This window comes from Diadema setosum, chromosome 1 (assembly GCF_964275005.1).
Source record: "Diadema setosum chromosome 1, eeDiaSeto1, whole genome shotgun sequence".
NCBI lineage: Eukaryota > Metazoa > Echinodermata > Echinoidea > Diadematoida > Diadematidae > Diadema > Diadema setosum.
This window is the reverse complement of record NC_092685.1, coordinates 879,402-1,167,759: the sequence shown is the minus strand read 5'-3', so window position 1 is coordinate 1,167,759 and position 288,358 is coordinate 879,402. Positions and strand designations below refer to the sequence as shown.

At 38.2% G+C, this 288,358-nt stretch overlaps 7 protein-coding genes across 9 annotated transcripts; 5 read left to right on the top strand and 2 right to left on the bottom strand.

Moving 5' to 3' along the window:
• The first annotated feature begins 5,428 nt into the window (after positions 1 to 5,428).
• LOC140232677 (uncharacterized) lies at positions 5,429 to 19,752 on the top strand. Its single transcript, XM_072312790.1, has 14 exons — positions 5,429 to 5,434; positions 6,379 to 6,486; positions 7,118 to 7,183; positions 8,679 to 8,751; positions 10,235 to 10,464; positions 11,456 to 11,512; positions 12,034 to 12,121; positions 12,933 to 13,200; positions 14,231 to 14,442; positions 15,485 to 15,669; positions 16,240 to 16,344; positions 16,826 to 17,040; positions 17,616 to 17,753; positions 18,491 to 19,752. Exons 1-14 carry the CDS (start codon positions 5,429 to 5,431, stop codon positions 19,482 to 19,484), a joined length of 2,745 nt encoding a protein of 914 aa, XP_072168891.1. The 3' UTR covers positions 19,485 to 19,752.
• A 26,474-nt stretch (positions 19,753 to 46,226) lies between these two features.
• LOC140246117 (univin-like) lies at positions 46,227 to 55,954 on the top strand. The gene is made up of 2 exons (XM_072325559.1): positions 46,227 to 46,554; positions 55,107 to 55,954. Exons 1-2 carry the CDS (start codon positions 46,227 to 46,229, stop codon positions 55,952 to 55,954), a joined length of 1,176 nt encoding a protein of 391 aa, XP_072181660.1.
• Positions 55,955 to 81,447: 25,493 nt separating this feature from the next.
• LOC140246106 (bone morphogenetic protein 2-like) lies at positions 81,448 to 94,856 on the top strand. The gene is made up of 3 exons (XM_072325553.1): positions 81,448 to 81,568; positions 88,401 to 88,792; positions 93,973 to 94,856. The coding sequence occupies exons 2-3, from the start codon at positions 88,408 to 88,410 to the stop codon at positions 94,854 to 94,856; spliced, it is 1,269 nt and encodes a 422-aa protein (XP_072181654.1). The 5' UTR covers positions 81,448 to 81,568; positions 88,401 to 88,407.
• Positions 94,857 to 162,082: 67,226 nt separating this feature from the next.
• LOC140246083 (uncharacterized) lies at positions 162,083 to 252,749 on the bottom strand. 3 transcript variants are annotated; one of them, XM_072325532.1, is made up of 17 exons: positions 251,527 to 252,749; positions 250,203 to 250,417; positions 249,709 to 249,815; positions 246,236 to 246,399; positions 245,769 to 245,915; positions 245,060 to 245,155; positions 242,790 to 242,834; positions 242,189 to 242,276; positions 240,497 to 240,635; positions 238,561 to 238,635; positions 217,802 to 217,930; positions 198,389 to 198,546; positions 190,596 to 190,736; positions 176,474 to 176,558; positions 172,609 to 172,775; positions 164,643 to 164,730; positions 162,083 to 163,888 (listed from the first exon to the last, which is right to left on the bottom strand). In XM_072325532.1, the coding sequence occupies exons 1-17, from the start codon at positions 252,665 to 252,667 to the stop codon at positions 163,751 to 163,753; spliced, it is 3,123 nt and encodes a 1,040-aa protein (XP_072181633.1). In that variant the 5' UTR covers positions 252,668 to 252,749; the 3' UTR covers positions 162,083 to 163,750. The 3 variants fall into 3 exon arrangements, with proteins under 3 accessions (XP_072181633.1, XP_072181641.1, XP_072181649.1); XM_072325540.1 differs by having other exon boundaries at positions 242,790 to 242,831; XM_072325548.1 differs by lacking the exon at positions 242,790 to 242,834.
• On the top strand, positions 232,761 to 233,747 carry LOC140246072 (uncharacterized). Its single transcript, XM_072325520.1, has one exon. The coding sequence runs from the start codon at positions 232,761 to 232,763 to the stop codon at positions 233,745 to 233,747; it is 987 nt and encodes a 328-aa protein (XP_072181621.1).
• Positions 252,750 to 256,929: 4,180 nt separating the features above from the next.
• LOC140246061 (cyclin-dependent kinase inhibitor 3-like) lies at positions 256,930 to 265,178 on the top strand. The gene is made up of 7 exons (XM_072325509.1): positions 256,930 to 256,935; positions 257,340 to 257,379; positions 258,986 to 259,086; positions 259,718 to 259,773; positions 260,864 to 260,908; positions 261,200 to 261,558; positions 262,632 to 265,178. The coding sequence occupies exons 2-7, from the start codon at positions 257,353 to 257,355 to the stop codon at positions 262,719 to 262,721; spliced, it is 678 nt and encodes a 225-aa protein (XP_072181610.1). The 5' UTR covers positions 256,930 to 256,935; positions 257,340 to 257,352; the 3' UTR covers positions 262,722 to 265,178.
• A 9,282-nt stretch (positions 265,179 to 274,460) lies between these two features.
• On the bottom strand, positions 274,461 to 280,569 carry LOC140246050 (uncharacterized). Its single transcript, XM_072325497.1, has 4 exons — positions 280,236 to 280,569; positions 278,438 to 278,653; positions 276,137 to 276,343; positions 274,461 to 274,646 (listed from the first exon to the last, which is right to left on the bottom strand). The coding sequence occupies exons 1-4, from the start codon at positions 280,518 to 280,520 to the stop codon at positions 274,461 to 274,463; spliced, it is 894 nt and encodes a 297-aa protein (XP_072181598.1). The 5' UTR covers positions 280,521 to 280,569.
• Positions 280,570 to 288,358: the final 7,789 nt, after the last annotated feature.

The following is a 288,358-nucleotide window of genomic DNA, read 5'->3' as shown; positions in this document are numbered from 1 at the left end:
AAAGTCACAGACAAACTCAAGATGACCAACTTCATCATTATTGCTGCAGCTTCCTTTCATCGTATTCTGTTGATGTGTGCTTGAATATTTTAGGCGAGCTTAACATATTTACAGCATGTGCTATTTCTTTTGAAAATTTTAATCTCTCATTATACTCACTTTCTCCCAATAGTTATACAACCAAATATATGTCTAAACATCTCCTCTTTTCACTCTTACAGATCAACTGTTCCAAGCCCTGTATCATCATTCAGTCAAGTTAGTATGAAATATCTCCAATAAAAGTGATATTAATTGAAATTACAATCACTTTGTCATTGATTGACAAATTGTCCTTCATTGACAGAAATAAACAGTGATTATCCAATGTTTGAGTACCAGTTAGTAGCCTTGTTAGTTGCAATAGAAATAACTTGATGCAAAAATCATTAATTTGAATATTCTGTGCCCACTGCTATAAGAGAACAATCGCTCTATCTCCCACTCAAGCATGTATGCCCAGGATTTTTATCATGGCTACTACTCAAACACCTAATAATCTGTTTCTTAATTATGTCGATGAAAGACAATTTGTCAAATCAGTTGCACCAAAAATAACTTGACGCAAGTATCATTTATTTGAAGACACATCATTTTATAGTGTGTCATTTTGTCATTGTTATATCATCCAGTGATGATAATTCTACTGCATTCTTTTGTATCATCTTATTATGTGCATTTTGAGCATTACCTTCAGTCACAAGGAAACAGAGAGATTCAGATGAGAATAGGAATAGATATAGGTCAAGACTTTGTGTGGGAGCCTTGTAATTAATACCCTTCTTGTCTCTATGCTAATACTTGTGTGACACTTTAACAGCACACAAGGCTACTCCTTCTACACTCACACACTACATATTAGCCTTGCTCCTCCTGGCTGAGACCACTATATAATTGTAGTGGACAGGTGTGAAATCACAGATATCAGGTAGACCCAAACCTCCCGTATGCTTGTGAGGGAGCTGACATTGCCCTGCCAGCCCCAGTAGACTGATGCCCAACAGACATCCCACCATGTGAACTTGGTATCCTAGCAACACGTGATGGAGTGGATAGATACCATCCACACCATTCAAGACAATTCGCCATGTATTCTTTTTGATAGTAGAGAAAGTGTCCTTTACGTTCAAATGGGACTTGTTCCCATGGTAATGGATGTTGATTTTCTTTTCATTGAGGTCATCCTCTGAAGCACTAGACTTGGATTGCTCCTTCTCTTGCTCTCTTCCTCTCTCTTTCTCTCCCTGGGGACACTCTTTTTCAGACATGAATTTCTTCATTTCATGCTTACTAGCCATGTACAAATATATTGACTTTACATCTAAGATGGTAAGTTTCGTAGAATTATCATAACTCATTAATTAGAATAGTGTACACTTAAAACATTGAAGAGATTCCATCATGGGGCATTATTTTCATTTCTAAATTAAGGTCTAGCTTCATTGAATTGTTTCTGTATCGCTGGCAACAATGTACTCAGACTCATCACATTTCAACATGCACCACATCACAGCATAAAACGAGGGCCACTGCACTATAATGACATCTAGTGTATTACGTCATGCCAAAGACATGTTTCTGTGTGTATTCAAACTAGGGATAACACAGATGTTAGTGTTTGAAGCAAATAACGGGCTATGGCTCATTAGTGGGAACATCGGGGCAAATGAGTGGTTTCACTAAACGCCCACTTCCAAGGTTTGTTATTATCCCTCCCAGGCCCAACATCCATAGACATTGTATCCAGAGTGATCACCAATAGTAACAGCAGGGTTAATGTGAGACTTCAGAGTGCACAGTGTTCAAGTTTCCTGCATTCAACTCTCTCACTGTTTCGTTTGTTTTATCACAGACTCAGAGACGGTATCCTGGGCCAGGGACATTGTTCATCTCGGTCCACTACAGCTAGAATGGACAACACAGAACTATTCCATCCACATTCTACAGAAGATGTCTTCTTCCAGTCCTTCCTGGCATACCGTTGCCATGGTAACCCCTCATTTCATTCATATCTGTTAAATGTAATGTGCCTTCAAAGAATGTTCAAAAAGTGCTTTATTGCATAAAATATACAGGGAACCTGCACCCATACTGAGAAATGTTTCCTAATTCACTGGCAAGCTTTTCTCATTTATAGGCACAGATGTTCTGAGATGCACTGTCAATGAAAAGAGATTTAAAAAATTGTGTTTACTCTGTTCATATGACAGTGACCTTTGAATTTAACTGTTCTGTTCCTTTACATACTTAAATTAAAGCCAAGTTTTGGTTCAAATAAGGTACCAATTTAATGCCATGATGAGTAATGGCCCAAATAGGCAAATGTGGGACTTTGAATGAGCTGTGTCTTGGTTTTGTTTTATTTTATTTTTTTCAGAAACATGAACTTATGAAAGAGAGACATTATTTTTTGGTCAAAAGTATAATGAGCTACAGCTGTTGGCAGTGTGTAGTAGCCATTTACATTATTTTTGAATAGAGGAAATATGATGGATTATAGAATTGATGTTGTGTATGTTTACTGCACTCTCTTGTGTGTTGGTAATGGCTGTTTATTACTGAGCCTCAAGCAGATAATGGCAGTCAGTGATGAATTATTCTTGAAGTATCTCAGTGCACATGTTTTCAGCAAAGACTTCAAACAACCCATATCCACTCCCTCACTGTTAACATCATTAACAAGATAGATTTAGCAAGTTGGTTGTTTCTCGGACTGAGAGCAGATAGCCCAGTAGAACAAGTTTATCATAATGCCACTTATTTCTGCATTATTCTGTTTCCCTTGTGGCAGCATGTTTCATATCCACTCATATTGATTCATTTCCTTGGCTAGTTAAGAAATTGAATCATTAAAGACTGATAAAAGTATAGATTACAGGTTAAACAGTGCCTTTATAGTTATCATGTTTTTCATTTTTAGGTGTGTATCATCATCAAAAAATGTAATATGTCATTAACTCTCTTTCTAAAAGATATTTTTCATGAGTAAGTCAGATAAAATTCCCAGAAATACCTCTATTTGGCTTAGTACAGCAGAGTCTTCAGTTCTTGAGGACTCATCATTAGAAGTCTAAATAATTTTGTCTAATTCTGCAAACATAGAATATGATAATATTGAAATTTGATTCAGTCCATGTGATTACTCTATAGATGTTATATATATCCACATAGCATCACTGGGCACAAGATAAGGTTTACTTAAGTCTTTCATTTCAAAGGCTGTTGTCCAGTCCTTTATTCTCTCTGTACTGACTGCCCACCTCACCATCCCTCCTTGACTGAGCCATATGATCCATTGACGGCTAGTCAAACTGAGATAGGAATAAACCACCTCCAGTCGAAGTTCAACTTTGATCTTGTTTCCTCCTCAGACCCCCAAATCCTCCCTAAGCCTGTCTAACCTGGACTTCTGCAGGGATCAGTTGAGAATCTCGGCCGTCAATGGAGGCGGAGTCGGTACTGTCTGGAAACCAATACTAACGAGTGAGAAGGCCCTCCTCAATGTGTGTGCTTCTCCTCCTGTCTTTGTTTGTCAAGCAATGCATAAGATATTTGTAAAAAGTGCAAGTCACATTCCAAGTTCTTGCTGTACCTCAGTTTCTAACTGCCCTGTAATTTGTTGTTGTTGTTGTTGTTGTTGTTGTTGTTGTTGTTGTTGTTGTTGTTGTCATCGTCATCATGTTATGGCACCATCCTTCTTTGAATAGCATGCTTTTGAAAAAGACAAATCCACATAATATGAAATATCTGAACTGAGATTTGAGATTAACCCCGACTTCAGGCAATGGTCAATGAAAGCTCCTTTGAAAAGACCACCCGTGAGTGTTCCAGTTTAGCAAAGCAGGAAACGGATCAATTTATATGTGACAGTCTATTCCTTATGCAAATAGTGTGAGATTTGATTGTTCTGACAATGTACACATAAGATCTTGCACCCAAGATGATTCAGACCCTCTTGAAGATCCAATGTTAGGAAATCAAACCGAAATGTGTTGATGTTGTGTAAAATGACAGAACTGAAGAATCTCCCAGAGATAGTCATGAGACTCAATGCGGAGTGAAATCCTATGTGACAAGATATTAGATAAAACAAAAAGAGAGCAAAACAGTCAGTAGTCGACAAAGTACATTTTCTCAAGGGATTCCATTTCTTCTCAAACCCGGCTTACCCCAAGTGTATGGTTTAGTGGGTGTGATGTCCTAGTTTCTATGTGTGTGTGTTTACTTAGTTACAAAGCTCTTTTTTTTTTTTTTACTATGGGCAAGAAACCATAGGGTGATGTCTACTGTCTAGAGTAGATCTCAACTTACTGACTGTTTCAACACAATGAAGCATTGTATTCTTGATTTGCTGTAAAACTTGTCAGTTTATAGGATTTTTGTTTCCACTCTGTGTCATCAAATTGTGAGTCATTTTGTAATGAGGACATTTAAAGCATCATGATTTGTTGTAGCTCTTAGACAAATTACCATGAGTGAAAATCTTCCTTGTTATCCACAGCCCAACTTTAAGGAAATAACAGTGATTTTTCTCTTATTCTGTCAACAGACACATAAACGATTCAGTATCTGCATTATTTGTGTTGATTACCTAGCAAATTTTGTGACAAGATATGAAAAGAGTTTGATTATTTCATGGCAATGCATGTTGAAACTTGCTTATCCTTCTCAATCACAGACAAGCTACGTCTGCCAGCGGTCCAGATTGTGTCTGAGAATTATTCCAAAGGTTCCCGAGAGGTGGTAGTTAACCTTTCCTGGCGGGCCCCAGAAAGTAAGTGGATCCATCAAGACTAATCAAAGTAATACATGGAATTTATCATTATATCCTAGCCTGCAAGCTTTCAGGGGCAGCTAAATTTCTTATTTCTTTCAGATGTCCATTCTGCTAATGAAATTACCATTGGTGCCAGTGGTTAAACCCTAATATTATTTTGCAATTTGACAATGTTTTTGAGAGATCCTACATGAAATTTCTTCTATATGGCTTATCATACTAATCAATTACATGGTAGAAATTGTGGGCCAGCCAAAATTGAATAAAACAATTTTCAGGCAATTTTCACACTTCATGTGCTTTTTTTCAGCACACCAAATGCTAAATCTGTACATGGTTATTAAAGTCTGTCTATCTATCTATCTATCTATCCACCTATCTATCTATTAATCTGTCTATCTGTCTTTCTTTCTCTCTCTGTCCTTCTTTCTTTTCTTTTTCTTACCTACCTGCATATTGTTTGATTTTCCTATCTCATGATGACAAGAAGAATAATGGAGTTTTTATGAAATATTGGTCTTTTTTATTCACTCCTTAAAATTACTTGTCCAAACCAACTCAGCTTCTATTTTGTCAGTATGTTTGGATTGCAGTCATAACATTGTGGCAAGTATGAAAGTAACAAGATATTTGTCTTTTATCATAATTACCTCTGCCAAGTGAGCAGATAATGTTTTTGTCGGCATTTGTTTGTTTAGTTGTTGGTTTGTTTGTTTGTTTGTTTGTTTGTTTGTGCAAAATTACTCCAAAAGTTGTTAACAGATTTAAATGAAACTTTCAGGAAAGGTTGAAAATGACACAAGAAACAGGTGACTAAATTTTGGTAGTGATCCAGGAATATTTATGGATTTCAGGAAGGATTTCTGATATTGTGGCAGGTAGGGTCAGTGGACTTGGGATTTCAAGCTCTACATTTTTTGAGGTTTGGATATATGCACTAAAGTGCATGCCCCAGTTTCTGCTAGGGTGAGGTGCGCAGCGCAGCTAGAAGTTGATGATGTAACAAAAGGCTTCTGTATTGGGTAATCGGGTGACTTTCAGCACACATTTGTATGTATTGGTCGAAAAATCTCTAAGGAAGAACAAGATCAGTGGTGGAAATGAGCTGCTTAACGGAGGTCTGCGCTCTCAGAGTGCTTCTCTAGTTTCTCTGTGTGGTATTAATGACAGCTCCTCCCTGTGGCAGCTTCACTCTCAAATCTTCATTCTTGTTTTTCAAAGGAGCCAAAAAAGGAAATTTCAGGGTGTAATGCTCAAAACTGGCTGATCAGAGCTGAAAGTTAGAGTGCATCATACAGGTACATGTATATCAAAAGTTTGCCACACATGGTACCTATGCTTTACATGACATCAGATTAAGGTAATCTTATTGTCTCAAAACAAGTTGAACAAATAAGTCAGGTACAAAAAAATAAGAAAGCATATAGAATACATTAATTTGTGTGTGTGTGCTTGTGTGTGTGTTTGTGCGTGTGTGTGTGTTTGTGCATTTGTTTGAGTTTAAGCTGAAATTGGTGAGGTATTTTTCTGATATCTCAAGCACATTTCTTTGTCTGGAACAGGTTGGGAGAAAGTTGTCAAGACATACTCCGTCTCTGCTTCTGCTCATCCTCGGTCTGGGGCTAGATCCTTTCATCATTGGGACATTATCAAGGAGGTATGCTCTCCTCGTAAATATCCTTCATTTAGTTCTGATTCTTGCCTTTTGTTTCATGTCTATTCCACCAAGATAAAAGCTGTCTTAAGATGATCAAGTTGATAATCTAAGGACAATGGAGGAATTGGAAGGGCCCTCCCACTTTTTTTGCACCATACAAAGGAATACATAAGTTGTCACCACTTTGGGAACCCCCCCCCCCCCACACACTTTTTTTACCCTGGAAGTGCATAAGTGGCACTAGAAAGAAATAGCTGGAAAGCTTGAAGTGTGAGTGTTTTTGCACAGAAGATCTTCTCTCTCTTTTATTTTTATTTTTTTGCTTGTTAGCTCATGAAACCCGGAAGTGCCCCCCCACTTTTGAAAATGTGGCGCCGGTGGTGAAGTGTACAAATAACTTGTAAAACAAAATGCAGAAGGTGTTGAAATGTGTAGGCAGATTACAGATTACATTGTAAACACATTACTGATTCACCTCTTCCTTAGTGATGCCTTCTTTACCTTTAGACAGAAATCACCACAAGAAGAATTATCGATTAATTGTAGTTTGTTTTGATCCAGCTACAGCAGTTACTACCCACATGTCCACTCAGATACTGTAAAACATCAACTGACTTGCTGGATTATTTCTGTTTTTTCTGAAGGTAAATGGAACATCAACAGCAATCAGAGTTCCTCTTGACAGAACAGATGCTGCAGTCACCTTAAGTGTGAGTATAAAACATCTCTTTTAGAGTTGAAATGAACTCAGTGGCATGTCTTGCACTGTGTGAAATATGTCACATTCGTATCGTTGTCAGATATTATGACTAGATATTATGACATTTTCCTGAGTGCAGTTTCACTCAAGTCTGAGTTTTAACCCGTTGAAGACGAGTCCCGAGTATACTCAGGCAGGTGTGTATGGGAAATGCGTGTTATAGCAAAATCAGTCTGTCCTCAGTGGGTTAACCTTTATGGCATTCATCTCCTGCATTTTCTAAATTTCAAAATGTTTTCTTGTGCTTTTTCCTTTTCACCCTATCAATTGTACATCCATAAATTTCATTTTTCATATTTTGTAATGTTCACATATGTACTTATCTTATGTGAAAAAAAAAACTGTATTTACAGGTTTGTTCGAGATTAAAAAAAATGAATGAATGAATCACTGTATTCATGTTGCCGTGGAAACTTCCTTAGATTGTCTACCATCAGCTCCTTTTATAACTCAGTGGTGTAACAATGTTTAGCATGCAGTGGATTACGATAACTCTGTTGGATATGTTCCTTTAAGTCTTACTGTGCTTTGTCCATTCTTCACTGGCGTACTTTCTTTGATGATGATTAGCACAGTTGTCATGGAAACTGATTGTCAACAAAGCCATTATGTAATCCTAGAATCCCTATCATGTAACCATGGCCTTTATGGCAGACTGTGTGTTTCGTTTGTTTGTTTGTTTGTTTGCTATGCCTTTGTCGCTCTGTGGAATTTAGATCATATCAAAGTTTGGGGAATTATAGCTAGTAAATAGGGTTGTCACATTGAGACTGAGTGCTGGGGCGGGATACCAAGGATAAAAAATCTCCCTTTATCACACTGATATTAGAGGATCCTCAGCCATTCCATGATGTGTTTAAAACCATGACTATCCTTGTTTCTGGGATATAAATGACCCTTTTATGATGTTGAGGGCACAGAGTTGATGACCAAAATGTGTTGGTTTACCTTCAGTCTTCACCTCTTGTTGGACAGAGTGTTATTAATGCTTGTACTAAGTAAGAGGTGAGAAGGGTACACAGACAGGACTTTTGCTTTCCTAATGACAGAGTAAACAGACAAAGTGTCCATGCATTTAACCCGTCTATGCTGATGTTAAGTACAGATTAGGAGTGGACACTAAGTTTGGCACCTTAAGAGAGATGTTCCCAGATATAGCATGTTGGTTCTCTTGACATATCCCTTTTGTCATTATTTTTCTTTCCACTTTGTCTTGTCTTCTTCTTTCTTTTTTTCTGCTTTTGTATGAGTTTACTGTAAATATCTGAATTTTCCACTTTTCCTTTCTGCCTCGTGATATCCTTCTCCCCATTTTTATTTAGCTTGTAATTTGTAGTTTGTTGTATGGTTGTCGTATGTTCCGTTATGAGAACATATGAAAAAATTGCTCAAAGTACTTTTTCCTTTCTTTCCTCCCAATGTATCTTCCATTATTTGTATCCTAGGTTAAAACTACCGTCAACTGTGTTGAGAGCCAAAGTGTGACCAAACATATCACTCTCATGAACTCTAGACCTGGTAAGTTTATACCACAAAACAAGTTTACAGGATATTATTCATTACTGTTTTAAAGTTAGTCGATATTGTCATACATTCCTTGTATTTGTACACATGGTACTAAAGAAAAATATGTGCTTTTGGTATTCCTATTCCAGCTGTGTTTGGATTGTGTTGAGGCTGTTTCTGTTTTTGTTTTGTTTTGTTTTTTGTCTTTGTTGTAATAAATAAAGCAGGTCTCCAATTCTGTTCAAAGAGATAATTGATTATATGCTTAGCCTATATAATGCGTGAGGTTCATTTATTTTTTTTATTCTTTCTTCTACAATTATCAAATTGAGTTTGTGATGAAAATTGTTCTGTTTTTCCTGAAGAAGACATCAGGGAACAGAGTGCCGATCCATTTCATACATATTGAATACAGTGTACAGCTGAAGTTAGGAAATATTCACAAACTTAGAGACTCAAATCCTCCCACTTTCAATGGGAGATGTCCCACCAAATGCACCCCCCCCCCTCCCGAAAAAAATAAGAAGAAAAGAAAAGAAAAGTGTCTACTAAAAATCATTTCCCATGCTTGAAATTTGGCTGTAAATATTCAAAATACAAAACAAATAAAGCAGCAATGTGACAGTTCCCGTGAACCACTGATGGTGACTGTATGGTATGTTGCTGCATCATGTATACGCTATTCACAAGTACAGTCGTAGATGCTGCACAGTTACACATATGACTGCATCAGAAGATACCGTACCATCAGTCTCCCACTTATCAGTTTCATGCTTGCAGCGTTGGTATATTATACAAACAGGACATGCTCTATTATGCACTATAGTGGATTAGACAATGACAAATAGTAAAGCTGTTTTGTTACACAGAGGCCATAGGCCGAGGTGAATAGAACTGCATGACAGATAATTTATGCTGTAAGCATTCACAATAGTGGTACAACCATGCTTCTATACCTAAATTTTTCCACAATCATGTGATGCAATCTAACCAACCACAATGCATGTTATACTTTACTTATTTTACTATAATTATTTAGTAAATCTCTAGTATGGAAAGTACACAGGTGGTAGAATTTCTAGGTTGAAATGTCAGTGGGAAAATCCACAGATCAAAAGGTGTTCAGGGTTGGACTCTCACAATTTTTTTTTTTCATCAGTGCTATGTAATGTTTGACATATTTTCTCTTAATACATATTGTATCGCTTCATTCTGAATCAATGTGCAACTGCAAGTTTACCACAGATTGTCTGATTCTGGTACTGTGCTGAATGATTTGTGTCTTCAGTATCACAACTATATTCATTGTTACAGGCTAATTTTTGTCTCCTGTCTTAAGCTATTATGTCAGTGGAAAGCAGAAAACTGCATTACTTTAAATTTCAATATGTTTTCTATATTGAAGTGGTACCTTTTCACAGTTAATTGCATGTTATTGGCAGTGAATAAAATACCTCTCTGCTTACACAGTGCCTGTAATGTTTGGTCCTTCCAGAGGTAGTGTGGTACCGACTGCCTCCTGAGAATCTGACCATCAGTTTCTTCATTGAGTCTTACCCATCATCATCTCACCCGGGATCGTATGCCGCTATGGTTGCCTGGGGCGACCTGACGTTTTCTGGAATGGCTTCACTCATGCTCTTCTGGGGGGAGGCAGTAAAATCCAACTTTCCAAGATTGTACACCTTCCAGAAGAACACCGTCCGAAACCTCACCCTGCCCCTGGTCAGTGGACAGAGAGGACTAGGAAACCCTGCTTATAATGACACACACAATAAATGATTCATGCAAATATTTCTGCTAGCATAACAAGAACTAAATACTTTTGACTGATTGGTCTTGTAACTCAGCTGTTGTCATGGTACTGTAAAAGTGGAAATTTTCACAGTGTTGAAATTTTTGAGCAGTTTCATGCAACCGAATAATAGCACAAAAATAAGAGCCTATGATTATTTTTACTTACTATATGTTCCTGTAGTCAATGTTTTGATTCTGCAGAATTAAATACACTCAAAACTCATCTTACCCAACCGAGCGCAAAAAAATTATCATGTGGAAATATCCACTTTTACAGCAGCTGCAGCATTGAGAGCTGCAAATTTTATCAATGTGGCATAGTGGATAAGACTCCCAACTCCCGATCGGAGGACCCGAGTTCAAATCCAGCCCAGTGCTTACGTCCTTGGACAAGATGTTTTTACCCACTGTGTCCCTCTTGACCCAGGTGTATAACTGAAGAGGCTACCCTGGGTAAATAAGACATTATTATTATTATCATTATTATTATCAATACTTCCACGCAGGTCTCTAGGAGTGTGAGAGAAGTCCTTCAAAATGGCTTCTGGGAGGGTCATAAAAATATAGAGAATAAACAGTAGCACATCGTGGACACATAACATGCAGTTTATGATTTACGAAAGGTGATCTTTAACTTTGTGATACATAGTTTGAATTATGAGATTTTTAATCAACCATACTTCCAAAATATTATCTGAGTCTGCGAACATGAGATCTGTGAATATGTGTGTGTGTGTTGTTGTTGGGTTTTTTCTTTTGGGGGGGGGGAGGGGAGGGGAGTAGGGGTTGCTTTATCTTGTTTTGTTTTTGTTGTGTGTGTGTGTGTGTATGTATGTGTTTGTATTTTGCATAGTTGGGGCTGTGTTGTGTAATTAAACAGGAAGGTAACATTTTTCATACTCTTTTCTCTTTCTCCCAGAATGCAACCAGCTTCATGATTACCTCACTGAAACCAGAATCAATGTATGGAGTTGAGGTAAGATTGTGCAGAATCTATGGCTTGCATGGTCAATATGCACCTTGCTGCCACAGTGGGCAATGTGTTGCATTCAAGATTTCATTAGTCTGTCAAATTATATATTCTTCACCCTTCACCCTATGAGCTAAATTAAGCTACATCCATGATGATGATAGAATAAATGTAAGGCAGGTTCCTAATGTGTTTTGATAATCATATGTCTCTCAGCTACTATCAAGTGAAAATTACCATATCTTTTTGTCTATGGTATCTTGTGTTTTTCTGAAAACTCCTTGCTTGTAATCACCAGAGAGATCCCACACCTATTTCTTGTATGCAGGGATGTACATATGCTGTTGTTGCCTAGTAATTATTGGTTGTCATGGTTACAGGAGACTGATTCCTGCATGTGTGTAGATTATCACAGCCCAAATGATATGACCAGATGAAGCAAGCATACATTATGTAGCTCATACTTCCTAGACTGAAAAATTTCTGAAACATCTGTGTTCCGGTCCTCGATCCTATCTCCTACCCAGTTGTTTGCCGCTTTTCCCAAAGTAGTGAAGGGGATGTCTGGCAGAGTCTTCCATAGAGGCCTACACACTAAGAAAGCTTTCACTACAGGTGAGTGTCTGTGAATTCATTTCAGTACGCTCTTTGTGGATGAATCTTTCCTTTTCAGTGAGGTAGATATGCACTCCTTTACTAATAGATTTTAGTTGTAGATTCAAAAGAGAATTTCTCCATTATCACGTGCATGAGATCAAATTCCGTCAAAACCTGTGATCTTAGTGTGAAATCTTGGGTAGTTATTGTTAATTATAGTACCAGGAGATTCAACACTAATACAGTCCTTATTTTCATGATATGAATTTCAATTCACCAGAAGATTGAATGTACATGATTAGTGCTGTAAATGCATATGGAGACTACACAAAGATTGAGGTGTGAGTTTTCTTCAGTTTGTCTCCCTCTACATTTCTTCACCCCTCTGATTAATATTCTCTTGCTTTCATTAATGCCTTGTCTGCTTTGGACTACTTAAGATAACAATGTCAGAATTTTGGAGCTTGGGTATTTGTTCCAAGTTAATTGTGTCACTGCCGGCAACCAGGGATAGCCTGGTGGTAGTGTCACTGCCTGGAAAGCAGTAGATGAAAGGTTCAAATTCCGGGGTTCCTTTTTTCTTACATTTTTGTTAAATTACTGATCAGGTAGTTGTGATCTTACAAATTTCATTTGTAGAGGGACACAAATTGAAGAAAATTCACACCTCAACCTTCACCCCTCTGATTAATATTCTGTTGCTTTTACACCAAGATTGTTGCCTTTTTTCAGAAACACTAGACTAAGTAAAATTTTGTGTACATTGATTCAAATTATATGAGTTTGTCTGAAGCAGATATATTTTATTTATTTGTGTCAATGAGAACAGGTGAAATAAAGATGCCAACCACCACATCAGCTACCAGGACTCGCCCCACCATCCTGATTGATAACCAAGGACTATTCCTCCGTAACCACAAGCTCAGTATCTACATTGTGGTGCCTGTGGCTGTAGGTTTGGTTCTGGCCTTCCTTACCTTCTGTCTGGTAGGCATCTACCGTCGCCATAGCAACTCCAGCAAGGCCAGTCTCTCTCGTGATGAAGAGAGTATTCCAAACATTTATTCCTCTCCGTCCTATCCAGCACTTCTCAGCTCGTGAGTCAAAATTTGTTTCTTACATGCATGACCAAAATGATTCAAGCAATGGCAAGATTTTTTTTTTAACATTGTTTTTGATACACAAGTTTAAAGGGTGTGTACAGTTCTGGTCGAGGTGAAGATTTAGCTTTTAACGTTTTACGAGATATTCAGAAACCACTCTATGAGATATCAAAGAGCATGTGATTCTAAGGGGTATCAAAAGTTGATTTGATGAAAATCGGTTTTGAAATGGCTGAAATATCCAAAAACAAGGTGAAACAAAGAGATCCTAATAAAAGGCGTGGCCTGTTGCCTTTTGTTATTATCACTTTTTTAGATATCTCAGCCATTTGAAAACCAATCTTCATCAAATAAACATTGAATCCTTCTTAGAATTACATGCTCTTTCATATTTCATATGAGGTTTCTCATTATCTCACTTAGGAATGTTCAAAACATGAATCCCCACCTCAACCAGTACTGTACAGTCCCTTTAAAGTTTTTGCCATGAGTGTAATGCATCAAGAAAAAAAAAAACACTTTTACTTATGATACGAAAAAAAAAAGACATTCTGATCTGACCACTTGTGTCCTTGTATCAAGCTGCACTGCTCAGGTCATGCATAGCTTCACAATCTATCTCTCTGATTCGTGCTAGTCAGTAGAGAACTCCAACAGTCAAGATTTAAACAGGTGATTCGCTAAAATATCCAGATTCTTCATTCTCATAATGTCTTTTCCTCCTCTTCCTCCACTTCCTCCCCTTTCTCCTCCTCCACCTCCTCCTTCTCCTCCTCCTCCCCTCCTCCTCCTCCTCCTCCGTCCTCCTCCTCCGTCCTCCTCCTCCTTTTCCTGTTTCTCCTTCTCCTCCTCCTCCTTCCCTCCTCCTCCTCCTCCTCCTCCTCCTCCTCCTCCTGTTTCTCCTCCTCTTCCTCCTCCACCCCCTCCTCCTCTTCCTCTTCCTCTTCCTCCTCCTTCTCCTCCACCTACTTTCCTTTCTCCTCCCCTCCTCCTCCTCCTCCTCTTCCTCCTCTTCCTTCTCCAGGTGCCAGGTGAAGCCAGATGTGATGGACCGGTGGGAGATAAGCCCCGCCCGCATCAAGGTTGGTGATGTGTTGGGGGAGGGGGCTTTTGGACAGGTCCTGAAGGGGCTGGTGGTGGGGCGCATCTGGAGCCACCAGTCCTCCCTCTCTGCCATCGTACCCCGGGAGGCGGCCCATGGAGAACACACCGTGGTCGCTGTCAAGATGCTGCATAGTAAGTATGAAATGTGTGATGCCTTCTGAAGTGCAATGACCCTGGCTGAAATGCAGAGGTACTCTTTTTGAAGAGGAACATATGTGGAGATTAGATGATGCAGAAATGTTTGGGCTGTTACAGATTAAGAGGAGAGAGTAGAGGAGAGAGAGAGAGAGTGGAAAAAGGATGCTTGGATGATGTGGTGGTGTCATGAGTCGAGAGGAAAATGAATTCCTGCTACAATGTGATAGGCAGAAATGTTATGTGAATATGAAAAGATAAAATGACATAATATGATTAACAAGGATTAAAGTATGTCATGTGACTGAGGATGATCATTGTAGACCCAATATGGGCTTAGACTGGATGATAGGAAGGTTAGTAACAAGAACATTCTACCAGATAGTTTGGTGACCAGGGGAACAGGTTGGTGTAATACATGATACAAGGCATCAAGAGTTTTATAACTGTGTATACTGTATGAACTCTCTATGTTGCATCTTACAATAGAACGGACGTAATGTCTGATTTCTATCACATATAAGATATGTGATTTTATACAAAGCCAAGACAAATAAGCAATAAACTCTTGTTGAATTGTCTGATAAGCAGGACAAATTGTTCCGACATCAGTTAAGAGTACGAAGAAGTGGAATACTATGTGAATCAAGAATGTTCCCACTGTCTCCTACCTTTATTCTTTTTGTTGTCTTAAAAGTAGATTTTAGCATGTATCGAAGTGATTTTTTTTTTGGTGATAATCTTAAAGAATGAATATATCTACCCATCTAACTGTCCTTTACTTCTGTCTCTTTGTTTATAATTTTGATTCATTTTTCTAATCCCTCTCTTTTCTTGAAATCTCCTTCCATCTTTCAGGTGTATCTATTTTCCATGTGCAACACTACATTGCCTGTTTTTCATCTGTCTCTTTCTTTCTATTGATATTACATTTGCTTCTTTCTTTTTTTTTCAAGCAATCATACCACTTCTAATGTTGTGCTAAAAAGTAATTGAGTAATTGATATTTCGTATGTATTTTGACTGTATCTCTTGACAGAATATGCTGAGGACACACAGAAGCAGGAATTTCTGAGAGAGATTGAGTTAATGAAGGAGCTAGGTTACCACCCTAATGTCGTTAGTCTCATCGGCTGCTGTACCATCCAAGATCCTATATGTCTGTTGGTGGAGCATTGTTATTATGGAGACCTTTTACACTATCTCAGGAACAGACGATCTGAGGTGAATACATATTTGATTATTTCACACTGTGTGTTTTAAACTTTTATTTGGCAAATCAGCTAAAGATAAATGTTTCTTTTCACCTGCTGTCTAAAACTATTTTGTAGTACTTGTTGTCTATTTGGTGTATTTCCTGTACATGTATTTCTTCCGGTGATGAAAGTATGTGCCTTAGAGTAACAAACCGCGAATGATGGTTAAAAAAGAATATACATGTGGCACATTGAATATATTGCATATTTTTCTTTGTTCATGATGTCATGAAGTATCACCTTTTTTGAAAACTTGGTTCTTTACATGAAGTTCAAATGTCTCCCTGTCATTTTCAGCAGGATTAGGACCTTCACACTGACCTTCCCACGCAACATTAATTGTACTCATAATTCTATTAAATTTCATAATATTTGTGACTAAATAATGCAGATATATTTAAAGAAACATGGCATTCACAGCATTATAATATCTTTTCAAAATACCAACACTAGATTACAACATCCATTAAATATCATAACTTGCAGTCCTAAATTCAAACTGAATTTATGTTTCTGTTTTGTTGTGATTTTGATACAGATATTTGACCAATTCAAGACAGGGAGGGCGCCACGCACTCCATGCAAGGACACTCTCCGCCCGCTGGATCTTCTTTCATTTGCAAGACAGATAGCCATGGGAATGGTAGGTAGCCTTTTGTATTCAATATCATTATTACATAATTATGGACAGTGCTCTCTGGCAGAATCATATTGTGTTGTTCTTTTGTTCTCAATATTTTTATAATATTACTGATTTTGGGGTAAGAAATATTTACTCTGTCACTTTGTCTTTTGATAGTGTAGACATTTGTATCAGGATGGTATGTCAAGATATGTCAAGATATACACCATGATGAAATTTTAATTGTTCTGATATACATTAAAAGATAAATAGCAACAGAATATCAACTTTTTGATGTTTCATATTATTGCAAAATGTCATTGTCATTAGTTCCTCGTTGTTGTTTTGCTGGTCATTTAGGCAAGCTGGACATCAGAAACTGTCCATCTTTACTGTACCAATAATTGTTCAGTCTCGATAGAATTCTGTTTGCTTACTGCTTTGTAAAGTTTGATGGGATAAATGTAACTTTCTCTCATTTTCCTGTCTGCCTCTGATATAGGAATACATATCTCAGAAAGGTTTTGTTCACCGGGATCTAGCAGCCAGAAATGTAATGGTCGCAGACGATAAAAACGTGAAGATCGGCGATTTTGGATTGACGCGTTATGTCTACGACGATAAGGTGTATGTAAACAGACGGGGTGGCAAGTTACCGGTAAAGTGGATGTCCATAGAAGCCATCTATGACCAAGTCTTCACCACCAAGGGAGATGTGTAAGTGGAGTCTGAGAATGATACAAGAGTAAATACTGCCCTCTTTAGTTGGATTCATGGCACTTTAATAAAGTAAAGAAAGCAGGCATTAGTCCTGAATCATACCGTTTTGTCCTTAAAAAGTGACACTTGTTATATTGCTTTCATTTCTTGCAGAGCCATCTTTTTACATGTAGTTTGCATGGAATAAAGATATTGCAAACATGATTACACAGCCATGGCTGAAAAAGTTATATTCAAAATATTTATATGGAATGGAAAGCTTGTTCCTGCAAGGTATTATGAATAGTGAAGAGGAAGTGGAAATGCCTTTATAGAGTACCATCTCAGTATAAATCATCTTTTTAAGTTTATATTCATTTAGCCAGATAGATATAGAGTAACTAGTTTTGTTGATAATAATGATGCAATATTGCTCTCAGTGCTTTCTTGTATCTGCCTCTTTTGATGGCATGATCCAGATTCCTTACATGAATATAAGTGCCACCCTTTTCCTTGATCATCAAATTGGCAATATTGCCAGTATTCTGTAACTTTGTTCAACCTACCAATGTGCATTGTCCAATTCTCCACAGGTGGTCATATGGTGTGGTGCTGTTTGAGATCATGACACTAGGTGCAGCACCGTATCCTGGCATCCCAAACAAAGACATGCCTAAACTTCTCAAGGGGGGCTACCGCATGGAGAAACCTGAAAACTGCTCACCAGAAATGTGAGTCACTTTCACTTGAAGATAAAGCATTTTAAATTCTGAAAGTGTCATCAAAGTAGAAGGATGTACATGAATATTGTATCAATTATTTAAAAAGTGTTGTATGAGACCTAAAATCAGAGGACTTACCAAGTGAGGCCAACAAGGATGGGGCTAACAGAAGGAGACTTTCTTTGCAATTTGTTGATGTTGGATGAATTCAAATATCAAATTTATTCAGATTTCATAAACAATAGTCTTCCTTCTGATTAGGCCTATGTCTATGTGTATGACTGTTCATGTAAGCTTGTAGAAAATTCTTTGTTTGGTTTAGTGTAAAAGAAGTAAAACATCACACTGACAATGATTGTCATATTAAATTATTGCTGGAGATGCAAAGAAGATTGCTCTTTTCCAACAAACTATGTCCAATCAAGAAAATTAAAGGAAATTGAACATTTTCATTTTGATCATTCAAAAACAACTTGAGAGTATTGTCAGTGAACAATGTATCATGCCCAGACAAGTGGAAGTGTATTATCTCTGAATCTGTGATAGGCCTACATATAGCATAATAGGCCTGCAAATTTAGTTTTATTGTGAAGTGCATTGGAAGTAAGTGAATTATAACATCAGAACATAGAACATGATATGATTATAGCATCATGATGGGTCATCAATTGTGCTTCAGAAAATATCAAAATTTTAACATCATACGTACTTGATTTATTCATATCCTTGTACTGAATCGGCTTCAGTTTCAGCATCATGCAGTCATGCTGGCGAGACGACCCGGAGGCTCGGGAAGGTTTCACCCAACTCCGCAACCGCCTGGAGGAAATGATGGAGCAGAATGTGTGTTACATGGAGTTTGATTCCGACAAGCAGCAGTGTTTTTACTACAGCTCATCCAGCTCCTCCTCCTCTGATGAGGAAGATTCCATCATTGAAGGTTTGGAGGTGGAGGCAGAGGAGAGCCCGATGCTGGAATCAGCCAAGCTTGAGATGATGAGAGACGGTCATCTAGCAACACCAATGCTGAAGATACCCTCGGGATGTGCCAGTGCTCTACAGAGTCGCAGTACTCTTAACCTAAGTCACATGAGTCCTTGTAAGCCCAGTGCCGTCGTGAGCATTAGTCTCAACAGCCTGGACCACTCCAAGCAAACCGAACTACCCTGGCTACCATCAGATACCGTCACATTTGGCCGCAACATTGACAATCGCGCTTACTACGCTGGACACCTAAGCACATCGGACAATGCAATGGCACAAAATTCTGCACACATACAAGGGGAAGATCAGAGCAGTGAGAATCCTTATACTGGGGTCATTGGGTCACTGGAGGGTGTACATGGTCACAGTGTACCAATATTTGCCCAGATGCAGGCAGGAAGCTTGCAGTCCAGAGATGGTTCACCAGAGGAACATCCGCACAGCAGTGGGGAGAGCAGTCAGGACAGTGATTCCTGCATCGGAGACGAGAATTCATCCGATGAGGAACATCATCACATGATCAAGGACTTTGTTGAAGAAGGAGACCTCTTTGATTCGTGTGACATGTCACCTGATGATGTCCAGTGTATCCAGTACCCTCCACTCATTGCGCTCAAACACCGCGATGAAGGTAAGGAGCTCATTAGCCCTACCAGTCTGGATTCTGGGGTGTCATGTGACATGGCAACAAGCAAGCTGATGATGGATGCTTGTATGGAAGTACATCCCACTTCACTAGCAGACTCGACCGTGTGAGCTGACGTGAGGAACGTCATATAACAATCATATGGACACAGGTTTCTGTAACCCCATGAGTAAATGTCAGAACTCTGCATATGTTTATGCTTTTTTGTCATATATGATTCCAACAAAATATGACATATTATTGAATGTCTCTTCCCATGTCCAACCCTGTTCAAAGAATACCAATATTCAGCTACCTTCAGAGCATACATTGGGCATATATTTATTTTAAATGGTCTCTGCAATGACAGGAAATTATGTTTTACCATGCAATTGTTCAAACATGCCTTTATCTGCTCCATTCGTTGGAGAAGATAAATAGCACGAGCATTCATCAGTATAACTGTCTGTCTGTTTATGCATCCTGCACATTTACAAGTGAACAAGTAATTTGATTCTGACTTTCTGTAGCTCCACATATGTATGCTCACAAAACAACACCTACACTTGTAGGACTATGGTAGGCAGTCTGGTTTTTTTTTTTTTTTTTTAGATCAGAGCTGGTTAGGTTCTTCTACATGTGGCACAATGTGCCTGGTTGATACCATTTGCTGAGTATTGCTAGTCACTTGGGCCGAACCGTGAGGTGTTGGCATCTCATGCTCATTTTCCTGTTTGTATTATGGGCAGACCATTTTGCTGGGTTTGCACTCTGCTCTTTGTGAGGAATTGAAGTTTAATTGCAATTCAGCAATTCAGACATGCTACCCACTGAGCCACCCCACAATCCTATAGCTGATGAGGCAAAGACTACTGTATACAATCAGAGTGACAGATGCTTATCACATCCTGAATAAAGAAGGCTCACATACTGAAGTCTGTTATCAATACACCAAACAAATTAAATCAAATGTGAAGATATTAGATATTCCTTGAAAAGTATTTTCTTCTCCTCAGACAAATGGTAAATATACTGTCAGTAGTGTCATTGATGCCATGTTGAGAATGAAAAGGAATGCAAAGTTTGTAATTCTCTATTGATGTAAGTTGACATGACTCAATGAATCATTTGTACAACTGTGTAGGATTGGCGAGAGGTAGGCAATGTCCCATTTCTGGAGTCACTATCAAGCCATCAGTCAACATGACAAAGTCATTGATTTTGTCTCATGCATGTGATATTAGATGACTGAGTAGATTTGGGTATTTACATTTATCCTGTTTCTGCATGGCACAGTACTCGTGGTTATAGTGAGGAGTTTTAGATGAAAATTGTAGATGGTATTCAGGTAAGTAAAATGAGCAAATGTCTTTCATATCTGGTTTCAGAAGGCAGAAGTATTCAGTTTTGTTGTAAAAGTTATGAATTGTTGTTGGGTTTTTTTTTTTACTATAAAGTCAAACATTCCTATCCAAGGACATTAAAGTAATTCTAGCAGTTGTTAGATGGTGTTAGACAGTCAGCTTACAAGGCAGCAGGAGAATGTGTGTGTTGTAGTACAAGTTCTTATTTGTGTGATAAACCACAATATATGTTTCTGGTCCATATTCATAGGCACTTTAGCCACATCAACCAATACATACAGCTGTATACTTGTTTTCTTGCCAAGTAAGCACTGCCACTTTGTTGGGTAGTTTGCATCAGTTTCAGAAGACTGTTGATATGTGTACTGGTCAAAGTTCCATGTGGCATTGTAACCAAATATTGTGACTCCAGGTGACAATGATAACCTCCAATGCTTTTTGTTATAGTGATCATCTGTGAATTCTCACAGTTCATCTATCATGGTTCATCCACTGAGATGAGTCAATGAGGTGTGGTACAGCACAACCCAGTTGGAGATACTACAAAAATGTTTGACGTAATGTCGCAGAGCAGCTGACAGAGAGGACATTATATTTCCTGAGTTTCAGAGCACTTTGTGATTCCACAATGACTTCATCATATCAAGATATGAATATATTTTAGACATAATGAAATGAATGTGAGTCAGTCAAAAAATATTTATGAATGATGTATTTCAACTATGATATGAACATGTAAATTGCCATGGTGATGTCGAAGGATCAAGGTGTAGAAAGCTGATGTCTGTACGTGTCTGATTCTCTTGTAGGACTTGAGATGTGAGACTGTCGTGGTGGAGGATGTGGGAGTAGCTGTAATATATCATGTTATATATAATTCACAGTAGAGATGTTGGGTGGTCATAATTGCAACCTTATGATGGCAATGAAATGAATGTACAACAAAAAAGCTATGACAGAAAAAAAACCAAAACATATCTTTCTCAAATTTATCAGAAATTGCTCAAACATTCACTGTCCTGTTCCTCAGATTTTTCTTCTTCTATTCATACAAAGTGATTATAAGGATGGAATTCCCACTTAATATCTTCTGCATCACTTTATTGATGAAATTATAATCATCTTTATTCAAGATAACACAGACAATGAGACTGTAATGCTCATCAATATTTTGCAGTAATATTCAAAGTAGGTTGGATTATGAAAATGTTCTATGAACTGAGCTCATTTTTTTTTTTCTGTCAAACTATTACCTGCTACATTATTGACTCCACAAATTTGTCAATATGAACTTGCCATGTGGAACCATTGGGAGCCTTGCAGCTCTCTTGCAAATTGATATATTTTTCTTGCTTTCCTTTAAAACACAGTTGTATCTTTGTCATTCAGAAAGGTTTTTGGTATGACGGCCCTTCGTATGAAACAAGGTAGATGTGCAAAGGTGTTTTTTTTTTCTGTTTTATCTGCAATATTTGAAGGATTTGTTTATCAATTGTGCTGTTCTATTAATGATAACTGGGCAGAATATCACTGTAACACCAATATCAGAGGTCATGTTATGAGGTGAGACTATGAAATTTGTTGCACCAAGAGCCTACCATACTGGGCTCATATAGAATTTTCTTTAATTTTGTTTACATAAAGCACTGTAACAAACTTTCCAATTTGTGTTTCAAATTTGTCATATACAGAACAGCTGTCAAAAGCAATGTTATATGAATGCATGTGTAATGATAATTTGCATAAATTGATCAGAACACGTAGTACTTGTGCAAAGAATGAAATGTGAGAGATATGTCAAGTTGATAACTTTATCACAGAGGAATTTTAGCATTTTATAAACCATGTACAGATAGATATCTAGTGAAATAGATTTGTTCCAATGTACCACCTTGTAAGTATTATGTCTAAGTGTTATGGCTGTTAATGTAAATCACATTTTCTGCAAAGGGATCATATTTTGGTAATTATACAAACAGTATACTCTCTAGGAAAAGTGAATGTAGAATGTATGTAAATGTATGAGATTTATCACTGTCATTTTAGTTTATATGGTTGGAAGATTTTGTTTGTATATTTGTGAGCCACTTCATTAATTGCATGTATTTTGTTTGTTATCTTGAGTTTAGAAGGAAAAAATGTTTCTTGTCGTGATAGTTGTAGTTGTGGACAGAATACTGTGATGCTTCCTTCATTTGTGATTGTTTGACCGAATGATTTTCCCCAAAATGTAAAAATTGTGTGGTTGATACCAGTGTTCCAGTAGTCAAGTTGATGTTTAAAGTGTTGCTTTGTCCATATGTTTCCTCAGTTTTGTCAACAAAAAACAAAAACAAAAAGGAAAAAAAAAAACAGACAAAAGGCACAAGTGCAATAATTGATGTCACAAAACAAAACAGTGTTTTCATGGGTACTTTTTTGTCTTCTCACTCTACAGGTGAAATTATCTGTGTATTCTATTATTTTGTCCTATGTGAACATGTTTTATGAATACATGTATGTATAATACATGTATTGTCTACAGAATACATGTATGTATAATATTGTCTACAATACTCTCAAAAGCTGTAAAACACATTCCTGATCTGTCAGTACATGATATGGTAGCCATTATCAGCTGAAAGGAGTGAACATAAAATGAAAAAAAAAAAATCAAATATCAATAAATAATAATTCTTTCTCTAATAACTCTTGAATCCATTATGATATTTGTATACCATGAGAAGAAATAACACTTGGAAAACATAATGAAAAATTTCTTTCAATTAAAAGTTAGATGTTTCTCATATTTACTGAGGATTATTACAAAATATCCCAGTTTATGTTGGGTGAAAATAAAGCATAAATGGAAAAACAAGTTTCACAGGGATATATGTATTTTTCAGATAAGCAAATACATACAGATGTAAAGAAAGGCACAAAAGTTGTGAATCCTAGACTACAATAGTGCTTGGCAAAATAGCAATATTTATGTAGAATTCTTTTTTCAATTTAAGAAAGCCAGAATAGTAAACTCTTCCATCACAAAGTATAATTTGTGAACTTAGTATGTAATTCCGATACAATTTTAAAGAACTGTATCAGATATTCAGGGTGTAGCCAATGTTACAGCAGGGCATACTTGATGTCATCTCTAACAAAAATTACAAATAATTATGGTTTGTCATTGACAGTAAGAATATGTTAACCTGCAGAGTTGGTGTTGCTGCTTATACTTTGTGTCAATGTCTAATTTAATTTCTTTATAATTAATAGAGCATTCCTGCTCATATAAATGTAGGTTTTTCCCCCAAATCTTGCCTGTAGTTGGAAGTTCAGAATCATCATAATTAAAATGTGCAATATATCAAATATGTAATCACAGAAGTTTTATTTTTTTGACAATCTTTGAAAGAAAAGTATAATTCCTTTTAGCCTAATATGTACTCAGTCATCCATGGATGTGGTGTTAATTTGTTTCCATTTTTTGTAACCAAATAAATCCAGCAAAAGTGTATTCAGATTGCTTTATCGCTACCATGTGTTTCTCATTGTTTGGTAAAAGAGACCTTTAGAACAGGAGAGAAAGTGAAGAGAGATACAGAGACAGACGGACAGACAGACAAATAAAAAGAACTGACAAAGAGAGAAGTAGGAAAGATCAGTTTCCTGGTATTATTGTAAAGTGAAATATATCAACATAATCTACAGAGGTGGTTTTCTCTTCAAAACTAGAAATCGACGAAATCAAAATTCGATTTGTCTGACCTGCTGCTTTTTGGTGCTCAGCTGCCTGTAAATGTTAAACACACAGAAGTGTGCATGAAAACAGCGCCATCACATGTTGTCTTACATCCCCCTCCCCCATCGTTTCTGTGTACTCTAGTCTCTTCAGCTCCGAAACCCGATACATACAACTTACACACACACCCACACACACACACACAAACACACACACACTCAACATAGCATTAGCATTATCATAATGACTTTTTCAGGTTAGAATCCAGAACCAATCTTATCCAGCATAAAAAACCCACACTGTATTCATCTAATAATGCCTCTCATATCTATTTTATGTAGGCCCTATGGTTTATAAATTATATCAATGCATGTGTGTGTGTGTGTGTAATACGCACATATATATCCATGTTGTCTGTCTCTCCTAGACTCCATGGCCCGAATTCACGAAGGTGGTACAAATGAAATCATGGTTTAAACCATGGACAAAAACCATGGAGCGCCAAGTGTCGCATGGAATATTTCATTACGAGTTCAGTCATTTCGTCGTTGAAATGATTATTTTGTATCGAAATGACAAAATTTTGTAATTAAATGAACATTTTCGTCCATGACATGATAATTTCGTAAACGAGACGGTCATTTTGTGACGTCACCCTTTTATTTACATTTTAATCGATCTCTTACCTAAAACAAAAACAAAACAAATTGTTACGGGACAAATCTGAATATCTGATATTTCGATTCCTAGTTTGGTTGGTTGATAAGATCTGACCAGTGTTTTGATCAAATCGTTGGATTTGATAAATCAAATCAAGCAATACCGCTTTACTATTTGAATAAGATTGCTTATCGGTTTTTATTGCAGACCTTACTCGCGTACCATTAAAGACACGCATTTTTCACGAAATGAATGATTGAAACTAGAAGCTTGAATTACGTTTATCAAGGTAGAATTACTTGTTTCCTTTTGAGATACTTTATAGTAAACATTTTAAAAAAAATCATTGACTTTATGACCTAGAAAATTTTCCTGGAAGAGTCAAACAATTAAATTCAATCCAAAAATGTGCCCGTAAAACACCGTTTTGGTGAAGTACAAGTTACATTCTGTAAACAGACGCATACAAAGTTAGACAGATACAAATAAAGTCAGATATATCAAGTTCAGCATGCTTTCTTGGAAAACCGTTCGCAGACTTGTGACTCAGTCATTGTGGTGATAATTGATTATCATCCATTCTAAATTCTCCATTATATTTCTTTTTAATGTCAAGACCATGACATAACTTTTTGAGATTAATAATTCAGGAACTATATGAAGCTCTATTAACTTTACCAAGTCATCTCTACAGAATCGTTGGACCTCTGAAGAAATTTGATATGAAGGACTCAATTTTATTTTCCTGAATTCAAAACCGGTTAAACCAAGGTGGAAAGGTTTAAAGCCCAGCTTTTGCCCGGGACGCGAAAGAGCGCTTTAGAAGTTTTTGGCTAAATACTCACCAGTTTGCCAGTACCCGCGCACGGTTGAAACAATAATTAGGCCTATAGTTCTCGTTAACTTGACCGGAGGCGCGGACGGGAACCAAAATCTTGTATCAAGTCACGTGCTGTACCATCTAAGAAAATCGCCTTCCAGAATTTGTGCAAGTTTGTTGCATTAAGCTGTTAATCTTAATTTGTTCGTATTAAGTTGTATTCTTCCTGGCTTTTCTTATGCCTTGCCATATAATGTTCGTTATTCTGAAGGTTCATTATTCCGAAACGTACAAATTCCGTATACCAGGGGGCTTGTTATCCGAGCATTTGTGACGTTATTCCGAAGGTTCATAATTCCCGAAATGAAATAAGGTTCTTTATTCCGAAGGTTCGTCTATTTGAAAATGAAATCTGGTTTGTTATTCCGAATGCTCGTTCATCCAAAAAGGAAATCAGATTTCTTAATTCGAAAAATGTAAAGACTGTGCGTACTAACGAATCTTCGGAATTACGAATCTTATTTCATTTTTGGATTAACAAACCTTCGGAATAACGAATCCACCTCGTTTCATTCTCGGATTAACGAACCTTCGGAATAACTTATCTTCAGAATAACCAACTGTAGGGCCTAACCCAGCCCAATATACCTCTCTTTACTGAATGAGTTTCAATACAACAATTCCAGTTTGCTTGAGTTGGATCTTGCTATGCGGGTGCAATTTTTTCTGGTTGGTAGGAGCAATCTTTATATTGAACGAATACATGAAATTTGTTAGTAAACCTGTCTATGCAACACGATATCCGTTTCTAGTGACGAGGAAATGAAATGATTGTTCTCTTCTCTTTATCAAAGAAGCTATAAGGGATGGGAGTCAAGAACCGTCAGTATTACGCCAACTACATCCAAATTGAACCACTAGCACGCGAGTATTATGCATGCGGGTTTTATCATAGATTCAGGGACCAAGATATAAGCAGGTGACAATAACCAAGTGGGGATTGATAACAGATACGTTATGCTTGCAAATCTGTAGTGCGCCATGCTTAGTGAGAGCATTAGACACTATAGCCACGACAGCAACTTACATTTTACAAAACTTGTCTCACTCCCTCTCGTCTTTACAAGAGAGAAATCTTGAAAACCTTTCTACGGGCTTGTTGCCTGTGACAAAAATACTTCAAACTTTTAATGTCAGTGCAAATAGTTTTTGTTAATAATAAATTAACGCTTTTTCAGATGATAGTTGAATGACGATATCTTTCTAGGTTATTTACTTTATTTTGCCCAAAGTTCTCCCGATCAGATCTTTTAATCGAAGTAAGGATGCAAACAATATCTCTCGATGATTTTTTTTTTTTTGGTAACTATACAACGTTTAGAGCAAGTATCAGTAAAGATACATACCCCATATCTAAGTGCACTGTGACTGTATTAAGCCAGAACGATTAAACGTCACGTGGAAGCATCGTTTAAAGTTAGGAATATCCATCTAAATTGAAAATAAACCCTAACCCCCCCCCCCCCAAAAAAAAAAAAAAAAGAAAAAGTTGATTGTTATCAAGTTGTCATTGGTCTTACCTTCTTTCCAAAACAATGCTGTAACTTCGAGCAATACCTTCATAAACTATTTACTGCACTTTATTTCCAGTGGAGCACGGTATCTATCACTGTCCGTGTAGGATTTTCCACATTTCCCTGGTATGATTATGACCGAGTTGATTCAGTCAATAGTCACGTGGTGTATCCTTACCTTGATTTATCAACCCTTTCATCATTAGTGTTCGCCCTTCAGACTGAGGATAGTGTGGGTGGTCTGACTATCGATACATGGCCACATTCCGATCCCAGCTTTGCCGAAGTAGTCAGGTGACCAGCGGCCGGGAATGGATCATGTGATCACCGCTATCTGTTTACTCTGTACAACTAACAAGTACTAGTATAGAGGTATACATGTACAAATGAGATCTAATATAATTTCATGTGAAAACGACTGGGTATGACGTCAGACAAGATAAAACAAATCAAAGGAAATTCGAAAGAAATTTTTGTTCGCTGATGATCAGTTCGATAATTCGTAAAATATCGAATTCCGTGATGGAGGTTTTGCTTCTTTGAAAAGACAGTGTTATATTTGTGTCTTCGCAAGTTTTCCTCATTCATTTTGTAATATGATGATTATAGTTCTAACGTTTAAACAGAACGGGCACAAACAAATACAAATCCATGTAGACCTATAGCTGTCATGTACCCTTGGTACTTTTTCGACCCAGTGTCTCTACATGGAAGAATCTTGATATTCGATGTTCTGAAAGGGTGAATACGTCAGAATTATGATTATTAGATGAAATTGATTTGATATGAAATGTTAATGACATGTTGTAAACTACGATGCAAACTGCCTGCTCTGAAACTTTAGAGTACCAAAAAAAATCCCTCACATTGCGCTGATTATCATCGTGTCGTTATGAGTTGATCACGACTCGCAGGATCAATATGGTGACATTTTTCTCTAGTTACATGCCTTGTCTCTCAATTTGTAACTTGTCTCAATTCATTCAGCAAGAGAGGAAATATTACTCCTGGATCTTGGCTCGCGAAGTAGTGAACTCCAAAAGACAGACCTACATTTCATGACATTTGACTCCTCATTTCATTTCCATTCATTATCCGCGATTACAGATCACATAGCTACGTATTAAACCCTCACCTGTACAAGAAAAAGGAAGCGTTTGGTCGGCATGAAGACTTTCTTATGACGTCATATAGAAAACATTACACATGACTCAGGATTTCCTCGTCAGCTGCTTGATTTTGAAGAAATATGATTCCTTGTCAAGTGTGACATTCAAATTATGGATTTCTTATTTTTCTTAGAGGTCACTGGACACGGATGTTAATTTGTTGTTAAAATGTCTATTATGAAGAATATGTTTAATGATGCATACAAATCATAGGTTCATGGTTTATATACCACACCACCTGTAGAAGAATGTTCTACATCAGCTCATTCGGGTTGCTAGTGAGGGTTTCCATAATGACAATTAAAGCTACACATGCTTGAAAGAATATCACAGTCACATTTTGTTGTATGTATAGTAGCTACCCAAGAATGCATTAACCATTCATCCATTCGTTGTCGATCTTGACTAGTTGGAGAGATGCTGAACCCCAACGTTCCATCGTCAGCGGGGGTAATATCAGATGATAACAGATGACTGGATCGGTATCATCGTGACAGATAAAGTGTTTTCGCTTCCCTCAACCTCTCTCTCCCCATCATTTCGATCATTTAGGTGTTGCCTCATGCCTACTATTTATTGTTGCACGCTTAGCTGGTTAAAAAGACTGAAAGACTTTAGGAATTCGCGATGTCCACGGAAGCCGTTGGTCCGTTGTGAAATCAACAAAACTCTTGGCTGTTTTCCAGACCAAACTGCATTTCGAAACCAGACAGCAGTGCGATGCCTCCGAGAAAGAGACATTATCTTGCCATCAGGGTTCGCTAACTTTAATCTTGTTTGTCAGGAATGAAAGTTGACAATGAGACAGGCGAGCTCCCACCTGTACGTTAGTCATAAATTACCCCCACCCTCCATCTCAGCACGGTTTCTCATCCAAAATACTTTCTATCGTAGATCTGCATCTTTTTATCTGTTCGTTTTCTTATAGATATATCCATCACTCTACCAATTCACAATTTCATCTATCATTTATCTGACTTTCTTTTACCCTCATTTTCCTTCTTTTTACCGCCATTAGTTCTCGTTTTCTCTCACATATCTCCCCCTCCTCTCTTACAGACAGATTTCTCAATATCTCTCTATATTATCATGTATGCTCATCATCTCAAGTGAAATATACACCAATTTTAGTTGAAGAAAAAAAACCAACAAATCTTCCAGACCGATACATTTTACGGTCCTATCTTTTTATTCAATTAAAGCAAATGAAGGTACTTTAAAAGAAGACTTACATAAGGTTAAAGGGATCGTATAGTTTTGGTTGAGCCCTAATTTCAGGTTTCTAACATTTTTTTGGTGAGATAATGAGAAATTTCTTATGAAATATGAAAGAGCATGATATTCCATGAGGAATTCAACGTTTATTTGATGAAAATTGGTTTTGAAATGGCAGAGATATCTTAAACAGAGCGATTCTAATAAGTGTGGGACCCACCTTCATTACGATTGCTTTGTTTTACTTTGTTTTTGGATGTTTCAGTCATTCCAAACCCGATTTTCATCAAATAAACTTTGAATTCCTCTTAAATGTTATGCCCTGTACTATATCATAAGTGTTTTCTTGGTATCTCGCAAAAAGTTAAAAGCCCAGTTCTCATCTCCACCAATACTGTACCATCCCTTTAAGCCAGACAAGTATGGCTCAGTCAGAGATATGAAGACGGAAGGAAGTCCAGAAACTGGTCATTACATGTATATCTCTTTCTTCTAGAGAGTGGATACTTATTATCAAAATATAAGTGATATTGCCCAGAATGTCTTACTAATGTTTCACTATTTGAATGCATAAATGAATATGAGCCAAAATTACATCGCTGCAAGAATTTCCAATGTAACACGACTGAAAGGGACATATATTTCTCAACGTGTCTTCATTTCACTTGATATACATTTGGTAAGTGTATGTGAAACTGTAAAGGTGTAGATCAAAGAACATTATCTCCTTTATGTGACATGAGACGTGACGACTCTCAGGTATCCACCTATTTTCATATTATTCTGTCAAATATCATTCGTTTTGTGATAATTCAATGGGACTGCGTTCCAGCAATCCTATTCCTGTTCGACACACATCCAATGTCCAAATATGTGACTATTGTTCTGATAAGTTACTCTGACAGTGTTCACGTCCTCGTTAATCCCTCATGTGCTATTCAAAAAAAAAGTTGTAAAGATGATAATTTTGTGATGATCTTCTGTTCTCTCTATCCCAACGATACCTATTACAAACTGATGCTTCGGCAGAACCTTTACCTTGATACACAAAGACGTAAGATGGAGTTACACTTCTATAAGGTGTATACGGTATTTTTAATTCTGAGGGTTGATTTCAGTTTGATATTAATACCATTCATGTGATTCATATTCGTCTCATATGGATGACCGTTCCAGCATGGTTTCACGGACCGTACCGTGACCCAAGTCTTCAAGAGAGTTAATTATTTCTTGTCTCGAAAAAATCGCAGTCATTCGAAATATGCCTGAAATGTTTGTCTTCTTATCTGCAGTTATGTATAATCATGTTGTCACAATGTATTTATGTCGAACTTTGTAAAGAAATCACAAAGGGTGTGGTCACATCTATAACTTTTTACGTGGAGTGAGTTCTTCGAGAAGAAATAAAACGAAAAACGACAACATGAGAAAGTATAGTTTTGCATAATAGACCTGAACCAGACTGAACCAGACGTTTTCACAAACGAAAGTAGGTAAGAGATATGATAGATCTTGAATCTACTATTATAGTCAATATGAAAGCTGTTGAATGTAAAGTAAAATTCGATCAAGTTGAATTGCATGTGTGTATATATTTACAAGTATGTATGAATGTGGGTGAATACACCTGTCGTGTCATAAATCACGTATACTGTAGTAGGTCACGTGGTTCTTGGTATCCAGCTCTAGGCAAAAGACTACGGACCAAGCTGAGAGACAGGTTACTGCCACACACGGCCTGTCAGCTTGCCTCAGCTTAGGGTGATTGGCATGGTAGAGACGGTCGCGGTCTCGCCCAAGGTTTGACCCGCACCCAGCCTGTCTGTCAGCCCGAATTGATATTGTACAGGTGTGTACAATTACTGTCGCGTTTAATACCTGATAACATTGGACTTGAAATTTACGAGAGGAGTCTTAGCAGGAGGGAGAGATCAAGAAAAAAAAAGGATTGATTGACGGATAGAACGAAAAGAGAAATGACTGGAGATTCAAATTGTCAAGCGATGGTTCGTTGGTTAGAGTGCGGGATGGACAATGATTTTGGCTAGTTTATCAATTAGTAATCCACCTAGTTATGGAATAAAGAGGTCAGTTGTATGCCGACACATTAATTTGAGTGAGGTCAATAATGATCACAACTTATAGTAGATTAGCTATATTCCATAGCTAACATACCAGAAATAAGCTTCGAATAATAATGAGAAAAGAAATCAACCCATTACAGTCTATTGTGACACTCTTTTCATAAACAACCATGGAGCAAGCAAAGAATAGAATGATACCACCAACCATCAATCACGTGTTTTGCCTCCATGAGTAGAGACCGTGCTCTGAATGCACACACGATCACTTTGTTTCTTGAGAATAAACGTTTCATGGTCCGACATGCTTCCAAGCGCTTCCAAGCTATGCCAAGATCCCACGTTCTTCACTCCTCAGAGGGGCACGTCTCTATCAAGATGACATCGGAGCTTTCAACCCCATCACCATGGAAACGAACATCCTCTACGCTGGCTGACAGGTAGGCAAATAGTTTTGCGCACCCGAGCAATTTTCTGCTCGTTTCAGAGCGGCAATTCGAAAGGATACACCTGGATTCCAGTCCCAATTGACGCGTGTGACCTTACGGGGTCATCGCTCAATACCGCTCTACACGACCGCCTGTAATTTGCGACTGTAATTTACGTTTGAGAACCATCCGCTCCGCTAAAACTTGACTCTACTCTAGCATTTATTATTTAATAGGACGAAGGCAAATAATACGACCATGAGATTACTTCTGCAGCAAGCCATTATAAAGAGTCAGTTTCCAAGGACATGATGTAAATATCATCCTGACGGGGGAAGAAAGCAAGTCAGGAGCTTGTCTCGTAACGAGTTATTTATTAGAAGGACGGCTGAACTGTTATAAGGTTCAGGTGTGCTCGCCAGGGAATATTTTTCGCCTGAACGGATTCGAAACTGAGAGGCGGCGTCTATTGATAATCTTTGTGGAGGTGTTTTTTGATGGCAAGTCTGAATATTCGGCATAGGAGTTCAAGTTTTGGAAGCAACTAGTCACACATTTATCATTTTGGTCGCCTAAATATTTGTCGCTTTCTCCCTTCCTTCCTAATGTGGGATGGTACTCTTCCGAAAGATATTATTCCTGAAACTCTGAGATAATTTCAGACCAGAGCGAAACCTTTGAACGGTTTATTCATCGTGTAGGTCATTTCATTTTGTCTGTTGTTTCTCAAAGACCTTCGTTGAAAATCGTCACAAATCATTTTTCAGTTTCTGTTTCTCATTCCCCCATCTTCTATGTCTTCACAATTCTTCCTGATCTCACAATCTATCTTCGTTGGTTGTTTTTCTAACCAGTATCTAATTATTCATTTACAAATGGTGGGCACTATATACCCACATTTTCCTCCAACTGAATTTATTTCATTAGTTTGTGGAGCAGAATATACGTTGGCGTTTTATAAATCTCTAAACTCATTACTTATCATCTGCTTATTTGAAATAAAATATTTATACTGATCTGAAAGTGGAACACAAGTTTGACGTGGTTAGAATGTAAACATTTCATCGTTACTGCTAGAGAGAAATTGGCGAACTAAACTAATGTGAACACTACCTTTTTAGACCTTGCACAAGGTATTCATGACCTCTCAGTGAAGCGCTCTAGTAGCACGAATTATATCATGATAACTTATAATCTTTTTGGGTGCTGTTCGTTATTCCGAAGGTTCGTTATTCCGAAGGTTCGTTATTCCGAAGTTTCGTTAATCCGAAGGTTCGTTATTCCGAAGTTTCGTTAATCCGAAACACACAAATTGCCTATACCTAGAGGTTCGTTAATCCGAAAATGAAAAAAGGTTCGTTTATCCGAACATTATTTTGTGGCGTTATTCTGAAGGTTCGTTATTCCGAAAATGAAATATGGTTCGCTATTCCGAAGGCTCGTTTATCCGATAATGAAATAGGGTTCGTTATTCCGAAGGTTCGTTAATCCGAAAATGAAATAGGGTTCTTTATTCTTAAGGTTCGTTGATCCGACAATGAAATAGGGCCCTTAACGAACCTTCGGAATAACGAACTTTATTTCATTTTCGGATTAATGAACCTTCGGAATAACAAACCTTATCACATTTTCGGATTAACGGATCTTCGGAATAACAAGCCTTCGGAATAACGAATTTTCGGACTAAAGAACCTTCGGAATACCGAACTTTCGGAATAACGAACTGTAACCATATTCTTAACATTCGTTTTGCTGTTCCCCCATTTTCTTCGTTTTTGCTGGCAGCTGTTCCTAAGTACATAATTATCAACAGAATCACTGGAAAAGAAATTATTGATAGAGGTAAATTCATCAAGTGGCAACATCAGCTTACAGTGTCAGAGATGGAGAATGCAGTGTTTTGTGATAGTTTTCTATGGATTCATTAGACACTCGTGCTTATCAGAAGACATCTCGATTCATATCGAAAGAAATGTCACTGCGGGAAGCCTGAAAAGGGTTTGAAAAAAAAAAAAGAGGGCCAAGGGGGTGGGGGAATATGCTCCGCAGACTGAATCGTAAACCTGTCACGTGGTTTAGGTTTTCGATGGTATTTTTTTTTCCTCGAGATTTCACCGGGACTCTGTCGTCACAGCCAAATCCCCGCATTTTCTCCGGGGAACATCCGGGAATGCGATATAAAGTGCTGTTGATCTCTCTATCCCGGCAAAGAAAACATGGCCTAAAATTGTCCCTCAAATAGGTCCGAACCAGCCTTTTAAGCGAGTACTATAAAATTCTGTATTAAACATTATATGGCATAAACTTCTGGATGTTATTTCTCTGTCCTCGTCTGTTGATTTGATGAGAGCACATTATAATGATAGCCATTTTGTAAGGAATAGGACGTGAACATGACCATTATATTCGCCAGTTCAAGATGATTCTCTTCCATTGTTGCCTTATTGTCAAAAACCAATGCTTGGATTTCTAGAGTGGTAGATATATATCCGGAGATGTGAATCACCCGTAAAGGAGGGAAGGGGTAGAACAATGACAGGGCTGATTTGAAGGCACACATGTCACTCAAACGGCTGTGATTCACCCTTTAGAGTTAATAGTGTAGGCCCTACTAGATGATCGGGAGGCAAGACTTCGTCAGAAGGTGTTAGTATAGCGCCCTCAAACAGACACTCCTTTGCAGCCGACCGTGTAAGAGGAGCAGTCGCTCTTTGATACGGCGTAATCGGTCAATAATTGATGACATTAGCACCTCACCGTGCCGAAAATTGGTGAACAAACTCTCAACTATGGTGTCATGACAGTAGCGATTCACGCGGGGCTTTCACGCTGCAACGTAGTCTTCGTCGTAGACCCTCTTACCTTGACTAGCCTCTCCTCCCTCAAGCGTTATTGAGTTAATATTGTAACAACCGGATATAAATTTACCGTGAAATTTGATTGTTGTAGGAGGATATAATCAGTACATAGTCTTTCCCTGTTTTCCTTTTCTATTTATCGTCAGTATTGCTTTACTAGGATCTTTAGTTATGTGAATTGGGAGGGGGGGGGGAAGCGTTATATGTAAGTATTATGTCAATATTAAAACACACATGCACACACACAAAAAAAAAAATGTGGTGGTACAGTGTATCATTGCAATTAATGAAATCAGCGTTTGAATTATAAAACTTCGGTAAATTATGGAAGAACTTGCATACTCTTCCAAACTTTCTCTTAAATTTCTCTTAATTCTCTCTTAAATTTCTCTTAATAATGTTGTAATTCACCACACGCAAAATAGTGTAACGCCACATGAGGAAATTGCAAAAACAAAGCAATCTAACCCATATCTTATTATCACATACGAAAACAGCTGGACTTTGCTCAAATGCATCATGCCATACAAATCCTTTTTAAACCGTTCCTTTAGGGTAAGATATAAACACTCCGAGGAACAGTAATATTTCTTTTTTTAGACACATTAAAACATTACTTCCTCCAGTTTCAAAAATTGTATAATATGGAAAGTGCATTCTTACGCAGCATGACATGCCAATACATTCCCTTAATTTGCTAATCCTAACATTTTTCACAAATCTCGTAGACACGACGGACCGTACATTAAATTTTAGTAGTCTACCACATTACGAAAATCATGTAAACGAGACCAGAGTGAATTAATAAGAATAGTTCTATCATTTTAAACTGATTGTAGTTTGGTAATAACCTAGCTTCTTTTTACCAAATTTAACATATCATCGTCTCTTCTGTCTGTGTGGTTGCGACCCATATATGCCACTTTTTGATGAAACATAATGAAACTCTTAAATTCCATTACTTTCTGATGTATTATCATCTATATTGTTTTGATGATACCATCCAAGTTATAATGTACCAATAATAATATGCTGTATAGGTGAATTATAATCATACAAAAACAATTGGAAAATTATTGATTATTCAATCGAGTTAATACATACAAAATGCAGGAGACCGTCATCTTAAGCTGAAGCTTGAGTTTGATGGCGGCCTCTGGAAAAGCATAAGTTATGGCCATTGCGGGTTCGAGTCCCCGGTATTCATCCTTAAGACATAAGATCTTTTCACGAAGGTGTTAACATCCGGTAATACTATGGTAATAATGATAATGGCAGGTCCCTAATAAGTGGTAATATTAAAGAGGCTACCCAAGATAGAGAACATCAGGATTATTTTACTGGAGGAGTTGCGTCAGCTTGTACCTTGATTAAGGGAACAAAAGTGTATTTCTTTTTGCTCCATGAAATGATGAAGAAGATGCACGAATAATAAATGCACTGAAATTGAATGAAATGCACAATAAATAAGGCAATAACCCGTTACTGTTAATATTCAAAATTAACTTTTCGAGATAGTGCAAACGAACTGCAACATAATTCACTTAATTTGCAACACAATAAGGCGGGAATTACAAACAGCTTTAACTACGTGTATAGGTAAGTCATAAAGATTGAATTTGAGCTGAAATTCGAATTGAATTCAGACTAAACAATAAATTCATAGGTGGTACAACCGCTGCATCTCGGACACTCAAGACAGAGACGTCATGACTGATAGAATCGTCCACTGACGAAGAACAGCTCCGGAAAGTTTAGATAATAATGATAATGATGATAACAACAACAACAATAATAATCATGATAATAGTAATAATAATGCTAATAATGATGACAATAATAATAATAATCATAATAATAATAATAATAATAATAATAATAATAATAATAATAATGATAACATTAATACTACTACTAATAATGATTATTTTCATTATCACTATTATTATTATTATTATCATTATCATTATTATTGCTATTATTATTATTATTATTATTCTTTTTTCATTGTTATTATTATTACCATCATCATCATCATCATTATTTCTATCATCATTGTTATCCTCTTCATCATCATTTTCACCATCATAATGTTTTATACCCATGGTAGTCACTGTCGCATCACAAGGTCCTGTTGCTTTTGTGACATCAACATTGCCTGGAATCCATTTATACACAAGAGACACAGTGGATTAACTCCATTATTACCATGGTAAACTTGACTGCATACGATGTTAATGGCATATTGAAATCATGGTCCACGGAGGGTTAATTAACCAGTCAGTGCATGTATTCCACGTTGATCTCATATATGGACATATACACACAGAGGGATAGACAGTGGTGGAGATAAACAAGGACTGACGAGAAAGCACCACGGAGTTCTGTGAGGTCTGCCTCCCTGTAGCATCATGGGGGAGGGGTGGGGTGAAGGAGAGGGACACGGTGCAAGGTGGCGGTGGATGGAGGACCCCTCCTGACCTCAGTCAGGACACGAGTAAGGTCATCCAGGCTTTAGGGCCGATTTTCTACCTGACTGGAGACAGTCTCCCACGTTCGGCCGAGTCTGGCACTGGAGTGGCGGATGGCGATCCCCCTCGTGCTCACCCCTGTCTCGTTGTTAGTCTCGAATAAGACACGCCATGTGGAATATGGACTAAATACCAGACTTTTGTAAAAGCAGGGAGGTGTTTCGTCTCACCTCCCTAATTATCAAGGTTTAGAAGATATGTAGCAATAGTATGTTCTAAATCCAGGCGATCTTTTAATACATGTCCTGTATGTATTGATATAAACCAACACGACGAGGGATGAGCGATTACTCTGATTCAGGAATCCAGTGTTTGACATCACTTGTCCTTGTCATTCCATAGTGACGATGACAATATTTCAGCGCAATATGACACTTGTTAGCGCTCGTATTGATATTGTAATGTGTTTTTATGTGACTATGTTTTTTTTTTACATCTTGAAGAATGCCGTAAAAAGAACATTCTCTTCCGCAGTCATCGGATATGAAAAACGGAATATAATCACGGCCTTGTGTGAGAAACTGTTGCAATTCGAAAGACAGTGAAAAAATACGAAAATAAGATAGAGCGTCTGCAATAAGACTAGTTATGGTCGTTGTACGGCCAGGGACTTTCCCTCAATGTGACGAAAGACAGATGGCGTTTGCTGGCGGCAGGATGGTGACCTCTCGATGTTACGTAATAGGGGAGATGAGGTCATATCCAGTCATCGTTGTTCGTTATGGACTGCACATGGCATGGTTGGTTCAGGAGGTGAAGAAATGGCAACCATCTCCCTGGCTGGTCAGTGCAGTGCTATTAAACTCTACCACGCATGCATTTCACCTGGAACTGTAGTTTAAGTTGTAAGAATGTGAATGAGTATTTTTTTCTTATGTACTAAATCATTCCAATGACATCATTATAGGTGTATGTCCTCTCAGCAGTACCGACCTATGTTTTTCTCCCTTTCCAATTGAAAAAAGGAAGTAAATAACGCAATAACTCTTGAGAAAGCTGAAGGGTGACGAATTTCGTAGGATGAAAAACTATGAGCCAAGTGCTTGTCGGTCACTGTCAGTCGACTTAAACAGGTGCCTATACGTGATTGAAGTGATGAAAAATTTTTGGTTTGTGGCAGAATATCGTCCACATCAAACCTGAAACCACATGACCGCACAATCATTCCACGGAATGGACTGAGCAAGAAAGAAACTCAAAATATGGTATGGTACAACAGCACCAATAATATCTTAAAGGGAAGATAAACCCCAAGAGCAATGTGGATTGAGTGAAAGCAGCAACATTAGTAGAACACATCAGTGAAAGTTTGAAGAAAATCGGACAATCGATGCAAAAGTTATGAATTTTTAAAGTTTTGGTGTTGGAACCGCTGGATGAGGAGACTACTAGAGGTTATGACGTATGAGTGGACAACAATACCAAGAAAATATAAAGAAAATTCTACAAAAATCCATTTTTCATGAAAATTACAAATTCCATCAACTTGATATTGACATATGTTAAGGGTAGCAATTATTCCCCCTGCTTTCGGAAAGAGGTTGGTCCATTGCTCTTTCATGATTCTAGAAAAGTGAATTTTTGTTGAATTTCCTTTATATTTTCTTTGTATTGTTGTCCACTCATACGTCATATCCTCTAGTAGTCTCCTCATCCAGCGGTTCCAACACCAAAACTTTAAAAATTCATAACTTTTGCATCGATTGTCCGATTTTCCTCAAACTTTCACTGATGTGTTCTACTAATGTTGCTGCTTTCACTCAATCCACATTGCTCTTGGGGTTTATCTTCCCTTTAACACTCACAGTAGTAAGTTGGAGCTTGAAAGTGGAAAGTAACTCCTCCCTATGGTCATTCTTGTTCACCCATTCTCCCTCGCAGCGTTACACAATCGGCTTGTGCCGAAAGGGTGGGTTGGGTGGTGGCGCGTCGCGTTAATGGGAACACCACCCTTCGTCCAAAGCCCCCCCCCCCCCCCCCCGGTTTTGCCGAAAGGGTGCGTTGGGAGCGTTGGGTCGCGTAGCGTTGACTGGAACCCCACCCTTCGTCCAAAGCCCCCCCCCCCCCCGGTTTTGCCGAAAGGGTGCGTTGGTACTTTTTCTCATGTAATATTAAAAGACGAGTTTTGAATTTATATTTAACTTTCAAACAACCATTTCAAAGAGGCTATCGTCCGGATCGGTTTACACTCTATTACCACTTGGTCTACAGCCAGTTGGTCTAATAGACTGTTTAATATCAGTTGGTCTAATAACCAGTTGGTCTAGTCATCATTTCGTCAAATTACTGTTTGGTCTAATTGTTATTTGGTTTAATTACTATTTGGTCTACAGTCAATTCGTCTAATAATAGCCATTTGGTCTATTTTTGGTCTAACACCAATTTATATCATCAAATACCGATTTGGTCTATTATGAGTTGGTCTATAGTAATTCCATTTTGTCTAATCATCAAATGGTCTAAAAAAAAATGTCCAATATAAATTTGGTGTACACATCATTAATTTTGGTTCATTGCCCAGTTGGTCTAGCCTCTGTCTATCTATCATCATTTAGTCTACACCCATTTAGTCTAATAACCATTGATCTTATTGTCATTTGGTCTAATAGCCAGCCTCCTGGTCTAATCAGGTACCATTTGGTCCAATCATCGTTTCGTCTATATGACCAACTGGGCTATTTTTTTTTTTTGGGGGGGGGGCGGGGCCTTTCTATTGATGTGTACACCAAATTTATATTGGACAAATTTGGTTTTATTTTAGACCATTTGATGATTAGACGAAATGGAATTAGACCAACTCGTAATAGACCAAAAATAGACCAAATGGCTATTATTAGACGAATTGACTGTAGACCAAATAGTAATTAAACCAAATAACAATTAGACCAAACAGTAATTGGACGAAATGATGACTAGACCAACTGATATTAAACAGTCTATTAGACCAACTGGCTGTAGACCAAGTGGTAATAGAGTGTAAACCGATCCGGACGATTGCCTCTTTGAAATGGTTGTTTGAAGGTTAAATATAAATTCAAAACTCGTCTTTTAATATTACATGAGAAAAGGCACCAACGCACCCTTTCGGCAAAACCGGGGGGGGGGGGGGGGCTTTGGAAGAAGGGTGGGGTTCCAGTCAACGCGACGCGACCCAACGCTCCCAACGCACCCTTTCGGCAAAACTGGGGGGGGGGGGGGCTTTGGACGAAGGGTGGTGTTCCCATTAACGCGACGCGCCACCACCCAACCCACCCTTTCGGCACAAGCCTACACAATCAACTGATACGGTGGGGAGGGGGCAGAGGTCACGGAATTAGGAACACATACACACACACACACACACTTTTATGTTTTTGTTAATCTTTTATTTTCTTTCTTTTTCATATAAACAATAATATACAATAGTTAATTGCAAAATAATACAAATTTCATTTTGACAAAAGAAATTCCACATTGTAAATATTACGAATGAAAAAGAAAGAGTTTTGTATATGAGTTTTGTATATAAAAGGACACACAAGCACACACACACACACACACACCCACACACACACACAAAGAACAGATCACAAAGGAGACAATGTGCTTTACTCAATAGCAATGGGCGCGAACGCATTTCTAATGTGCACCTAAGCCACGAATATTGAAGAGTTCGTCACTAAAGATTAGTGGATTTGAACTATAAGCGACGAAATTATTGCGTTGAAGCCCTCTTCTCAAGCTCTTGTTCTCATTTAACTAATTTGTGAAGAAAGGGACTTAAAAATCCTGTTATCATAAGAATGGTTATACCAAGGAGTCTTAACTCCTTGGTCATACCATGGACCATGGTCATACACGGGATAGAAACTAGTGCACTGTTAGCCGGAAGTACACGTATAATATAGTCGGCAGTACTCTATAGGGACTTGTATTGAAGACTGTCGACAGAGATCGCAGGCAGTCACTGGTCTACCGGTCAAGATGAGATGATCTTGGGTCATCAGAGTTCATTCATCCTCCTGACGGATACTCATTGCTGGGGGGAGGGGGGGGGGGGGTTATGCAGAAGTGGGTTATGCGAGCCTTGTGAAAACGTCTAGAATGTACCGTCTTTAAGAAAGCCTAATAAACATTGTTTTGTGTTTGTTAGTTGTTAATTTGGTAGTAAACGTTGATATCTATTCTCTTTGTTAATAGTCGATGTAAGAAAATCTGACTGAAATGCCTGTTTTATGAAAAACTTAAATGTGCGAATTATTGCTCTTAAATGAAGCTTGTTATTCCGCTATGAAGATATGTTTCTGACACCATGTCAGTGGGTAAAACAGACATTTTAACTGAATGACACCACACGTATACAGTTCTGAGGAACAAGGTTATTTCTGTGGAAATCGGAAACATCACACGAACATGTATAGACCTTCTTCTAAATCCACGTATACGTAGAAGAACATGCTGTTCAGTTCGGGGGGGGGGGAGCTTTCGGGAAAACTTGAAACGATACCACTCATTACTCACTTTCAAAGGGAGGGCGCCGATATATAGACATATTATTATGATTATTTGTGGGCACTCACTTGACAAGATGGTATTCGTCCTCCTCAATTCGAGATTTCACTGAAATATAGAACAAAAGTGCAAAGGCATTCTTTCCGGCAGCACGGACCAAGAAATCCAGCAGATGTCTTGCGCTGCTGGAAATAGCATAAAGAAAGCCGAAAACGGATGTTTCTAATAATATTGATTGGTTATGCGCATGTTGAAAAACTACAACAAATGAAGTTATTGCAGTGTACAGACAAGAAACATGCACTGGAATTAGATTTGAGATATCAAGCTAGGCGCAATATTTTTCGAATAACCTGACCGACAGCAACGCTCGCCTCGCTCGGCTGGAGAGCGCATAGAGGACGATGGGTAGAACTAGTCTCTCTTTCAGCCAAGAATGTCATCTCTATTCGTTCTCTTTATTGTATTCTTCGAAGAGATCAAGGTATGAAAACAAATAGGTCCTATGGCAACGTTTCATTTGTTCGGGAAAGTCATTTAAAAGGACCAGATCCCAATTTTCATCAATTTGTTTGCATGCATGCATCGATCCTACATCCCAGCGGCTTTGCTTTTTCTTGTTACATCTTAAATTTACATCATATCTTGACGTTGCTGTTATGTGTTTTTTTTTTCTTTTACCCGATATACTTTTTCTCTTCCTTTGTCATCGTCTGCAAGATCTAAGCAAAGACATACACGAAGTTTAATGTATGGGACTACTTAACTAAGGGAAACGTCAAATATGAAGCATTGGACTAGGTGAAATTCCTGTTCAGCGTCCTTTGGAGCTCCTTGTGCTGGTTTTCATCAGAAATATTTCAATTGAACATAATACCGTATATGTCCCCCTCCCAAAAAAAAAAAAAAAAAAAATACAACGGGACCCTCCGCAACAATAACTTTAAAAATAATGAATCAATCCAGATACAATTTCAGGATATGAAACAATAACTTATTGCCCACATTGACATTGACTCTATTTTAATGCCCACATCTTACAGAAAACCCAATCCGATTTGCTTCAGTGGTCAAAGAGAACTGAAGATCTTTGTAGAGCATGTCAGGAATCCCTTGTATTCGCACATTACAGTTTCAAGAGCATCCAAGTGCTTATCATGAATGAAAAAGACACGTGGCATGCTTTACAACGATCCGCATTTCTCTTCGAAAACTTAACCAAATTAAATGGGGCTTTCCGCAAAATATAGGTAAGATGTTGTATTTTTAGACCCTGAAATAGCATTCAGACAGTTTATTCATATTGAAGGTGAAATTGTTTAACATTGTAAAGTAAAGCAGCAATTCAGCCTGTTGACTGCTATATTTTAATGTATATAGGCCCCTATGTTTTTATCAGTAAACCACTTCAATTCAATTCAAAATAGTTTGCGTACGTCACAGAAATCCCTTGTCGATGCCTTCTTGCCACCTTTTGTTATAGAAGTATGCATAAAATTTAGATACTTTGTAGACCGATGGTGTGTCTTGGTAATACACGAGTATACACTTTTCCAGGTGCGAAAAGAATGTTACCAGATGAATGAAGAACTATTGAGATGGGGCGTTGGTTTGACAAGGGCTTCCAAAAGAATGGCCGAACTGCTAAATGAACACCCCAGTGTTTGCTTTGGTCTATCGACCATGGTTTACCAGCTATTCATAAACACATCTTGGGAAAGGGACTTAATCGGATATAACCTCTCTGTCCTCGGGTTTACATGGAGTGGAGCAACAAATGGGACTCTCTCGCTAATAGAGTTACGCCATTGTTGGTAATGGATTCTTAATCGCAATAGAAAACATGTACCTATTGTAGGCATCAAGCCATTGATTATTGATGGTTGTTAGTTTAGGACGCATCAGGGTGAATAGGGCGGGTAAACCGCTCTTTAGCTTTCCTCTTGTCTTCTTTTGGAAGTTTTATCCAAGTCTTACTCCCTCTCCCCCTTTTCGTCTTTTTATCCCTCTCTCCTCTCTTTCTCTTTCTCTCCTGGCTTCCACATCCTTGGCAGAGAACATTCCAGTACTGATCCCCTAAGCACATACAGCCATCTCTCAACAGCTAGTGGCACCGGCAAACAACCGCTCTATCTACCTGTCTCTTTTCACCCCCAACCGCTCCCTCCTCTTCTTCCACAACCAAATTTACCCCCATTTCCCCACCATCTCGTTCAGTCTCTGTCTATCCTAATAATGCATGCATATTGTGTTTTTCTTCTCCTATCCTCACTCTCTTTCTTTCTTCTTCTCTCTCTCTCTCTCTCTCTCTCCCTCCCTCTCTCTCTCTCTCTCGTTTGACAAGTCTCACCATTATTATTTTTGTCTATACCTCATCCTTTGACTCTCTTAATAAAGCTTTACCTCGTACCTGTGCAACACCTGGATATAGGCGGTTGATGGTTACCCCCAGTGAAAGTCATCCGTGGAAAACATAATACAGCTTGGCGCAATCGAAAGGGAGCTGAAAACAAAGTCTTTTTTTTTCACCAGAACTTGATACAGGTGCTGCACCTGCGATAGGGTCTGCTTTTGACAGCGTCCTCGTTGGAGCGTCAGATTTCATCCTGGAAACTTTCCTCCTCCTTAACATGACCTCCGTCTTTGAACCATCCTCGTGTAAGGTTCTCCCTTCACGCTTTCTCACTCTATTCACCTGTCGCTTTACAACACACCTGCTTTTTAAAAATATTTGTTAAATTTATCGACTTGCCCTTACTTGGCGGGAAAGTAGACGTATAATCGCGTATATCATTTTATCAACTTCACATTCAGAATTAGCAACGTAGATTTCAAGATACATCACTCTGTTCTTATTTTCGCTTTGTCATCCTTCCATCATCTCCCTAACGCCTTTGAACTGCCATCCCTCCTCATTTCCTCCTTTTTTGTCTCCTTCTCCCCTCTTTCCTTCTTTTTTTCCCTTCATCTGTCTCTCTCACTCTCTCTTTTCTCTCACTCTCCATCGACTCTTTGTAGTCAGTTTCCTTCACTCTCTCGAACCGTCTCACGACTCGGAAAGCCCGCTGGCTTATCCATATGATCCAGAAAAGCATTTCGTATCCCAACGCTCTACTTTCACTCCATTTCATGTTTGATGCGACACGACTGGAGTGAAGAAAAAAAAAGTCGTCATTCACTGTTGGCAACTGCGGGCTCGCCTCTATCACTGGCGTGTTTGTCATTGTATTACTGTAGTGCCATAATGTTCGCACCCATTATTGTGAGTTGAGGGAAGTCTCAAGGATTCTCTACAATATTGATCGTAAACCAGGTCGACTTTAACCTTGCTCATTTTTACATCGGGTCTTCTTGGGGCTAGAGATTGTTTGGTCAAACCTCTTTAGCTTTAGCACGCCTTATCCGGTTATCCCGATAATACGGCTATTGTCGAATGCTAATTGTGTAATTAATGAGCATAGCTGGCCCACGCTGAGGTGGTATCCCTCCATCTCCGTAGGCCAATTAGTCTGGCTAGACTGCTGAGAGGGGAGGCCTACCGCATTGAGCCTCTTTCTCTCTCTGCTCCTTCTCTCTCCTTTCCATCCGATCAACCTCGAGTCAGCCACTGGAGGTAGGGAGCAAAGTGGAGAGTGAGCGTGGGAAATGCTGCGAAGGAAGGACATAACATTACTCTACGAACCGTTGGCTTGAGAGATCACTGCGAGGCATGAGTGCAAGGAGCCGCTTAATAGGGGAGATGTAATAATGCCACCGTATTTGTAAAGAGGAGACAACGATGTTTTTACGATACCGATATAAATGACCGTGAGATCGTCGATTTTTCCCCCTTGTCCGTCCGCACAAGTTAGTAGAGATTTAGCGCCAAGTGTTTGATGTGGGGGACAGAGCCTTATCCCGCTTCGAGCTCGTATCGTAATCAACTGGAAGAAGAAGGTGAAAGTACGTTTAGTCAACGTCAATGGAGGTCTCAAGACTCGTGCTGATCATTGTAATATGGCTGACCACAGCCCAGGGAGCCCCACCCGACTACGTGACCCTTACCCGTAGAATGGAGAGCAAAATCCTGCGAGTGATGGGGTTAAGCGAACGACCACATCCCCGGCCCAACGCCACGGCACCACAATACATGTGGGACTTGTACAGGCAAATGTCCGCCGCGGAGGAAACGGCCGCAAGCCGTGCAGACGATGGACCGAGGAGAGCGGATGAAGGCGATGAGGACAAGGCGGGAGAGTGCTCGGGACCTGAGCTCCATGGTAACATCATCCGGAGCCTATCAAATACAGGTGGGTAAAATCACTGACTGGTAGGGGATGATTAACGAGCAGAAATAACGACGTATGTTACGCCAATTACTCACAAGCCAAGGTTGCCTACGATGACAGCTGGTAGCAGTGGGTGATGGACTCATCGCCATTTAATACCATATCTTGTTTCAAATATTTTTTTTTCCTGCCTAGGACACTATTTCACCGCGTGGAAAGAATCATATAGGACAGGTTGTCTGCTCAGAGATAAGGTTACGTCTCACAATTTGTCATTATTATTTATTTTGACTGGCGAGCGCTTGTTCATCATTGACACGAGCCATGATTGTCATTTATCTACACCATCTTTGAATAGTTCCGAAAATGGATCTAGATGTTTGATATTGTCCTGCAATTTCACGATTTTAGTCAAAACAGGTATTTGACTAACCTAAGGCAATGAGTAAAAAAATATATATATTTTTTTTTTTTTTTTTGGGGGGGGGGTCTTTTAGATATCGATTAATTAGATATTTCCGATCCATAAAAAGTGTTGTTTCCAGCTTCGTGTGCACGTCATTGTTGTGTACGCGTTTATGTTATTTGTCTTACATAAGCAGACTGAATGCGGAACTCTAATATTCTCGCCAACTTTCCTAATGTACCGTATATGCACATGTCACTTTTTTGATAGTTTGAGGAAAGTAATGATAATTTATACATTAAACTTGAAACATGGACAAAGTAGGCTTGGACATTAAAATAAAAAAAAAAAATCTTACGCTAATTATTTCCATCGCTTCATTGGCACTGCGTGTGATGTCCTGCACAAGGCTTGGTAATTTTCGCGTTGTTGGTGATTATGGTATACTCCGGGATGTTAACCATTTAATCCCACGTTTTCCATTCAACCTTCACCGAGGCTTGAAAATACCCAGTTAATTATTCCATTGAGTCGAGTGTTCGGAACTCGGGCAATTAATCATGCCCTTAAACAATTCTTCATGATAGGTTCGTTGAAATCCCGCGTAATCTCAAACTGAGTATGGCTTGTCCAGCTCTTTGAGGTATAAAAGAATGCCAATTCTTGGCTGGAATGCTCGTTTTTTTTAGCGGCCGTATGGTTCAATGGACTGAGTCATTATGGGGCTTTTCAAACCTAATTGGATAGGTGTCCACGCTGGCCTGAATAAAGAGTTTAGTAGGAAACCGCGAGGTGACTGGGGCTTTCTTTAGCCACGACTCCCCATCAACAATGACACTGAACCTCATTGTCAAACTAATATCCCATCATCGTCTACTAAGGTTCAACGCACACAATATGGCCGCCTTTGCTACACTGTCTTGAAGAATCTTAAAAAGCTGCTGCCTACATTATGCTTGGCAGGAATTACGTAAGATTTAAGAACACAAACTGATGTAGACTATTATTCATCCAGTCGAAGTATTATCTCCAAAATTCATATAAATCACAAAACTTTAATGGAAACTTACGTCGCGCGACGTTCCTTACACTGAATGACGCCAGAAGAAGCTGATTGTTAATCGGCGAAACGTCGCACGACGTAAGTTTCCATTCCAGTTTTGTGATTTATAAGAATTTTAGAGATTTAAGAACACACTGACGTAAATCAGTACACGTTTGCAAGATGACAGTATGATTGTGTTCACGTTTGGGCACTCGTCTCTGCATCATGTTAATTCTTACGTCACCATCACCAAGAAAGCAAATGAAGAAGATATCAACGTACAGTACTCGATGTTTGTACTCGGCAAATGTTGCTATTGAGAATACCAGTGATACGAATCCTCGTTGTCTCGCTGTTAAAATTTCTCTACTGTCATTGTTTTTTTGTTTTTTTTATCTAATATAGTCGATACACTTATGTCATTAAAAAGCATCTGCACGCCCCCATCTGTGTGTGGACATCTCTTTGTCCATGACTTATTCGGGTATGTGTCATGGAAGCTTCCTTCCTACTTTGTGAACAATCAGTCCCTTTAGTTTTTCCATTTTATTTGACTCCCGACTTTAAGGTCAGCTTTGCGGGCAATATCCTGTAATTAGTTTAGAGTTGCGAAACATACAAGCAAATTGATTTCATGTTAAACTGACAAAGAAAAATGACTTTCAGCACTGGCCATTGGTAATTTGCCATATACACACAGCTTTTTTTACATGACCTTTATTACATGTTGCCATATCACTTTAATGATTCGATAAAATGCTAACATCCTTTCGAGGCTACCCCTCTCCCGTCTGATTTCCGACCGACTGACCGAAACAAATGAGTTCCGCCTGTTGTTACGTCATCAGGCCATCAGCTCATTACTCAGTCTCCTTCCCTAACATTTCCCCTTTCCCCGACACACTTCTTACAATGATATACAACACTGATAATCAGCAACTTTACCTTATCTACAAATAGATACTAGTTCATTTATGAACATCATGTTTAAGTGATCAAAGATAATCGAGGTATCATTATCATTGCGTAATCTTGCTTGTCTGGAAATGGATGGTTCTTATGTCGTGGAAATTAAATCACGTTGAATACCGAAGAGACAATTCCCTGTCATGGGCTGAAATCTATTTGGTCTTGCTCGGATGAAATCATTGTCATTTGATGTCTATTCTTTGTTTGAACATTGAAGTCTGACATGCAAAGCAGGGGACACATACAATTTAATGTTCGTATAAACCAAGTTTAATCTTACTGTCTTGTTATCGCGGATGCCGAAGTAATAGATACAAACTATATAGAGCAATGACTGCGCTATATTGTTATGGCAGCTGCGCAGTATAGATGTCCTTTTTTATCATCATCATTACTGCATTCGTAGAATACAGCATAAATGACTCGACCTTCAATTGATAATGATCAGTCGCGATGATCTGAAAGAAATAACCAAAAGCAGAAGTCCACACCGTCACTCTTACACTGCACCACATCAGTCTCCTCTTGCTCAATCAATCAAAGTAATATCAGCCAATAAATGTGGTTAAGAAACTGTTATTGGAAGGAAAGGTTGCTCTTTCATTCGCTATGTGATTTATGTTTTCTATACAAAATCTGTATTGACATATCATGGCCTTAATACTCCACTTTTGTGATTATTAGAAAGATGAATATTTAAAGTTAATTGCATTCTCTTTTTATAGTCATAATATCTATTAAGTAATAATTAGTAACAATTTCTATTACTAATAGTGATACGGTGATAGTCAGTGATTTCTTGTTCAAATACAAATGAAAATTTTTGCAGTGGTAGATGTGAATCTCCTTGATGTTTTTATAAAGTCGTCTATTATCATTGAGGCTTGATGTCTGAAATCTTGCTGTTCATCCCTTCCCGCTATAGGGGAATATTCTACAATGACTATAAACTCTTTCAGGGATGGATAAACTCGGACAATTAGTCATAACAAAATCAATCGTCTCCAACAAGGAAGAACAAAGAAATCCTTTTCAAAAGTTGTTTTGAATATAGGAAGTACCAGAGAGCAGTGGATTAAGACAGTTGAACGAATGTGGACCAATAACAAATTTTATATTAGGCTGAGTCAGAGTGTCAGAAACTCGGGGAGTATTAGTATCCAGTACAAAACGTAAGGTACAGTAAGATACAATATAAAAACCTGTTGATTGATTTGAAACAAGACCAAAGAATAACTTTTTTTTTTTGGGGGGGGGGAGGGGGGGTTTTAAGGTATAGTTTTGGTTGAGACCTGATTTCAGGTTTCTAACAGCTTTTAGTGAGATAATGAGAAACCTCTTGTGAAAGAGCACGTGATTCCATGAGGAATTCAACGTTTATTTGATGAAAATTGGTTTTGAAATGGCTGAAATAGTGGGACCCACACTTTATTACAATTGCTTTGTTTTACTTTGTTTTTAGATGTTTCAGTCATTTCAAACCCAATTTTCATCAAAAAAACTTTAAATTCCTCTGAAAATGGTATGCTCTGTACTATTTCATATAAGTGTTTTCTTGGTATCTCGCAAAAAATTAAAAGCTCAATTCTCATCTCCACCAATGTTAATACTGTACCATCCCTTTAACTTTGTAGGTCTGAAGACGATACCAAACTAAAATGGAAATCAACATTCTATCTATTTTTTTTTTAATGCTTGGTGTCATGTGACCTGTAGACACCTTTTTTTCGCGGTTTCCGTGAAGACGCTGAGCAAGACTGATTTAATGGTCTTCATAATTGTACAGACTGTACATTAAATGATGACGATGTTTTCATTCAAAATGACTCTACCATGTGAAATATTCACTGTAAAGTTTATGTTGATCTGTGTATTCGTTCATAATTTTTATTACCTAGAAGTCAGAAAAAGTTTGGCTGTGGTGTCAGTGTCCTCTAGTAAATATCGGTCAGTGGACTGAGTCGAATGTTTGGAGGATTGTGACTACCGTGCCTCATGTCGGTAAGACGACCCAGATGCGGATTCTGTGTTAGTTCTGTCTGGTCACGGGTAAACATGTGTCGGGAATCGGGCATCGCTTCTCCTGACCCACGTCGACTTGGCATACTTGCTGGGTGATCTCTGGAAGGAGCAATGCATCAGTGTCACCATGGAGCAGCATCTTTACCGGAGGACTTCCTCTCTCCTCTCCCCCTCTCTCCTCCAGGGCTTTTAACTTCACAATAGAAAACTTACGCCTTGGGCAAAGTCTTGATGCGAATGGAACTGCTCCACAATGGACAGATTAAGTATCATTTAAATGCCGGACAGAGAAGGGAGATATACCCCTTGTGGGTGGAGATATTGGTGCATTATGTTACCCCATCACAGTCATATATACATATATTTTTTTTTTCTAAGGAACACCGTGAATTATGTTCAATACGTCATGCGTGAAAGAAAGAAGTGTTCACTATTTTATTACCCAAATGAGGAATTGTCCCTCTAGTTTGCTTCTCCCTTTTTGAAATGATATTGAAACAGTAAAAGGCGAGTGTTGTTCCGCAACTCACATTTAATCTTGAAGTCATGGACGTAATCGTTAATGGTCCAGTTCAGTTGTCAGAAATGCGCCTAGCAAACACGCTCGGAAGAACAAAGTTCTCTTTGCAAAAATGAGGCAACCCCAAATTGTGCTCCTTAAATAAACAGTTGATTCCAGAATCTCACACCCTGCCAAAATGCACACTGCTTCCGGCATTTCACAGGTTCGAAGTGAAAGGCATCGTGCTGATTGCAAGAAGAAGCTCGAAGTTTACAATCCCGCCTTTTATTGTGCATTATTGTGTTCGTGTATGTTTGGGGTGTGTTTGTGTGTGTGTGTGTGTGTGTGTGTGTGTGTGTCTGTCTGTCTGTCTGTCTGTCTTTCTGCCTGTCTATCTGTCCGTGCTTGTGTCAGTGATCGAATCTCCTGGAATGTTCGATGAAAACTCTTCTTCAGACAAATTTGCCCTTTTATCCGAGACGGATATAGTAAGTCATCATCGCACAGTGAAGATGTTTACGGCAACTTAAAAGTAAGAAGATTATATAGGTGTTTTTTTTTTTAATATAGGGTTTTACCTGCTTCTAAAAACGAAATGATGGCATTGGCAGTATGCAAATTAGATGAAGTGATCAGTTATCGTCTCGCAACTCTACAACTTGATTTTACATGATGGGGATTATTGTAGAGATCACATGTTGTGAGCGCCACTCTATCAACCCTTTCTTATCTTGTTGGGAGTCAGTATTGCATAATCGTTATAGCTGTTTAACAATCTAAGACGAAAGATACAATTCCTGGATTCATTTAGAGATAAATTTAGTTTAGATTTGTGTTTGCGCCACTGGGAGATTGAGACTGCATTTCAGGTGTGAGGAAAAGCAAAGAATATCCAATAATTGGTTGATGTTTAAGGGCCATTTATTTGACACTCCACATTCTAAACTAGATGGTTATTTGCTGTTAATGAAGGTATGGTGTAAAGTACATGCTCTGCGATACACAGAGAAAGAACGTCAGTTACGACTCAGACATATCAAGTCCATTGTCAATAGTACTATTCACATGATATATTTACATTGTATCTTGATATATTTAAAAAGATACACCGATATCATGCGTATATAAAATAAAAAATTATATTAGATATGTAATTTTTTTTTTGAGGGCGCTGATGTAACTCGCTAATTTCGTTCTGTATCATGGAATGACTTTTCTAATCACATTTCTGTGTATAGGAAGAAAACCGATATGATACTTGGCTTGTACGTTGTCACAAATGTGTTTAGCAGCGACTTAGCGTTGTAAGTTCATTGTAAGAACAGTGTGGTTTAATAAATATCAATTGGACATTATTCGCGTAACAGCGGTGTAATTGCGATACCTCACTTCTAAATGAACACACATTTGAGTTGTGGTAAAATTAGGCTAATTTTGTTCTCAATACAGCTGAATACGCAAGCGCGGGAGATAAGCATGCGTTCCGTTCCATTCGTCAATCCAGGGACTGTATACCAAGGAGGTATGAGCTACCTCCTTGTGTATACCAAACTTGCGCTGTATCGCTGTGGCTTGTTGTTGACTTGTCTCAAGATGGCAGCAGACACATTTTCGAAAGAGCTAATTTGTAACAAAGTGGTGGGATGAACATAACCCAGCTCACCTGTCGGAAGCTCAGCACTCGGTCTGTCTTTTTATGTCAGCAGAATACACGTAATGATTTACACAGATATTTGGGATTATACGTTTAATCCCGTCGTCACAGATAGTCACTTCAGAAATGACCTCAAACAAGAATATAGAAGGCAGTTATCCAGAGCCTTCTATAAACTGTAGTCTCATTGAAGTATACAATCAGTGTTTTCCAAACTTGAGTATCTCTGGCCCTTCCCACTATGTTTCAGTATTACTGCAACTCGCTTCATTCTGTGGGATATGTTCAAGGACCAAGTAGTGACTGGGGCTGATGCGGAAGAAACTTCGTGCGAGGCCAAGTGTATAGCATGTGTTTTGTAAGATCTTTGTGGTCCCTAAAAGCCTGCGTTACAGATGTGGGGGCCACATTGGAGTAATAAACACATCAGCTAGCCTCCGACATGCTGGGAAGGGGAAGGGCGAATAGGAGCATTGTTCGTTTGAAGGAGAGGAGAGAAAGAGAGGGGAGAGAGGAGGAGAGTGGAAGACGAGTTCCATCATGCCATACCTGCATACCTTGGTACTACCCCCGGGAGATGAGCGACTGACCCTCGGGTGAAACAACAAGGAGTACACGGTGTGCCAAGAAAAGAAAAACAGAAACAGCTATTGAGGTGTTTCAGTTTTTTTCATATCTTCATGCAAATATTGACGACATATTTCTGGTTTTGGTTTTGAACTCGCTGCTTCGATAATTATTCAAGAATGCGCGTTAGTGTATATACATCTGATGTCACTTCTGCAATGTCTAGGCATGAAACGATTATGAATGGCATTGTTTTGACATCGTGTATTTTTACACGTGCTCCCTGAAGGGATTTTTGCGGCAGAACGCCAGGTGACGATGGAGTGTCGAACCCGCCAGGTGAGGCGGCCTGACTCGCCTTCAAAGGGTACACCTGCCAGCAGCCATGGCGGCCTGGTATCGACCAGAAATACCGAGTTCCGTGCAGACAGAAATAGAGCACTACTACAAATTGTGTCTCCGAAGTATCGAGCAATATAACCTTGTTCCATGCTGCCGTTTTGTATAACATGCAAGCAGTTAACCATTAAAAAGGCCAATGTCAGATATACCTACTACTGAAGTTGTACTCAACCTAAATTGTCATTATTTTTTTTGTTTCTCTCTCTCCTTTACCCCCCCCCCCATCCCAGTCACCTCAACTTCTTCACAAGATATCAGTGACAGCTAACAGTAGAACATTTTGTCAGATACACTAAGCTGATATTAGGGCAAACTGAGGGTAATTTTAAATGGATGAATATTTAGTTCGATTTGTAATATTTTTGGCGTTTGCAGTCGTCTTCTTTTTGTTAATGTTAAGAACAAGTTTTGTTGTGACAAACTTCGTTAATATTATTTTGACCAAACCTGATTATTGTGTACTGATCTTTTAATGAGTCTGGGAGCTGGCAAAGTCTTACCTTTTGACAATCTTATTTGTTTGTCGAAACGAATCATCAATAATTCACCCTGAGATATTACAATGATAGAAAAAAAAAAACTAGTTCAAACCCCTTGCGTAGTATGGTCGTGATCGATTTCTATGAATTTTATCCCTTTTATCAGTCCAGCAGATTATACGATGTAAGGGCAGACACCTTTTTATTTGTTTTGTTTGTTTTCTGGCCAATTTGAACAGAGTTTAATTAGTTATCTCTCGAAACAAGTCGAACTGTCAATTATTGTATCAGGCTAGTGGTGAATATCAATGATCCTTGGTGTTTGTATATTACGCTGAGGTGTGTACATGCTGTTTGATTCTACCAATTTGCTCTTTTCAAATCCGCATCGATATTCAGGTATTTCGTGCAAATTCGTCATTGAAACTATTATCATAAAAGTAAACATTCACTATGATGGGGTAAAACGGAAACGATATTATACGTCTATTGATAACACTTTTCCCCGCATTCTCGTCCATATACAGGGGGCGCTCTTCAGGCCAGTAATTCTTCAAGTCTTCAGCAAATTACTTTCTTCGACTTATCGTCCATTCCCAGCCTTGAAACCATCAAAGCGGCTGATCTAAGGCTAGACATTCCCGCCATGTCGTCAGAAAAGTATTCCTCACTCCAGCTCAGCGTCCGAGTCTACCAACTCGTGGGGCGGACTAAATTCAATTCCATCATGTCACTGAAAGACAAGCGATTGCAACTCGTTGACGTCGTGTTCGTCAAAGCTTGGCGAGGCTACGCAGGTACAGTGGACATCTTGGAAGTGGTGAGTTCGTGGCGGGCTCGAAAGGCGCGAAATTTTGGTCTGCTCCTTCACCTCGAGCCTGTACACTCTGGGAACTCGGAGGTGAGACAGCGAGTACTCAAGGAAGCCTTCACCGCCATTCGCAAGCAGAGCACAACCAATTTAATCTTGACCTCGGCCGAGACCCAACAGTGTCGCAGTCGGAGAAACAAGCGTCAAGCCGATTCCCTCGATGAGCTGCCGACGACGACGACACACAACAACCTCTGCCAACGACATCGGCTGTATGTGAGTTTCCGCGATGTGGGTTGGCAGGACTGGATCATCGCGCCAATGGGGTACCAGGCTTACTACTGTGATGGTGAATGTCCCTTCCCGCTGGGTGAGAGACTGAATGGAACCAACCACGCCATCATACAGACTCTCGTCAACTCCATCGACAACCGAGCCGTACCCAAGGTGTGCTGTGCACCCACCAAACTTTCTGGCATCTCTATGCTTTATTTCGACAACAACGAAAACGTTGTACTCAGACAGTACGAAGATATGGTAGTCGAAGCTTGTGGTTGTCGATAGGAAACTTCACAGAGGGACCTTATATGAGAAAAGTGATGTGGCTTGTTGCCATGGATACATGCTCGAAAGCAGAAATGAGACAAACTGCATTTCTCGTCATAGCAGAGTCTCATAGAGACTGCTCTGTCATGGTGACATTCAAAAGACATGAAAACATTGGTGCGAACATGAACGCAGAAACTGAGCAGCAACGACGTTATGACGTACATTTCTGGCAACATTTACCTTGTGCCTATGGAAGCGATAACTAATCTATTATATCTGGTTCGCGTTTTCACTGCTCATTTCCTCTTCCAATATAGTTTTCAAAGTACTTTTTTTCTAAGGGATGGTATAGTTTTGGTTGAGAGGGGGGTTCAGATTTTAGGGTTTTTGCGAGATGATTAGAAATCACTTATGAAGTGATTAAAAGCATACAATTCTTACAGGAATTCAAAGATTATTTGATGAAAATTAGTTTTGAAATGGCTGAGATATCACAAAACAACAGCAAGGTAAAACAAAATTTTCCTTGTAAAAGGTGGGTCCCACCCTTAATTGGGACCTTTTTGTTTTTTGATATCTCAGCCATTTCAAAACCAAATTTCATCAAATAAACCTTGAGTTTCTCTTAGAATTGTATGCTCTGTAATATTTTATAAGTGGTTTCTAATTGTCTCACAAAAACAGTTGAAAACCCGAAGCCCGATCTCAACTAAAAACCCTTTAATCTGAGTCGCAAAGTGAATGATGAAAAATTCGATAAATAAATCAAGAGTTACTGGGTCAAGGAGGAAAACTACTTTTTTGACTAAAATGTTCATGATTCCTGGAAGCACACTGTTGTATTCATGGTAATTCTGAGAAAACATCATTCCCCGATATGCGACTTGAAGTTATAATTCTCGAGAGGTTATTTCGACGAGGAAATATAGGGGTTCTATCTTATGGCTCTCAGTATACACACAAAAATGTAATGTTCTGAATACCCACTCAGTAGAAATTTGAGTTCGTTTTTTATCTGCTCCATACATGCTTACGGTTTCAGTGTCGAGATAAGGTCAAAGGAATGATCCCTTTCATCACATGACAAACATTAAGATGATCGATGGATTTGACGTCATACGTGACGTCATTTATATGACCCATACGACATAAAGAGTAAAGTAAATGAATCAAATTTCAAGTCAGGTGTATTAAACTTCCGGTCCATGTAAGATCGAATACTAAATTTCCTATTGCAGATTTCGTGTAGTAGATTTATTTGCACTATCGATATTAACCAGATTATCTGGTTTTGATTGTGCCGTCTGCCAAAAGTAGAGCTAGAAGTACTAATCTGTGACACAGATAGTTTTTCCTCGAGATCCACAGACGTATGTTACGAACTGACATTTCAAAGCGCACGAAACTTTTGATAGTGGATACAGAAGAAAAAGAATATGATATTTTCCCGCCTGTTTCTATTTACTGTTGTCGGACGGGAAGAGAAAATGAACTTGCCATGATGTAGATATTCTAGCTTATTATTCATTTTTAAAGTATATTAGATTTGTTATCTTTTCTGTTTTAGTGAAATCAAGTAAATGACAAGTTTAATTTGATTGATGAAGATTTTAAAGAAACCATATGTTACAGTGAGTGCCAATATAGTACCAGTTGTGTGAAAGAAGAGAGAAGGCGTTTGCGTAATTGTTAGTAAAAAACAAAAATCCTTAAATATCGTATCCGATCTGTCTCGGAAACATTTATTTAACGTGTCATATATCTGTGTTAAATTATGCAACAACAGCGCGCACAACGCACTGATAATGCTGGTTATAATGGCTCAACATATTATTGTTCTTTTGTTTGTTTGCTTGTTTTTTATTTGTTGTTTTTTTCACAAGATATACAACACAGCTAAATCAACCAAGTACATATTCAAATTTACTTGTTTTTTTTTTTAATAAATTAAACCAACTGTACGGAGTTTTCACATCATGCTCCTGACACTGGTTTTGAATTGTATGTATTTTCTGTTATGTAAATACGTGCTGTGAACATTGATCTTTTATTTCATCACATCAGTATTCGTGACTATTGTACTCCAATGAATTATTATTAAACTACAAGTGTATACCCATATCGAATACAAAAACTTGTCTTGATTCCAAGTCTGGTAGTAGCACGCCCTCAATTATGACCTTTGTCTTTGTTTCTCAGCGTTCTGAATGACCTCACACTCCCTTCATACTTTCCTGACTTACTCTTTGCATGCAACTAAAATGTTCGTTGAGCGCATCCATAGAAACAATCACTTGTGACTTTGAAGAGTTCTAATGACAAAATATACTTAAACGATGTAATGAACTAAGTTATTAAATCAGAAATAAATATGTTTATCACTCAACTATTCTGTTTCAGCGTGAAGTTTAAATTCAAACTCAAAGTACCGTGTAATATTTCTTTACTTTAGGTCATCTTATCATCTTACTTCATAATCACTACTGAATTAATCACAAGCGTAAATATTTAATTAGACTTAAAAGCTAATGTCTTTAGAAAACAAAATTGTGTAGTGAGCTGTAAATGATGTTCAGTTTCCTTCCGTGTATGATCAGTAACATAACGTTACTTGGTGAAGTGTGCCCTGACACGGTTGTAGAATACCTATTGTCCATCAGTAATAATACTGTACAGAAACAACACTATATGTTATCACATTATCCGTAACTAACAGCTAGTATATATTTTTGTGTTCAACAGCAGGAGATAATTCAAGCATGTTTCAGGGGTGGATCCAGGAATTCCGTAAAGAGAGGGCGCCTTTACAAATTTAAAGGGGGTGGCGCACGCACCCCTTCCTTATTTATTCCTTTTGTTTAGTTTGTTTTAACGAAAAAAAGTAAGGAGGGGGGCGCCCGGTGCGCTCCCACCTGGATCCGTCATTGTGTCAGCAGAAATAGACAAAGCGGTATGATGTCATCATGACGCTCGAAGCGACTGGAACGTAGAGATCGAGATTGATCGATTTTACGTCATCTGTTGCGTCATTATGTGAGTCTGATGGAGAGAGATGCACACAGCCAATGACAGACAAACAACATTACACTCACACACATAAGTCATTGTCTTATAAACGAGGCCGAAAAGATATAATAGCTTACGGCTAGTGACAAATGTATCTTTAATAATCACGTTGGATAATAGAACCCCTAATGGCTCATAGTTGCCTGTACATGTATTTTGAAATAGCTTCCGTGTGATTATTCAAATTCATGAAATTCTTCTGTCGAGATGTTTTCATTGCAACTGATTGATAAATTATTTACGTCGATGTAGGGTAATTTGTCAGTCAGTTGCAACTTCCGTGTGAGTTGATAAAAGCTTTAACCAGTGTAGTTGAGCATCCGTTACTTTATGTGCCTGTTTTGTGAAGCGAAATACAGGTAGGGTACCTGGGTAATCTTATGAAGTTTGTTAGGAGGGTACCATGGTGACTGGATATTTTGTCATATTCCCTGACTGACTTTTTTTTCCTCAATTCATCATGATTATCGGAAAGTCGAGTAAAACAAACAAGCGAACAAAAATGAAAATAAAAAAACAGCGAAAATTGGAATTCCAGACTGATACCAACTAGTGTGATTCGATTGACCAGAATGATATTCTTTGCACAATTAATTCTAGTCAGTTTTTGTGGCTGGACGTGCTTTTCCATAAATTAAAAGACAAGAACAAGAACAAGAACAAGAACAAGACCAAGAAGAAGAAGAAGAAGAAGAAGAAGAAGAAGAAGAAGAAGAAGAAGAAGAAGAAGAAGAAGAAGAAGAAGAAGAAGAAGAAGAACAACAACAACAACAACAACAACAACAACAACAACAACAACAACAACAACAACAACAACAACAACAACAACAACAACAACAACAACAACAACAACAACAACAACAACAACAACAACAACAACAACAACAACAACAACAACAACAACTCATTCATTTCGGCGTAGATTCTCAACAGTAGCATCAGTCCGCTTATTTGACTGCCGAATTTAGTTTGAGTGGAATAACACCTTAATAGAAACAGATTCGCTCACAGAGAAACCAAAAACGAAAAGGAAGAACATCAAAGCTTTCGCTTATTCCAAAGAATTTGTGAGACTTACCACAAATCATCATAACATTTCTACGTCCAATGGGACAGGAATTGTTTACACGACAGAGTGCGAGACCGTCACTGCACTGTATGAGACCTGACGTTGATGGCAGTATGCAAGAATCTATTTCTGTTGTCCACCAGCGTCCAAAATTCACACCTTTTATACCAACGTGCAAGTTGCAGCCTCACTTCAACATTTTAAGCTTGCAGCCACATTTTCCCGAATATACTTATATTCGGGAATGAAAACAAGAACGATTTGTTTTTCTTTTTAAACCAATCTTCATCAATGGTGAAGGTGAACCAATTTTCAAATAGGCGTTGATGTACAAATTTCGACAAGCATTATTATTTTGAGGTTGTCAATGATTATTGACAGATGGGTCACTGCAGGATGTTCTCTCCACTTGTGTTGGTATAAAGTGGATGAGGGACATCTCACTACTTCGCTTAATGTATCATATCGATACCACTACGTTTGATGCTTGAACAGGGTGTTATAGATGTGCTTGCTCCCGTAATAATAATCATGATGTCTATCTGCTCGTACAGTTACACTGTAACATGTCACTACATTGCAATTCTTCCTGAGCTAACTTTATATGCAAAGTCTCAAAAGACTATAAAACAATCCACAAGTGAGAGCTGTGTTTACGAGTTGAAGAATTTTCTCGGTCTCCTACTTCCCACAGATGATGTGAAGTGGGGTACGACCTGATTCGAGTCAATGTTCCCTGGACCGAGCACTGGACAAACAGACCTATTGAGGGCCTCGTGCAGCAGCCTGCAACCCGTACGGCTTCCCGCTACCGCTCTGCCGGCTCCTATAGAGAACGGAAAATGGTGTCCTCTGTTCGGTGTTAGGATTCCAACAGAAACTCATTTACCTAAACTTATTTTGCCGGATATGTGTCTAAATATCTGTTGATATGTAGCATTTAAAAAACAGGAATGCTATTTACTTTCCATAATCCATAATCTCGTATGTTCTATGCTCTTACAAACCGATTGTTCGTTAATTGCATCATATTTATGTTCGTTTTGTTCTTTTTTATTGTGTGCACATGTAATGTAAGGTATATCGACGCAGGACTCCCTTGTAAAGCAGGCATTAAATGTGGCTGGAATGGGACTATCCTGCTTTTAAAGAAGACTTAGTAAACAAATAAATGAAATAGGGTTTCTCCTGTCCAAAACCTATTCATAGTCATAATTATCATGACTGCACGAATGACAATGATAAGGGGACCATAACTGCCGAAGGACGTATTTTCCTGATACACCATCAGATTTCTCCATGGCCATTTAGTTCCACCACAATCTATAAGAAGGAAGAAACCCTGTCTTAACGAATTATGTCATACACTGTCTTCGCAAAGCCTAAAAACAGAAGCCATCGACTCCCCTCCCAAGGTCTAAACCCTGGTTTTGGTAGCTCAAAGCACACCTCCTTAATGAAACGTCACACCTTCGCTCATCTCAAGCAAGATTACGTTTAGTGTATCATCACTTCGATCTATCAGCCGATATGCACGCAGGAGCTTCAACGATTGACAATTCGTTGCTTAATAAGAGACATTGTCTGTTGAATATTCATTTTCATATCACATTACAGTGCTATTGACATGTTTGGCAGAGCTTGCACGAGGCAGGTTAAAAAGGGGGGGGGGGGTGCTTTATGATCCCAAGATTTTCTTTTTTGTTTGTTTTTTGATACACAATTCGGAAGACGTTGATTTTTTTCTTTGAAAATTATCAACCAGATGTTACCTTGAGCTTGAAGGGTCACGCAATACCCATTTCAAAAAGAGATGTTCACATTGATTGGCCATGATGAGTCAAATCTGTACGACATGAGTAAGAAAATATAGAAACATGTAAAGATGTTTTTAATACTTTTTTTTTTCTTATTAACGTTTTGAAGACACTGCCTTTTTGGATATATTGCAAGAGCCCTTTTTGATATGTTGTACTATGCTGTAGGGGAAATATTTCCTTGCTTGAAGAATGAAATAGCTCGGAATGTGTGATGGTAAGCTAAAGAGAACAAGGACGGTGGTTTCTTGAGTCTTCTAACAACAAGTGCTCCGAAGCGTTGCGGAGTCATCCCACCAAGGAAGGTTCGGAGAAAGACCCAAATCCGCGCCACGTACAGCTTTTGTATGTGGAAGTCATACGATTTCACTCGATCGTTTGGTATGTGACGATAAATTCGCGAAATCCAGCAATATGTGGAGACTATAATTATTAGCACGTCTTGTGAAACACTATTCATGGTATGTCAGCTAGTGGGTTGTCGTGTCATCTCTTATAATATCTCAATTTGGTAAACAGTTACACTGAAGATGAGCGATTTCCCGTGTTTCATAATGCGCATTAAAAAAAGATATTTAACTGGTGTAAAAATGATTAGCACACATTGAATATTGGTTTCCACCGAAGTCCCTAAAAATTACTCGGGTCGTGAGTTCTATCAAGGAGGTTCTAGCACCTTCTTGATTCTACATCCAGTCACACTTTTGACTTCTGAACAGAGACGTAGCTTCGTGCCCTTGTCAAAGATGGCAGGGATCAATTTTACATATTTGATTTATCAGTCAGATATCAACTACGTGCTGTAAAAGTCGTCTGAGTTAAGAAACAGAAGTAGCTTTATCAGAAAATATTTATTCAATATTTATCAGCCATCGTCAGATATGCATACAAGCACAACAATACAACACCCGCAAGAAAGATTAGTGAAAGGAGCTTAGAATGGTTTGAGGAGATTGCAGGACCTCTCCTCCCCCTTTCTGCTATCCTGGATGGTTACAGGGGGTTGGTTGGGTGAAAGAGGAAAGTGCCTTGGTTCTTTCAACGGCCTGCTAAGATTAAAGGGCGGCACTCGCAGCAAAATGGCTCTTTCACCTCTAACACATCCCAATTGCGTGGCATTCTTTGGTACAAAACAATCTGTGTGTTGCCACGTTTACCATAGCGCGACTGCCATCACATCATATGCTTATTTAGGATTGTATTAGATAACGGTCAACGTTACCCAATATTTCCGTGTTTCAACTACCGACAGTCGTCTAGATGTTTTCATATCTAATCAAAATCCTTCATGTTCGTCATCTGTATCTAATCTTCACGTACGGGCGGTGCAGGGGGTGTAAGAGAACGAAACAAGATAGGCCCATAAAACACAAAGTTACGCATTTATAGCTTTGACGATGAATGCACGTAAAAGTAACGGGCTGTGTCGTCATCGCGTATGTATTTGCTGTATAAAAGAGAGCACCTCCGCACAATGACCAGAAAATCAACATGATACTAGCAGCTTTTACAGGTATTTCATCCCAAGGTATACACATCTTTTGCTTTATTAGTGAACGGAGGGGTCCCAATATTGACCAAAAACACACAATACGGTTTCCATACATTGTTGGACTGAAATTACGACATGATTTCTAAAGTTTTGAAAAGGTATGTCGAAGGTTAGACCAGTATGATGTTACCATCCTAGATACATCTCACATATCACATAGTCGCCACGCTAGATTGGTACTCATAATCAGAAAAAAAAAAATCACTCATTCCAGCATTTTTGACTTGTATGATAGGTTTTTCTTCATCCGTGGACAGACTCGCCAAGATTTGTTCTCCAGAGAAAGTTATTCAACTGACGCTCAATGCATGAAGGACACATGACTGAAGTCTCTGATGACGTCACTGTTACGTCTCGAACCATCATTAACCCCCCCCCCCCTTTTTTGGCAATCCCAAAATTTGACTTGGTTCACATCAATATGTGGTAGCTAAGTGAAGCATGATTCTGAAATGTGTGTCCTAATCTCTCCTAAACAATGGATTTCGTTTGCATTGATATATCTACTATTTCTAATTCAAAGAAGTCATATTTTCCTTTAATTTCTTGGACGGTATGACACGTGAACAAAGGTTCCCCAGCTCACCAAGCTTGAGCGCTCTACGGAGGCTCGACTGTTACGCCAGCTAATCCTTGCCTCCAGATAACCACCACTACCTGCTATTCTTAGTCCTTTTTTTTACCCCTTTCCCCTCTCCACTCTTGTCCACCACATCCACCTTTCTTCTTCTCTCCTTTTTCTTAAACATTGTTAAAAGCGCCCTGAAGTGCTAAACATGCAGTGGAACAGTTCATACTGAAAATAAAATCCAAATTCTCTGCTTCAGGATTGATAACATCGTCAGCAAATGCAAACAATAGATTTGAATCTCACGTTCATGTGTAGTCGACAAGATTATCTATAGAGAAAAAGACTGTCATCTCAGTTGTGTGGAAAATCACTGACAGAGATTTTAGTTATTTATTTTTAGAAGTTACCATATACCTTTATTTTGTCAAGTCCTGTGAATCTCGGAGAGAACCAAGTGAAATGATTTTACGAAAACCATCCGTATAAATCATGTAGGCGACAGCATTCACGAATAACTAATGGCAAATGCGGATTAAAAGCCTCATGTGACAAGGGCATTTTTCTACCTGTGCGGAATTCGAGAGCGGATTTTTTTTCTTTCTTTCTTTCTTTCCGTCCAGTGAAAGCTGAGGGTTCAATCCCTGCGACCTGTGACCGACCGACCAGGAGATTGGCGTCTTTCTGCGGTTCTTGACTTCTCCCTCGTTTTGTTCAGATCGAGCACTGAGGTGCGGTGAAAGGAGCGAAAAAGGTGAACAATCCGTGAAACCAGATGACACCTGAACGACTCTTCGAGTACTTCTCCGCCCGAGTTCCAGGCATGAAAGAATCTACCTCATTCCTTCACCGTAGTTGGCTGAAATGATCAGTATTGTCAACATACTATATTCTTTTCTTATCTCATCTTCACGCTGCTGCTACTGCAGCCCTTTCTCATATATTTCTTGTTATAAATATTGCTAATTTCATAAACTTGTCTTGATAAACCTAAATAACCATGTCTGTAATACTATTATCATTACTGTTATTATTATTATTATTATTATTATTATTATTATTATTATTATTATTATTATTATTATTACTATCATCATTACTATTATATTGCTATTGTTAGTATTATTACTATTATCATTATTGTAATATTGTTAGTAGTGGTAGTGAAAGTAGTTGTAGTGGTGTCATTATCATGATCATCATAATCATAATCATAATAATCATCATCATCATCATCATCATCATCATCATCATCATCATCATCATCTTCACTATCATGAATACATCGTGTATCACCAACAGCTATTGAAAGGATCCCAACAATTGATATTAACCAGGAGCAGAAACTGCTTCTCGAATGGCTCTTGAATGGATATATCCTCCTCAGGATTTGGAAATGTAACATAAAAAAAAAATACGAGTGTGTTTTAGTTCATGAATGTTACATATAAGCAATGAGACTTCATACCACAATCTTCCACATGCCCTGAACCAATGGGAAGTGCCTTGGAGGAGTGGAGTGAACACCTGCACCCGTCAAGGTGATTTCTTTGAACAGTATGACGTCTTGGCAACGTGACCGGAACGCAAGCAGCCTACGACCGTGAAGTAACGATGAGCGACAAGACTCTCTCGTTGATCAGCTCCGGAACTAACAAAAAGACAAATAAAGAAAGCAGTATCCATCAGACGCCATGTATGAACACCGATAGAGGCGAATAGACTGTTTCTGTAATTCAGTACAATTTATGGATGTCTTATTCCCCACATCCTAGTAAAGAAGCATCTACAACACACACGTTCTGTTTGTTTTAAAGATTAAAAAGAAAAAAAAAGTTGTTTTATGACGAAGTTTTTATAAAGAAACGCGAAATTTTCTTAAAGAGATAACCTCTACTACATTTCAGGATTTCATGTGTTTGGGAGGGGATTGTACTATTCATGTTCAATTACTCGTAGAACATTTCGATCTCTTCAACTTGATACACCTTTCACTGAAATCTTACCCCACGGATCACAGAAAATTTGCTGTGTTTTTGTAGACTCCACTCGAGTGGACAATCACAGAAAATACGATGAGGGCAGCGGTATGGAGAAACGTAAACACTGGGATCGAGTTATGCCTCTTTCAACAGTCTGATTGTCAAGAATCAATTATCAAGGAAAGATAGAGTTTCTAACCTTCGCACGAAATGGCGTGGTGAATGAGAAACACGGCCGTAGAGGTCGCATTTCATGAAACCGTTCAACTAATACCCTCCCCTTCCTACTATGAAGACCAAGTCAGACTTAACATTTTGTCTGCAACACGTTTTCTTTTATGAAGCCGAGTTCGCGGATACAGTCAGGGGCTTAGTGGAGAAGACATTGAAATAGATACTCAAACAGACGGACGAACAAAGAATTGATATATCAAATGCACAATGTGGAAAAGGGGAAAAAAGACCTTCGTAAGTCTTGACTTTCAATAGCCAGAGAAATAGTCCTGCAGAGCACTCGACAAAATACTCGGACAATGAGTCATTTCGCGAATAAAGGATTAAAATATCGGATTATAATTGCATTTAATTCAGGCCAAGTAACACAAAATTTCATTCAGCAATGGCACCATTGTCCCACACTGTTTGGATAATGGAAGGAGAACGAGGCTAGTATAGTTGACTGCCCAACGATAAGACGGAGGTAAAGACCGTCACTGTCAGAACGATTTACAATCAACGATACGCCCTCTTTCTATGGCACAAAGAATCTCAAATATTTCTCATTTTCACCATCAACAACTCAAAGCGACAGGAAGGGCTCAAAGCCATATAAAGACTACAAAGTGAATGCACTCTGAAAGTTATAGTGTTGCATTTTTCCTACTATATCAAAAACAGACGCATGCCACTGTAGGCATTGCAGAGTTCTTATACCGGTCCTAACCCTCTACCCCTGTCACAAAACCTCTCCTATATCGATACACGAAGACTGCATACTGTAATTATGATGCAGTTTATCGTTTTCAAATATGTGAACGCTGAATTTGTTAAACTCTTCTCTTAAGTTTCTAACAACAAAGAAACTTAATTTGAAATGGAAATCCAATCTCAGTTTTCATTCTGGATTCAGAATTATCATTACGAACCCACGCAGTCAAGTAATCACCATGTGAAACACTTATAAGGCTTACATTTCCTTTGGAGTATCGTCTACCGATCTGATTTCACGTAATCATTTCTCTTGTGCTATGTAATGGTAATTCGCGTTTCCGTACCATTTCATTTCGCCATTTAAAAGCCGTTCAACTTCTTGTTTCCGGGTCCCCAAACAAGGCAGCTTTCCTCCTTCCTCCTTCGCCCATCTCCGGGAGAGCGGCAGCACTAAAGCGGCGGTCTTGTCCAATAAGCTGGTCATGGATGACATTTTAGATGAAATAATAATCATCGTCGTTTTGAACGAGTTAATCTGCCCGATGTCGCGCCACATGTTCCAGTGTGTGACATAACGACGCTCTCATCTGAGGTGTTGTGGTAAAATGGAATATCACAACAAACACTGCGAGCGGGAGGTTGGCTAGAACCCGCCCCGGGGCTCTGGCTGTCACTGTGACTCAATCTGTCGCCCCGCTTCCATTCCTCCTCGCTGTGTCTGTTCTTACAAGCAGATTGACATTCAGTCGTGTTTCTCCAACATCATCATCATGATTTTTTTTTTCTTCTTCTTCTTCTTCTTCTTCTTCATCATCTTCTTCCTCCTCCTCCTCCTCTTCTTCTTCTTCTTTTCTTCAGCTTTTTGAGAGTCGAACTACTTGGGTAGTCACTGACTTCAAATCGTAAATGAGGATAGTTCAGAGATGGTAGAAAGTGCTCCGAATTGCACCGTATAGTTACTGTACGTAGCAACAAGGGAAGAAAATTGAAGGTTCTTTCATAGTTTTCTTAGTTTACATCAATCATATTTCTTGAGGCAAGTCATCGAAGGGGGTCTAAATGTTAATAGTAATTCCAAGACCTGACCCACCCCTCCTTTTCTTTCATTCCAGGGGATTACTCCTTGGAATGTAGAGATGAAAGGAAGGCAAGGAAGGAGCGTGCTCGAGTTGATGTATACATCTGATCAGGTTAGCTTCCAACCTCCCACAACCGACCGCAAAGGAGAAATTGTCGCCTTTGGGAAGAGATGATTCCCTACCAGCCTCTGGGTTGGTGCTACACGGCTGTTATGTTTATCCCTTCTTAAAGTCATGCTCATTGAATTAGGTACTCTTCCAAAAAATCACGTCAACTCTACAGCAGGTGTAACACAAAACAAACACACAAACAATCCAATAGTGATGAAATTTACCAACTGCAGAGTGTGTACTTTCTGGAGAAATCTAATCCGCTGCATCTTTGTGGCATTTTTTCAATATTTTCATAGAATCTAAAGAACGTGAATGTAATCCAGGTAATTTTGGTTAATATATCTCCTCGAGTGTATGGGAGAAAAGTAATTTTGTGCCTGATGTAGTCTCTATTTCTTCATCAGTCGCCCAGGGCGAAAACGCCCCCTGTCGGACGGAGATGGCAAATTCTTCGGCACGAATCTGCCAGCATCAATTTGAGGTGGAAATCCCACTGAAGTCCAGGTGTGAAAATGGCGCCAAAGTGTCCTTTACCTGGGACTCGTCTGCAATTATCAGTGTCCACTGCATGAGGGATATCTTTGTCCATGTGATCATCAGTACATTATGTCATGCGCTGTTTGCGCTCATGTATCCTTCATCTGATGACCAGTGTGGTAAACACTGACCAGTCAAGGGTCAAGGGGGTCTGGGATGACCCTTTGATTGGATGCCGTCATGCTTAAGATACCATGTGGAAACTATATCATATTTCAGTCATGGTCCTGACTGATCAAATTGGATTTATCAGTTCCGAGGGATGGAGACCTCAATACGCCGCTGACATCGTAGATGTACAGGGGATATTGTCAGTTACTGGCTTAAATATGGTACACATTTTCTTTCAAATCAGAAACGTTGTGATAGGAATGTTATTTATCATTACTTATAAAAATGACCTATTGATATTTCATCTCCAAGCATAAGATGCCATTTCCTCTATTTTCATCTTTACCTTTCAGATCTTTCATTTTGGATATCAAATGAGACTGTCTGAACAGTTATCTATTTGTTTAAGTACTTGAAGTAGTGCTTTTTCTATTGCTGCACAATGTCTTAGAAAAGAATACACCTTTTACCATTATAGGCTGCCTCCTTTTCTTCAAATGTAATACACAGAAGAATTTTGTCCTAGATTTGTCTCGAGTAACGATGGTGTTTTAGTTTCATTCTAAAACTATTCAGACTCATAATGATTTGCTTTTTATTGATATTTCAAACAATCGTGACAATTCGATTTGCTTGAATATTTTGTTGACTAATTGATTGTGAATTGTTTCCTTCATTTCAGAAGTTAAAATCAAAAGGTTACAGTTATCTATTCCGAAGGTTTGTTAATCGTGTTAATAGAAAAAGGATCTTTAATCCTAAAACGAAATAAGGTTCGTAATTTCGAAGGTTCGTTGGTACGCACAAACCTTTTTTTTTTTTTTCCATTTTCGGGTTAACGAACCTTCGGAATAACGAACCTTCTTCATTTTCGGATTAACGAACCTTCGGAATAGCGCAACAAAGGAATGTTCGGATTAACAATTTCTATTTCATTTTAGATTAACAAACATCTAAGTAAAGAGATTTTGTGTATTTCGGAATAACAAACCGTCGGAATAACGAACCTTATTTATTTTCGGATTAACGAACCTTCGGAATATTGAACATCACCCAAATCAAAGTGAATCGCTTTGATGATAACAGGCTGTTGTATGCAGTCTGTTTCTTCTTTATTCAGAGTGAGTTTATGTATTCATCTGTATCATCTTTTTTTCAGTTTTAACTTTCAAGCTTCTTCTGTATCTACCTTATTTCATATACGATGCCATCTAAAGTGGTTTATAGTTCTTGCTTCAGCATACCTTCCTGATGTAGTCTATGTTCATATATATCTGTTTACTCTTACCTGGCTATTCTCATGTATACAAGTCTTCTTTATCAGAGTCAACCCAAATTCTTTCTTCCTAAATCATGATCGTTTTGACATGTTTTGGGTTATCCATGTTTACGTACTCTAAGACTGTTTGACTGTTCATGCTGACTGTTGTGATGTTTATCTTTTAAAATCAATTCAAGACATCTTTCTCATCTTCTCTCCTTTCCCTCTCATTTTATCACCCTCATTAACCGCATCAGGACCTGCAGTCTCAGGATGCCACAGAACCGTTCGCCGATGCTACTTACAGAGTAAATTCGTGGGTTTTTTTCACGTTTTTTCACCTTTACCTGTCTAAGGTCCCACTTTTCTCTATCCCGTCCTTCCCTCTCTCCCCCTTCCCTCTCTTTCTATCTGATCGATCACTTTACCTGCCTCCTGCAAGCCTTTTCCTTCCTCATCTACATATTCTTTGCTGCTAGGTCACCCCAAACCGTTCAGCCAGGGTGTCATACCGTGTCGTTGCCCCTACTCACCGATTCAGTCTTCACGCCGCAGGACTGGCACAGGATACGTGCTTTGCGATACCTGGAGATTTCTCGAGACTGGATCGACGTCGAGTAGAGAGAGAAAGAGAGGGAGGAATCTTTTAAAATAACTTTCTAAAGAAGCTTAGATAATGGACGAGACTATCGATAACAATATCAGATATGGTTATAGTTAAACATTATGGCAATGATTGATACAAAAAATATTTTACGATGCATTTTTGAAACTTGTTAAAGCAATTTGTGGAAAAAAGTACAATTCCCTCTCATATTCAAGTGGACTTTAACAATTATAGAACAAAACAACAAGAAGAAGAAGAGGAACAACAACATTCAAACAGGATAGTTAGACGTTTGATCAACATCGGATATGAAATCGCTAAAACATAAATTCGTTGCAGAAGCAAAGTGTCACATGCTTTTACGAAACAGTGGCAATACAAGTATTGGTAGTAAATCACATTTAAGTGACTTAGATGTGCTGGTGTCATCATTGAACAAACATTATTCTCCAAATAGTTTGCACACAAATGTGTTATTACAGCATACATTATTTTGTCGGTGATTAAGTAACTATTACAGCTTACCCCATAACGACATTTTATAGTTTATCATTATAAACATTTAAAGAACAGATGCACAGGATACAAAACGTTTCATTGGAACTTCGTGTCAAAATGAAATTAAAAGTGAAGATTTGTGTGCAGGTCAATGGGAGACTTGTGAGGTAAACATCTTATCTAATTTACATTTTGTGAAAATTGTAATGTCCCTATATCACTCGTTTGTACAGACGTTTATGAGACTTCTGTATTTGTGCAATTTCCTCCATTCATTAGTTAAGAGCCAAATTGCACGAAGAGGAGAATGACACTTTAAGAAGGAATACGTGACGCTTTAGCGTGCCTAGTAAGGAATCATGTATACAAGAAGGTTTTTCCTGTCTTTTATCGTCCGTGCATCACCAGAACGATAAATAATCAATTCTTGCCTTCTCTGGAAGTTGGACGATTTTTCTTTTTCTAACGTTGTTATTGTTGTTGTTCCGTTTTTGTTGTCGTTTCTCCGATTCGTATTGAATTCTGCTCTGTAAATAACCAAGGACTGCAAATTTTCCTCCCGTCTAAGCAGGTGTCTCACAAACATAAAAGTTGCCACCATACATTAGCAGATTAAATCAATAGGCTAATAAATTATTTTCGGAATACGAACAGGTGACAATAGTATAAGCAACACCTATTAGCGGGCGTCATATATTCCTTCTCTGCAAGAAGAAACAAATGCATCGTGATGTCAAGGATGTTTGTGAAAGACGATTTCGAAACCAAACGATTCTCACGATGTAAGAGAAAAACGGTAGGTTAATTCGACCGAGGAATGTCTAACAGTATGTGTGTAACTCTTTTCATCCATTTTAATTCTCGTCAAACGCGACAATAACTGCGCAGGATATTAATTTACGGCAGCAGTCACGTCAATGGTAGTTTCACTATATTTCTACAACATCGGGACGTTTGATGGCGTAGTCTGAGTTTAAGACCAACTTTTTCCAAGTCTTACATTCAATTCGGCGATGCATCTTTTTTTTTTTTTTTTTAGTTTTAAGTTTAAAGTTTTAGTCAGCAATGTCCATGTACAGCTTGGTGCTATTTCTTTTTTTTGGGAGAACGATGGTAATATAGTACAGTGGTTATAAAGATGATATAAGGCGAGCTCTTTTGCTTGATTCAATACCACTGTGCTCCTTTGAAGCGGTATAGTTTTGGTCTGAAAAGTCCAGCAAGAAAAAGGATCTTGAAAGCTTGTATGTTTGAATGAATTACGAAAGCAAAATCAGCAGCTCAATGCAATAGATGAGCGGAGTTAAATATCATGAATCGTCACATTTAGTTGCAGGAGGCTAAGTCATTTCATTTCATTTCATTTCATTTCATTTCATTTCATTTCATTTCATTTCATTTACTTTCATTTCATTTTATTTCATTTCATTTCGTTTATTTCATTTCCAACAAGATATAATTGCAATAAAGCATTTGAATACACGTAGTCACACAAAAACAGTAGGCCCTACACAGTGTAATGAAGGAAAATACTGTGAAATGAAATACAATAGGCCTAAATGTTGTGTTTAGTATGTCAAATACCAAATTAGATTTGTTGGAAATGGAGGGAACTGCTAAAAGACAGGGCTTGTAGTTTGTAGTCTCCTCAATAAAAAAAGCCTGATCTAGCAAGTCATTAAACTTGGTGTCATTGGGCATTCCATGCGGCATATAGCGGCATGAGTTAATTCAATCTCGTGTTATTTGCCTACTAATTGATATTTTGCCTTTTTTTACCTGTCCCTTTTCTAAGAGGAAGATATTCCTCCATAACTCTGTCTACGATCTCCTCGTTTCAAAGGTTTCAAAGAAGAGGAAGTCAGCATCTTCGAACATAATAATGGGGAGATGATTATTATATTTACTTCAAATTAATTTGATTTGATTTGCTTGTATTGGTTTCTACATCATTATACATAATCATACCAGAAACAATCGCAGGGGATACAAGTCATTATGTGTACTACGATAATAAAGCGAAATAAGCTGAAGCGATACACTAAACGAATATATCTATAGCTCAAGCAAAGCTTTTCATAAAAGGTAAATGAGATGCAGGCCTATAATGTAAATACCATCAAGGTCAATGACCCAATATGCAACGACCTAACAGGGGGTCAGTTTGAATATTATGTTTGTTTTTTTCACTTGGTCGATTTGGGTGAAAGATAGTTACCTCAATGCTGCTTGTGTTTGCATTGAAGACAGAACTCTATAAATCTTAATTTCTTGTAATCTCGTTGTTGTTGGGGTTTTTTTTTTTGGCGGATATACGATATATCAAATTCAGCAATGCCAGAATTACATAAATTCGATAAAAGTGGGATTATGAGACCAAAGTTACTCTAAAGATTGGAGAAATGGTCTAGTGCTTGGAAGCCGAGACTACGGTCATGCAAAGTGAAAGAGCTTTCTCGAGAAGACTCGAGCACGCATTATTCCTGACTTACGAAGCGGTGAAAGTTTCTGACTAAATTGAGAGGCGAACGAAGCTTACTGTCGGATGCCTTTTGTCGCAGAGATATATTATTTTGGGGCAAGGTGAAGTATTTCTTTCGCTGCTTTGAACTGTCGCCTATCGAGAGTATCGAATAAAGATTTATCGGGCTGTTTGCTGACGGTTACGGTAATAAGCCGTCATCGATGTTCTCCATACGCCACGAGTTAAAGGTTGGATCGAGCATGGAGCTGCGGTAGCTCCATGGATCAAGTAAAGGTGGAACTCGTGCTCCAACAATGGAGGGCCAACCGTTACCATGGTTACACTATCTATTCTTAAAAGAGGATGGTTCGGGAATCACTTCGAGCTTTTTTTGTTTGTTTATTTATTTGTTTTGTCTGTGATGACGGCTGATCATTAATTCACAGATTTCCCGATGAAGACATTCTTGGACATCCTCATCGTAAACTAAAGTAAGAGGTTCGAAGAGGAATTTACCATTAGTTATTAGCGAATTCTCGCAATCAAAATAATAGCGTAAACATTCTCAAGATTATGAGAGCGAATGAACACATTTTCTAACACCCAGAGAGGGAGAGAGAGAGAGAGAGAGAGGGGGGGGGGGGAGACGGAGAGAGATGATAACTTCTTGTACATTGCAATGGAATAGTATTAGCAGAAGAAAGTAATAAGTCTAGTTGAAATAACTCCTTCACACAGCTGTTTCCGGTCCTCCGCTGGTGTAGATGAGGACGCATCATATGGCATCGCTCGTAAATACGCAATGGATCTTTCATTAGGTTGAAGCCCCATAAAAAGCAAAGATGTTTCTGTTGATACATGACAGCGCGTTGTGCAGTGGAATGTCTACAACTTAGGAACAATCTAATAGGACCAGACTTGGAACCCAATATCACTGTATTATTTGATTCATCTGTTTTTAGGATTTTCCTAAAAACATTTTCCTGACTTCTGCAGCGATGAATTATATCACCAAACACAAAACACAAGAAGAGATAATTGATGTAAAAGACGGAGTTCAACAGTTTGATATGATGTACAACTGTCATAGTAATGCAAATAAACTAACAAGAAAAATAATAAACCATCAAACAACAAAGACAGCGACATCACTGGCCACGCCAAAGTTATCACCGAAACAATCCAGACTCGAACATGAAGCATTCCTTCGCATGACGTCATTCCTACCACTCTGTATAGACGCAATTCAGTCTCTTGAAACAGTCCAACTCGTATGATTGAACTTCGACAGCGGGATAAAACATGTCAAGTTCCTTTAGCATCTGTTTGTCGGTAGAAAGGAGCCGGTTGACAATGACAATGACTGGATCGACGTTGTTACTGTGATAAGATTTTCACTTCTTACCTCAGATCAACACAACACCGCTGACGTAAGTATTAAGGACTACAGGACAATCTTAGGTTTACAACATGATGAATGTTTACCCGCAGGTACTGAAGAGCCAAAATGTTGCATTTCTGTCTTTCCTTATCAAATTTCATATTTTTCTAGGAAATGAAGTGATGGATTTCGGGCGTCCCAGAAATCCAGTAAGAGCTTATCTCTTGAGCGTACCTTTAACTGCTGAAAGAGCAGTGTTTTATGACCTTGCATTATTGTTTACATGTACTTGTCGGGTTGAGTCCAAGTTGACGATTTTTCTACAAGACTTCGGTGGTCCTGTGATTTCTTGCCTTTTGCTCCCTTTCTCTCTCTCCATCCATCTCTCCCCCTCTCTCTTTCTACCTGTTTCCTCATTCGTTTTTCCTTTCTTCTCACCATCACTGTCCTGTCTTTCATTTTCTTCTCTGTCCTTTCATCTCAATGTCTCACAATAAAATTTCCCTCTTACACTGCAAAAACATTGTTTTTTTTTTAACATCTAATAACTAAAATCAGAAAACATATTTATGATATTCAATAATCCATTACTCCGTAAATTGTTTGTTTCTTCCCTAGATCTGTCTATATCTCTCATTCTATCTTATGTCTTTCTTTCTTTCTTTTTAAACTTTTCTTTGATCAGTCGTTTTGCTATCGTTAAGAGCAAACAAAACAAAACGTGCTTTGAATTGAACATAACCTGTGTTAGGTTTTGGATTTTTTTTTTATTTACACCTGCTGGGAAAGGCACTATTATGTATGCGTGCGCGCGCAAACAGGAACAGAAACAGCTCTCTCTCTCTCTCTCTCTCTTCTCTCTCTCTCCCTCTCTCTCTCTCTCTCTCTTTCTCTCTCTCTCTCTCCCTCTCTCTTCCTATATACCCCCCCTCTTTCTTTCTCTCCTCACTCTCATTCCCCACGTCTCCCTGCTGCCGATCAAGAATTCACTCTTGTTTTTAAGGTAAACTATTTAACTTCGGGATAATGGTGGTAAATCATGTGATGATGGTGGAGTTGACGACTTCTTGTAACAGTATCTGCAACAAGATATGCGCTATGATTGGCATGTATATATACGCAACCGAAGAGAATGTGCGAAGGCAGCGAAAGGAGTGGAAGACGAAAAGCAGGTGGGAATGGAACATCTAAACATCTCTCTCTCAGATCACCTTTTTATTTCCTCTTCTTTTCTCATTTAGACCTGTCAAGATGAAATATTCACCAATATGTTCTTTACTCTCTCCCTCTCTCTCTCTCTCTCATTTTACTTACATAGGTATTTCCATTATCAACCATGAAAACGATCCTTCAGATATTTTATCAGCAAATAATTATATTCCTCTGGGCAAGAACAAAATTGATACGTCATTTCATGAATGAATGATGTATTTGTATTCACAATTCTAGATTTGAATGTAAGCATTTTTATTCATTCAATTCCACTTGCAAGTGTTTTTTATCTAATCATATCTTTACTAAGGTATGTATTTGAAACCTAAACTACGTTCGGTCAGGAAGAGTTGTAAATCAAAATCATTAAGATTGTAGGAGCAGCTTTTAAAACATGCATTGCTGGAAGTTCTTTTTTTTTTATTGAAAGTTTCTAACGTTGAGGGCTCTGATACCCCCATTCCACAGAGAGTTTCTCTCATCGGTTGCTCATCGGTTTACCGCTTCTGGTCACCCACCGACGAACAGTCCGATGAATCCGACTTGTGTTGGTCGACTATCAGGTCAGCGTCACACAATGTCCGGCGGTGCATCCGATGAGGCAAGATCGTCTGATGGAAATCACGCGCCACACGTCTAACACTTACCTGATAGTCGACCAAGCAAGTCGGATTCATCAGACTGCGATCCGATATACTTCGGTTGGTGGCGGGAAGCAACAAACTTTGCTTCCGATGAGTGACCGATGAGAAAATAAAATCTCTGTGGAATGGGGTATTACTGGGGGTATTACCCTCCGAGTATCTGCGTAAATTTTGCTGGTGCCATATTATATTGCCCCCTGTTAGCGTTCTTTGTCTGTTCCAGTATAATAAGTATACGAAATGATATCATTTTTAGTCACATCACATCTCTTTGCATATATACCTCGCAGTAGATATTTTGATGAAGTATGATTTATATGGAATAATCTTTTAATTAAGAGTGTAAATCCCTCTTATATTGCCATATAATAGTCTCATTATGTAGGTCATATATCCATAGCTTTATACAAATGCATTTCTGTCATTAATAATGCGTGGAATAAAAACAGAAAGGAAAAAGAAAGCATTTTATTATGTATCTTTGCTTGCGGTGATTAAAGTTCCACCCTGCGTTCGATAGTGATTCCAAGTTTTTGATGAAATCACGATGTAGACAAGCGTTATTTACATTGTTTCTCTGTTGGTAATCTTCATTCCCGACTTTGTAAGTCGTATGCGTGCTTATCACCGACAGGTTCATAACTGCACATATTGAAGTGCTCCCTCTATAGTTTTCCGACGTGCCATCCAACCGTGACTTGACAAAGGAACCGCATCTCTATCCTTCGTCTCATTCTAATGAGGGGTTTTCGGTTGTATACACAACATCACTTGGAAATATGGTTTTACGCTTATTTCATACCTTTTTCATTTCTTCTCTTTTGAAAAAGAAAAGAGAAAAAAACCGAAGATGATTTGTAGTAACATGCCTCACATGAATATGTTATCATCATACGATCAATCTGGTTTCATTACCATTATTGTTATTATTGTCACCACCATCATAATCATTATTCTTCTATATCATTACTACGTAATAAACTGAAGAGGTAATTGTAATATCATTTAAGATCACACCGTGTACGGAATATTGGAATGATTGACGCATAACATGGCATGATATGGTATGTCTAATGCTGTTGTGATATGAGTGTGTGTACTTTCTTAATTGCAATGTACATTTACAAGTTACTGTAGTATCAAATTTAGCATTGACATCTTAATCGTAACATATCTGAATTGTTTAGTCATTTTTGTCTCCCATCTTATCTCTCTATGGGTGAATTAAAGTGTCACGTGCATATACCAACCTAGTCATGTGGTACAATGACTCTCCACACCACATACGACCAACAACTATACTTTTACTCAGAGTTTTATGTCCATGCTGAATTTGATGGTGAGAGCTGGATCTTGTGGAAAGTAACGTTTTGAATGGACTATGTGCTGTCATAGTAAAGAGAAATGGAATGTGATTAATATGTGATGAGTGTTTGGAAGATGATGAGAGCATTATCGATACAGTGTATCAGTGAGATGGCATTGCTGTCTTGGTCATTTGACCGTTACGGTATAACATTCTATAACTGAACACTGCCACTCTCCCCCCATTACAAAATATGATGATTTCCTTGACGTTTCGTAATGGAATCAACTTTTTCTGCATGTGCGAAAACGTAATTAAGTCCAGCCACCAACAATATGGGTCTACATACTTTGATTAACTGCGAAATAGGTGCTATTTCACTACATGAACCATGCCCCGTGCATGGTTAAAATATATTGAACGCTGTTTAAGACAAATTAGCAGTATAAACATGCTGAAAATATTTTACTATTTTCCTATAATATGCATGTTTTTGCGTGTTTTTTGTCTAGTTTCCTAGATAGTTATCATCATTGAGTTCAATTCATAAGCAAATGTATTCCCGTGGTACGTTTTATATACGTATCACTGTGTTTATGGCATTTTCATTCTAATAGCGCTGTTTTATCAAGTCACTTCAAGGGACTTAAAAGATCTATATTTTTGTTCCTTTAGATGTATTGGTAACAAAAGACTTGTAGATAAATGTAATTTGTGAATGAGCAGATAATGTACATATACATAATACCAAGTGTGGTTTCTTTGCAGCTGTAGTTATACAAATTAATGATTCCTTCTTTGCGACCTCCCTCATGAAACCTTGATTTCTTGTGATATTTTTAAAAGTGAATGAATGGAATGATTTGATACGGAGGTATCTTTCTTTATTTGATCTAGGCCTAAATTACTTTGTTGTCTAGGAAATGCTGTTATGTTTTGGGGTTTATCTCAAATCATTACTCCCTTTCCCGACATTTCTACTCAATTACCTCATCATCTTTTGATTCTTCTCTGAAGAGGACAGTGAACTCGGATGTTACGTAACACCACAAAATCTGAAACACTGTGTTGTAAAGTCATGTCAGGGCTTTCAATTTGTGTCTTAGGCGTGCAGTTTTACAAACTTTTAATTTAACTTCATCCAGTGTTAAAATCAGTTGACTCTGAATAGAATAAAGGACGGATTGATTTAAACACACTCTGCGCAGACATATATAAACATCAAACTGATAAGTAGTCTATGTTTTGATAATGTATGAAAATCTGATAATTTCTTGTGTAATCTAATAATTAACACATATGATGTAGGCCTTCATTGCAAAGTCTATTACCATTGATTGTGAAATATTTGTGTGTTAATGGATTCGCTCCAATTTTAAAGAAAACAGAAATAGTCGAAAATCAGGAAGCTGGCTCGTTCCATCCACAAACTGATGGGGGCGGATAAGACAGGATATTCATGAACATTAAGGGGATCTCCGAATATTGAGAAGAGAGAGAGAGGGAGAGAGAGAGAGACAAAAAAGCTGTAAGGCTAAAACTAAATGAAAGGCACTGTCAACCACGTCAGTAGAGTGGCGCAAATCTTGGCTGGACCCATCTGTATGAAATGTGTGTTTGCAACATGTTGGAGGCATGTAGGAGAAAATGTTGGTTTTTAATGCTGAAACCAATGACCCCCCGATGTGATCAAGCGGCGATTGCCCATTCATTGCCTCCGATCCAACGATCGCATGTTCCCACGTTCCAGTTAGGTCAAAGCCATCGTCACTACCTCCATCTCTACTCGATTATCAATCAAGACACAACTGAGGAGTCGGTTGCTGAAGGAACAACGAAACGGAAGTAGAACGATGCGCCAATACCTGGTATAAATACGATTTGTTATTTTGTCACTCAATGTCTAGATAGCTATGGTACGGCGCGAGCCAACCCTTCTTCAAAAGTAACGGTATTGCACCACACGCTCAGCACGCATCCACGCCCGTGTTTGTACAACCCATTAGTAAAGTACACAGGAGAAAGTTATATGGGCGATAACTACGATCGACTAAAGCCGCCCGATGAACGGCAAGACTGACGTGAGCGTACAATCGCTAGTTAGCCAATCACATGTCACGATGAGTCTGTGGGCGGGGCCCCACACTATAACTTTTTGAGGGGGGCCCATTAGTTTAAGATCCGCTGACTTTCTGGGAGTTGAAATGTATCCAAAGGCAGTGAGCGTGTAACGCGCCGAAACAATATGGTCATGCATGCAGCATAAGTGTGTCGATCCCGGCCAGTGACGTGTGGATGTAGATACGGGCCTTTCTCGAGATTTCATGCCAGAAGCGAACGAGCCTGCCCAATTTATTCGCAACCTGCTGATTTGTGACGTTCATATCGCAATTAATAATTTTGGTGTGTCCTTGATCTCAAAAACTTTGGGTTACTCGACGAAAAATCATTTTGAAAGACTAGAAGTCAACGATTGGTTGGTGAGAAAGGAAGCGCGTCACTTTGACAGTTTTCTCTCTTCTCATTTTGGCGAGTGACAAGAATTAGCGAAGAAGTTTAACTACGTATGCCAATATAGCAATGGCTATGGAGTTTGTTGAGAAATCCTAGTTCGATTTCGTCCATTGACGGCTGTTGTCGACGCGACGCAGGTAGATGTAGGTGGCTGTTGATGTTGCTGTTTGAAGGACACGATGGCTGTGAGTCGGGTGTCTCGGTATTCCACGCAGCGGTCTGTGCACTGTGAGAAATCCAGCATTTTAGGCTAGCACTCGTCGATTTGCGGCAGCCAAAGGGGCCTTCTCTGACTCTTTAGCCTGTTTGTGCGGAGGAGAATAGGCAGCAAGTTGAATGCATATGGATGTTCCCGAAGTAGGGCAATGTAGAAGCCTCGTCGCCGAACATCAAAGGCCTGACGGTGCCGACGCCGTGGCTGCGTGAACGACAAGACGTGAGGGCCGATAAACGGTAGAACCCACGAAGCCAGTAGGAAAATCTGCCCATCTCAAACTCGTCGCGAGTGATTGGCATGTCAGCGGAGTGCTGCTCCTGGGATCGTATTTAAAGTTAGCCTGTGGCGCATGCCTGCGGTTAATTTACAGTTGCACTTGGCAGAGGGCCTTACCTGTCCTCCAAATCTTACCATTCGTTAGACTAACAGCAGGTCTAGCTCCGTGTCACTTCAAAGCGAGAAGTCAAGGTGTGACACGCTTTATGTCTGCTTGAACCATATAGGGACTTAGCTTGGATTTTACTCGTCATCCTCACCTCCTAATCGTTCTTACGAAATCGCCCCCACCTGGGGGACTGTCTCCGGGATCGTACCGTCTGTCGTCATCCAACCATCCCATCGGACGAGCTCGCAGGAAACATACTGCGAAATAGCTAAGGGTCTTCTATCAGTCTTTGGGCCAATATCTGTCCGCACCACGGTGAGTACCTTTCTTCAACATGAGTAAAATCGTTGTTTGATTCTGGATTAAAATAAGTGTCCGTCTTGAGCAAAGACTATTTAATTCTCACCGCTTCATAATCATGTAATATTGAACTATTTTCGTTGAACACGATGATAATGTAGAAACGTGCAGTAGTTCCAATAATTTCGTCTTTTGTGTGTATGGCAATAGACATAAATATACTAATGTCTATGATTTAACAGACATTCTAATTTTGTGATTAGTAATTTTCTTTGCAGTAATTGTTATTATCATTTACAGCACAGCCTCTCATGTTGCTGCTGGTTTTCAGAGGAATGCAATGGGGTCCTTGCCACGGATTACACGTACATTATCACTCCGGTTATGACAATGCGTGCCCCTATGTTACTCGGGCTCTAACCCCATATGTATGACACGGAATGGGGAATATGAGCTACTCTGAAGAATACATCAGATGTTGCCAGCCCGAGTTTAATAATCAGGCTTATGACCTGAAGCAGCTGTGTCGTTCATAACACTCATCGCAAGGCTGACGGGCCAGGGGAAAAAGTTGGTGATGGAGAAGAAGAGAGGAGGTAAAGAGTGAAAGTCCCTGTGAAACACGCGCCTTGTTCCCCGCGTACAGGACTTTGAATCCGCTCTGGCAGACAGCTAGCTAGCGCGGCAAACTATGAGCTCATTTCCTCTGCAGCAATCAAAAAATCTTACTCATCGCGTATCCAACAGACTCTACAAGTTGACAATTGTGATCTATTATAGCCTTTTATTGGGTCCCCTGTCCTCTTTCAGGGCGTTAATCACTAATGAACAAGGCTTGCAGACTGGTTAATAGCAGAGCATGAGCTGTGTGGAGATTAGACCAGTTTTAGTCGTGCATTATTGTCTGGTTTTCCCGTTGACTAGCTCACCGTGCTGGCCAGACGAGCACCTTACAATCCCACACCTATAGCATTCTATCTCTTGACTCGCAATAAAACAAGCCTCTGTTGACAGTATAGCATGGTAATACCGATAAGATATTGCAAGCATAACTTGATACAGGTGTAAAGACGCACATCTTGCATGCAAGAGATGCCACTATTTGGCCACAAGATGTATCCACTCGGCAGGTGTATTACGTGGATCAAACGGAAAGTCCGGGCTAAGACTCGGGGTGAGAGAGGGAGATTACTTCGGAGAGACGGGACAGAATTCCGACGGATGAAAAAATAAATAGATCATCTCAAGTCGCAAAAAGAGGTCGGTGTTCCTTCAAACAAACAGGTGTGCATGGAATGGTATAGGAAATGAACTCTTTGCCGAAAACAATCGTCGGGACATGGGATGAGTGACAAGTTGGCAAAGAAGATGGAGAAAGGGAGAGTAAGAGGAGAGGGTGGGGCGATGGAATTGTGACTGAGTTTAAAGATGCCTCTCTCTACTCAAATAAACGTTTCATCGACGGCGTTATTTGTCGGAGTCGATGGACCCAGGCGGAGCGGTGTATGAGTGGGAGCTGGGCTATTGGTTGGGGTAGAATGTCCCGGTAAAAACCCAATTTCTACTGACATCAGGGGTCAATGTAAATCATCAGCAGACTTAGGGAGAAAGGAGGGAAAAAAATCTGGATCCCGCCTAACTGTCGTCCCCACCTGCGAACTGCGATGGTTTATATACACTACCAATGGGTAGTTAGTATGGCAAAACAACGCTAGCGATGAGGTTAAAGGGAAGGAGGAAAAAACTGTGAGTCAGGTGAGTGAATAAACAGCGCACCTGCGAGCTAGAGGACGTCTACAAAAATGCCAGGGTGTTTGATTTCGCATCGTTACAATTCAACGTCGAGAGGGGCTTTTTCCGCTATTTCAGTCGCATGAAGGCGGGTTTGATTCGCTATAAAAACTCTGCAGGCCCTCACTCCAGGTGTGTGCGATTTACTCTAGCTGTTGAGTGGAGAAAATATACACTGGTAACCCTACACGTAGGTCTTCATATTTTATGGCATTCACAACCCTAAGAGTTTTGTTTTACGGCGAGTTCGTGGCAGAATGAAAGCTGATAATAGGCCTATGTGAACTCAATAGACAAAAGGCAGTGGAAGAAAAAAGAAAGAGGAAGAATTAAAAAGGCACAGGAGATGAAAAAGAAAATCATCAAAAAGGCACAGGGGGTGAAAAAAATAAAGATTATTAAAAGAAGAAAGTGATGACTTGTTAGCACTATGGCATGGTTTGTGGTTACTCCAACCAGTCTGGATGGTGGCAATTGATTTGGTAGGACCAGTGTGATGTAGGTTAGCTAAATCGGGTCAGGAACATTGACCCCGTGTCCCACAGAAGTCCCTAACAGCCTCAGGCTACATTCCCTCTCACCCTCAATCCTCAACAACTCTGAACTTGACCATAACAAGTGAAAGGCCTCGTCAAGGGGGCCATCACGAACTCCACTGTTATCATCTTGACTTTACGGAGAATCTTAGCATCTTTCTTTTTACGCGCTAGCGCCACTCGATCCACAAAGGACCGGGCGAGTAGAAGCGTTAATTGCTGGCCTTTCTTCAACGCTGTGGATGTGCGCCCGAAGCCGGTGACCGTGACAATGGCCCAGTCTTTTCATGCCAAACAAAACGGCTGGTGATTACACCGTCCGCTGAACCCATTCAGCCACAGGTGGCGAATGGGCATTCGATCATGTTACAGTTACACACACAGTGTCCCGGGCATTATGTTACATCACAAAGGATAAAGGCATCTATGTGAGTATCTGGGACTAAGAACCACCACAACCGCGCCTTTCTGTAAGCCAAGTTCCACATTGTGCATGGTCCATGAAGGGGAGTGTGGCATTGCTAGACTGCATGTCTCGCTCGGTACTCTTTCATCTTACCAGACTTGTCAATTACAAAACAAAGCTCCGCTTCTTCCTTCCTTCCCTCTTGTCTGTCTACTAGGGGCTATCAAGTTCGCCTGAATATCTCGCCTCATATAAACATACACTGAGCCATGCTCTCCCACACGTTGATACAACCGATTTTATTGCAATCCTTCGCTTTATTTACTTGCACACACAGGTCAAAATGGGGAAGAACAAATGACGATGAAACAGGGGAAACGATGAAATATGTATCTAGTTTATATTGCGAAGTATATGAAGGCTTCATTTCTGAACAAAAATTATGTAACGATTTTCACTGATGTTTCTCATGCTATGGAAATCGTGTACATTGAAAAAAAAAAACCCAGTGAGCAGAATGCCAATTGTGTTCGAACTTTGAGTGATTTTAGGACAATCTCACTCTCGACTTCATAGCCGCTTAAGTTGTTTCAGAAATGATTATTTTTTGGTGTATGTTCCATACGATATGATATTTTGTGTCATCTCAAAAATTCAAAAATAAGAATATACTGTATAAAAGATGTGCATAGACTGGAATAAAGTCAATCCGGTAATTGCAGCCACCGAGTCATCGTCTACTTTCTTTTTCGTGCATATAACCTAGCTATATACTTCACATATACTAAGGTTATAATAAATGTAGTAATGAAGAGAGCCAGAATATGTACAGGAAGTGAAAGCTTGTGAAACAGATGAAGACAAGCGATTTATTCGGGATTACAAACATGTTTAATTCATAATTGTTTTCTTTTTAAAGTGCAGTGGGAATCGCTTTGTGAGAACAAGTGAGGAACATTTACGTCTGTTTAAGATAGTGATGTAAATTCCGTTAGAAGCTTATCACCTGAGAAGCATTCCAGTTTCATTCACAAATGAGATTTAATGGATCTAAACACGCAATACGCGTGGTATCCACTGCAAAAATCTACCGCATCCAGTCGCTGGTGATGAAAGTGAAACCTGAAGCAGAAGTGGTAGGGAGGGGGGTACCGATGCCCCCTTCCACCCTTCAGCTTCACCAACACCCATCACATCACTTGACGGAGTGCACCACCCGCTACCTGTCTTCCAGTCCGCCCTCCATGTCTACCTGCTGACCCGGGGTCGAACCACCGCCGAAGATTCATTCCATTCCGCCTGCCTGAACTTGCCTGGTTCAAGAAGGAGGGAGTAATAATACTAGCAATGATAATAAGACGGAGAAATGACTTTCTTTGGGGTCTATTTGCGTGACAGGTGAAACGTGATGAAGCTGGCTTCGTGCGCACCTGACTTCTATTTGGAGCAACAAACTTCAAACAGCTACAAGAAAAAAAAATCACTTGTCAGAGGTTTTTGGGCCACATCGGTATTTCTTGTCCTTATAAGGTATTAAATATGAAAGTATATATTGCTCAAGGGGATTTGGCATCGGTTTATGTTGTGTTTATCTTAAAGGGGTTCCCTGCTTTCCCTTGGGCCGAGCCCAGCTTTCCCTTACAGACTGATGAGGAGGAGGCGGTGAACGAAGTGGTGAAATGGCGAAACATTCATCTAATTTGAAAGTAATTAATGACTTTTTGGAAGTAGGCCTAGTGCTTCAAATCATTTGGACAAAAACAGTTTATAGATGTTAAACATCAAACGCAGAGGCAGTCTAGCTCAGCCGAGCACTAACATGCAGCTCAGAGCACAAATTAGATTAATGGGTATTAACGATGATCTTCTCCATTAATTATCATTTTGTGAACGCAATTCCTTACAATGGGCAGAAAGCACGGCAATGTAGCTTTCAAAATGATCCGTAACGTAGAGGGGAATGTAGACTCGCAAGTAAAAGAACAAAAAATACAAACAGCATTGTGATCTGCAAAAGGGTCTACGTGATTGTGCTTCATCTCACAGGGATGTTTCATGTACATTGTATATGAAAAAATAATAATCAAGCTCAGTGATACGGATCCATGCAAATGGGTGTAAAATGAAGATGATCTTTAGTGGAAACATTCAGAACATCCTCATACAGATGTTTCATGCAAGCGAACAGAAACAAACACTTGCGGCCTTAATGGGCTGTTCAAGTTGGGACTTCTATATCCTTCGCTTCCTCTACAAATACCAACGTTGGGGATTACTTTCTTCACATCCTTGTGTTTATATTATGTATGTTATGTATTTCCTATCACGAGTTTAGACACACATCTCTTTTTTATTGACATATTAACTAACAACGGAAGGAAGTGAAGTGTAGTGTATCTTGCGAGAACGACTATCATTCTAGACTGCACTCCCCCTCTCCTTCCTGTCTCTATTCGGTCGACTGCCTGTGTGAGAGAGGGCGAGAAGATTGAGGCCCATTACATCAGTTTACATCTCTCCACCTGACCGCGAGTCGCGCCCCAGCTAGCAGGTTCCTTCATCTCCACCTTTATGGCTCTGCCGAAGAATAACGTACCAGTCAGCTCTCCAACCGAGAAGCAACAAAACACATAAAGGAAATAAGAAAGAATGGGGAAAGGTGCAGAGGGAAAAAAAAATCTTATTTACAAGGCATCGACAAATGGAGAGATTAAGCGTGACGGCCGTAGGGCTTTCCGCGATTCCTTCTTTAAGAGAATTACAAGAAAAAGTAGAAAGGAAACTTACGGTCCGTGCGTAAAGGACTCGACTATATCCTGTCCGGTATTTGGTCTCAATGTAGCGTAGCCGTACTGTTGTTTGCCCAAAACTACCAGTCACTCTTAACGGGTGGAATGGAGATTTTCTGATTTCGCTGATTTGAGCCACGCTCAAAAAAAAAAAAAAAAAAAATCCTAATGACTCTCACTCACTTTTGATATGCAAAAGGTACATTTTGTTTTTCTCGCGATTGTTGTCATGTTAGCTGCGTCGTGTGTCATGATTATTTTGTATAAGATACCGCAGTGTGTGTAAACAGCAATCACGTCCTTCTAGGAGTAAAACAAGTGTGTTAACTTTGGCTTTCTCTAACTTTCAAGACTTGAAAATGTTTGTCTTCCTGAAATTACATCATGTCAATTAATGCATAAACTGCAGGTTCCATTAAAGCGTTTTCATTCGTGTAGAGAACTTTATATTCAAACGTAACCAAAACAAGACATCTCTCATCTGCTGCAAGATAATCTCTGTACCAGGCGAAGATGACAAGAAGCTTGACATTCACTAACCTGCTCTTCAAAACTTTGGCCTAAGCGCTTAAGACTTCCTGTCCTAAGAGGGCAGAGTTCTAGGGTGGGGTCGTCGCGACCAGTGTAAGATCTTTGAACTTTCCCAGTGTAGGTTCGCTGAATTCTCACATTCCAATCGCTCTTGGATTTGGGAAGACGTTAATCCGTTCTTACAAAGGTCCTCCAGTAGGTTTCTTTGGCCCTCTATAATTATCCATTCAAAGAGGAGTGCGAGGGTACAAACACTAAGGAGAAGTCAAGAGCTGAGAGAAGAACACTGCTATTATCGATCAAGATGGATCCAAAGGGGTCCAATTAAGGATGTACTTCCGAAATGAATGACCTGAGTTCCCCATGCCTACATACATCATTTACCAATCTTTCACACTCAACAATGTAGGTGGCTTAACAAATTATTGATGAACAGCATGTGTTCAGTGAATAGCAAATTGTACGTGGTTTCGTGGCCATGTATGCTTGGGTCTCAGTCCTCTGCATACGGCTATTATTTGAGTGTTAATTGCTCGTCAAAGACCTCTGATAAAATAACGGGCGATGAACTCCTTTATTTTACACAATTTCCTAAAAATAACATATGAATTACCCATGAATGTTTTGCCATCAATGAGAACTTTTTCCTAGCTATGCATCTTCCAGTATCATGTGTTTCATCGATCGCCGTTTCATCATCCAGTCAGGAAAGAAGCAGCCTGGTGGCATACCGCCATATGGAGGAAGGTTTACCTCGTATTATCACGCCTATCTCTCTTTCCGTTCCCCCGCAGACCCACCATGGTAGCTGCTTCTCAGTGGACTCAATTGGTGGTGCCTCTCGTGTGCTGCTGTGTCGTGGTCGGCGGCTGGCCCGGTGTAGGTGAACGATCATCGTCATCCTCTTCATCGTCCACCTCATCTTCCTCGTCGTTGACGACGTCAGGTGACAATCATGTAGACGACGAGAGGAGAGCGCAGGTCATAGAAGCATTCGAGTCGACGCTCTTGGGGATGTTCGGCTTGAAGGAGAGGCCAAGACCGAAGGGAAAATTACGAGTTCCGGATTATATGATGGACTTATACCGGACACATACACAAACTGACGGGGGCATTAATATGCAATTCGACTTCAAGCACATAGAGTCAGGAACGGCAAACACAGTCAGGAACTTTCACCATGAAGGTCAGTTTTTGAAAATCTAGTGGTAAAATATTATTCCCTGAATATCTAAAGAGCCCATGCACTTTATCATAAAGCCATAAGGTGCTAAGCTATATATGCAGTTAAAACAATTGCCCTTTACACATCCTCCACGTATTATTCGTCACAACTAATAGATTTACGAGATAAAATGGTATCTAAATCATAATTACTGTGGGATATGCTTGGTATAAAACCGAAGATAAGCAAGTGTATGCCGAGTAGGAAAGAGCTGTCCATTGAATGTTTGTTAAATGTTTATTGAAATTTAAAACAATGCCATGTTAGTGTCAACGCCAGTGTCCTGTTGAACTATAGTCTTACATGAGAAGGAAATAACAGATACATCTTCGCGAGTTTCTTCCCTATCATGTGGTGCTACTGTCTTGAATACTATCCTTTTGATGTCAAAACAAGACTGAAAGTCGAATCACTTGGGTTGTTATGTCCACCGTCAAACATTCTTTGTAATAATGCAGCAAAATATAAATCATTATTATGCGACAAGGCAGTAATATCCCACCACTTTGCCTTGTAAGCTCGCATAACGTACTGAGGTATTAATGACGATTTATATCATCTGAAAAAGTGTCGGCCAATATTATTTCCACTGATTTGACCAATCTTTCTTTACCGTGTTGATTGGCTAAGGTATTATACTAGTCACCTGTCGAGTTACAATAAGCCAATTCTAAAAACTTTTGTTTTTCCCTGTATAAGAGGTGTGTCACCTATATTTATACGCGTGGGAAAACAAATACCTTGTTGTTACCTCCGCAAAAGAGGTTATACTTTTTGCCGGCTTTGGTTGGTTTCTCTGTTTGTTTGCTTGGTTGTTTGTTTGCAAAATAAAAGTATGAACGAATATGTACGAAATTTTTAGGAAAAGATGATAATGATACACACACAAAACCAATCAAACAAAAAACAGATTATTACATTTTGGTATAGTGATCAGGATCAACGACTGGCTCGAGAAATTTGTTATCATTGGGAAATGTATATGGTCATGTTCAGCATAAGTGTGCTTGACGGAAGTCTACGCTCTCTGATTGACTTTTTAGTTTAGAATTGTATAATTACATGTTCTGGGGTTAAAGTGAATTCAGTTAGTAGATGATATGTTATCTTCATGACTGGAGTGGAACTAATTTAAAAAGACCAAACAAAAGTTGGAGAACTGGCCTTGTAATCGCTGTTGCTGGGAAGCAGCACAAATGCTACCACAATCCTCGGTAACCAAAAACCCACATCAAAAGGCCAGGGGTCACGTGACCATTGATTTCATGCCACCATTTTGAAATCGTTAGTAGGCTTTCAACTGCACGACGATTGAATCTTCTTCTGTTGTTCGCAAACTCGTAATAAACGGTGATTACTAATTACTGCTCCTCTCGCTCTTGAGATTTCCCACCAAGCTTGTTAATATAATTTTTTTTTTTTCATTTTACGATGCAAAATCACAATGACCGTCGCCAAAGGGGGGGGGGGGGGATATCATCTTGTCTACAGCTATCGTTTTCCAGGGAATGTTCCAATAAAACTAAAAACTAAAACTAAAATGTAATACACACATCCAGTTTTAAAAAAAAACAACGTACGTATGTCTCTCCATTTTAACACTTTTTACTTTCTGATATGACAGGTGATACCACAACAAACACTGAAGGAAAACGCACTAATATACACGCATGTGGACCAGCATTTATAACTATAGTATCCGTACAAAGAGTAGGCCTACAACATTTCAATATCATACAAGGTGCAAGTCTAATCATAAAGTTGTATGGTCTTTGATGGGTGCGTGTAGTGCAGAAGTAAACGTCTTCTCAGATCATTCCCTTATATGACGTCATTATTTCCGTTTTTCGATCTCAAAGTGAGCGAGAATGTCAAAGTGGATCAGTGGATTTGTCTTCCCGCGCAAATCTGGTAGAAGTGTTTTCAAGTAACTCGTCCACTGGTTCACATACTAAGTAATTGATAATATCAAAGCGCCTTACACGTGGGAATACAACTTGTCAATATCTGGCTGAAAGGTTTAAACTTAGAATGCCCTCACACACTCTCTGCAGTTCCGGAATCAGAAAAATAACGTAAATCAGTCCACGCTAATACATGTAGTTTCATTATGTCTGCGTTTGAGTAATGTTGCCCAAGTTTCTGACAATCGACAAACCCACAATTGACCGTATACTATCCCTCACCATCAGAGATTTAATAGACATATGAAAGGATCATGAAGAATCAATCTTCAAGATCTCATCAAGAACTGTAAGAATGGTGTTAACAGAATAACGTCATTTGACACAGGTGCCATAGAAAGTAGGAAGAAAAGGGAATACACAATCTCAAATCTCTATTGTAAATTACACTCTTACCAACAAACAAGAGTCGTCACAGTTTGTGACTGTTATGTTTCTTGTTATTGTTTCTTTCCACTAAACTATAAGTGATGCTCTCTCTTCTAAATCTAGGCAATGCTTCTCCGAATGATATTATAAACTCTGAGAATGTAAGAGTTGATTGTGACAGAAACTGGGAAGAAATTTCTAATAAAAGATTAGTGTCGAAGTCCCGAAATAAAGCTTGACTTGACTTTTGTAACATTCTGAATGTTGCCTGGAACTTAAAAGAGGCTTGCAGGTTGCATTGCTTAAGACATCCATGGCAAAGAATTATTTTGTTGTCATAATCAAGGTACTCGCCATTTAATTTAATTTAAGGTATGTTCATCCGTGAAAAAATAATAAGAAACAAACTGCTGTAAGATTTCCTTGAGCAATTCTAATAACTTAAAACGCCTTGAAAAATGTATATATATAGTTTTTTTTTTTAATCATCTAAGAACTTTTCAAATAATGGGTTTAATCTTTCTTGAAGTTTCGGTTTGATATTAGTAAACAGAGACAACGTACCACATAATAGTGTTATTCGTATGGAGTTCATGCGATGTTATCTCGCAAATTTACAATTCAGCTTTGATCAAATATTAATTCATCTCCAAAGTCAAGTTCACCACGTAGGCTTAGGATAGGATAAGACTATTTTTGGCCCGTTGTAAGGCAGGCGAAAATTGGATCAGGCTGAGCTGAGCGTTCATCAGCATCCAGTTGTTGGGTGGGGTCGGTCTTTCCCGACGACTGACGGCCCGCTGGCTTGGGCGGGACGACAGGTCGTGGCAGGCAACATTTAGTCTCATCCCAGCCAATTGAGCGGGAAATCAGCCAGGACAAGCTGTCCATATCTCCATCGGATTCCCCGTCCTGGCTAGAGCAGCTTGCTGCCTCAAGCTGCCGCATGTCGCGTAGGAAGCGCGGGAAAATCCGTACTGATGCTATAATGCCCTAAAGAACCTTTTGCCGGTGCCAAAGGGGTTATGCTCGTTGACAGGTCTATTAAATATACCCAGAAATTCTTTGCCACACTGTTTTAAAGCATCTCCATTTAGAACTTCTTCATGTTGAATGCTTGTATATATCATAAGGTTTTATTTGTTATATTGCTCTAATATATCTATATGCATCCTCTAGTAGGGCGTACTCACATTCTAGTTTGGAAACTGAAGTACTCTATACGAGATATTATCTTCAAACAGAATTAGCATCAAGAGCTGCATAACCAACAAATTCTAGCACTTGGTCTGTAAAAGAAGTGACTGTCTAATGTGTTGTGATGCCTTCGATGTTTGCTCTGTGCAATTCCAGCACACGAGACACCAAGCCATAGAAATGAAGCTCTCCGTTTGCTTGCTTTCTCTCTTACACTTGTGATGAAAGAGATTTTCACTCAGTAGCTGTTTAATGGCTATTATTGCATCATTTAGCGCGATTCTTATCTCAAAGCAACTGCAATTTCAGCCAATCGGGTAGAAATATTTACTTGCTTCAGAGAAGTAATAACTGCTGATGTGAGAACGGTTGTAAAAACAAAACAAAACAAACAAACAGAGAGTCCAGTGGCAGTATAGGAACTATGACGAACGAAATTCTCTTCACGTTATCCCTCCTTATACAAGGTAACAGCTTGTCCCTCGGTATGTATTCCCAGGGTTTTATAAGGCTTCATCCGAAATGCCACTGAGGATTAAGGCAAAATGTCACACGGGAATGGATGAACAAGAAATAAGAAATAATTGCTTTGAAAGTGTCTTGAATTTCAACCTGGTTTGGCACGAGCCGCGTCTTCCGGCTCTCAAGCGCTGCTCTTATCATATCGTCTGTCAGTTCCTTCAGAGAAAAATGCCTTCAGTGCTGGGCATGTTACTCCTTTCGAATGATCAGAGCTTTATTCAAAGAGAGAGATTTACCCGAAGATGCGCGATGATACAATTTCCATTGTATAATGAAACTTATTTTTTTTTTTTTGCATGGGATATAAAGAATACCAAGTGTGTTTTGATGTGTTATAGGGTTATATAGGTCTTGCACAATCAATTGAAGAGAGTGCTTGTACTCCGTTAAATCGCATTTTGCCTATCATTTCAATTATACATGTATGTTTATGTGTACTTGGTTGTATACCTGCCAACTATAAATACAAGTTTGCCAATGACTCGGAAGAGAAAATTTGATTTCCCCCTAAATGTGAGAAGAATGCAACATACTCTTTCTATCGCCTGCAGTGATGGTGACGAATTGTGGTGTATGCACGGCAATTGACTCACAGTGACCCGTTAACATTTCCTAGCATTTCCCTTCTTTCCCCAGGCAAGCAGGAGAGTCTTATATGCTTCTGTAGCAAATACTGAGATAATCAGAACTTGTACATCATTACTAGGCTTCGCCAATAGAGGGGCACTTTTTTTTTCTTTTTTTTTTTTTTTTAAAGATGTGGCGTAGTTTGAGCTGGAGATTAGTAATGTAGCACATCACGTGTGTTGGCTTGTTCGTACATCCGTTAGATAATGCATAGTGTCAGTTCGGTCGATGGTTTGATAAAACCAGAGTCCTGGTCCCGTCAATTAACTCCTGATATTATTATGATGTCCAGAAATCGTCGTTTACTCTCACTCGTTCTGCAAAGCAGGATACGAATCCGTTATACCATTCCAAAATGTATTATCGCTATTTGGAAAAATGTTGCTATGCGTTTCAGAAACCGAAGTGTGTACGACAGTGTATTTATGTTTTCTCTATTTCTTTTTGTTCTCCCATGCACAGAGGCCACTCAGGTTGTCTCAAACGAGCGACACAAACACAAACTGATCTTCAATATTTCGACAATTCCCGACGAAGAGGTGGTAACAGCAGCAGAATTGAGATTGTTTCGCAAGGATATCGACGAACACAGCATCGTAAAACGACATGCTCTACGCGACCAGGAAAGTCTCAAACCGATACACTATAGGCAAAGGATAAACGTGTATCAGATTTTGAAGCCAGTGGCGCGAAATCGCGATACGATTAAAAGGCTTATTGATACAAGACTAGTTGATGTGCGCAATGTAAGTTGGGAGTCATTCGATGTCCGTCCAGCTGTGCAGGCATGGCGGCAAGAGCCGAGTAAAAACCATGGGTTGGAGGTTGAGCTCACGGACTCCAGGGGGAAGGTGTCCCCACTCCAACATGTTCGCGTTACGCGACAAGCAGATCAGAGCGTGATCGACGAACTCGATGAAGCCGAAGACAGATGGTTTCAAGAGCGACCGCAGATCGTTACATTCAGCGATGACGGCCGCACGAAGCGATCGACGGGTAGGGGTCGAAAGAAAAAAGGCAAGCGACTGAAGGCCAACTGCAGACGACACTCACTGTATGTAGACTTCAGCAGTGTGAACTGGAACGATTGGATCGTTGCCCCGCCGGGTTACCAGGCCTTCTATTGCCATGGCGAGTGTCCGTTTCCCCTGGCAGAGCACTTGAACACCACCAATCACGCGATCGTACAAACGTTAGTAAATTCAGTCAATCCAGCACTAGTACCAAAGGCATGCTGCGTGCCAACAGAACTTAGTGCAATTAGCATGTTGTATCTGGACGAGTACGACAAAGTTGTTCTGAAGAACTACCAAGATATGGTGGTAGAAGGCTGTGGCTGTCGATAAACTGTGTTACGAGAAGAGGAAGGGATCTTGACTCACTAAACCAAGAACTAAAATGATATGGAAAACCTAAGGGTCGATATGTTGAGAAATCCTTGAGTGAATGTTTTCATGGAGACAGAAGAAGATATATATTATTACCGCTCTAATGTGTGCTATCTTCTTCCCAGACATCTCGAGATGAAAATAACAGACTACAGGTTAAAAACCCCAAACAAACACGTGAAACTCGGCTCCACGTAGATGATTATATATTTTGGTGCTGTATATGATGATGGTGTGTTTTTTGGTGCACGACCAACTCAGCCAAGCTGAAGGAGATGGTGAAGTCTATTTAAGCAGTGTTGTATTCTTCACTCAAGTGTATTCATCGTCAACTTTAACATTGCCTTCACATTTCACGCACTGCCTCGTAACGTGGTAGTGTGTCGTTCAGAACGTGTCTTCCCAATTGTGATTTACATTGTAAGTTTTAACGAGAGGCGAGGACTATTTTATGCGTTTTTGTCAAAGTATTCGACTTTTAAGAATGACTATTTGATAGCAAAGTTTGCTTGACAGTGACAGTATAGCATGGGTAGGTCTTCAACTACCTTATGCCTGTTTTTAACGATCCACCATGATTGATTCATGACGACAGGTTAGTGTCTTACCGACATTTTTATTGTCTATCTTCAGACTTACATAGAATGTTTTTATTTTCCCACTGTATTCCTTCTTCTTTATCTCCTTCATGTTTACCTAATGCCTTTAACACAACTCACGGGAAATTGATTGTGACAGATAATGTTTAAATAGACCCTCTTTCGTAAGATTCGAGAGAGTATTGGATGTGATAAATTGAGTGGTGTGATCTATGTGACGTATTTCCACTGGGGGAATAAACATAACTTATACAATAAATTATAAAATACAACTTTGACGGGTAATTTTCTGCCCCCTTCATGTTCTCCAAATGAATCATGATTTCACATCTTTTCCCATTAAAAAGAACTGTCAAAGTATAACATAAAGAAAAAAAAAAACCCGAAAGGCTACAGGATTTCTGTTCGCTTGTTCATTTGTTGCGACTTTAGAAATTTTATGAACTTGGCTTTTTACACTGTAAGGCATTGAGTTGCGATCAATGTTAATCAATTGTAATTCTTCTTCCACACAGAGGCATGCAGATCCTATCGACAAAGACAATAATAAGGTGGCATGTCACAATTTAGAACAAATTACTGCACAATGAGACGACTTTGGCTGGAAATATTGTAAAACTTGTTTTCCCCATGTGTTCTAGAGGTGAGATCCTCTTCAAGACACAAGGACAATATCAAATGATTTGCGTATGTGACGAGGATGCGAATGCACAAAGCATCCAACAAACTTATTTCTATCCAGCCACCAGCTGTGCACCGATTTACCATTGTGCTAATACTCTATTACGTAATACCACCTCTAGCAATATGCATATATACTCAAAAGAAGCAAAATATAGAAATTAAATAGAAAAAAATCAAAGTGTGATGAAACTTATACACCCTCATTTCAGAGATACCTCCCTGTTTGATTTTGTTTTTGTTGTTGCTTTCTTTCTATTGAAATCAATTTTGCCATTCTCTTTGCGCCAAAACAAATGAACTCTTTACATGTAGTTTGACTGATTCAGAAAGCGGAAGCAATCTTGTCTCTTCCGTCTGATCATTGTGGGAGATAGATCCAGAACACGTGACCTGTTCATCTGATTTTGTGGTAACGATATTGTCGAAGACTGAATCTAACTATGTATGAGTGACAGGTGAGGATAAAGTTCCCTCACACAGAAAACAAATTTCGCTTATTGCAAGTATTGATTGCATTTTACTTTTCGTCAGTCCACTAACATCACGACGTTATATTTCTTTTTTTTTTTTCGTTTTAATTCTGCTCCTCAGCGCTTCCAATGAGCGTCGATTTTATGCTAGAATGTATTGCTTGTGTATATTTCAATGATCGATGATATCTTTTTAGATTCGATTGTATTTTAATTAAATAGTCTATATATAGAATATGCCTAACTACGCTCAAAGCTATTTCTTTGATCTGAAAATGTTGGATTTGACAGTGAATTCGTCTGATGTACAGGCGCCACAATCGAACTGCATCTATAGTTATTTTATTTTCACATAGAATATAATATTGACTTCTTTATTTTCGTATATGTCTCGCTTCTTTCAGTCCACCAGATCTTCCTTGCGCTTGTATTCATTCTCGCTTTAGAGAAAGGGATTTTCTCTAGACATAGACGCATCATAAGGCAACAATGGGGAAGTACTACAGAATTATGCCTATACGTATACAGCTGTATCGGATATTTATTATCATTTTGGACGATGGAAAAATAATGTTTGAATGTACTGTGCCTCTAATGATAATTACTATAGTGCCTTCGATTAAAATATATTATTTAAGTTGTACATGTGTAAAATATTGTTTACAATAAAAAGTAATTACCTCAATGATGCTAATGGTAAAACAAACTTGTGGTATGAACTGTCTTTTTCTCACCTTATCTTTTCATCATCATTTGCATCACACAAACATACACACACGTTATAAACCTACACATATATTCATAATATATATATGTAATATATGTATATATATATATGTATATGTATATATATATATATATATATATATATATATATATATACATGTGTGTGTGTGTGTGTGTGTCTACATTCATATATACAAGGGTCTATGTGTTAATAGTGAATTTTTAATGAAAGTGCAAGTGTGAAATGGCTACAGCCATACAGTCTCTCTAAAGCTTTGAAAAGTTCCACGTGTTTGTAACTACATTAATTTATGCCTCAAGGCGACAGAAAAATAAACTCACAGATGAAGATAACGAGGAGAAAAGTAGACCGAAAACTATCCCCCAAATTGTCCTCTAAGACATTCTTTCGATCCATCATTCAATGCCTATCTCCGGACACTCTGGTCATTTTCATCCTTAATTCAAATCTCTGACAAGTATGATATACGAACGTAATCCTAAGTAATCCTATGTTAATTGAATGATCAGTATATTGATATCATATCAACACATACCTCAATAAATAAAAGTTCCTATGAAAAGACATGGCGTAACGGATTACTAATAATACAATATAAGGAAAAGTGTGTGATATTCAGTGAGAACAAATATAAATGCGGTTTATTATTACAATCATTCCTTAATCCCCGCAAGCTGGACTTCATATTTCATATCGTGTGTACGATCTTGCTTTTTGCTCCTAACCACTACATCCCAACTACTCAAGAATTCTCTATAAGTTACGACACGGAACACAATGAACGATTTCCGTTGCACTCGTAACAATTCGCTTCGACATGAAACTTGAAATTTTGAAGGTTGATACTCCTAACAGACTAAAATTGCATATAGCGACAAACTCCTGAAAATCATCACCAGCGATGAAGAGAAAACGATCAAAACTCCTTTCGGACATACTACATACGTGATTCTTGGTAATAATTTCCCAGAAAAAGTCCATACACGACGTGCAATAACATTTAAACTACATTTCATATACTTCTTTGATCATGGTAACCATCACTTGCCAGTTTAGTGCAACACATCCCCTCGTTTATTAAGTAACATTTAAAAATTCTAATGTCTTTTTTGTTGGCAATTTTGTTTACATAACGGTTGTTAAAAATCATCAAGTATTTTCTATTTTTTTTTTATTTGTGTATCAAAACAATGGTTTTCATGAATATAAGTGTGATGTGAATACTGCATGGGTAAGAGACATTACGTCTTACTCATTATAACCATGACCACAGCTTCTTGGAGACAGATTACACAAGGAAAGCGCAGCCGTATATTTCTGATTTCTGAAATACCACAATAGAATTACGAAAAAATCGAACATTTAGATAACTGTATTGAAAACGGAAGTTGGGTTCCTTCAATACAATCATCGAACTTTAGATATTACTACATGTCAATGACAATACAGCAAGATAATTCAGTGCAGACCAGTAATTGTTTGATTTCGTATTGACAGTTACGACAGCAAACCTTTTCAAATGTTTAAATGATATCATCCACTACATAGGCGCCAGTTGATCGAAAAGATAGTTACTGTGGCCAGTTACTATGATCACAGTTCGTCTGACCTTGTACAGACATTGTTGAACCCAAGTAGTAATTTATATAAACAAAGTTTAGAATGGATTTTTAACAAGACCAGTGTTCTATCAATTCTTAAGCGTCATGATCATTTAGAGCAATTCTTATTTCTTTCGTGATAAAGTAGTACCCGGATGCTATGATCTGGTACATACAGGCACATAGTGAATGACAGGCAATACATCATGTTGTTATACAGTTTCACTTTGTCATTTTGTCGTGACATGACTAAACGCTTTCCCTATGAGGACATACATTGTACAAATACTATGCAGTTTGGCTATATTGATGCTCAACCGGCCAAGCTCTGGGCCTGACCAATCCGGCATTCACCAAGACAGAACACTAGATAAACCGATCTGAAGGCTATTAGATTACACTTGGCATGCTTTTTAAGGCTGCTAAAGATGGTGTACATCTCCAAGTTGTTCAAAAAAGTAAGGAAAGAAAGAAGCAAGAAAAAAACAACAACAACAAGAAGCCGATTGCCAGGAAGGTTTTTTTTTTCTTCCTCACATAATACTCTCTCCATCCTTCTCACTCATCTATTGACGTCACAGATCAATTAATGAAAGCAAGCTTAAAACTTTTTTCAGTAAAAAGACAAGGTCTTATAGCTACTGCCAACGTCATGAATGAACCTTAGCACCAGATTCACTCTGAATCGTTCGTGCTTAAAGGCATTAATTACCATTTGCAGATGAAACAAAAACCCAGCTATAGTGCTTCAAAATAGTTCAAAAATGTGAGTCAGGGATAGAAACAACTAATGCAAATTTTTTAATCAGTATAATCAATGTTGAGTAATTTGAAAGTAATGTGAACAATGGTTATAATTACAAAAATGTTTCCAGACTAAACCGTCTACAGTTATGGTTTATTCAGAAAAATAGTGATATCAACTTATATTTCAGGCTTTATTGTGAATTATCTATATAGTAAGGTGTTTTGTGATACAACTGACCTGCATATATGCATCAAATGTGATTTCGTGAACATTTTTAAATCATCGCTCCCAGTGGTAAACATTACCTTTAATGGAGAGGAACACGACTTGGTTTTTATACTCAGTTATATACATATACATGTACATATGCATAAACGTTTATACATATACATATACATAATTATACATAGGCCTATACATATACATATACATATACATACATTGCAAAGAGCAGGGTGCAAAACCAGGTGAAGTGGTCTGACCCAAATGCACACAGACCAGCCAATCAATATGTGTATGATAATACACCATGTGGTGGACTGTATTTCAGCCGGAAGAAAACAACAACAACACACATACGTTGTATTTGTACTTGTGGGAAGTAAGCCTAACCTGCGCCAGATTGCGCAAAGAATACAATGTTGTTTAAGTGGTTAAACGCAAGATAAAGGTCGACATGTGATGAAACTCCACCTTACTACTGAATGTAGTCTCTAGATATTGAATCAGTGGATTAGCAAAAGGTGAACTCCTTAGTTCACTTACCATGAATGAAAGAAATGCAATAGTACGTGATGTCGTCTACAGCCACACTGATCTCTGTGACGTCAGTATAGTATGACAACCAGGAAAGGAGACGCTGCACATTTTTAATGATTATTGTCTAAAAATAAGTACAATGTGCATGTACTTTGATTGATTCAGTATGAATTCTCCAGCTCAGTGTTTAGAAACTGCTCCACCCATTTCATGACTTGATGCCATGAGGTCATTCCCTACCCTATCCTACTCGATCTTTTCTCTCTTCCTGCCAGCTTCCAGCTCCTCTTCGATTTCATGACAAGAATATGGAGGCTTACTCACTTCTTGTGCCCCCGGTTTTTTGTCTGATTAGTCCCATACGCTGCCTTTCGTGTGAAGGAAAACCCTCTGGCTATTGCAGTGAAGATTTGTTTCCTTCGATCCACTTAATATAGTTTTTCCCCTCCCTCCCCCTCATCCGTCATGTTTACTCTTCTTTTCTCATTCGTTCTGCATCATGGACACATGAGAACGGTCGTGACAGTATCAAATTTTCTTCTTAAAGCCACAGTGGGTATTGCACGTATCAACATTGAACTGAGTTGCACTATGAACGCGAAGACTTTTTTGTTGTTGTTTTGGTGTTCTTTCAAAGATATTATAATGCAACCGCGAAGGTACGCTGATCGCTATATTTTTTTATTAAGCTTGTCCAGTCCAAATTGCAAAGACAAAACAAACTGTACAGGAATAAAGGCACATTCTCAGATGAAGCAAATGTGAATAAAAGGGAATAAAGTCACACATGATATGATATCGTATTCACGCCAATTTTAGCAGCTAAGCTTATATCCCCTGTTGCAGACGCGCAGTGATATGTATTACAAAATCATTGCCCTCGAAATGATAAGTTGCCACAATGCATTGGTTGCTTCCCGTCTCACACAGACGATAATCGCACAAAAAATGTTGTTTTGTTCACAACGGGCATTTGTTTCCTGCCTTGATCGCTTTGTAAACGGCAGGAGGTGACTTCTCCTGATGCGTGTAATTCCGGACAAATCTCCCGGTATACAGTAGGATTACAATACCGCAAGAACTTTGACATGGATTTTTACGAACTGTACAACGACCTCTTCATCGTAAAGTTGTAAACGTTTATTCCTCAATCACGATGTGACACTGTTGATGTCAGGCCTTTTTTTTTTTTTGTCTGTAATAAATTTACATACACTTTCCTCAAAATGAGGTACATTTGTGAATTCTACCAAAAAGATTATTGTATGCAGCAAGTGTGGTTACTATATACATTTGCGTATTTCATGTTAATATACAGTATACATTTTTCTTTCTCAATTCTTGGTTGAACATCAAAATCGGGGAAGTGAATATCATTACGCATATCTGTCTAAAATGCATAACAAAGCAAATTGCATAACATGTATATGTTACAATTAAAGATCCACGATACGCAAATTGATATTCCACTGTATTTGGATTAAGTGAATGCAAAAACATTGTTAGAACACATCAGTGAAATTTTAGGAAAATAGGACAATCCGTTCAAAAGTTTCGAATTTGTCAAGTTTTGGTGCCGCCAGCTCTGGATGCACAGACTTGAACAGTTCTTGCCTTGCCGTCACTACAAGGCAACAATACAAAGAAAATAATATAGAGACAATGCCACATCTTTTATATATATATATATATATATATATATATATAAATGGAAAGTAGGCCATACACATTCCCTCCACTTTTAGTGACATAATAAAAAATGATAAGTAAAAGGTAACATTATTTCGCCTGCTTTCTGAAGAGGTAAGTCAAGTGCTCTTTCCTTATGATAGGAAAAAAACGAAAATATTTGAATTCCTTTTTGAAATCAAACTTTAAACATCCATAACTTTTCAACGGATTGTCCGATCTGCCTCAAACTTGGCTGTTGTGTTCTTCTAATACTGCTGCATTCACTCAGTCCACATTAAATATTTTGGTATCTTTCATCATTAAAGGAGACCCCCGGATGATTTTCAGATTTTTACATTTGAACAACTATAAAATTAGTTATACTGATGACAGAGTTTCAGAATTTATGATAATTGGGATGAAGAATAAGAATATTTTCAAAATTTAGAACAAATTGCAATGAACAAGGATGATGACATGGCAGAGTCACCATAAGAATGCATGAGTTGGGGCTCAAGGAAGCACAACAAAAGAAGATGGCATGCATAGATTATACACAGGTGAACTTGCAAGCAAGCGGTATTGTAATGGAATTTCACTGCTACATTTCTGAAACATGTGAGCCTCCTATGTCATCAACCTTGTTCAGTGTAATTTGTTTAAGGTTTTTCAGAGTATTGTTTCTCTGCTCAAGAACCACAATAAATTCCAGAAATCTATACATGGAGTTGTCAATTTATGTACTACATGATGTGAAATTATGAAAATCGTCTGGAATGTTCCTTTAAGTCTGAAAGGCCAGTGAGCATTCGAAACAGCTATGAGTTTATATATGAAGCATTATATTTTGCAAAATTCAGGATTTTACAGAGATGCTTGAGATGAGAGAAACAAATATTTTTCACCAGTACAAATGTGGAAATTTACATTCTGAATTCTATAACTTATGGAAATGTTTTTACCTTAATTCCTTATGGTTACTAATTCGTCAAATCTCACTTCTCATCGTTTCAAATTTGGGAAAACCACATCGAATATGAATTATATTTTCAGGAGTTTTGTTACACAAATATAACAAAGCGGGGGATTCCTTCTTTTGATTTTAGCAAAGAAAGGACTGAAATGCAATGGATTTATTGAATATCCTGATATGACGACAATTGCCGATAACATATTGTAAAATAATTTTTTTATATTCAACCTCCAACCTTGGAGTGGGAATATTAATATGCATACCTAAATAATCGATATTTAACAAAATTAACGCCTTTCTCAAATCACTCTGTATAAAAAAAGAATAACTGTTTTCGTTCATCATTCATTATTACTCCACAAGAGAAGCTCTTGCTACGTTGACAGTTAAAACACTTTCAATTTCACGCAGTTAACTTAAGAGTTAGCATAAGATAGTTGGTTGAGTTTAACGGAAAGGCGCTCACAAGTTTTCCAACTATCTTTCTTCCATCATCATTCTGTCCATGCAAGATAAACCCTATTTAAAAATGGAAGCGCTTGATAAATTTCGTTTTCGAAATCATGATGTAGAGAGGTTAAATTTGCACTTATTTTTGTAAAAGTCGTAGAAAGAATAAGAATGCAACTTACCTGATTTTGATTTTTAAAGAGTGAAGTGGTCATTACTAATGATAACAAAAGAAGATACTGTCATCGCCTCGCAGCTCCCCCCTGACCGTTTTGTAAATCTCATCTTCTTTTTTCTTGAAATAAAATGTATGCCTTCATCACATTCACACACGCACACGCACGCACGCACACACACATAAATATGTATGTAGATAATTATAGGATTAGCTGTGATGCTGTTTTAGGGGGACTGTATGGCAGATAACGTATCGACCAATTCTTGATTTATCGTGAGAAAAAAAAATGTAATAAAAGCGATGGTTTATCGAAGTTTGCTCTATTGAGAGGGCCATTGCTGGAAAGGGCTTGGTGTCTCTGAAATTAAAAAGTGTCATGAATGATATTGTACTTGGATCGAGTTTTATAAGACCGTGTTCAATCCAAAAGTTTACACATTACTTTCTGTATTGTACTGTCGCATTTAGCATTATAAATGAGCAAACTACAATTCATTTTTAATCATCTTATGTTAAAAAAAACCCAATTCATTCTTGGTAGCGCAAATGTTTAGAAGAGCCACAACTTATATCCATAATCCTTATGAACGAAATACAGGACATATATTTATCATTAATTTAGTATATATAATTTTAAGTTTGCAATAACGCTTAAATAACTTCTCAGTCAGGTTAATGTGCATTTTCAAATTACTTTTTTTTTATAGTGAAATAAAAGTATGCATTCATGTCAGTTTGTTTGCGGACAACAAACTTTCTACTCAGTATAAAGGTTTCTTTTTAACATAAGTAATTGATAGATTCATTCATCTTATGTCGTCATCACAAATTAAAGTGCGTGTGTGTGTGTGTGCCACTGAGGTCAAATGTCAGTAAGATTGTTGCTTTGTATTTTCGTTCATCTCGTTTTTCCACATTGAAAATAGAAACTAATAATAACATCTTCTAAAAAGAATCCCATGTAATATATACCTTCATCACACTGTCATCTGTGCGGATGGCTCCCCGTAGTATCCAGGCTAACAGGGTTTGTTGATGTCACGTGACTTGTCTTGTTTTGAGCGACCCGCGTGACTCAGTGGGCGCAGTTCAGGGCTCACACGGGTAAATAATTCCCCATAGAGACGTGTGTTAAAATTCAAATTTCAAAAAAATCTGTAAAATAGCTGGGAGAAATAGGGTGTTTCATCTTCACTAACCTGGATAAGTGAGATATTACCTTTCATCCATCAAATTTCCAGGGTGGGTTCTTCGGCTCAAATTTTGTCCAAGGGTCCGCAAAGCCAGACTACGAGTTCTTGTCACTCAAAAAAATCACCTATTTTCCGTACACGTACCTTATAGTCCCCTCAAATTCCATCAGAAAAGCTTTCATCTTCCAACCAAAATGCAGTTTGTAGAGGAATTCATACTCAATATCTACAGCTATTCATTTTTTTGCCAAACTACATCATTGATTTTTAATTAATTTTTTTTCTTCATTTATTTTGGTATCTTTGGTACGAATTTGTGAAGGGGTCTGGGACAGTCCATTTTATTTACAGGTGTGAGCCCTTCATAGCTGATACTGTCATGTCATATCTCAGCTCTGTATAACGGATTGAGCTGTTTGTGTGTTTTCCAACAAGTTCAGACGTTAAGGTCGAACCCAGGTCGAAGGTCAGAAGTAAGTGTCATTCCTCTTAAACTAGAAATTTCTGACCACACACATCTATGCTCATTGACAAACATTGTATTATTAGCTTGTTTTGGCTCATCTTCTTTTTTTTTTCCCAAGATACACCGATGAAGACAAATCTCATCATGTGAAAACTTGCAAGATGTGGACATGAGCAATGAACGTAAGTTAATACAGTTGTTGTAAACAAAAAGCACTACATGCTTAACTTATCCTTAGTGTTATTTTTATTATCTTTAACTCCGTTTAGAGCAACACCTGGATCATCTGCGTCAAGTGTTTTACGTGCATTTGCCACAATTTTGTTATTCAAACCCTTGAATACATTGTAATGCGTATTCAGATAAATCATTTACAATTTTCAGGAGACACATAAGCCTTATACATGGCTACCGTGCTAGTTAGATCGGCCTTGATTCATAGATATGTGTGTCATTAGATATAGTGATAGATCAAGTAACTATTGCACGTTTACTTCGTGCTACAGTTTGAGTGTGTCACACAGTATCAAAACTGCATATTTCATTTTATTTTTGTATTATTATACAGACAGGTTCCTTAATTGACATGGTTCTATACGTTAAAGTGCTACTGATGTCAAATCAGATTCAGCATCCCAAGACTCGGTGAAATGAATAGATACATGAAGCAGAACGTAGCAATCGGTCAGGGTATAGTTCTTCTCCTAACTGGACTATACCTTCATACTGCCAGTGGTCACTGCATGACGTCCAGGGTTCGGTGCACTCGGCTAAGTGGACAACGGGTTTAATACAACAGTCTTTTCGTACTGTTGGTTTGAATGGTATGACTCCAGCTAGGCTTGAAAAGGCAAAGAAAAAAAAATTCTCTATAAAACCTCGTTTCTCTTTATGGTAATCATCTCTCTTGGCAGCTGAGCTTCACAGAATAGCAAAACTTCTTTTTTGTCTTTTTCTCCTTTCGTTTCTACCCCGATGGTGTCATTTTTTTTTCTTCTTCAGAAGGAACACAGGGGAGTAATTTACCAGCCCTCTATTACTGACGGGTTGGCAGGAGGTGATATTGCTCGTAATTACGTCCCCTTTCAGCAGCCTACCTCATCCTTAGCTTAGTCTTTGTCCGCTTTCCCTGCTCTTTTCCATTGAACATTGCTAAGCTCTTAAATGGCCACTAACTTTGCCCACTGGTGTCCATTGTTCAGCTGACAGTCTCTTCGCTCCCTTTTCCACCAGAGACACTTCGTCCAACGACTTCTTCACTCAAGTCAAAGAAATCTATCGAGGGAGAGAATAGCTGTAGAAGAAGTGGACAAAGAAAGACTTTTTTTTTCCTCCATTCCCTTGCACTTACATAAAAAAGCGGATCAAATGTTGGTTATAGTATAGATCGAAGAGAACTCTTGGATAGCGTATGCCGACACATGTATACATATATATATATATATATATATATATATATATATATATATATATATATATATATATATATATGGGTGTGTCTATGTGTGTGTTGCATATTTCGCTTGATGTGATAATTCGGTTGGACTGATTTATCTTGATCGTTGATGTATATTAACCCATTAGCTGTTGATGTGATAGGCATGCAGTTTTTGCCTTTTAACAAGCAGAAATGACAATATATAGGAGGGCAAAACCTACGTTATATTACTTTACTCCAGCAAAGGGACAATAGCTTTCATGCTGCCTAATAGTGGTCTATAGTGTTTCATGTTGTAAGTCCGAGCATTCGTGCGTACGCGTGCGCATTCATAAACATACAGGTAGATATCCGCGTTAATATGTCATCTTGCATGGTGTACGATTCCGTACGAGAGACTCGACATCCCGTACCCTAAAGAAGCGTTTTAGAAATCTTGAGGGACACCGAAAGTATTTTCGTAGTATGCTTTCTGTTCCTTGAACAGAATAACCCTTTCTATTCCGCTTTCTTTCACTTTAAATTCTTTGAAGAGAAAAGCATCGGGCCTACCAGCGACAATGTACCAAAGTTTGCGTTCATAATTTGCGCTGGAAATGAGGTACAGACTTACGTCAACCTTCAGTAAAGATTGCTGCTTCTCATAACTATGTTCATAGATACGTTTGCAGAACACGTATTCAGTTTCAATCATCTGATTTGTTTAGTTCAATTGAAGCGATGAAATAAGATTGCACAGGAATAGCACAGGTCGGGAGACAGAGATACGACGAGAATTTCTGTACAAATGTTGTGAAAGGTAACGTGAAGCGCTGTTTGAAATAAGATCGAATTCATCTATTTGGCATTAAATAAAGACAAAATACCCTGACAAACACAAAAGACATTAATTACTTAAGAAGAGTGTAATCGAAATGAATCTAATTATTATCGCCGCGAAGAACCTAAAAATTGCGCCATTGTAACCATAAACTGAACTTATGTGAAAGTCACAACTCATTTTAATAGTTGTGTGTCATCTCTTTTCAAGGTAACTAAATTCCATGAATTTAAAACAAAAACATTTACATATATGAGTGTATTATTTGATAACCTACTGAATACTTAATATTATCAAGCAGTACCAATATCATTAGATCACATATTTTCCAATCAAATTTTATCCACATTATAAAGCTCTTGATGGCTTCATAATTATCAGACTTCGTATCATTTTGACACTAATCATGACTTCCTAAACCATGCTCGATGTAGTGCATAATATACACTCTGGATTGGAATACATTTTTTATTTTTACTTAACCTGTCTGCCAGTAGTACTTTCATATGATTTTCGTTCCCTTTCCTTCACCACTTTTAATTAAATGTGTGCACCTAAACAAGCATTCTATTATCGCCAACGGTACTGCTTCATTGCACGTTTGTAGATGAAAGCCAGAAATATATACTTCAATGATTATTAATATGGCTGCGTTGAAATGTCCATCTCTCTTCTTAAAGGTCTTGTTTACCTTTGGAACAGTAATCTTAAAAAAATGCGCCAGATATCACATTTATGCATATGTGTAGGTCTGTTGTATCACAAAACATCCTAACATATAAATTTTTCGCAATAAAGCCTAAAATATAAGGAGATATCACCATTTTTCTCATTAATCCATAACTGTAGACGGTTCAGTCGGGCAACATTTTTATTATAACTATTGTTCACATTTGGTGTATTTAACAATACGTAACATTTATTATACGGATTCAAATTTTTACTCACATTTTGGAACTATTTCAAAGCGCTAATGCTGGGTTTTTGTTTAATCTGCAAATGGTAAATTATGCCTTTAAACCTGGTCTGGTTAAAGCTGACACATCGGTAGCAAGATTCCATCAATGTGTGTGGTCGTGATGAGGGCGCGACATCATCGCTAATCGTTGAATGGAATTTCAACTCAAGAATCGGATCGACCCTTTTGCAATGCTCCGGACAGTCGAGTCGTCCAGCTTTCTGTTTCAGCTCAAAAAATTGCCTTTTTCTGGCCTGATGACATACAGACGTTCCCAGAGACTAAACCTGGGTAACAAAATGAACAGTTCTTTTGTAGAATGCCTTTAGTATCCACCTCATGTCATAAGGTAAACCCTCCAACCAGAAACACCAGTTGGAAACAGTTTGATTTCACTCAGTTAAAGTGATAATGTCAAAACGTTATAGCTCTGTAGTGAGAGCGAGTCTGCAGGAAAAGACTATCATGACGACTATGGTGGGCAGAGATTCTTGGCCACTTTTTGTCTCTCTTGCTTTATTTTTCAATCATCCTTAATCCATTGATTACAAGAGGGGAGGACCCTTTCTTCCAGTTGAAGAATAGACACCTACCTCCCCGGATCATTTTTCTCTCTAGCAGTCGCCTTCGTGGTTGCAAACTCTATCCGATTAAGGTGCACATTTTGTGGGCACCCCGGGTTGAACTATTACCTGTATTGTCTGAAGTCAAACACACTGAAAGGAGTTAGGCATTGAGGTTAGACTGTTTAGAGAGCTTAGAGTGTGATGATTCTTTCATCTAAATGACATTTAACCTCCAGAATGACAAGCAGAGACACAGAGCGGGCTACATCAATAGTACAACAGACCAGTGATAAACACTGATAAACACGTTGACATGTATTTCCATGATTCAAATCAATCTAGGTATCATGCAGGCCTACTAAAGGTGAAATATACGATCATAAATGGATGCACTTTGTAATTTCGTCACCATGCAGTCTGCCGATTTAATGCGCTTATTTGGTCAAACTAGAGCACAGGTTTTGCGGAAGAAATGTTTACCACTAATAAGCCTAAAGAATTTTTGTTTAAACACTTTGTCAGAAGAATCCTACATGTATTATTTTGCTCCGAGCTTTACCGATGAGATGTCGAATTCTGAGCAATATCATTCACAAACATCATATTTATATCTATCATGTATCGTACTGAGGATTTCCTAATGCCAGTTAATAACGCTAGATGACAAGGAATAATGGAATAATGCTTGAGACTTAATGCTATTAAAAGTGCTCGAGGTTTAAGTTATTTATTTTCTGTATGTGTGTGTTTGTTCCTTCAATTAAAAATATGAGAGAATTACAATTAAGACACATCATATCACCCAGAGGCCGTTATCCTAGTCAAGTAAACTGCTTTTGATAACGGTCTAATCCACCTGTACTTGATCAGGATACGATAAAATGCATGTAAGTGAGATTCACTTAATTGTATTTCTTTTCAGTACTCTTTGAGTACTCTTATCTATATTTTGATGGGAGCGTTGTTGATTTGTTATTATGATTTCATCTGCACAAGTGAAGAAATAAAACAAACTGAAAATGAAATTCGGATGCATTCATTCTATTCGAAAACTTTCAATACCCTCCTAGAGACAGATCATGTTTGTATAAACCCTGCTCTATCCCTGCTCGTAGTTTCTAAACTACACAACAAACATGAAGTGTTACAAAGAATAAGGACAACAACATACTCTATTGGTCATAAAGTTGGAATAAAATATTTTAGACTTGAATCAACAGTTTCTTTTTGTATTTGACAGTCTACCTGTAAACAAAAGTGTAGTTGAGTGATTACATAACTTTCCCCATCATACATTGTGATGTCATAATGTTGAAATATGTGCATTACATTATGATTTCTTTTGTTCGAGACTATAAGAATTATTGCATGTGAGATGCTGTCACTTTCCCTGATGTAACGCTGCGTTTATGGATGGTGCTTTTTTTTTCTACCTCTTTGAATCGTTTGTACTAAAAATTGATATCAAATTCCCTAGGCTTGGCTCAGTCCAACGGAATCAGTTATAGGGTGTGTACAAATCTGGTCGAGGTGAGGATTTAGCATTGAACGTTTTGCGAGACATTCAGAAACCACTCTATGAGATGTCAAAGAGCATGCAATTCTAAGGGGTATCAAAAGTTTATTTGATGAAAATCAGTTTTGGAATGGCTGAGATATCCTAAAACAAGGTGAAACAAAGAGATCCTAATAAAAGGCGTGGTCTGTCGCCTTTTATTATTAGCACTTTTTTTTTTTGGGGGGGGGGGGGATATCTCAGCCATTTGAAAACCAATTTTCATCAAATAAACGTTGAGTCCTTAAAATTACATGCTCTTTCATATTTCATGAGAGGTTTCTCATTATCTCAGTTAGGAATGTTCAAAACATGAATCCCCACCTCAACCAGTACTGTACAGTGCCTTTAAACTCGAATAGTGAAAATAATAATTATATGAAATTTTGTTGAAACAATACTCCATCCTTATGAACAACTGGTACATACAGTCAATTAATGGAGTTAATTACAGAACCTATAGTGCCAAGTTCAAATGTAGGAGGTTGTTGATATTTTTTCTTCTGTGCACAAACTTTTACTCGGCAACTCATTCTGCGTCAAATAGAGCATTTGACAAAGAAGAACATTCTGAAAGCATGAGAACCAGAAAAAAAAAAAAAAACTTCGGTAAAAATTATGAAGAAAATATTATGTAGTAGGCCTACAGTAATCAAAGTAATATCGCCTTTTCACATGGAAGCCAATATGCCACATGTGAAAGTCTTTGAACCGTTAGCAGATCCTCTCGTCTGTTGCTTGTGTATGCCGTTCCAATGGGGTTGGATTACGTAATTGTTATCGATACCCTACCCCTGGTAAGTATTGACAAGGTAGCACAACCAACTTGTAAACAAGATCATAACAATAGAAGCCAGCCATGAGATTAGCATTACATATCGCTAGGTACTAGTAACCAGTGTCGCGTGAACATGAAATCACGGGAAAAATTGGATGCCAGGAAAGAGAACGTCCTCCTTCCGACTCGAAGAACGCCCCTTGTCTAGCGTCCTAATTATCCTCTAACGACTAATTGATTTGTGCTCACCAATCAATTATAAAGTCGTTTGCAAAAAGCGATATCGGTTTGAGGATTAAGAGCACTTCCTGCATGAGGTTCACTGGGCGGCATTCCAGCTGAAACAAACACCACACAAACAAGATAAAAGAGAGCGGTGATTTGGCTCACGTCTGCCTCCAGATCCAAAGGACCCGGGTTCGATTCCCGAGTCTAACTGAGCATGTTGTGTGTAATCATACCGTCCCTCTTATGAGAGGCAAACACTCGATCTGTCCATCGGATAGAAAATATAATAAAACTCATACAAGTAAAAGATCCGACTTCAGTCATTCATCGGAAAGAGCAGGGTGCATAATCCGGTGAAGTGGTCCCGCTTCACATCCAACCGGACCCCATGGAAGACCAGCTAGTGCAGCTGAATATGGGTTATTCAGGCATCTTAGAACGGAAAAATAAAACAAACAAACAAACGATAAAAGGGACCAAACAAAACACAAGTTGCATATCGGTTTCACGCTTTAAAGCGTCGTTCATTAGTCTCTTAATGTTACCTTGCTTTTCATGTTGTTGACCCATATTATACTAGAAATAATTCAACGGAGTCAGCTTTATGCTAACATTTTTACTTTTGTGCACCATCACTTGACGTGCTAATCTGAAGCTCTTAAAGTGATTACACCTTCAAGGCGAACATGGTGACGTACCTTTAGAGTACTAGACGTACCTTTTAGGACAAATATGTTTGTTTTGGGGACAACTTTTCTTATCAATATTTCAAATCAAATTCTCCCACATTACGGGGGGGGGGGGGGGTCGTAACTATCAAAGTGATTAAATCCGACGAGAAAAGTAACCTCAAAACACAAGTTTCTTATAAATTGAAATTGTATTGAGTCATCAAGCATCTGGCGATGGTTAAAATAGTACTAGGAAGTCACTGACCCTAAACTGCTGTAACACACACACACACACACACACACACACACACACACACACACACACACACACACACACACTCCCCCCCCCCTCTCTCTCTCTCTCTGCTAATCGTTCTTACTTTCTTTTGTTTTGTTCCATGTTATATCTTCCTTTTTTGCTACTAGTAAATGTTTTTAATGTTGATGGCAATAAAGCTGCCAGGAAGACAATAACCAGTCATCATTACACGTGACTAAAATACATGTAGTGACTATGTGTATGTGAGTGTGACCATAGTACGTGAATGGATTATGGGTGTAGGAGTGTGTGCGTGTATAAATACAATTCATTTGGATATTGGAGATGTTGCATGCGATTGTGTGCGTTAACCAGACGACTATGTATGGTACGTGTAAAACTCTGTTTCTGTACACATGCGTGATGCCTCGCTTACACTTTGTCTTTCGAAGGTTCGTTATTCCGAAGGTTCAGCAATCCGTAAATGAAATAAAGTTCGTTATTCCGAAGCTCCGTTAGTCTGACAATGAAAAAAAAAAAAAAACAAAAACAAAAACAAAACAAAACAAGATATTCCGAAAAGGAAATAAGTTTCGTAATTCCGAAGGTTCGGGAAGTACACCTGCACCTTTTCTTTTTTTATTCGAATCTTCGGAATAACGAACTTTCGAAATAGCAAGGCGAGGAATTCCGAAGTGATCGGTTAAAGTTGTTGACAGAAATGAGTGATTGGCCGCGCGCTGCAAAAGTATGCGTATTGTTTAACGTCAGAGAAGTACAATGATGAAAAACTACGAGTCTAATAAGAGCCACTATGGATGTCCATGGTTGATGACGTCAGAGTGAAATATTCTATTAATGATATATGGTCTTGAATGCACTTTAGTAGATTATTATCCATTACAAGTGCATAATTAGTCCAGTAAATTAATATAGTTTTATTTTACCGAGGTCAAAGGCCGAGACGGAAAATAGAATTGCAAGAGAGCTAATTATGCAGTTCACGAGTATCAATAGGCGCGATAGGGGGCTATATTGGCTAAAATATTGCGCGAAATACCATGTATCATTTGCTATAGTAAATAAAGTGAAGGCCTATTCATAAAATGGTTTGAATATATTACCTTTTTCAAAGCAGGATCACCCATACAAGAAGTACGAAGAAGAATTATTAGCACGTTTAACCAGTTCGGCCAATCTTAAATCTTGTTACGAATACACTATTTATTATCAAACATATATTGCCTTTTAGAGGTGTCATAATATTTCCTGCCGAGAAAACAAAATAATCAATGATATAATTTGGGGAAAATATATATCCCAAGGGACTAGCAAGTGTTTTCTTACAACAGGCAAAGAAATATTTGCTATATTGTATGGTCTATGTAGATACACACCCTTTCATTCTAGCCCCGTTGGCAGCTTGTCAAACTCTTGGATTATACATTATCTGACGTGAAGGCACTGCTCACAATATAAAGATTTCGATCCTAGCTGTATTAGTCAGCACGTGATTACATTATGCTCAGCGTACCACCGACCAGTACATAAGTAAGCCATTCATTATTACTTGTTTTGTTTTGTTTTTACCGCATGACAAGTAATGAACAGTCGAATAATCATGCAATAATATTCTTTCTTTTTTTTTTGTAAGTGAAAATTCTATAAAACACTGCTCTCCATTTTGTGTTGATGTCAGATACGTTGCATTCGTAGTAGAATTTCAAAATAATTACAAGACATTGTAGTCAGCGTTCATAGTCTGTTTAAATGATCGTGCTCAGGTCTCTCAAACCACATTAAAACTGTTTCTGGCTATCCAGAGGTAAATGTGTATGAGTGAGAAGCAATGAGCCCACCTTACGAAACGAGAAAGTCGGTCCTTCAAATAGCTTCAAACTGGTGATGCTTGAAAACTCACTGAGAAGGAGAAGTTGACAGGTACGGCTCCATCTCTCTCTCTCTTATCATTCTTTATGGTCCAACACGCCCCGACTTTAGGACTTATCACATACTGGATTCCTTGTCACAAAGTGATATCTCTCTTTCAGTATTTCAAAATATTCACAAGGTGTGTGAATAACAGTTACCACTGTTCAACATTCCCTTCAGTTTGGATAGTCACAAAAGAGACATCAAAATAATCTTCATCTCAGTGGTCGTTAGAAACATTGTTGATACGATTGCATGTAGTTTTGAGACGCGTTTATTTTTCTCCAAACAAGAAGTTTTCATGAACATTCAAACTATCCCCTTTAGATAAGACGGTGCCATAAAGATTCAGATACAAAAGTTCAAACAATAATTTACACGTTCATCTAAAATTCGACATTATCATGCACCTTTTGCAGCGTACATAAATCAATTCGATTAAAATGCAATATAGAGAGCCAATCACTACACCGATTCTTGCAATACTCTGCTTACATGTATAAGTACGCGGATTGCTGAACCCTACATTGTAACGGACTTTGGACAGTGCCTTCACAGCTATATGATTTTCTATGACAATTAGCACTGAAAGGAAAGAAAGGGCTGAAATTAATTCTTCAAATTAATCGACAGGCATTATTATCTCAATGGAGATGAGAAAGGAGGAAGGAAGAGGAAGGTACGTCAAGTATTTCACAACATTATTAGAACTCACTAAATCCCGGTACAACAAAGTTATGACAATGGTCATATTCATATCACACATTCAGAAAGTAAGAATCCATCCTAGAATATTCATATTACACACTCAGAATTTTAGAATCCATCCTCGGTCAATAGTCTACATTCAAAGAGAGAGAATAACAGCGTGTGAGAATGAGCGAGAGAGGGAGAGAGAGAAGGGGGGGGGGAGGGGAGAAAAAGAGAAAACACGACAGTCGTGTCAGTCAATGATACTTTATTACACTCCATCGTATTGATGAGAGGATATTGTGAAACAGAACTATTATGCTCTCACAACTTTCATCTTCATAGTTTCAATGTAATCTATTTACTTCCTTCTTCCGACAGTTTCCTCTTTGTTCGTGTTCTGTTTACCTCGATGTCTCTTTCTATCAAGCGTCATGTAATCTTTTATGGCACGTGATTATGTTTCCGTCGTCTGTTTACCAGTTGTTTCATGTCTCCCTCAGCTTTTGTGCCATTAATATCAAGGCACAGCGAAAGAATTTAAGGTGCTTGGCTAGCTCGTTATGCATCATCGTCCAAGAATGAAGGGATCTGTTTTTCTCCCAGCTCATAGCAGCATCCTTCAACAGTACCAATCTTTATTTGTTTCTTATAACCATTTTTACCGCGAAATGGTTGTGCAAGGCCCCTTCGAACCATCGAAGCAATTAGCGGAAACATCGCCGAACATTATGGATCCAAATTTATGTCTTTGGCTGTTGACCAGCCGTGGTAAAGGTTGAAAGTCCCATTATTTCCTTACCTTTTGCCGCCTTGTTTTATATTCTTCATGTCTCTTTTTGTCATGGCAGCTGCATAAGTTGTTGAATGATGGTAGGTTGGGATGGAATGAACACGACAATAACGACCCAGTGACTGGAAACATACCATAAGGATTCGAGCCTTGGTAACAGAGGGCGGTAGTTGTGCATGCTATCTACTTTGTGCATAGTGGGCGTGCGTGTGACTTAAAGGCATTATTTACAATTTGCAGATGAAACAAAAACCCAGCTCTGGCGCTTCAAAATAGTTCTAAAATGTGAGTTGAGATAGAAACAACCAAGGTAATAATTTCAAGAATTATAATCAACGTTAAGTATTGTTAAATATACAAAATGTGAACAATAATTGTAATAAAAGTGTTTCTAGACTAAACCGTCTACATTTACGGTTTATTAAGAAAAATAATCATATCTCCCTATATTTTAGGCTTATTGCAAAAATTTGTATATGGTATAGGCTCTTTTTTGATACAACTAACTAGCACATGACCAATTGTGCATCAAATGTGATAACTCAAACATTTTTTAAATCACTGCTCGCAATAGATAACAGTACCTTTAAAGGTATGTGTGCATCTTTGCTGAAGGCGATTATGACTTTCAACAACATTTTATGTATTTCTATAAAATCATTTTGTGTTCAGCTAATATCTAGCCCTAAACGGAGACAGTAATTCCTGAAAAGAGTCACTTTATTTATATTTACATTTTTACCAGTCCTAAGAGATTGAACAACCAGTTTCGTCGTACAATCGGTATTTCGTCATTCGTGCGAAGAAGATGAACAAGACAGAAGAAATAACTCCCTTGCTTTAGGAAAAATAATATACTAAATTCTGTGTGTTATGGAGATAAGTGATTGGTTGTATGTTTGTTTGCTTTTTTGTGTGTATTTGTTTTCCTTTGTGAAAAAAAAGCTGCGCATACACAGTCCGGGTATTTAGTTGTTTACAAAATGCACAAGGGAAAAAAATTGCGGAGTGTGGTAGTTTATCTCTTCCAGTATTTCTTTTTCTAATGCATTGTGAAATAAAAGCAAAACTTTCAGCTTGTTTTTGGTTTTCTCTTATTCTTTTTATTTCATTTTCAATAAGATTTAGTGGAAACATGCATAAACACTATATGATTATATTATGAATACAAAATATTGCAAATATTTAAATCTGTAAGTGAATTGTTATATGATAAAGTTATCCAAATTACAACGACGTCAAACAGAACAAATTAACGTGAGTAATTATGTATAGGCTGTTGGAAATGGAGGGGACTGTTATACAGCTTATCTATTCTATCGCAATCCCTCCTTAAAAAAAAAAAAACACACACACACAAAAAAAACACCCACAAACTGCAAGCGCCAACCTCATAACATCAGAGTTACCGATTGGTCTGTTTCACTGAGCTCTAAAATCAATTCTAATTTCAGCTCAGCTGATCCTCGGTTGATCTTAGGTCTTAATTGTTTCACTTAATTAGCCATTTGGGTCCAATGTCCAGCGCCCTTCTTGTCACGTGTATGCGTTCTGCAATACATCTTGAAGTTCTATGTGTCATTCCCTATTACATCTGATCTGAATCTGTCCCAACTTTGGGTTCATTGTTTGGCTTGATATAGATCCCATGTTAGCGAATCAGGGCGTTGGGCCCGATCATCATATTAAAGAAATGCAATTAGAGGAGTGGTTCGTCAGAAAAGCAAGCAAGAATTGCTTCTTTTACTGCCGATTAAACACACGCTAACTTGATATCTACAGATGATAAATGAGGCGAAAAGCTTGGAAATAAAATTCAAATTGGATCACTCCTAGTCAAGAGAACAAAGCCACTGAAGATTAAAAAGGAATTGTTTGGACTGACAGTAGAAGGAGAACATAGAGGAGAGAGAGAAAAACAATGGTAAATAAAAAACGACAGGACGAATTCGTAAGACAGGAAATGAATGCTCACACTGAAATAAGGAAACGTTCCAAACATCGGATCTATTTAGGGGTTTACTTGCATGCAGATAACAATGCGTTGAAAAGACAACAGTAGATACTTCTCGTGAAATATATTTCCCGTCACTGTAAGGTGTCTCAGGTAAACAACACCACGAGTTAACGGAATCTTGACCACGGTAAACACAAACATTCCTGTAGCAATCAGGGGGAAGAGACCATCAGAACAACTTATTTGCAGAAGCCTGTGATACCGAGAAACATGCCACTTTGTTAACCTACTTTCTGTTTGCTTAAGAGAGACAACAAACACACTCGTATAGTCGACTGAGTAGTACAGATGTAGGGAAATTATTTTGTAAAGCTAATAATGACTTCATATCTGACATTACGACTGATCAATGAATGAAAATGATTGAAGTGTGTTATAAGGTTGTCCATTTCAATCAAACATCCAGTTATGTCAATGAGTAAGAAATGTATGAAGATTCAAAGTTCTGTAAGCCATGCTCTCGAAGCTGTTACAGTACAAGAGAAGTAGAACGGTTAGACGCTTTGAAAGCGAAGGGATTAGGATTCCAAAGAAAACTGAAATTCTAACTTTTTTCTTGTTAATGCTCTTTGAAAGAAACCTATTCTGTTGGGATAATTTCACTTAACGAGGAGCAAGTTTTAAACGAACCGTTTTATAGAAAAGCAGATGAAGGGACCAAGGGAATATTGGCGGATTATGATCTAAAGTGTCTGTCAGATGTATCGTTCATTCGAGTGACAATTGAGTGCCAATCGTTACAGCAAGATTTGTAGGTTGGCAGCAATTAGTTTAATACCCTAGGTAAACACCGGGCGTGTCATCAACAAAATGAGAAAGAAAGAGTGGGTTGGCTAACAGGGGAGGTGTGGAGAAAGCGGGCGAAAGAAAAAAAAATAACAAAGAAGTAAGATGCAAGAGAGGAGAAAAAAGAAAAGAAGACAGCAATATAAATGCAGAGATAAGAAAAAGAAAGTGGTGGGAACAACCTTCTCCATTATCATCTAGTAATCATGGAAACTATAATATATATAGTAGGTTAGATTACTGTAAGTCTGCTTTGATTGTAAATGTGGGGTGTAGCAAGACTTCAACGTGTCCAATACGAGCAGCTCGTGTTGTGCTGGGAGCATGCAGGCGTGAATGTACATCTCAACGACTCAAACAATTGCATTGGTTGCCTGTTGACAAAAGAGTCACATATAAGATATGTTTGTTGGTTTTTCACCGCCTCTACGATTTTGCACTTAGATATTTATCACAGCACCGTTCAGCTTATAAATTGCGCTCTTATGATTTTTCTGAAGAGAAAATGCCGTGATAGGTTAAGTAGTGTTCATTTTTATCGCGTATATATGCGTGTACAAAGCTTCTCATATCTATAACAGCTGTGTCTCTTATTGTATACAGAGTTCTTCTGGCCTAAATAACTTAGTTGTGGATGTGTGTATTTTTTCTTTCTTTCCCACACAAAAATGTATGGTGCTGTTTTCTTACGAAAGAAGTGATGAAAATATTTCAAATGATAAGTGACTGTTTGCATTTTTTCAGTCACAAATTTTCCGTGTCACTGTATTCTCTTTGGATTCTCTGTCAACATGACTCTATAGTACCCTATTATAGCATGTTATAATTATGCCGGACCCAAAGTTTGAAACACAATAGTGGTACACGTACACCTAAAATCGACATAATATCTGCGTGTTATGACATTTGAAAAAAGCTGAACTCTCCTCCAATTCTACTCTAATTATATTCTACTCTTATAGTGTTAAGAAGGATGTCGATGATTACGAATATTATTTTAAAGTATGACCCCAATTTCATTTGTTTACACTTTTCCAATAATATTCAAGTTCATTCTAATCACTACTTTTTGAAGTTTGTGCTCAGAGAACCTAACAAACATTTGGTAATGCACATTAATTGACCTGTTACATACGAAGGAGGGAACTATGAGACATTTGCAACGTCAGGGGTAACGATAGCATTATTCAGGGTCTACATATAAGATTTTCTTCTAGTTATTGTCAAAGATAAATTGAAGGAACGAAATATTGTGGCAGTATAATTTCTCTATGTCAACTCACGTTATGTTCAAGACACTTAGTGAAGGGATCGGTTTCTAAACTCTGAGAAAGACAGAGAGAGGCTGAATTGCTTAAAGCACTGTGGAGACGTGGACAGCAAGGATCCCAGCGATCATCAACCCACTTTCACGCCGAGGCTATCCGCCTCGATGACTTGCTTAATACCCGCTCCTCCTCTTTTTTTTTTTCCTCACCCCACAAATTTTTCGGAGAATTAGCTTCGGCAACCACGCAGCACTTTACATTTCATATTGACATCAACTTCTACAGGGTATGGCTTCAGTTAACACGGGATTTGTTCACCAAACTCTCAAGGTGCTATGAAAGCAATGCGTAGCTACGAGACAGATCGGGGGAGAAGGGAAGGAGAGAACGGAAAGTGAAGCACGAGCTGCCAGTGAATGCACCCATTCGTCCATTTTGGCGTGCGATTGTCCGTTAATCTCAGGGAATTTGTTACTTTTAGATGTTTGTTTTGCGAGGCTTCTTTCCCGTTGTGAGGAAGTTAGCCTTCGAGGAGTGGAGAGTTCCTCCCCCCCCCCCTTTTCTTCTAAGTGAGACCCTGTTGACTGCTTGTTGGCTTTTCACACTCTCTGTCAGACAAGCATTGCATGATGGGAATACGTCACACCCTGACATGCTGTTAGTCTGTGCCTAATCTCCATCACTCACCTCCTATAACGTGGGTTGCTAGGCAACAATATAACTCTTTAAAATCGTTCTGCCGCCGCTTCCAAAGTGTTATGGATGCATGGAGGCCTATAATCGGTAGGGATATAAAAAGAGATACTTAAGACGTACAGAACAGCACGTTCATATTTTATAACGTGAATGCATTATAGACACCGGTGTGTGCAAGTGCTTTTACTTGTGCTGGTGTATAATTATTCGCTAGATCACACTGACTTAATGTTCACCAAATCTCTGGCATATTGTCAAGCATTCCCCCGGGTCATACAGGGGCACAGGAGGCGATCTGGCCACCAGTTTACGCAAGAGAGGAAGTGGCGTCAGCGTAGCATGAAATGTCTCTGCCTCAAATCTCTTCTTTTACCCTCTTCTTCTCCTGCTCCCCCGCTTCTGACAATTTGCTAGTTTTCAACTCTCTTCTCTCTTCTTTGTGCTAAGCGAAGCCCTTGTCGGACTTCACCTATCTATTATTTCCTTTCCTTCAACAAGTTTGAGTCAAACAAGGTGGAGAAGGGAACTTTCTGTGTAAGGAGTTGTGTGTTATTAAACAAGTCAACTAACATTTCTTTGTCCATAAATCGCAATCTTTATTCATTGATAAAGACAAGGAAATTGTCTATTTTCACCTGATTTCCTCGGCAGGTGGGGCTGAGACTTTCTTTCTCCACAGTCTCAAATGACGACAGCTGTAAACAAGCTTTGTTCGACGGCGAACCATTCCATTCATTCCATCTCACCTCTGTTTCCTGACCTTTATTAAGGCTTTTTTAAGGGAAGCTATATTAAGACACTCGGACCATTATTTGGCTTTAGTCGCAAAAGGCAGGAATTTCAACGTGTGTCGGATGTCAAAGCACTAACAAAACTCGGCATACTTTGTCAACATCTTATGACGATCATCTGACAACACCACAAGGTTTAACCACGTGTCTCTGACGTCATTCAAGATATCCTTCCGTAGTTTTAGTATATTAAAATATCGATGTATATGGCCTTGTGATACATGTTTAAGTTAACACAGTGTCACAAAGAGAGGGGTGGGGTGATCTGGTGATGACAGTTCGAACTGACCTGAGATATCTTGGCGATATATACAGTTATTAGCTACGTCTACATACCTGACAACATGTTATGAAATTATAAGAAAGGATTCCTTATGCAATAACTTGGAATCACGTCTGATTGAAAGAGGTATCTTTTTCGATAAAATGTTGTCTCTTTAAGTCGAAATCGTCCAAGGTTAAGAGAATTTCAAGTTTGTAAGAATATTCAAATGTCAAAGTGTAAATAACTACAAAATTGAACGCGATTTGATTGAATCAAAGGAGTGGAGGCAGGCAGGTAAAAGAAAAAGCAACCCTGCTTTATGTATCAAAAAAAATTATCTATCAGTCTGTACTGTAATTTTTCTTTTCCAACACTACCTCATTTCCTTTCTATTCAATGGAAACTAACAGCAAGTCAAGATGTTCTTCTTTATAATTAAACTTCAATCAGCCCTAAGAAATAGCTGAGAATAGAGTTTAGTGGTGGAGCGAGAGAAGCAGTGAAGACCGCCAAGTGCTCGCCCCGATCTCTGCCTGCCACCTCGGCCCGAGTCCCCAACTCTTTTTGTCTTCCTTCGTCGGGCGCCCATCACTCCATTCCAGAATTCCAGGCCGTATCAGCACCGTGCTGGACCCCATTCACTGACGAGGCTTCCCCCGGGGGTAGGCAGACGAGCACTCAGTCAACACAACAAAAGGGATCATTTACAGTGGAAAAGGGCCAGATAAAAGGGGAATGTCAAAACAGATTTCTGTCAGTCCCTAAAAACCAGCGCGCATGGTCAAAGTGTATTGTAACATCCGACCTCAGTAAATAGGTGGCAGTGTTTTTGATATCACACAAATCCATTCATTCTTTAAGTCGGTAAAATTTAGGAACAGTACTGATATATTCCACGAAATAAAATAAAAAATCAGGAAGACCATAGAAAATGGTCAGCGTGTTACCATTGCATAAAAGACAAGGGGTGGGAGGGGGGGGGGGGAGGGGAACTATAGAAAATCTGATCGTTCCTACATAGAGACTGTTCAACAATCATCACACGTAGTCACAATGCACGTAAAAATACCAGGACTAATACGAGGAAACTCAAAGCTTTGAACACGGAGCTGTATTCATCACGTGAGATGTCGATGAGAAGATGGCATTCGCCATTATGAGAACTACGTCTACTCAGCCAAAGGAGCCATATTTAATGTTAGGCCTACCCGCAGTGGGTATCATTTACGGTAATCAAGCCAAGAGGAGCGCCAAACCCTTTGAATTCTTCCATTTTGTCAACTAGATAGATCAAGTAAAATAGTGATACATTTGGTTACTTGCATGTATCATGAGGTAAGGTTGATTGGGAAACAACCACGAGTCTGTCTGTTAAACGCGGAGCTCTATAGTAGATATCTGGAGTCAGCGAAGCATGGGCTTTACACGTCACTCGCCGCCACTTTTTGTACATTCACAAAGATCACGGCAGAGCAGCGAAGGAACATCAAGTACGGGTGCTCTACAACGTTGTTAGCGCTGGGGGAAGTGTGTATAGCATATGGTAGGATTGATATTCAAAAGGCACCGAGGCTTAAATCGAATATATGAGCTCTCCCAAATATTCATTTTATCTCCTCTTTCTGCTGAATATCTGCCTTGTCTTAATTTCCGGTAAACTTAATTGCAACTGAGAGAGGTAGAAGATCATGCGTCATGGACTGAAGCCCGCCGTTAAGTGGGGAAAGAAATCTGAAATAATTATTGTTTTGTATGAAAGAATAATCAAATAAATGATTTTCCTTTTTAGATCGAAATAGTAGGAGGTATTTACAACACTTTTCTTTTACGTGTGCCTCTCTTTTCTAATGATATATTTATTTTGAACAAAGTTTCATGCGTGCATCTTTATGATTTTGTTACACATTGTTTTCCTTGAAACAGTGCTTTTGGATATAAGAATTTGATTTGAATTGAAAAATAGAAAAAAAAATACATTGCATTGTCGACTCATATACGTCTTTACATTCCATGTTATAGAATCTAGATAACGTTTACAAGATTTCATAGGATATGACACAATATAATTGCGCTGTATCGTCTGAGTCTATTAATGAAAGGCGTGTTTGTCAGTTTGTGAAAAAGTGAATAGATGAATATATTATGAAGGAATTTTTGTTCCTTTATTCTGTTATTCTTGACTTAGCGAAACCAAGTTTTACTTAGCAGCTTAGTTTGAAATTAGGCATTACCCCATTTCGGTGCTCAAAATAGGGAAGTCGCGAAAAAGACACGACAAATTAAGACTATGAGGAGTGGATGGCGTGAAATATTCAATTCCAAAAGAATGACAATAATTTCAGCATTTAGCGTTCATGCTGACAGGAAATATTATCATAACTTATTATGTCTGTGATTTTTCTCTTATGAAGTATGCTCTTACAGCGAAACATTATGCCAATGCCTAGCTTTCGATAAATAGATTATGATGTGAATCCCATTTGCAGCTCTCCATTATGACGCACAATTCCTACAAGTCTTTGGATTAAGTGGAATGTTGGAGGAAAAGCCGGAGGACTGAGAGGTCTCCAAGATCCTCACTGTACTATCACTTCCTGTCATTCTTTCCGTCTATGAGGCTCCCAGTGGAAGTCACTTGTACTGGAAATTGAACCTCTTCCACTTTTTATTAAACTCTGACAAGCATGGAAAGTTGGAAATGTGCTACGTGATGATAATTACGTAATACTTTACATCAAGGGGATACTATTTTTTTAACAAGAAAAGTACATCCCATTACAAGTTTAGTCAGGCTGAAGCACTGCTTGAGTAAAGGCATGATATCGCACGATTTCTGGTCTTCAATTTTGTCTGTTTCTCAAGGATGAAGCAATCTTCGGCTCGGCTTTGTGACGTCTGGACTAAGTGAAATGTTTACTGAAAGTAATATGTTTCCAATAAGCGTTTGCGGTTAATACCTTGACTCTCACTGACTATGGCTACGTATACAATTCATGAATATGATCATCTGTTTTGATTAACTATGATAATTATTCTGATCTACATTAAGAATCACGTGGGCGTTCCGACGAGCGTGATGTGCTGTGGAAGGGGAACTGTCTTGTGGCTCCCTGATTTAAACTCTTGTGGGACTCGTGATTTGAAGTACGATCGGGTTTTTGAGGGTCTGAAAACTGTCATGGCTACTCTTCATATGATAGACATTATCTCTTGGTCACCGGTTCCCGCGGAGTGATATATGCATCCCCAAACTTGTGGCTTCAGACATGACAATAAATTTGAATTTATAGTTATTGAAGGAAATCTATCGAATTACTACTTCGCACGCCTGATTGCACGCGACGTGATTAAATGACTACTAATGGATTCGTGAACATCTTAACTTTCAATATTTTTTGACAGTTAGATTATATCTAGAAAGCGAAATAGTCACAAACTCCGCACTACGGTGGTTAGGGAAGCGTCTACTTAGAGGCATGAATCACCTGCCGCTAAGCACACTCCATCCATAAATCTGGGGGTCCTTTATAAACTGGAGACGGTGTAGAATATTTGTTCATAATGTGACTTGGTTAGATGCCTTCTGCGCACAAGTGTGGCTCTTTGCGGGCATAAACATCTCAAAGAAATATCTTTATGTGACTTTCTCAGACACTATGGCGACAATGACTAAGTAAGGGATTTCCTCGCACTACTTTCAAAGACTAGCCACACAAAACAGCAGAGTATTATCTGAAGTACTTTTGTTTATTACAACAATATGAACTCGTGAAAGATGGTCACCCTTCAAATCTAATTGCTCTAAAAACGTCGGTTGTGGTTTGTCGATGTTGCAATTGATGAGTAACAGTCTTTGTAAGCACAAGACAAGAACAGTGAACTCTGAATTAAGAAAGAAACAGGGAAAGTAAGATGAAAAACCAGAACATAATAGGAGCTACACAACATTCAGACAACCCCCTAAGTACCTCTAAGCCCAGAAACTAGGTTGACACTAGACAGTAATGAAGAATGTAAAGATACGAAGAAGTCCCGAAACAAACGAAAATAACTAAATCTTGATAATTCATTGTCATGAAACACCCATCTATTACCCGTATTCACACTTACACACCTTCATACAGTTTTAGATGACTTGCATATTACAAACAAATATAGCTTTCGGATCACCACGACATGATACTAAACGTACGAGACGGTAATGATATGCAAGAAATATAAATACTTATTACATCTTGTATCATCTGATGGAAGATCGAAAGTTATGTTGACTAGAAACTGATAACTTAACATAGGAAAGTGCAGATATGGAAGACCTGGCCCAAAGACACACAATGTAGAATAAATACAGAATGTATAATTCGAAATATCAGTAAAGGGTTTTTATAAACATTCCTAAAAGATTTTTGCGTCTACACACTACAGATATATGAACAACAGCATGTTTTGCTTTTCTAAATTGGTTGCATCGCTAGGAGCTGTTGATATCTTAATCATTTGCTTTATTTACATTTTTGTTGTCAATATCTGACGAGTAGGTCAGTATCAACTGATAGGTTCATATCTCAAAAAGATTACATTCGTTGCTCTTTTAGAATCCTGAAACTCAGGGTCAACTGGCGGGAAGTGATATTTCCTCGATCAGGTGACCCTACAAGTAAAGTTCGGCCAGCACCATGATCCTGACTCTGATGAAGACATACCCTCAGCTATGCCGCATTGATCACGTGATGATTGCTTAAATTCCTGTCTATAATAAGACAAAGAAATCTTACTCCGTCCTCAGGGAAATCACACTGAGCTTCATCAGTATACATCAGTACGTAGAACTAAAAATACCTCAACTTTTGTATTCTATTCTAAGGGGGGTGGGGTGAATCAGGGCTCTGATAGCACACATTATGATGTTATGAAGAAAGGGTATCTTATTCAGAGCACATAAAATGGCTTTTGGGGAAAGAATGTAAACGTTTGGTGAAGTATTGTTATGAATATTAGTCATGAGCCAAAAAAAAAATCGTTAACAATAAACGATAACAAAGAAAAAATGACGTGTTTGTTACATATATAAAAAGAACCAGACAGCTGATCTGTAACCTGTTGGAAAGTTTCAGATCATCTTAAAAAAAAAAAACCAACAACAACAAATTAGTATACTGTCCTTCCGTGGTCCTACATGTTATCTTTCAATGACTAGAATATAACTTTTGTTTTTAATTTGCATACGAGTATCAACTCCGATAAGACAAAACTACAGAAAACATGTTTGTGTGTATGTGTGTGACTGTTGGTGAAAACTGCGCAGTCGAGTAAAAAGAGAAACAGAGCGAGTCTCGACTAACCCTGACAAACGTCAAAATCAAATTTAAAAATATAAACACTTAGATATGCCGAATGGCTTCATTTCTCTATTTTGTTCGAGTGTCAAGTGACTGTTAATTCTTGCAAGAATGATTGATGAATAACTTTAGGTATAGATAGCATAAAATTATTATCGAATTGAAGGAGATTATTCATTTGTGTAGACTTCTTTCTGATGAAGTTATCTCGAGGAAAATATCGAACATTTGCAATTGATTGCGAAACGGGGATATTCCATGGAATCAAAGGAAAAAGACGAGAGAATGTCTGTTTAATATTGGACACATATCAAGGACATACAAATATTTTGATTGCCAGGAGCATTCCACTATAGGCCCTAAAACCCCAAAAGCTCACATGATCACTATTTATAAAGTAGAACTTCTAATCTACTTTTTTGTTCCTTCCTTCTTCTTGTGCCATGATTATGTCATTAACATCCCGGTTTTATTTTAATAGTCGATACAATAAGAACTCTTGGAGAAATTGCAAAAGCACATAATAAAAAAAAAATGTTCCTCAACAAAGTCGAGATGATCTTGATATGACAGGTAAGGTAACCGAATAACTTTGTGTGATCATAACTTCAATCACTAGATCTCCGATTTCTTCCCTTCACCCCTCCCTCCCTAAAATTGCTTCGTTTCATTACGTTAGCGAGATATCAAGTTCCTCCAATAGTACAATTTTTAGTTTAGTTAATAGTTACCACAAACTGCATGCACAAGTTTCATGCAATGTATATATTTACATAGAGGACAACAATAGTATTCATTGAACAATGTTCTAAAATTGAAAAGTAGAGAACATTAATCAAACTCACTGACACAAAGAGAACATTGATGACGTCTGAACAAAAATCAAGTTACGTTAACAATGACGATAGTGTGACGTTGAAGGCAACGATAATTGATTGCTTTAGAAGTGCGCAGCGACAAGACATGCACGGTTAGAAGTTCATATGAATTTGGCTACTTGAGTGAACAATGTACAATGGAGTATATGTTGCGTCCTTATACCTTTTTTTTTTTTCGCAATGAAATGAGGCCACAATACAAATACCCACACACCAACTGCAGCATTTCGTATATTGGCGTTGCTGTTGTGTCGATTTCTTCTTAGAGCGTGCATTATTTATTGCTGCCCTCGTGGAGGAAGTAATGCCGATCAAAATGAAATTTCAAACATGTTTGGCGCTTAATTCAATTCAGCGCGCAGTCACTCAATAAAGTGGTTCAGATGATTTCTGGGGTTATTTATGAACCTATATTTATACAATTTATAGGCAAATGTCACGGCGAAGTGCAGGCTCGGGTCATGGCGATCGTATCTCGAAGGTACATTTTGAAATCTCCTCTTCATCTGTTTTTTTTCCTCTCTCTCTCTCTTTCTGCAACAGTAGCCAGATTGGTAAGATAGCATATAAAACCCCGCTGTATTGGTACAAGTATACTACAACGAGCGGTTGTTAGTAGAAATACGGTCCGAACGCCATAGCCCTGTTGATCTCACTGTTTGGCAAGAAGCGTGGATTGCCTTCCGTGATACCTTGTAAAACTTAAAGGCATTAAACTTAGGTGGTAGGTTGTGTAAGGTGTTTGCTCCTTCTCGACAGAACCATTTTGATTATATTTCCTCGGTATTTCTGGTAACTTGACGTACAGGAGACGTATTCAGGGCTTGCTGGGTGCATGGCGCTTGTGTAAGCATATCATCAAACTTACGCTTTCTGATGACACTGATGTAATGGTGGTTGGATCCATGTGTTATATATTGTGATTATGACCATCACACTCAGCACCATTTTGTTACCATATTTGTTACTAAGAATTAAAAGGATCAAGAAAATCGGCCAACTTAATGAAACAATTGGCACATGGTACTTCTCTTGACAATAGTTGCATACACTCGGTGCGCTTTGCACTTACTCTAAACCAAGTTTGATGGACAAAAGACTAAACAAACAAACAAACAAACAAAAAAGACTGTTCTTCCTGTAACCAATCTACATGTCAACTTTCACGACAATGCGAACATGAATGTGAATCATGTTCGCATTGTCGTGAATGTTTAAAAGTAAATTGATAAGTGCACTAAAGCGGGTGTACATGAGCAAACAGGACGTTTCTTGTGTCTAGTCGGACACACTTCCGGGCGACGGCATCTCGACTTGCTCGTCATACCAGCGGCCATATTATGGAAGTGCGCCCGGCAGGGAGCGAGGGGGGACGCAGTGTTAGCTTCCCATGTGTTCTTCGTAATTGCGGGAGCCCCGTAGCGAAGGGGTTGATGGGAAGGGTAATTTATTTCTGCAGGAATCAGGCTGGTGATTCACAAGAATAGGTCTTAGTTGACCCTAATTACCATCATACCAAAATACGAAATCTTTCATTCAATAAAATATTTCAAAGTAGCCATCAAAGCCAGTCTTCCATACCTGATGATAAAAATTGATATCATTTGTCAAAGATTCTATTCGAGTCTTATCACACCCATCAGTGAGCCAATTGATTTCCGAAGGGAATTGTAGAGAATCATTTAATGACAGGCGTGAGAACCATTAACTTTTCTCTCTCATGGTGTGCATATTTAGTCGTTGCAAAGATATCACAATTCAATCTATTATCATCGATTAAATGAAAAATCTAAATTCAGATTGTTGACATAAAAAGATATGTTTGATTACATCTGCACGAATGCTGCAGAAGGTATATCTATGGTAGGCAGAGCGCAAAGGATTAACATTTTGTTATTGCTTACTAAATTATTTTAATTCAGTCATCATTTCCAATAACCGCTGACTCTGGCCCTCCAAGATAGTCCCTCTCCTCTTTCCTTCCTTTTCTACACTTCATTTCGCATTTCTTCGTCTGAGCAGGGTGAAATGACAAATAATCTTAAAAGGTTAGAAAGATTGACAATGTCATCATTGAATAATACTCTCAAAAGCACGTATGGCAATATTTTCACTGTCCCAGAAAATATGTCGACTATTTTGACTTGTCCCTGCGTGTTGATGCAGACACAATTTTTCGTGGCAACACGTAACAAGAATCCAATCGTCAGCTTCCAAACATCGTCTCGAAATGTGTTGGTTCTTGGCCATCATCAGCCTCCTCCTTTTTCCCAGGCGATTCGCACATGTTGCCAACTACTTTTCCTGCTGTGAGATAATTATTCCCGCTGTCCCCCAAGACGTGAACGGTTCTCATGAATCAGAAGAAAAAAGAGAAATGTTTGATTGACAGATAGCGAGTGTGATATGCAGGAGTTAACGAATCCTGGAGTTTTCTCTATAGGGAGACCTAATCAATAAAACAAGCAGGCTCAGTATGTATGCCGAGCTTATGTTTTTTAGTCAAACGCCTACACACTTTCAATAATGCCTACATAATGTTATGTTCAAACTCTCGCCATATTAGGAATGCAAAAAAATACAACAACAACAGCAACAACCGCAAAACAACAACAACAACATTCTGGACTCTTCGATTTACCATTTTAAAACCAGCACAGCGGATACTTCTGTTTTGGTCTCCTATAGGCGAATTCATTTTAAATTTAATTCAATTGAAATTTTATTCAATTTTTTGACAAAAACATATTCATATCACTTTCTTTTGTAACAGAGAAGAAGGTAAGCAAAACTACATGAAGTGAAAATAGTATACAATAATTGTGGAATATCTATCAGAATATCTTAGTCATGAAACCGAACAATCAAAGAAGTTCAATTTATGTTTAAGACTGTAGTACCTGTATAAGTGACACAATTCGAAAAGGCAAACGTGCTTTGAGCAGAAAATACTGGAGTTTACACTGCATACATTGTTGAGACAACCAGATATGGAACGGGCTTATTGTGATTTTACAAGCAGCAATATCACAACCATAATCAATATGGCACCATAATAAATATGAAATCATAATCAATATGAATTAAGATTCGAAGTCAGATCCAAATGTGTCAGTTTGATCATTACAATAACTTTATACCACTGTTGGTTTAAACTACTTCAAAATGGTACTGTGTGTTCTCTTTGGGACATTAATGCAATGAGTACTAATGGCGTTTTGCTGCATCAGTTTCGATCAAATAACGTTCCACCTGAATTTAGTGAGTTCAAAAGACAGGTTACTGTTTGCACTTAAGATGTGACGGGAGAAAGGAGAACGCATCTGTTGATTGGGTTGTTGTTGTTGTTGTTGGTTTTTTTTTTGTTGGTAAGGACAAGACATACTAACCTTCAAAACAAGGACAAGAGCAGCAATTTGAACTTGCTTGATAACTGATGTCCCATCATAAACGGTCCATTTATAACCTAACGCGCAAAAGGAGGAAGGAATGCAGAATTACAATTTGATTGCCAAAGAAATTAAATCGAAATGACCTGGTTTCATCTACTTGGTTCTTTTGATATAAATATCCACAATTTTATGAAATCGCTACCGTCCACTGAAAACGAGGCTATTTCTTTATTGCATCCATTGCATCATGTTTTAACCCTGCACTCTATACGATGTTCCACAGTGAACTTCTAAATTAGACCTGAATACTCCTATTGGATATTACCTATATGCTATTTCCTTTTCAGCAGTGTCAGAATTTTAACAGGTGAGCCACAGACCATGACGCAAGTTTATTTTTTCCTTTCATTTTTTTCCACACCAAGATTATCCTAAATAGGCGTAACCACATCAAATGAAGACAACTTTGAAAGGGATTGTGGACCGAGTGAGTGAAACAGCTAAATATATCACGCTTTATAATCCTTCTCAACCACGTGGCATTAACATGAACAAAGGCTAATCTCATCAAAGATGACTCAAACATACCCACTCTAAGATAAACCTTTTGACATACATCAACGAATAATAACATTTATACAACAAGACATGAAAAAAAAAAAACACAAACAAATATGAGAAATGAGCCTGAATCCGTCGAATGGCTATGGTTACTTCTACTACTACTACTACTGCTGCTGCTGTTAAACCACTGATATTCAGGTTTAACCATGGTCAAATAAAACAGCTTTTTGTTAAGAATGTAACTGGCTTTATATGTTAGCCAGATATAGCATTCGTACATACTCGTCGATATCGTCTGTTTTTAGAAGCTATGTATCTGCCTACAACTTTGCTCTTTTGGCCAAAAAACCCCGAAGTCTTGGAAATAAGTCATCCTCAATTGTGTGTTAACTACAATCACGTCTGGCTTGGGTTCGTGTGAGGAAAGTAGCACGCCCCAAGACGGAAACTGGTCGTTGGAAATTCTCCTGAAGTGACATTTATGGATTCTTTGATATCATGGAGGATTTCGACACGGTGACGAGTCACGACAACCCTTGTCGTTGCCAATTTGATGAACGTAGATCTTCGCTGAAGTTTTTTTCGACCCCATTCCTGATTTAGTCTTGTGGGAGGCATAGTGAGCTGGTTTCCAAGAACGTTCCTCTTTGCTCTACTGACGTAATTATTTGTAATGCTCTTAGCTCCCGAAAAAATAGATTTTTTTTTTTTCACAACTTATCATTGAATCGCATACCAGTCATGGACATTTTTCTTCTGATGTTATACTACGTTCAATCACCAAAAACTCAATTAACAACATGTTTTGCTCTACCTTAACCCAACCCCACTCCCCAAAATAAAACCCACGCATGCTTATCAGTATTAAAGACATATGAATCTATGACAAATCTCACGTATACCAATCGTTTCGAAACTTTTTGCTAATTCTTGAACTATTTCATGTGAAAAATGAAATCGATCGGAAGGAAAAACGCTCACGACACCAGTATGTGCATTGTGTATATATACCGTCACAGGACACTCTACCGTGCAACATTGTAAACTCTGTGAGTGCCATATACGGCTTTCTTTCTTTACAACAGGGACCGATCTGCAGGAAATCCAAAATGTGTCATCGATCAAAGTTATTCCAATTGACACATGATGTGACCAATGTCAGCATAACATATTGTCATTATAGACACAGTTATCGTCGTTAGGACTTGACTGAAACAATAAGACACTTGTCTTTACCATTTCTGGGAGTATAGCAACGCAAATAGTGGCGACATTGAACTCTAATGTTGACAACAGGATGAGGTATCGAGGGTCGACAAGCATGACAAGGAATGTGGTAGTGTTGTGCTTGCTATGTCTGAATATAATGAGAGTTTGAAAGAGCATGGCAAAAATCTCCAACAGAAATTTATAAAGTACAAGAAACACATGATAGTCACTTCCCGGATAATCTGATTACATTAATTCCTAAAACAATGACATATTCGCACAAACGGAGAAAGCGTTCGAAATGTCGTTGAATGTGGTTCGTGCTTCGATGTTTCCATGGAGATGCGTCAACAAATCATACTGAGATGTTATCTTCTTCAGTTTGGTCAACGCTGCATATCAGTTTTAGCTCTGCTATGATATTACATCAGATGATAGAAGAATAGATCTTCCTTTCCAGACTGATGTCACATAAAAGTTCACATCACCAACTGGTCTAATCGTCGAAATCTCTGACCCACCTCAGCGTCCATTCGTCCTACCTGATCACCCCATTCCGACTCCTCACAAAGTACGACCAATTAAACGCTCTTCTCGCTGTTATCTTGTTCACTTATCTCTGTGTAAGGCCTGATAGCACCTAGAGATACTCCCTATTATTATCAGCCATCGTTCCCAGGTACTGACAAAGCTCACATCTGCATTTGTGTTTAGAGAGCAACAGTTGAACGAGAAAATGCATTGTGGATACCCGCTAAAGGGAGGTGTCAATGTCCTGAAAAACTTTTTCTTTTACACCGCTGATATAAGAGCGATCAGGAAGATGAAATTGAGCTATTTGGAGGCGAAACATTTCCCTGAGAAATATGTCAGGTTATAAAGCGCAAAGAAGAGCTCAGTGATGCCCTCACACTTTTCAACCTCAAATAGCGTGAAGCGATCAATATCTTCGTGATAAATTGTCAATCCATTTTGGCTAATCGCCGTTGAATGACGGTTTACACTAAATTTCTTTCGGCAGATCGTGCGCCCTCAATAGGCGAAAATGATTGATTGCTTTATCCCTGAACAATACACAAAAGGAAGGTTGCAGTTTCTCAACGGGTTCCGGCAAAGAGTGAGGAGTACACGAAGGGACTGCGCCAGACTTCCTTCGTTTGTTTGATTCAATGGAGACCCATCAGTTTGGTGGATAAGGATCTAGAGGGACAATTTTCTATCCTTTTGTGAATCTACAAACGTCTTACCAATAACTGCGCCGTCCAATTAAGCGCTCATAAATGCTGATGTGTATTTGATTGCTTACACCTCTAAATTAATTTCTTTGAGAGGTCCCGAGGGGTCGAGACGTGCCCTTCCCCTCCAGCCTGCCAGCTCAACTGGTGGCGGTAAACAAGAGAAAGAAAAGAGCTTTACCCCGATAATGGTTGGCTTTTCAAACACGCACCATGACTGATGGTAAGGTATTATCCAAGCGACTCCCATTTTCAGCTGGATAATAATCGTCTTCAATTTTCGCGCCAGAGATAAATAGAATTTGACATGAAATGTAGGACTGCCAGGATTTTTGTTTGTCTCTGTTTGTAATTGTTGCGAAAAGCTGTGAGGTCGATCTCATCACGAACTTCGAGCAATTATCCGACGTTCTGGTAACCCCTAGAGGCTTTTCCTTGGGCTGAAAACGAGTCATTTCTTTCCTATTCCATGTCATGATTCATAAGAAATTTATCACAGCTATTAGAATCCACAATATCTAAGCGATGTCCATGACTTCACCCATCAAATGCTTGCCATTTAACAAAAGTAAGCAGACAGCTCGCCTGAATAGAAGAGATAAATGAGAACAAAGATTCTGCATGTGCAGGTGCAGCATAATACATGGAGCAAGGCCTTCAATTATCTAGGTGTGAAAAGCGAGAAAAGTCATCCAAGGTCATTTCAACTGATTGAATTGAACTAGATCATTGCAATAGATACTAATATTTGCTCCCCTTTCTGAAGTTGCTGGCATATAGGGAGAACTGAAATCTTTAGTGCTAGTGCAATCTTCCTTTCTTTTATGCTTGATGCACGTCTGCACGTACGACAGACTTCATCCACCAGTTAGGTAGAAAATGGGTATCCTCCAGAGGAAATACTGTTCATTTCGGACATAACATAAACACCTTCTTAAATCCCGTTATATCGATAAGTTGAGACATATTTTCCGACATATCATGCCTTTGTGAGGTAAGCAAGAAAGTTTTCTCTTTTGACGGACATTAACCTTTACATATTTCCGTTTTTCCCTGTCGGTGGGTTTACATAATTATAAGGATGAAGTTTATTTTTAGAAACTTCAGTTACGATTCCCACGATAAAAACGGCCAAAGTTACTCAAAACAGAACCTGCTCTGTTAAACCCAACCTACATCTCACTATATATAGTAGCGGGTAAAGGAGAAAATAGACAAAGATTGGTTGGTTCGGTCCCACAGTGACCGCTGGACATTGTGAAAGTTTGCCACAAGCCAAGCAAGAAGAGACGGGAGACTTCTGGGGGTGGTGAACCCCTCGCTGCGAAAATTGGTTCTAGTAAACTAAATCTGGATTGAGGACCCTATAGGTGGGCGTGATAGAACGTGCACGGCCTCGTAACCACTTAATTGCCAGGATAATTGGGACTATTACAATGGAGGTACACTCGCAACTGTTAGGCAAAAATTGCCACATTAAAACTGTTGAAAGTAATGCAATTATGAAGACCCACGGTTATCCTCACGCTCTTTCGCACCTCCCCCTGCCCCTGTCGACTCCATGAAGGTGAATTTGCGCACGGAAATGTAAAGATTGCTATAACCCCCTAACTTGAATAATGACTGCTTTTGATTTGTTCTTCAAGTGTCATTCAATTAATCTTCTACTTGGACGTGTTTGCTAGCTTAGTTTGTGATTATAGCGTAATATAAAAATGTATAGTCATATTCAAAGCGGTAAGATTATCTGTCTCTCTGTTGTTGATGCCCAGACTACGTGTAACTAATGATTCACTGTCTATTTTTAAAGCAGATATTATACATAGTTTCACTATCTTACTGGGTTATATGCTGTTCTGTTGGGTTTTTTTTTTTTTTTTTTTAGTCCCATTTAAAACTTTTATGTTGCTTGTGCTGTAAATGCATACTTCCACATCCGAAGTGTTTGTTTTTGTTTGTGTGTGTGTGTGTGTGTGTTTTGGGTTGTTTTTTTTTTGAGAAAACCGTCGAAATAATACAATAAAAGTCACACAGGGGAAAAGCACATCGTGTGAAGAGAATCAAAAGTATCAAATCAGTATTTTTTTTTTTTTTGGGGGGGGGCAGGGGAATGGCAATATGAGGGGGGGGGGGGTTAAAACTTGACAGGCGTGTTTGACAAGAAGAAGACAAATATAAGAAAGTATATCGTTTACTAATCGTCACACGTGGGTACGATCAAACTACGAGTCAGCTGGCTCACAGATGTACTTCAAGTTCCTTTATTCCTACTTCATCTTGAAAGAAAGAAAAGCAGTATATTCTAAAACCTAGGCTGCCTAACTGGATTCGTAAAAACCTGCCTCTTTTCATGAGAACTTTGATTACTTACACGACTTCCTAACTTTCCTCATTTCTTTCATATTATGTTCATGTATTCTCTTCATTTACAATCACCAATCGGAATGAAATAGAAAGGATAGGAAGACAAATGTCTATACCATAAAGTGAAAAGTAGACAATTCAATTTAAAACACAGTGAATGCTGTGTTTGTGTTTTTGATATGCAATTAAGGAAGCAACGACTGATTTGATATACTGTAAATAGGACTTTAGAAATGCGGCAAACGACCTTTTTCTCTAATTCATGGTCTCTTTATGGCATTCCTCAGTTTTTTTTTTCTTTGTCAAGATATTGCCAGTTTTACTGTGCATTGTTTTCCTCTGTTTTCAGTAGAACGGAAACCGAGAACAAATACGCCGATGCGTTACGCCATGTTCCAGTTGACATAACTCATAGCTAGGTACTTGCAACTATACGCAACAGCCAATAACAAGTTCTGAGCATTTTTTTTTTTTTTTTGGTTATAAAAAAAAATGTTTCATTTGAATGAATAATGCATAATACACCCTAAAACTTTTGAAGAATTTACTCCGTATATAGTCTGCATAACACCTATTATGACATAATCAGTGACGTTCTCTCTGTTAAATCTATCATTTATTTCGTAATCCTTGGGGGCCCGAGGGGGGATAGGTAATTTTACTCCTATTTCATGTAAAGTAATATATTTACTGAAATGATTTGATTTGATTTTTGATTGTTTGCATTTAAATAAGTAATCAAGTGTGTAGATTTTAATGTTTTACTTTCATGAATGTTATTTTGAGTTACGATGAATGTTTATGTATTTCTATCCTGGGCAGGGCTCTCTGGAAGAGCAGGACCTGCTGATCTTGATGAGACCACCCTGTGGAAATAAAACCGAAATAAATAAAAAAAAAATAAATTTATTCTCTGCTGCTCTTTCTTTCTCTCTGCTCATCTCACCCTCTCGGGGTAAGGCGGCATCCACAGGAGTTGAGTGTCTCTAATCATTTTTACTTCAGTTTGCCGCCGAGAAGGAGAGATGTGGGTGAAATGACCATTTAAAGACACCCATAAAAATATGTAATTTTTAGGTTCGTATGTGTATTTCGACTGATAATCATGTTGATTTTCAGCAAGATAGGATATTGTATATGCCAGTCACACCTGCATTCACCCCATGTAATGAGACTGATTTACAGCAGATAAGGTCCAGTACGAAGCCGCCTACAGCAGACCACTAACAAAAAAAAAAAAAAAAAAAAACCGCACACATTCATTCAAAATCAATTGTAATTGGACAATATGCTATCAGTTACCACAATTTCATATTTGAGGGTCTGCCGACGTTGCGGTCATATCATAATTTTAAGTCATCATTTATTAACCACAAAACCTCATAGTTAGTTCTGGGGTCAAACACGGCAGGTGGATCTGGCGGTAGCACGCATCCTTCATTTCTCCACCGGCGTCTAGTATTCCAAGGGTATTACCTCTATAGAAAGGTAATGATTACAGGACTGTGTTTCTTCTTGCTAGTGAAACGTGAACAGTACTTACTTTTTTTTTTTTTTAATATACAGAAGGAAACAACATGAACATTTCCGCAATAAAGAAGTTCAATCTAATTAAATTTTTCATCCTCCATGACCGTATGTAGTCGTCACTTCGAGGATCTTACGTAGACTACACGTATTAACGTGGACTGTATAAACTTAAATGTCCATCTCAACACAGACCAGACGAGACATCAATGAAAACTATAACGAATCATAGCATTAAGGTGGATATAAATGAAAGAAAAAAATCCAGTTGGCTATCATCAGGAACATTCTAAATAACTTTAAATTGTTGTCATCTTTTTAAGGTTACTGCGCGTCCAGTGTAGCAAGTAACTCTGCATTTTGTGACTGATATATATACACACGTTTGGGATGATGAATGTCATTATCTGTCAAAGAGCAAATTAATCTCTTTTTACTTTCTTTGGTAACAATACATTTGTAGTTTAATCACTTACTTACATCTATTAGAATTTAGAGTGACCGGTGACAAGTAAGTAAAATGGTTCAATACTTCTCAAGCGGTTGTCCAAGCTGATATGAAAGACACACGTTTACACAAAAATTGAATTCGCGCTACCGCTTCATCAATTTTGTCCTGTGAGGAAACAAAACGCAGAAAGCTCAAATCACTCAACAAAGCGATGATCCAATGGCTGTGAGTTCATATTGGTATTGTTTTCCAGACGGATTTCCACTTTGAGAGAGGGAGGGATCAGAAGGACTTTGTCGGTGTTTAGAAAGCTTTGGGGAGATCTTCTCGACGAGCTGCTAGCCAGCCTACAGACAGAGTGTGCTGATTTGACTCACATCATCACGTGATGTAGGAGGAAGAGAGGCGAGATGGTGGTAAGACGCCTCGTTGTAAGCTATGATCAGAGAGGTGAGAGTTCTCACCTCCCTGCTATGATGAACCCAAGGCGGACTGCACTTCTCCGAGTCCTATACAAGCATTATCTACCGAGATCCCGTGGTTCGTTATCTGTAATGATATCAAATGACCTTTGCTTTGATTACCTCTTTCTGATGGTTTCATTGATTATTAATCACAGTAGAAGAGAACATAGATGTAAACTAGTCTTGTTTGATGCTTTCATGATGCTCAATGTGAATCCCGACAGAAACATATGATGTTTTGATTGTAGATTACTTCCCTTATACCAGCTCCCTGCTCATGCCAAAGCTTACATACATAAATGACATTGTTTCTTATTTCTAAATCAGATGGGATTCAAAGAACTTGTTAAATGCTTTAGCTCATTTCTTCTAATCATCATTATATTTCCATCTTTATAGCATGCAACAATTTAAAATCGTTTGTATAAGAGAATGACAAAAGAAAAAATAAAGTATACCTATATTGTTTCTACGTGTTTGTATTAAAACTCCCTGGTCTCATATACTGAACACGAAAAACATACCGTAACTGCAAATAATGTCCTTTGCCACAGCTGTAATTATAATGTTTATACAAAAACAAAACACTTGCGATTAATTTGATGTTGATACAAAATTGAACTCTTGTTTAAATGATGATATTCCCAGTGTTTATTCATTTGTGATTGCCAAAGTTAAGACTCAGCAATGGGCAAAGCAAGTTTGGTGAATAAGCCATTGTCATGCGTTCAAGAAAAGTGAATACCACATAATGCGGAATCGTTATATTATGGAGAATCAAGAAGACGATTGGCCAAACTGGCCTGGCTGCAGGCTGAAAGGACGGCAGAAGGTACCCCGTGTTAGCCACTGACGGCCGCAGCGTTGGACACTCGCGGATTCCTTACGCACCAATTTACAAAATAAACTGTGACCCTTGGTGGGAAATTGGTGATTTCCATATATTGGCACGCCAAGGAAGTAAAAGAAAAAAAGCCAAATATTCATGATCACATTCACTTTGCACTTGACAAAGTTTTGACGCAAGAGTTTAGTGGACAGGATAGGTTGCATGACCCTACTGATGTGTCACAAGCAGCGTTTCCTCTTTCTCCACAATTGGCTTCCGAATTTTTCGATTTCTAAAGGGTTTGAGCTTTGAAGAAAAAACTGCATCTTCTGAAATATTTGACATTTGAGCGTGAATTTGATTACATGAAGAAAATCAAAGAGACTTGCGTACTAGATATTGACAGGAAAAATCAACATGGTTTGTCTTGGGTCTATTTCCAACCTGAATTTTTCCCCTTGAGGAGGGGTGCATCGATTGCAAAGTGTCAGCTGCATATTTTCATCTTCTCATATTTTCGTTGAAAGAAAGAAGTGGATGAGACATCAACGCCCATTCATAGAGACTGTCAGTGATAGAGAACAGACAGGAGATCAAACGTCTAATCGAGCACCGGACAAGATTGTCCCGGCGTCGCCTGCCGAAACCGCAGAGATCCAGCAATGGGGCCGGAACCCGGTAGATCGGCACGCCACACCCTGTATGCCCCCGCCATGAAAACAGGGGTCAAGAAGGGTCTTTTTGGGGGCAAACCGTAGGCAATGCTTCCTCCATTTGAGGAGAGGGACCACGCCCTTAATTGGCCCTGCAGAGGTTAGGATAGAGAGTGACAGACAATCGGGAATGACTGCTGCCTCCTCACCAAGTTAGGCTCTGCTTCTCAAGAGAACTTATACGAGCTCTTGGCTTGTATTGCAAACTTCCTCAGACAGCATCATGGCTGATCTTCTTCATGCTTATTGTAGAGTTTATTTTGGAATCCAAGATATCTATAATACACCTCCGATTGTGCAATAAAGTATTGGATAAAAGTTCATTTTGTCACAATCAGTTGCAAATTACCTGTTCCAATCAGATGAATCTTTTCAGTGACTTCAGAAAGCAGTAGAAATTCACATAGCAGCAAAGAATGTCAGGGGAATATTAGATAGGACATGATACAAATATCATGTAGAAAATAAGATTGAGATATGGGCAAACAAAAGGCATGCAAACTTAGGATGCTGTAGGAAAAAAAAAAATGTATACCAAGCATGATTGTTCGTGCAGAGAACGTGCTCTATGTCTTCCTGCGTATCGTGAAAATCCCATTTGACTATACCCAGAAAAGCATAGTAAATACAATTTGTATAGTAATAAAGATAATAATATAAATAATACTATGCTTATTAGGACTCCTTACGAAACGAGATAAAAAAAACCACCGTTTTATGGAATAAAGAATAATCGAAAACACCGGTAAATAAGGGCATATCGTCAAAATATCTATTCTTATCATGAACATCTATGACCATGTACAGGGAAGAGCTATATAGGATGAACATTGTGGTATCATATGACTCGGAGAAAATGAGAGGAAGGGCCAACAAGAGCCTCGTATAGAGGATAGATAAAGATTTTCTCCCTTCTGACATGTCGGGAAACTTTGGATATGACCATGTGCTAATGTGAATCGTTTAATATCACACTCTATCATGTCTATTACGGCAAATCTGTCGTCTCCAAGCTGCAGCCGCTTCGATAATGATGAAAGCCGGGCAAGACTCGGGCATACTTTCTCCTCATACCGCTAGAAGCAGAACGGCCTCCCCTGTAGTGGCAGCTTCCTATACTGATCCCATCGAACCTGACGTGAAGGCAAGTGTAAACACACACAACAAACTCAAAGAAGCGATACCACTGATAACGGCGCCTATGTAATATCGTTTCCAGAAATAATTCACTATAGTTATAGATATCCTTGTCCTATACTTCATATTACTACCATCGTAATCGTGATTATAGCAAAAAGAAAAGATGAATAACGGAAGGTGAAAGCCGGAGGAGATTTCATACGTCACCTCGTTCTCAAATCGTTATTATTGTCCACGCCGAAAATTATGTCTTTTGCCGACTTATGCTCCTATTCGGAGAAAATTCATCTAAATGATACAATTCTTACCTTTACATAACGTCATCACGTAATGAGCATTTTTCGTTTGCTACATTAAACTTGATGACGCTGTAATACCAAGTTGATGGACCCTTCATATTAGGTTGTGTAATGTCTTTATGTATAGGTTTGAAAAGCAAGAAATCTGAAATCCTACTTGATGTGATGAAACTACTGCAGGCCTTTGTAGATAAATATCAAGAAGGAAAGTGTTTTCCCGCCTTTAATTACAAAAAATGAGGTCAGCTTATTTCTCGTCTGTTCATAAGCCTTGAGGACCCGGATGTTTCTGGTTAAGATACAGAATGCGTGCAGTTGTCAACACAGTCTTCATTAATAAAAGAATGCTGAATAAAGCGTAGACTGAACTGCATAAGTATATACTGTCTTAACGTGTTATATTTCTATCTATGTACACAGTTATATCAGAAATGGAGGTTTGAGAGAAAAATGTGACAAAATCCAGCTGTTAATTACCTTTTAAAATTGTAATCCCTATAGCTTGCGTGAAGTCTAAATGTGAATTAAACTACGAACAATAGGTTTGCTTTATTCATTTGACCTCACTTAGATGAAAAATCATTGGCAAGAGAGCATGCAGACCAGTCTTCTGTATGTCTCACAACCCTTTTTATATAAATAATTTGCATTGTAGGGAAGCAATAATCTGTAGGGCGTAAGAGAGAAAAAAAAAAGACAAATACCTTTTCAGATCTACGAGAACAATTCGTGGCCAGCTGTGATGAAACCTCTCATAACGATCTATATACAAAACAATAGTTGGTTGCAATGTGGACAGTAGTCATCTCAATGTGGACAGTAGCCACAATGTTGATAGCATATACGTTCAAATTAAGGATAAAAGGTCGTGACACTTCGACTGCTGATCTAATATTTCTGTTAGTAATAAGATTCTGATTACATAAGTAAGAATATTGATATGAATACTACTGGGAGGAACAGGATCGCAAAGTTTTATTGCAGAAAATCTTCTCATACGACGATGGGTCATGGTTTGTTTCAACAGATCTGTAGTGATTGTTTCAATGTTGGTAGCTTTGTACATAGTTAATTTGGAACGATTATAAGATTATTTGATGTCACATAATTATTGTGAAAGCCATAATGAACCATGTGCTTCATATTGCTCACACCATGATATACAAGGCATAATTTTGCATGTGTAACTGATTATCAATGTTTACTAGATAATCTATCAGGGCTGGCAAACACTGCACGTTAAAAATGACTTTGAAGGCAAAATTATACATGTATTTTGATGCAACAACGGAGAATTGTAGGCCTACATACAAAGTATGTTAGATACAAAATCGGAGAGGTTATACTCTTCATATCAAAATGATTGCATTCTTTTGTGGATGGAGAAAAACATAACATACCAATTGGCATAGCTGCTGTAAACCCGAACAAAATTCACATACATTTATTCTATTTCCACGTAATCTAAGTTAGCTGAGCTATTTCCAAACCTTCCATTATTATGAACTAGAATTGCTACACAATCGAATTCGAATGAAGTAAAAGACTGTGAGAATCCCTTCAAGAAGCATTAATGATGTACTAATTGTTTTCAAAAGTCAAAATAACGCCACATTATTTCAGTGGAAAATTTTCATTGAAAAAACCCCCCAAACAAAACAATACTTTACACGAGGGTTCATATTATAGTATATTGCCTTTTCGGGGAATATCTTTAATGACCGGATAACATTGTCCACAGTGGCGTATCTAGGGGGGGGGGGGGCAAGGGGGGCACGTGCCCCGGGCGCCACTCCTTGGGGGCGCAAAAAAAAAGGGGGAAAAAACGAAGAAGAAGAAGAAGAAAAAAGAAAAAAAAAACGAAGAAGAAGAAGAAGAAGAAGAAAGAAAAAAGAAAAGAAGAAGAAGAAGAAGAAGAAAAAAAAAATTCGCCCGGAAAGGGGGAGGGGGGGGGGGGGGGGGGAGGGGGGAGGGAGGGAGAATGGTGTGGGGGGGGGGCAGAAAACCAAATCAAACAAGATAAAAACAAAACATGATGATGACGCAGACAAAATGACAATGTCTATTGTGTTCACACATGTCATTTTATATTTAGGCAGGCAAAATGTTTCACGGAGCAGCGGTTGCAATTTCATTCGTTCTGAAGCGATCGCCGATTGGATAAAAAGAGGATGCCAACGGTTTCGAACATACGAAGGGGGGGGGGGGGCGCAAATAAAAAACAAATAAAAAAAGATAAGAACAAAAACGTAATGAAGACGCTGAAATATACAAATTTCGGCTCACTCGCTCGTACTATAATTTAGAGTATTTGTTCAAGTCCTCAGTTTGTTGGTATAAATCGTTATCTATAAGGTCGTCACTATATCTTAATTAGAATTGTAAGATTTAATAAGCAAAAAATGAAAAGAATTCCATGTTTTGTAAGCTGAAATACAAAAATTTTCGGCTCGCTCGCTGCGCTCGCTCGCCAAAATTTATCAAATAAAAAAAAAAGAGATAAGAACAAAACGTGATGATGACGCGGAAATATACAAATTTCGGCTCACTCGCTCGTACTATAATTTAGAGTATTTGTTCATACAAGTCCTCAGTTTGTTGGTATAAATCGTTATCTATAAGGTCGTCACTATATCTTAATTAGAATTGTAAGATTTAATAAGCAAAATATGACAAGAATTCCATGTTTTGTAAGCTGAAATACAAAAATTTTCCGCTCGCTCGCTGCGCTCGCTCGCAAAAGTTTATCAAAATTCATTACATTTAAATCACCCTCAAAAGACCCCTTTTAAGTGCTTGAAAAAACATATCATGTGGACTTTGTTTCAAGTTCCTACCGGGATGGGGTTGGGGTTGAACACTTTTTCAGAAATTAGGGGCGCAATTTTCGAGCTTGCCCCGGGCGCCGTTTTCCTTAGATACGCCACTGATTGTCCACCTCAGAGGTATGTATTTTCTCAGTGACTATATACGTTGAAACTGTGATAGTGAAGAAAATGCGAATGACAATTAAGCGATTATTTGCACATGTCTAACTGCTGCTGACTTATTCGAGAAACATAAACATTTTCTGTGTAATGCATCTCGAATTGATAACATGAGAGGCCGTAAATATTAATACATGATTACATCAATAAGAACGGACGTATTGATTTATTGAATTTATTGAAATTCTTTGTGCTTAATTCAGAAAAAAAAAACCCTGACTAGTTTGAGATCTCCAAGACGTCTTCAAAGAAAACTAAAAGAAATTCAGTTAAATGTTTTCCTGTACTGTCGTAAAAATCTCGGTAGCAGATATCATACGAAGTAACTAAGAATTTTGACCAAGCATTTCGTAAAAACGACTAAAACTACTTTTAAAGAATGATAGACATTTCTATCTTTTTTCCATTTCGTTGTATTGCTGCCAGCTGTTGGCATTCAAATCATTGCTTCCTATAGTCACCTTGATTCATCTAGAGATTGTATTCCTGATCAGGTCAATGGATTGTAGGTAAAGGAGGTCGCTGGGGGAGGGAAAAGGTAACCAAAATGAGTTCAAATCCCAAACCTCAATCACAACGCTGAGACCATGAAAAATGTACACCTCAAAAGTCCATTGTGACATCAACGCTATAGATACTGTTACAATAAGGTAACAAGACAAATATTACCAATCAATAAAATCATAGGTTTTAGTCTTTGTGAAAGAGCTTTGTAGTTTGGCACGTAGTTAAGAGGAAAACTAATCGCATTGCCCGCTATGTATTGCGATACCATCCCTGATGAAAAAAGTTCTAAGAAACAATCTAAACCACAAAGTCACGTCACCTTACCATATTTAAAAATCCCCGCGGCGAACAGGACTTAGGCTATGGCAAAGAGAGGGAAGCGGAGCGTAGGAGTCGCAGCATCCCGGAAGTGGAGGCGACACCTCTGAGGGTGGGACGTATCGTGAGAAGACGTCGTGGCTAAATGGTGGTCTGCCACTGGATATGGAGCCTCATGGGCGGCCGAGGGAAGCCCGCACACTGCCTCGAGCTACTCGCTCTAGCTCTCACTTTGATCTTCCCTTTCAACATGATTACAAATTCCGAAATACGGGCGAAATTTGACAGAGTAACCTTAACTACATGAAATAGTAAAAGTGATAACAAAAACAAAAGTTTCTATTCTTGAAAATGTCTGAAAGATAGTGTACATGACTAAATTTCATTTTTTTTTTTTTAAAGCGAGAAAGCTAGATGTATGGATGGATGGATGGATAGATAGATTGATTGATTCAGATCCTTTAATATCTCCCGAGGAAAAAAAAAAGAATATTATTTTCAGATGAACTGATTTGCCTTTTTGCAGTAGGTCAAGAGGGTGTAGTTGACGCTTTCTCATTCTGAGACTCTTATTATCGCCGAGTAGCTTAATTCTCATGCAAGTGCATATCGACAAGATACGTAGGCCTATATAACATATTCTCTTCGTGCATCATTGAATGAGAATCCGGATCCGTTTGTCACAGCCTCCCACCCTACCCCTCTTCTCCGGTCGATCGAGAAATCGCTCTCGTGTGCGGACCACCCTCACTGTTGCTGATGACGTCATAACCGCGGTGACTGTCCTCCCGACAACTCGGGTAGAGGTTGATGGTTGGCCCGCCTTTTTTAACCAGCCTCAAGTTCACTGCCTAGCTCGCCAGGGATTGCTTTCTCTAGATCAAGGTCGAAAAAACTTCCACGTAATAATATTTCGCACTCGATGGACATTAGCTTTTTCTGGCACAAAATATCGCTTGTGGGTTTTATTCATTACGCCGAAATCTGTCAAACATTGCGGCATCCTAACGGATATTATCAATCTTCTACACGTCTTTGTGTCTCCCACAACTTAGGAGGGTTTATTCAGAAGTATGGGCGTTATCTTCGTTACAAAAACCTTTGAAACGGTGTATAAGTGTCATCTCTTGTTAACGCATTTAATATGTCACATTCTAAACATAGAACGCAAATCATCCTGCACACCACAGTATCAGATGCCTGTAAAAACCGTCAGTCTCTTTATCTCTCTCTCCCTAGCTCTCTCTCGATCTATCTTTATACACATACTTACTTATACAAACTCCTTTTCGACAATAACCTAACGACTCTAACACATTTCGTTCTAAATACAAAACGATCGATGTACCTAAACCATCCAATAAAGAAAGAAGGAAATTGGTGAGAATTTCGGCATCTTTTTATCTATCGGAAGACGTGATTTTGACAAATATCACTATATATCGTGAAACATGCCCATTCATTTCTGATTGCAAAGATTTTAAACACAAATTCGCAAACTAGATTTAAAACCATGCAGAACTCGTCTATTAAAGCGTGAACAGCTCCCTGCAGAGAATGGCCTTTAGCGGGAAGTGACCATTGTATGAGTGGTCATCTCAAAGCAGTGGTCCTAGCAGGGCAGTGATGCCCAGTTGGGTATAGTGGTCAAGGCGATATATGACCTCAGTGATCGACTGAAGGGTTTCAACGCCCTTGACAAACTTGATGGACAGTGAAAGGAATATAGGTCAAAGGCCTGCTGCCATATTGAAGTCATTAAACACGCAGGAAAAATATGAGGCATGAAGTTCAATTTGCGCGTGTTTGGATTACGCATTTTTGTTGAGGTTTGATTATCAGAAACTAATAAAGGGTAATAGTTTGTACCAAATTGATTGATGTCCGTTATTTTTTGTCCGTTTGTATGTCGCCAGAGGGAGATGTACACGTACTTGAAGGCAAACTAAGTTAGTAAAAAGTATAGAGTTAGATTGGTTAGAACAAGGACAGTGACTTCTGTGTAAAGTGTCAATGGACAAGAGTAGATTGAATCAGTACTTCCTGTTGGAGGGAAAATGATTTAGATGTAATGATGAATTTTACAGTAAACATCATCAGTTATTCATCAGTAACTCATCGGTCATATTTCTTTAAGACAAACTATCTTCATCCTCCTCATCATCATCATGAATGGGTGTGTGTGTGTGTGTGTGTGTGGGGGGGGGGGGTGATCCTGTCATTAATTATGGTGTGACAGTTTGTGGGTGTTTATCACTGAATTTTCAACTCAAATACTTTCTGTATTTTCAACTCAAATACTTTCTGTATTTTCGGTTTTCTAGTGCTTGGCTACTGATTTATTGGCATACTATCAAAGAACCGAAGAAGAATAAGACTTTATCAGTCTGACAATAACTGGCACAAGTCCTAAATGGTTGACACAGTTTATCTGACCAATCCACAAACAGGGATAAATGGTCGATCGAATACGTGCAAAAACATCAAATCTGTGCTGCGATGAAACCATCATGTATGTATGTCACTACTTTCAATAAGGATAACATTCTTCACAGAAACATATCAAAATCAGTTAAAGTATTCATTACAAAATGATATGAAATGAACTACATAATGCATTTGGATAATTAACATTTTTTTTTTAAATTTCCTCTCACAAAATAGAGTACTTGCGGTAAGATCAGTAGTTTATACAAACATAAATATCTTTCAACATCATCGTTGATGTAATTAACATCTGCAGTGAAGGAATATGACAGGTGAAGTGGATAATAAAGAAAATGAGAGGAAAGATAGAAAACAAAACAAATTGACTGAACTTAACTCCGTAATGACAGTAATATAAGGGGTGTCTACCAAGGCCTTCGATACTTTAGATCACTTTATTTTACTACAAAAATTTAAAAAATCATGGAATTACGGATGTTTAGTTGGATTGGTGTAAAAGTTATTTACGTGACAGAAAACAATATGTTATCAATGATAATTTTGAATCTCAATTACAAACTATAAGATGTGGAGTGCCCCAGGGGTCCATTCTGGGACCCTTATTATTTTTTTATTTGTATGAGTGATGTTTACAATAATATATCCAGTATTTTGCCGTTCATTCAATTTGCTGATGACACAAGTGTCTTTATGTGTGGTAATGATCCTCAAAATTTATGTAATCGATTCAATATGGAATTAGAAAAACTAACTCAGTGGTTATCTGTTAATAAATTGATTTTAAATATTAAGAAAACAATATAATCATATGGCATTTACCAAAAGATATATAAATATTGATATCGACGTTAAAATTGGTGAAGGACAGATTAAGTGTGTTTCCTCAACAAAGTTCCTCAGAATAATAGTTGACAATCGATTAACATGGCATGAGCATATTGGTAGTGTCTGTAAAAAGGTATCCAAAGGTGTCGGAATATTGAATAGCTATACATTTTTTATTTATTTTTTTTTACCTCGATGTATTTTAAGAATGTTATATATAATGCAAAAGTGCCTGGAGTAATTCAACAGATTATTATATGAGTAGATTGTTTTTATTACAAAAGAAAGCTATACAAGTGCTTTCCAATTAATTTTTCTTAACGCATACCAAGCCTCTTTTTGCCAAATTGAAAATAACGAATATATTTGATTTGAATTAAAACAACATTGCAATTTTAGTGTTTTTGTGTTTTAAAAATGAAAAACCTTGTCATATATATATATATATTTTTTTTTAAATTTTCACGTCAATAGTACTATACGTTATCATAATACTAGATTAGCCAACAAATTCTATATTCCTCTAATAAGAACTGATGTTTAAAAATATTCTGTTCTTCATAAGGGCCCAGTTATATGGCATAGTTTGAGTGATAGAATAATTTGTAGTATTTCATTAGATATTTTCAAGCGCAGATTCACAGCATCTATGATTGGCAATGTTTAACCCCCCCCCCCCCCCCCAAAAAAAAAAGGAAGTATTAAGGCACAAGTTCGTGTATGGTATGTGCAAGTATATATGGTTGTATGCACGTGGTGTCTGCGTGTGTGTGTGTGTGTATGTGTGTATGTCTAAGAGTGTGTGTTCTTGATTGCCTGCATGACTGTATTTATTTTCTTTATGATTTAGGATCTTATTTCATTCCCTTTACATACAATATTTTACTCTGTACATACATATCTTTTATGATACTTGATTGATGGGATTCGCTATGCATGACATGTTTGGGGGTTAACCTCGATATGCAATTAACCTTGCTTTTGTTATCCCCATCCACTTTCTTGTATTTATACAGCCCTTTGTGACGATTATACGCATGCACATATTAGTTGTCATGTTGTTATTCCTATTCTTAATCACAATCGTATTTTGTTCATATTTTACCTAATTGTAAAAAATTGAATAAATTGAACTTATTTTTTGATAAAAATTTAATTTGTTGACTAGTTATGGAGTGAGTACAAGAAACTGCGAGAGAGTCCTTAGGACTGTGTTAGGGGGTCTGACAGACCTAGACGTCGAGAACGTTAACCTTCCTAAGAGAGCTACCGCAACGTCAATGTTCTATGAAGGGAGAAAACTTTCTCAAATTCAAGTCGCAAGGGCTTTGCAGGAAGAAGAGAATACCACTCTGTCGAGCGACGCCACAACAAAATTCAGGCACCACTATTCAGCGTTCGATATCTATAAGGGTTCAGATGGGGGCAGCTCAAGTATGATGATTGGAATGAGGGAAGCGTGGATGGAACTGGCCAAACAACATTAGACACACTCCTTGGACTCCTGTATGAAATAACTGACATGCCAGGATCAACCCAAACAGTGAACAAAATAATCACCAATATCAAGAACACAATGTCGCAGAAAAAAACTTCAAAGAACTGCTCAATGAGTACAGACAAAACATTTTACCGGAAATAGTAGACGGGTGGGAACAACACCGTTGAAAAGTAACAATCCTCATCTATGAACAATTTCTTCTGCGGATTGCATTATTTAGTTAGTTAGTAGATAACTAGATCGCAACACACATAGATAAACACACGGGTAGAGAGTGTAAGAAATGTGAGTTTATGCTGATAAGATCCAGAAAAAGAATTAGAGATGCTGTTGTCCGAGATGTCACTATATCGGAGGAAACACAATACAACGTGTAAGGAATTTGAAATACTTAGGAGTTATGATTGATGAACACATGGACTGGTCAGTTCAAATGCAAATGTTGCGGGAAAAGATTGTAAAAGATATACATTTGTTGAGGCGAATAAAGTATTTCATAGGCACAAAAAAAAACCAAACAAACAAACCCGCACTTACGTTTTACAAATGTATTATTCAATCTAAATTTGATTATTGTAATATTGTGTGGGAAAATATGGGAAAGGGTTCTGAATGAAAGCTGCAGATTGTACAAAACAGGGCAGTGCGAACTGTTATGGGAGTAGATTGGACAGTTTCTTCTGATACGGTTTATGATATGCTTAAATTAGATAGATTACGAGATCGAAAGATTAAAAGTTTTTTTTTTTTAATGTATAAAGTAGTTCATGATGACCTCAATGTTTACGGCGCCATTTTGTTTTTAAGAGTTATAATTACAGACTAAGACAAACGATACAGAAAATCATATGACCTCCGATACGCAATGAGTTGAACTGTGGAATGATTTGGGAGATTATATTAAAGTAGCAAGTTGAAGTGACTTCAAAAGGCGAGTAAATGATAGTGAAATTGTTTTAGTTAGATTAAAGGAATTTTTATTGTTCAGATAATATCTATAATCATTTATAAGAGTTGTTTAAAAAGATATTATACAGGGGTGGGTGGGCTGTGGTTATGTGTGTGTATGTGTGTGTGTGTGTGTGTGTGTACGCATAGGTTAGGGTAGTTAGAGGGCATGTGCAGTGTTCGTTTTACATTTAATTGTTGTCTATAGTTTTTTAAGTGTGTTGTTTATTCGTGTGTATTAGGTATTATTTCAGTAAGTCTGTGTTTTATCTAATTGCTTGTCATCATTTAGTTATGTTACGATATTTATGATTTTAAGTTTTAATGGAAATGTAATTTTATTTCTTGTAAATTGATAGTCTTGCCTATGATATGTAAATTAATTTGTGTAGTTTTATGTAGTTTTTATTTGCCTTGTATCGATGATGATGTATCATGTTATGTATGCTTATCATTGCACGGACTAGCTGAAAAACAGCCGTGGCTGATGTTAGTACCGTGATTAAATAAAATGAATGAATGAATGAATGAATGAAAAGTGATGGCACAACAAAATTCGTCATTACGTTACGTTACGTGGTGTCTGCGTGTGTGTGTGTGTGTGTGTGTATGTGTGTATGTCTAAGAGTGTGTGTTCTTGATTGCCTGCATGACTGTATTTATTTTCTTTATGATTTAGGATCTTATTTCATTCCCTTTACATACAATATTTTACTCTGTACATACATATCTTTTATGATACTTGATTGATGGGATTCGCTATGCATGACATGTTTGGGGGTTAACCTCGATATGCAACCTTGCTTTTGTTATCCCCATCTACTTTCTTGCATTTATACACAGCCCTTTGTGATGATTATACGCATGCACATATTAGTTGTCATGTTCTTTTTCCTATTCTTAATCACAGTCGTGTTTTGTTCATATTTGACCTGATTGTGAAAAATTGAATAAATTGAATTTATTTTTTGATAAAAATCTAATTTGTTAACTAATTATGGAGTGAGTACAAGAAACTGCGAGAGAGTCCTTAGGACTGTGTTAGGGGGTCTGACAGACCTAGACGTCGAGAACGTTAACCTTCCTAAGAGAGCTACCGCAACGTCAATGTTCTATGAAGGGAGAAAACTTTCTCAAATTCAAGTCGCAAGGGCTTTGCAGGAAGAAGAGAATACCACTCTGTCGAGCGACGCCACAACAAAATTCAGGCACCACTATTCAGCGTTCGATATTTATAAGGGTTCAGATGGGGGCAGCTCAAGTATGATGACTGGAATGAGGGAAGCGTGGATGGAACTGGCCAAACAATATTAGACACACTCCTTGGACTCCTGTATGAAATAACTGACATGCCAGGATCAACCCAAACAGTGAATAAAATAATCACCAATATCAAGAACACAATGAGTGATCGTCATGTCGCGTAAAAAAAAAAACCCTCAATGAACTGCTCAAGGAGTACAGATAAAACATTTTGCCAGAAATAGTAGATGGGTGGGAACAAATGAACACCGGTGAAAAGGAACAATTCACATCTATGAACAATTTCTTCTGCGGATTGCATTATTTAGTTAGTAAGTTGATAGCTAGATTGCAACAGACAAAAATAAACAGTTGGGTAGAGAGCGTAAGAAATGTGAGTTTATGCTGATAGGATCCAGAAAAAGAATTAGAGATGCTGTTGTCCGAGATGTCACTATATCGGAGGAAACACAATACAACGCGTAAGGAATTTGAAATACTTAGGACTCAGGAGTTATGATTGATGAACACATGTACTGGTCAGTTCAAATGTAAACGTTACGTAAAAAGATTGTAAAAGATATATATTTGTTGAGGAGAATTAAGTATTTCATAGGCAAAAAACAAACAACAAAAAACAAACCGCACTTATGTTTTACAAATGTATTATTCAATCTAAATTTGATTATTGTAATATTGTGTGGGGAAATATGGGAAAGGGTTCTGAATGAAAGCTGCAGATTGTACAAAACAGGGCAGTGCGAACTGTTATGGGAGTAGATTGGACAGTTTCTTCTGATACGGTTTATGATATGCTTAAATTAGATAGATTACGAGATCGAAAGATTAAAAGTTTTTTTTTTATGTATAAAGTAGTTCATGATGACCTCAATGTTTGCGGCGCCATTTTGTTTTTAAGAGTTATAATTACAGACTAAAAAACGATACAGAAAATCATATGACCTCCGATACGCAATGAGTTGAACTGTGGAATGATTTGGGAAATTATATTAAAGTAGCAAGTTGAAGTGACTTCAAAAGGCGAGTAAATGATAGTGGAAGTGTTTTAGAGTAAAGGAATTTTTATTGTTCAGATAATATCTATAATCATATGTTTTATTATAAGAGTTGTTTAAAAAGATAAATGCAGGGGTAGGTGGGCTGTGGTTATGTGTGTGTATGTGTGTGTGTGTGTACGCATAGGTTAGGGTAGTTAGAGGGCATGTGCAGTGTTCGTTTTACATTTATTTGTTGTCTATAGTTTTTTAAGTGTTTTTTTTTTTCGTGTGTATTAAATATTATTTCAGTAAGTCTGTATTTTATCTAATTGCTTGTCATCATTTAGTTATTTTACGATATTTTGATGGAAATGTAATTTGTAAATTGATGGTCTTGCCTATTTTGTGTCTTGCCTAGATATGTAAATTAATTTGTGTAGTTTTATGTAGTTTTTATTTGCCTTGTATCGATGATGATGTATCATGTTTTGTATGCTTATTTTTATTTCACGGACTAGCTGAAAAAACAGCCGTGGCTGATGTTAGTACCGTGATTAAATAAAATGAATGAATGAATGAATGAATGAATGAAAAGTGATGGCACAACAAAATTCGTCATTACGTTACGTTACGTGGTGTCTGCGTGTGTGTGTGTGTGTATGTGTGTATGTCTAAGAGTGTGTGTTCTTTATTGCCTGCATGACTGTATTTATTTTCTTTATGATTTAGGATCTTATTTCATTCCCTTTACATACAATATTTTACTCTGTACATACATATCTTTTATGATACTTGATTGATGGGATTCGCTATGCATGACATGTTTGGGGGTTAACCTCGATATGCAACCTTGCTTTTGTTATCCCCATCCACTTTCTTGTATTTATACAGCCCTTTGTGACGATTATACGCATGCACATATTAGTTGTCATGTTCTTATTCCTATTCTTAATCACAGTCGTATTTTGTTCATATTTGACCTGATTGTGAAAAATTGAATAAATTGAATTTATTTTTTGATAGAAATTCAATTTGTTGACTAATTATGGCGTGAGTATACAAGAAACTGCGAGAGAGTCCTTAGGACTGTGTTAGGGGGTCTGACAGACCTAGACGTCGAGAACGTTAACCTTCCTAAGAGAGCTACCGCAACGTCAATGTTCTATGAAGGGAGAAAACTTTCTCAAATTCAAGTCGCAAGGGCTTTGCAGGAAGAAGAGAATACCACTCTGTCGAGCGACGCCACAACAAAATTCAGACACCACTGTTCAGCGTTCGATATTTTATAAGGGTTCAGATGGGGGCAGCTCAAGTATGATGATTGGAATGAGGGAAGCGTGGATGGAACTGGCCAAACAATATTAGACACACTCCTTAGACTCCTGCATGAAATAACTGACATGCCAGGATCAACCCAAACAGTGAACAAAATAATCACCAATATCAAGAACACAATGAGTGATCGTCATGTCGCAGAAAAAAAGTTCAAAGAACTGCTCAAGGAGTACAGACAAAACATTTTGCCGGAAATAGTAGATGGGTGGGAACAAATGAACAACGGTGAAAAGGAACAATTCACATCTATGAACAATTTCTTCTGCGGATTGCATTATTTAGTTAGTAAGCAGATAGCTAGATTGCAACAGACATAGATAAACAGTTGGGTATCTAGTGTAAGAAATGTGAGTTTATTCAATTCAATTCAATTCAATTCAATTCAATTCAATTCAATTCAATTTCAATTACTCATTTAGATCCCATACACAAATTGCAAAAGAAAGCTCTACGTATATGCTCTAATTCTGCTTATTTTGCCCCTTCTCAGCCTCTATTCTTTCGTTTAAAAACCTTAACAATATATGATATTTATAGATTCAAAATCGCTAATTTAATGTTCTATGTTAATAATAATTTGGCACAAGTAATATTTCTAATGTATTTCGCCACAATAAAGATGTTCACCAATATAATACTCGCTCACGTCTTAAATTCAATTATCCTGTAGCCAATAGTCACTCCATATTAAAATCTGTTAAGCATACCGGTCCCCGTATCTGGAACAACCTTTCAAATGACATCGCTTCTTGTTCAACCATAACTTCTTTCACATTTAAATTGAAGAATCTTCTGATTCATACATATAAAGAAAATAACCAAATTCAATCATTTTATTTGATTTGAATTCCAAAAGAATTTACAATAGTTATAATATATACTCATGAATTTTATTACCAAGAGGAATATATATGCATCATGTCTGTGACTGTATTTATGGGGGGGGGGGAGGAGGCGTCGAACTTTACTGGGCTAAGACCTCCTTACTTATTTTTTCCATTTCAATGTATAGTATCTTCTGTGTTTTATGTACAATTTCAAACAGTTTATTATTTTACTTCATTTAAAAATTATGTTCACTTCGTCATGTACACGTACATGCATTCTATTTATCATTGTAATCTGGGGGCTTTACGCCTTTTCAAGCAATCGCTTTTTGTAGTCCCCGTTCTCCTCATCAATACTTCTTTTTTTTTTGTTTAATATGTTGATGTCACAATGTATTTGTTTTATGATGATTGAGATGAATAAACGAATTGAACTGAATTGAATTGAATTGCATTGAATAGGATCCAGAGAAAGAATTAATAGAGATGCTGTTGTCCGAGATGTCACTGTCGGAGGAAATACAATTATGGGCAAAAAAAAAACAACAACAAACAAACAAACAAACCCGCACTTATGTTTTAAAAATGTATCATTCAATCTAAATTTGATTATTGTAATTTTGTGTGGGGAAATGTGGGAAAGGGTTTTGAATGAAAGCTGCAGATTTTACAAAACAGGGTAGTGCGAACTGTTATGGGAGTAGATTGGACAGTTTCTTCTGATACGGTTTATGATATGCTTAAATTAGATAGATTACAAGATCGAAAGATTAAACGTGTTTTTTATTTTATGTAAAAAGTAGTTCATGATTTAGTACCTCAATGTTTGCGGCGCCATTTGATTTTACGAGTTATGATTACAGTCTAAGACAAACGATACAGAATATCATATTACTGATATCATTGCAAATACGCATCGAGTTGAACTGTGGAATAATTTGAGAGATTATATCAAAGTACCAAGTTGGAGTGAGTTTAAAAGGCGAGTAAATGATGATGAAAGTGTTTCAGTTAGAGCAAAGGAATTTTTTATTGTTCAGATAATATTTATAATCGTATGTTTTATTATAAGAGTTGTTTAAAAAGATATATGCAGGGGTGGGTGGGTTGTGGTTGTGTGTGTGTGTGTGTGTGTGTGTACGCATAGGTTAGGGTAGTTAGAGGGGATGTGCAGTGTTCGTTTTACATTTATTTGTTGTCTATTTTTAAGTGTGTTTTTCTTTCGTGTGTGTAAGATATTATTTCAGTAAGTCTGTGTTTTATCTAATTGCTTGTCATCATTTAGTTATTTTACGATCTTTATGTTTTTAAGTTTTAATGGAAATGTAATTTTATTTGTTGTAAATTGATAGTCTTGCCTATTTTGTGTCTTGCCTATGATATGTAAATTAATTTGTGTAGTTTTATGTAGTTTTTATTTGCCTTGTATCGATGATGATGTATCATGTTATGTATACTTATTTTTATTGCACGGACAAACTGAAAAACAGCCGTGGCTGATGTTAGTACAACGTATAGTGATTAAATAAAATAAAATGAATGAATGAAGTGATGACACAACAAAATTCAGGCACCACTATTCAGCGTTCGATATCTACAAGGAGTCAGATAGGGGCAGCTCAAGTATGATGACTGGACTGAGGGAAGCGTGGATGGAACTGGCCAAACAACATTAGACACACTCCTTGGACTCCTGCATGAAATAACTGACATGCCAGGATCAACTCAAACCGTGAACAAGATAATTGCAAACATCAAGAACATAATGAGTGACCGTCATGTTGCGTAAAAAAAAAAAATCCCTCAATGAACTGCTCAAGGAGTACAGACAAAACATTTTGCCAGAAATAGTAGATGGGTGGGAACAAATGAACACCGTTGAAAAGGAACAATTTTCGTCTATGAACAATTTCTTCTGTGGATTGCTTTATTTAGTTACTTAGTAGACAGTGCAACAGACATAGATAAACAGTTGGGTAGAGAGTGTAAGAAATGTGAGTTTATGCTGATAGGATCAAGAAAAAGAATTGAGATGCTGTTGTCCGAGATGTCACTGTCGGAGGAAACACAATACAACGTGAAAGGAATTTGACATACTTAGGAGTTATGATTGATGAACACATGGACTGGTCAGTTCAAGTGGAAACGTTACGGGAAAAGATTGTAAAAGATATATATAATAAATATTTGTTGAGGCGAATTAAGTATTTTATAGGCCCCCCCCCCAAAAAAAAAAACAAAAAAACAAAAACAAAAACAAAAAAAAACAAAACAAAAAAAAAAAACAAACCCCAAAACTACTTTATGTGTAAAGTAGTTCATGATTTAGTCTAAGACAAACGATACAGAATATCATATTACCGCCGATACGCACTGAGTTGAAACGAAGGAGTATTTCTTATTACGGGAGAAAACTGTGGAATAATTTGGAAGATGTTATTAAAGTAGCAAGTTGGGGTGAGTTTAAAAGGTGAGTAAATAATGATGAAAGTGTTTTAGTTAGAGCAAAGGAATTGTTATTTTTCAAATAATATTTATAATTATATGTTTTATTTTAGTATAAGAGTTTGTTTCAAAGATACATGCAGGGGCGGGTGGGTTGTGGTTGTGTGTGTGTGTGTGTGTGTGTGTGTGTACGTAAGTATGCATAGGTTAGGGTAATTAGAGGGGATGTGCAGTGTTGTTTTACATTAATCTGTTATCTACAACTTTAAGTGTTTTTTTTTGTGTGTATTAGATATCATTTCAGTAATTTTGAATTTTATCCTATTGTTTGTTATTAATTACTAATATTTCAAGATATTTATGATTTTAAGTCTTAATGGAAATGTAATTTCATTTCTTGTGAATTGACAGTTTTGCCTATGATATGTAAATTGATTTGTGTAGTTTTATGTAGTTTTTATTTGCTTTGTATCTATGACGTATCATGTTATGTATACTTATTTCTAATTGCACAGATTAACTGAAAAACAGCCGTGGCTAATGTTAGTACCGTGATTAAATGAAACGAATTAATTAATTAATGAATGAGTAAAAAAGATAGCATTTAGATCGCATATCAAAAAAGGTAACTCCACAATACTAATCTCCAATAGTATCTTTTTGTCTATAAAAATAATGAATTGTTAAGTTAGTCTCACTGAAGAATTACAGAAGCATCTTTAAATGGAAATGTAGAATAGTAGCTTGGTACAATTCTCTTTCTTTTTGTGCATGTCATCTACAAATATAAAAGAGGCAAAATAAAAAAACAACAACAACAAAACATGACATTTACTTTCACTGTATAAAAGATTTCTTGCTGCAGATCACAAGGTGTCTACTTCAGAGAGAAGAGAGTTTAATAGGTTTGTTTTGACTCAGCCATTGAGGGACAGATTATACAATAAAATTGATGTACATATAAAAAAAAAAACGGGTGGAAAAAATGTGACACAAGCAGGATATAAACAATGGAATTAAAATGTATAAATACTGTGCCATTGTTTACCAATCAGGAATAAAGCATATGTTGTCAAGTAAGATTGCTATTCCCTTTTAATCAATGCAGTCATTCTCTAGTGAGTGCATGGGTAAGTTGATTGAGTAGGAAAGGGAAAATAGTCAACATTTTTGCGATGAATCGGCTCACTGGTTGAAACTGGCAAAATGACAAGCCCAATCTCTCTACATGCAGCCTAGCAACTCAGGGAGAATTGCATCTGGCTGAACTGAAATCAATACTGTCAATGCGTATACACAATGAAGACATTATTAAATAAACAGGTCCAAACAGGCAAGCTTTCCGTTTGGCCCTGCTTACATCCATCCAACGAGAGCCAGGGCGGTCAAGCCCTGCTCTGTCTGAGCCATGTCTCTCTTTTCATCCCTTGGAACCAGGAGGAACATGTAAAAACAGATTCTGACATTTTAAATGTCAGATTATTCACAGGTGCAGCTCTCATCAAGTTTTCATAAAAATATACATCTATACAGTGACTCATAAAAATGACAAAGCAAGTAAAATGTCAAGTCATCACTCTGACATATGGCTAGAATACAAACAATGAATCTGTCATCAATCTGCAAATTCAAAGGCACTGTCTACTCAGAAAGACATTTCGGTTGAGCAAAGGACGGAATTCAGCAAGCTTATACTTTGTGTCTGTGTGTCTGTGTTGTTTAGTTTGGGTTAAGAAAAATTAGAGAAAAATGCATTACATTTTGTAATGAAAGGTTGATCAAGGAGTTTTTTCTTATACTGAAAGTGAAGTGGACTACCAAAATGAATACAAATTACAAACACATGCTAAAACCATGAGAGTTGAAACAAGAATCAGTGTAAATAGCGGTACAGTCAACCTTGTGTAAGTAGAATCTATTAGGACTGAAGAAATAGCTTTGACTTAGAGAAAATTTGACTTATGAGGGATTAAAATCAGGGTAATACATAAAGAGAAGAGGACACTTGACTTAGGCAAGGTTGACTTAAGCAAAGGTTGATTTTATATGAGAAAGTACAATTATGTTTCATGAAACCACTTCACAAAGTCTGTAATTGGGTTGCCAGAAACATTTGGGCTTGGAGAGAACCTTTTTCTGAAAATCTTGTACACAAATGTGTCACATGTCTTATTTGTAGCAAAAAAGCTCAGGCCCCTTTTGACTCCACATGTCTTATTTATAAGATTGTGAAAGAACAGAAAACTGTGTCTCTTTTTCTTTCTGTGGCTTTCCCAAATTCATTTGGGATTCAAAATTAACAACAACAACAAACAAGCAAACAAACAAGCAATGTTTTGAACAGAATCTACTCAAAGGATTTTGCAAAATACTGCATAGCTTACATATATACACCATTGTGTGTAACACATCATCATGATGTTATACACCCATCTCTTTCAACAATGTTACTACAAAAAAAAAAAAACAGAAAAGATGATACAATGAAATATGAAAAGACTGATTAGTTATGATACAAAATGCAGCAGTGGATTAAGATAACCAGTCATATAGGCAGAAAACAAAAGTTTCCCTAAATCAGACAAAAGTCTTTTACAGCTGAATTTAGGTTTATTCCGCTTTGAATTTTGAAGGGATTTATGTCTGATTTCATAGGATACAATGATCATTCTACCTGCCAATTAGAATGCATATAGTTCTCACAATGGTACTTAGGATCATCATAGGAGAGTTAAATAACTTAGCAAATGCTAGAGCGAAAAGTGCCCCAGTTTTTCTTTGGACACCTTGTAGATTTAAAGACTGTGTATGTGTGTCTGTGTGTTTTGGTTGAGAGGGGAATGGCCTGGCATTCCAAGATCAATGTCATCTGACATACTTACTCCTCCTGGATAGTGACTGAGCCGAGGTAGATTGGAGGGACTGACAGAGGAGCCGCCATTTCCTCTCCTGCAATCTGTCAATATCTACAAATTATAGGAACCACTTCAAACCATACCACACCAACTACTATCCAAATGGCATTTCCTACATGACAAGAGCTACTGCCTACAATCACAATGACACGACAAGGCATTTCATGCAGATATTGTTATCAATAACTCGAATGTTCTTGTTAAAAGAAAACTGTTAAATCATAATGTCATCTTGTAGTATGCACATTAAAATCATGAACATGTACAAAATACTTCATTACAGTTTTACAACTGTCCAATAAATATCTATATACAAATATTTACAATTGTACAACATTGATACAAATAAATACAAAGAAATACTCATAGAATCTCATAAAATATCTTTTGAAAAAGAAAGGTGCTTTCAAACTGCCCTAATTTAAGAGAGGAAAAATAACTTTGTCAAAAAGCTGAGAGACATATGTATAAGGACACTACAGTTGACATAAAATATGACATGAAATATAGATGGCATGGAAAAGATTTCTTTCTTGATATGCTGTTTATGACACCATTCAAACTGACATTATTTGAACAATCATCGATTTTGTACAATAAGCTCAGCTTTGGAAACTAGGACGAGGCTGAAAGAAGGTTCTTTCAACTCAAATGACTCCTTATACCTTGGAATTTATGGAATCCTGAAGATATCTCAAACTTGTTTTTGTTCCTCTACGGCGTGTGCCTGTAGAGGTGGACATCTTGTTTGGAGCCAGACAAACATTAATCAGACACCTGACAGAAAAAATATACTGGTCTCCAATCAGGATAATGTATATAGTGTGACTGTCAGACAGGAGGAATCGGTGCTCAGCTAGGGTAATGATCCCTGTGAGGACCAACGTCTAGTGGGGTAGGGTAGGGGTGGACAGGGGTTGGGTATCCATTGGGGTGGGGTCTACATAGGACTGAGCTCTCTCTCTGGGTGTGGGATCTTCATACACAGGGTTCAGCTCGTCACTAGCAAGGGAAATAGAAGTAAGGTAGCTATATAGAAATACCAAAGCTGATAGACGGATAGATAAATAGATATATACTGGAAGAAAAATAGATGTATTGATGGATAGACAGATATACATAGCATAGAAAGACAAACAGGTAACTATGAAGGAGAAGTACATGGCACGTAGACGAATGGAAAATTATAATATGATCCCTCCAGGTGTATTGAGAGATAAATCATTAGATGACAGAACAGTCAGACAGACAAATAGAAAGAGACTGACATCGATTCTTAGACAGACAGGTAGATATACTTTAAATATACTGCCTTTGAGGAAGACGGCATAAATGGAATGATGAATAGAAACAGGTATTGAGGTCAGACAGATGGTTGAATATGTGGCAAATGAATAGTCATTGATTATCTATCAAGGTGTAAAGAAAGATCAATCATTGAATGACAAACAGACATGGAGGGAAAAAAGACAGCTAGATGAAACGGGCATAGAAAAAGTCTTATGTATAATAAATATACAAATAATCTTATTGAACGTGAATTGAGAAACAGTTACATGCAATGACAAAGTCCTTGTCTACTGTTTCTCAATCTCTCAGAAGATAAGATTTAATTTCATAACCAAATTAAGGAAAGAGGGAAGCTTATAATACATGTATGAATTTATACATGTGAACAATGTATATGTACATAATAATATATACATAAAAAAATAAACATATTATGTATGTTTGCACATCAATGTATCTGAATATGTATACATATATATCTGTGACATGGAGGAATATGTACTCAGGTAATTATCAGTTGATCAAATCAAACCAATCAATTTGTATAATGTGAAGAATAATGCAAGAGGAAATACATGAGTAGCATTATCAAGACATATACAGGCCTTGTGTACATTGACATGGATATGTGTGGTGTACATTATCAATGTACAAACAGGATATAACATGATGTTATGTTCCAGAATGCAAGTTATCCCTTAGTGGTGGTACATATTGTAAGTGAAGTTTCCTCGGACACAGACACTAATCGTTGAGACCAGGGTAAATGTAGATAGGCTGAAAGTGACCGCTGGTCAGACAAGGGTGACCACTAATCACTGTCCCGCTCATTGACAATCTGTGTGCTAATGGTGTCCTCCTCTACACCAGGTTTAAGAGATGGAGGGCTGAGATCCCAGATCCTCACTGTTTTGTCTTCACTCACACTGACCAGCCGAGACTCAGAGGCCTGGGAATGGACACAAGATGACCACACATTATTACACCCAAAGTACCAGACATGTCATGTGTTGTAATGATTTCAGTTTGTGAACACTGCATATCAGTAATCTCGTGTAAAGTGACTTGTGTTTCAGGTAAAGCAATTAGACTGAATTTGGCACTCACCCAGTGAGTTCATTTCTTGGAGGGAAGTACCGATAGACTGTCGGTATGTTGGTAAAACATCTGGCTATATTTCAAGTTAATTTTGCTAACTTCTGCACATTAAATAACACTGCCATAGCATGAATTCTCTACCATCGTTCCTACCACACTTTAGTTTCAAATTTGATTTCTTCACTGCTTTTATAATGATTCAGAGTATGCAGAAAGTGATATAGATGAGGAAAACATGACTATATCTTAGAACTGAAAGAAATTAGTGCTGAATTAATTTATTTTGGTTAATGCATATGAAAATCACTCACGCATGTACAAATACAAAAGAAGAGGAACAGTGGCATAGGTATGGTTCTTTTCTTGCACTGACTAGCTCGCATGTAGAATTTTGCACTCTGATTCTAGACATGAAACTGAGCTTACATTGCATAGTCCTACATGAAATTTAGTTCAACAAACTAGACATCCATGGGGTAAAATTTGACTGCATCGTAATTATGGATACCTACAAGTATAACTGATATAATTGTATTCTTCCAAGCATTAAAGATGTTGAATTCTGATGAGACATGTGATACACTTGACCACAGTGATGGACTAACCTGCATGTCCCTAACTGGTCCTCGATGTCCCTGTAGCACCCTGACACACATCATGGTTTCTAACACCCACTCACTGACAGATCCATCCCTGTAGGGTAGCAATCAAACAAATCTCTTTACATCCACTCTCCTATGTGTACCTCACAATGAAAAATCAGTTGTGCAAGTGATGTCTGGAAATCAAAGTCAGAAATCAAAGTTTCCATTTTTTTTTTTATATGTCACTCTTTCAGATTTGTAATAACTGTTTGAATTGACATTGCATTATGAATACAGGCTTTACAATTCAATGCATATTTATTAGATTGTGTGTGTTGTCACTGGCAAGAAAAAGTCTATTCACTTTACTGATGAAGGCCTACCTTGCACATCTTATTCAATACTATTTAAAAAAAGACAACCTTTGAACTTGTCTTTCTCATAATGAAAGCAGGAGAATAGAGTGCTATCTGAGTCTGTATGCCATAATACATGAATAAAAAAGTTATAAAATCAAAAGTATGTAGACTTGATCCACAATGGTATTTTCTGAATCTCATAGCAGTACTTTCACTATAATGGAATGTTGAAAGTCACAAGGTATGTAGGACTTTAATCTGACATGTGGCTGGGCAAAGCGGAAGGTGAAAGCACAAAGTTGAACACCTGAGAGTAAACATTCTTTTGTGAGTCACATTGGCAATAACTGGCTGGACACTGTTAACTGTTATCTTGAGAGTTAACAGCACTTTCAGAATTATTTACAATTAAAGGATATGTGACTACCATCCAACCCCTCCCCACGAAAAATAACACCTCACAAAAACTATAAGGTTATGCACTAAAATCAATGAAAAGTACATACAGTGAATTAGCTTTCATATCAAAATTTAATTTGTTGCTCAATTTCTTTCACAATATGGCAGCAATTTGCAATCGCTAGACAAAGCTACTAATTATTTTCATCAAAAGTTCTGAATGAATTTTCTGTGCTACTTCATTCACAATAATCATTGATTTTAAATGACTGTGAATGTGAAGTTAGCCAGAAGACAGGCAGGAAGCCACAGCTAGCAAACAAAGAGGTAAGAAATAGAGGCTGAGAAATGATGGCAGTCAATGGAGCTGTTCTCTGTCACTTCTGGCACCAGCCAGCAATCCACTCCAAGCTGCTCATTGGGACCAATAGGTGTTGACAGGAAGCCAAAAACTCAATTGGTAATCATTTGTACATACAAGGAATGCTACTGATTTGCTTGTGTACTACACATCATACATATGGTCACGGTATCAGTATCTGACAGGTCTGCCTTTGTCAATCTTGATAGAACAATAGCGTAGGCACCTCGGAGGGTTGCCCAGCTACACTTGCCACTCGTTTATCTCTGACAGGTTCACGTTGACATTAATTTTTTCTTTCTCCCTTGGAGTTCATTAAAGAAAACACTGCACCAAAAACAAAATATGATTTGGTTTTTTCTTTTCTCGACAAAAGGGGGCCCCCTGAAAAGGGAGAGGGCTTAAAGGAGAATTAGCGAAATGAATGGGAACTCTGTTTTGGCTGGAAAGATGGAGGGACAACAACGTGTGCAGCACCTGCTGCGGGTTACATGGCCCTCAGACTGACAGATGTCCCAGATATTTGCCTGCTAGTTGGTACTTTGGGACCAAGCCCCTTTAGACTAATCGCACTCAACTTTCAAAGTCATTAGCCCCTTCTATTTCCTGTGTCTTTCCCTCTGATTTCAGAGTTTGGCTCATCGGTTTGGCACTGGGGAACTTTGCTCATGATCACACAACAACCCATGAATGCTTTTACCACCAGCTTTGCAACCATTTATCACATCAAATTGCTTCTATTAAGCAATAATACTGCAGTTTGAGCCCAACTGCCACATTTTGCAAATTTTCATAGTGCAGCATTCATTATTTCTTCCTGTCGCTCTTTCAATCTAAAAATCTATCACATCAAAAAGGAATGAGTAATGGCCTCTCTGGAAGTCTGACAAAGCAAAATGCAAAACGGATGGAGTAAAAAAAATGAGAAGAGAAATGATTAAAAAGACAGATGCAGATGTCACAATAGGTTTCAGGCTGACAAATGACAGGAGTGTGGCGTGTTCCATCTTTTCTCTTGATTTCGGAAATGGCTCTGATGATCACATAAGGACTGGGGTCTCTCCCAAGGAATGCTATCCAAGATTAGTCTTCTGTGTAAGAGGAAGAAAAGGCCAGGATTTTTTCCTCTTTGCGATCACCTGTTCCTTCTCTTGAGAAGTCACCACCAGCTTTTGAGTTTCAATATCTGGCATGACACATGGCAAGATGTGTACATGGTATGGCTGAAGATACAAACATCACCTGAGCTCTAGTTTGCCATAGCTCATGTACTATACTGTCAAGGACATAACTCTACACTACCGTAATGTCACGGCAGGGTGAGAAAGCCAAAGAGAGGGAGAGAGAGAGGGAGAGTGAAAGAAAGAAAGAGTAGAGAGGAGAAAGTGAGAGAGAATTGGCAAAGAATGGATGACTTTGGCAATTTCTTGAAATGTCAGTTGTTTGACAGAGGGGAAGACGGGTTGAGGAAGCTGTCATTTCACATTTTATAGCATTCCAGGATGTTTACTGGTTTAATGTGTGCACCATAAAGGCTTTCCTTATCCAACTTTCTCCGTCTTGAGATGCAATGCTTCCGTTTGCTTGGCTAGCCTCAGCATGTCTGGTAGCAACGCACTCATCTGATGCCATTACAATAAGCACTGATTTGGACACTGAGAGCAGACAAGATGGCAGAGGGGAGGAGGAGGGGAGAAATGGAGGCATGAGAAGAGAGAGGGGAGAGGGCAGAGATGGGGGAGTGTGAGCTAAAAGATGCCTGAGAAATAAATTGAGAACGGAGGTAATTATGAGCAATTACGCTTGAGTTCTGAGGGTTGACTTCCTGCCTTGTGGGATACTTGGTGGGGTCTGGAGGGGCAAAGAAGGAGGCTAGACCACGCTCAGCTGTGGATCCAATTTTGGGAGAAAGAAGAAAAAAATAAGATGGCTACTTGGTAAGCCAACCACGGGTTTGTTCACATCCGCTTTCAGTCTCTCCAATAACACGGATGTTTCCTTGGGACCCATTCTCCGTATCTAGGCCCATGTTTATGAGGGTTTCATCATGTCAAACTTCATCATTTTATGCTTTTAAAGCTTATGTAATATCAGCTATGCATTTTATTTTCCGTTTTTGTTTTTGTGAGAGCATAATGTACCATCCTGTACTAGATATCTGTAATTGTTACAGAATATGAAATACATGTGTGAGTGGGTCACACACAAGTCTCTTGTCATAGTGACATTAACCCTAAAAGGGCCGGGGGGGGGGCGGAATCCGCCCCCCCTCGACGTTTCGCGCTATAATTCTGTTACGCGAGAAGGCCTCGTCGCGAGGCTTCTTGACTTTGTTTGTTCAAGTCTCGCGCAACTTTTGAGACCAAATTTGCGACGTCCGCGCGTACTTTTGCGAAGCCACGCCCATTTTTGTAACGGAATGTCGCCCCAAAACGGGCACAATTTTGTGATTTTGTGTACATTTCCTATGGAAAACAGTGCTCTGTCGTGAAAGTCATAAAAACCTGATTATTTTTACAATTAATCACTTTCATTGATTAGTTTTGTGCTAATTATGGTAGAAAAGTGGTCAGTGACAATTTCCAATGAAAAAACAAAGAAAAAACAAAAGTTGAAAAACAAAGAAATACATAAGAAATTCTGAAAACAATAAAATACATAAGAATTGAAATGAATTTTGGAAGTTTTTGTGATGTACAATCGTTGAATATGCTGCAACAGATTTACAGACCAAAAATTAGACTCTCAATGCTTTTAATTAGGCTAAAATATGATCTTGAGCTTAATTTGCATAATTAATTAATTAAAATTAGAAATTGATTGTTTCAAAAAATCTTATGACACAATCTTGTAGATTATGACGCAGGTCTCACGCATGCAAAATTTCATCGCGATCGCGCCACCGATGGCCGAGATCTCAGGGGGGGGCGGAATCCATCCCCCCCCCGGCCTGAGCATAGCCAAAAAAGCCCGGCCCCTTTAGGGTTAAGGGATACAAGTCACAGAAAAAGCTTCAAATAATACATATCCCTACTTGTGGGAAGAGGAGTTCCACAGAGCTTGTTCCTTAATCACGGCAGCACCAAATTTCAAAACTTATGGGTTAAAACTCCTCACCCAGCAAGTAGCAGGTAAAGGAGTCGAGTCTCAAGAGGTTAACTTTACATGCTTGTAGAGTCTAGATATTGAGCGACTTTGCTTAAAATGAAATCTTTTAACTATAATAGAGTGGCTAGCTACTAGGAATGCATGTAGACATCAAGCATCATACAGTTATCATGATGAGTTTACTGTGGGATGGCTCATAAACTAGAGGTCTTAATCATCAATTCTCTTGGAAAGATTCATAGTCCCAACTTATTCCCTTCAACCCAGTATGAGGGGACTGAAATTTTGGCTGATATATATCACTTCTGAGTGACGAGAGCAATTTTAGCAATACAAAAGTCAAAGTAGCATGCAGGACAGTTTGAGTGTGAATGCACACAGTTTGGGAGGCTGATAGTTTAACATCTTCTCCATACTCCTTAATCATGTCAGCAATTTCCCCTCAAAGATGACTGACACATCTACTGGATAGAATCTCAGAAACACTTCCCAATGTATCAGTCTCGTGCCACAACAATCATGTTGTCTACTAGCCAGCATAAAGCTTTGTCCTGATCTCCAGATTACTAGTCACACTTTGGAAAAACTGCCATTAAATTCCTCAATGTGAAAAAAAACGAAACACATTAACTACAGTGCTTGCCTACAATTAATTTGGGACATGTGCATAATACACATCTTTGACCAACACTGCTTTATTAGGTAAATATATTTGTAACCATTCATGCAAAATGAACTTACAAATAAACATGGTAACACAGCAGTCTATTTTTAATAACTAATTAATTGATCATAATCTATTCATTTATTTTTCTTTCTTTCTTTCTTTCTTTCTTTATAATTATTATTATTATTGTTATTATTATTATCATTATTATTATTATTATTATTATCTTATTATTATTATCATTATTATTATTACTATTATTATAATTATTATATTTCTTTTTTTTTTGTGGGGGTGGGTGTGGGAAGAGGGTTCCTACAGAGTTATAATGCTGGATGTCTGATCATGAATCCAAGCAGAAATCTGTGTCACCTTGTGTTAGTTCATTATAGAACTAGGGGGAGTCGCCTATAGGAAAATTTTAGGAAAATAAATGCACAGGTGATAGGTATCCGTTCAGTGTGACCAGGTATAGCTTCCCAGCTTGACTATAGATCATCCCCACGCATGATATAGATTATCTCCTCCCCAATATCAATGTTTAGCTACAAAGAGGGTGATTATACCATCTGGTGTACTCACTGATTAGAAGTGCACATGATTCCTGGAGGATTGGAAGTCTCAGAAGACCAAACATTTGACCCTTATATCAGGTTTTTGCTTCATTTTCAGGAAATGAACATGAGTCATATATTAAAATCCTCTTTAACAGGTAATCTGTTTTGTTCTTGCTCTCTCTCTCTCTCTCTCTCTCTCTCACTCTCTTGTGAACTGTCCTATTTTTGACGATGACTAGAATTGGCAGCCTTGAGTTTTTCGGTGGTATCTCATGTATCATTAACATTACAGATCGCAGACTACTATTGATTCAGTGAGTCCTTCAAATCTATGTCAAATCCCCCACATTGGTCAGGAATCATCAAAGATATGGAACTGTATTGGTGAAAATGCAGAGCTACAATCATACTAACAATGGCAAATTGTACAAGATAAAATCATAACAACAGACAATGACACTTGCAATAGACTGAAAAAACAAAAGACAAAACCAAAACACTGCCATGTAAGGTAAGGGTATTCTATGCACCTAAGAGAATGTAGACACACATAGTAGGCCTATAAGAGTAGATGTATAAGAAAAGGAGACTCTATCCGATGAATATTGTAACATGATGCCTTGTCAATGTATTAAATCTCTCTTTTTTTTCATGGTGCTTGATTACACAATTACTGCTGCCACTACATTTAGCAATCACCAAAACGTAAAGGTGGTTTCATATCATTGTTTCTTAGACACTGAAAAAACAAACAAACAAACAAACATGCTACTACAGTTTCAGTTTCAAACATGTTATTCTTTGACCCTTCAAGGATACATCATGGATTATGCACGTACACCCATAATAACTACCAAATATAGCGGCAGTAAACAAGCATGGCGTGCACTGCTCTCTGATCAGAGAAACATGTGTAAGGAAAACACATGTCATGATATGATTGTCCCATCACAGCTGCACTCTCCGTCGTCGTAGTGACACCTATTTTTCGCTCAACTCCTCATGCTCTCAATAAATTCTCCAAACTGCTCAAAAAGGTGTGTAATCTCCCCTATTCTATTAGGAGATACAGAACAAGGTTAACAGGAAAGCCCTATAGACAAAACAAATGGTCTGAATATCACATAAGCACTCCCTTCCTCATTGACTTTAATAAAAATCTATCATAATTAATGATTGGCATTATGTGTTCACACCTTAATATCTTTGATCTCTTGCCAAGCTAGAGAGTGGGTGTATGGAGGAGGAGGAGCTGAGTGGATAGGACATTGAAGGAGAGATAGGGTGAGAGACCAAAGGAGGCTAATACATAGTATAAAGAAATAAAACTGACAGTGAGTCAGTATGAGTTACAAGAGACAGATGATTGGTCACATGTTGACAAACATCAATATACATCCTTCATCTACACAATAGCATCACTTTAATCCCTTGTTACCATTTATATCAACACATCACTCACAGTTTCACTTACATTTCACAGATGGTCATTGCTAAAACATATGAACATCTAACTATAACCAGTGAATACTTTGTAATATGTTGCTGACTATCATATGGCACATTTTAGGATTCCAGCATCTAACTTTTTATGACATATATCATTACTCTGCTACAATTTTCTTGAGTAATCTTTTAAAGGACTATTGGTTCAGCCAGAGGAATACTTTGGCAGTGCTACAGATCAGCATGGAGGCAAAGTCTAGTTAAAATTCTTTATGCATACTCTTTTGAACATTGACATTTGAAATCTCTTTCAGTCAAGTACACCATTACCCCTTTCATAAACTCATCCTCCTATTATCCGCATAAGAATAATGCGGACAATTCAATAAAAAATGCGTTTACAAACTGAAAATAATCCGCATTATTTTTACGAGCGCCCGTCCTGAAAAAAGGCGGATAATCGTCATGGTGACTGCACACGTCCCTCCTGCGGGAAAGACATGTGACGTTTGACCGCACCCCGGCAATTATCCGCATTATTTGGGTTTGCGTTCATAAACTCCAAATCTGGTCCCGATGCTGCTATTATGCGGATAATAGAAGGGTCGAAATAAAGGGCATTATTCTTTCCCCGCTCCGATTTTACGACCAAATGTTGCGGATATTATCCGCATTATTGAGTTTATGAAAGGGGTATAAGATAAAATAACTGGTTATTCTTCACCGTCAATTTATATCAATCTACAAACTAGGAGAAGTAATATGTGTATTGATTTATAATTTCTCATCTGAGCCTTTGATCTATTAAATGTCAGCCATAAACATGTTGGCAAAATCTGATACTGTAAAACTAGACATCTTTGCAAATTTCGCGAGGAGCCAACATTTGTAAAATTAAAATACACACAAAAATTTTTGTCTACATTATGCATTGAATGCCAATGGCAATTCCTGAAAATTTCATGCTGTGAAAAAGACTTTTGGCTTCAATTCGCAAAAATTTCATGCTGCAAATATTTCTGGTTTCACAGTAATCAGAATTACAAAGTGTAAATACCTGAAGCTAATGATGATATTAGAATAGACTTACCCAGAGGCCACCATCATCTTTGTGTCTCTGTCATCTGATGGTGCCACAAGTAGTCTGTATATGGGTGAATCCAACACCTGGTAGGCAGACAGGATTGTTCCTGTCTCTTGGTCCCACATCATTATGTTACCTGTCAGGGTCCCAGCCAGGATCTGACCTTTATAACACTGTAAAATAACCACAATATGTGATATTATCACTCTGGATCTATCAATATACAAATGCAGCCTTCTTAACACATGAACAGGAAAATAAAAGGCATTCTGAATCTCTCTCTTTTCAGTTACTATAAAAAGAATAGATTTACTATTGTCAGAGTGGAAATTTTTGTAGTATGGAAATGTTCACACATTTCGCACGACCAGAAACTAGGGTGAAATAAGAGCAAGCAAAAATTTTTTGCTTGCTAATATGTTACACTGTGTAATGTCTTCATTATGTGCAATGAAAAGCATGCCAAATTCATTTTCATGGCACAACATGAAAAATTACTTGTGCAAAAATATCCACTTTTACATTATATTGATTCATTTCTAGCTTTCACATTTCGTGAATAAATCAGATAGATAATGATAACAAATAAAGAGAAAGACCAAAATTTGGTATGGCGGCTATAAAAGAAGGTAAGAATCTAAGCATGATCAGATAATCACATACAAGACATTAATGGCACAAATGATGCAAAAAGACTAATAGACACAAAGGGAGAGAGGGAGAGAGAGTGGGAGATTGAGCAGGAATTGAATTTTCAGGCATCCAGCTGTACCAGAACACCAAACCCAAGTCAATCAGATGTCTGCAATTATTGTGACTCATTTTCTCATTCTTTCATTTTCATTTCGAAGCTATACAAATCATAAGTTTTTGAAATAATGTTTCTTTTGATATCACAACAGAAGATAAGCTGGTTAACAAGAGTTAGATCACCACACTGTATTATAGGATCCCCTTTAAAAAAATACAACCACTTTCTAGATTTTCTATTTTGACTCCTTTATTTGTCAAGCTTTTCCAATACCTCATAACAACAGTATTTGATTCACTGCCATAGGGCAAGCATCTGATTTTGTCATTGACAACCTAGGTATAAAAACCACTCCCACATGCATGCACACACACACACACACACACCAAACAAAGAGTGTTTTAACACTTGACTCAGATTCACCATAATTTGTAAACCTGATATGAGCACACAAAGTGGTCGTGTGTACAATCTTTTCACATCTGAATATCTCATTTGATGAAGTTCATGTCTTTATGTGTCATTTTTTTCAGTTTCTTTATAATTGTATAGGGAAAAACCCTTCATGTTACAAGAAGGAAAATTGTTGATAAATCATTACATTGCATCACCTTTCAACAAATACCATAACTTCTACTGCATTGTCATAGAAATCATAGCAGGTATGCACTAGTGAAATAGTTACGCCATATACTTGTATACTGTAAACATCAAAATTTTTGCGCATTTCGTGCAACCACAAGCCCGCGCGAAAATAAAAGCACACAAATATTTGTGCTTGTCATATGTTCCCGTAGTTGATGTCATGATTCCACAGAATTAGAAATCTGTGAAACTTATCACACCCGGCCGAGTGCGAAAAATTAGTCACGGGAAAATATCCACTTTTACAGTACTATGACTGAATAAACTTTCTTTACTCCTATATCATACTTTATTAGTCACAAGAATTGACAAGTACTCATACCAGTCTATTATCCTTGATGGATGATAGTCACTATATTCCATACTATTTCATCAAAATTATGAATTTATGTGGGGGCACGTTGGCATAGTGGACAAGACTCCCAATTCCCAAATGGAGGACCAAGAGTTCCAATCCAGCCCAGTGCTTACGTCCTTGGACAAGATATTTTTACCCAGAATGCCCCTCTCGACCCAGGTGTATAAATGGGTACCTGGCAACGCTAGGGTAATGATAATGGCAGGGCCCTCTGGTAGAACAGCATCAACATTGAAAAGGCTAACCCGGGTAAAGAAGACCATACAATTATCATTATGAATATCATTATGAATACTAGCTTGCTAGATTTCAACCCTCAAAATATCTGAATTGAAACAAAGCTAGAAATGTCACTATGGCGACTGGTATGCTTCCATCTTATTACAGTACTCCCAAAATAGTTCAACAGGACATCTGTCAATGTGAGACGACAACTTCACATGATTGGCAAACAATCATTACTGTAAAAGTGGTTTCTTTCGCGGTGGTTTTATTTTCGCGCTTTTCGCGCTTTGAGGTTGAACCGCGAATTTAACATCACGCGAAAATGTTTTGAACTCGTCGCTTGTTACAACGCTATCATTACCAACCGCGAATTTAAACACACGCGAAAAAGTCGGCACCGATGGAAACCAAGAAAGTTTCTGTACGCGAAAGAAACCACTTTTACAGTATCTGATAATTATACACAAATTTTCATGAAAATACTTTCTACCACTTTCAAAATATAGAAAACAGGTGAAACGTTAACATTTTCACATGACCTTTGACCTCATGGAGCAAAACTTTTCCCACATAATCACCTTATTACAATGTATACACATACCAAGTGCAATTTTACCATAGGTGTATACATTCACTCATTTCCAAATGAGGAAAATAGTATAATTTCAGCATAAAGAAAGTGTAATTGTATCATTTTAACTTGACCTTGATACTTGACCTTTGACCTAATCACTCAAATCTTCCAAAGAGAATCAGGCAATACATGTATATGCACTAGGTTTCATGATGATACACTGTACCTTGCTCCATTTCTAAGACATGGAGGAAAAAAGTAACATTTTATAATCTTCACTGGACCTTTGACCTTTGACCTTATGGCCCAAAACTATCCCTGGAGAATCCTAATCTGGCAATACATGTAGGGGCTATACACTCATTTTCATGAAAATAGACATTGCAGAGATACAGGGGGAAATGGTGAAATTTTAGCATTTGACCTTGAGCATGTGCGCCAATAAGTTGAAAAGCACAGCTTTGTCCACTCATACATTTATGCTAAGTTTTATTTGGATACCTCAAACTGTACTTAAGTTATATTGTACAGCTGGACAGACAACCCGAAAACATGCCTCTGTTGGCACTTTGTGGCAGAGGGATAAAAAAGGAGCAATGGCTCTAGAGCTAGGTAGAGACCACCAGTCATCACTATTACAGAGAATCATGGGTATAATATAAATTCCTGCAGAAAGTGCACTGCAGTTCCCTGTGGTGTGATTTCATTTCTTCTGTTGACCCTACCTCTGATGCTGTGTAATAAAACTAATGCCTTATTAACACTGGGAGTATTATGGGAGTATTATGGGACTAACCAAAAGGCCAAGGCTCAGAATTTGACTTCAACAATGCAGCCTACAGCCCATTAATATGTCTGCAAATTGCCTTTAAAAGTAACTTTAAGCCATGGCATGCAAAAATAATTTACAGTTGGCTAAAACAATTTAACTGACACTACTGAAGAAACCATGTTAAACACATATTCTACCCATATCTTACACAGCTTTGAGTGAACTACATTGGGTGAAAATTAACTGAAAATTCTGGGAATGTGAATCAAGTCTTTGAAGACTTTGGTACTCAACACAGGGTGTTCATTCCAAGTAAAATGGATCATACTCTTAAGGCATCTTTAAGAGTGAAAATCACATCTGCACTATGAAAAATGTTTTTTTCTTTTTTGAGTCATATTCCAAAGTATCTTAGCTGAAAATAAATTATACAAAAATTATACTGTCTTTAAATAAAAATTCATTGTGTTGACAAAATTTATTTTTGGCTAGGTACGAATACAGATAGGAGCTCATTCATAATATGTGTGTTGTAGATAAACTTACATGAATGGCAGTGATGCGATCTTGTTTCTCATGTCTCAAGGAGTGAAGGCATGCTCCTGTCTTCACGTCTGTAAGCTTTATTGTCCTGTAGGTAAAGAGAAAAAAAAAGAGTGAAAATGAAAAAGGGATTTGCAACATGCAACACAGTTATAAATCTAGTATCATTTTCTTTTGCCCTTGTCCTTATGAGACCTCAATTGGTTAAGTAACGACACTGCCATATGACCTTTGACCTAGACCATGGATGCACCTGTTGCTACTTCCTCTAGGGTAGGAGCCCACAAAAGACAAAATGAGAACAAGAAACTTGGATGGATGCTATTGCCATAAATTCAAGAATGACTTCAAGTACCAGAGGAAGGAAGGAAAGGTAATCTTTGAGAGTGAAAGCCACTCTGATATTTTCAAACCATGTCTGGGAAATAAGATGTCTGGTGACACAATAGAGAGTCTATCACGATACAAGCTGTTACCAAGGAGACAAGATTGTTACTGCATCAATTCAGAATGATCTCAAGACCTGGTACTGAAAGAAGATATTGAACAGTCAGAAAATATCTACCAGCAGTGACTGATACTATATTTCCTTGCTTTGATATGATGCTACATTATAATTTAATCATTTTTACAGAATCACAATCCACAATTTCACTCTATATATGTATTGAGATTCCACTCTCTGTAAACATCTAGCCAAAAGTGTTTGCCAATGATTAAAAAGATAAGACTAGATAAGACTAAAAGATCTGAAACCATCAACCTGACAGACCACCTTCAGTCTTTTATAATCATGATGTCTAGAATATAATTTTCTTCTTCCAAATCTAATTTTCATTAAATTGCACATTTGTGACAAAAGCAGAGATGTACAGGCATAGAAAGTCCATTTCAATCGGTTGACATTCTACAAATGATGGAAAAGGACCAAGTAAAGCAGCTCTGTTTGATTATGTCAACAGTTTTGCCATTTATTAGGTCTGAATCACAATCAAAATTTTGATTTTGACAAACGAAATAACCTGCTCAATGCTTAAGGCCTGTTTGGCAAATCTCATTGTGTGAAGTAGCATTTTCTTCAGAGATGAGGGGAATAGTACAGCAAGGCACATTTAAACATATACCATTAATTAGGTAGGCAACATGAGTGGGGTTGGACTGCCTGCATAACCACAAAGAGAAAAATGTGCTTCTTTCTAACAAAAGAAAGGACCATCCTTAATTCTCTTACAGCCTCTGTTTTAAAGTGTGTTAAAAATTCAAACTGAGCTACCAGTGGGGCAGCTAGGGACTGAAAGATCCTAAAGCTGGTGACTAATGAAAGAGGATCACATGGCTTCCTATAATCTAGCAGTCTCTCTGTTATTCCAGTTATCACCAGTTCTCAACCCATTAGTCAGTGCAAGGGGCTTTCACCAAATCTTTAACAAATCTCCATAACTTGAGTCATTTGTAGATAGTGGAGGAGGCATAGCTGCAGGTTAAACCATTATGCAAATTCATGACCTCAATCAATACAGAGATATGTATACCTTCAACAACTGGAATCCTCAGCCCTATTCTTAAACAAACAAACAAACAAACAAACAAAAAACTATACCAAATCAATGATAGCACATGTGCTAGGATAGAGATGAAACAATTTCTGTTTGATAGTGATCCAGAAGGTGGTAGATTTAGAGAAAAAGAAAATATATTCTGTCCTACTGATTCCCGTCATTCTTCAGCGAACATACATACTTTTCTTATTTACCAGCAAGTACTTCAAATCAAGAAGAAAAAAAAAAGGTGAAAATGTAAATTGTGAATCCTCATACAAAGGACAGGACTAAACAGAGTGCACTGCAACATTTTGGTTGTATGGCATTCCTGAGACATAGGTCAAGAGAACAGATTTCAAACTTAGCCAGGAAAAAAATTGATATGACTTGATGTGTTTTGACATGTTTGCAACCTGCAAGGGGAGGGTGTGTACTTGTGCTTTCAAAACAAATGAAATGTAGAGAGAGAATCACAAGTTATAATCCCTGTCATAATCCCAAACTTACTAAATGCAGGGAAAAGTCTGTGATATTGCAATGAGTTTTCATGAAAGGTTATCACCAAGTCTGTCAACTTTTTCGACAAGCTGGAAAAATCTGAACTGACACCCCAAAATAAATGTGAGAATGTATTTCCACCAGTGATTTAACTCATCCAACAAGTATCTTGGTATATTCACTGCATGCTTTCTGTACAGAGTTTGCATCAAGCCAGTACAGCTGTCACATGGAGGGATGATAAATGCTTCCCATGGGATAGGGCAGGGCTCTCACCAAGCTCAAATGGGACAACTATAATTATGATATTTATCATGGCTCCCCAAAATTGACACAACTGTTATTCCCAGTTCCTGACCAATCAGCAGTAGAAAATTAGCCAGTCAAGCAGCATTGCCAAACATGTCACTGCCATCTCCCAGGCACAAAACTCATTCCCACAGGACCAGTAAATCTCTCCAAGACACATTCAGTTATTCTTTTGACAATCGCAGAAACATGAACACAAATGAAAGTTAACATGAATCTTTTTACGTACGCACTCCATGCATTAGATTGTGATTTTAGTGATTTAACCATCTATGATGAAAAAACAACAAATCAAAGGACAGAGAGAAATGATGAAGAAGCTAAGATGAGACAGAGTTTGACTGTGCACAGGGCTAGCAGAAGACAAAATTATAGGGAATGTGCATGTTACAGAAGACAAGTTTAGCAAACAAACCAAGAGAAGATTTGTTTGCGTAGGATACCAGTTTAATAAATCTGTACATTCAGCAGTGCAATGAATGAATGGAATGTTTGGGCTATATGTTTTGAGGGATTACTCCACCCATACTTCAAACATACCTACGCAACTCTTTGGCACTAAACTACATGGAAAACCAAGATGTACATAATGTTTCTGTGCATTTTAATTTCCATAATTTCGCGAGAGCCAAGATTTGCAAAAATAAAATGCACACAAAACTTTGTCTACACTTGTATATATGCATTAAATACCAATAGCAATTTGCGAAAATTTTGTGCCGCATATCAATACCATTGGCTCCAATTCGCTAAAATTTCGTGCTGCAAATATATTTTGCTTGACAGTATTAAGGTGTGTATGTTATAGCCCGAGGGAGGGAGTAATCATCAGACATGATAAGAGTAAGACTTGATCATCAGACATGTGATATCATCCTACACTGCCCCTTGTCTCCTGGGGACCTGGAGACAGTTCTCACATCCTCTTATTAATACAGGAAGTCATAATTTGAGGTTCAGCAAATTTGAAGCTAGTTGTTGTGATGAATTTTAATGTGGGTGTGATAAATTGGTGGTTTCCAAGTGAGATGCTGTTAGATCTACAGCCACTTTCATACAGTGCTTAGAGTGCAGTGCTGGAATTTTGGTCAACTCTCATGAGTTAAGTGCACAAGGCAGTACTGAAATTCTATACTAATTATCATACACTTGTTTTGCCTTACAGAATTAAGCAGTGTTGATGCAAACATACTGTATCGATTTCTACAGTAATCCAATTTTAACTTTGGTGGTCAAGGATTTCCAAAGATTGGGGAGAGGGGGTGGGGGGGGGGGGAGGAAGCAAACATACTGGGTCATTTTGTTGTTGTTGTTGTTGTTGTTGTTGTTGTTGTTGTTGTTGTTGCTGTTGTTGTTGTTGTTGTTGTTGTTGATGATGATGATGTTTCTGTATAAAAAAGGTAAAACTTTGGACACTTTTTCTAAAGCCATTCCATCAGACTGTATTCGTTGCATAGTATGTTGTGAAGCAAACTATTCACTAACTTACAGACAACATCATCTGCAGCAAAAGGGAGTGCTATGACTTGGAACATGACAGTAACTGAATGTTCACTGCATTACAGGTGCCTCATTATTTTCAGGCTCAAAACATAAAGTTCAGTATTGACTGACATCGTTAGTTATCAATTTTGAATTACTCATATCTTAGTCTGAATAGCAGTTGATTTGCTTTGGTTCCAGACTGATTGTTTATTAATTGATTACAGAGAACTCTTCTCCAATATATGGACACAGTTGTCACGACAATGATATGAATGCAAAATGATATGACATCCCCATCCCAGTAATTATCTTTTGTGTCTTCTTCAACCATACTAAGAATGAACTCAAGGTCATTGATCGATAGACCTCTTCTTTAAACTGCTGAATTGGAAGGGTCAGGAGACAAGTTTGTTTGTACCCCCATTTGGACATGGCCATGCGGGCATCACACTAAAGTAAGTACAGCTGTTAAACTCAGAGATATCGACGGTAGCAATTACACACACGCAAGGACACTCAGAAACAAAAAGTTGATAAGAAATGATGACATTCTACACTCATAGTTTGGGCAAATGCATCATGGAAACAAGCTTCATTCATTTGATCTGCAAAACAGCCTTTATCAGAATTCACATTACTATCAAGTAGCAATACATCTGACCCTCAAATTAATGCCAAGAGATAAGCAGCACATCTAACTTAAATGCATTTTCGTTACAATCATTTGAGTGAACAATACATACACTATGACAAGTAGTGGAAAACACATTTTCTTCATATTCATTTTCATTATTTTTAATATAGCTTTAATTTTTCAGACATGAATGATGGACAATGGACTTGTTACAGCCAAGATATGTCCTGATAAAGTTGTCTGTAATCCTGATTAAGCAGTAAAAAACAGTTTATGTTAAATTTTGTTGAACTTAAGTGGTGTTCTTGTTAAAGTGTTTCCTAATCATAGGGTGAGCACTATATAGTTACAACCTGAAATCTGCATGACTTGCATACAGCTTCACTTTGTACACACCTGGATCAGCATTTAAAAAAAAAAAAAAAAAAAAATGTATAGAACCAAATGCAATGTCAGAGCCTCATACAGAGAAGTAGTCAGAAAAAAAAAGAATGACATGAGAGTTACTCCCAGAAGGTCACTTCTCTTTGCAGACATCTAAAAAGCAGAATAAACTATTTACAGGAAAGGAGGTTAAATTGAGTTTTTGTCACTAACTGACCACTACACTTCCCAAGGCACAAATGATGCCCCTGGCCAACATCAAGAGGTTGATATTTTAATCTAGTCCAGCTTCCTTCTATAACCTTAATTCTAGTCATCCTCTTTTCCAGTGGGCCAACAAAACAGAGTGTTATGCTTCCCTTCAGTACCTGGGTTTTAAGCACTCTCTTCCTGCCTTGAACTTCAATGGCTGGGACTACACAACCACAGGAGACACCCAGGGGAGCCATTTTGGCCAACAGCCCTGGAGACAAACTATCATTACAATTTACCCCTTTTGTTCCTTGAATTGGAGTGAGATTTTTCCCCCCACTATTCTCAGCTGTCAGGAGCCTTACTAATCATAACTAGGGCTGAACTCGGGTGTGAAATTCCTCCTTGTTTTCATGAATTTGTTTCATTTTTGTGGCAGTAATAATTTTGATTGGTGGAAATGAGCAATATTTGAGTGCACTTTTGACAGGACACCCAGAGGGGTGATAAAAAGAGAGGCAGACTCATGTTTCAGAGTTAACCGGACCTTAGCAACGTGCTTGCTTCTAATTACATGAAGGCTACGTGTGAAAACATGTGAACATTTACTGGCCTTTGTCTTCAACACAGGAACAATGTCTGAAGGCAAGAACTGTATAGCTGAAATATGTCTACTCTCTAGGGGGCAGCTGGCATTGCGTAAAGCTAAGGGCCTATGTTCTTCAACTTGGAGGCACGTCAAACTGAGAGGACGTTAAGAATAAACGCTGAAACAAAAAGTGCTTCTGACACATAATGGAATATCATGAAAGGCTCCAGCATATTTCAAACATCAGAATGTATTTGCTGGATTAGTCTGTATCTGAATGGCTCATCGTGTTGGTAAAGGAATATCATCCTCCTGCAGACAGACTTTTTTGACAATTTCCTTCACTTTGCCTGTGAATATGTAAACTAGTAGGAAGTAGTCTACAGTATCTGATCTACAGTAGATATGATGTAATTGACTCAAGGATGCTAAACCGTACAGATAAGAAAACTTCAACCACATTGTATCATCAATACTAGGGTAAAATCCAATATGTTTAACTATTTCAACACCAATTGGTATTTTCTAAACATGGATATACAATCACATGACAAATTTTCTATTAAATGTATTGAATCATATGATAAATAAGAAAAATTAATGAAGAAATAGAAACTTTCTTTTGCTATCTTTATACTGCATTTTGTCTCTCTGTATCAGATCCATTATACTTGGAAATGAAGTCTATGCCTTCTTTTGTTGTTATACTTTGGGATGGATATAAGAGAAGGACTAGAACAACAGTAATGTTGCAAAATCATTCTTTTTTCTGTCAAGCATACATAAAATAAAGGCCACTTCACACACCATACTTCTTGATGTTATGCTAAATAATACAAAGATAATATCTAATGATTAAGAATTATATAAATTTGATTAAAAAATAATTTGACTACAGATGTATTGTACCATGACTGGTTAAAACAGTGTATCTTGAGTTATTTATTTACATCCTTTGACTCAACATTATGTGATGAATAGTGAAGCCAACATACCATCTATGATGAGAGGTAAGTTTAATTCAAGTTGCCAACCTCCCTTTATGCCTGGTTTTACAGGGATTTATAGATGGTTAATCTAATTTGGCTGCTTCTCTTATATTCTTGGACTACATGAATGAATGAGACACGCAGCCAAGACAGAATGAGAGAACTCTTCACAGATTACTGGCTCATACAAAATGGCAAAAAAAAAAAAAAAAAAAAAAAAATTATAATAAAAATAACAACTTCCTGAGAGGATCCTGTTGTTTGCCATCCACCATATTATACACTATATATAGCCACATTTGGTTAAATTTCCATCCTTTTAGGCTGTCTTCCTCATGTGATGAGTCTTATCAACCTATCCTTCCCTTGGTTGCTGCCTTATCACGGCTTGGATTGGTGTACACAGATAGTACCTCACACTTTGTGTCTTTTGGAGACAATGAAAGATTATTATCACTCTAGTAAGCATTGGAAGACAATGATGACAGAACTGGTCGGCAAAATACCTTCATTTAACCTGTATTCACAATATTAAGGGTGTGATTGTTTTTTTTTTAAAGCATCTGCATCTTAACAACAAACATTCAGTGATATTTGAGAGACAGACTATCAACATATCTTAGGCCCTTTGAGGCAGACCTTTCTAAACCCAGAGTCTGGTGTAGTCAGTGTAAAATTATCAAGTTGCTCTTGAATGTTTTATAAGCAGACACCATCAAAGGTTAGGAACGTTTACAAGAAATAAGTGTATGCACATCTTCCAGTGACAATAAATGTACTTTTGCACTACTAATGGTGTCAAAAATTAAAAGAAATAGCTGCATACAACAGAGTCTGACAAAGCAGTTTTTTTTTTTTCAACTCTTTATGTGCCATGATGTAAACCCCCTGTGCCACATTATTGTGAGACAGCCACATTATTGTGAGACAGCAACATTGTCATGACTAGGGGAAACATTCTGTTCTTCGAATCTATGTAACTTTTATAGATTTCTGTTAAGCTGGATATGTAGTGAGCAATAATCTGTTAAGCTGGATATGTAGTGAGCGATGTTGTAGAGAAAATGCCAAGCTTCGCTTTGATGTAAACTGTATGACAAGTCTATTGCTGTTTTTCTTTCAAATGACTAAGAGATACATTATTGTATATAAAGGCATGACTTTTGCACACAAAACAGTGACAGAAACCTAATATTTAAATGCAGAATCCATTAGGGAACACCGCTTGCTGGTCATTCACCGCATGAAATGCAAGCTATGTGTGAGAGGAACGGAATCGCGAGAAACATTTTTATTGTACTGAGGCATTAGGCGATTTATCGATTGGTTTGGGCGGTTTTGTGCGTTTGAGCAGAATATGCGAAGTTGGCACGCCGTCGACTGAGTCGGGCGTGCAAACGTGGCACATAAAGAGTTAATGGGGAAAAATTTCTTGGACTCCAGTTTGGCCAGTGATGTACAGGTCTGTACTATGAAGGACCAACAAAAGTCTATACTAAATGTTTGTTTGTTTGTTTGTTTCCCAATACAGGCATTGCACATTACTAGATTCATGGCAACTTTATATTCCTTTTTATTTACTACTCCTTTGAGCACATCATTAATTATAAGTTTGTACTTGTTACTTGAAATGTGTGACAACAAAAAGACACACTATATATTCTACGCCTAATTCTACAGCAAATGAAGAGTTCCTAGTTATCATCACGTACTGTTAAACATTACAGTAAGTGAGATTGGTGTTTGCTACCTACAGGAACTAATTGATTGCTGACTGCACTGCCTGATGTACTGTATGACCTCCAGATTAGCATTCTTGTGCGTTCATTCACCAAGATGAGGAAACAGCATTATGCCTGAACTTCACCTGGTATTTGTGGGCATGGTAACCTGACTGAAGTTCAACCACACCTTTCTAGAAGAACAGCGACAGCCACCCAAAAGATACAGGCTTCTGAGTCATTCAAACACGTATTTACAACTTCTGAGAACAGCGTATCATCATTCTATTCTAGAACCTGGCACAGAGTTCATAGTGTGGCAATCTTGTCACTGAGCCTTTTCAAGGCAAAAAATACTGGATAATAATCCTCATACTGGAAGCCAAACGCGTGATCACACAGGCAAAATAATGAAGCATGAATACCACTCTACCACATCTACCACATTGTAAGCATTTCACTTTTCTTCTATGTCTGAGTCCCTTATTTATGTAGATTTTATTAGCTTATCTCAATGCCCTGTGAAGAAAGAGGTTGACTTGTTACATGTCACACCGCAGACTACTTGCTTGAGGCACACACCCTCTTTAAGATTAAGATTTAAGCTGATATTTTTTGGTACCACCTGATGACATACAGCAATATGTTTTCTATTGGGCAAACATGAAAGAAACCTTGATATTGAGTGTTCACCCGTTGAAGACTAGACCCGAGTATACTTGGGCAGGTATCTAAGGGAAATACATGCTATAGCCAAATCAGTTTGTCCTCAGCAGGTTAACATGAGTAAAGACAAAAGCTTCAGGACAACTAAATTATTGCTACATGTCTCTTTTATGAACAGATATATATGTCATCACAAGTCACATAAAACAATGTTTGCATTGGCATTTCATTTTGATGCATACTGCCTTGAGCAATAGTCAATTTTATATCATCAACTGGCTCTATTGCAAGTTGACCTGTCAATATGATGAATCATAGTGTAAAAGAATCTTGTGCTTATACTTTTGCTAATTACTTCTGATATAATACTTTGTAACATAACTATTCAAGAGGGTGAAGGATTGCATTTTGCACGAAAATATGTTGACATACTGTAAAACATGATATATTCGCCACACAAAATTTTTGCGATTTGGAGCCGACAGCATTTTTCGTGGCATGAAATTTTCGCGAATTGCCACTGGCGTTCAATGCATATAGTGTAGACAAGAAATTTTGCGTATATCTTAATTTCGCAAATCTTGGCCCTCGCGAAATTTGCGAAATTAAAATGCATGCGAACATTCCTCGTTTTACAGTATTTGCAACTTTTCTCTTTCAAGTTTCAGGCAGAAAGAAAATTCTGTGAAATTACTTCTATTTATTTATCTTTTTGTCCTGATTAGTGTTTGTTAAGATGACATCAGGTTTCCAAATGGAACATTTTCCACTGTCATAGTTTCCTGTTTCCACCCTTTTCATTTTATCCAATATTTTAAGTCAAGGGTGTGACTGATCTCAACCACGCATCTCTCTATACCAGCAGCAAAATTCTGCTCTCGTGACTAACTTCCTGGAAAGGGAACATACAAACATAACTTCCGTTGTGACGTGTGATCTGTTTCAACTACTTCAGACTATATTAGGTGTGTAAATTGACAAACAAGTCCATGTATCTTGGACAGACCAACCCAGCAAGGCCTGACAGCCAAATTGGTTGCATCCTGATTTGGAAAGAGTTTGTAGACACAGCAACCACAAACAACCAAAGTATAACCACAATCACACAGCAACTGAGTCCACATGAGGCAAACCACAGTAACAGTGGCTGGAGCAATACTGTCTCTATTGTATGCAATACTTAGTGAAGATTCACAGCATCAGTTGCCATCTCCAACCATGTGACTTGTCAACACACAGGCAACATTCAAGCCTCATGTGACCAGTATGGTAGCAATGGTGTTGTGGTACAGCCATTAGCAAGGAACAGACGTAGCTAGTCTCATGCATGTCCCATGGAGGATCAACATTGTTTTCGTTTTCATTTAAACATATTGAAGCCATTTGGCCTTGGTATATCATTGGTAACTAGAAAAAACCTCTGCCAAGCAGCTTATTTCCACCCATACAACACGCACGCAGAAAATCACCCAACTTTCCAATGATAGCTAAAAAAGAAAGAAAGAAAGAAACTCAGAAGTGTTTACCTGATCAGCTTCCCATGGTGTGACTCCTCTAGCCGAGCATGCGCTTTAGTACACATATATGCTAATTTCAAATGCGCACAGCTTGAACTACAAAGTTCATTGACCCTATTTGCCAAAATACAAAAAAAAATCCTTTAAAAATTCATAAAAATCCCTCAATCACTACCAAAACTTAGTAATCTGTTCCTTGTGTCATTATCAACTTTTCCTGTAAGTTTCATCTATGTTAGTTCTCAACTTTTTGAGTTATTTTGCAAACAGACAATTCAATGCTGACAAAAACATAAGCTCCTTCCTTGACGGAGGCAAAAATATAAAAGCTACAGCTGTATTATACAGAGTTATTTCATTAAAATAATTGAAAACTCTGCATGTTGCTAGTAAATGAACTGCAAGTTGTAGTTAATGCAGAATGCAATCAAAGAAGCCCACATTTTAGTATGAACCTTTCTTGCCTGCAGTAAAAGGAGACTAGTGAGATGAGCTAGTCTGAAGTTGACCAATGTGTAAAGGGTGAGCTAAATAATCCTTCATGAGTGCATTTACACCTCCTGTCTTGGGTCATTGCACCATCAATTCTATGCCATGAGGGGCCCATAGCCTAGCAGGCAGGAACCGCTCTCTACTTCCCATCCTATCTCTGAAACCTCTGGACTCTATCAACACCGTCTGTTACTGTCTCTTACTCTTTTCTATCCAGCATCAAGATTCACTTCTCCCTGCCTTCCTTCCTATGCTTGGCTCTCAACCAAACTTTCATACCCTGGTAGTTTTGTTTGAGCATCAATTTTTCCATAGATAGCAACTAAAGTCACTCTGGCCCTCTCAGAGCATAAACAAGCATGTAATGAATAAAAGACTTGGTAAACTTCCACACACAGATACACACACACACCATTTGTGTGATGCACGTAATAACTCTTAAAAAGAGATTTCAATGGTAAATACTCACTTACATTTTTAAATTCAAAGAAATATCAACCACTACTTCAAAGCATTTTGTAATAATCATGTGAAGAATAAATAGCCATAATGTTGATAAAATCGTGAAACTCACCAAAATAGTTCACTTTATAATACAGACTAATGTCCACACAAAATGTATATTACATATTAATCAAACTTCCTTGAAAACTGACATGTCTTTAGCTGACTAAAGTTGATGGAAGATGACGTAGATAACACCCTGAGGAATTCTGACCACAACTTGATAGACCAACCACTGCAGGGATTCAGTGTGAAGTCATTTTGGAGTCTGGTCTTTGGAATCCCTCTCTCTTCATTCTGACTTCTGATGATGATAATAAAGAGTGATGGGTGGAGGAAGGAATGTTCAGTCACTTCCACTGACCTCCTTCTTACTCCTTTCTTCTCCTGCTATCAAACTCCTTCATACAGATTTAACTCCTCCACACAGATTACCAACATGTAAGTCACTCAATTCCAAGCCTACTGGCCTCATTGGCAAGACAGCTGGTTCTATTTATGTATGATTGTCTTTAATTCTATATTGCTAGGAAGGAAATTGGCAGAGGAAAACAAAGGAAAAATATAATCTGCTCAAAGTCAATGGTCTGAAGATTTCATCTACTACTGTTACACTCTGAAAACACAAATTATTATTGTTGCCTTCGTGTGAATCATTTCTGATAAGTGACAGAAAATATTTTTGTCAAAATCTTCTCCTACTTATGATGCAAATCAGCAGACACTCACAAGTCTAAAATAAAACCAGATGAAGTTTGTCTCATAAAAAAACCCCATGAATATTGCACTTTCAAATTTATATTGGCTGTTGATACATGTATCCGTCATGGGTGACTTCATATTCAATGTGGTTAGAAAGTTATTCATTAGTTCATTAGATTATTCACAGAACTCACAGAATGCTCTTTGTAAATTAATATATACCACATGCAAGCAGTCCCTTGTGAGACCTACATGTAAGCTAAGCTTTGGGGCATTGTGAATTTATTTGAAGTGACTTGGGACTCTAAGTAGTGCATAGATGAACTTTAATTTTGATAATATCAGTCTTAAAGTAAAACAAACACAATGTAACAAACAAGAACAATAATTAGCTACTCCAAAATATCCCAATTAGACTAGCCCAAAAAAGAATTATATTCAGGTACAATTTTGCAAATCTTGAGAGAGGAAATAGACATGGATGAATTGATTAATATTTGACAATTTGTGTGTGATATGATATACATGTAATTTGTGTTGTGATTGTAATGTAAACTTCAACATTATGTTGTATCTCATGTACATGTTTTAACCTGCCATTTGTTTTGAATAAAATGGTGGACCTTTTTTTTTTGTATTATGTTTTACTTACATTGCCTTGAACTTGAATAAAGTCATAATTAAAGATACTATCATCATTTTTTTAAAACAAAATATTCAGGATTTTTTTTTTTTTTTTATGCTGCATGATTATTAGGAGAGATTGGAGGATAAAATCAGACAACATACAAAAAGAGAGACTCATGTACATTCAAATGAAATACTCTGAATATATTGGTTTCTATTCAGAATTCTAATGTGCTGGTATCTGTGTGATCATTGTTGTACATGTTTGCTGCAGTGTACTAAATATTGACATGACTTTAGCAGCGATTTGTTTTTGCTTTTGTTTTTGTTCTATCAGCTGTAAGAGAAAGAGAGCAAGAATGAGAGGGAGGGTAGGAGGATGTTATTAATACATAACACATGTCAGTCTCCATCATGGACTCTGACATCATCAATCAGATCTCCTTTTGACACAACACATGATCTTTTTCCCACTGCACACAACTACTTATTTCTGACTGACTGTACGCAAATATTCCTTTTCTTATGGTACACACATTATGCTTTTGTCTGATCATGCTCACAAAGTTCCTTTTGGTCAACCATGATTTTTTTAATCTGACTTTAAGCATTTATGAGTTGATAGTAGTAAGAGATATGTTAATAGGTTTTGCAACTTTCAAAACAAAAAAGCTGCCAGAGTATCAATTACATGAGCATCAAATACTTTATACTATCTACTATGCAGATAGTCTATTGTATCACACTGTAAGTCTCTGCATCAGCATTTAGAATCTTATTTCAGCTCCTGATATTGTGTAAGAATATTCACTGCCATCTGATGCATGTACAACCTGTTCCACCATGCAGCAGTCAATTTCAGTCATTGTCTTGTTACCATGACAACTCACTCTATGCACAGTCCAAGTTACCATAGAGATTGTTTTGGTTTTTTCTTTTAAACTATGTGATATGCAGATATAAATCAGTAAACATTACTTCTCTATACCACTTATTTTACAATGGACACTCAAGTCTGACCATACTGTCTGATCTTTGTTGCCTCTTTCATCTCTCAAAAATATATGATTTTATGGCAATGGTATTGAAGACAAAATCCTCATGATACATGTATGTGATGAAAGTATCTTTAAACTAAGACACTCAATGTTTCATTGCCAATACTAGATTTGGTAATACAATGTGTACTGTCTATTTCATCAAGTTCTGCAACTCATTAGTCATTACCAGATGAGATGATGATACATACCACACACAAACTAATCTTCCTCTTACCTGTCAAAGGAGCCACTGACAATGACCTCACTCTGTAGATCCAGACACGTCACAGCATGAGAGTGATGCTCAATGATGTGAAGACACTCAAAGCTTTCCATACACCATATCCTAATGGTGCTATCATGTGATCCAGTTACACTAGACATGGACAAGATAGAAAACAAAGATCATGAATATAAAAACAGCCATCCATGACCATAAGGTGAAAGTGTATCAAACATCTTTATGGTCAGTTAAGATTCAGTGAAGAATAATCATATCTCAATAAAGCGTGCAATCTGTTTCATCTGTTCTCAGTACAATAGGCATATGTTGCAGTGCAAATCTAATACTCCATCAAGAATGCCCTGGCTTTCTTAGACAAAGTAGAGCTTGCTGTTACTAACTGCTCATGTTCCATTAAATTTGATAAGGATATCACTTATACACACAAGTCAATCTTACAAGCTCACAGATGTGCATTCCTTCTACAATAAAAACCAATTTGTGCTGTAAACTACATGTACTTGAGTTGAATGGATATGAGAGTAAAGAATCACTTTACCTTGTTATTTTTCCTTTGAATATCTCTGTTTAATGGTAGAGTTACATTATGTAACTTCTAGGGCACTACCTTGCACCCTTGCACTAATCTTCCAATAAAAAGCACCCCTAAATCTCAGTGTTACCTCTCTTTTATCCTTTCCTCCTTTCCCTGCCCCACCCCTCGCTACCATCACTTTCTGTGTCATTGCAGCCTGGGAAATTTAGTCCACCATGGGTGTATGACCTTGTAGAACACCTTCACCTGATACTTAAAGCAAGAATTCATCTTGTCTTCATCACTCACTTTAGGTAACTAGCATGAAATATTTAACAAAATGACATATCCAATTTTGTAAAAAATTAAAATGTAATTATATGCATTCTGTATGAGATCTCACATCTGACCCATCTCATGTCCATGAAGCAAGACATTAGAATTTAGTAGATCACAGGCATTATGCAATCTATGCAAATAACTAGAATGTTATCATTTGGAAACAGGTCTTGCAAATACTTGTATATCTCAAAATTTTCTCACAAGAGGATATGTCAGCTAAGAAATAAAATGTGATGAATGCAGAAAGCAGAAAGTATGTTTTAATGGGAAGTGAAAACAAACTGACAAGAGTTTTGAAATTAGACTAAAGATCAGTGGCTGTTACCTTAAAAACAGCTTCCTCAGCTTCCATTATTTTTATCACCATGGCTACTACTACAATATCTCAAGAGTTATCTGTACTGAAACACAACAAATGCTTGACAAAACTTACATGAGATGAATGATCAAAGGACAGTACCACTCAGAATTCAGTTTAAATCAACAATATGCTCTTGTATTTATAATATATTGTCATACAAAAGAGAAGGTGGTATATTTGCATATATTGGTGGCAGCAGTGGCACATGTTATATGCACTAGGAAGATTATAGAACATCCAAGGCAGGAGCTTTCATTTCAAAATGAGATTAAAATCTGTAATGGTGCTTTAAGAAGGTGAGGAAAAAGTGGGGGAAGTAGGAGCACACTGGAGTGCCTGGGGCCAGAAAAAAACATCCTAGTCAGGCTTTTCTCTGGACTCCTTTCAAGCCAGCACACTGGCATGGTGTAGGTAGCACACCACTACCGTCTGCAGTCATTCAGCTCACACCATCTGTTGACGTAGCATCGGATCTTGAACTTCGTAAGACAAGCTCACAAAAAGAAAAATAGCCCACGGGGATGAAACTGATGCACAAATGTTTTCACAATGTTGCAGTTTGCACTGCTCTCTGCTTGGTATGTGTAGAAGGGAAAAGGTGCTATGGAAAATCACTCACGTGTGTAGAATAAGCCATATCAAGGAAGCATTTCACTCCATATTAACTCCCATATTCATTTTTGCCATATGATGGGGAGATGAGTGGGTAAGGGGGCTTACATAAAATTTACAAAGTATACCCATTGTGTTAAGTAAAATATACACAACAAAAGACTTTGTCCAAGTTCAAGGTAACATAGCAATCCTTTATTGAGTATAAAGTTGTAAATATTGTACAAACATGTGATGATAAGTGTCTAAATCATAATGCATTATCATACTCTCCTGAAACCTGAGGCATCAGGCATACATTAAGAACAAAATGTCTTACTTCAAATATTCCATCAGACATAACTACACTTAAGATTATGTATGAATATATGTGAATGTAAACAAATAAAGAAATATGCTTTATATATATATATATATATATATATATATATATATATATATATATATATATATATATATACTAATGCGGAATAGGAAAAATTTATTTATTTATTTTTTTTAAAGAAAGACATCATACGGAATGTCAGTATTTTGTCACTTCTAGTATGGGTTGTACATCATAATATTGAAGGTTTAGCATTTTGGCAACAAACAAGAGAATGTTGTGCGGATCATACATTTGTACACATTTGAATGTACAGTGAAACCCCGTTATAACGAGTTCGGTTATAACGAGGAACCGCTTATAACGAGGTGATCGCGTCGGTCCCGTTTTCCTTTGCGTGTAAACCTATGGCAGAACGAATCGGTTATAACGAGTTCGGTTATAACGAGATTCCGGTTATAACGAGGACAATTTCAGAGCATCATGATAAAGAAAAACATAAGAAATTTGATCGGATATAACGAGGTTAAATTTCTTGACTAAATTGCCGCTTTCAAACACGCGACAAACGAAACACTGAAAACTAAATTCACGCTATCCACGTCTTTTTCCCATTTTGCCATTGTTTGCAGAGAACCGTTCTTTCCATGTTTTCTTCTTAATCACGCGATAAGACACAGGAATGCCTTCCGATGTTCCTACTAAATCATTAAACATAATCATTCGATTTTTTTTTTTTTGTTGCGAGACACGCGTGCGTGATTTTAGGGCAGAACACAGCGCAACGAGAAAAAGAAAACGCGAGAAAAAACAACAAAAAAAACAACAAGAAAAAGATAACGCATTCAAAAACTTTTCATGTAGCGACACGTGTGGCCAAAAATGGACAATTGGAATGCATGTGCAACTCATCATTATAACCTTTCCATTTTTAGTTCCGACTTCCAGTTCTTTTGCTGGTTAGCAAATATGAGTGTGGATGATTAAAGCCGAAATAATTAATGAAATCATCGCGATCCCGCCGGGTGACAGTAGCGTAAAAATAGTTGAATAACGCATATTAACCTACTTAATCGGTGTTCAGAAAAAGAAACAAACGCATTTATTAATTTGAAAAGATCTGGATTTGTTCATTATCATTTAACAAATGATAATTTGAATATGAGTGTGTATGATTAAAGCCGAAATAATTAATGAAATCATCGCGATCTCGCCGGGTGACAGTAGCCTAAAAATAGTTGAATAACGCAAGTTAACCTACTTAATCGGTGTTCGGAAAAAGAAACAAACGCATTTATTAACTTGAATAGATCTGGATTTGTTCATTATCATTTAACAAATAATACTTTAAATATGAGTGTGTATATGAAAGCCGAAATAATTAATGAAATCATCGCGATCTCGCCGGGTGACAGTATAGCGTAAAATAGTTGAATAACGCATGTTAATCTACTTAATCGGTGTTCGGAAAAAGAAACAAACGCATTTAACAGTTCAAGGATGTACAACACGCGAAGAGATTTCCGAAAGAAAATAAAGAACGCATTTTTAATCCCTTCGGGCGCGGCGATCATACATTGTATGAAATCACATCCGAAATGATTCATGAAATTATTGAATTCCCGTTGGGCACCAACAGCATAATACTTCGCAAGTCAACGGTAAACAACGCATGTATGTTACTCTAAAATCATCGCGATCTCGCCAGGTGACAGTAGCGTAAAAAAAAAAAATTGTTGAATAACGCATGTTAACATAAATCAGAAAAAGAAACAAACGCATTTATTAGTTTGGATAGATCTTGCATGGTTTGTTCATTATCACAATTTTAACACTGCATTTCACAATGAAGAGTTTTCTTTCTTTCAGAATGGTCTACGAGGTACAGATTTGCGTGAAAAGGATCACAACGTAACCTTCCACATTCAATCCTGTCACATATTTTTCAAGAAGGGATGTACAAAACGCGAAGAGATATTCGGAAGAAAATAAAAACGCATTTTTAATCCCTTCGAGCGCAACGATCATTATATTGTACAAGATTACAGCGGAAATGATTCATGAAATCATCGCATTCTCGCTGGGCACCAACAGCGTAAAAATACCTCGCAAGTTACGGTAAACAACGCCTGTATTTTACTCTGTTTGCGCTGGTGTTAGAAAAAAATTAACGAACAAGAATTACAATAAAGAATTAACTCATTTCAACCCCTACTTTTTCGTCTAATTCACAAATAATTTCCCTTTATCATATCTCAATAATGATGATCCATAATTGTGTAATAACAACGTAAAGATTCTTCTACAGTCTGATTGATAGGTATATGATTTCGTGCTTATGTTTTTCTTTGTTTTTGATGCGTACGGTTATAACGAGGTACCGGTTATAACGAGGTAATATCGCCGGTCCCACGGACCTCGTTATAACGGGGTTTCACTGTATCCATGACAACGCGAGTCTACCTTTTCACCCTTAATTCTGTAGGTATGAGGGAAGAAACATAAAAGCTAAATTTACTTTAATATAATTTAATAACAACAGAAATATTACCCTCAATAAGATATGATATGTTGGGTATACTCTTCTGTTCGGTGGTGGTGGTGGGGGGGGGGGGTGGGGGGGGGATCACATACAACCAAAGAAAGCATACATTTTTCTACTTAATGTGCCATCCTATGTCTTCTTGGAAATATAGAGGGAGGGGCAAACTGAAATTCAGTGAGAAGTAGTCCTTTGGGGCACAGCATCAAGACCTCTCAGCCTGCACCTGTTCTAGGTTTTGGGGTAAGCATGCATCACGTGTTGGAGACTCTTGATATTTGCTGATGAACGAGTCTGGTAAATGTCAAAGGACCTCAAGTCAGACAAATAAAAGGACTGGGTTTGTGGTTTGCCTCTTATCATGAAGTGTTCTCATAGTTGTAGTAAGGAGGATATTGGATAGGTGACTTACAGTGAAGTCTTTTCCTTATTCTGTTTCCCTCAACTAGCTTGATCACACTTATCAGTGAAGTGAATAGACAATAAGTCTAAAAGGTGTGCAGGAAAAATGACTTTTCACCGACTTTCACTTGCCTTCAGCCATCCGATGTATGCTGACTCAAATTCATAACTGAGAAAATTGTTGCTTACATACTACATAAAATACTTCTTGTTAGAGAAGCATGTGTATGTGAGTGTATGTTTGTGCATTATATTTTTTGCAGAGATTCCACTGAAGCCTTCTGATACCTAACTATGTTTGGACGAGCAGAAAATATCAATGGTACATTTTTAAAGTATCTGCCAAGATATACATTCATCCAGTTACTTGTATGCTACGCTAGAAGTGATCATCGTTATACTGCTCGTTAGGTTACATAGTTTATGTTTTAGGTTTGTGTCTAGTTGTTTACTGAAGAGATTTCAATTAGAAGCATAAAGACAGATAATTCCATCCTGCAGACTACATGTATTGCAAAGCACATGTTCTCAAAACAAAGTCATTATTGAAATCTTGTGGAAGCACAGCTCAAAGAATGCATAATATTGATAAAGAGCTTAAAGGAAGCAAAGGAAAAAAAGTAAACTCTCATCGATACCTAGCATGCAAAATCACAGAATTTACATTGATTGAAGAGAGAGAGATAGGTGTGGAGACCTTAGTGGGGGCAATGTGCGGGAACCATGAACACACTTGAGATATGGTGGGAAATGAAAGCTGACATAACTGGGCCAGTCCTGGTTTCATAAGCTCCTCAGTAGGTCTCTCACAGACTCAGTGAGTTACAGTAATGCTGAGTCCCGCCCCTGTCATTATCAGCATCGTTGGAGAGTGGAGACAAAGTTTGGCTTAAATCCAGTCATTAATCGGATAGCAAAGTGAAAAAGGACCCTGCACTAGCCGACAAGAAACAGAGCGGCGACAAGAAACAGAGCAGCGACACTTCAAATTGAGAGCCTCAAAATGCCCCTACATGTTAAGGTTCTTCCGCAGTAATAAGCAGGTGTGGGACTAAAGCTACACCAGATACTTACCTTCAACCGCTAATCAGATAATCTACATGGAGTCAAACTGCTCTAACATAAATGGCTCTGCTTTCTGGTCTTCTTCAGTGACCAGACTTTTTTTTTTTTTTTTTTAAACCCTACTCTTTGCTTTCTCTTGACCAGATGAAAGTTGTGTCTTCAAACTGTACTTTGTTCATTTAGTGGACTAAAGGGGACTTGGTTCTTATCAATTGGTGATTGTGAGACAAATAGGAAACATGTGAAATTGGGTCACGAGTCAGGAAGACTGGTAATTATCAGTATTGTTGAGATCAATTCTACCTATTAGCAGCTCTGGCAACTCCCTTCCATTTTAATGATCAGTAGTTCAGAATATACAACCATGAATTTACAGGGATTTGCCTGAACTTTCTTTGTAATAATGATATTGCACAAGTCCTACATACACTGTTTGTATTGAAAATCACTCTGAAGAGAAAAATTGATGTACTGGATCAGTGGCTAATGTGGTATATGGTCTGGGATATGGAAAGTGTTTAAAAAGGACCTGTGGAATTTGGCAAATGTAATCAATAATTCTATCATAATTCTAACATAACTCTATTATGTCACCAAGAGTTTTTAAGAGATTACTCATGAGTAAACTGTTACCTCAGTAATCGCAACATCGTGCAAAAATTCACAATATGTATGGAAGAACCAAATTTCCGGTACAAATGTGATGCATACTGATTTTGAGATGAAATTATAGGCACATTCCTAAGATCTCATTCTGATGTTCCCATACACTTCTCAAAGGATGATCATCTCATAGCAGCATCAATTAGCAATTACTTACCATTCACTTCATCTTTTAAATGGTGTGATCCATTTACTTCAATTTCCTTCTTTTCAAAGACTAGTTTTTTTTTTTATGACAATTGTATGTCTGCTATTGGTTAAAGTATGGAACTTGATGTGTGGAAAACTCATTGTGTGGCTGTTTCCTCAGACATCACATCAGGCCATTTATTCACATTGTCTGCATGGCTGAATCTACACAAAATTTCCAGTGCTATCTTCAGAGAGGTGACAGTAATCTAGGAATACTGTTTAAGAACTAGACTTCTTGCATAACTTTGTTCCTCAAAACACAAAACAGTAAGGTTAAATGCTCTTTAAATCACTTCTTCAGCACTATAAACTATCCAGTAAGCTTTACTTTGTGGGAATCTTGATACTTATCATTTAGGCAAAATATTGAGTATGCCAATTTAATTTACAAAAACATCAATTCGACATCATTTTGCCAATTAATGTGGCTAAGAACTATATCTGTCATGTCTTATAAATGTTATTTATACAGAGTTATCAGAGGGGTACAGCCTGGATGCAAGCATGTGCTGAATAACTCACTTTCCTTTAAAATAAATTTATTACATTTCTTATCAGTTTTTAATATGAAAAGTTTTATTTTGATTTCCAATTGTGTAAAGATACATAGGATATCACAAAGGATTAGAGAAATCTTACATGCTGTGTGTTACCTTTAACAGTTCTGGCTACCTATTGTCCTGTTCTAACGCATAGAAATGGCAATAAATCATGGATTGACAGTGAGGATCATATCATAGAAAGGGCAAGAAGAATGCAAACTTACAGGTGGCAGTTATTGAACTGCAGACAAGACACCACACCCATGTGACCACTCAGTTCCGCCAGCAGCTCAAACTTCACAGCGTCCCACACCTTTACAGACATGTCCCAAGATCCTGAGATGATGTGTGTTTCATCAAACTGTAGACACCTCACGCCACCCTGGGCCAGCCACAGACAAGAGAAAGAGAGAATGGTAAAAACTCACTATGTATTGTCATCATCCACATGATACAACTGTTTCATGATTTCAGGTTAGTATTATTCCCTTTATGATATACCATGCAATGGTCTTCACTTAACACTTGTATCAATACTACATGTAGAATAATAATGAAGACAGGTACTGTTCATAAATGCACTACATACATGCACCCAAACAATCAGATTAAATCAGATAAAATAAAAACAATGAAAACATGAATATCACAGAGAGACAAATTGATAACATAAAACAAATCGTTAAATTACAACAACATGATCTCTGGACTGTGAGATGCATTGTTTGAATATAATCAAGCATTGTAATGAATTATAATGAAATATCAAAAGTTTCATACATGAAGTCCTTGATGGCTCTTGAGAGGCCCTCATCTCCTATAGTAATTCACAAAATTTACAAGCTTTGCTTTTCTTGTGAATTCCTGTTTTCCATATAGAATTACAAAATGGGATTGTATTGCTTCTTGTTTATTTTGATATCTAAAAACCAAAGTTGATATTATCATAATATTGTATCCATGTTTTGTTGAAACTCATGTGATTCAAAGTTTCTGACAATATTATGTACCCATGTAAGCTGTGCGTATATTACTTTGTATTACTTTATATGGAAATAAAATAATTTGAATTAAATTGAATACTACATATATCAATATGTAAGTGAAATGTTTCTTTGATAGGGGCTATGGTTGAACAACAGCTTTTGACTTCTAGAAGATCTATAAATGGTTTAATATCTCCCCTCCAAAAAACAAACAAACAAACAAACAAACAAACAAACAAAAACAAAACAGGGATAGCTAGTGGCAATAACCCAATATTGGGAATCACACTGATGCCAATTAGTGGGATACAAATCTTGAGATTTGCATCCCAATCTAGATCTCTCGATTTCTGCCTGTACGGATAAAAATCTTACTAAATAGCATGATCAGCAGGGTGAAATCTTGTAATTATTGCAACATTTTGAGAAAAATCTCAGTAATTTGTATCATAGTGAGTGTGTGAATACTGGAGCAAAAAATCTTGAGATTTTTTTTTTTTTATTCAGCCATTCAAACACACATTACAGCAGCAAACAAACATGAAGGCAAGGGTCATCATTTTGGCAGATTTTGCATATGTGCGTTTTTTTCATAGAGAAATTATAATGATCGGCAATTAGTGGGATATTTCTGTCAATATGAACAGACGCAAAAATCTCAGTACTTGGATCTCGATCAAAATCCTGCTATTTTGTCTGTGTGAATGACACTATTGTGGCTTGTTTCTCTGACAAATACATCTAGAGCCACATTCTCACCTCTTGTTCAAGGCCATTCACCCTGACTGAATAATAAGAACAGCCTTCCACAGTAGAACCATCTAATGTGTCATCATTGGAGTATTTTTCACTGGAAAGAACCTAATGAAGCTGACTTATGTGGAATATTGAGAAAAATAAGTATGTCAACCTCTAATTCCTCTTGGTACAAGCTTTGAGTTTTCTTTGTCCATCTAAGATCCATTTTATAATAAGATGAATTGTGGAACTTAGTGTCAACAATCCATATGTGAGTCACAAATAAATGATTTAATATTCAGTTTTCTGCAGCAATATCATCTCCTTATTAAAAAAAAAAAAAAAGGAGAAATAGGGCAATGCCTGGCAAGACAGTTTGACAATGAAGTCATCCATCATTAACTTGATGATTCGCACAATTTACAAAATTGACAGGAATTTCTTTCAGTCGAAAAGTATGAATAGACATTCAGCACACCTTTAAGTGGTAGTCATGGGGTGGTTAATATGAAGTTCTTTGAAAGGTATTATAATTCATACAAAGAGCATCCTGCTACTGTATCTTTTCTTTTCAACTGTTTACTTTCTATAAATTAGGTGATATTTTGTATGAAATTGTCACAATGCAAACACTTGGAAACACATGTGTCAATGCATTCCATCATTCTGACAAAGCAGGTCTTTCAGGTTGTCAGATGGCGATTTTCCAAATGAAATCACAGGATTAAAAAAAAAATAAATAGACAAAAAGGATCATCCCCTCCCACCACTAAATGAATGAATTGGTTGGAGACAAATAGAAAATATTTTCCAATTGTACGTCAGTGTATGCGTGTTTGTGTGAATCACCTGAGGTGTAATAATGTTGAATGCGTCACTGACCTTCTTATGTAGGCTAGCCAAGTTCTAGGGTCATGATAGTATGTGGTGGGTCCCTGATCCCTCAATCTGATAAGTCATTGACTCCATTATCTGAAAGGCTTTCTAACAGATCATTATCATCATCAATGAGATCCTGCATGAATTTTGGCTTTACAGGTTTATTGAGACGTGTAAAACCACTGCAACCCAGTTTGAACTCATGTCACCTGTACAACTTTACCTCACACAGAGTGAAATGCTTCATTACGTTCAACTTGACTCATCTATAAAATGATGCAATGCATTGATAGGTGGGATAAATCATTGTGACAAGAGACTCTATATTCTCCTGCACACAGAGGCAAAAACTATGTATAACCACAGGATAACCTAACCTCCACCTTCATGGACACATTTCAAATGGATGATAACCTTGAAAATATTTCAGGTGTGAGTGATGCTAAGAGAAGGTAACAGTAGTTAGGTTCACACGCTGTTCCTAATCTTTAAGTTTAGGTCGAAAACTTAACTCTCAATGATAAGCTTGTAGTTTAGCACCATGTGGACACGCTCAAAAGTTAGCAATCTGTAAGTTTAGTCGAAGATTAGAACCACGAGACATCTTAGGGTTTATGCTCTCTCCAAGATGGGTCCCTACTCATAGTTTTGCTCCGTGTGGACATATCAACGAGCTTGTGAGTTAGCGTGAACCTCGCTTCTTGTTCGCATATGGGTCAACCTCCAGCTACGCTATTTTGTATAGGCATAAGGTCATCTGGCAAAGACTTTGCACTTCCGGTGTAATTATCGAGTGGGATTCGCTTGTAAGTTGTAACTTAAAGTTTAGTTGTGAGTGGGAACCCGCATCGTGAATTCACAAGTGGAGCTAATCATTGACAGTTTAGTTTTCGACCTAAACTTCAAGTTTGGCAACTGTGTATCACTGTAACTACAGTGTAGTACCTGGCAAATGTCAGCTTATTAGAACAACAACTTTGTTGGATTGACTTTAGATGACCTATTGGGGGAAATGTGTTCAAAATAAAGCAATTCTGTTCTACTCTTGGGCAAGCTGAATCATCATAAGATGCATAATTGACTTGGCTTTAGAGAAGTAAGATCACTGTCCTCTAACCAAACTGTTTTTGTTATCTCTCTCCAAAAATATGCTTAGTCAAGTGCCTGGCTGTGCCTGAAACTAGCCACTTGCAGTACTTCCAAGAAAATGAGTGAGGACACTCCTGCAATATGTTACCTCATTAACAGTGCTTCTGCTCCATGCAGTGATGAAATGCGTGAACGATGTTCATTGACCCTAGAACTGCTTTGATCTTTTCATTATTCAAAATTAGTCTGTTTTTGTTTCCTGCTTTGCAATTTATGTTGACTTATAATTAAAGTGTATCTCCAAAGGAAGATTAGTACATTTGTATGTTTACAGGATGTAGGGAAAGAAAGAGAGGTAATCTTAGCCTGGAATGACAAGTGTAAAAGCTCTTCCTAAAGAAGAGACCAAGAAGAGAATTGCTGCAATGAGCCAGAGCTGACAACTCAATGACTTCCTTTTTCATGGAAGCCACATTCAGCATGCTGTGAGCATTTCAATGGAAGTAAAATACATCAAGACATATACTGTACCTGGTTGTGCTTCCTAAAGATGTCCCTTGATAATACCAGTCTCATCCCAAGACATCACCAAGACTTCAAATGGCTGATCTCTCTTTTATTTTCATGAAAGTATTCGCTTTAGAGACATGACTGGTCATCAGTAAAAAGGAGCTGGACCTACACTCCTCAAGCAATGGCTTGGAATGTGAGGATGTGAGGAATGTTTGATAGTTAACATTATACACCAGACTTTATCTACTAACTACAGAACATATGATAACTTATCTTCAAGCCCTGCATAATTTCCAATGTGTGAAATGTTTTGTCTGAACTGAAAATATTCAATGAAAGGTACACATATAAATGATTAATTATCATTGTAAGCTTGAAGATATTTTGAATGCTTTTAATGTAAATGCACTGGTCTTAAGTAATTTCCATATTTTAGACAAGGAAGTCAAATAGGTTTGGGTAATTTCAGTACTGAGTTCTTTTGTTCTCAGTTGGGCATAATGAAACTTTTCTCTTCAGACTTTCCGAGATAAGATGTGAATAATAATGAAAAAAAAAAATCACAACGTCGAATTCAAAGCTTGAACAGTATGCATTTTCACTATATGTACTGATCAACATTTAGGTCCAAATACACAAAACCTTTCTAGACACCTAAGTCAATACCTCTGTAAATACCCCCTCACAAATATTTTGTTTTAAAATGTTTAACAAACTTGCAGAGCTCAATCCAACACCCCACTTTACATGAATGTTATCTTAGCTACTTCACTAGTGTACAAACTATGGGCCACTGATAGGTTTGTATCTGGAGGTGCAGTAAGCATCGGAAATAGATCATCAGGCAAATCTAATTTACTGCCATGTCAATTTCAGGCGGAAATGCATGGGTCCCAACTACATTTGGACAAATTGAAGAACCAAGAGTCGACACTGACATGAATGAATTGCACAGTACACGTGCCCTGTTACACAAAGCCTTGACAGAGGTTGAGGCAGACTGAAAATAGATGTAGCCACCAGGAGCACCATGCCACAGCCAGCCGGGTCTAGAGGAATAGCAAGGGGACAGAGATCCCCCTCCATAGGCTCTGCATTCTGCTTGTTTGTTTGTTTGTTGTTTTTAATCTTGAAAGAAAATTGACCTCAGTGACCATTGCCATAGACCAGGGAAAACATTTTGCATAGATCTACTGAACCCCTATATTCACTGATATCAATGTCATGACAAAGTTCCATAAAGCAATTGAATCCTAACCATATCATTATCACAAAATACTATTCATAAAAGCTTGTAAATATTTGCTTAAAAAGTGTCTGAATATTCTACTGATTCCTTGAAGACTAGCAAATATAATAGCTGGAGAGATGCACAGAACAGGAGTGAAGTACAGTATAATAATGACAGAAGAGTGTGAGATGGAATCTTCTTTTTCTTTCATCTCTCTCATCAGTCCCTCTCTTCCTCCAATCACCTTTTCCATTTCTTCCAACCTCCATTCATTTTATCCATCCCTCCATACCTCCTCCAATCTTGCCAATCCCTTCCCTTCCCAACTGACCATTAACAGAGAGTCAGAAAAGGTCAGAACCTTGTTGTTGACCAGCCTTCGATCCTTCCATATCAAAAAGTAAACTTGCATTCTCTTCTCCTTGCTCCTCATTAGTGGAGACAAACTTGGAAGCCATTAGCTGAGAGAGGACAGTCCAAGGAGTGCAATGACTTCTTCCTAGTCACACTCAATCATGCTTTTATAGTTTGACTCCATCTCTTCTTCCATGCCCACCCAGACTGCACACACTATCAAATCATATCAAAAGATTCACATTTCTTTACTGGTTCATACATTCAAGGTCTTCAATTCAACCTCCTTCTGTTGTTGTTGTTTTTTTTCTTCACAAAACATAAAAATCTAAATTGATCATTTCCACTGTGTTTGCTGTAATGAATGTCCTCGTAATAATTACAAACCAAATTTGTCAAACTTTACTTTGGCTATGAGAGAGTAAGAGAAAAAAAACAATACTGTTTGTTTGTTTTTTTGTTTTTTTTTCAAAGAGTGTATTTTCAGCTGTAATAGAAAGGAAAATGAGCTGTGTAGGGAAAAAAAGTATAGGGAAATTGAAATCAATTACATACCTCACTTCAGAACCAGGAGGTAGTTTTGTGAAGTTGATACTGTACCGAAGCTTCTCTAAAATCATATCAGGTCATATTACGGTGAAATTTGATGGAATTAGGACAGTTTGCAAAGATGGGCCGCTTCCTTTCCTACCGAGATGAGGGTAGGATCGGGTGAAAGGGTGTGCAGAGAGAATCCTCTCGTTTGGGACACCATCTTGCTTGGGTGGAGAACATGAGGGGTGAGTGTTAACTGGCACAATTCACCTCTGTAGTCGGGATCAGCTACCTCCAAAATGCACTTGACCTCATGTTGCCTGCCAACTAACTGGGCGGATTTGGCTCAGCTCTCAGTGGGGTGATAATTTCTCTAAGTGGTGGTATATCAAGTAGGCATTCTATGACACTCTGGGGAATCGGAAATTTGTAGATGGCAACCTACCACTTGCTCCTTGGTGATTCAGTGATTATAAATAAACCACATTGTTTGCTACTTTCCATGCACACAAGCACAATATTGTTGGGGACAAATATTTTTGTCCTATGCAGGCTATATTTACATGATTTTTTTTTTCATAAAGATAAAGAAGTAGAGGTGTTCTTCACCAAAATTGCACTAAACAGCACTGGCAAAAGAATATCTGACAAAAAGACATTTATTTGTTTTAAAAAAAAAAACACAGTTGAAAAGCTGAAGAGAAAAAGCTTCCATACAGGTCTTATATCAAGCAAACAATACCTGCTTCTGTATTTGAGATGGTGCTTTCAACTCTGTCACCAGTTTTCAAACACAGACAGAGAACTGTATTCAATAGAACATTAAATTGATTGATCTGTTACCAGTATATCAACAAAAGTAGAGAAAGTGTGGAACAAGTCATCAGTATTGAATATCAGGTGTATGAATTGGGAACAACACAAATTGTGATTATGTGAGAAACAAAGTAAGGAACACACATAACAAAGTCCAGTGTTTTGTAGGGATCAGACACATGAGGTGAAGTAGCTGATTACTAGACGAAGAGACATAATGCAACTGATCTATTGTCTGGACCAACAAAATATGAGCCAGGAGAGAGGAGGAAAGGAAGAGAAGAGAGAGAGGGAGAGATTAGGAGCCTTGGTTTGCGTGTCTGAGTACCGAGAGCTGGGTCACATAGTACAGAGCAGGCCTAGTGGGGTGTGCACTCCATTAATGCAAACCACATGGTGGCGATGCCCAGCGTGCTGCGGCTGGGCTTGTCCACAGCAATTTCCTTGCTAATTCTGCGATGCTGTGCCTGATACTGCCGACTGTATTAGTCATGAGAGGGAGGCAGAGGCATTCAGCGAGCAACGCTGGGGGGGGGGGGTAGAAAAAGAGACGAAAACAAAAAAAGAAGATAAAGGAAAAGAGAGGGAGAGAGCAATAGAGAGAAAATGATATACACAGGACTACTCAACAAACTTTGGTGTATAAAATGCCAATGTAAATGAGCCCACCACAAGGTGGCAGTCTTTCTGGTATAACAGTGACACAAGGGACTGAGCAAGGAGGTACTAGTACCTCCTTGGACGGCTTACTTCGTTTCATCGGGTGATCGCGTTCAGGTCGGGTGGTCGCGATACACGACCTTTCGTAGATTATATGGCCTAATATATGAAGGGTCGGGTGGAGCATTTGAGAATTAGACCCCTATTATTTACGAAGTATCGGGTACAGCTTACCCGAATCTTCGAGAAAAAGCCAGTGCAAATTTTCGAAAGTTCACATGTTTTATGGAGGTTTACGCGATGGTATTCCTATGTTTTTACTCTAAAAAAATTATCACAAGCATTTGTATACAAGGTAATAGCAGCACAGTACTTTCAAATGCTCGCCGTGCATAACTATGGCAAAGCGATACGCTCTCGTGCGATAAAGTGATAAAGCAGGTTTCAATGGACGGCCATCCATATTGTACAGTATGTGCGTTGAAGGTTTTAGATGTCTCGATTCGTGGATTACAACGATCTGGTCCTTCCTGTTCTATCTGAACGTCTTGACAACATTGCTATCGGCATTTTCGTGGTTTCTGTCTCCACTCATTTCTTCACTGCTGGTGACAGCTAGCTCATACCACCTCCATGGACTTTATTGGGCTGAATCGTGATATCGGTCCCCTCTGTGCGTGTGCGTCTTCACCATGTGCAAAGTCTATGGAGGTGGATAGCAGTCACCGGCTGCACTATGACGAAATACAAATTATGTACGTGTAACTGAATTGAGTGGGGACCTTTTTCAGGATAATGCCCTTTATTGTACAAAACCACTTCGTATCATTTATGGAGACATAATCATTCTTTCAGATCACTGCAAATACTTTTGTTACTTGACTGAAAAGATGGAATTCTTTCAAGATATGATCAGAATCTAGTTACCGGTGCATGAAAGATTCCCTTCAAAATTTGATAAGAGTCTGAAACCTTTTTAATCCCTTTCTGAAATATTATTCAAAACTGATTAGTTTGTTTGGTTGGTCAAAATAGACTCACAGAACTCTGATTAATTGGTTCAGTTCATGTTCTCTGCTTTACCATGTATATTCTATGTTTTGTCGACCCTATAGACTGTGCAAAATGCAAACTTTGAGATTGAATGATCATAGATTCTGTGTACATGATTTTGTTGCAAACATTTTAACATATATTTTTAGCCATGTCCATATATCTGGTTGCCATAGCGAGCATACACTGACAACCATGTCTGTAAGTTTTTGCGTGTTTTACTGTTCCATAGGAATTAATAGAGGATGAAATGGGGTTTTCTTGGCTGCAATGTGCTTAATTAGCAAAATAGTAAGTAAATATGGCTGTTAATGGCCCTGAAATGTTTTTAATTATTTGCTTTATTTTCTATGTGACATACATGTAGGCATCAAACAATAGATGTAATAGAGATAATCAGAAAAAACAGCATTTTTCAAAGATGTACCATCTTATGTACTTTGTGTCATTTTAACCCAACTTTAAACAAGTTTTGCCTCTAGTATCATCTCTCTATTATAATATCAATCTGCAAACTAAAAATTCTTATATTATGGAAATGTAGTGAAATGTGAAACTATTATGTGTACCTATTTTGTACTATACTCCTGCATACCCAAAGTGTATAAGAGGGTAGACAGGAATCTGTGTAGTGGTTGGTCGGGCGGGCGGGCGGTTCGTCGCAAAGTTTGCGTCGCGAAGTTTTTTTGTTTTTTTTATCAGTTCTGAATTGATTATGATGAAATCTGGGGGATATGGTGATATTGAGTGATTATTTTCACAAGCTTGAAGTAATTGAATCTAAATTTAGTGTATATGATGAAATTGAGACGTGTGTAGATTTGTATAGGATATGGTTGTCGTGTGTGTTTGTTGGAGAAAGCATCGCCATGGTAATTTTAATTTTCCTAAAATTTTGTGGGGTGAATTATTTCCACAGTATTTAAGTAATGTTACTTTAAATTTGGAATGCGTAATGATTTATATGTGTATTTATATAAGACACACTTTGCGTTATTTCATAAGGCGCTGCCATGGCAGCAGTATATATACTGGAATATTTTTTGGAGTGAATTATAAAAACATACATTGGGATATGTAGGTGATATATTGTTTGGTGAATATAATGATGATGCAGGAAACGATATTAATGAATATATTTATGTGTTGAATAATTGTATAAAAGTGATATACATTAATAGTTTTTGTATAGTTGTAAACGTCGATCGGGTTAATGTATTTTGGTGTTATGGTACATATATGCTATATATTGTACCGGTATATTAGTATGAGTTAGTTTCACTCGTATTCTGTGATATATATGTGGTGTACCTGTGATGTATCTAATGTTTATTTTGCTGTGATATCCGATGTACAAAGAATTTCCAGAGTGGACAATAAAGCAATCAATCAATCAATCAATCAATTAAATTAACAAGAATGGAGTTAGCGCGTTTTGCAATAAAACTCTTCACAATTATGTTAACGCTTGTAGATTTGCTGTTTTGATCGGAAGTATAGGGCCTACAATAAAGCTTTTCAATATTTGTGCATCATATTCTCCATCCTGAAATGCTATTGTTTTATTTAGCGATAGAATTATATTTCTGAGGATATTTTATACTCTTTTATCTGTTATTGCCATTAATTTTTGTGCTATTTCATGACTTGTTTGATGTCTTTTGCTTTGATTTATTCACTGGATTTGCCGTCCCTGATTCACCTGATACTTCATCACTTGAATGACACTTTTTTACATATAGTCGCGTTAAACGATCAACCTTATATCAAGGATTATCTGTATAAAATTGTGATTATTTTACCCCTCCTTACCCGACCCTTCGTATATTAGGGCATGTTACTTACAAAATGTCGGGTAACGCAACCACCCAATGGAACGAAGTAAGCCTCCTTGGACTGAGCCTTGGAATTTCTAGGACTACATCACACCTGTGTTATGAGATTGTACATTGTATATGGTGTGGCTGAGAAACCAACTTTGATGCATTGATTCTCCTTGAATATCTCTGATATATTAGTTCTCCATTTAGCCTTCTAATATCATGAAAACCCCTAAATAATCCCTGCTGCTTTTCATGATAATGTAGTGTATTTGTATAAGATGACTTTGTTATTTACATATGTGAAAGCTGCCCGCATAGTGCTATTAATTGATATTAAACTTAGTAAAGGATATCATTACTAAAAACCATTCAATCTTTTTCTCTCTCTCTTTTTTTTTTGTTTTTTGTTTTTTGTTTATTCTTTTTTTTTTTTTTTGCGGTTGCCTTTGAAGTAAGTACTTAAACCCTTTGGAATGACAAATCTTTTGATGGATTCATCAACAATGTGTACTAAACTGGCTGAAAATAACTAAGAAAGTTACATACATCTACAGACATTTTTTTTTTCATCACTGGAAACATAACAAAAACAAAATAAAATGACCCTGAATCATATTCTGTGAAAGGTTCAAACATAAGTACTAAAACTTCAAAGGAAACAGATACAATGAGTGGAGAAGTGATGTCTCAGCAATATTACTGCTGCCCCCTCCCCCCACATGAATATTAGTAAAAATGAAAAAGAAAGCAAACAGGAAAGGCTGAATCTCGGCATCTGCCCCTTTAGAGCTGAAATTCACAATATTGTATAAAACAGCACATTATACATGTACATGTATATTGAAGAGGTGAGATTTGATTCCCGCATATCTCATACACATAACATGTTTTGTTTTTTCCTGATGAAGAGTCAATGACATATCATCAATGAGGTCTGCAAAATAGCAAAATAAAGTATCCTCTTCAATATTTTCATACCAAAAAATATACAAAACAAAATAGAGAAAGAAAGAAAACTTCTAGTCATCCATCCTGTTTTGCAAGTCATTACTTGACCTTAAAATTATCAGATTCCAATAATTGTGATTGTAATTATGCATGTCTACACATATGACATCTGAAGAGAACAAAAAAACTGAAACATGACAATTGATCTATTTTTTCTCTAGATAGGAAAAGTCAAATGAAGATCTGTCAGCCCCATAAATATTTCAACTGTACAAATAGAAAGGTAGGATGTCGAGATGAGAAGCTCTCAGGAACACCAGCAGCCTTCCTGATTGAGTGCCTAGAGACGGGAAGGCAGGGAGGAAGGGGGCTACATGATGGCTTAATTGGACTAATTCACTGGCTGCAGTTTGACCCTTGCTTCTTTCCAGCCTCTATCCTGCCCAATTGTTCTACAATGATAAGGAAAATAAGATTGTGACCAGGAGGGCACCTCTGCTCAATGTTTCTTGCCATGCCACGGAAATCACTGCATTACACACTGACATAAGAGAGCTCCCTAAGCTAAAAATTTGTTCTCTTTTATGAGTATTTTCCCTGGGGAACATTTCATGAACACTGCATGGAATTTGTACATTGTAGGCTTGGTCATTTTGGGAGGATCAACTGATATTTGGCAGGCATCCAGTTGTCATAATTAATGTTTCAGGTTGAAGGGGAAAAATTAAAAGTAAGGAAGGATATCAGCAATTTCTCCCAGGGACACTGAAAAATCAACATGACAAAGTAAAAGTAAATTACATTATAAGCAACAATATCCTTCCTACAAGACTTCATCAGAAAAGCCAGAACCAATCACAATCACGATGATCTGGACAGGTAGTGATCAGTAATTAGTCAACGTATACCTATTTACATAACTACTTCAGATGAAACTGGGAAAAAGAAAATTCCTTTTAAATTCCAAATATAGTCAGCATTTTATGCTTGCATGCATAACTTCAGAAACAACAACACAATGAAATTTTTACTTTTAAAACATCAGAATTATTGTAAACAGTCTTTTACAAGAAGTTGAGACATATAGCGAAAGAAACATTTGTACACCAACTAATCACAAACAAATCGGAGAAAATCAGAAGCTTGGATGAATACTGATGAAAACAGTGAATGAATTGAGAGAATGAATGAAGACATTTGAGTGCTGTAGCTCTATGGTAGTACAATGAAGACTAAGACAGATACAGGAAACTGAAGAGACAGAAGGATAGTATGACAGAGATGAAGAAAAAAAAAAGTGAAAGAGAGTTTATGAGTCTGTACTGGTCACAGGATGCTATGACTTGGTCTCTTTCACTGCTCACTTCAGCAAGCTTCCTATTGGTTGCTTCCATTCACCTGGTCAAAACACTCGCACTTGTCATCTCACTTTCACATCATCTCTTGACTAAATTATCAGGAAATCAGATAGGTTGTAACACACAAAATTTGAGACATTTGCATCATTTCCTCCTGATGAGTAAGACAACTTTGACTACTGTATATGCCGAATATTTTGCGAGGTTTTTATTTCCGTAAATTTCGCGAGTCAGGTGCTATTTGCGAAATTAAAGACAAGCGAAAATATTGACTCTGATCCCGATGTGAATATGATGTATGCGTGTACACTTCTCCGTTCAGTACAGGACTTCACGATCGCGAAGTTAACCACTCGCGAAATCGTCGGGAATTCCTGATTCGCGAAAATTTAGACTTGTGAAATATATGGCGTATACAGTATTCAAAAGACACATAAGTAAATGCAATATTGAAACACAGAAAAAATGTGAATGTTGAAAAGAAAATAAGAATTTCAACAAAAATGAAAAAAACTGAATTTTGAAAAAATGTGTGAATGAAAATGACCTTACATGAAAGAGCATTTTAACAAAATAATGCTCACACTATGGATATTATGCATTTACAAAGCCTACATTAGTTTTACCCTGCATGTTACAAAATAGTTGTAAGCAACAAAGTTCTCAATGATTTGGTAAAAATCTAGTATATGCAAAGTTCCACTCAAATGTTCCTTGAACTGGAAAGAGGACCTACTCCATCGACATAAAAGAGAGGGGTAGGGATCATCTATTTGTACCTCAATGACATACTTCTACAGAACATGTTGATACAAACAGTTTGTCAGCACAAATCTATTTACTCTATGGACCTGGATCCTCAGAGAGAAGTAATATCCTTATGCTACTGAAATAACGAATGGCACAACAGGAAATTTCCCCTGACTAACTTGTTTCTAAGTGATGCCTGAGAAAGCTGCATGATATTGAAATGATAGCAACAAACAACTCTTACATTCATATTTAATCTCATTCATGTTGTTGAGGTATACATTAGGCAAAAAGACTGGTGCATTTAGCATATTATATCATTCAGCTAATGGAGAGAAAACTACAGTCAATGTGACAGCAATGTATATTAGGCAGATGACAAAACAAATGTAATTTTGACAGGATGTGATTGTTCCCTGTACAAAATAAGGTACTTTCTCTGAGCTGTCTTCAATGTAGAAAACAATCTCCATGACTGACGTCCAATTGAAGCTGTTAGCCAGTGCTGAAACGTGATTTTTTTTTTTTCTCTCCCCTGGTTCCTTTCTGGGTTAATGACCCAATGAACCATTTTGCAGTCATTACTGGACATCAGCATCCATTTCAAACTGATGCCAGTGATTGGTCAGACATGTGCACAAGGTCAACATGATTCATGCAGTCAATAGTCCAAAGATTTGGAGAAGGGGGGGGGGGGAGGGCTGTAGAGGGGACAAATACAGATATTAGTCCTCTGTGGCAGATGTGGAAAGCTTCTGTCCCTGACTAACCTAGTCTCTTTCTGATACGGACTTGTTATTCAGAAAATTCAATGTTAAAAAAAAATGTGAATGGTAACCTCTTAAGTCACTCTTGGGTAAGAGATGATCGGTTGGAAGCGAATCTCAAGATGATGAGAGACAGAGACATCAATAGGAGTGGCAAGGAATGAAACAATAGAACACATCATGTAAGAAGTAAAGTGGAGGTGCAGATAGGCACACAAACACAGACAAACTGTACACATACGTAAAAAGAGAAACAAAGAGAGAGACTAAAAATAATATGAGTGTTCTGGGGCAGCCAAATTCTGCAATCCTGGAAATACATTGATGCACAGTAAAGAACAACACAAACAAGCTAGAAATGTCGCCATGGCGATGGGTATACTTCCACCATATTGCATTATTCTCTCAATAGGTCTACAGTACATCTTGACAATGTGAGAAGATGTTATCACATGATTTTCAAGAAATTGAAATGAAATGTTTCAAAGTTTGATGGCACATCCCCAAAATGTCCCCAGTAACTACATTCCTTGAAACCAGTTTCATTTGACCTTTGACCCTGGACCTTTGACCACCATGGCCCCCAAATTTCTCTACATAATCACTGCTTGTATAACATACAATTTTTATGACAATACTTTGAACCAATTTCAAAATATGGGGAAAAATAAGGTGACATTTTCATTTGACCGTTGACCTCACTGCGCAAATCTTTCCCTACAGCACCATCATGCTGTAATGCATCACGTCTAATAAAATATAGGCCTGTACATTGTCTCATTTCTGAAGTACTGAGAAAATAGTGCAATGTCAGCATTAAATAGCATAATTTTAGCATTTTAACCTGACCTATGACCCCTGACCTTTGAATCCATGACCCAAAACTACCCACAAGAATCACTGTCAGGAAATACATTTGTAAGTTTCATAAAGATACCTTAAGCTATTTCCCAGATATATAGAAGAAAGAGAAATTTTAGCATTTTTACTAGACCTTCAACATCTGACCCCATGGCCTAAAACTCTCCTTAGAGAATCTTGTTAATACATGTATACACAAAGTTTCCTTAAAGATTTCCTCAAGCACTGCAGAGATATGGGGTCATTAGTAACATATTGTCAGGGCGTATCTCACTGGAGGAGACTGTGCCACGATTGCCTGCCATGACTCCTGCAACTGAACAGACCAAAATAACTTGGGCTCTGAGATTCCAGGGTGACTCCACAAATGTCTCCAAATAAGATGATAAGTCATTTGTCCAGAAGTTGTGGAGACGTCGCCACAACATTTCCAAAATGTCTCTGCAACATCTCTGGAAGGTCACCAATGGGTCTTCACAAAGTTGCAGAGACATCTTGGAGACCTCATAATGAGATAAGTCATCATGACTTGGCTGCAACGTTGCAGAGATGTCTCCATGACCTGCTGGAAACTGGAAAGAGTCTCTGCAAAAATCAAACACATTTGATTTTCTCCTGCTTCCCCAGAGACTTGGCTACATTCCAGGAGCTGTTGCAGAGATGTTGCAGAGATGTCTCTGGGACTAAGAGAGACTTGAGTTGCCACCAGGTCGTCAACTCGTCTCCAACCCAATGAGATACCCACTTTAGAATTTGACCTTAGCCTACACGGATGACCTTTGACCTTGGGCGCATGTGTCCACAAGTTGATAGGCGCAGCTTTGTCCACTCACACATATGGCTTTTATGCTAAGTGTTATTTGAACACGTCAAGTGTTTACGTCATTCACAAAAATGATTACGGATGGACGGATGCACAATCTGAAAACACTATGTCTCCAGTGACCTTTGCGGTGGCGGAATAAAAATATATTGTGCAAGCACAGAGCAATTATTGGTTCAGAAATTGGAAAAAGTTCATATATCCTGGAAAAAAATAATTGTACTTTAAGATCAAATTTTCTGATCTTAGATGAAGAAAAAAAAATGTAGTAAAAAATTACTATGTCCTGTACTTGGTAGGTCAGGTATTCTGATAAATATATGTGGGAAAAAACAGGAGCCACTACTACCACTATCTTCTATCTGCAGGGAAGAGCTTGTTACAGTTTGGGGGGATTCTAGTATCATAAGGCTCATATGATTATGGTGAGAGGTCCAGATTTTTTTTTTTTTCATTTTTCATTTTTTTTTTTTTTGCTTTTGGCCCATGCAAACTCATGTTGCTTGACAGCATGCCAAGTGCAGACCTTTATTCAAGTCTCACACACGCACACACACACGCAGAGCTGTGTTTAAAACAATGGATGATACACAATAGAGGGTATTGAGGTGTAAGTATACTGTGCTATATAAATACCTACACACAGAGCCAGAGTTTGCAATGTGAACGCAATAGGTGCTTATCCCACAAGGTACATATCGTCGCTGGGGTGACAAGACCTCGTATCTCAAAAATGTCAAGAAAATTTTTTTTAGCTTAATGGTCAAATAATGGGTCAAGTGATGTCTTGGCCAAATCCTAACTGTCTTACTCCAAAAATGAAGCCACCATGACATGTCACAGAGAAGGCTTTCCCATTCACTATAGTGCTTTGGCCGCCATGTTTTTTCGCTCTCCTGAACATTTGACAATTTTGAGATACGAGGTTTTGTCACCCCAGCGACGATATGGAGGTCACTTCCTAAACGAGCAAAGAATAATTTCATTAATTAATGCTCAAAGCCTAAACACAGATCTCAGAGGGGCTCAAAATTCATCTTCCACCATTGGAATTTGTTTGCAATACATTGAACAGGTCTACCAAGAAATTTGTCTCTCTGCAATGATTTGCCAAGAGTATTTTGACATCAAAAGGGTAAAGTAGATTCAATCCTATGCATCCAACCTTTATACCTGAAATACCCTTCATTTTCAGCAGTGCGTATGCAGAATGTTACATGATGATCGACTGTGCCCTAGCAGTTATATTTTCCAACAAGCTGCATGCAATTTACTCCAGCGTGGAAGATGGGTGGATATTGCTGTGGCTTGATTGGTTGAAAACCGTTAATCAATTATGAAAAATTACCTGGCAACCCACCTTTGGGTGTGCTCTTAGACTGTAGTACTTCCAGGCAAACCTTTTTGGCTGATAGTTTGCATTTTCATTATTACCCAACATAAATTGTGTTATTGCAGTGTTACTTCATGCATTTCTTATGCATGCACGTTTATGTGTAGACAGGGGAAGGGGGGGGGGGGGTTTCCATATGACAATACTAGAGCTCCTGATATACAATTCAGGTATGCCACTACTGGATTTACAAGTTTTCTATGCATCAATTTAAAGTCAGATGCCTGCATCACAAAATCTGAGACAATTCTCTGGTATTACATGACTTTCATTCTAAAGTGATACGTACTGTGTGTTCAGACGTTCCCCCGCTTCATGGGGAATGTCCCGTTTGCCAGGACTTTCCCCGGCAATCCCATCGTCTGAACGCTCAGCTGAGACATCCGCCGCTTCCCTGGCAAGCTTGTCGAGTCCGGCAACAAATTCTGGCGGGGGACTGACCTTGATTTCTCGCACAGCTGTTTTCTTCATCAGTGCGCATGCTCGAAATGTGGTGGTGAAGAACTACGACATGTGTTTGTATTTGCAATCGGGCGCCCTGGAGCGCCACGTATGGTGACCTTACACACAGCTGAAACCACCAGCCGTGATTTTGTCCCCCTTTCAGCGGGAGATTTCAATGCACATGTGGACGGTCCACCGTAAAAAAGATACAATCTCTCTAAACTTCCCCCGCGAAGTGGGGGATCTTCTGAATGCAGGGTGTGACTTTAACCATCTTGCATTTCTTAGACTGAAAATTCTTCCGTCTGGATCCCCTAGCAAACTGGAGACTCTGATCACTGGAGTGTGTACAATATAAAGGGAGTATCTCACTGAGTGGCGAATGTTTGCGAGCGTAGCAAATTCTTGGGAATTTTAGGTTTCGTCAGGGTTTGTTGACAGTTGCAATCAAATTTGTAAACCATTGCAATACAATTCGCAAACAGTTTTCATTGTCATAAACAGTTTTCCTTGTCACAAAGAAATTTTGAACATGTTCAAAACTTCAAAGTGGTAAAGTGGTAGAGTAGGTCAAACCAAAGTGGGAGAAATTCAAAATCAAGTGGGAGTGGTGACTTTCTTCCAACGTGAGCTAATATGATAACCAATGTAGAAAATTTCCTCATGTTTTCATCAGAATAAAATATAACCAACATTTTATTCAAACGGTTGTTCTGTTACATGCTCCCTACACATCCTCCTTTATTTTCAAGTAAAAGCTCTCCACAGTTATCTCTGGTTCCATAATATTAAGGTGGCAAAACCTACCCAATTAAAAAAAAAAAAAGGTTCACGGTAAGACTGACAAAAAAATAAAGCGCATCCAGAAGCTTGTTCAAGAATAGAAAAATGGTATGTATTAAGCACACTAAATCAAATTTCAGAAATGGTTTCATTTCAAAATCATACTTTGCATGCTAAATGTCTTGCAAATACTATCAATTTCACTGCACATTGCACTATGTGACACATTCTTTTATAAAATGGGTTCAAGAATGTAGCCAATTGGAAGCGCTGAAATGAGTCACGTGCGAGTGCATTATTTTTTACGATCATGCACGGCCTGACGTCACAATGTTTACACTAGCAGTGCGCACTCAATCAGTCGTTACAAGTGCGCGCCACGCACTACTATACGGCCTGTCAATCCTGTAAACAACTTCTAGTTCGGGCTGCCAGCCGGCCTTTCTTGTGCGTAACATGTGGCGTACGTATACTCTTATACGTACAGTACTTATGTGCAGGATTTCCGAGTGCAACGTGCGTAAATGTTTGGGACGAACATCTTCGGACATCTTGACTTTTGAGCGAGTGCTACATGTAGTTGACTGGTATTGACCCACAAAGGTACGTGAAAAATGCCGTTAGTTTTCGACCCATTTTATAAAACAAATGATGCACAGGATTATTTATATACTATATCCTGTGCATCACAGGATATACTCTATCCTGTGCATCATTTGTATAATAATGCATTTCCCTTCCAGCTGAGATAAAGCTACCCTAGACAATGCTCTAACAAAGAGGGCTCCTGCCTGTAGTGAGTTTCTTGATTTCTAGCTGACTGAAGGTACTTACCTTATGCCCACACAGCTTGCGAACACTCTTGCCACTTCGAATATCCCAGACACGAATTGAACGATCCATGGAACCAGTCACCAGTCTACGAGTGTCGAACATTACACAGCAGACTCCATCCCCATGACCCTACAGTCATCAACAGAGTAGGAACAAAATGAAACAAATACATACAATAAAGTAACTACTAAAATAGATAATGAAAAGAAAATATGAAAAAAAATACCATTGTCTTAAGATCAACAATGCAGTGTATGGTGCAAATAACAAAACTTCATTTATCCAGCTCTCTTAGATTTGTAATTACTGTAAAACACAATATTTTTGGGGATTGAAATTTTTGCGAATTGGAGCTGACGGCCTTTTTTGTCACATGAAATTTTCGCGAGTTGCCTCGAACATTTAATGCATATAGTATAGACATGAATTTTCGCGTGCATTTTAATTTCACAAATTTTGGCTCTCGCGAAATTCGCGAAATTAAAATGCATGCGAACATTCCTTGTTATACACTATATGTGTTAAAATGGCATCATTGTGAAAATTTGGAATCAACTTGCAATTCTTGCTTGAGTATAAGAAGATCAACTGCCAGCAAGTTTCAGTGACAGTTACACAGCATTACAGCACACTAACAAATGGCAGATGTAGATGGCAAAACCTAAGGAAATTGAATGTGTTTCATAATGCAAACGTACACTTTGGTCATCCAATCAACTGTACGTGGTTCTTCAGCATAGTAAGCATAAGGAAAGTCTGAAGAGATTGTCTGAGTGTGTTAGCGAGGTCAAACTGTGGTCAAGTCAGAACCAACTCAAACTCAACGAGTCTAAGACTGAAATCCTGCACATCACATCTCAGTTTCGCCAATCAATGCCTGTTCCCAACAACTGTATTGAAGATGCGATCTTCCCATCAGCATCAGATCGAGATCTCGGGGTTGTCGTAGACCACAAGCTCAATCTATAGAGGCATATAAACAAAACATGCCGCTCAGCCGCATTCGGCATATGTAAAATTGGGAAACTTAGACGCTTCTTGGATCAAGCCAACACGGAACGTCTTGTCAATGCCTTTGTCACCACGCACCTCAACTATTGTAATTCTCTGTATGTCAACCTTCCCTATGCCCATATTGCCCCCTGCAAAGAATCCAGAACACAGCAGCTCGTCTCGTCTCTTGCATTAAGAAATCCGACCACATCACTCCCATCCTTCGCTCCCTTCACTGGCTCCCCATGGTTCAAAAAATATAATTCAAAATACTCACCCTTACCTACAAAGTAAAGCACAGTTTAGCCCCTGGATACATCTCTGAACTATTAGTTCCCAAGAATTCATCCCGTGTCCTGCGATCATCCCGCTCAATCCATCTCCAACTTAGCCCTGGACCCATACCATGTACCCGCTATGGCAGTCGTGCTTTCGCCGTCACCACGCCCCAACTATAGAACAAGCTCCCCCTTCACATCAGATCTTCACCCTCGCTAGATACATTTAAGACCCTCCTGAGGACACATCTAATGAAGTTAATATAAGATGAAATTACTATGATCTCATGTTTTTGTATGGGAGGTTTTCTTTGTGTGTGTGTGTGTGTGTATTAAGTATGCTAACTTTAGTATTTGATTATTGCTAAAGTATATTAAGTAATGTAAATCATTGTAGAGTTTTAAAGTTATGTTGAATAATGTAAGATTACGTTTTGGTATAATTATGATACATGTAACGCATTTAGAAACTGTGTATTAAGCACGAAATAAATGTTAATTATAATTATTATCATTAAAACCAAAATATTTGATCAGAACATGAATGGTAGCCCTATTCCTGGGGGGCGTTTCAGCAATGAGTTCGTCGGAGGTTTTCACCGACATATTTGCTATCAGCCAATCAGACGCAAGGATTTCCGTAGCTTTTAACAGTTGTCAGTGTAAATCACCGACAAAAAGTTTCATGAAACTGTCCCCAGGTTGACACTTACTTTGGTATATCAAATGACTGCTTACATTGTAACATTGCACTGCCTTCTACAAGGGAGAGATAGAGAGAAAAAGAGAGGGAGAGAGAGAGAGTCAAACCTAGAGAGGGTGAGAGAGAGGATAGTGTATGACGTGATTTCCATTCTCTGACTGGTTTGTCAAACACATTTTTCTTTTACAAGTTGCTTCTTTGATGCATGGGTATTTCACGAAAAGCCTCGCCCATACATTACTGAAATGTTTTGTTTGAATGAAACTGTATATAGTTCCAAGACCCGGCAGTCAACCAAATTTCACCACTGGAAAATGGAAACAAACATCCATTCAAAATGGGTTCATCATCTTGGTCCCAGTCACTTGGAATTCACTACGGCCCAGTATTTGACATCTACAATCTAATAGGATGTTAAAAAAAAAAAAAAAATGAAAAATGAAAATATTTCTCCTTGCTAAATACTAGTTCAGTTTGCAACTGATTGAAAAATTGCCCTACATTGACATAAATAAGCACTGAATTAATCAGTGTTTAGTGGTATGTATATATCAGTAATATAAGTATATAATGCGAAATATGCTTCATTTAATTTTCTAATTGTATATTGTAAACACTGAAAGAAATAAAGGAGAGTTCTTTGATCCCCGTCATATATCAAATATAATTCTGAGATGGTTGTAGCTAGCATTTTCCAAATGAAACTATTTCTGTCCTGTTCTAAGACAGCCATTCTAATTAATATGGATCAGATTCTTTCTATCACATGTGGCATGGGGAAGTATACAGAAATATCAACCTTTGAAGATACACAGTATGGCATCCAAGTTTATCTCCATGAAAATGCTAAAAGCATACTCATCATGAAATTTCTCTTTCCCACTGACAAATGCCGTAAAACTACTCACAGGTGTGAGCCAAACACAATGGTGACTGTAGGAGGTGAGTTTTATGTGTCACATTTTCATGGAATTCATAATCCTATGACACACAAAACCAACCATTGTATAGGGTCTTGATGCATACCTTGAGAATGCTAGAGACAAACTAGCACACGGCGTATTTATAAGGGAAACTCAGATCATGCATTTTAATTAGGGAAGCATTCTTTTCCAACAGATAGAGGGAAAGAAAATTATATGAGGAAAAAAATGATCAAGCCCTAATTACCGACACACAATAACAAAGACACCTCCAATGAAATTCTCCCTTCAGGAGGAAAATTAAAAATTATTTGATTGTTTACACCACATGATGAGGTCACACCATGCACTCTGAGTATTTCTCGTGACAATACTGGTATGTGATTAATACTATTCCTCATAAAATGAGACATATTTGTCTCCCTTACATCCTATCTAATGATTGGAGTATTTGCATGTATTCTATGTATGTTGTATTATCTAGACACAAGCTCTAGCACAAGAGATGAGATGGAAAAATTTGTGCCATACTTTGGTTACTAATATAAAGTGATGTAGTGGCCACAGATGACCTTGACTAGCCAGCCCAACTACAGCCTTTACCTCCTGCTAGTGACAGTCACTCCCTAAGCACAGGGATTAGACACTGTCACTGAACTCATCAACCGCCTCTTTCTCACTGTAGGCCAACGTCCAACGTCGAGATATTTTGCCAAATTTCTGTAATGCCACATTCAAGTGTCAAATTATAGTGAATAGTAGGCAGAAGTTTGGCCATCATTCACTTTGCTTTCCACACTTCAGGTTAATACTGTCACAGGGAAAACTTCAATGGGACAGTCATTTATACTTACACCCAAGCAATGTTGACTGCATTTGGGTTTTCTTTAATTCTCAACTGATTGTGATGTCAAATGGGATAAGGAATTGATGACAGAACAATAACGTGAACTTAAACCATATTTTCTCATGCATTGACTGGATTGATTTCTCACAATACAACATCAAAAGCCTTTTCTTTTTAAGATTTAATTGAAACAACATTTAATTGACAGGTTTGCTTTTGATTATAGGCAATTACTGTCTAATAGAGGAAATCAAACAGTTCTAAAAGACCACTTTTTAGGTTTATTTGTTGAAAAAAATATGCATGGAAAATGTTGATATTTACATTGTTGTCTTGATATCTTTACTTAGGAATCAGTCTTTCATGAGCAATGTGGATTGCATCAAACATGATTGTGGGAGAGCATGCGGCAAAGATAAATCACTAGAATGCCAAACAAATTAGAAAATTTGAAGATGCATTCGCATCTGTGCTAATACCAGAATAGTTCATAGCATGCTTGATGTTTTTTGCTGGAGCCTTCTGTAAAATCTACAAAAGCTAATGGATACAAAGAATTGTGAGCAGTTACATTATAGTTTTGCTAAGCATGAGATCGCAAGGCACATCTGACTTTTGGCATTGTGAGTTTGATTTGGCTCTACTAGTGGCAAAGGCACATTGGCATATTGCTCTACTTCCAAAGGCAACATCAGTCAGTACTTGCTCCTTTTTCTCCCCTTCCCTATGAATGATGAACGAAAAAAACCCTATAAACAAGGACCGTTTGTGAACAACTAATGTATTTGAGTCTCTTGAAGCAAAATTTACTTCATGATGAATTAGAAAAAACATTAACTTGACAAACATTTCTATAAAAGACAGAGTGCCAGAAAAGGGAGGGGTAGAGATCTTCAAACAATAGTACGCTGCACACTGACATTGTGTCGTAAACAGCCTGGGAACAGCAAGGAAATGTCTCTAAGCTCTACTCCAGTAAAAGCCTGACTCCTGGCATTATTGAAAACATCATGACTTCTATTTGTCTTTCTTTTGACCTAAAATATACACAGCAAATGGCTGATTTATGTATCATCAGGTTCATTCAACTCTGCAAAAAGATTGATTTATCACTTCGTGGGGAAGAGGTTGTATGACAAGGCAAATACCGCTGAGCATCGCGGCACACAACATGCTTATGCCAGGCACATTAAGCATAGATGTCAAGTAGCACAGAATGATCATTACAATGCAAAAACTCTTGCGGTCTCATGCTTAGCAAAACTATAATGTAACTGCTCACAATTCTTTGTATCCATTAGCTTTTGTAGATCTTACAGAAGGCTCCAGCAAAAAACATCAAGCATGCTATGAACTATTCTGGTATTAGCACAGATGCGAATGCATCTTCAAACTTTCTAATTTGTTTGGCATTCTAGTGATTTATCTTTGCCGCATGCTCTCTCACAATCATGTTTGATGCAATCCACATTGCTCATGAAAGACTGATTCCTAAGTAAAGATATCAAGACAACAATGTAAATATCAACATTTTCCATGCATATTTTTTTCAACAAATAAACCTAAAAAGTGGTCTTTTAGAACTGTTTGATTTCCTCTATTAGACAGTAATTGCCTATAATCAAAAGCAAACCTGTCAATTAAATGTTGTTTCAATTAAATCTTAAAAAGAAAAGGCTTTTGATGTTGTATTGTGAGAAATCAATCCAGTCAAGGCAGGATTTACAGACTACCAAATATGTTGGCTGATTTATTGTTACCTAGGTCATGTGGCCAGCTTGACATTCTCCCCCCAACCAGGAAATTGGACCTGGATAGTCCAATTCCCTGAGTGATACTTTGACGTTGGGCAGAGGAAAGAGAGACAGCGGGTGGCAGGGATCTGGAGTTCAAGCTGCCTAGTAAGGTAGGATCTTCAGGGAATACCTAGAATCCGACAGCTAAATTTCCCTGGTTTTTACAGTCTAACCCCCCTCCCCCCCCCCCAAAAAAAAAGAATACACTCACAAGGCAAACAATAACCCAAAACAACAAAATACAAGAAGGCCTCAGACAAGGGGTGCACAATAGCCTTATTACCACAACTGAAAACAAACAAACAACAGAACTTTTTTCAGCTTCTAATCCATTCCAATTCACAGGGCAACCATCACAAGGTGAAGCGATTGTTCTTCTCTGTCCCATAGGTGTGCAAATATCCTGTTAGCATGGAATGGTACAGAGTAGAACTATCACAAAACTTGCTAATACTTTACAGCAGCAAATCATTATGTTCTTCATTGTGCATGTATCTTCACTTATACACTGAGGCAGCATTGGGAATATGTGTTACTTTTCATATTGTTTGAGTTAACAAACAAATAAATAAATGAATAATGTGACAAGAGTGACTGTAAGCATTTTTCACTGTTGATCAAGTAACTCATCAATAGCACTACTGGTATCATTCCCTTGGTCTTTCACTGAATCTACTTCAGGGGCTCCATATATCAACTAGTGACACTCGTATTTTTAGACCACTTTCCCTGGAAGTTAAATAGCAAAGAGTTTTGCCAAGAAGCATAGATCATGTATCACCACACAAATGGTAGCAATTCAGAAGCAGGGTTCCTTCTTCATCACTCAATGCTGCCATATGATTTTAGCTTTCACACAGTGCATCAATTATCAGACTACCCATAATCCTGCCTCAACCATCACTCATATATCTCCTGTATTCTTGACAAAACTGGGCGATAGAAACTGTTTCTCTCTTTTAAACCTTGGGGCAGCCTTGGCACTATTACCGCTTGTCATTCAGAGGTGCTCCATAAATCTGGAGGAAAGTGTCCTCCAAGGTTCAGGAGGTTGGAAGCTGGCACATGTAATATTTGCCTGGAGCAGCAAACATGGAACAGACACTGACAATGTGTGTGATCTGTCACGCAGCTCAGAGCAGCTCTTGCCTTGCTGGACTAACATCATCACTGGATGGCATCGTCTCCTTCCACAACCAATCTATTCTCTTCTAGCTTTTTAGCTTTTTATCTTCACTTTAAAATGCCGCAGCCAACACATATCTGCCAGACTGAGATGTCAATAATTTCTATGGCTGACTACATGTTACTGGAATGTCTCTCCTTGATACTCATTTCTGGCTGTTATTCTCTTTCCCAGTTTTTTTCTCCTTGCAAACACAGTGACATTTACACATTCGCAACAACTGTCCTACACTTCTGAGGCCTGTTCACATAAAATCTTGCTCATTGTGAGAAATAACAACTTGCTTTCAGAGATTGAAATACAACTCTCAAATTCACATCCAAAGAATGGACAGTCTGGTGTTGCAATGTCAGCTGCTACAACCAAGGATACAATTGGCATTTCTTATCAACTCACAGGTGTGTTTTACTATGTATCTGTACCCCTTTGTTTCAGTCTGTTTTTCATACAGACAACTATCCAACAATAGTGTGCTCAGGATTCACTGTTAGAGTCTAAATGACTTGTTTATTGATAGTAACACTCAAATGCGATTGTTTCAAGCTCTTATAGAAACATTACATTTATGATTTCTTCATCAAACCAAAAAAACAGAAAAGTCCTCACTTAATTCAAGTCTTGGGACTTTTCTATCATTAAACGAATTATATGAAAAATTATAGTGATCCAATTTATCACAAGTTATCATATAGATTTTCATTCTTGAATGACTTAATAATCATTTTAATAAACAAATCTCGCAGAAATTTATTTTCAACAATATGAGAAACACTCACAACAAATAGGATCATTTGGCCCAGATTTTCAGTTATTTGGAATTTTCACAGGATCAGTACAGTATGATAGCATGGCGTTAATTCACATAAACTAGACTAAGTTGATACCTCTTAAACTTGACAATCAAATTTCTATACCCTGTGCACAAGGACAACATTGTCTCATTTACTGCTTTGTTTCTCACCATATCATATTCTTAATGGAATATCCGGATTAATCTTGTGCACCAATATCTCTGTTGTGTAACTTGGACCAAGTATCAACAAACTCCAATGAAGGATATTATTTTAGTTGTGTGAACAGGATCTGAGGGATAAAAACAGACATTGACTTTAGTTGTGAAGAATCTCCATGGCCTAATCACAGGGCTTGAACTTGAAAGCTCATCTCCTATAGTTAAAAAGTTTGAAGTTCAGGGAAATGGTACACTCATGAGAAGAGTAATGATGACAATGTAATTTTCCTCATTTGACAAGTAGGTGTTTTTATCTGTATACTGATTCAATCATCATGGTTTGATAGTAAAAATATATTGACATCCCAGCAAATCAGCATATCAAGTAGTCTATCCTCTCTCACTGTCAGAACACGAAATACTGATATCATATCATGGACAAAGGTCAACAAAGTTTCAATCAATTCATATATTATCTGAGAATACTTATATGACAAATCACACTGAATCTTTCCTGAATTACATCCAAACACTTCATTACTAAAACATGACTTGGATGTCACTACTACATACAGTACTCAACAATAGCAACAGAAATGGATGCACTGTAGAGGTAAGATTAATTTCTTCCATCCCATCCTTCCCCTCCCTTCACCCCCCCCCCCCAAAAAAAAAAAAAAAAACACACAAAAACAAAAACAAAAACAAAAAAAAACACACACACACAAAAGACACAGACAGTTGTGACATCCCCCCCCCCAAAAAAAAAAAAAAAAATGTGGTGTCTCCTTCACTTAAAATTGTGATACTGAATTTGCAGAAATATTGCAAGATAAATGTATTGCTTTACATTCTAATACATTGTTATACCCTGATAATGTGATGGCACTAAGTATTCATTTGGCTTGCTACCTGATTGTTCCAAACATCTGCCAAGCATGTATATCAAGCAATCAATTAGCCATATCCCTATAAGGTCATTAATGAAGAATGAGTATGCATGTTCATTTCCAGCTATTAGCCTTAACACCACTCTGTGGGAATAAAATGAGAGAAGCTGAGTAAACTGACCCTTGTCTAGGTTTCAACAAGACCATCTAAAAGTTGAGGCAAAAACTAGGAGACAGCAGTTTGTCAATCTTATTACTGCAATCAACAGTCATGAATAAATAGCCACATCCCCTTTAAGTGGCCTGAAGGTAGCAGAATGACTAGGCACATTTCTCCCTTCTCTTCCCGAGCCTCTCTGCCCTACCCCTCCCTCCCTCCCCCTCTCTTTCTCTCTTTCACTGTCGATCAACTTTTATTTTTTCACTGCCAAAGTACATGTCCAGAATACGAGTCTTCAAAAAATAAGAATTACTGTCACTGCAGAGATTATACGAGTCCAGAATGTTTGACTGACATGAGTGTGAAAGATAGCAGTTCATCATTCAATGTTCTTAGCATTACTGTGTGTTAGCAGAGCCTTAGATAGCAGGTCTGTCTATTCCATTAATCATGACACTTTCTATGGATGGCAAACAGGGAAATCTGCATGTATGAGTCAACTGTTTTTGTGACAGTGTGGTTTCTGTGATACTACTACTCATATTTTTGTGGGGCTTTTAAAACAAATGCATGACGGTAATGGGATATCCCATTCTCATTTCTCAGTATTGTGTACCATTATTCAACTGATGTTATAGTAGTCACTATGAGGCTAGATGGTATCAATGCTTTGCTATCATCCAAACCCATGTAGCTACAATTTACAAAATACAGCTTTCCTTTCTCACACTGTCTCACTAGGCACAGGTATTTTGCTTCGCGTAGTTTGGGCAATGACCGCAAACTTCTAGAGAAGTTACCAGTAAAACTTCCTGCAAAACTTTCTGCATGCACTATAATAGGGGAGTTTCTCACCTCTTGCCAAACTATGTATAGTATTGTGCAGTGTGACCACACTCGACTGAAACTTCATGTAGTTTGTGACACCATAATAGAATCATTCATGTTGTTTCTGCACATTGTGCATTCTTTTGTATGCTGCTGCGTGTTGACATTTTTTTTTTCCCTGCGAGAAACCGGAAGTACCCATAGTTTCCGATCACTGAAATTATGCATAGTTTTGTCGGAGTGTCACAGAGTGCTCAAACTTCTGAAAGTTATAGGGAAGCAAACTATGTGTAATTTTGCATAGTTTTGGACTGCCTTGCAGGCTTCATTCTATGTGGGACAAAGTGAAAACAGTACTAAACCTACTTGTGTGTTGTCCACAGCGCAGCAGGTCAATGACCAGAATATTAAAACTGGCCATCATATTAACCACTGTGGTATCTACAGATTGATGATTTTTCCCTCATGGCAAGGTGTCTCCTTCTGACTTGCTTCAAGACATGTCAATTAATAACAAATGTCTTTACTCAATCATGTCTATGAACAGTAATGCTTGTTGATTGGAATCAAATCTACTTGATAACCTATACAAGAGCAGTGATGGCATCATTTCTTTCTACTGGTTTAAACTTTATTCTGGATTTGACTATATACCTTTGAAACAAACATTGTTTGAATACAAATGTGTCAGTTAATGTCAATATATCTTGAAACTCTTTCATTCCATAAAAGTTTGTTTGGGTGTTTTTTGTGTGTATATGATTCATGCACAGACACATGTGTGCACACACTTATACTATAAAATCATTAATGTAAAAGTGGAAATTTTCGCGGTGTTGAAATTTTCGCGCATTTCGCGCAACCAGAAACTAGCGCGAAAATAAAAACATGTGAATATTTTTGCTTGCCATACGTTCCTGTGCGTGATGTCTTGATTCCGCGGAATTAAAAACACGCGAAACTCTTCTGACCCGGCCTAGCGCAAAAAATTAGTCCTGCGAAAATATCCACTTTTACAGTCTTCTAGTTTCAGCCTTAAATCATACTAAAACAACATCTGGAACGAACATAATTTGTGCATGAACAGATAAACAGATACATGTAACATCGAAACTGCAGAAATGACACAATTTGATACAACCTAGAGCGTATGTTTGTCAGGATGTTGTTGCTTTCCTAGCAGCACTAAATAATGCTCTGATAAGATGCAGATTAATGTACATTAAAAGACAGACAAAGCAATCTCACTTGATGTACACTGTGCAGCTATCTATCAGCAGAATGCCCTCTCTTGGAACATCCCTTCCTCACACAATATATGAGCTTGTCAATATCAATAACTAGTACCATCTAATTCAATTGGAGTCTGAGTAGAGCTATCCTGACAAATGCCATAAACATGTATGCAAACACGGACCCTTCATAAACATGAACAGCCTGAACAAGACATCCAAACAGAGACACTACATCAGGCAAAACATTGTAGGAGTTTCATTGATATTTGAGGACACCAAAGAACGAGGAGGAAAGTGCAGTGAATGCCAGTCAGGAGTGGATGGATGGCAGCTAAAACATCTGCTGGGGTAGAGTACTCGTCACCTTGGAGACAGACAAGGTCTTACCGCATCACCTTCGGCATTGTGTGAGGGATGCGCAATGTCAGTGCATCCTGAAAGCTCGTCACTCTACAGTGAGTGAGAGGGATGGCTATTCCAGTTGGCAGTGCAACAAGATGGGTTTTGTAATGGGGTGAAGGGATTTTTCCACCACTCCACATAGCTGCAATTACAATCAGGCATTGGTAGCGGAGCAATCAGGGGTGCACATCGTTTATCTATCATCAAATCATCATTAAAATACCATGAGTTATTTGGTTGTCCACTTCCTGTCACATGCCATCACTTTGAGTGACGCTTGATGAAGTTTTACAATCACTGACTGGCTAGTTGGCCAGGAATGACAGAATAATGCACACTCACCTTCATTTCTTTCTCTGCATGAAAATGTTTAATCAACACTCTAATCACAGTCATAAAAATGAATTCCCACATCCTTGATGAAAAAACATCATTTCATTACACTTTAGCAATGTTTCTACACACAAAGGTCACTATACTGTGAAAACCTCAATCTACTTAAGTGATATCAAAGGTCATTCCCTACTTAATATGCAGACTTTCAAGTCATTCAAAAACCATGTCATAAAGTGGATTAGTACACACAAATTGCATACCTTGGTATCACAGTCAACCTCTTCCATGTCCACCAAGCAAAACCATTATATTTGGGTAAAATGGATGTTTCAAGAAAGTCAAAATGTCATTCTGAAGTAGCTCTTGTCTTGTAAGGGAGATATCTTGTATGGTGAAGTCATCATCTCTTATCAAAACACATTTGAAGAGTACAATCACTACAACAGAATTATATATTTCTATATTTATTTTTTATTCTCATCAATCTTTAACTGAAAAAGTCATGTATTTATGTTTTAAATCTACTATTGTACATAAATCCTTTGGACCAGCAGCTTGTCTGGCACTGGAATCAATAAGAAATGATGATAGTTATTAATGAAATCTATTTAAAGAGTGAAAGTTTCCATGTGTAACTGTATACTGATAAAAGAATTTGGACCTTCATGTTGTACATACAATGCAAGTTTTTTCTGCATTGGCCACATTTTGTGGTTGTCTGTAAATTGGGACTGTCCTTTACTAAAAGCTGAGAGGGCTTACATGATCTACTTTTACTGTCCTGCTACATTGATTTCACTTCAATTTAGTCAGAATGTGAATTACAATGACAGCACGATGAGTGCTGTTTGAATTTTACCATCTTCCATCATCATTGTCATAATCAACATGTATAAAAAGTCATTTGAATATGTATCTCCATCTAATGACACTAAACCTTGAACTTCTTGAAGGACTATGTTTCTTAAAGTAATTTAAATTGAAATAACAGGAGAAGGTGACTGAGCGTGAATGCCTTGCATCACACCCACAGCATTCTCAAGATAGAAGGAGGAGAAGCCATATTGAGAGTTACTTAACACTCATCAGTATGTAGAAGTTCAGTTGAGTTTGTTTCTCATCTAGTAATGGAGGCAACTGGTGGGCACCAATATCATTTGGCCGACCTATTTTCAGGCCTTATGGATGTATCATTATACTGTGGGTAGAGACCGCCGAATGACATGATTGGCACAGAGGGAAAGGTGTCTGTCAGTAGCACACCTGGGCACATTCTTGCAGTGGATCCAAACCCCACATCACAAATCAGGCTTTAGTATCGGGTTTGTCCAGCAATGTGTTGGTAAATACAGCAACAGAACACACAAATATTCTTTGGTTTAATGAAAAGTTACTTAATAAAATCAATGCATATTCACCCTAGTCTTCCCTACGCAGGTTTGGTTATTTCCATCACTCGACACACATTTCTCTTTCATTTAAACTTAAGCCTAAAATAAAAGGCCACAGAAGAGTCACAACTTCATTCCACTCCCTTCCCCTTCAACACTGAAAAAGGGGAATATTCCTCACAAAATTCATGTAACTTAGTTCCTTCTGCAGTATGGAAATACCTCCATTGATTTAATTATGAGCATACTGAAATATCCCCCAATGGTTTGTTTTAAGTTGGTAGACATAAATGACAATGATGAAGGGAGACATGGCCTTGTGTTGATGTCAGCCAGGGAATAAAAAGATGACCTTGGTATGTACAATGAGAGCAACCGGCTACAATTTCTGGCCTTGCAGTCTTCACTCTCATCGTACCTGTATGCTTTATATCCATCAACCAGTGCTTCACTATTCCATAGGGATGGGCTATGACACTGTCCATTTAGTATTAAAGCCAAGAAGCTATACAATCTCACCTTACTATCCAAACCTTTTAGAGTAATCAATTATGATCTTTAAGCTCTAGTAACAACCAATATACAGTACTCTCTGCATAATCGGGTAGGCTCGGGCAGAGCGTTTCTTACCCGATTAAGCGGAATACCCGATTAACAGAACACGTCTCGTTCACAATTGACACACACAATGTGTATGTACATGGTATGCATTGTACACTGCACCAAACACCTAACACGTATGCTTGCACGGCACATTATACATACCTTACACTTGCTCAGTCACGAGCAATAATTTTCACTCATTTTATGGACAAATATGTCTTCAGAAAACTTTGTCGTTTGACTATAGACTCCTCGCTAACACGCAGGCGTTTTCCAAAATGAACACATCTCTTTGCATGCACTAGTCACGTACATAGAACATCTGGGCCCTGTTTCATAAAGTTGTTCGTAAAGTTACGAACAACTTACGAGCGACTGGTGATCAGTTCTTGTGGTGAATTATTGAAATTCTAGTAAGTATAGCACATCGCAACTGATCACCAGTCGCTCGTAAGTTGTTCGTAACTTTACGAACAGCTTTATGAAACATCCCCCAGGTTACTTTTCTAGAAGTGACTGGGGAAAAGCAAAATTATGGAGCTGGTGCATGGCCTGATTTTCGTTGCAAACTTAAATCGGATTGTGAATGTTGTTGCGGAGCAAGGGAGGAGCGCAAGTGTGTTCAACTCCTGTCTGTCTACGCAATTGTGAGTGCCAGCTACATATGTAATGTTCGTTTACGTGTGGCAAGTTGGTACTAGTACATGTGTTTCATGTTTAATCACTCCCCAAATGATCGGTCTTCTTTGCAAATTAAGCACAGAATGTGATTAGCTGTGGAAAATTTGACATTCATGATTTCTTAAAGTGTTATATGTGCGATGAAATGTGGGTAGAAATTAGGATAGAAAAAATTATCTACCCATTTATGCGGAGAGGCAACCCGATTATCAGGTAATTTCAATGTGCATCGGAACTGATTTGGACATTACTACCCAATTAAATGGAGTACCTGTTTAAGCGATACCCGATTCTACTTCGTACAGCCTAATTTATTCGGAATCATGTCTGGGTTGTACACCTGCCACCGATCAGAGAACGCCACACATTCAAAGTATTGTGTCCTTATTCAGATGCAAATGAGTACATGTTCATGTAGTGTGTATAAGTAGCCTGCTCACATCCGTACACGCCAGTGTACATTTTGTGGCCGACCAGAAGAACTACTAGAGATGGAAGACCTGCAAGGCGATATTGAGCGGCTGCTCAACGAACCATGCTCTCCAATACCGGGCAACATGCAGCTGGCGAACGACAACCCAGGCGGCAGGCTGAGAGGTCCCAAGGGCCGAAGCAAGAAGACGCCACACCCACAGGCAGGGGCGCATCCCCCCGAAGCATCTGCTGTAACTACAGCGGCAGGCGCTATCCCTGCCCCATCCCTTTCAGCAGGCGTGATCCCTGCTGGCTCCCTGGCGGGCGCGATCCCCGCCCAGATGACGGCACCAGCGGCGTTGGGCGCACCCCCCAACGAGTCCTGCTCCATGTCTCGCTTCTCGGAACTCGCTACTGCCGTTTCCACACTGCAGTCCACGGTCATGTCTTTGCTGGACACCCAAGCCCCTCCAGCACCGCAAGAGCAACCACCCAGTGACGACGATATCAACATGGAAATTGAAGAGCTGGTTCAGCAGGACAGCGGGGTTCTCGGCGAGTTCTCTGATATGGTGGAACACCAGAGCGAACCCGTGGGAGCAGCAGTGAGCGACAAGCTCGCTAACATTGTGAACAAGCTCATTCGGCTGAAACTGAAAGAACCCACTCTGAAATCTAAGCAGGAGTCATATCCAAGGCCTGCCAACTGCGAGGCCGTTGCCACTTGCAGGGTTAACCCAGAAGTATGGCACGTACTAAAAACCGAAACACGAGTGACAGATTCGAAGCTACAAAAGGTGCAGACCCTTTTTTTGACGGCAACGACGCCCCTTGCGAGAGCAGCGGACGAGCTGCTATCGCAAAATACAACCCTTTCCTCCCGGGCGGCCAATCTCATTCTCGACGGTATCGCCCTAATCGGAGCAGCAAACGTCGAGCTGAATGCGAAACGCAGGGATTTCATCCGACCCGAACTCAGCCTGGCGTTCCACCCGCTGTGTTCCGAAGACATAGCGCAGAAACCATCCACGTTTCTGTTCAGGGACGACCTCCCACAAAAGTGTAAAGAACTTCGTGACACCGAGAAGCTGGGACTGAGTGTTCGCAACACCAGCCTCCCTAAGAGGAGCTTCAGGCAGGCGTATAGGGGCGCCTACCCGAGGAGACACCCCGGGCACCCCGGACGATACGATCCGTACCCGCAACGGAGGATCGACGGTCCCTCCTCTTCGAGTTTTCGACCCAGGCAGCACCCAAACTTCAGCGGCCGACGGGCGCCGACATATCGCGGCCGTCCATCCAGAGACAACCCGAGGTCGGACAAGTAACTCGTCCACAGGACGGAGTGAGTAAATTGCCTTCAAAGACTTCGACTCCCCCGGTTGTGGGAGGTAGGCTGGCTCAATTTGCGGATAGTTGGAAGCTGATTACGTCTGACCAGTGGGTCTTAGACGCTATACAACATCACCATATTGAATTTGACCATTTGCCTTTTCAAAATTTTGTTCCAAATGAAATAAGTTTTTCACCCCGTGAAACTACCATTATCGACCATGAAATTACGAAGCTTCTCAATTGAGCCATGCCTCCACCAAGACGGGGAGTTCGTATCTAACATTTTCATAACGCCTAAAAAAGATGGATCTTTTAGGCCCGTCATAAACCTGAAAGGCCTGAACAAGTTTGTTTCATATCACCATTTCAAAATGGAGACTTTTGAATCGGCACTCCTCGTTGTAGAACCAAATTGTTTTTTCGCTTCTATCGATTTGAAAGATGCGTACTTTAGCATACCGATAGCACTAGAACACAGGAAATTTCTTCGTTTTCAATGGAAGGGAAAATTGTTTCAGTTTCGCGTTCTGCCCTTTGGACTGAGCAGTGCCCCCCGAGTGTTCACAAAAGTGCCAAAACCCCCAATAGCTGCCCTACGTAATTTAGGATATGTATCATGTAACTACATCGATGACGCCCTACTAATCGCTTGTAGTTACGACGACTGCACGGCGAGCGTTAAGAACCGAATTGAACTTTTCGAGTCACTTGGATTTGTCATTAACAAGGAAAAGTCCGTGCGCGAGCCCCGCACCAATATTGAGTTTATGGGCCTCATTATAGATTCAGTAACTATGACAATCAGCCTCCCAGAAAGAAGGAGCGGCACCATTATCCAAGCATGCATTTCTTTGGTAGATAAACGGACAACGAAGATACGCTTGCTATCTCGCGCTATCGGCCTCGTCCTTGCAGCGGAAATCGCTGTTCCTTATGGGGCAATTTTTCGGAGAGATCTTGAAATTGAGAAAAATATTGCTTTTGCAATGCAATCAAGGGGATTTTGAAGCTATCATTTCCCTGTCAGATAAGGCACGTCATGCCCTCCAGTGGTGGGCATCAAATTCAAGTAACTCATTTTCACCTATCATGCGAAACATTGACCTGGAATTCGAGACAGACGCATCTCTCGAAGGCTGGGGCGTCTACTGCCCGACTAACAAGCGCAGCACGCACGGACAATGGAGCTCCGGAGAAAGGAATCTCCACATTAACAATCTCGAATTGCTTGCAGTCCTTTTTGCCCTCCAATCACTATGTTCAAACGAATCCGGTATTAACATTCGTGTTAAATCAGACAATGTCTCAGTAGTGTCGTGCATTAATCACTTCGGGACTTGCCATTCCCCCGAGTTACATAATATCTCGCGCACAATCTGGCTCTGGTGCCTAGACAGAAACATCTGGCTGTCCGCCGTACACATTCCTGGCGCTGAGAACTCAATAGCAGACGGCTACTCGCGCACATTTAATCTGAATACTGAGTGGATGCTCGCAGCACATATTTTCGACTCACTCTCTGAACTATTTTTCACACCAGAGGTAGATTTATTTGCATCGCGCCTGAATTTCCGCATGGCTCCTTTTGTTTCTTGGCGCCCTGATCCCGAAGCCATGGCAACCGACGCATTCTGTCTCGATTGGGGGCGCTTTCGCAGCTACATCTTTCCCCCCTTCTGCCTAATGAGTAAAATTCTACAGAAATTGTCTAATGATCAGGCCCAGGCCATCATAGTTTTTCCCTTGTGGAAGACACAAAGTTGGTATCCCAAGCTAATGAGTATGCTAGTAGACTACCCAGTGATTCTGCCTCCTGCTAACCAAATTTTATCTCTCCCTTCCTCCGACAGCCAACATCCGCTATCACATCACCTGACGTTAGCGGCATGTCATGTGTCCGGGAACGCCTACGCATCAGAGGCCTTTCACATGCAGCTTCCGAGATCATCATGCGGTCATGGAGACAGTCAACTCAGAGGTGCTATAACTCGGCATATAGGAGATGGCGCCGTTTCTGTTGTACGTGGAAAAGCGATCCACTTTGCTCGGATGTAAGCATCGTTCTTAATTTTCTGGCGGAGGAGTTTCACGCTGGCGCAGCATACAGCACTCTAAATAGTTTACGCAGCTCATTATCTTTGTTTCTGCTCCCGTGTGACGGCCATCTAGTGGGATCACAACCACTCATAACGAGATTCATGAGAGGGGTCTTCAACTCTAGACCACCGCGACCTCGATACAACTCTACCTGGGACGTCGCTGTGGTTTTGAATTACCTTCGCACGCTCAGTCCTAACGACAAGATTTCACTAGAACAGCTGTCTCACAAACTCGTCATGCTCATTGCCCTCGTCTCCAGTCAGAGAGCACATACTATAGCCTACATAGTTCCACATGACTCATCGGTCTCGAGGTCATCAGTCACCTTCTCAGTCAACCACATCACTAAAACTAGCAGGCCCGGGAAACTCGCTCCGGCGATACAGCTGTCAGCATACCCAGAGACGACCGCATCTGCGTTCTCCAAACGTTACGCGAATATCTTCGCAGGACGGCAAGTTTTCGAAGCGGGAATCGGTACCTCGTCCTCTCTGTCAATCGCCCTCATCGCAACGTTTCCCCCCAAACGATTAGCCGATGGCTTAAAGGCGTCCTCCAGTCAGCCGGTATCGACACAGCTACATATAAAGGGCACAGTACCCGCGCCGCCTCTACGAGTGCCGCTCTAAGAGGCGGGACGGATATAGACACAATACTGTCCACAGCAGGATGGAGTTCTGCTAGAACTTTTGCGAGATTTTATCAGAAGCCTATCGATCTGAAGAAAAAGTCATTTGATATTTCATCTCTCGAGTAAGAGCCATGTTATTTTTTGCTTTGCTCAATCTCACGAGTCATAAGACGGGCAATGGAGCCTCTGCATGAATAAAGTTTGATCATGCCCGAACAAATTACTCGGCTTGTTGAGTCTCATTCAACCATCGTCTTTGAAATCCCAGACATGATTCCGAATAAATTAGGCTGTACGAAGTAGAATTAACAGATTAAACGAGATTTAAATGAAATTTAACATTGAAGTTTAATCATAATTCTACGAAGTACTGAGCCTAATATGAGGAATCATGTCCCACCCGATAATACGGTTTATCCCGTCTCCTGACGTGAATGAGTGCTACGTAATTCATGAATGGGATTGAGTTGTGATTGCGAGAATGAATTTCTTGCCCGCCCCTTTTACTGTGGTTGAATGAGTCTGACTTTAAATACTGACGTGTACGGATGTGAGCAGGCTACTTATACACACTACATGAACATGTACTCATTTGCATCTGAATAAGGACACAATACTTTGAATGTGTGGCGTTCTCTGATCGGTGGCAGGTGTACAACCCAGACATGATTCCGAATAAATTAGGCTTAGTACTTCGTAGAATTATGATTAAACTTCAATGTTAAATTTCATTTAAATCTCGTTTAATCTGTTAATTACACGGAAAGTACTGTACTAACATCATAACAAACTAAAGTATACTTCAACAAGAGTGTGCCATTAAATGTGCCAGTATTCAACCCTAATTATGAAATAACTATATAAAGATAGGCAACCATAGATATCAATTACAACAAAGGAAGAACTCCTATCAGTATAGGACTGTGATGACTGATTGTATGAAAATCAAAACCTTACGAATTATACAATAAAAGTCATCTATTCCACTGAATTCTCACACTGTAAATAGCAGTGATTTTGTATACATTGGAAAACATCACAACCTTATCATATAAATGAATAGCAAAATATCAAATATCAAAGTTTGTCTTCCTCTCTCTTCTTTTTTGTGTATCTTTTGGGTATCATTATTCATCTGCTTGGCACTCAAGCTGTCTGAAAGTGTGACTTTTCTTTTATGTGCATGAAGGTATTAAAAGAAGTTTAGTGATGAAAAGAAATTTCAGTGTTCAGTTTAATGTACTTCTATGGTACAGTTACTTTAAAAGAGTAGACCTTGCAATAAGCAGCTTAAATATAAATGTAGCTATGATGGGAGAACCATTCTCGACTAGCACTTGTGCTAACTTTTGGTTCCCCCTTTAACAACATTATCTTCTGTTTTTTTCTATTTTTTTTTCTATTTTTTTTTCTTTTGATTATTTTTTTTCAGAACCTCTGTCTATGCATATATGTCTACATTACATACTTATTCATTCTCTTTGCCTTTTCAGTGATAAATGTATCACAACGAAACTAAATGTATTATAACAAATGTATTCTTATGTAAGGTAGATATAAGTATGTAAAATATATGCTTGCAAAGCTGTAAGAACCTTGTACAAAATCATTGTATTCTCATAAAAATTTCATGTTATTGTATCTTACACTGTGAAATTTCATGTTACCATGTTATCATATTCATATGTATGTTGTTAATAAACTCAACTCAACTCAACTCAACTCAACTCAGGTATTCACTTTGGCTAGCTTGAAAGATGAGTGAAAAATGAAAGTCAGAAAGTAAATACTTCTCTCGTGCAAAAAAAAGAAAAGAAAATAAATGCTTGTTTATGTTAATGAATAACAATTTGTCATAAACCTCCAATAAAATAAAAATCAGTGATGTTTCATGCATCAAACAAAAAATTACTGAAAAATTGGACATTTTCACAGCGTGAAAATTTTCGTGCATTTTATGCAACCAGAAGCTAGCGTGAAAATAAATGCATGCAAATATTTTATGTATGCCATATGTTCTCAAGTAGTTAATATCCTAATTCCGCGGAATTCAAAACACATGAAATTCAACTTACCTGCAATCTACGAACTCTCTTCACTTGTTTGATCTTTCCATCATAATGAAGTGGACCATCATCCAGTGAAGGCTCCTAAAGGCGTCAAACAGAAAGAAGTGTAAAACCCTTTCCAAGTGGTACATAAAGGCAAATATAGTCATTCTATTGAACACACTGTCCTCTCTCTTCAAAATTTACTTGACACCACTTAATTTCTCTTTTGAAGAATACACATTTGGCATGGGGAGGAATGTGAATAATTTTACTTGATCTTTGTCATTTCTGCAGTCTCTGAAATAAAATGGGCAAAAACAGGACTGGAGCTTCACTAAAAACATCTTTTTCTGCAGAAGATTAAATTATTTCTTACTTCTGTCTTTTTATCTTTATTATAATAAACAAGTAAGATGTTCAAATCAAATACTGAGTTGTCTCAAGCTATATTTTTATTGAAGTTATTGATAAAGCAAAACAAGTCATACAAATTTCAGGCTGTACTGGCAACTTACATTATGCTCACTCTAGAATGGGTAGTCTTCTTTAGTTACTACTGTGATAAAAATGTGATAACCTCATCAAGAATAATTATTAAAATACATCATCACTATCTCTACAAAACTTAATCAACTGAAGAGGTCATTAATGATGAAAAATGCAGAATGATTTGAAAAGCAAAATGGTCAGATGAGAGATTTTGGTTTTGGTTTGTTTTATTTTTCAATACAGGCAACTCCTGTTATAACAAAGTCCTTAGGACTGGCAATTTTCTTTTGGTATATATTGAAATTTTGCTACAGCCAAACAGTCAAGTATGTAAAAAGATACAGATAATAATTTGGGGAACTGAATTTCTACTTCATTGTAACAAGAATTTTTTTTAAACCATCTTCTTCTTTAGGGTAGTGCAATGTATTTGGTATTCTGAACCACAGGGAGCTAGTGTATTGGACAGAAATAGACTTTTGGAGGAATATGAAACTCATTTCACTTACGACTGAAAAAAAAACCAAAAAAAAAAAAAAAAAACCATTGTAAGCCAAAGTGTTGGTGCTGCAGTCACACTGAGTTGGCAAAGGAGAAATTTTGTACAACAGACTTTCTCAGGGATTCACTTTACAGTCATTTTCTCAAAATCTCCCATTCTCCCACTTTAAATTTCTCCTGCTCTAGCTGTGTGTCTCGCTTAAGATGTACTTTCTCCCACTTAAAATGTAGCCTTCTCTATCTCAATTTTAGTTGTGGGGGGAGGGCATGGGAGGGGGCAGGGTCTCCCCACGGTAGGAAGATTCTTTAATTTGGGATCTATGAAATCATGAGATTTGGTGCGTAACTGTGAGGCAACTTTGTAAATGAAATTGCAATACAGGTATGCACCAAGTCTCATGATTTTATCAATATTGGCTTTTTGAGAATAAAATGCAAACAGGACATTCCATAATTTACATCTGGATTGAAAATCACTTTCTTTTTTTGCTTTGTCTGGAGGTGAGAGAAAATGGATGCTGGGCATGTGAGCATGAGATGAGGAGTTGAGGTGTGAGTCTCACGCCGGAGGCATATCTCTCCCTCATATTTCAGCAAATGTGGATTTCATAATTTGCTTGAAATGTACAAAAAAATAAAAATGACAAGTTGCTCTGGGAGAAAAGAGGCAAGAAAGTTTGGCAAGGTATGCCAATAGTGTAAAATTAGAATCATGGACTACAGAGCTGCCAAGTTTCCTTGATTCTGCAGAAGGATCCCTGGAAAAAAAAAATCAGATATCTCTTCATGTCCTAACAAGAAGACGGAAAAGAACATCCTTGATTTGGGATTATTTCTACCCATTCTGGGATGCATGTAGCACACACAAATCTCCCTGATCTTCATGTATGAATGCTGCCAGTCCTGGGACTGGTGAAATGTGCTGACATGTGCTGGATTGATAACTGTGAGGAAAGAAGAGAGAACTCACCAGAAGATTCTTAGCTCTTTGCAGCTCTGGTCGAATGTCTAAGGCAATCTCTTCCATCTTGGATGACTGCAACCTCTGCTTCCTCCTGCTTGACTTCTCTGAGGAGAGTGGAGGTGTGGTCAACTCACCTGCTTCTTGACTAAGGGCAAGGAAGAATATGATTTATACTGGTTATTTGTCTGCATGGAAACAGGACTTCAGGTTGGGTTTGTGTTTGGATTGCATTGCGACATCTATCTGACTGCAGTGTTCCTTGCACAATGAATTTTCCCGACATGGTAGTAATGGCTAATAATTCATTCACATCAAAAGGCCCTGTCACACCTTTCCGGGCAAGCTACGCAGGCTTGTTGCGTGTGGGGATTTTCCAGCACGCAGGACAATATTTGCGGTCGGACAAGGATTTGGGCGAGTTTCGCATGCGTTCTACCTGCTGGACTCGTGCTACTTACGTTTCATTTGCGTGCATTCTGTGTGACCTGCGTGTCAGGCCCATGGGCGGGGAGTGAGGCCTGGTAACTCGGTGAAGAAATACCTCTGTAAGAATTTGATATAGCTGAAGTCCCACAGAATGTCATTATCTTGGCCACAGCTGACTTTCAACTAACCAGCAAAAAGGCAGTATCTGACCCTCAGTATGCACGCAATTTGCTCGTATAACTCATATAGCCCACAGAATTGACCAGCTACATGATATTGGTAGTTTCGACATTGTTCCTTGCTAGTAAAGTACCCGTAATATGCTCATAGAATGCCCGCAGATGACACACACTTCCGGTGCATAGGCACAGATCCATGGGCAACTTACGTACTTCAAGTGGGTCAACTGCTTGTGACTTGCGGCAGCTATGGGCCTCCTACTGGTGTTTTGCGAGGACCTCTGCGGGTAATCTCACGACTCACACGGGAAAAGTTTTGGTCGTTCTCAAAACTTGGCTGCGGGTAAATCGGACTAGTGTGCGCACCTCTGGGCAACTATTATTACGGGCGAGATACGTGGTAAGTACTGTCAGGTCAGGCCAATTACGGGGAGCTCCATGTAGCAAAAATTTTTCCCCGCAGGTCAACCTGCAAGGCTTCCCCAGACACAGTTTGACAAGGCCTTGAGCATGCTCAAAACATATTCCAGGTGAGTCGCGGGGGTTTGGCTTCGGAGGTACACGCTGAACACCAATAGGAGGCCCTTAGTGGCAGCACCTCGCAGGCAACTCCCACGCAGGTACTTCACAGTCCCCATATGTCTCTCGTAACTGAAAACGGATCGGTTTCGAAGCTGTCACACAGGTCACACAGAATATACATGCAAGTAGAAGGTAAGAAGCACACATCTAGCAGGTAAAACACAAGTGCGGAACTTGCCAACATCCTTGTCCGCCCACAGAAAGTTCTCCAGCGTGCTGGAAAATCAATACTCGAAAAAAGCCTGCGTAGCTTACCTGGAAAGGTGTGACAGGGCCTTTAGGCTAGATGAATAAATATTCTGCATTTTGTATGGTGTTTGCAAGGCAGTGACCATGCAAACTTGTAGATGTAGGATGTAAAAATAAAACATATACTAGACACTGTAACAACACACAGCTTGCTATGAAAGAACAATATGAAATCTTTCTGGATCCATTCAGACTGGATGGTATATAAAGTTATTAAAGTTTCCCCTTATACACTCAGACACCACAGACAGTGTTCACATACCGGTCATCAGGCCGATCCCCTTCCTCTTTGGGTGTGTCTGTGCAGGGACTGGATGTTCGTGCAGCTGCCACAGCAATGTTCAGCTCCACTGGATTATGTACAGTGAGATGTTATGACAGCGTATTCAATCAGAAGAATCTTATTTCAATTCAGTCACAATACACAACAAGAGTTTCAAAAAGTAAGACAGACACACGACACATTGTTCACAATGATGACTGAGGTTTTGGAGGGAGGAAAAAAGTAGAATGACTTCAATATCATCATCAGTGAAAGATAGAAAATTGTACAAACTGTGTGAATCATGCCATAATAGCATTTAAAGAACACATACAAAAAAAAAAAAAGCTTCAAACATGCACTATAGGAAGCAATAAAAGTGGCAAAAAATTGCAAGCTTTGGAAACACAAGGTGCCAGTTAACAGATAAAACCTTTTTTAGTCCATCAAATTGACACTAAATCAAATTTGAACACAAGAAAGGGGGGGGGGGGAGCTATCAAAATGTCAGGCTTTATATCCATCAAGGAAATAGAAAAAGAAAAAGAGACCATGAAAAGGTTGAATTTCTTGCTTCAACATGCAAACATCGGCAGCTCACCTACATCTGAGACCGGGGATTCTGTTTCAGTGACTGATATGACTTCTCAAGTGTAGAATGAAGGAAACACATACAGAGAAAGCCAGAGAAACAAGGAAGTGAGTGAGAAAGATAGATCTTCACTGCCAATACATCTAAGGGAAAATATTTTTAAAAAATAGTAACTTTCATGAGGCACTTATTTCATGCAATGAATATCACAATTCATTATTACTCTTTTATAATCACTATATTTACATTTACGTGTAAATTCCGGAACTCGATGTGAAATACTTTGTAGAATTAAACCATTATCTCTTTGATGAAGACAATAATAATAATTTGAAGAAAGAATAAGTGATGATACAATAGGTTTGATAGACAGGAAAGAAGCAATGCATTAAAGATTTGCAGTCAGCTTGGGTATAAGCACACACACTCAGATTTAGACAATCACATACATGTAACAAAGCAGCAATCATTTGACATAAGTAACACATCATGTTCACCACAAAGCAATTTCCAAACTGCGGCTTGCCTACTTCAGCCTGTTTAAAATGCCCATTTTAAGATGAAATAGATGAATGGAACAAATATTGAAAGAGGTACAGGTTGTATGTGGAAATGTGCATCTATAGGTGTTAGTGGAGAATTGGATATTTGAAGAAAAGAAACATAACTGAGTTTCCTTTACATAATATTTCTTCAGAGCAATAAATTGTGAGACACCAAAATGTCATAATGTAAAGAGACTGTAGGCAGATCTCTAACCCAAGTTTGGATGCAACTGGAGCAACAATTATTCATTAAAAAAAAAATCTATAGGTAAATTTCAATATTAATTTCAATAAATGATAGACAGACAATGGATGGACAATATTTCAATTTCTTAGTCCCGCCTCTATGTTTACTTGGTTAAACAACAGTGCTTGACCACAATGTAACCCTGTACCAGGCAGGCATCTGCTTAAAATACTTGCCAATTACAAGAACTTAGAATAATTTCAGATAATATAGTAAAGTATATATTGAGCTTGTTCCTATTTCAGCTGTAGCCACTGCACTTAAGTTCCTATAGGTTGACAAAGCAACAAAAAGTCACATGCCCTGATTTTACATGACAACTTAAACAGCTGAAACGGGCCAACCTAGTTAATCTTGAGATTTTCATATTTTCTGACAGAGCAATTCTTCTTCTACATTACTGTAAAGTTTTGGATCATAAAATGAATGAGAAACTGAATTTTAAGCAGTTTTCTAGAGCACTTTTTTTTTTTAATAGTGTGATCAGGTATGCCTCAGAAAGTCCTGTTCATTTCTTTGAAATCCTTTACACACTTCTCACTTTCAACTGTAATAACTTGTGAAAGGATGATGCTACTGCTTTGAAAATTGGTATTGCTCAATTTTAGCTTAATTTTATAATCCCTTCATTTTTGCTGCTAAGGTGTTTTACATCCTTTTTTTTTTTTTTGTCCCATTCAATGCATAGCTAGCATGCTTGGTAAGATTAAGCGCTTGAATAAACTCTGTATTCTGTAATTCAGGAGTGTATTTTCGCAGTACAAACTTTTCCAGACTGTGTGCTTTCTTTCCAATATCTAGATAGGGTAAAAGAGTCCATTTGATTTGAATTAACTCTTTATGTGCCACGTTTGCACACACAACTCTGTCTACGGTGTGCCAAGTTCACAAATGCTGCTCAAACACACAACCCCGCCCAAACTAATCGATAAATTGCCAAAATGCTCCAGTATAATGAAAGTGCTTCTCACAATTCCATTCCTGTCACATGTAGTTGGCATTCTATGAGGTGATTGACTATTAAGTCATGTTCCATACTGGATTTGCAAGTGAATTTTCAGATTCTGTCACTTTTTTTTGTAAAAAAGTCATGAGATGCCTCTACAATGACGTAGCTTAATGTCATTTGAAAGAAAAACAACTATAGACGTGTCATGTAATATCAAATCACAGCTTGGCATTTTCTCTATAACTTTGTTCATTCCGTGTACAGGGTAACAGACATCTATAAAAGTCACATAGTTTTGAAAAAACAGAATGCTCTCCCAGAGCATAACTATGTTGCGATCTCAGAATAATGTGGCACACAGGGGGTTTACACAATGGCGCATAAAGACTTAAACATCATTTTAAAGCTTAAAGCTTTCTCTTTCAGAATCTGCCCTCCACTAAAAATCAATGTCTGGTGACTTTTTGTATTTTTGTGATGCAGGGTCACATGTATAGGGGTGTGAGTGGGAAAGGGGGAGGTAGGGTGAAATATTTACCTGAAGACTCTGTGTCAGACTCTATTGGGGGTAAATACTTGGCCCTCAGCTGGTTGATTCGTTCTGAAAGCTTCTTCCAGAAGCTGTATGATTGGTCTGTAGAGATGATAACACACAACATGGCAATATTCTTATACATTTCAATGTGCATTCCAGTAGTCACCTAACTCTTAAATTTGTAAATGCAGTCCAGTTTATCTGCTGATTGTGAAGAATGTTACTGAATAAACAAACAAACAAACATTGGTACTTACAATTTCTACTGACAATTTCTCACTGATGTTTGAATATTTGACTTACAGTATGCTTTCTCTCTAAAACAAATCTAATGAGCACTTTTTCTAATGCAATATATACAAAGTCTGCCCTTTGCAAGAACCTAAATTTGTTTACATTTCTCTAATAAATGGCAAAGAGCAGTAAGGTAACAGGAACCAAATTTTGTTTCAGACTGTCTCCCACTTATCTGTTGAAGATCAATTCAAATGCTGCACAAAAATACCTCACGGAAGTCAATTTGACACACTTCCTAGAATGCCAAATGTGAGTAACATGCCATGACTACATGTAGTTCAACCTAACGTGATGGTGTTAGAGGATATGTCGTTCTATGAACTACATGGATAATATCTAGTTTGAGCACCAAAGTATTGTTTGCTAAAGTAAGCTGTTACTTAAGCCTATCAAAAGTTAAGTTCTCCTACTTTACCTCTGCTTCTGCATCTGGAACCAGTCTCGGGCCTCCCCTGGGCCAGGACTTCACTTAGCTGCCTGTATGCCTCCTTCCAGTCAACTGTATTCTCACTCATGTAGAACTCCACAAGAAGCACCAGGTCTGGGATATTATGCATGACACCTGCAGGAGGTAAAAGGTGAAATCATAGTGGGTGTGCTCAGGAATTCATGATCAATACACTAAATAAATCCCTGCTCTGTCTTTGTTACAAACCTTTCCCTTGAAATGACTTTAGCTCCAAGAGTGGAAATTTATATCAAATGCTTCACAACAATCTTTTGGATGATTTACAGCAGGCTTCATGTTGGGACATTTCATATCAGCGTACAAAAGGAAATGTTCAAGACAGCCATTGGATGGTTTGTCCTTGCATGTCTCACATAACAAGAGGGATTCAAAGCAAAGATTTATCAAGTTTGAAAATGATGCATTGTAGTTACCTAGCTCCTTGCACTTGAAACGCCACAGCTCCTCATGGGAGACTAGAAATTGCCACCTGTGACAGACGCCCTCTACCTGCAGCAGATCGCCAGGTGACAACAAGCTGAAAACATTGAGAAGCACTCTGTCTGGCAGACTGTTGATGTCCATACGGTCTGCAAGCCTGTTACCATGGCGACAAGAGACATGCTTTGTTTGGTATCTACACTAGAATTAATAATTGTGTTTTACGTAAAAACAGTGCATTTTACCACAGCACACAAAGTTCAAATATATTTGATAGGAAAAAATTAAATGGCACAGACCATTATGACATACACAGTGGTTCTTCCATGGAAAAAAATTACAATACTGCAGATAAGAAAATATGAATGAAATGTTTTCAAATGCATCCTTTCCACTTGCTAATGACCGCAAGTAACATGATATGAAGGTACTATATAATTGCTGCAGAGAAAGTAGCACATGAATAATGACACCAAGAACAGTTATCATCACTGCAAACACTAAACCAGAGCAGCAAATGGAAACCTGAATTCAAGGACTGAGATTAGCTTTATTCCTTGCTTGATTGGCATGGATAAGAACTGTATTAGTAACGTCACTGCAAATAAAGTTGATACATTCATGTCAATTACCCTTTATAGTGGCCATAGTTATCAAAATTTTCACAATATTTTTACAAAAAGCTCCTTAAAGGTTCCTTGAATGCTATTGAGTCTATTTATATTTTTTCATGAAAAGTAGAATTCAAAGCATGAAATGGCACATGAATAGGATCATCACACTTCAATGAATGTAATTCCCTCCACAACAAACCCTTCTACAAAGATGAACACACATAGTACACAAATAGTTAATGGCCATGAGTGCCATGAGGGAGCGGAGCGACCTCCTGGCTAGCGCCTGGCGGCCTGCTGTGCGGCCGTACGTTCGTACGCACTACGTACACAGTCAGTGTATGTAAAGCGATGTAAAGCACACGTCATAGCCATACATGTACTGTAATTTGCCAAAAGTACAAGCTATGCTCACGTGGTATAGGTAGAAACCAATCGTAATCCAATAGCTTGTCTTTGCGCGCGAACCGAAAATGATTGTTATTGGTTAAGCTTTACACCCGCGCGGGAAAATCTCGAAATTTGGGCTTGGGCATATCGATATTCGAAATATCAGAGAATTTAGAGATACATTTATTTTTGTAGTCATGTACATTCCATTTTGGGGGTTTAGCGTGAGATTTCGTTTATCAGAGTGAGACAGTCAAAATTGGTTGAACTGCGTGAGTCTCACGCTCAATGCGTGAGAGTTGGCAGCCCTGCGAAATATAGGGGCACTCAATGAGGTGAAGCCGAGTTGAATGGTGCCCCTCATCTTGCACTGAGTGTGAAATCTTGTTCCATTGCACGAGTAAAGACCATACATTATTTGTTTTATACAACACCTCCGATGTGAATAGATGTGGTCCACACAGATTCTTGAGCTTAGCACAGAAATGGCAACCCTTTTTGTGAATAGCAAATGAGTAGCTGCACAGTTACAGTCAGCCATCAGGTGTGTACGTATGCGTATTATACGTAAGTAATTATGTATGTAAGTACGTACATGCATGTACGTAAGTAGTATGTATGTAAGTACGTATGTATGTACACGTAACCAATCGGTTGGAGTTTTACCCGGTATACAAAAATGAGTGACAAATATACACGCCTGCAAGCGTGCTGGTAATTGTTGAGTGCGCGTGGCAATTTTTTGTTCATTATGACATCAGAGCCATGCAATGGAATACATGCGCTATCCATTTTTGCTCAATACAATTGCACGGCTGAGAGCCACAGCGTGTGATGGTATTTTTAACTAAATGTCACGTGATGGGCAATCAACTAATCGGATAGCTACATTCTAGGAAGGTATTGTACAAAGTGCAAGCACATGACTCAATGATGTGAAAATATTGTGAGACAGCAAGATAACAAACATTATCATGATTTTACATGACTTAAATTAAGGAACTTCATCAGATGAACACAATAAAGATGCAAAGCCATAATGTCCAATTTGTTACACACACAAACGTTGTGCAGAATAGCACCATTTTTACTACTGCAGAGCACTGACAAATGAAAAACTGCAAAAACAATCCAGGTCACACATCAAACTTTTGCACACAAATTACAGGCAAGGTTGCACATACCAATGCATATATTGCTGTAACCTGAAGAGTAGATGACATATTGAGATGAACAATCAGCATGCAAAAGTCAGTAAATCATATACAACTATACAAATCATACAGAGACATCAGTATTTAGTCACTGTCTCTATAAATCAATATGCACACAAATAAGGTTACAATACCTTATTTTTGCAACTGACTGACAAACTGCCCTACATTGACGTAAATATGCACCAAATTAATCAGTGTTTAGTAGTAGCTACAATAAAAATCATGGGCATACATACTTGGGCACAAAACTCAACACAAGAATTTTAGTGATTTGAAATAAACTAATTTGTTATTATTTAAATATATCAAGTCTGGTCTTTAGTGAAGTAGCAACAAAAGATAAGAAAGAAAGCCATCTTTGTTATCATTAATCTTTTCAAATGTTGGTTGTACACTCATCAATCAAAATGGGAAAAAAATATTTGGTCCCCATTTATTCATAGCAAATGTATTTTTCACATCTAGACCGTTGTGATCTCAAAGGTGATTTAGCAAAACAAATGATTATACAAAGAAGCATTATGTGTGGGAATAAAAGTGTGTGTGCGTGTTTTGTTTTGTTTTTTATTCTTCTTGCAAGAGCATAACCACTTGCTCACATTTTTCACCGCAGAATATCAAATATTCCTCCATGCAAAATAGTATACAGATATGCACAAAACTGGAGTCTAAGTTAACCCAAATGTTACATTCTGAATGAGATACAAGATATGAATATTACTGTTCACACTAATCTCCTTTATCACTGTAAGATTGTTAACCCTTTTCCTATAAAACTTGGTAATTCCTGTACAAAGTCTTTCTGGACTGCAGGACCTCAAAAAGAAGAGTTGAAAGAATTATCATCCACAATAAACACTATCATTCTTCGTTGGTTTGGCAACGTTAGTTTTTGGGCTGTGCATTCTAGTATCATGTCATAATCAGTACTTACAATGTAATATTTACCAACTCATATTTTTTTCATTTTTGTCTCTCAATATACATTGTAAAACGTTTGTCCCTGAATAACCCAAACAAGACATAAAAACTTGAATATGCATCAAGATACTGGAGCACTCTTACTGAAAATAAGTTTATACAGAAAGGATTTAAATGTTGACAGCATAGCACATGGTACCATACTGAAATTTATTAAATCAATTTGGGTTTTGCATATCCATAACCACAAATCTGTTTGTGATGGTATTTGTTCATGGTGAATATATTTAGTCATATGATACTTAAGTCATTGCCAGCACTAACCTCTTCATAAGGCAGGAGGCAAAGAACCTGATCAGCTCTTGGTCACACATCTTGATGAGCTCCACCAGGAGGTCTCCTTTCTCATGATCCTCCCACTCTTTCAGCCACTGTGGGATACAACACACATCAGGGATAACTACTTCCTGCTTTGAAGATGATGACACATTATAAAGACTTTATCTTTGAAATAACTTGTAATCATGACCACCCAAAAACTGCAAAGTCTTTCACCAACAATGTCCTTTTAATGTACATAACATACTCTTTAAGATTTTGTCTAATGTAGGCTGTCATGGCTGATCAAATTTCAGGGGAGGTGAAATTATGAACTTCCTTGCTAATGCCACACATTCTGATAAAAACCTTGTACTTAGCCATGGCATGATATGATAATCTTGCCTGGTCATGCCCTGGAGAATATGAAAACAACAGTAGGGTTGTGACAGCTGACCTGTTCTGAGAATAAGCATTACTGGAAGGATAATGAAACTTACTGTCCATATTTGCTCCACTTGTTCCTTGAAAACTGCTCTCAATGGCTGCTTCTTGGCTGACACCAGCTGTGCAGCTCCACTGGGCATTGGTCTACCATAGCTATCTCTGGTCCACAACTTACTGGGCTTGAACGCCTTCTGGAGAGATATGTGGATGTCTTCAACATAAGGTGGCTTGTTGATTTGACCTGTGCGAAGGACTCCTTTCATAGGTCCTAGAAATGAAAAAAAAGAAAGAAAAGATGGACATATGAGTCTCGACTCATCCGCTCAATCATAATTTACAAGAGCCTCATAGTACACAATCCCTCACTGCAAGGTGGTGTACAGGTGGCATTATTGATCATGTTCCCATCTCCTTCAGTAGATTGTACACAATATTTTTGAGAATCAAAGTTTTCAATCAGTTATTAGAAACTAACAGAGCACTGAATGTCCACTCCACATATTTTAGAAGAGAAGCACAGTTATAAATTGGAAGCATTGAGCATTAATTTTCCACAAAATGTCCTACTCTGTACAATGCCTGCTAAAATACTGCAAATTATGATCTAAGATACATCATACACAGACAAAAACAAAAGAGAAGACCACCATTCTCTATGCACTCTTAGGCCCGAATTCACGAAGGTGGTACAAATGAAACCATGGTCTAAACCATGGACAAAAACCATGGAGCGCCAAGTGTCGCATGGAAAATTTCGTTACAAAATCAGTCATTTCGTCGGTGAAATGATTATTTTGTAACGAAATGACAACATTTTGTAACTAAATGAACATTTCGTCCACGAAATGATAATTTCATTATCGAAACAGTCATTTTGTCGACGAAAATGACCAATCTTGTAACGAAATATTCCGTGCAACACTTGGCGCTCCATGGTTTTTGTCCATGGTTTAAACCATGGTTTAATTTGTACCACCTTCGTGAATTCGGGCCTTAGAGTTGGACACCACTATGAAAGACATTTTATATCGTCAATGTCCATTAATGCCTAAATTATGTAGGGCAATTTCTAAATGCATGACACCTCTTCATATTTGTTTGTGAAAATGAAGCATTACAGGTTCAACTGATATAAGAAATGAGAAGTAAATTAAAGATGTTCATATTATAGCCACCTTATCCTGTAACTCTTAATTTGGACAATGCCATGAATTTTATCCTCACTGTGATCTTGACCAAGTTTGTGGCAAGTGTTGATTTTTGAATGGTCCAAACAATTCAAACTACATATGGCAACTTACATTTTCATTCACAAATTGCTTCTATGTACATTTTACAATAAACTAGCAGATGTAATCAACTCTACTCTAAACTTGCCTAGCTTTTGAATCTTCTTCTTATCAAAGAAGTCGGCTGTTGAAGCAGCACTCCCAGGAAGGGGATGAACCTTGTTTCTGTTCTGTGGTCTACTGTATTGACTTGCAGTAGAGTTGGCAGTGGAAGGCATAGAAGGAGTCACTCTGTGATTCACACACCAGTTGAAGGTAGACACCTTTTTTGCCTCTAGAGGGGGTAGGGTATTTAACTGACTTTCCCCAAGTGTAGTATCATTTGTCAGTGATGTGTCTTCTTGACCGCAGTAGTATTGATTGTAGGCATCTGATCGGGTCCTCTCTTTGCGTCTTTCTGATGGACGAGTGGAAAAGGATGATTCTAGAGGGCGACCAAACGATTTGCTTTGCTTATTAACAAAAGATGCACTGTCTACACTTTTTCTCTCTATCTGCAGAAAGCCAAGCTGACTGGAAGCACTACTGTGCTTGGTAAAGCTTGTTTTGTCACTCTTTGGTACTCTCAAGGCAGACTCTCTGGACGATGTAGGACTTGTCACTTCAGAACGAGGTGTTTGGTCTAGAGTCTGCAAGGCAATACTTAAAATGATGTCAGCATCTTCCTGAACTTCAGCAATTGGAGATGGTTTTCGCCTCTGATCTCTTTTCAGTTTTGCTTTATGATTCTGTTCTTGCGATTCTTCACTACCAGTACTTATAGAATTTTCAGTTGATGGTTCAGATTGAGTCCCATCAAAACCCTTGATTGCTTCTGCCACTACCTTCCTTACTAAGTTGGCTGCAAAATTATGCAGTAATTCATGACTAGGTTGTTGGGAAGCAGTCTGGGTGTGCAGCTTGTTTTCACTATCTACCTCATACCCTCCATCTGCTAATTGCACAGCCTTCTCTAACTGTGTATTTGTGGGTATCACATGCTTGGCTGTCAGAGGTGGATAAGAACCTCGAAGAGAAATCTGAAAGTCCCTGTGGAAGACAGGTTCCAATGCTGTGGCAAGGTATTCCAGCTGGGCTGTGGAGCACCGGTCAGTCGTCCCACACAAAACAATACGTCTCTGCCACGGCATCCATGTCTCAAACCAGTCACAGATTGTGCGCAATATCTGCCTGTTATTGAAAAAGGTGCTAACATGCTCCCTTGACTTTGCAGTTGGCCTGGCACTCATAACAGATGGAAGAGATTGAAAGCTGGCAAAGTTGTGTCCTGATGATCCGCCTTTGAAGGCAGGTAGTGGAGATAAAAACTGCTCCATGCATCCTATTTTCATCAGGAAAAATGTGATTACATTAATCAATGTGACATTGCTTTAAACAATACAAAAATCAAACAGATACAACAGCTGGCAAGTCATGATAGCAGCGTATCATGATTTAAATGGGCAATTCCACAGTAAATGGGTATGGTAAGGGTACTACCTATCGGCAGGGTACCGTGACATCGGCACCCTGCATATCATGGCTATTTGCGTATAGAGCGAAAAGGTACGCGCGGGATTAAGTGTCATTAGCTATAAAAACAATAAAAACGAAGAAATGAAAATCAAACTCAAAAACAAACTAACAAACCAAACTAAACACGTTTCAATTACACATCTGCTCAGTAACGACGCATGGCTGTGAAATTCACGTGTATTACCTATGGAGGGGAGGGGGTGCCGATCGTTAGGTACCCTTTTAAGCTGCGCGAAGAAAACGGATTGCATGCACTAAAATTGCGCTATTTCAAAACGGAGATTCATAATCAACGAGACGGTCACGGCATTCAAAACTGCAGTATTTATGGCATATTTGAGGTAAGAATTAGGCGAATTTGTTTTATATTTTTAGAATAAACAAGATACAGATCCTTAGGGTGACGATAGGTGGTACCCTCAATCATACTTTTCAGGGATGTCTCTTTATTTTAGCTGTTTCCAATGTGCAGTACCCCCGAATACAATCTGATCTTCAAAAACACTTCATTGAGAGATAACTTTGTCCCAGAATTGCTTCAAACATGCAATTTATCAAAATTTATGCCAAAATGAAAAATTTTGGGTGAACGCGTGTAACACAGGACAGAAATCTATGTACTAATACTAATTAATATATGGAGGTCAAATTATGAATGCTCATTGAAACTTTGCTGTTTTTCAATTGAATGGCTTGATTTTGATGAGAGAAGATAATAACAGATATGTAAAATTCTATTGAAAATTGTGTCTAATACCATTTCTAGACTTAGTGGTGAACGCGCGTAACAACGGTCTGTCCATGTTATTGAAACGTCTTTAGTTTGGTTTGTTAGTTTGTTTTTGAGTTTGATTTTCGTTTCTTTGTTTTTATTGTTTTTATAGCTAATGACACTTAATCCCGCGCATACCTTTTCGTTCTATACGCAAACAGCCATGTTACGCAGGCTGCCGATGGCAAGGTACCCTGCCGATAGGTGGTACCCTTACCATACATACAATAACATACGATTTCTGTCCTGTGTTACACGCGTTCACCCAAAATTTTTCATTTTGGCATAAATTCTAATAAATTGCTTGTTTGAAGCAATTCTGGGACAAAGTTATCTCTCATTGAAGTGTTCTTGAAGATCAGATTGTAATCGGGGGTACTGCACATTGGAAACAGAAAATAAAGAGACATCCCTGAAAAGTACTCATTTACTGTGGAATTGCCCAAATGACAGAGAAATATTGATATCCACATCTATCCTGGCACACACTCTGATTCACTGTTGAAAGGGCGAATAAAAATACCTAAACCCATATCCGCAGCCTTTATCTTTAATACCATCACAAAGATGACGATCGATAACATGGTGGTCATCTCAATTTTTGAAAGCAAAAAATATGCTATCAGGGTATCATGCGATGATGACGCAGTAAACTTATTTGAACAACATAATTAATTTTATTGCATCAAAAAGCTTGATGCGATGCTGTAAATATCATCTTTTCAGCAGACAGATTGATAAAATTGGCCAATAGATTCTACCAAGTCATCCTTTCAAATTTTGCAAAGAACAGAGATGTAACAAGTTAGGGCCTATTAGGTGAATGAATCCTCTCGTTACAGAAATTGAGGGTCAGGCACTGGAATCTGTCCACTGGCACTGCCACTAGAGTCTAGTGCCTGTAGACGTAGTGGCAGTTTGGACTTTGGTTCTGGACCAGCAGAGTAAAAAGCAGATTTACATTTTATTAGTAAAATCACTGACTCGTCACTGATATATAATTTGCATGAGCATTTTATTTTTCGCCTATTTTTCTAGGCAGGGAAACATTGTATGGTTGGACTTACTACTCATCGACCGCCTAATGTTTATTTGCTTGATAAGAATATTTAACACTGAAATTCACGTTAAAAACTTGACCTACGTGATTGAGAAAATCCAGCACTATCAAATGCTGTTGTTCCCTTTTCAATTCGAAGTTTCGGTGCAAAAATATCGCCGTCGAACTTGCGTAGCCTCGTTTCAGCTCCCCGCGGTTTTCAACTCCTTATTGAGATCGACCGCTGTTTTTGCATTGGCAATGCACGCAAACCGAGTTGTATTGAACACTGTGTTGTACGAAGCTTTTTAGAAACTTCCATAGACATTACATTAACACCGATTCGGTGAAAATATTCATTCAAAATTTTGTCCCTGATTAAAACCACTAATGAACAGTGAATTTTCGTGTTTTCCCACACCATCCTCATCAACGGTCAAAGCCAATACATTTTTATGTGCTCTGCGCGCAGTGAAGTGCGTACTAAGCGCTCTGTGCGCCAATGTATACGCGGTCGGTTTCAAAAAGGGTGGTCGATATGTAGTAGTAGGGCTACCATTAGACAGAAAGATCCGTCTGTCCGGAGGACTCTTTTATATTTTGCCATTGTCGCTGTCCTCCGACGGAGGGGATCCGTGAAGCCAGACGCAGTCTCCGCGGAACATTCCCCGACGGACAGATACAGACCGATCTTTCGGTCAAGGCTACCATATGATTTTTACGGCCGGGCCTTTGGCGTAAATACTCATAATTGAATGGCACATGCCTTAAAATTAAAATAACAACAATAACAACAACAACTGGACAAGATCTAACTGTTTGTGTTAGTGTTACTGCAAGCGATTACTGGCGTGAGTGTCGCCAGGCGCGGCGGCGCGGCAATGCTTGAGTGCAGACGTGGCGACTGAGTACGGAGGTCAGTCGCCACGTCTGCACTCAAACATTGCCGCGCCGCCGCGCCTGGCGACACTCACGCCAGTAATCGCTCGCATTTCAGCATTCGCATGGGTCGTTTGACATCGCATTTAAATCCATGATTTTAGATATGATGCCTCAAACCGATTTTGCTCAAATTTCGTGAGTAACTAGGAAACTTGTGAAGCTTTATGGACATAATCAAGCGAATTGCCGCAGTCCTTTCATTTTCGCGTTGCATTGCAAAAAAGCGTGGAGACTCCTTATAAGGGGTGCCCCGGGGGTTACTTATAAGGGGGACGGGGTTACTTATAAGGGGGACGGGTTACTTATAAGGAGGGGCCCCCCTTGTGAGTGGGTTTCCCGAACTGAGATTAGGATGGTGTGGGAAAACGCGATAATTCACTGTTCATTAATGGTTTTAATCAAGGACAAAATTTCGAATGAATATTTTCACCGAATCGTAATGACAGCACAATGTAAATTTAATGTCTAACAGTTAACGTTATGGAAGTTTCTAAAACTAAAAGGCTTCTAAAAAGCTTCGTACAACACGGTGTTCAATACAACTCGGTTTACGTGCATTGTCAATGCAAAATCAGCGGTCGATCCTAAAAACGCGATTTACCGCGGGGAGCTGAAACGAGGCCACGCAACGTCGGCGATATTTTTGCACTGAAACTTCGAATCGAAAAGGGAACAACGGCATTTGATAGAGCTGGATTTTCTCAATCACGTAGGCCTACACGTTAGGTCAAGTTTTTTTTACGTGAATTTCAGTGTTAAATATTCTTATCAAGCAAATAAACATTAGGCGGTCGATTAGTAGTAGGTCCAACCCTACAGCGACTGGCTGGGCTGTGTATTAGACTAGATTTCTAGCTAGTGTAAAAAACACTGACCGAAATCATCTCCCAGCGTGAAAGCGAATTCATGGGACCACGTATAAACCTCGCATACGACTCGGAATTTTGTTACCTAGGCCCTAGAGTACTGACTACGGCTCGCTACGACTTCCTAAGCCAAGTCCGATACGAACTCAACTTAGCCAGACGTAAGCTACATAAGCACGTTTACGTACAGATCTATAGTGTTAGTGGATTAACGATTGCAAGATGTACACAAGTTTAAACATACCAAGTCAATCCGTCGAAATGAAAAATTAAACGTAAAAGACACTTCCTTCCGTCCGATGTCAGTCGGTTCTAGGACGTCGCCATATTGATTACAACGTTACTAGGAGGAGCAAGCTCAAAGTAAAGTTCTTTTTTTTTGTGTGTTCATTTATTACCCCATAATAGTAAATTATGACAATATATTCACTTTAAAAAAATTTAGAATCATAAATACTTTTTAAAAATGTAAATTTAAGGTAAATAATTATAATAATTGTACAATTTATCTTATATCAGTAACCAAACTGGCAGATTAGACACTGTCCAATGAATTACGAGAAAAAATTTTCCCACGATTTGAATACATCAACAAGCAATCAAGTGGGCATGTGCGTGTGAGACCTGAGAGTGGAAACAGGTAAAGCTATACTTTCGTGTGCATGAGTGCATACACAGCTACAGATACACTCCAGCTGGAACACAGCCTCTGATCTGTCTAGCTAGTGCACGACATAACCCCGTATTTCACTTCTTTTCATCAGAAGAAAGGTGTACCAGATGGGGGTTGCCACAGAAATGCCAGAGGTGGGTGGATGCTATTAATTGCGAGCTGATTTTTGTTTCATGTTTGTCTGTTTGTTTTTTTATCACTCATATCAGTCATTTGACCGACAAGTATGTCTAATTGTAATTCCGCGAAAAACTTCTCATTTATAGTAATGACATTTGCTGGGTCAGTTTTGTCATTACTACAATTCAATGAGAAGTTTTTCGCGGAATTTAATAGACATACTTGTCGGTCAAATCAGTCATGAACCCTAGCCTAGCTAGCCTTGACAGAAAGATCGGTCTGTATCTGGTCGTCGGGGATATGTTCTGCGGAGAATGCGTCTGGCTTCACAGAGCGAGAGCGATAATGTAAAAAAAAAGACTCCTCCGGACAGATGCATCTTTCTGTCTATAGATAGTATATAGCCTAGCTAGGCCCCCCTAGCTTCTCAGCTTTGAGTTTAGGCCTATAATTATGTGGGTATCTCATTTGCTTTGAGACTACTTGACCGAAAGATCAGTCTGTATAGACTGTCGTCTGGGATACGTTCCGCGGAGACTGTGTGGTGTCTGGCTCCCGTTCCGTCTGGATCCCGTCCTATACGGAGGAGAGCGATAACGTCAATTGAAAAAAAAAAAAGACTCCTCCAGACAGATGGATCTTTCTGTCTAGGAGACTACTAACCCCAGGGCGCTCCTTGTACACAGTTGAACAGTGGGAGCGCTTCGTATTTGGGCTGGTCGCAGTTAGGAGACTACCAGTACTTACAGGTACACTACTGGTACATGTAGGTGGTGATGGTGACGGTTCTGTGACAGTTGCTCCTGCAACAATTTCTTCCAATGAATTCCGCAAGCGCAAGCTAAGCCAAGTTGCGAAGACTATTGTCAGCAAGTGCAAGAACAGGTCTCTGAGATCTCTCTACAACGTAATTGTGGAGACCCGGCCATAATTGGCATTGGCGACCAAATTAACAGACACTCTGTACTCAGTCTCTGCGACTGAGGAGACATCTCTGAGATGTTGAGGATGACGAGTCTTCACGACTTTTAATGTGACCTTATTATATTATATAATGTGTGTGTGTTATAATTCTGGAAACAAAGTACCCTGGTACTTTACAGAATTGCTCTACTTGTCATTTTTAGAAAAAGAAAATGACCCTGGTGCCCTTTTGACCAGAATTAGCTGCCCTTTCAAATGGCCTTGATGTCCCTTTAAAATTTGGGTTATCCAAGGCCATTAAAAATGGCCTTCACCTTCAAAAATCTTACTTCAAGCCCTGCTATGTGCACATACGTGTATGATGTGTCCATTCTTGAATATGGAGAAAATAGTATGCAAATATATATTTTGATCATATTGTAAATACCCCGGTATACTTAAATACTTTTCAAATATTATTTATAAGAATGTGTATGCCATTTAATATAAATACATGAATGTAATGTTCATTAGTTTTACAAATCTAGTGACTTTAACTGCTTAACAAATATCAGGCAGTGAAACATGTCAAAATACATGTTCATGTTTAGTTCTTATTAGTTCAAATTAGCATGCAATAGAGTTTTGTGTGGAAAAAAAAAAAGTTATCCTGCTATATCATCTAGAAATTATAAAATGCTGCTTTCTTCATTTCAGCTTAAAGACCAAAGTAGGAGAGAAGATGGAGCTTCTTCAGGTTTTGACTCCTCAGATGATGAAAATGAAGCCATTGACAAATCTCCATTCAACATTAGCTGGTGAGATACAAGTGTATGCTAGAAGCAGTAGCTTTATCAGCATTCAATATACAATGTACATGTATTGTGAGGTTGGTGAATAAACGCTGGTTCATGACTCTGGGTGAGGATTGGAGTAGTACATAGTATGGCACTATGTTCAACTTTTGGCTGTGATACTCAAGGTAATCATTATTTCTTCTAAACATCACAAGGAGACCTTTGCTGTCATCAAAAGAGATCAAAGCAGTCATATCAACAGGATTTTTAGTCCTCATAAAAAATATACATATTTCCTTACAGGTATAGTCCATCCAAAAAGAACATAAAAAAAAAGAGCAGCTCTATTTATGTATGCCATGCAAAAACACTTCTTCAAACATAAACTATTGTAAAAGAAATATGTGTTTATTTCATCACTCTCTATAATATTGTCTAACATTTGTCAGAATGTTTGTTCTCACTCTGGTTTATTTCTTCATAGGTATAATTGCAAAATGTGAATCTCATCATAAATGTTGGACGCATTCATTTTATGTCAATGATTTATAACTACTTGAAGAATTAATATTTCATTATCATGAATTTGTGTGTAAATGTGTGATTCTTTGCCATTTTAACTTTTATGAACTGTTTCATTTCTTGGTCAAAGGATGGACTTGTCTGAATATGGAGTATCTGAAAAACTTGGAGTCAGTGGACTGCCTGGTAAGATATTTGATAATTTTAGATTTTGTTGTTTTGAACAATTACCTTCAACATATTATATTGATTTTCTTTTGATGCACATAATGACAATTATGCGTTATCTTATAGATCACGACTATTCTTAGTGCATTGATTTCATAAAGACAAAGCTTCCCTGCACACTATTTTTTTTTTTATTCCACACCTGACCATTCCTTATTTCATGATTGTGCATTGTCACTCCACATTCAAGTAAGCTCCAAGGAATATGGCAAAATCTAAGCAACAGAACTATTTGCAGACTTTTCATAAAAATCAGACAAGAAATATTACATTGCAATGTGATGTTCTGGAAAAATGTTCACATGCTTTTACGCAGTAATGGTAATCGGTGGCAGTTTGGCAAATATAGTGTGTGGTACATAATGTGAGGATGGCATGTTCCATTCCTTCCAGTGACCATTAGGAAAAAAAAAATTTTGGTCTATCATATAGCACTTGTAACCCTTTCTCTAAAGATCATCATAGGTCACTGATTGCAACATTGATTTGATGTGAAGAACACATTTTTAAATTTTTTTTTATTTCAAGTCAATAAAAAGAATGGAGGCCTACAGGTCAATGAGAGCTTTGTTAGGCGATGACATCATTGTCCTATCTCATTGACCCCCCCATCACACACACACACACACACTCAGACATTCCATCACCCCTTATTTGCACAGTTGCGACTGGTTTGCTCTGGCTTACTTTTTTCTTTAGTGAAAACAACCGTGTAGAATGAAACTTCAAGGTGATAAATGAAATTGAGGTGATTCTGGCCATTGGTGCAAGGTCCCATTAGTGTTAAGTACATGTATAATGTAAGTCAGATTGTCATGAAACTTATTCTATTCTGTTTATTTGACTTAATTTATTAATTTAAGCCAAGCCGAATATTCAGTTGAATTGAAATTTTAGAGCCTAATGAATATATAAAGAAAACATGGGCCACCCATCAACCATGAATCCCCATGCTACCAGATCTTTAAAAAGAGACATAGACAGACACAGGCACAGCACTGCATACATGCACATGTATCTTATGAAACCTTCTCCAATTCCTTTGCAGGTTGCAGATTTGATGAAACCTGGAGAAGCATCGAAAGTGATGTCAGTAAGTTCTCTTTTGATTAATTTTCTCACAAGTCTACTTCAGTCAGTACCAGTCTGCACATGACCTTCTTGTCATCATGTGACTTATTTTTGGTATTGCTGCTAATATTTGTGGTGTTGATCAAATGTTTATACATTGTATTACATACATTGTAGAGATTGAATAGACACATAGCTAATGTGAAATTCATTCTTGAGGCAGAATTGTGTACGACATGATTGTTCACATACAATATAGATCTTTATATGCAATGTCAAGGATGTTTCATCGTTTGATTTCTTTTATCATCAGGTAGTCTGATAAGTCAAGGTGTTGAAGAGGTATTTGTGCTCTGCACAAGAGGCGAACTCCACAAGTATCGAGTACCACGTCTCCTGCAGGAGTACACAACGGCAGGGCTGGCTGTCCACCACTATCCCTTCCCGGATGGTCTCGTTCCCTCCCCCGGGAACTGCCTGAAAATGTTGGATGAGATTCGGCTCAATTTGGTAGCAGGACGCGGTACACTGGTCCACTGCTATGGTGGGATAGGACGGGCAGCCTTGATTGCAGCCTGTCTGCTTCTGATGGTGGATGAATACATGGACTGGAAAGATGCAATCACAAAGATAAGACAGCTGAAAGGTTCCAGGGCCATACAAACTGTCAAAGTATGTTCAAGAGTGGTAATCTATTATTTCTTATCTTTATGAGGTTATTCCCTGCCCCACTCCCCTCCCCCCCCCCAAAAAAAAGAACAAACCAAATTAAACAAATTAAACAAAGAAAAATAATATTTCAATATGTTAACACTCATCTTCTTTTGTCAGTTTGTTTCTCCTCCTGACTATTGTTATGAGGGGACTTTCCGTCCTGTAAAGTGTATTCTACTATGTGATAATTAAAAAGCAGGAAAGTAAAAAAAAAAAAATGTGATAAGTGTATCAATTATAGACACTTTGATTATGACATAAGCATAACTGCAGTTAACATTTAAGTCGCAAATGGATTTTCATAACTAATTCATAATGAAACATTCAGGACAAGACGAAATGCAATGCAATGAAAGTGTCATCCTTGGAGCAAAGTAATGTAATGAAGGGTACATCCTGTAGTTGACATGCTCATATTCATTTAAACATTTGATATAGACACTCCAAAACAGTTTTGGGCATCTTGGATGTTGGGTCTACGAAGGTGTGTGTATTCTAAACCACTAATATCTTGCCTCTTGCAGATCAAAAGCTGGTAAACTTCTTTGTAGAATTTGACATGTCATGTGAATGAGAAACAGAGAAATGTATTTTCTTCATGAAATTAAATTGAACTTATCAAAGAAAAAAAAATTCATGTTTTTTTTTTTTGGTGGTGAAAGTTTAATATTTATCTTGGTTATTTTCACCTTCCATAGATAAAGAGACAGTGTTCAGTGTACAGAAGTGTTATACAGTGCACTATCTTTATAATGAGCACAGTTACATGTATAACGAAATTCCTGTTACAATGAAATAGAAATTCAGGCAGCAACACTGTCCACTCCTGTGTTTTTTGTTGTTTATTTGTTTGGTTATACAATACCAAAAAAAAAAAAAAAAAAAAAACAAGAAAACAAATTCAATGTAACGAAAGAAAACTGCCGGTTCCAAGGGCTTCATTGCAATGAGAGTCCTGTGTATTGTAAAATATATGTACAGTATACATCATTTCATTTCGTGTGCTTCCTTTCTATCTCATGTTTTTCTAGCAATACAACTTCGTCAATGACTTCCGCAAGATGAGGGAAGAGTATGAATCAAGTGTTCCCGACTCAGACAGACGATCCATTTCACGCTAGATGAACAGATGGTTGACTTTAGAGTCAACTCTTCTGCATCAGTCTTTTTCTTCATATCATTGAAGACAGATCCTAAGATTGGCTCATCCCAATAAACTGAGAAAAGTCGTCTGGGTTAATTCTCATCAGGATTGATGTCACATACAGTTGTACAAAGCAAATTCCATTTTTCTTCTATCATAGAATGATCTTTCTAATTTGTAAATACATGAACACAGTTGTATTTTGTAGATAGATGTTACAATTGTATAATCATGAGCATTTAGTAATTTCCTTGATCTTGAGGGTATATTTATAACAATGTAATTTTTGACAAATTACCAATGATGAATTACAATGTACAATGTAATCTCAATCTGCATATTTTTCTGTCTTCAAAGATGCCTTTCTCTACCACATGTGGTTGTGCACAATTTATTGGCAGAAATCATGACTGAAGTTCAATTACTTTCAGATGGACAAGAATGGGAATGCATGTACAACACACATATTTTGTGTGTTTGTCCAAAGTTGAGAGTCATAGTGGATGATATACAGAAAGAACCCTAAATATGTATGTATACATCTAATTGTACATGTGTATCTACATTACAAGTGAGTCATTATCAAGCCTATAATTTGTGTTATTGGCAAAAGATTATAAATCTAGGGCTCCGAAAAACTCACTAGTGACACTATAGTGTACATGATTGTACTATGATACAGTCTAACTTGTCTATAGCAGCCACCTGCCATACATGACCACTAAAAACAATTCCCTGCGATAGAAAAAGCATGTTAAAATAACCAGTCTCTAGCGGTCATCTGTCTATAACGGCCACTTTTTTCATCTCCCTTGGGAGGCTGATATAGACAGGTTTAAGTAACCAACAGCATTTAGCTCAAATACGTACACGTGTACATGTATATGTACAGTATGTATCAATTGGAATAATCCTTTCATTGGTGCTGTCTTGGATATCATGTAAGGTTTACCTTAAATCTTGAAAAATGTATTGATTTTAAAAAAACAAACAAACAAACCTGACATCTTCCAAGGCAAAGAAATTTTAGAATCAAAAGTCTCTTTATTGCAACTCACCGTCTACATTACCCACACACTACCATGTGTAAGTACAGTGTACATGTATTTTTTTTGATGGAACACACATCAAGGTAGCTGCTGAATAGACTAGATTAAAGATAATATTCTGTTTATGAGTCACATTGGAAGAAGAAAGGATATATGGCGCCAGAGAAGAGGACCAATACATTGTGTGTTTAAACAGTAGTAATGTGATAGCATGCTTTCCTGTACATTTATATTGACATACACACGAATCAAAGGACTTCAAACACTTTACTAAATATTGAGGAAGAAACTTATTTATACATACCTATCAGTATCTTGTCATTATTATGCTCTGGCAAATTGAAAATTATTCATATACTAACGTGTTTATTGTGTGTAATATAGTGTAAATAATATAGTTCATATATTTTGGTATGTGGGTAGATGGCAGAGACTTTGTTGATGGGGTGTGTGAGGGGAAAATGTGTAATTACTGGACTGGACTTCATGTCTCTAAACTTGAAACTGTGATGCCCAATACATGGAGCTATATGGCATTGTAAATGCAATTTTGAGCATGTATTTTCCAACAAATTGTACAATATTACTGCAACATGAATTTTTAGATTTTGACCATCCAATTCAGACAAATCATAGCACTAAAAGGTACCATCGGGAAACACTAATGAGAAAGAGTAACAAACACATGAGCAGAATAATTCATTACTTACAGACAATAAATTTGATGGATTTGTATCACACTAAAATGAAATAATCATTGCAAGTCACTGTTTGTTATGCTTCAGGTTAGTTATGTAAATGAACACCTTGGCAGGTACTTGTATTGAAGGACATTCTCCTCATCAATCGTTCTACTGCACTTTTTTTTTTTCAATCACCTTTTCCTATGACAGTTGTACCTTTTGTTTGGTTGAGATACTGAAAAGCTGAAAAATCATGTCCATGTTTCTGGCTTTTGAAATATTTACATGTATTTGAAATCACAACACAAAGCAATTGAGATTAAAATCAAATTGTACGGCTTTTGTTCTTGCTACAATGTACCAATACTTTTGTTTTCACACTTCTCATTATTGGCCTTGAAGATGTTTATCATCGTGTGTGTATCGTTGTCTCTTCTTCACATTTCTCTCCCTGCAAGTAAGTGAATAATAATAGGTAAATGATACATCATTAGCTTCACTGTATCCAACTCCATGTAAGTTGGATCTTGATGAGACTGACTGACAAAAAAGGCATTGACTTAATAGGCGATACTACACTACTGCATGTACTGAGGATACACACTTATCGCTAAGAATGTAAAATTGGCCTTTTTTCATTCACTTAGCCGATTGAGATATGGGCTGTCCACTTTATGAAGAGTGGACTGTATAATGTCATTCATTTGCACATAAAGCTTGTTACAAGTGTTGGTTGCATGGTATACCTCAATCTCTGGTGTTTTACCAGCTACTGATGTGAAAGTGTGGCATCATCTGCTTTCTGGCAGAGAATGTTCTCCGAGTCTTGCCACACTATTGGAGCAAAAATCATGGAGATGTACGAGTTGTATCAGCCATTTCATTGGCAGTTCCTACCATATGGGTGTTATTGGCAGAGCTCTCGTGAGCAAATTGTAAACGATTGATAAAGAATACATCACATACATAACTTGGTTTGCTGGTAGGATGTGCATACACAGTACCAGGTACATACATTATAGGTTGTACAATATATAAGTTTCTACAATGGGGAAGGTCTGTAATCCAGACCATTTTCATAAATTTCTACTTGTGTCTTGTGAAAATGATGGAATGGGACATGCTTATTCTATTTCTGTATTTTCTCGTTCTACTACTTCTCAATCAGTTAAAAACAAGCACATACTGTAAAACGAGGAGTGTTCGCCTGCATTTTAATTTCGCGAATTTCGCAAGCGCGAAGATTCGCGAAATTAAAATGCATGCGAAAGTTCTTGTATACACTATGCATTGAATACCAGTGGCAGTTCGCGAAAATTTCATGCCGCAAAAAAGGCCGTCAGCTCCAATTCGTGAAAAATTCATGCCGCGAATATATGTTTTACAGTAATCAGTCACTGTATCTGATATATGCACTACAGCTACAGCTCACAAAAAGTAAATGTGCCATTATAGGTGGCTTTTGTGCAATGGGCACTGGGATTGATTTTTATCAGTTTTACATCGCATAGTTTGAGCAGTTAGATTTTCCCCATGACCTTTCACACAAGGTTTCCTTGGTTGAGTGTGTGTGTGTGTGTGTGTGCGCGCGTGTGTGTGAGTTTGTTTACATTTGAACTGTGCTGTCATTTCCTTGTTTTGCTTGTGTACATGCAACTAGTATGCAGTTTTTGGAAGTATGTGGTATTTGTACATTGCATTGTACTAGACTGGTACACGTATGGCAATTCACAATCCCACATACACTTTTATCATACAATCAAATTTTCATTCTTTGCAACATTTCAAATACACATGTATTGCAAATACCACAGAAATCAGTTAATATCTATATTTTTTTTATTGCTATCAGGACAAGTACAGCAGAATATATTCCACACACAAGTGAAGTGGTTGTATAGGACACTTTGTAAAACAACCCCAACCACACTTCACAAAGAAATACATGTTCATATTATGAGCTGATTCGGTCACCAAATATCACCCAGCATGTGACAGGCAATGCTTCCCCAAGCTTTGTTAACCCGTCGAGGACGGTTTGATTTTACTGCAATATGCATTTCCCATAAACGCTTGCCCGAGTATACTCGGGACCCCTCCTCAATGGGTTAATAATGTGTAAACACAAAACGTGTCAATTGAATTTTAACCTTGTTTGATTTGATGCTGCAGACGGCAGTGTTCTCATAAAATGGGTTTTTGTTTCTTTGGTAATGTGTCTTTCAATAAGAGCTCACATACCAGTTACTGTATACGCCAAATTTTTCGCGAGGTTTTTATTTTCGCGAGTCGGCTGGTATTTGCAAATTAAAAACACGCGAAAATATTGACTCTTATACCAATATGAATGTGACATACGCGTACATTGTACATGTATGCATTTCTCCATTCAGTACAGGACTCCACAATCGCGATTTAACCACTCGCGAAATTGTCGGGAAGTCTCGATTCGCGAAGATTTAGACTCGCGAAATATATGGCATATACAGTACTAGGAAAGACTATATGGTTCATGCTTTTACTTTCAGCTACAGATGCCATGATGAAGTACACTGTACATCAATTTCGTATAATACCATATAAAACTACTTTCCCCACTTCCAAATTTGATAAAAGCAGGGCACAGAAATGTATGGCTAACATGCATGTATGTACATGTATGTAATACCCGTTATATGAAATTAGCGCAGTGCTGACTGAACTTCAAACTTGTAATGGGTGCATTCAGGCTCAATATTAGAGCAGTGTTCTACCTTTCCACACTGGGCCAGCCATGAAGCATGAATTGAAGGACCAATGTGATTTAAAGCTTGCCACAGTTCAATGTACCATGCTGCATAAGCTACCAAAATGCAAACCAGGTCACAAACTGTCATGCCATATAAATGTATTTACTGTTTACAATCTCAAAGGCTATTGGAGTTTATATCACTGCATTTAACTAACAAAATGATTACAAAGTTTATCTACACTTATCCTGCTAACACCACAATATTTTCATCTGTTATCACAATATTTTACAAATATCCTTACAATATCATATCACCTTCATCAGAGTCCCTGAAGCAATGTAATTCAAATATTTAAACACTCAGGATTCTCAAACATATTTTTGAATTGTTCACTGCCAGATTTTGAAGAGCAGACAGGTGATGGAATTCCTTGCCAGGATGTACAAGCAATGAACACAAATAATTTGAAAGCTAGGTGTGAATGATATTCAGTGACTCCAAGTCATTTTATAAATTTTATGCATCTACATCAACAGAAGTCTTCTACACGGAAGTCCCTTTATAGCAAGGTTGGATACAATGAAAATCCTCTTACATGTACACTGTACACGGTAATTTGGGTCCCAACAAACATTTATATGTTTACCTAAAGAAATTGACAATTTATTTACTTCCTGCAAGACAAATTCAAGGGGAAACAAAGAAAAACAAAGACGAATTTGTACAGATACAATAAGGACAAGTTTTGGTCCCGAACCGAACAGTGGACAAAATTACCAGTATTCTCTGTCACTGTGTCAAAACCAGCAAACTACAGTAGACCTCGCCTAAGTCGACATCGCATAAGTCGACAACTCGCTTAAGTCGACACAATAAAAAAGTCCCGATTTTTGCCTTTGTTATTCCTTGAAAATTTCCTCGTCTTAGTCGACATTTATAAGTCGACAACTCGCGTAAGTCGACCTGATTTTTCAGTGCCAACTGAGCTGAAATACGTGTTAATTCCCTCGTCTAAGTCGACATAATTTTTCGCTCAAAATCTTATCGCCATTCTCTGAAAAAGAATTGTTTTCCCGCTCCAATTCGCTGCATTTCTACTCGGTAATTCGCTAGTGTATGGCGCGGTAGCGTTCGCGCCATGCGTCCATTGTCTTGTATGCCAGAACATAGAAAAGGACATACACTCAAATAGCCGGGTTCACACGTACACCAATTAGCGGGATACAAATCTCGAGATTTGCATCGCGATCGTCATCCCGAGTTTTTTGCATGCGTGGACAGAAAAAACCCGAAAATTAGCGGGATAAGCATCGCGATGCTAATCCTAAGAAATCTTGCGCTGGTTCATCAATTAGCGGGATAACTGGCCCCGCGCTGGTACGTGTGAACGGTCGGGATTAGAATCTCAAGTTTTTATATCCCATCATGCAATGCGCACATCACAACAGCGAGGCCTCTGCGAAGGACAAAGGGAAATGCGCGCAGGTAGTGATAGAGAAGGGCGCTGTGTGACCCAGTTTGCAGGTTTTGCTGTTATCTCTATCGGCAATTAGCGGGATAATTCGGTATGTGTGGACGCTCGGCAAAAAACTCGAGATGTGGATCGCGATCGTCATCCCGCTATTTTGTACGTGTGAACCCGGCTATTTACACAGGAGCATTACATGTAGTACCCACGACAGTTCACTTTACCCCTTTTCTCCCTCTCGTTTTTCTCAAAACGCACAAATTTTGTACACTTATATGTCCCAGTAGGTATTCATTATCCGAACATGAAATAGGCGTTTTTGTAAATCCGAATATTCTAACGTTGATTATTCCGAAGCGGTATTAAAACCAGGGCCCTTTCTAAAAAGATTTATTACAATGCGACTAATAATGCAACTCAAAAAATCAAATGCAGGTGTATCAAATCACACGCAACTTTTACATTTAAACGCAAGTGCGTTGCTGAAAAGACTTGTGTTTGATAATCATATGAAACTAGAAAATAATTGTTACGAACCTGAAACTCAATTGCGTTTAAACGCAACTCTAAAAATCAAATGCAAGTCCATCATATCACACGTAACGCTGCATTTAAACGCAAGTGCGTTGCAGAGAAGACTTGCGGTTTTTGTACGAAACTATAAGAAACTGTGTTTAAACGCATCTCTAAACATCTACGGAAGTGTGTTATTGTTTAAAAGACTTGCATTATTTTTTATTTCGTAAACAAAATTACAAATTAAATGCAACTCTACAAATCAAACGGAAATCCATCAAATCACACGGAACGCTGAAAGACTTGCGTTTGATAATCACACTATACTAGAAAATTGTAGGGAACTTTTTTTTAACTCAATTGCGTTTAAACGCAACTCTAAAAATCAAATGCAAGTACATCAAATCACGTAACCCTGTATTCAAACGTATAAAAGCGTTGCAGAGAAGACTTGCGGTTTTTGTACAAAACTATAAGAAATTGCGTTTAAACGCATCTCTAAACATCTACGGAAGTGTGTTATTGTTTAAAAGACTTAACGTAAGCAAAATTAAAAATTAAACGCAATTCTGAAAATCAAATACAAGTCCATCAAATCACACGGAATGCTGAAAAGACTTGTGTTTGATAATAACACAAAACTAGAAAATTGTATGAAATTTAAACTCAATTGCGTTTAAATGCAACTCTAAAAATCAAATGCAAGTCCGTCAAATCACAAGCAACGCTGTTTTTAAAACGCAAGAGCGTTGCAGAGAAGACTTGCGGTTCTTGTCCGAAACTAGAAACTGCGTTTAAACGCATAAAAATGTACGGAAGTGCGTTATTGTTGAAAAGGCTCGCATTATTTTCTATTTCGTAACGGAACTTTCGCCGTGACCTGTTACCGAACTTAGTCTGCACTTGCAGGGGAAAGACATCGCAACATTTACACGTTTCAAACTACCGAAACGCATGCTGCTTCACAAAATGTCAATGAAAAAAATGATAACGAATTATTGTTAAAGTTCGCTATGCCGAAGTTTTAAATCTCAGTCCAAAGTTAAATTAGTCCGACAATGGTAAGAGGTTTGTTTTTACGAAGGTTATAGTAGTCCGAAAGATGTCGTTTTTGGATGAACAAACTTTTCTTCTTCTTTTTTATTTCAGACAGGCCCGCGCCATACAGAGCGGTAATGTTGCGAATCGGAGCGCGAGAACAATTCATTTTCAGAGTATGGCAATACAAATTTAAGCAGAACAAATATGGCGACTTAGGGAAGGAAAATCACACATATTTCAACTCAGTCGGCACTGAAAAATAATCTCGACAGAATCATGCGAAATCACACGCATATCTTCCTAGCAACGCACTTGAATTAAAATCGCTAAGTTTAATGCAATTTTGGGGAATTTGCCTTTGATATTTCAAATCAAGTTTAAAACGTTAAGTGTCTAGAAACGGGCCTAGGTTTCTGATCCCGCTCTCTCAAAATCTCTCTAGAGATTTGAGAATTGTGCGTTGTCGTTACTACCCCGCGCACGATTTATGCATGAACTAAAACATTATTGTTGCTCATGTCAGTAGGCATGTTTTGGCGGCAAAAGGAGTAAGATATGGGTAGCGATCCGCATCGTGATCCAAATCTGTACAGGGGAAATTAATTTTCATTTATAATTCGACAAAATGTCGACTTACGCGTAAGTCGACATTCGCGTAAGTCGACGTGTTTTGCTCAGTCCCGATTATGTCGACTTACGTGAGGTTGACTGTACTATTGAACAACTTTCTATACCTGTCTGCATAATCACTGCCTGGTATCCCCACTGATGAGCTTCACATACAATAATGTGTGCTCTGAATTATCTTAGCTCTGATCAGCTTTTAGTGGATACAACCTAAATGAAAGGAAGGTTCCCTCTGAACTACAGTTATAATCAAATCCATGACATTGGACAACTGTTGAAAATAATACACTTTGTGTGTATGTGTATGAATACTCCGGCACTTTTCTATCGCATCTTCTGTTTTCCTGTTCTAGCCTTTCATAGGGGAGCATGTTCATTCGGTGTATTTTCTGGGTGTGTTGAAAATGTACGAATACAAAGATACAGATATAACAAGGTAAATTACTTGGACCCAACAATAAAGATAAGCACTAATAGGTATAGTAAGGAATATAAAACACACACTGATTTCTCCTCTTAGTATGAATCTGATCAAGAACACCAATGTGTGAAGTGTACCAAAAGAGTAAAACTCAGAAGGCAATGAGCTGATTAAAGGCTCCTAAAACATGCCACCTGACACAGCGTGGCTTCTTGCTCTGTATGAGAGTGAATGCACTTCATGCCAAGTTTACACCTGATGGCCTCACTAGTCATTACCCAGGTAGTCCATTTTACCTTTGATTGCAGACAATATTATTGTGTGTTTGCATTCACCTTAACACAACGGATTGCATAATTTGACAACTACAGTTTTGATATGATTAAACATCATATAAAGACATCACTCTGGATATCATAAGTGCACACACTCACTACTGTGGAATAGGAATGAATGGTGCAATTTGTTATTTATGTCAAATGTGAAAATTAACATCAGACACCCATCACACCAGGATTCTGTACTGGTAATCCACACTCAGATTTGACTACGGCAGCCAAGGCTACAAGAGGACTTGCCTTATTGCTCAGTCAAGCAAACTGCACTGATGTGCATCAACTACTCGAACACATTCCACACATCATTGCAGAGAATATTTATAAATAAATGTTGCTGCTTTGATTTAAATAAACCAAGCACACATGAACGCACATATCACACACATCTACTATCACTAAAAGAAATTGAAAATGAAGAGGAAAAGAGGAAGAGAATATAATTTCATTTGTTTCTAATGCTACATACCACTACAGGTATTTGCCCTGCCAGGCAAGAACCCTCAATGTGCATGAAATATCATGTGAAGATGATCTATTGTAAAAGATTAGCAGGTTTGAAGTGAAAAAATAAATAAATAAAATGACTCTGAATTCTGGTTACTGATCTGGAAATGATTTGAGAATCGTTTCACAGTGGCGCACAACCAAAGCTTCCATAATCATGTACATACATGTAGTACATAATAACTGAGAATCAGAGTTTCATCAATTTGAAAAACTCTGAATAGGTGTCTTGCAATCCTTATCTAATTTACTAGCCTTTCAACAGCCTCATACCAAATTGAAAGAAGAGGCTACAGACTCTAAACAGGGCAATATACCCAAGGAAAGAAACATTCAGAACCTTCAAATCTCCTGGTAGATCTCAACCACTCCAACTTGAGCCCGAATTTCTCCTGCTTAAAACCTATCCCCCCCCCCCCAAAAAAAACACAACAACAACAACAAACAAACAAACAAACAAACAAACAAACAAAACTTTAGTTTTGTCATATTAGTATGTTCAGAAATAAGGCTGAGACAGCACCAGGGAGCATCTGCAATTCTTTTGTACTATCCTAAAAGCTTGGTCTATAACCCTGTACCCAACCCGCATGGCCACAGATAATTCAAATATTTGAAACTCATTTGAAATTACAGTGTAGTCTTTTTGGTCACATGACTATGGCATTAGCTTCACACAAATGAATTTAATACTTTATCAAAACATATCCTTTGCACAAGTCAGACTGAAATCAAGGCATACATACTAAACATTGGATCACAACACACTGAAAAAAAAAGAAAAAAAAAGAAGTAAATCTGGACTAAATGATATGGAAGGGTGTTGTTGGTTTTTGGTGTGTGTTACATAACAATTTTAGAAGGGTCTCAGTAAATATGATGTTATTATCAAACTATAACAGACAGCCAGTTTGAATGTCAGTTAATACTCTTACCATGGCCTCCTGTCTAATACTTTGAAGAGTTGACAAAGATGACTTTTATGTGTCCATGTTACATAACTTCCTAGCATTCAAACAGTCAGAAGTAAAAAAAAAAAAATGATCCACTCAAACACTGCAAGGCTAAAGTTCCTTGTCAAGTATGTATGTACCTATACGTACATATCTCATGTGAACCGGTCTGTATGTTGGTAGGGCCCTTACCAAAAGCTTTAGTCCATAAACTTGTAGGGCTGCAATGAGAATACTGCGGGTAGAATACTTGCTATTCAGCTTAAACTTCCTATAATCACACAAGGAGCATGTTCTCAGTCTGACTGAGCATTCTCATCCAATGCTTGAGAAGTCTCTAGAGTACATTTAACGCACAAAAATGAGTAACAAATTTCATATCTCATGTTTCATGTCCCTATAACCACACAATGCTAACAGCAAACCCACAGATAGACACAATGTGGGAACAAGTTTTACATCAAAGGCACAAAAGCTAATGGAAGTTGGGTAGGTGGAGTGGTAAAGATGTTAGAGAGTGGTACAGAAGGCTGTAGCAAGCAGCAAGAGATTGTCAACATATGGCAAACAACTCTCAAATGTGTCTGGCTTCATTGCTCCCTTTGAGACATGAGAAAAAGTCTAAATCACAACTAAGAAAAAAAAATAGCTGTAAGTGTCAAAAAGATCACTACTGTTTTCTTAGCTCCTGTCTAAGAAAAATTTCACATCAAAAACAATGAGGACTCGACTCCAGTCCTTCTACATTTAAACTACGGTTTCCTTTATTGGAACTATCTGCAACAAGATATACAAACTAAATTTCAATCTTTGACTTTCATGTTGTTGATTTGCGAAAACTACACAAATTTGGTGATTTTTATGATAACTTTGATCTCTGCAGGTGCCGGTTCTTCACTAGTCAAATAATATGGGCAGACAAACACAATCATGCAGACGGATGGTCTAATTTCTCTTCATTTTTTGTGAATAGATTCCAAAAGCAATGTCTGAGACTCACATTATAGAACAATTTTCATTCCTCTGATTACTAAATAGTAATTTGTGCAGCAGAAAATTACTGCCTTGAATTTCCCCTTATCCTTCTGAAGAAAGTACAGTACATTGAATTCCACTGAAAAAAAAAAAAAATCCCACATATAGTGACATTTTCTTGTCCGATAAGTTTAGGACACCTAGAGCTAAATCTCATCTGTCATATATTCTTCGCCTTGCCCAAGCTGGTTTGAAGCAATCATTCTAAAAATATAGTTAGATAGAATATACACTATATTCATGATGAATAATTGCTCTGCTGTGTTGGCCTGTTTAGTCTCAATAACAACTATTCAAGAATTCAGGGACAGCAGAAAACAACAAGGTTCCCCCCCCCCCAATACTTTGCTTATTTTCTTCGCCATACACTGAGTTGTGGAACAGTCCACTGGTTTCTCCTTGCTGTCTCTCTGATGAACATGGGCAGTCCCCTGTCGTCCATCAGTGTAAAGTCTGGCCCAAGAATTCTCTTCAGGGAATCCAGGGTTGTTACCCGCTGCCCATACTGGTCCTTGTACCCACCGATCCATTTTGACTGTACACACAGATGTAACATCAAAAACAAAATACTAAATTGATTGACTGATTGATTGATTTAAATCAATTTCCAGTTTGTGTAAAAAACAAACAAGAAGCATAACTAAGTTCAAGTGATTACTACAATAACATTTTGTCTTTCATGATGTACAAAAATAACTGAAATGTATATTCTAATAATATATACATATATATATATTTGCAAACAAATACATTTGCAACAAAGGGTAAATAAGTAGTAGTTATAAGAACCAAAGTGGGGAAGCCTCAATCAAAAGCACAGCTTGTATTACTTCGGCTCAGGTGAGCTAAAAATTGGGGGCAAAATATAAGGCCCCATTTTTTTCTCTCTCAAATTAAACACATAACAGAGCATATAATTTTAATAAATGTAAATCACACCTGTAAAGAAAAACAAAGAAGATCACAACTTTTAGAAGTGTATGTTATGCCTGCATGAATGTGTTCATGAAAGTATAGATGAAAATAAGCAGCATGGTAGACCTTCACAGACATAGGTAACAAGTACAAACAATTTTGATAAAAAAATCAAAAAAGCTTCACATGAAACAGTACTTTCGTTTTCCTTCCTATAGAAGCTTGCATGATCACACCTTACTTCTAGCTCTACAAGATACAAAGAAAATGTCTTAAGGTGAAAAATGAACACAAGATGCCAAAGTTATCTGTTCTTATGGATTGCTGAGTTGTTCAGTCTGGAAATTTCTGTCTGCAAGGCTGATTACTGGGGACCTTCAGTCTAAGGAAGACTTTTTTTTAAAAATCTGTTTGTGTTTTAAAAACAGTGTACTCCTGTTATAGGAAATTTGTTATAACAAAATTCTTGATACAATGAAGTAAAAATTCAGGTCACAAACTTATCATCTCTAAATCTTTATGTACTTTTACTGTTTTGCTACATTGAAATTTTGATATAATGAAAGAAAACTGCCATTCCCAAGGACTTCATTATAATGGGAGTCCCCTGTACTAAGTTTTAGATTTCCATGAAAAGAAAACCAAAAAATGATTGATGACATACACAGATTTTATAGAACATATTGTACATATATTCCATATGAAACTTTAACCTGCTTATGTATCAATTTAAAAATACAAAACTAAAATTCTTTCTATGCTTATCGTATGAATTCATATTACTGCACATAAATTGTCAGGTCCACTGTATTGATATTGATAAGGGACTTTGGCTTTAAAATAGAAGACATTCACACAGACGTGGGATACTACTGTCGTGTCATTCATGAGACTTTGATCTTTTCTGTTCAGTGATAGGATTCATTATTTTAGTGATTACATCGTGAAAACTTTCATCTGTTTCCAATTAAATGTCTGAACCTATAACAAGCATGGTTTCCGAATCACAACATTTCCTTTGCTCTCAAAATAAAAAAAATATATCATATAGCTTGGATTGGGTAATTGTTGTATGAAATGATGTCTTTGTAAGAACAGAAGTGCACTGACCTTTGGTGTGTATTCTTCCATCCATGATGCAGGAGTTGTTAGAATCAAGACTCCACCCGACGCCACAAGACCAGGAACTCTGTTCAGAAAGTCCATGGGGTCTGGTAGTCTACAGATGAGATTAGCAGCAACCACACAGCCAAACTGGCCAAGATCAAGTGGTAGGTTGCAAGCGTCACCCTGCTGGAAGTGGCAACGTTTCCGGTCCTAGGATTACAAGTGTGATGATAATAAGAGAAAACTTCTTGTAACAAGTGTGGATGCCAGTTCAATATCACTCTCAAGAAGAAAATTTCAAGACACTCTGGTTTCCATGTTTCTCTCACACATATTGCAAGTTAATTCATTCATGTGACTATCCCCCCCCCCCCCACACACACACACACAAACAAAATGAATAAATAAATGTGTCAATGAGAATATAGCTGATTTAGTAGAGATGCTTAGTACGGGCCAGAGATGGAAATGGTCAATGTTTCTGTTTCACTGTTTTTCCCTTTGCTACAGTATGTGACTGCTGATAAACAAATAATTGATGCTAACAGCGATGATGGGATAAGCCATCAGTCTGGATACATGCAACTTTTTCTCTTAAAGAGCTCCTGCTGAGGAAAGTGGCTTTAATATTTAGAACATCACAAGATTGAATGTGTCTCATCACCCAAAATTCTTGTTGCAAATCTTTTTTTATATCTTATTGACAATCTGTTTTACATCCAACAAGTAGCATAAAAATGACTAATGTTTATATGGCCTAGATTTGGCCGGAAAGCCCACAAAGATATACCAGTACCAAGACTGCTGTGTTTTTCACTAAGAATGTCTTAATCATTGCCTGTGTCAGAAACTAGAAAACACTACAACAGAATGGCATAATGTCATGCAAAGGACAGAAGAATGCACAGGGAAAGTTGATATACGACAGGCCCAGCACAAATTGGATGTGTTCATAGCACCATTACCACGAGAGTCATCTGCTACATATCTGCTTATTTATCTGACTTGATAAGGAAAATATCTGCGTTTGACCAATCACAAGAGTATCACTATAATCCCAACTTGAGACCTTTCAATCCACTTCTGAAACTATTAACCAGAAACAACATAGTCCCCTCATGGCTTGTGGTAGTAACCCTACCAGCACACACTGGTATCACTGCAATTTCCTTTTCTTTCTTTCTTTATATTGACTGGAGCTACGGTGTACCTAACCCCGGGACGCTCCGTGTACACAGTTACACACTGTGGGAGCGTCCTGAGTCAATAGAGTGCTATATCGGTAAGCTTGAAAAACATACACAGTCTGTCACAGATTTTCGCGCCTCCGTAAGTTTCGAATTTCACTAGAAAAAAACTTGCTTTTATAGTATACACAAGATTCTTATCTAATTCCTACCATACGTTCACCTTGTTCTTGGTCACACTGGTCCAATGATCTTGAAAAAACGTTTTTTTTTTTACAGGTCCATCTCCTAGCTCCCCATCCCATTCACCATTTTCGAAATCAGTATGCAGTACACTGCGCACGTAAATATTCATGTGCTGGGCGGAGTCGCAATGCTTTTAGCCTTCTGACAAGGCCTGCGCGCGCGTACCCACCCAGAAAGCAACGCAATATACAGCGAGAGGGTTTGCCACAACAGTATGATACGGCCTTGCCATAAAGCTGCAGCTGTACAGATGAATTGACGGCCAGCGCATGCGCACAAGTTTCAAATCCATTGACTGTATAAGATGTCGTTCTCCCAAGTTCCTTTCGACCGAGTCGTATTTAACTCATCAATTCGAGCAGAAATGGAATATTGGCAGGACCAAAAGTTGAACGCAGTCAGTCTTCAACATTATAACTTCACCTGTAAGTCTTCATATTACAGAATTTTTGCGATTTCATATTGATATTTAGGCGCTATACTTCGCCTGTCATGATCATATCTGCTACAATGCGCAGCCCCAACACTGCGTGTTGGGGCTGGTCGCAGTTACGGTGTACCCTGTCATCATATTTTCTGATATGCAGGATCAGCAATTATTCTCAAAACTTTTAAACTATCATCTGCTTCTCTATCTTGAGGATTCAAGTTTCTCTCCCTCCTTCTCTTTCTTTCTCTAATACATGTGAAATCTATTTCAATCATACTGCAAACAAATACAGTAGATATAAATGGTGAGATTAATTAACCCGTTGAGGATGGGCTGATTTTGCTATAACACACATTTCCAAAAGACACCTGCCCGAGTATTCTCGGGACTCGTTTTCAACAGGTTAATCAAGATACTAGGTAGTGTGTAAAGGCAGCTTACAATGGAGGAGTCTACAACGGCAGTGAGATCTGTCCTCAAGTCTCCTTCATCAGTAACCGAGTACTGGAGACTGCCATGGTCCTTGAGAAGATTGCAGGCATCAATGAAGGCATGGCTGAAGTCAATGCCAACCACTTGCTGAAATTCTCTGGCCAGTTCGAAGGAAGTCCTCCCCACAGCACAGCCAATGTCAAGGGCCCTGCTTGGAATCGTCGACTGTCAAATAGATGACATGCAAACAAAAGAATGGGAGACATTAACATCTCATAGAGGAAGAGAGCACTTAGCGCCTAGAAGTAAGACAATGCCAGAAAAGATGCATGTGTTCCAAGATATAATGCTACAAATATATCTGTACATACACTGTAATATGAAATATGTTAAAAATATGCTTGATCTTTTATGCTTCATCATTACCTCCAACAAGGATGTTGTTTTCATCAGCATCCCGGATGGTTTGTTTGTTTGTTTGTGTGTAAAATAACTCAAAAAGTCAAGGACGGATTTGGCTGAAACTTGCATGCAGGATAAGCTGATAATGACACAAGGAAGAGATGATTAAATTTTAGTAGTGGTCTGAAAGTTTTTATGGATTTTTGAGGGATTTATTTTTCAGCAGATAGGGTCAATGAATTTAGGAGTTCAAGCTACACATATTTGAGGTTTGCATGTAACTCAATCTGCTCGTGCAAGGCACTGTGCAGCTGGAAGCTGATGACGTAAACAAAAGGATTCTACATTGGGAAATAAGGCGATTTTCAGCATACATGTATAGCTGTGGAAATGAGCTGCTTGGTGTAGAGAGTGCTTTTATAGTTGACGGCGTATTGGATCAAGTCATTTCAGTTCGGGAAACCCACTCACAAGGGGGGCCCCTCCTTATAAGTAACCCGTCCCCCTTATAAGTAACCCCGTCCCCCTTATAAGTAACCCCCGGGGCACCCCTTATAAGGAGTCTCCACGCTTTTTTGCAATGCAACGCGAAAATGAAAGGACTGCGGCAATTCGCTTGATTATGTCCATAAAGCTTCACAAGTTTCCTAGTTACTCACGAAATTTGAGCAAAATCGGTTCGAGGCATCATATCTAAAATCATGGATTTAAATGCGATGTCAAACGACCCATGCGAATGCTGAAATGCGAGCGAATACTGGCGTGAGTGTCGCCAGGCGCGGCGGCGCGGCAATGTTTGAGTGCAGACGTGGCGACTGACCTCAGTCGCTCGGGAGGTTACATCTTCACGCAGTTTTTTAAAAGGCAATGTGTCTGCTGGCAGTGTGTTCCAGACAGATTGGAATGGTCATGGCTCCACGTGTCTTTGCAGACGCAGACTTGATGTAGGCCTATTGAAGATTGAACTTGATCTGAAGTCCTGCTCGATCACGGTGAGGAGCAGGGGTGGATCCAGGAATTCTGTAACTACAGTTAAAACTAAAGGGGAGACGCCTTTACAAAATTAAAGGGGTGCATGCACCCCCCCCCCCCATTTTTTCTTTTCATTTCTTTTGTTTAAAAAAAAAAAAAGAGGGGGCACACACCCGGTGCGCCCCCTTGACCCTCTACCGCCACTGACTGACTGAGGAGGAGGCATCAGTGTTGCCGTTGGGTATGTATCCAGCCGGAGACAAAACCCACAGGACCACACCATCCCATGCACCATGCCACGACACATAGGCATGATACGCGGTACGAGTACAGTACCCAGCCAGGCCAGCCAGCACGCTCACCACAAGTTAGAGGCTCCATAGGTGTTTGCAATAGACTGTGTATCTCCTACCACCCGGGCTGGGGATCATACCTTGTCAGTGGTCCGCAGCGCCTGAAGTGCTTCCTCTGCAACACGGCGTGGGAAGTCGAGGGCATCTCTGGGACCGAAGCTGTAGGCTAGCACTTCCTCCGGAGCCCCATAGTGAAATACTAGATATTCATTCACTAGTTGTTCTGTTTCATACTTGTTGTCCTTCTTCTTCCTTCTCTGTTCGTTTGTCAAAAGTCTGTACGTTGAGTAAGCAGCAACACTTGACGTTGCTAACAGCGCTGCCCCGACGATGTAATGCCTATTGGCGTGGAAGAAGCTATCCATTTTCAACTCTGAACCTTTTCAACTCTTTCTTTCTGCCGGGTTTCTTCCGTTGACAAATAACCAGCGAATAAACTGTAGGGCCTACCAGAAAAATGATCTGCTGTTACTAAGAGCCCTATAAACTGTTACTGTTCTGCTGTGTAGCCACTGACTGTGCTGAAGGTCTCCCGTATCTTTTCTCCACTCTGAAATCAGCACGTGGGTAGTATGGTACAGCGGTTTCTGGCATGCATATGCATGCGCATGGCGCTACAGGCATACACTACACCGATCAAGTTGATTAATCATGGTGGTTCTCTTTTTATATATCTCTGAATTGCTCTTGTCACTTTTCTTCTTCTTTTTTTCTTTTTACCGTTTTTGCTAATTGATGATTATTTGTAAATATTGTGATTTTATGTGATTTCGAAATAAAACATATATATATATATATATATATATATATATATATATATCTTTTTAGGTTGATTTCGCTCCAGTGCGTTTATATCCCATAGAGCTGTAGAGCTGTATTTATATACAGCTCTATGGTTTATCCAGGGAGGTGGAACTTTCCACCTCCCTGCTCTGACTATCAAACCCTAACCCTAACCCCAACCCTAACCCTAACCAAAAACCCTAACCCAACGTTTTTCCCATAGGTTTAACACGCGCCTTGCCCCAATCTGTGCCGTCTTAAAAAAAAAAAACGCTCCCCGCCCCGCGGCCCGATTGCTGAGCAGACGTTCCAGGTCTCAACGTAGATGGCGCTACTGCGGGACCGCCGAAGAGATGTTTTGTTCATGTACAAGCAGTGAGATTGTTGTTGTTGTTGCTGTCGTTGTTGCTGCTGCTCTTGTTTTTCTGAGTCGGTTGCGAGTGTTATAATATTATGTGAGGCATTTATGATGAAAGGCAGGATAAGAGAGATAAGGTAACTCAACTTCCTTGGATGGGCATGGGGGGGGGGGGGGAGGGTATGATTTCACATCTTCCTTCATTTCGATTATAAGCTGTTTGATATAGACAAACTGATTATGATTATCGTTTAAGTCTGAAATGTAGCCATACGATTTACAGTATGCGGGTTTATCGTGATTTTTTTTTTTTTTTTTAGATGATCGAGGGAAAATATTGAATTGAGCAAAACAGTGAGGGCTTGTTTTCGATAAAATGAAGTGTTTTTTATTTTGTTTAGTGTATTCTGTATCGATGATCCTATGTTGTATGAGGCAATCATTTTATGACTGTATTCTTATTTTTGTGTATTGTAAATATATGGTAAGAGGAAGGAAATAAAAACATTACAAAAATAGACTCCACGGGCAGGATAGCATTTTGTTCAAAATAACGCAACAATGTAAGAATTTTAAGTTCTTGTTTGTTTTTTGTTTTTGTTGTAGTAGTTTTTTTTTTTTTTTTTTTTTTTTGTTGCAGATTGTCACCATTAACCATAACGTATCGTCTTATCTTTTTGAATGAAACCTTCAAATATTCTACCAGTATGCACCATACTACATGGTTGAATTCTAAGCATTAACAGCACAATGAGTGATCATTACGCCATTTATTGTACTTGGGGTAAACGTAAATCATCACAAGATTATAATTATGCATGAATACAAATTTAGTAGAAATCTTAGACGTTTAAACTTACCTGGTTTTCATGAAGATATTGCCAAACTTAAGTTGGGAATACGTCTTGAATGAGACCGATGTTGAAAAGCGTATGATGCCTTTGAAAAAAAGTTTTACTGAAATCATGAACAAACATGCACCTTTAAAAAAGAAACGAGTAAAAAACGAAGAATCACTATGGATTAATGTTAACATCAGTGGCGTACCGTGGGTCAAGACATGGGGGGGGGGGCACCTCGTGGCAGCAACATCAGAATTGCATAACGTAACAATTAAATGCGAGCGAGCGGAGCGAGCGAGCTTGAAAATTTTGACATTTTACAGTTCCCAAACTGCCGTTTGTAGCTATATATAATAATATATGTATGTATATATATATATATACATATATATTTGCTTTGGAAAAAGGGGGTTACAACGGGCGCAACTGCTGGCAGTTGCTGGCAGTAACATCTCGAGAATGGCATAACGATTAAATGCGAGCGAGCGAAGCGAGCGAGCTTGAAAATTTTGACATTTTACAGTCCCCAAACTGCCGTTTGTAACTATATTTTTTCGCTTTGGAAAGTCAGGGGGGGGGGGGGGGACGCACCGGGTGCAACTGCTGGCAATTACTGGCAGTAGTATCAGGAGAATGGCATATAACGGCTAAATGCGAGCGAGCTTGAAAATTTTGACATTTTATGTTCCCAAAACTGCCGTTTTTAGGTATATTTTTTCGTTTTGGAAATTAAGGGGAGGGGGCGCATCGGGCGCAACTGCTGGCAATTACTGACAGCAACTTCAGGAGAATTGTATAATGATTAAATGCGAGCGAGCGAAGCGAGCGAGCTTGAAAATTTTGACATTAGATATATAATAGTCTCAAAACTGCCGTTTTTAGCTATATTTTTTCTCTTTGGAAATTAAGGGGAGGGGGCGCACCGGGCGCAACTGCTGGCAGTTACTGACAGCAACATCAGGAGAACTGCATAGCGATTAAATTGAAAATTTTGACATTTTACAGTCCCAAAACTGCCGTTTTTAGCTATATTTTTTTCGCTTTGGAAATTAAGGAGAGGGCCTGGGCGCACCGGGCACAACTGCTGGCAATTACTGACAGCAACATCAGGAGAATTGCATAACGATTTAATGCGAGCGAGCGAAGCGAGCGAGCTTGAAAATTTTGACATTTTACAGTCCCAAAACTGCCGTTTGTAGCTATTTTTTTTTTTTTTCGCTTTGGAAATTAAGGGGAGGGGGCGCACCGGGCGCAACTGCTGGCAATTACTGACAGCAACATCAGGAGAATTGCATAACGATTAAATGCGAGCGAGCGAGCTTGAAAATTTTGACATTTTACAGTCCCCAAACTGCCGTTTGTAGCTATATTTTTTCGCTTTGGAAATTAAGGGGAGGGGACGCACCTGGCGCAACTGCTGGCAATTACTGACAGCAACATCAGGAGAATTGCATAACGATTAAATGCGAGCGAGCGAGCTTGAAAATTTTGACATTTTACAGTCCCCAAACTGCCGTTTGTAGCTATATTTTTTCGCTTTGGAAATTAAGGGGGAGGGGACGCACCGGGCGCAACTGCTGGCAATTACTGACAGCAGCATCAGGAGAATTGCATAACGATTAAATGCGAGCGAGCGAAGCGAGCGAGCTTGAAAAATTTGACATTTTACAGTCCAAAAACTGTCGTTTGTAGCTACATATATATTTTTTCGCTTTGGAGGGAGGGGGCGCCCGGTGCGCCCGGTGCGCCCCCTGGATCCACCACTGGTAGTCAAGGGTGTCGGTTTATGTTTATGATTGGGGGAGGTATGACCAGCGAGGGGGCGTAAGTGACCAAGCGGGAGAAGGATGTCCAAAATCTGCACTTTATATAGAGCATGTATCATCCCCTAATTTGTTTGTGTTTGTGAGTGTGTGTGTTTCATATAGATGGAAAAGTTAGGAAATAGCCAAGGTCAAGTCTTATTATTGGCAATGTAAGGCATTTTAATATAGACTAGTATGTAAAGCAAAACTGCAAAATCAATGATCAAGCTTTGATAGCAAAGTGTACAACCTATCAAACATCACATGGCGCAACATTGCAGTGACTCTTTTTGCCATTCCGATGTTCTGAGTACACTGCGCACATCCTGCTTATATTCAAAATGCCAACCAGGAATCACGCTGAATCACAATCTTTTGTCGTCTCCGGGCTTTTTGAACAATGTTTCACTATAATATCTCTTTAATTATATGGTTAAAAGAAATCTTACAAAAATATCTTTTTTCTTGATCATCCTGTCATGTCGATTTCAAAAGCAGCTTACTAACCCTTGAATTACCATTTTGGTAGGTTTTTTTTTTCTTTTTTTTTTACCAGCGGATGGGGGGGGGGGGGGGCACGTGCCCCCCCCCCCCCCATGCGCCCCCCCCCCCCCCCCCCCCGTAGTTACGCCACTGGATAACATACTACAAATAATACGTGAGCGAAATGAGCAAAAACAAAAACAAAAAGAGTCTAATCTGGATAAGGATTGGAAACTGTACAGAAAACTTCGTAACAGAGTAACTTCTCAATTACGAGTTGCAAAGAGACATTACATTTCAAATTCAATAGAATTATGCAAGGGGCAATCAGGAGACGTGTGGAAATCATTACAATATACGTAATTCCCAAGAAAAATAAATCGTGTGCAATCACTCAGATTAAACATGAAGGTAACGATGTAAGTGATAAAAAAGAAATAGCTGAGTTATTCAATTCACATTTTGTAAGTATTGGCAAAAAGATTCAAGGTAACATTAAAATCAGTTCAGAGAAAGATTGTAATGATAAGCAAACCATTCCAAATACAAATACAAACTTATTCCATTTTAGTGAAATTTGTGAAAGCGAAGTTTTAGATATCATTAAAACTTTACAAGTAAAAAAACAAACAAACAAGTGGATTAGATAACATACCTGTATCAATAGTGCAGCAGACAGCATCTTACATTGCTAAATCATTAGTTCATATCATTAATTTGTCTCTCACTCAAGGAACGGTACCTGTGCCATGCTAGTTATCTACAGTAATTCCAATATTTAAGGGAGGAGACAAATTAGATCTGGGAAACAAAGATCTTTGAAAAAATTGTTTTCGGACAATTATATGGATACCTTAAACAACACTCATTATTATGTGAAAATCAATTTGGATTCAGACCAAAACACTCCACGGAGACGGCACTTATAAATGTAACACAAAATTGGGCTGATTGTCTCGATAAAGGGAACGTAGTTGGAATACTTACCCTCGATTTTCAAAAGGCATTCGACACTGTTGATCACGATTTGTTGCTTTCCAAACTCAAACGTCTGGGGATTATCACTAAAATGGTTCCACAGTTAAGGCTCGGTCACAAATGCCTTTACGAACTGCTACGAACGCCGTACGAACGATTTTTAGACAATTTCGTAAGGTCTTCTTAAGAAGGCCGTACGAACCAGCGTTCGTAGACCGTTCGTAAACCGTTCGTAAGTTCGTAGCCTGGTCGATGGTCTTGTCATGTCCAAGATTTTCTTCTTTTTTTTTTAACTTCGTACGAAACCCTCTCTTCGCAAGGCGGGTGTACGAACGTCGTGCGAACATTGTAAGAACTACGCAAGATTTTGCAGGGTCGAGAGACAATTCTAGAAGCCTTAAATTCTTACGGTGATTGTAAGAACGCCTGAAGTCGTTCATAGAGGGCTCTTACATCTTCCGTAAGAATGCCTGAAGGTGTGATTTCACGGAGCACGCGAACGATTCGGAGTCTGTTTGGGGTTTCACGAACATTTTGCGAACATCGCGCGTGTCTTGCGAAGGTCTTGCGCATTTAAAGACACTTTCGAGAACAATTCAAGAGCAAATCACTACCAAATGTGCGGAAAAGTTTCGCAAAAAATTTCAAACTTTTTTGAAATTCTCGCCGAAGTAAAAACGACATTCGCGAACAATTGACGACGCTTCTGAACCCTCACGTTCGTTTGGCGATCTTTTGCAGACTAAAATACGAATGCTGGATTTTGCCATTCGCGTCCTTCGCAAATCGTTCGCGTGCTCCGTGAAATCACACCTTTACGAACGGAGATTCGTACGGCGTTCTTACGAACAACTCTTCGAGTTTGTAAGGCGTTCGTAAGGGACTCGTAAGGCGTAGGTACACAATATTTGTGCAACTGTTGAGTTTTAGGGGTATAAAGCCAAACGTGCGAAGTTCAAATCCTCACTTTGTTCTAGGTGGTCGACCAGAAATCATTTCTGTTAAATATGGGACCAAAAGGGAAGGCAATCAAATGGAAAAGAGGGAGATGAGGAGGAGGAAGGAGCGAGAGGGGAAGAGTTGGAGCAACAACCTCCTCCTCCTCTACGTAGATGCAGCTACAGTTGTAGTCCCCTTGGCACTACCATCTTGGAGTATAAAACTTTCAACTGTTACAGACTTTTCGACAAGACACGACAGCGTCTTTTTAACAACCCGACAAAATTTATATTCAAAAAAATCGTAAATCTTCTTAGAATGACTTGAGAGTGCCGTGAGTTGCACGTACGACCATCTTACGACAAAAAGAAATCGCAAGATGGCCGTAAGTCTGACGAAAGAATAACTCAAGGCATTCTTACGAAAAACGTACGAATTCTAGGGACATAAATCATTTCGTTTCTCTGAAAGGTCTTAAGTTGTTCTTGCGAATTAAACAGCGTTCGTACGAAATTCGTAAAAAGGCCGCGTATAAGAATCTGTGACCCATCTACGAATCTCTACGAACTCCAGAATTCGTACGAACAGTGACATTCGTACGAACTCATCGTTTGTAAGAACCTTTGTGACCGTAGCTTTACTTAACGAACCGGGCACAATGTACTGTAGTCAACGGCATATCATCTACAATGCAACCGATCGAGTGTGGTATTCCACAGGTACTCCATGGGCCAGGCCAGATATTGGTACCATCTGAGGTGGCAATACCTTTTTGGTGTCATTTTGTTTGTCGGGCATAGATATGCTTATCAACAGTGGCGTATCTAGGGGGGGGGGGGCAAGGGGGAAGAAAAAGAAAAAAACGAAGAAGAAGAAAAAAGAAAAAAGAAAGAAGAAGAAGAAGAAGAAGAAGAAGAAGAAGAAACTCGCCCGGAAAGGGGGGGGGGGCAGAAAACCAAATCAAACAAGATAAAAACAAAACATGATGATGACGCAGACAAAATGACAATGTTTATTGTGTTCACACAAGAATTCCATGTTCTGTCAGATGAAATACAAAAATTTCGGCTCGCTCCCTGCGTTCGGTCGCCAAAATTTATATAAATAAAGAAGGTAAGAAGAAAACGTGATGATGACGCGGACAAAATGACAATGTCTATTGTGTTCACACATGTCATTTCATATTTAGCAAGCAAAATGTTTCACGGAGCAGCGGCTGCAATTTCTTTCGTTCTGAAGCGATCGCCAATTGGATCAAAAGAATGCGCCAACGGTTTTGAACATACGGGGGGGGGGGGGAGGGGGCGCAAAAAAATCAAGCAAGATAAGAACAAAACGTAAATGATGACGAGGAAATATGCAAATTTCGGCTCACTCGCTCGTACAATTTAGAGTATTTTTTTCAAGTCCACAGTTTGTTGGTATAAATTGTTACCTATAAGGCCGTCACTATTATCTTGATTAGGATTGTAAGATTAAATAAGCAAAAAATGACAAGAATTCAATGTTTTGTAAGCTGAAATACAAAAATTTTCGGCTCGCTCGCTGCGCTCGCTCGCCAAAATTTATCAAAAAAGAAAAGAAAAGAAGAAGATAACAACAAAACGTGACGATGACGCGCACAAAATGACAATGTCTATTGTGTTCACACATGTCATTTTATATTAAGCAGAAAAATGTTACACGGAGCAGCGGCTGCAATTTCATTCGTTCTGAAGCGATCGCCGATTGGATCAAGAGAGGACGCCAACGGTTTCGAACATATGGGGGGGGGGGGGGGCGCAAAAAAAAAAACAAATCAAAAAAGATAAGAACAAAACGTAATGATGACGCGGAAATATGCAAATTTCGGCTCACTCGCTCGTACTAATTTAGAGTACTAGTATTATAAGTCCTCAGTTTGTTGGTATAAATCGTTATCTATAAGGTCGTCACTATATCTTGATTAGAATTGTAAGATTTAATACGCAAAAAATGACAAGAATTCCATGTTTTGTAAGCTGAAATACAAAAAT

What these genes read in the sequence shown, in the direction of transcription:
- LOC140246106 (XM_072325553.1), top strand. Translation starts at nt 88,408, where the DNA reads ATGGTAGCTGCTTCTCAGTGGACTCAATTGGTGGTGCCTCTCGTGTGC. An exon ending in CAGGAACTTTCACCATGAAG is followed by an intron (nt 88,793 to 93,972) that starts GTCAGTTTTTGA and finishes TCCCATGCACAG; the next exon opens with AGGCCACTCAGGTTGTCTCA.
- LOC140246117 (XM_072325559.1), top strand. Translation starts at nt 46,227, where the DNA reads ATGGAGGTCTCAAGACTCGTGCTGATCATTGTAATATGGCTGACCACA. An exon ending in CCGGAGCCTATCAAATACAG is followed by an intron (nt 46,555 to 55,106) that starts GTGGGTAAAATC and finishes GTCCATATACAG; the next exon opens with GGGGCGCTCTTCAGGCCAGT.
- LOC140246072 (XM_072325520.1), top strand. Translation starts at nt 232,761, where the DNA reads ATGACGGCACCAGCGGCGTTGGGCGCACCCCCCAACGAGTCCTGCTCC.
- LOC140246083 (XM_072325532.1), bottom strand. Translation starts at nt 252,667, where the DNA reads ATGAGTGCCAGGCCAACTGCAAAGTCAAGGGAGCATGTTAGCACCTTT. An exon ending in GAAGAAGATTCAAAAGCTAG is followed by an intron (nt 250,418 to 251,526) that starts GCAAGTTTAGAG and finishes TTTCATTTCTAG; the next exon opens with GACCTATGAAAGGAGTCCTT. An exon ending in TTTCAAGTGCAAGGAGCTAG is followed by an intron (nt 245,916 to 246,235) that starts GTAACTACAATG and finishes TACCTCCTGCAG; the next exon opens with GTGTCATGCATAATATCCCA.
- LOC140246061 (XM_072325509.1), top strand. Translation starts at nt 257,353, where the DNA reads ATGGGGGTTGCCACAGAAATGCCAGAG. An exon ending in TCTCCATTCAACATTAGCTG is followed by an intron (nt 259,087 to 259,717) that starts GTGAGATACAAG and finishes TCTTGGTCAAAG; the next exon opens with GATGGACTTGTCTGAATATG. An exon ending in TGGAGTCAGTGGACTGCCTG is followed by an intron (nt 259,774 to 260,863) that starts GTAAGATATTTG and finishes ATTCCTTTGCAG; the next exon opens with GTTGCAGATTTGATGAAACC.
- LOC140246050 (XM_072325497.1), bottom strand. Translation starts at nt 280,520, where the DNA reads ATGGATAGCTTCTTCCACGCCAATAGGCATTACATCGTCGGGGCAGCG. An exon ending in CCGTTGTAGACTCCTCCATT is followed by an intron (nt 276,344 to 278,437) that starts GTAAGCTGCCTT and finishes TTGTAATCCTAG; the next exon opens with GACCGGAAACGTTGCCACTT. An exon ending in TGGAAGAATACACACCAAAG is followed by an intron (nt 274,647 to 276,136) that starts GTCAGTGCACTT and finishes CTGTGTGTACAG; the next exon opens with TCAAAATGGATCGGTGGGTA.
- LOC140232677 (XM_072312790.1), top strand. An exon ending in ATGCTGCAGTCACCTTAAGT is followed by an intron (nt 7,184 to 8,678) that starts GTGAGTATAAAA and finishes TTTGTATCCTAG; the next exon opens with GTTAAAACTACCGTCAACTG. An exon ending in AATCAATGTATGGAGTTGAG is followed by an intron (nt 11,513 to 12,033) that starts GTAAGATTGTGC and finishes TCTCCTACCCAG; the next exon opens with TTGTTTGCCGCTTTTCCCAA.